The sequence below is a fragment of the Spermophilus citellus genome (genome assembly GCF_964194105.1).
Source record: "Spermophilus citellus genome assembly, chromosome: 1".
In the NCBI taxonomy this organism is placed as follows: Eukaryota; Metazoa; Chordata; class Mammalia; order Rodentia; family Sciuridae; genus Spermophilus; species Spermophilus citellus.
The window spans coordinates 15,206,796-15,452,323 of NC_138182.1; the positions used below are offsets into that span (position 1 = coordinate 15,206,796).

Sequence of the window (245,528 nt, forward strand, 5' to 3'; positions counted from 1 at the left end):
ATTTGAGAGAAAGTGCATGACCCTCGACTTTCTGAGTCTGGCTTATCTCACTTAACATGATGTTCTCTAGTTCTATCCATCATAACATCATTTCCTTCTTCTTTATGGCTGGGGAAAACACCATTGTGTATATATACCATATTTATTCATCTGTGAGAGATACCTATGTTGATTTCATAACTTGGCTATTGTGAATTGTGCTACTATAAACATGGGTATGCATATATCACTATAGTATGCTAACTTTAATTTTTGGGGGATAAATACTAGAGTGATAGCTGGGTCATAATGGTGGTTCTGTTCCAACTCTTAAGGAACTTCCATACTGATCTCCATAGTGGTTATACTAATTTATAATTCCACCAACAGTGCAAAAGTGTCCCCCACCCCATCTTTAAGAACATTTATTATTTTTTGTGTCCTTGATTGCTATTCTAACTGGAATGAGATGAATTCTCAGTGTAGTTTGATTTGCATTTCTTGAATGGCCAAAGACATTAAATATTTTTGCATGTATTTGTTTGGCCATTGGTATTTTTTTCTTGTAAGAAGTGTCTGTTTATGTCATTTATTCATATATTCTAGATATTAATACTCTGTCGAAAGAGTAGCTGGCAAAGATTTTCTCCCATTCGTTAGGTTCTCTCTTCATATTCTTAGTTTCCTTTGCTGTGCAGCTTTTTAATTTGATGCCATTTCATTATTAATTCTTGGTCTTGTTTCCTGAGCTTTAGAAATCTTAAAGAAAGTTGATGCCTGCACCTGTTGGAGTGTTGACCCTGTTTCTTCTAGCAGTTGCAGAGTTTCTGGACAAATTCCTGTCTTTGAGTTTGGCTTTTGTACAGGGTGAAAGATAAAGATCAAGAATTGTTTCCTTAATTTCCATTGCTGGTATATAGAAAAAAAAAAAGATTTTGTTTCTTGACTTTATGCTCTGCAATTTTGCTGAATTGTTACTCTGATAGCTTTTTTAAATATATTCTATGTGATTTTCTATATAGACAATCTTGTTATCTGCAAACAGATTTGGGTTTGTTTCTTCTTTTCCAATTTGGACACAGTTTATTTATTTTTCATGCCTAGTTGCTCTGACTAGGATCTCCAGTTCAGTGTCGAATAGTGGTAAAAGCAGTGAAAGCAATGCAGCAGTACCTTGATTTGTTGCTGGTCACGGGAGGAAAGGTTTCAGTTTTCTACCATTGATTATAATGTTAGCTGTGGGTTTTTCATAAGTGCCTTTTCTTATATTTGTCATATTCTCTTATAGTCATTTTAATTTCTCTAAATATTTTAGAGCTTGCCTTCTGTTTCTATTTTACTGAATGCTTTTCATATAAGGGTGTTGAATTTTATCAAATGCTTTTTGTGTCTGTTTAGACGATTGTGTGTGTTGCTGTTTCCTTCTTTCCATTAGTGTAGTGTTACATGGATTGATTTTCTTCTGTCAAACCAATGTTGCTCTCTAGCATACAGCCCCCTTGGTCATGGTGTATGATCTTTTCAGTGTGCTCTTGGATTTGCATTGCTAGTATTTTTTGAGAATTTTTTGCATCTATTTTCATAAATTATTGCCATGTGATTTTTTTGTCTTGTGTATCTCTTGTCTGCCTCTGAAAATATAGTCCCGATAGAATGTTTTAGGAAATAATCCCTTCTCTTCTACTTTTTTTGAAAACTTTGAGTAGCATTGGTTTAGTTTTTTGTTTTTTCTTTTAAATATTTGGTAGAATTTACCACTGAGGACTTCTGGTTTTGGGACTTTCCCCTGGGAGATTGTTTTTTGTTGTTGGTACTGGGGATTAAACCCAGGGGTTCTTAACTTCTGAGCCACATTCCCAGCCCTTTTTAAAAATATTGTATTTAGAAATAGGGTCTCACTGAGTTGCTTAGGGGGCCTCGCTAAATTGTTGAGGCTGACCTTGAACTTACAATTCTCCTGCCTCAGCCTCCTGAGCAGCTGGAACCACAGCCCTGCACTACTGAGCCTGGAGTCCTTTGGGAGGTCTTTGAATACGGTTTCATTCTTTTTACTTGTGCAAAGTCTATTGAAATTTTCCTTTTCTTCTTGTGTCACTTGTGATAGTTTGTGATTCCTCCCTTTCCACACTTACTGAGAATTGAATCCGGGCCTCATGCATGCTAGGCAAATATTCTATCCCTGAGCTACATTCCCAGCCCTAATTTGTATTTTTCTAGGAATGTGTCCATTTTACCTAGTTTGTTTGTTGGTGTGCAAGTATGTTTGTCATATTCTCTTATAGTCCTTTTAATTTCTCTAAATTATTTCTTAGACTAACTATAAATTTGCCAATTGTGTTGATCTTTTTGAAGAACCAACTTTTGGTTTCATCCATTCTCTCTATTGCTTTTCTGTTCTTATTTTGTTTATCTTTTGTTCTGATATTAAGTATTTCCTTTCAGCTGGTTTTGGATTTAGTTTGCTCATCTCTTTCTAATTTCTTAAGGCATAAAATTAGGTTGTTGACTTGAGATCTTTTGAAGTATAGACTTTTATAACTATATTTTACTCTCTGAGCATGGATTTGGCTGCATCCTATATGTTTTGGTATTTTAAATTTTCAGTTACCTCAAAGTATTTTCTAATTTCTCTAGTGAGGTTTTCTTTGCCTTATTGGTTATTTTAGGAATATGTTCTTTAATTTCACATATTTACTGATTTTCCTTCTGTTATTGATTTTTGGTTTTATTCTGTTGTGATTGGAGAAGATTCTTTGCAGGAATTCATCCTTTTTAAATTTGAGAAACATTTTATGACCTAACGTTCAGTCTCTCCTGATGAATGTTGCATGTGTATTTGAGAAGAATCTATTCATATATATATGTATATATATGTATATATGAATGCATATACATACTATACACACATATAATATGTTTTTTTATAATATGTGTGTATATGTATATGTGTGTATGTATTTTTTTGGAGGGAGATGGGGCTACTCTACCCAGTTTTATACAGTGTCGATGTATCAATTTTATTCTACTGTTCAATAGAATTATTCTTTTAAAATACATTGACATTTTACACATTCTTGCATTCTGTAGCAGAATGCAAAGCAGGAGGCTTCTGGCCTTTGTAGGTATTTGAAGGGAGGTGATGACATAGGGATGCTGTGTGCTGCTGCAGTCTGGAAGAATCATTGCACACAGACCTGCCATTATGGGAAGCATATTATAAGTGTAACTGAAACTAGCTAACAAATTTGAGGTGATGCTCTGACCATTTGTTTAAAATTTAGCGTGTTTACTTTATATTGGAACTTTTAAAGCCTTATATTAATACTTTCAGGAATACGAAATTCAAAAAACAAAAGAGGAAGACTTTCTGAAGTTATTTGATAGATGGAAAGCAGAAGAAAAAGAGAAACTAGTTGATGAAATGGAAAAAGTCAAGGAGATGTTTATGAAGGAGTTTAAAGAACTAACTTCTAAGAATTCAGCATTAGAATATGTAAGTACTGAACCTATAACTTCTCACAGTATTGGTTGTCTTGAAAGGTAGCATTAGAATGGCATTATGGTCAGAGGATCTGGAAGTCACTTTTCCTTGCCTTGCTGCAGAACCCCCCTCTCTACTCCAGTCCCAAGGAGCTCGAGGCATGTCATGGCAGGAAAGGTAGACATGGATCACTGGTGTGGAAGAAGGAAACTGATCCAGAAAAACTGAGCAGGAATCCTTGCGTAGCCCCCTCCTCACCACAGGCCTGTCCTGCAAAGGGTCTCTAAAGCAAGCAGGATCCTGCAAAATGATCCCCTACCCTGTGGAACAGCCCTGGTCCACACTGCCCAGGTCATAAGCATGGACAATAGACAGGGCTAGCTAGGCTGGGACCTTCATCCTCTGTGCCAAGTAGGGTCCTCCTGCTAGAGTTTTCTGGGCCCTCTGCATCTTAGTCATCAGTGGGGTAAGGAAGGAGGGTGCTGAAGGATGATCCTTGAGCTCCCTCTAGGGGCCAGCAGGTTTTAGAAACAAGGATGGAAGTTGTTTTTGGAACAGTGCTAAAGGTCCCTCTCTGAACTCTTTCGTTTTTATCTAATGTCCTTTTTCTGCTCTAAGATCCTGTCTAGGATACCATGTTACATATAGTTGTCTTATCTCCTTAGGCTCCTCATTTGTGACAGCTTGTCAATCCTGTCTTTGATGACCCTAACAATTGTAAGGAATACTGGTCAGTTATGTAGGATGCCCTGCTGTTGGAATTTGTCTAATGTTTTTCTCGTGATTAGACTGGGTTTGTAGGTTTGTTTTGGAGAGAGGACCTTGGTTAAAAAAAAATGCCAGTTCACATCACATCAAAGGTGCATACTGTCTCCACGAATTAGGACTGTTGGTATTGGCCTCAGTTACCTGGCTGAAGAGGTTTTTGTCAGAGCAGGTTTCTCTACTGAAAAGTCACTCTTTCCCCCTTCTTTGAACTGAAGTCACTGTGAGCAGTCCACATATAAGGAGTAGGAGGTCTGCTTCCTCATCCTTCATTTTTGAAGTTAACATATTGACTCCTGTGGTTTTCTGAGGGCTTTTGTCCTGGGTAACTTTGGGAACAGTATAAGCAAAGGGTGCAAGAAGATACTGCATCCCTACTGGATTTACTGATATGACTCCTGGACAGTATCAGTGTTTCACTGAATTATCTTAAGAACCATCTGCACCCACTTCCTCTGTTTCTGGCAACTATTTTGTGCCTGTTACATTTTTTAAAGCCCATTGTCTAAGATTAGAAAGGTTTTTCATGTTCTGGAAAGACCAGAAAACAATAGAAACAAGACATTAAAGCTGCAGGGAAGGGGACAGGGGAGAAGCACAAGGAGCCTCCAGGAGAACAGACAGATTTAAAACGTGACTTCACGTTCCCTGATTTTAGTTGCTATTTCAGTCTTATAAAAATATATGACATTTGTGGGGCTGAGGCTGTAGCTCAGTGGTAAAGCGCTTGCCTCGCATGTGTGAGGCACCGAGTTTAATCCTCAGCACCACATAAAAATAAATAAAGATACTGTGTGTTAACCTACAACTAAAAAATATAAATAAAATTTTTTTAAAAAAATATATGAAATTTGTGCTGGTGGTTTGAATTTTATTTTATAGCAATTGTCAGAAATCCAGAAGTCCAATATGCAGATTAAGTCCAACATAGGCACATTAAAAGATGCACATGAGTTTAAAGAAGACCGTTCTCCACATCCCCAGGATTTCCAAAATGTGATGCAGCTTCTCGATAACCAGGTAGGAATTTTTCATTGCCTTGGTTTTTCTCAGTGAAGTCATTTTCAATAGCTGTCACCTGTGGAAAGTGTGTTTGTTTCTTTTAGTGACCATGAAGATGACCTGTTTTCTTGCCTCCTAACACATGCCTGAATCACAATAGGTGTGCAGTAGTGCTTATTTTTTGACTAATGGATGTAGATACAAAACAGTAGGCAAACTTATTTCAGTCCTTCCCTCACGTAATGGCAATTTGAACTACATTTTCATGTCAAAAGGCATATGGAAGCATTGAATTTATTTATTTTTATTTATTTATTTTTTTTTAAAGAGAGAGTGAGAGAGGAGAGAGAGTGAGAATTTTTAATATTTATTTTTTAGTTTTCTGCGGACACAGCATCTTTGTTGGTATGTGGTGCTGAGGATTGAACCTGGGCCGCACGCATGCCAGGCGAGCGCGCTACCGCTTGAGCCACATCCCCAGCCCCTATTTTTATTTTTTTAATATTTATTTTTTACTTGTAATTGGACACAGTACCTTTATTTATTTATTTTTATGTAGTGCTGAAGACAGAACCCAGAGCTTCGCATGTGGTAGGCGAACACTCTACTTCTGAGCCACAATCCCAGCCCCTGAATTTATTTTGGGAGCTTAAATATACCATCACGTGGGTGAAATGATGATATTCTACATTTTTTGGACAAAATAATTAAAATCATTTGAAAATGAACCTCCGCCATCAGCCTAATCTTTCTTGTGGCTATTTTGGTCATAGCGGTTTAGGGGAGCAATTTTCTTTAAATCAGGAAACAGAGATTAGAGTTTAGGAATTTGGGATTATGTTTTTAAAATAAGACTGTTGGGCTGGGGCTGGAGCTCAGTGGCAGAGTGCTTGCCTAGCACATGTGAGGCACTAGGTTCGATCCTCAGCAGCACATAAAAATAAACAAACAAAGGCATTCTGTCCATCTACAACTACAAAAATATTTGAAAAAAATAGACTGTTATTTTTTAAAAGGTAAGTATAATTTTGAAATATGGACTGTGATGCTTCTTGTTTAGTGCTCATGTCTTGCCAGCTTCCCCCAAGTCTACATTCTCCATTGCAGCCAGGTTGACCCTGTCACTGACCTGTCTAAAATGCATCAATGATTTTAGTTTTCACAAAATGAAGTCTAGAATCCATAACTGGCATAGTGGGTCCTCTGGACATGCACCTTGTGCTATCTCCCACCAGGCCTCACTTTACCTGATGCTCCAGTGGCTGGGCCCAGCAGCTCCTGTTCTGAAACGCAGCATCCTGTCCCTGCCTTGCTCCTGCTGCTTTCTCTGCCTGTCAGTCACCTCTCTATTTTCAGTACCTCTTACTCATTCTCCAGTAACAGGTGATAGTGTTTCTCTGGTCCCCCACTAACTAAGCAGGACCTGATCAACTACATGTTCTATAGAAATTTCCATCCTTATGTCTACTTTTTCCCCTGTACAGAGCAGAACCTTCTCCTAATCCTCTTATCCTGCAGCTGCCTAGTGAGGGACTTAGTGTGAGTTCGGAGACCAAAAGTTGGGGCCTGAACTGGACTGTTGACACTGCTTCCAACAGGCCAGAGACCACAGTGTTATCTCCCATGAATTGAAGGAAGTGGTTATGAAATACTGAAGTCCTACCTGAATTTTTTCTGTTTCCTTTCCATGAGTTGTGTTGTCAGTTCAGAACCCATAGACCTAGAAATGTTGGTGTTTCCTTTTGGCCCCTTACATTAGCAAACTAACATTTTTGCAAATAAAATTGTATTGGAACACAGCTATATCTTTTGATTCACATCTTACGGTGGCTGTTCTCTGACTACCCACAGTGGTGACCAATTCCTTAAACCCTTCCAATCCAAAATATTTACTTTTAGCTCTGTAATAGAAATCTTTGCTGACTCTGCCTTACAGTATATGATTAAAATCAGGGGCAAGTGGGTTTAAACATTTTCAACTATGTGTATTATAAAACTTTTAAGTAAAACTTTATCAGACTTTTGGGTTTCGTAGGTACTCACTGAAAAGCAGGCTCCCATTTTGAGCAGGTTTCAGTGTTACCAATGCAAACACATCACTGGTTTTACTCTTGTAGGAAAGCAAGTGGACAGCTCGAGTTCAAGCTCTCCATCAGGAACACAAGAAAGAGAAGAGCCGGGTAAGATCAAGAAGGGGGGGGGGGGCCTGGGGATGTGGCTCAAGCGGTAACGTGCTCGCCTGGCATGCGCGGGGCGCTGGGTTCAATCCTCAGCACCACATAAAAATAAAGATGTTGTGTCCACCGAAAACTGAAAAATAAATATTAAAAAAAAATTCTCTCTCTCTCTCTCTCATCTCTCTCATCTCTCTCTCTCTCTTAAAAAAAAAAAAAAAGAAGCAGCAGCAGCCAGGGGCCTCTAACTGGGTCTTTTTTGTATGTTTATCTGGTGTGGTGCTGGTGTTGGAGCCCAGGGCCTTGCACAGGCCAAGCAGGCATTCTGCCATGGCACCACACCCCAGCCCCAAGTGGATCATTTTTGGAAAGAATATCTACTTCTTTATAGGAAGGTAATATTTGTCTGCCTAGCACTTGTGGAGAAATGGGTAACAAAACTAAAATTACTTTTAATTCTAATACCAGAGATAACCACAGCTACTAATCTTGATATAATTTCTTTCTACTGCTCTTATAGACCCTATAAAGACATTCCACAAAACACTTGTAGAACATTCTAGAGGAACTTTACTGGGAAAGTTAGTTGATCTAATTTCAAAATTGTATCATTGCTAGAAAAGGAAATAGGAATCATAATTTTTCTTTTGCTATTTGTAATACCAGTTAGTCATGTAAATAACCTATAGTATTCACACACACACACGTGACAGGCACATGCACTCATATGGTGGTCTTTATAGACTGGAAATTGTAAGAGCAATGCCGTGATTCAGTTCAGGAAATGTTCAGGAGATATTTCCTGAGCATCTTCTACAGATTGCACTTTATAGGGTTGAAAGAGGTAGGAAACCATCTCTGCCCTCAGGGATTAGTACTTGACTGTAGTACAGTAGGAAGTGAGGGTACAAAGAGCTGAGGGGAGGACTGAGGTGAGTCCTGGGAAAATGGCTATGGAGTGCCCTAGGGATTGAACAGTGGGTAACTTGGGAATGGTGCTGTCTGTGGACAGTACCCTGGGTATTTCTCCCTTCTGAGCTTCAGGTAAGGCAGCCAGCTTGCACTGACATGTCCACAGGCTTCTTAGGTGTAACAGGTCAAAAATGCAGTTCTTGGGCTTGTTCCCATGTGATACATGGCACCCTAGTTCCCCCAGACTAACATTGTTCCCTCTCTCTCCCTCAGTCCCCAGTCACAGGTCATCAGCAGGCCTGCCATGGATCTTGCCTCCCTGTTCTCCACATATTCATAGCCTCTACCTTTAGCCCAGCCTCCATCATTCCTAGAACCCCCAAACTGGTCTTTGCAGTTCTAGCTTTCCCCTTTCTTTACATGCTCCCTAAAGAGCAGGTAAAATAATCTGGCTGCTGGCTACCACTGCTTGTTTCCCTCTCTAAACCTGCCTTTTCTAGGTATGATGGTCTTCTGATAATTTCTAGAATATTCTGGTCTTTTTTTAACACGTGGAAAGCCCTTCCCCTTGCTCTCCACCTGGCTGGTTCCTTCCCCTTCAGATTAGTTTTCTGTTCTTTGTGGCAGATTACTACAAATTTAGTGGTCTGAAATCACCCATTTATCATCTCACAGTTTCCATGATAGAAGAGACCAGGCATGGCTTGGCTGGGTCCACTGCTCAGGGACAATGAATGGCAGCTGGGCTGTATTCTCCTCTACAGCCCACCATGGTAAATGCTTGGTCAAAACTCTGAGCTCCTAGAGGCTATCACTGTCCACAGCAGTTCTCAACATGGCTATCGACCTCTTGAAGGCTGGCTGGAGAGTTTCCTGCTTTCATTCTCCTCTTCAGGAAAACACTGGAACTTCTTTTAAAAGTCTCCCTAACCAAGACAGGCGCACACAGGAAAATCTTTCTTTTCATTAGCTTGAAGTCAGCAGATTGAGATTTTTAACTATATCTGCAAATAACCTTCATCTCTGCTGTCTTGTTAGAAGCACAAGGTCAGTTCCACCCAACCCACGGGACAGGGACCACTCTGGGCATGTATACTCTTGAGGGCCTTGTTAGAATCCTGCTTGCCACACCCTCCTTGGCCTCATTGTCATGACTTCACAAACATAGCTCTGATCACTATTTTAAATCTTTTTTTTTTAATTTACTTGTTTATTGTCTGTCTCTCCTTGCTCTGAGCAAAGAGCTCTATCTACTGAGCTCCCCCTTATCTTCCCAGCATCCACTAATGTGTTTAAAATGTGGATGGGGCTCATTCAGTACTTGCTGAAGGAAGGCTGGAGGTAGCTGGTTGCCTGCAAGGGGATCATGCAGCCCTGTTTCTGTAGACAGAGAGACACTAATTGTAGGGTTCAGAAGAGCAGGGTCAACTATGTTGTCTGTAAGTACGGTCCCTGCTGTGGGAAGGACACTAGGCTGGCTTTCAGTACTGTGCTAAGGGAGGCATTGCTCATGGCAGTGCCCATGTGGTCAGGATGATGGGGTTGACCTGCAGGTTTTATCTGTGGACCTCAGCAGCAGTGGATGACAGTTGCTCCTCACCATACATGGATCCATTGTGTAAGCAGTGTCTTCTGTTGTACCTCTGTGTCACACGGAAGTACAAGTGGCCCGTTGTTTCAGTTCCTGTGGTGGTGTGTTGGAGTTGGCCCATGCTTGCTTGCTCAAAAGTGTGCACATCTTCTTGATCAGGGTTTTTTTTGTTATTTTGAGTGATGGTTGACCAGCACAGTACTGGGAAACATTGGTATTTGTGGTAACCGCATATTTAATCCTTCTGTTATCCATTTTGCAGATGAGGAAACTGCCTTGCCCAGCAGTGCTGGACTTGAATCCAGACCTGTGTACTCCAGGGCCTGGGCTGGTGCTGCACACTTTCTGGCTCACCTCTCATGCTTCAGGGACTGAGCCAGTGGAGACAGGACAGGCAGGGAGTGTGGGGAGTGACTGTTTTCTGTAAGGACAACGGATATGTCTTCCACATTGCTGAGGTCATAGTTCCTAACCAAGGATGCCCTTCAGAGTGACCTAAGAATCTTCTAAAATACCTATGCCTGGCTCCACTCATTAGATTCTGATTCGGTAGGTAAATCTGGGAGTGCGTATTTTAGAAAAAAACAAAACCCCAACAACCCAGGCGATTCGGTTTTGGATGATTAAAGTTCCTATTCTTCAAGGTGCCACTGGGTTTAGGCAACTGTCCATTTAGGTCTACTTCTTAATGGGGGGCATTTTAAAATCCTTGCCCCTTCTGAGCCTGCTGTGTTCCAGGCAGTTTCGAGCCTTCAGCCTGAGCTGTATATGAGCTGCCATTTCAAACACTTTCTCAGTGCAAGCTGTGATAGGCTGTTGGCACGTGGAGGAAGGAGGCCAGGCCTTCCCTGCTCCAAGAGAGGTGTGTGGCCTCAGGGCCGCCAGGCTGCGCTGTCCCCTGTCTTCTGGTGTGGCTGTTTGTTGAGAAGCTGTTTCTCTTCCTTCTCTTAAATCCTGACAGAGAGGTGAATTCAATCAGGTTCAGCAATCTCTGCCCAAGACCTAACTATTAATTATTCCACATGATTGGTGCCTCCTGTTCTCACAATGCACATATTGTGTTTCTCTGTTTAGGGGAAGTTGCCTTTGCCAGCTTTTTATTGCTTTACCTAGATTCTTGGCAGTCTTTTTTAAAAATAACACTGGTGAGAGTTCAGAGGCAGTCACAGATAAGCGATGGCATACCCTTTTGACCCAGCAGAATACATCTGAAAGCTTGGGAGGGTGCAGAATGGTCCTGCCATGAAAGGGAAGGCGGAGGGCCGATGTGCATGGGTAGAGAGAAAAGCGCAGAGCTCAGATGGTAGTGCATGAGAAAATGGGCTCCAGGGGGCCACATGCTTTTTGAAATAGCGTCTGACTCAGACTCTCCACATTCCTCTCCCAGTGCCTTTCTAGTCTTAATTCCAGAATCAAAATTATGTCATCCCTTGGTTTTTCCTGCATTCCCTTGCTTTTGGGGGCTTAGAGTGACTCCTCAAATTGTTGATCTGGGTCCAAGATCTTAAACTCCACCCAGAGCTCTGACCATTTTTACTGATCTTTCTTTTCGATTTCTGGCTCAGCCTTTTCCAAACTGCTTTTGGGGACGCACTTCCAGGGGTCCATAAAAGTACAGTGAAGGTGACAAATCCTTGACAGTGTCCTCCGTGGGGGGATTCTTAGGATCCATCAGGCTATGAAAGGTTCTTTTCAAGCTTCACTCAGAAAATCTTCCCAGCATGCTTCCACTGTGTGTTTGTCCAGGCTCAGAGAAGCACAGACCACGTCAAGGGGTGAGACCATGCCCTGCAGGGAAGGAGAGCGTTGACACTGGAGCTGGACATGGAAGTTCAAAGTCTGGGCTCCACCTGCTCCAGCTGTCTGAATCTGGGCCATTTCTTTTACTTCTCTAGACTCGAATTTCCCCATTTGTACAAGGAGGCCGGAACCCATATCTGTAATATTTGTGGTGTGAGTGAAGCAAGACAGAATGCTTCACACAGTGTCTAGCACATAGTGAGTGTTGATTTTTAAAAAGGCAAGTTAGGAAACGCTGATCTGGAGGCTCTTACAACCACAGATCAGACCCGGATACTGTCAGTCCTATTGATTGGCACACCTGGCTCCACGTCCAGGCCTCAGACTTAGAATATCCTTAGCCCCAGTCACCAAACTTTTGAATTCACCCCTCTGTTTAAACAACAATTAAAATTGCTTTAAGACCCTCCCCCTAAATTATCAAAAACAAATTCTTGGATTCTTTGTGCTCAGTATATGATCTTCCCTAGCATTGAGTCTCTAAAGATAAACCTACTGGTGTTTTCTTTCATCTCCCTTTCTTCCCCCTCCCCCATCCATACCTTTCTCCTTCCTTCTTCTTTACTCAACTCCCAACGCCCCCTCCATTTCTCAGGAAATATTTATTGAGAGAATGGATTGTTGCTGGGTGCTAATAGGGAATATAAAAATAATTCAGATGCACTCTCTGGCACAGGAAACGCTCATTTTTAAGCTGAGGTGACACATGGGAACATGAGGAGCTCAGTGAGGAGGGTGGGTAGTGCTCTGGGAGAGAAGCCTTCACCTTGTCACTGTGCCTCCATCTGCTGTTTCATGTCCTGTGCTCAAGTTGGCACAGCTGCTCCCATTATCAGTTCTGTCTTAGGTTATGACCTCCCTGGGAAGAGATAAAGCACCTAGGACAGCCAGGGCCTTGGTACACAGTGCTAGAAATTTATTCAGTGACTTGATGTGCACAGATAGCAAGGCCAGCTATAAGTCAAGGGGTGTACATCACATTCATGGGAAGAATTTATAATAAGCAGCTTGCAGACAGATGCCCTTCTTAATTTCTTTTTCAGCTTCTGTCACATATAGAGAAACTTCAAGACTCCATGATAGATGATCTAAATTCAAGCAATGTTTTCTACAAGAAAAGAATAGAAGAACTAGGCCAGAGACTCCAGGAGCAAAACGAACTGATTATCACTCAGAGGCAGCAGGTAAGCTGGCAATAGCCTGGTATCAGGCTTCTTCAAGCAACATGATTTATCCTAAGAGCATGAGTTTTTAGTTTAGAGCATTTTTTAAAATTGTATATGGTAATGAAGGTGGAATATTTTCTCCTTGTGATTGATTGCTTGTAACACTATATAAAAAAATTAAAGATATTTAAAAATCACCATATGGAGCAGATTTATTTATTTAAAATTCGGAATAAATTTGAAGGTAGATAAGAATTTCTTTGGTAATTACTTTGGAAAACAGCCAAGTCCAAATACACTATTTTGGTAAAAACTTTTACCTGGGTGCTTTTTTGTTTGTTTGTTTGTTTTTTTGGTACTGAGGATTGAACTCAGGGTCACTCAACCACTGAGCCACATCCCCAGCCCTATTTTGTATTTTATTTAGAGTCAGGGTCTCACTGAGTTTCTTAATGCCTCACTTTTGCTGAGGCTGGCTTTGAACTTGTGATCCTCCTGCCTCAGCCCACGTTACTATGATTATAGGCATGTGCCATCATGCCCGGCTGCCTCAGTGCTTTTAAGGTCCATGTACCCTCTGAATAATTTAGCAAAAAGTTAATGTCCTAACAACCAGCTCCACACATCTGTCCCTATTGAGTTTTGAATATGCATCACTACAAGACTGTTTTTCTTTGCAGATTAAAGAATTTACCAATAAACCATTAAGCAGTGTCAGTGAACCCAAAGGTGAGTGGACAGGATCCCCTTGCTAGAGGTGAGGTGTCTTGTGCTCTGGGCACAGATGCATATGGACTCTGCTGGCTCATGGGTGCTGAGGTGGCATTCCTCTTACTGTTAGGGATATCTGTCTTCTTCTTATGTTCATATTTGGGAGATCTGTTAGCACAACCCAGAAAGTTGAAGAATTTAAAAAATCTAAATTGTCACATTGAATGGTTTCACTTTTTTATATCAGAATACAATTATGCATATAATAACCTGCTCAGTAACCATTGTATACCAGAGGACAGAGTTGTGATTAAAGCACAGGGTCTGGAGGTGGCTTGGGTTCAACTCCATCTCTGACACTTTATAGCTGTATGATTCTCTGCTCAGTTTTCTCAGCTCTAATATTAATAATGACCATACCATAGGTTTGTTATAGGATTAAATGGGATAACATATGTGAATATGTGTGAAGTACACCTGTTTAGCACTCCTCAGTGTTAGCCATTATGATATTAAACACCTAATTATTCTCAATTACTCTAAAGACTTGCTGCATTATTCTCAATTGTGGCAGTTTGGGGTTAAAGGTTGGTTCTAAACCTGGTTGGGGTTTATGAAACCTACCAGTTGTAGCAGTGATAGCTCATACATCTCATATCTATCAGAGCTAGACCAGAAGGGAGACTGGTGCCCTGATCATGAAGCCTAAAAGCTTGACTTCTACCTGGCTTCCTTCACCAAGATTCCAGTCCTGCTTCTTGAACATCTAGGATTGTTAAAGAATCTTTGCCTCCCTGAAAGACACCAGCTGGGGTTTGGTACTATGGTATATTAGTGGGGCTTCCTTCCCTCTTGTTTTGAGACAAAGGGTTGGAGGTGAAAAGGTATGGTTTCCTGTAACTTCTCTTGAAAGAGAGCAAGCTCAGGTAGTGAGGGGTACCCATAATTTCTCTTGAAAGAGAGCAAGCTCAGGTAGTGAGGGGTACCCATATAATTGCTTAGGTATCATTACTGTTTGAAAGTATTTCTAGAGAAAATTTAATTAAAAAAAAAGATTCATATTAAATATATTTATTCTGTTGGGTGAGGTGTTTGATTAAATTTCATTTATTGTTTTCCTGGGGGAGAAAAACTAGGGTAAGGGCTGCCAAAATTTATTCCATTTCTTGTGATTTTTGTTACTAACTTTTTTTTTTTTTTTTCCATTTCAGGGAATTCTTTAGCTTGGCAAACTTTTGAATCCAAGCCAGTTGCCCCAGCTGTACCTAGTAAGTTTCTCCAATGGCCCAGAGCTCTAAAGTATCTTTAAAATGCTAAGCCAAAACACAACTTTTACTTGCTATTTTTAGAGAATTGTCTGCATTTGGAGATTGCCTAATGATTTCTTTTGATTCTTGGCTTTGACCTTGTTCTGAAACCCAGGTTGTAAATGTCACATGATCTTGGTGGAGATTTTGGTTAGTTATACCATTATTTTGCAATTTGTCTTATAAAGGGATGATTAAAAATTCTTTGGCATCACTCTAGGGTATAGTTTTGGATTTCCCAGGGTGATCTATTCTATGACTATGTGACCAGGAGTGGTAGCTGCCATCTTTGTGCATGGCCAAGACTCTCACTGCTGCAGCCTTTGAATAGGTATCCACTGGTCCTTACTTGTGATCAGCTTGACCATCTGGTTTGTCTCCTGGAACTCTTGAGATTTTAGAAACAAACTTTAAAAATAATAGTTAAATACCTGAAATATTTTTATTTCCATTCAGGAAAATAAGGGTGAGGAAAAGAGCTACTGGTGGGGGAAGTAAGGGAGCAGGTGATGGGGCAGGAAGACAGACGTGTGCGTGCACAGGAGTTTGGTACATTGGAGGACCTGGTAACAAGGCTGGGCACTGAGCCCTCATGGGCCCAGGAATCTCTAGAGGGATGTGTCATGACCAGAGAATATTAATGAGTATGTTTTGAAATTTGGTATAGTTGACTGGAAAATACAAATGGTTTCAACCACTCAGTGTTCTCAGGCACATCTCGTAGCTGAAGAGGTTAGGAGGTAGTGGGGAGGGAAGAAGGCCTAGTGTCAAGAAAAGGGCTGGAGGGAGGAAAAGATTCTCTTCGAAAGAAAAGAACACACACACACATTTCAGGAAAGGTTAAAAGACAGTTATGAAATAAAAAATTTTCACTAGCCAACTAAACTTAAACACACAAACAGGAAAAAAAACCTAATGTTTTATTTAGTTTGGGTGATTTTTCTCTAAATGGTGTGTTAAGATGATGTGAGTTATACAACATGATCTACTGGGATATAGGAAAGAAGTTATTAGAACTTCTTTTTATATATTAACTAAACTCATCCTTTTAATTTTTTTCAAATACTTTTGTTTTAAAATGTATATGATACTTATAGTATACATAAAATAGTAATCCCAGTGGCTTGGGAGCTGAAGCGGGAGGATCGCAAGTTCAAAGTCAGCCTCAGCAACCACAAGGTGCTAAACAACTCAGTGAGACCCTGTCTCTAAATTAAAAAATTCAAAATAGGGATGGGGATGTGGTAGAGTACCTCTGAGTTCAATGCCTGGTACAAAAAAAAAAAAATATATATATATATATATATATATATATATATATATATATATATATATATATATATATTTAAATAAATATGTATATCAGAGAGATAATTTTACTGATGAGGCATTTGGTCAAGAGCGTGGATGCTACTGGCTCTAGAGAATTCCAGAAAAAAAAAAAATTTTACCTATAGCCCATATGTAAGAATCCCTTCCTGAGTGTATCCTTTGTGCTTCATGACAAGGAGGCAAGAGGTCCTGCTAGTCCCCAGTCTTGCTCCCAGCATGGAAGAAGACCTGAAAGCTGAGGTTCTGAGAATGGTGGGGAAGTTCTCTTTACTAAGAGAACACACTCACTCCAAAGTTTGAGACCAGAAAATCCAGATCATAAAGAGTTTAGGAGGTATACAGCAAGTAAATCAGACCCATACTCAGCAAAATGAAGGATTTCTAATGTCTAATGTAAGGTGGGCCTCACTAGTGTGCACTCACAGTGACTTAGACCCTAGTCAGGCATTTCAGACCTGATTTACTCTCCTCCCATCATAAGGGACTGAATTCAAATGCTAGGAAGAAGACCCAGATGTGATTAATTGTAACAAGATCAGCTCTTTGGATTCTGTAAGCTAAAATAATATTAAATCAGAAAGAGTCAATGTTCTGTTTTTTTCTTTTCCTGTAAAGAGCTAGATATTGACCATTTTAGGCTTTATGAGATAGATACTCTCTTCGCATCTACTCAACTCTGATGTTGCAGTACCAAACCAGCCACATGCAATACTTAAATGAATGTTTTAATAAAACTTTATTTACAAAAGCAAGCAGTAGGCTGTATATGCACCACAGGCTGTAGTTTGCTGTAGTTTGCCAAACCTTGATCTAGATGATGCAAATTGAAAATGAGTTTGAAGGCCATGTTTCCAGAGTTGTTACCAATTCACAGACAGTAAGGAGTGGAACACTTTCCCCAGTAGCCATTATAAAGACAAAAAATATATATAATCCTTTGGAGGTAACTGAAGTTGTTGCCAATATTTTTTAGGATAAGATTAGGATTAAAGATCTATCTTAATAGAAAAAGAGCTAGTAAACTAATAGGAAAACTGTTTAGATGAAAGCAGACTGAATAATTAAATAATCCAGAGAGGACCTTTAGGCAAGAATTGTCAAATATTGGAAGGGAGACTGAGGCATCTAATTTTCTGGAGACATTTAAGATAGATAGCATTTGGTCTTCCTTGAAGGGGGTATACCCCTGTCTAAAGGCTATGGCTGTATTAATACCTCACATGGTGTCTTCTAGCCAGTGCTTGGAGGATTTTTCTTTCTTTCTTTTAATTTGTTCTTTTTATATGATTGTTGAATGTATTTTGACATATCATACATACGTGGAGTATAACGTCCCATTCTTGTGGTTGTACATGATATGGAGTTACACTGGTTGTGTATTCATATATGAACATAGGAAAGTTATGTCTGATTCATTCTACTGTCTTTCCTATTCCCATCCTCCCTCCCTTCCCCCCGCCCCTCCATCCAGGTGAACCTCCACTCCCCCCCCGCACCCCATCTATTGTGAGTCAGCATCCATATATCAGGAAGAACATTCAGCCTTTGGTTTTCTGAGATTGGCTTATTTCACTTAGCATGATACTCCCCAGTTCCATCCCTTTACTGGTAAATGCCATAATTTCATTTTTTTAAAAATACATTTTTAGTTGTAGATGGACCTTTGTTTATTTTTATGTGGTGGTGAGAATCAAACACAGTGCCTTACACATGCTAGGCAAGCACTCTGCCACTGAGCTACAACCCCAGCCCAATTTCATTCTTCTTTATAGCTAATATCCCATTGTGTATATGTACCACATTTTCTTTATCCATTTATCTAATGAAGGGCACCTGGGTTGGTTCCATAGTTTACTATGAATGTTGATGTGGACTGTGTCACTCTAGTATGCTGATTTTAAGTCCTTTGGGTATATACTGAAGAGTGGATAACTGGGTCAAATGATGGTTCCATTCTAAGTTTTTTGAGGAATTGGGGGATTTTTAAATTGGTTTATTGTATCTGAATATCCATTGCAGATTGTTCTGATAGCCCCAAACTGAAAACAACCTAAATGTTCATCAACTAATGAATAAATAAAAATTTGTTCTATCTATATAATGGAATGTCATTCAGCCATAAAAGTTTATGCTGATATTGACACATGGCTACATGGGTGAACCTGAAAACATGATGCTAAGTGAAAGAAGCTAGGCACAAAAGACTGTATAGTTCCATGCACAGGAATTATCCAGAAAGGGCAATCATAGAAACACAAAGTAGATTGAGTTTTTGCCAGAGGCTGGGGATGAGGATAGAAATGAGGCATTATGGTTATTGGGACAGGTATTTGAGGATAAGGTGATGAAAATGTTCTGAAATGAGTTGGTGATTATGGTTGCCCAGCCCTGTGAATATACTGAAAACCAGCCCTGTGAATATACTAAATTATGTATTATAAAAAAGAGGGGTTAAATCTCAATAAATCTCTTTTATAAATTGGGTTAGGTTAGTTGTGCAGTATCTGTCACTTGAAACACTTGTCCCTTGAGGTCTTGTATGTGTCTTGATTGTTTTGAGGAGAATTTGGTCATCATCATGTTTGGGTGGCTACACTGTAACTATAGAGCCAGTGAGCTTTTTCCTTCTTATCCTGTTTCAGTGAATGCCTCCATCTCTCAGACTTTAGAAGCTAAATCAAGTCTAACAACGGCACATGGTAAGTCTTAGCATTTTATGTGCAGTTTCCACCCTGAATTAGGTAACTTATTAACCCAAAGTGCTGGGAAGAGGGGAATTAGGCAGAACATTTTGGGGATTACAGAACAGTTCTGCCTTCATATGTCAGGAGGTAATGTATACATGTATAAATATGTCATGTTGTTGCAAACTGAGCATACCTACCAACCATAAAGTATTGTGTATGTTGTGGGATTTGCAAAAGCAATTTTAACTGGCTGGTGCTTTGACTATTTATGATTTTTGCAGAAAGTAACAGGTATTGAGTAAGAGTGAGGGTGACTTGGTCCCAGACCAGCCAACCAGCACATGCCACAGGGCATATGTGGTTGTTTTTATAACTTTCAGTGTGGCAGCAACTCACCTTTTTTAAATCAACAGTTTCAGTGATTGGTTAGGAAAATCTAGAAAAGACATGTGAGAGAAATCAAAGGAAATAGGTGAGATGAAATTTCATTGGATGAAATTGCTGCCAGGATTCATTTCTTGGATCAGGCCCAAAAGGGTGCTAATTGTTATTAACAAGATTCTGTAGATGGGGAGAATATCTGTAGATAAATTTCACATTTTATACCATTAAAGGGCTTACAGTTTTCAGAATATGTTCTCTAGTATATTTTTTCCTGTGGCCAACTCTATATCACTAATGAATCAAAAGAGGAGGAGGACTATCTTTTTCCTGCCTTACCTACATATTGCTTTGGAATCTAATAATTACTTACTTCACTATACTTTGGGTTTTGGCCTTTTAAAAGATTAGATTTAAATCTGTGATCTAATTGGAATTTTTTTTCACAGTTATTCCAATCCATATATGATGGTCCTTGGTAATGATCCTTTTTACCCATAGCTCACATATGAAGTATTTATTGATTTCACCTGATTTTTCTCTTAGATAATTTCAGGTGGACCAGTTATTTTGATCTCAGTAGGTAATGTATAAATTCTCTAGATATCAGATCACATATGTACAAGTGTTTAGAACATACAGGCCTTTTCCCTTGGACTGGTAGCAGATGAAATGCATGTTGGACATAAACAAATTTGCTTTAATATTGAATGTACAAGAAATTTATCTTTGGCAATCATTCTTTGTACACATTATTTTATGTTAGGCCTACAGTTTCTCTGTTGCCACCGTTTTCGGGGTAGATTTTGGTAACATAGGGCTGCCATTTCTCTTTGAAACTTAGTGTGCTTTAGACCCTTATGCTTGTTTTTGGTTATTGTTGGCCTTCTGATGGCCTTATACAAGGACTTTATATTCTTTGTTGCTCAGGATAGGGCACATGGAATAAGTATGTTAAACCGTTGGGTTTATTGAAGGGTCCTGCGGAACCTGTCAGTTCTAAAGCACATACCTATTCTGTGTGGACCCTCCCATGATCGACCCAGGACTGTTCATTGCTTCTTCTGGCATCTGCTGGAGTTGAATTGCTGGTTTTAAATGCCACCAGTCCTGGCAAGGGGCCACAGCCCTTGGCTTGGGATCAAAGTGGATTTGTGAACATGTCAGTGGGTGGGAAATAGGAGGTGACTTGGCCAGGGCCCAGCGATGTCTTCCACTGGGCCACCCAACAGCTTTCCCAGCATCGGGCAAGGGGAGGTTAACCATGATTGCATAACATTAAGTTAGCCCATTTGCCCTCCATCTTTTGTTCCATTTTGAACCTTGAGGAGTTTCTTCATTATGAAAAATGTCATGATTACTAACCATCTTAGAGTGGATCCCTGGGAACGAGCTCCCAGGTGGAGATTTACAGGTGGGAGGAAATAGGATTGGGCAAGGGGGATGTTGAGCCCACGTGTAGCAGTAGTGGAGGCCTCAGGATCCCTTTGTAGAGCTGAGATGGGCACTCCAGAATGGTCCTATGCTGAGGCAAGGGATGGCAAGGGACTTGTACCCCTACACTGGTCTGTCACCAAACATGGGCTGCTTTGAGGAGAAGGCAAGCTGCTTTCTCCAGCTGAGGGCGATTCATGTAAGGGACCCGCTGCAGTTGCCATGAGCCAACAGTGCCAGGATTAGGTGTCCTGAAGGCAGGGGTCTAGAAAAAATGGGAACTTTGCTAATTCCCCTGCTTTCAACTTTGCTGCACAAGCTGAACAACATGGACAGTAAGTTCTGATTCTTAGTCAGTCGATAGGGTGAAACATGATCATGCATAATTGCCATTCACTACTGTGTTTTCACTGGGAAAAAAGTCTCAAAATTTTATTAGTATTTTCACCACTGGAGACATATTGCTTATGAAGTTGTAATTAAATTGTGGTATTATAATTGGGGGCTGGGATTGTGACTCGGTGGTAGAGCACTTGCCTAGCACGTATGAGGCACTGGGTTTGATCCTCAGTACCACATAAAAATAAATAAATAAAACAAAGGTATTGCCTTCATCTACAACTAAAAATAATAATAGTGCCCAGAAAATAAAGTATACTTTGTTGTTAAATCGACCCTCATACCAATTGCTTAGATTGGCTTGATAATATGGACCCTTTTTAGAGTGACCAGGCAAAATGTCCATCTTCTTTTAAACTTTTTTTTTTTTTTAAGAGAGAGTGAGGGGAGAGAGAGAGAGAATTTTTTTTAATATTTATTTTTTAGTTATCGGCGGACACAACATCTTTGTTCGTATGTGGTGCTGAGGATCGAACCCGGGCCGCGCTGCATGCCAGACGGGCGCGCTACCGCTTGAGCCACATCCCCAGCCCAATCTTCTTTTAGCAGTGAGGATGCAAAATAATCATTTTTTCCAAAGCCTACTGGCACCTGCTAAGTTTTATCTACACATAAAAGTCTCCTTTAATTTGGTGTATAGATTACGAGGGGTTTATATATGCCTGACTTTTTTTTTTTTTAAAGAGAGAGTGAGAGAGGGGAGAGAGAGAGAGAGAGAGAGAGAGAATTTTTTAATATTTATTTTTTAGTTCTCGGCGGACACAACATCTTTGTTGGTATGTGGTGCTGAGGATCGAACCCGGGCCGCACGCATGCCAGGCGAGCGTGCTACCGCTTGAGCCACATCCCCAGCCCCTATGCCTGACTTTTGTGGTGTAGCTAAGACAAGGACTATAAAAACAGAAGTTAAAGATGGAGAAGCTGCCCTAAGTCTTTAAGTGTATCCTAATTGGTTTTCAAAAGGCATGAAGTGTTTTTATTAGACTCTATAATTACTATCATAGTTTTCTCTCAGAATAAATTGTTTATATCTCGAGATACTGAAACCTAACACAACACTTTGTTCAAGCAGTAGTTTATTGTTCAATATGTGACAAGTAAAATATTCTAGCGCTCTGGTGTCTTATGGCTCTTACTGGGAAGAAAGATGGCTTTCTGTGAGTGCCATTGACCCAAACAGTGTCAGGGAAGTGGGATGGGCACTATTAAAGGGAATTCTTTATTTAGCAGACTAGGATCTTTTAAATGAGTTCGGGTCTGATCCCTGCCAGGTGAGGTGATCATGGTTCTATGTAATTAATTACAAGGGGAAGTGTTTGCATGTGGCTGATCTCCTGTGTAAAAAGATCTTTAACAAGCTTTTTTTTTTTTTTTCCTTATAGAAGAGTTTAACATGTCACTTTATAATGTTGCCTTTTCTCCAGCAGTGTCCCATGCCATTCCTGCTTTCCTTCCTATCACAGACCACTGGGCAGTGACAGATAGTTATGGGTTGTCCCTCTGTGCAAGCCTAAGACTAGGCACAACAGAGACAGATATGCATGCATTGGAAACAAAGGCTGCCCCCAGGGAACTTAAGTATATTAGGAGAGCAAATGCTTATATTATAGTACAGAGTGAGAACCATTGATAAACTAAATGGGTATCTGGCAAGGGAGAAACTTTCTTCATTCGGGCTACTCTGGATGGGTGGATCAGCTACATTTGGCCATTTGAATTGTGGGTTTGAATGTAAACATGTTGGGATGGCATCCTACATAGGGAAAACAGTAGGAGGGAAAGATAACAGGAAAGCTCTAGACAGAGGTGCAGATTAGTTACTTGGCCAAGCACAGAGAACACAGAAGAGACTTGAGGGAAATCAGGTTGGTGGACAGCCTACAGCTGTCCAAGTTATTTTTGGGGGAGGACATGGTTGCTGAGTGTGCCTGAGGTTGGGCATGCAGAACTGCAGAGCTGGGCTACAGGAAACTGGGCCTGACTAGAGCAGATGAAAGAATCAAAGCTGAGGAGACCAGCTTGGGATGTTGGTGATCTTGAATATAACCTTCCTCCTCCAGGAATCAGGGCCGTACTGATGAGACTGGAGAAGAGGGAGTCAACATAGCAGCTATTTAGTGGAACTGGTACCTTCAAAAATGGCTGGACAGTGGTGCCATTTGGAGAAGTCAGGGAGACATGTCAAGAGAGCACAGCAGGGGCTCATTGTAGCTACATGGCTAAGATTGTGAACTTTGTACAAAGAGTCTAGATTCACAGCCCATTTATTAAAGTGTGGGCTTAGATTTCCTTGCCCGCCCAATGGAGACAATAGTAATGGCTCTCTTAGAGGATCTAATGAGGCATGAGCTACTGAGTCAGCACTGGATAAATGGTAGTTTCTAAGATTCAGATAAGAAATCCAGCCATAAATCAGCCAGTGGGATAAAGGGCAGGGGTAGGAGAGGTCTGGGAGACTTTCTTCTGGGGGTAGGAGACTGATACAAGGATTTTTCTGGAAGCCTCCACGTATTTCAGCTCTCAACCTAGAGATCTCAGCTCAGGACAATTACTGGGGCAATGAGAGACATACAGTGGCTTGCACAGCATTAGAGTGCTTCCTTCCTGGCAGCAGCCTCAGCCCATTTGACATGGGAACTGGGGTTTGGTCACCCTTATGTCCCCAACCCTATTGTAGCTACCTAACTTTCCTCCAGAGCTACCCATTACACCACAGAAGGGAACAGGTCAGAACTCTGACAGTTTATCCTGTCCCTAGAGAAACAAGTCATAGAGTGTCCTACTAATATGATGACAGTAAATACATGTTCACTGATTTTGTGAAGATTTTACCCAGATTTTCCTCATAAATAATTTTTGTCATTTTCATTAAGTACAGTAAAATACAAAATGTGACTTTTTAAAAACTGAAATTAACTGTCCTCTGTAAATCTCTATTCTCAGTAGTTCAAACTTGTAAAATAGCCTATTTGCACAATTTTAATATCTAGATGCTGAATAACAAATTTGAAAGACACATTTTTGGTGTTCCTGGATGAAATTAAATTCATGCTCCTTCAAGGAGCCGTGTCTGTGTTTCAAAATTAAAGTGATCTCCTGTTTAGTAGAAGGTTCATTTGAAATGGTTTAAAATGCATTTCTTCCCTACAATGTTAGATATGTTGACTGGGTTCCTGGCCAAGCTACAGAAGCCCATTTATATATAACTAAATCTGTCTACTCATCTGTCTCTCCATCCTCTCATCCATCCATCCACCCATCTGAAATAAGAGTACCAAAAATACATTTGAATAAATTAACAATCAGATTCTCCAAGTAGGAGGGTTAGATCGTGATACCTTAGACCCATGCCTAGCCACCTAAGGAGGACTCAGTATCTATTGGTCATTTTTCCCCCTGGCCCACGCTGGTGCCTGGGGTAAGAATGAAATGACCTTCCCTTGGGATGAAGGAGGAATGCTACATGGGGAAGTGCTCTGTGTCAAGCTGAGGGTGAGTGAGCCATGCTCCATGAAGTCCAGACTTGCTGGTTGACCTTATCTCACGACTCCTATCTGACCACCGTGGTTACAGTTTGGCCCAAATCTGACCTTGCCTGTGAAGGAAATGTCTCTCCATTTCTAGGGTAGGGCTTTATTTTAGTCCTGCCACTGGCAGGTAATGTTTCCCTAGGAAAAGTCACCCAGAGAGCTTACCTCCCACAAATGCAACGGAAATTTCAGTGAGATTGGGAGCAGCGCTGCCCATCAAATGAAATATTTTCATTCATTTTCTATTTCTAAATTTTCTATTCAGACATCCAATCAAAACATTCTATAAATAATGAAAATCTTTTGCATTTGTACCCTTTTGTATTCACACAGACTCCTTTCAGACACCAGCTTGATGAATGAGAAACTTTAACTTAATTATGTAAAAACATAATTTCCTTAGGGTGGAGTAATAGAAAATACATAAAAATATAGAAGATTTTGTGAAAAAGTGACCAGTTTTAACTGACTGCCTTGATATTTTTTCCCAGTAAATTATTGGCATTTAGGCATGACTAAAACATGGTGGAATTATATCTTTTGAAATGGTTTGAAAGGAAACTAATGTGACTTTACTGTTGTCCTGTTTGTACTGTTCTTGTTTTTCCTCATTAATAGAACAGGCATTCTCCTCACACGTACTGGAACCCATAGAAGAACTTTCAGAAGAAGAAAAAGGTAACCAAGGACTTGATTAGGGTTTATCTGCATAAATTGTATGTATATGCTAAAACCCAAGCCCTGAAAATACGTGCCAGTGGTTTATATTTGCATGAATATCCTAATTTCTAATTCTGTATTAAAATCAGGAAGACATGTAGATTACATTTTCAACTTATATATAATATGCTATTACCTTATTCTTCCTGTGCTGTTAACCTTATTCCTCTAATGCTTTGCAAGAGTAAAATCTTATGCAAACAGATGAATAAGTTGCCTGTGTTAGGAAATAAAAAAATTTAGGTCTTTATTTCAATACAGATATTTTCTGATCAGATGACAAGCTGACACACATGCTGTATACCAGATGATGGGGAAATATTTGTTCCAGAGTGGTGGTGATTTCTCATACTATGAATCTGAAATAAATGGATAAAGTGGCTATTTCCAAATTCTTTTAAATATGAAGACAAGCATATTATCTAAACTCTGGATATAGAATATTTATGTGTAAAATAATATCTTCTTGGTAGAATAAGAGCTGTCACAGGTTTGGGGAGATTTAAAATTACTACTGCTTACTCAGTTATTTGGCAGTTGTAAAAATTATTTTCTATGATTTAATTTTTGAAGTTTATGAAAAAATGTGTAATTATACTGCATATTTCCTTAATGTTAGGGCAGTAGATCCTGAAAATTCTTATATGTTTGAATCAGTTTATCATAATTTTTTCCTTATTAACAATACTTTACCAAATATCACTTCCTTAGGAGAAAGCAAATTGGTAACACATACACAGGTTCTAGTTTTGTCATTTTTGTACAGGAAGAGAAGTAAAAAAAAACCTCAATATTGCTTATTAGTGCCTATATTCTCTAGAATTTTACAAAAATACCTTTTAACAAGGCTACAAACAGAATTGACTAAATCAGGAGTTTCATAAAATTTACATAATGTATATTTTAAAGTCTTGGGCTTGCCATGTTAATCATCAGTCCTTTATAAAAACATATATTTTTAAATATTTACTTTGCAGTTGTACCTTTATTTAATTTATTTTTTTTGTGGTGCTGAGGATTGAAACCTAGGGCCTCATATGTGCTAGGAGAACATTCTACTGCTGAGCCACAACTCTAGCCCTTAAAAGTATTTTAATGGAATTTGTTTATATTGCTTCTGTGTGCCTTTGCAATTTGTCTTGACTTTCTCTATGTTAGAGTGGCTTAGGATATCATATTTCCTAAGTAATGACTCATAGTTAGCCCTTATTTTGAAAAGCATTATTTTAGTTGCTTCATTTCTTTTAAATTTCTTTGTCGTTGCTGTTAAAGTGTTTTAGAAATCTGTTTATTTTAGAAACAAGAGTATAGATACATTAAATTGTAATAAAGCCATACAAAGTTGTTGAGAGGAATTTGTGGGTACTCTAATGAGCATGTCTTTGAAAGATATTGCCACCCTTTTAGGGGATGTTTGCCTTGTTGCATTGTCAGAGAAAGGAGGAGGAATTGTCGATAGCAATTATTTATTTTATTTTATTTTTTTAGAGAGAAAGAGAATTTTTTTTTAATGTTTATTTTTTAGTTTTCGGCAGACACAATATCTTTGTTTATATGTGGTGCTGAGGATCGAACCCGGGCCCCACGCATGCCAGGCGAGCACGCTACTGCTTGAGCCACATCCCGAGCCCGATAGCAATTATTTTGAGCAGCCTTCAGGATGGCCACAGCCCAGATGTTGAACTTGAGGCCTGCAAGGACAGGCTGATATTTGTTTGAGCTACACTATTGGAAATGATTTTACTATCAGTTGCCATTATTTTGCATGAATATCTTAATTTCTGACATCTCTTGAAAAAATGGAAACCTTGGGGTGCATGGTCCACTTGACAGCATTTAGCTGGACTGAGTAACAGCCACTGGCTCTATAGGTAAAAGAAAATGGTGCTTTAAAACATTGTCTTTAAGTGATTTTCGACTATCCCTGCTGGCTTCCTAGAAACAGGATGAACAAATTTTACCCTATTTGAGTTCTGAATAATGATGTATCATTTTACTTGCAAGTAACATATTCTTCTGTTCTACTTGTGTATTGTTATATGTCCAAGACATAAAATCCCTTTTTCTTTGAAGAAATTGGGAAATGTGTTCAGAGGTTCACAGAAAGGGTCACCTAATTTCAAAACCAGAACTTGTAGTTAGTGCATTTAAAAAACAAGTGAGTGAGGTCTTCAAGAGGAGTTGTGACTTCTCCACCAACACCCAGATGGCTCTCTTGACTTGCAGTTCCAGGTTCTACCCATGGCATCATCCTGTTTATGCTCTTAGAGTTCTTCGACCCAATATAAGTTTCAGATCATTGCTAGCAGACATCATTGGTCATTACCATGTGGGCATCAGTGTTGCCATCACTGGTTGCTGGGGAACTGGACTGGGAAAGAATACAATCTTTGCCACCCCCCATGTGTTTAGACACAGATCTGATGGGAAACAGGAAAGTGCTCAGGACCTCAGAAAACATACAAGTTCCAAGTGCTGTAGAAAACCAGTGATTGCCTCCTTTTAGCACCTCTATGGTGTCTGCATGCTGGTAACAGATTAATCGCCATCAATAAATTCCTCAGCTTGTGCCATTTTGCAGATAAACGCTAGTAGAGCTAGATTTTGACAGTAGTTTGCAAAAGACAGTATGGCTGTTAGTAAGAGGTAACTCAACACAGGAACATTTCTGTGTATTTGCTTTTTGACAGTTGTGTAGAGGCACATTCAGCTTTGCTGTTTTTTAGGATATTGGAGTGTGAAAACTAGGAGGGATCTTTAAAGGCTATTTTGTTTTTCAAAAACTTGAAACACAGGAGGGTCAGAAAGCTGCCCCAGGTTTCTGAATATAGTGAATGGGCTCGAACTAAAATCCAGATGTTCTGCTTTCTGTAGTTTAAAGCAAAGAACAAATAAAGGGAAGTTGGTATGGCTTTGCAAGACTAGCTGGGTGGCCTTTGGGGAAGTCTGATCTCCTTGTGAAAAATAAGGAAGTTTGTTGCTAGTTAGTAGATAAAGCCCTTTGCAACTCAGGAATTCTACTTTGCACTATAATTACTTTCTTATCATGAATGGTCTGTTGTATGTATTGTGTAACTGATCACATGTATGGGCTGTTGTGCTTTTGCCTGGCCATCTGCTCACATGTGTTTAAATTTTATATGGAAAAAAAAATAAAAATAAATTTTATATGGGAGGAAATGCTGATCTCTGGAAAGTTTTGTCTTGGTCTTGGTGAGCAATATGTGCTTTAACTAACATCTTCACCTCTGTTGTTTTTTTAAGCAATTAATTCTACCTCTAACTTTTTAATTTTTTTTTCCCTTGTCCATTCTACATTCTTTCTCTTGCTCCCATCAGCCAGCCTCAGCCTTGAAAGAATCCCTACCAAGGGCTTCCCAAAGCAGTCACCAATATATAAAGTGGGTTTGAGGACAAAAGGAAAAGTTCATTTACCTTACATCATTGAAATGAACTTGTCATCAGGTTTGAGGGTAACTCCAGACTTTAGCAAATGAATGCAACAACTGATAACAAAGGCTGTTGGGACTCTTTTAAAAAATGTGGCTAAGCAGTTGTAGACATTGCTTAATTTTTACACAAGACCCACATCCCAGAGTAAACATGGCCCAGAGCCTCTGTTTAGGCCATGTTTCTTCCTTTTATATCTGAGACACTGGCCAATAAATTATTCTTGCAGTTTGGGTCAGGTTTGTATCTATTTCAGTGACCCCAGTCTCTTTCTAGGTGCCTTTTATTTTTAGCCCTTGATGGTTGCAGACTGCGATGACCAACTAGAAGACATAGTCAATAACATTGGCTGCAGCTAAGCTATTTAGATTTTGATGATTGTCCGTCAGTTCCTAGTACAGAAGTGCTTACTTTTTTTTTTTTTTTTTGAAACATTGGTGGTTAGTCAAGCAGCATGAATGTTGAGGATATTAAAATTAAAGATGACTTCTGACTTTTAATCATATATAATTTTTAATTGCAGTTTAGTAGGCTGGAATAGCAAAGTATATAAAAGTGTCTTTGTGCAGGGCTTTTCTTTTTCCCTCCTATTGAATGTACAAATAGTGATTTGTCCAATTTTGCTTTTAATAAAACTTTACCAATTTACCAGAAATTCTTTAGTACTGGAATTGAATGGGTCTCTAGAAAGTATCTTAAACAAAAGGCATTTTGTTCAAGATCTTCTGCAAAACTGAGTGCTGTGGTTACCAGTGGAAGAGTGTTTCTCAGGGCTGGACTGTGGCTTTTTTTTTTTTTTCCTTTGGCCCTTGTTGGATAAATGCCCCTGCTTGGAGATTTGACTTCAGAATGATAGTATAGTTGACATATTTCTCCCATATCTGGCTTTGGACGTTCACATGGGGTCTGAACTGCCAAATGTCATGTCTCCTTAGTTAAGTCTTCAGCCAAGGTCTCCTTAGTCAAGCCTCTGGCCTGCAAAGGTCACACCATTTGTCCCCTTCTCTAAGCTTTTTTGAACTGTCTAGGAGTAAAGGTGGAATAGGATGGACTGGTAGAGCATCTGCTTAGCATGTGCAGGGCCCTGGGTTCAGCCCGAGCACCATGAAAAAAGAAAAAGGAAAGAAAAGTAGAATAGGGAAGGACAAGTGAAGAGAATGTGGTTTGTTGTAGCTTCTTGGTTTTTAATTATGGGTTGTCTGAAACAACAACAACAAAAAAATACTTTTCCTAAGACTTTTGTTAGTATCTTTTTCATTTGGGAAAATATTTTGAGAGAGATAATAATTATTACATTTTGAAATTTGGTATGAACTTCTACTAAATTTATTACTTTAAAATTTTTGCTGATCTAAAGTAAATTAGGCTTTTTTCTTTAGAAGATGATGCATCAATTCTAACTAAACTTTAGAGATTAAATTTTTGGGAAATAGTGAAATAGTTCCAGTGATAAAACATTAAACCTGTAAATAAAATTTTCTACTGTGCTTCCATTTCTTATATTATTTAGCTTTAATTTGGCTAAGCAATCAAGAGTCTTTAAAGACACTGATGTTTTGAAGCAGACTTAAATTAGTTTTAGGAGGTATAGCATTAAGCATTGTTGATATGTTGTACTGCAAGAGTAAAATGTCCAAAAACCTGAGACATAATAAATGCTTACTTGCTGTTTTAAGTGGGTTTTTTTTTTTTCCATTTCTGCTTGGAGATTGAATGCATTTGTTTAATTCTCTTTTAACTCATTTAAGAAAAAAAAAAAAACCTTTATTTCAGGAAGGGAAAATGAACAGAAATTAAATAACAAGACACATTTAAAGAAAGCTTTGAAGACCAACCCCTCCCTCACGAAGGAGATAAGAACAGTTTTGGAGCAGAGCTTGATGGAGAAACTTGAAACCCTGGGAATTAATGCCGTATGTTCGTCCAATTTGGGAGTACTTACTGGTTTGTTATATTTTGGTTTCTTAGTTAGGAAGAATCAAAGAAAAGAAGGCATGTCAGTTCTGTCCACATTTGGAGACCAGAGGCTAATACCACCCCGTCTTCCATGGACACCTGGGTAGCATAGCTGTGCCTAATACCTTTACAGATCCTAATCATTTAAACAGAGAAACAAATCTCTGAAACAAGTGACATTATTATCTCCATTTTACAGAAATGTCATTAAGTAACTATTAACATGGTACAACTAGAAAGGAAGGCACAAGGGTTTATATAAGGACAATTATGGCCTACATTCTGATATTAACCCCCCAAATCATTGCCTATTAAAAAATCAGCACTTAGTAAATACTTGCTGGATGGATGGATGAATTGTATTTCATGGTGTTGCCAGATTGAATATTTTCAGTACATCATGTATACCTACAAACTCCTTTTGCTTTTCACATTTGTATTGACATACATAAAATGCACATATCTAAACTGAATAACAGGGGACCTATATACCTATATATATATATATATATATATATATATATATATATATATTCCTACATACACATGGATATACAATGTGTGTATATGCAGAAATATCAAGGCTACGTTGGCATGTACATAGGTACATACGTATTCACATGTGCATTGTGCATGTGTGCTTATTTTATACATGGATTGTGTACACACCATGCATGTAATATGTCTATGTAGATATTTGTATGCAGATATATGTGTGTGTGCATGGGTGTCTTATAGATATGAATGCATACATATGTGTATATGCATTTGTGTATACATGTATGTGTGCATGTAGATATATATGAAGAAACGTGAATATATTTATGTTTCATGCTTTTCTATTTATGTGTTTATATATGGATTTGTATGCATGTGGATATGTGTGTATACATGTATATATATGTGTTTGGTCTGTAACCAGCACTCAGATGAGGAGATTGAACATTTTTAACACTGAAGAAGACCCCCTTACCTTTTCCTCATCAGTATCACCTCTTACTCTGCGAACCAAGGTGACAGATATTCTGACTTGATTTTGCTTGTTCTTGAATCTCATATAGGCAGAATCCTGTACCGTGTAGTATTTTTTATCTTTTACTTATGATTTGTCTGATTCATATCTCTTGTTTCAGTAGCAGTAGTTTGTTCTTTATTGTGTTGTAGTGTTCTCTTGTATGAATAACTGTCATTTATCTCTTCCTTTGCTAATAGACTTTTAGGTTTCCAGTTTGGACTATTCTTGGCTATTAATTTTTGTACATGTCTTTTGGTGAACATAAGCCATCAAAATATTTCTATTTCTTAGATATATGTCTAGGAATAAAGCTGCTGGGTCAAAGGGTGAGCATATATCTGGTATAATAAGTACTGTCAAATAGTTTTCTAATCCATATTGTCCCTAACCGTGCGCAAGAGCTTGTTTGCTCCACATCTTTCACCCACTCCTAGAACTGTCACTCCATTTCATTTCCATGTAGAGTCTTTTAGGTGAGTTTTGACCACACTTAGGTGGTGGAATCAAAGACATTCATGGAATTTCTATAGCTCCTATGTGAATTGTTTCTTGAGACAATTTTTCATGTTAGTTGTCTGCATATAGCTTTGGTGTTTTAATTTTAGTTGACACATTTCCTTTCGTCAAAAGATAATTTAAAAAAAATCTGTTTCATCCCTAATGCTTAGAAAGGGCTTTTACTTTGTTTTGTTTTGCTTTTCCTTTATCTGGTATTTAAGAATTAGGTTTGGAAACAGTGATTTGGAAATCTGATTTTATTTCCAGTTGGATCAGTTCTCCCAGTATCATCTGTTGAGTAATCCCTCCTTTCTCCACTTATTTGAAATGACATTTTTACAAATAGGAAATTTCTTTATATATTTGGATTTGATTTTGGACTTTTAGTTGTTCCTGCCCCCACCCCCCTTTATTCTTTTGCCAAGACCATTCTGATTTCATGGAGCATCTCTGGCATGTGTTGTAATGTCTTCTGTAGGCGATGACTGCTTCGTTAGTCTTATTTCAAAAATTTCATGGCAGTTGTTTCATTTTTCATTCTCCAGTGAAATATCTTCTTTTCCAGACCAACCCCTGTTGGGATTCTGATTTAAATTGCATATTAATTAGGAAGTATTGACACTTGTATAGCGTTAGGTCCTTCTATCCAGCCATAGGTGTAGGAAGACAGAGAGATAACATGGTAGAGCTCTGACCACAGACAGTATGGAGAGAAGTGAGGAAGAATTGGTAGGGTTGGTGGAATAACTAAGATCAGAGAAGATCTCTTATTGGAGGTGGCACTTAATCTAATGACAGATTTTTCTGTCTTGGGCAAGGGTGAATGGTGGGGCCACTTCCCAGGATGGGGAAGGATGTAATGCTTTGAAGGAGGAGAGGGGGGATGGAGATGAAGATGGAAGATGTGTGTGTGTAAGACACTGTTATTAAATAAAGAGCCCTTTAACTAGTTTTTTTCTGTTTAGATTACCATCAAATCCAGATTAATTTTCTCAGCTCACCTCTTTAATTATTCTAGTTCCTAACTGAAGCTACCTTTGATGACTTTCTCTTCCCTGTGGGACAGCCTTTAAGCCTTTCACATTGGCATTCAGCCTCCTTTCTGGCCTCCTCACCCAGGCCTTTGTTAGCCTGTGGAGCATGCTTTGATTGTTTTTGCTCCTGCACCAGTCTGCCCCACAAGGTATCCTATCCCCATGTTTACCCATCTGGAAATTCCTCCTAGTTTCTGCTTATTTGACTCCACCCCTCCCTCAGGGCACAGCTCAGCCTCCTCTTCAACCTTCTCTGTAGCCTTCTCTGGTTGCTGGTTCCTCTTATGGCTTCCCTGGGATTCCTCCTGCCTTGGTGGACTCTTTTGTCCTTCTCACATGGCCTTATGTCATTGGCCAACCAGTCATAAACAGTCTACAAAAACCTGACATGCCCAAGTGCAATGGGAGCTGCTTTTGGACAGTGTTACATTTTGGAGGACCCATGGACATGTGCACACATGTGCCCATGCGTGTGTGCATGCACACACACACACACACACACACACACATGCGCACACACACTGTATGTGCAGCTGGAGCCCAGGAAGAATGAACTGAAACATTGATGGCAAAGTAAATGCTGACATACCCAGTGGAATGAGAACATCACAGGATAACAGTTGAATCTTATTCCTTCAGGATATCCGTGGTATTCCTAGTGAGCACTTGAATAGAGTGCTGAAAACCGTGCATTCAGCAAGACATGAGAGAGAAAGACAAATGCCCAACATTCAGGAAATTCGAGAATTCCTTGAACATCAGGTCAGCTGTAAAATTGAGGAGAGAGGATTACTCTTTACAGGTGAGCCTGTTACCAAATGCCTTTTCAAGGCCATGTATGGGAGCTTACTTTAACTACCTTCCACAATTCTAAATAGTTTACAAATGCTGATACTTTACAGGCAACTCTCTTACTATTTGTACTGTTGAGTGCCCTGTCTTTCACAATTAAAAAATAAGCCCTAGAGTCTGGACACAGACCCCAGAGACAGGCTTGTTTCTTCCCACGGTACCACAGTGTTGCACCGTGACATTTTGCTTTTCACTTACTGATTATAAAGGCCACAGAGACTCATGAATGATACTTCTCTTCCAGATAAGCCCAGTATTTCTCAAATGGAAACCCTTTCAACTGGAGAAGTACCCAAAGCAGTCCAGCTTCCTCCCAAAAACAGAATATTGGTTAGACAAAGACCTGTTTATACTGATAGAACTGCTCCTGTTCCAAAGTGAGTATTTTCAACCCATATATATATATATATTTTAATTATTTGCCTTTTTTTCTGGGGCTGCCATAATAGTATGCCATAGATTGGGTGGCTTAAACAACAGAAACTTACTTTCTCCGACTTCTGGCTGAGGGGTGTCAGCATGGTCATGTTTGATCAAGGGCTGTGTGCAAGCCCTGCAGAGTGCTGCCTTCTCTCTGTGTTCGTATGTGGTGGAGAGCAACTTCTGATATCCCTCTTTTAATCAGGGCAGTAAGTCTATCATGGGGCTCCCACCTCATTTAAGCCTAATTACCCCAAAGTTCCTACCTCCAGATACCACCACACTGAGGATCAGGTGTTCACAAGTGAATTTGGTGGGTATAAATGTTGAGTCCCTAACAGTGAATCACATCTGCAATAGTTGCTCTCCTTTGTTGACATAAGTAAAACACAACAAATCACCAATTCCATAGAAATTTGTTGATAATGTAGTATTCACTCACACACTTTATAAATATTTTTCTGCTGGTTTTTTTTTTTTTTTTTTTTTTTTTTTTTTTTTTTTTTTTTAGAATTAAGAAAAATGTCATAGAAGATCCTGTTCCCAGAAAGTCATTGTCTGTTACGTGAGTACGGGGGCCCGTGTGGGGCATTTTAACAACTCTCTTTACTGGACATTCCTTTCATCGTAAATTACTATCTTAGAGTTGGTTAAGCATATATGTATGTTTGTGGCATATCTTTATCGGTTATTATCTGTGTGAACAGAACTTATCACATCATGGTCTCCGTGATGAGGGGCCACACCTGTCATTCTCATGTATTCCCCCTTCCCCCAGCTAGTGTGGAGTAATTTCTTGACAAGTATATTTAAATCTAATGGATAGTATTGGGTTTTAATGGCCAGATCCATGACAGTATAAGTTTCACACATTATTTTCCTGTTCTAGCTCCTTGGGGTCTTGACCATGACCCTAGATCTTATTTAGTTCTGTAAGGATACTAGGAATCCTTGCTTTATCACCTAACAATTGTGTGCCATGGATTCAGTTGACTACTGTTTTAAGCCTCAGTTTTCTTAAAAAAAAAAAGTTATGTAACATGGCATAATACTGTCTTTTTCACAGGATAATTTTACAAAATAAAATTGGGACTGGATACACTGGTGCACACCTGCAATCCCAGCTACTCAGGAGGCCCAGGCAGGAGGGTATTAAGTTTGAGGCCAGCCTGAGCAACTTAGTGAGACTGTGTCTCAAAATAAAAATAAAAAGGGCTACAGGTGCCACTCAATGTAGAGCACTAGACTAACATCCACAAAGCCCTGGGTTCAAGCCCCAGTACCACAGAAATAAATAATGAAAATAAATAAAAAGAGCTTGGCTCAGCACTTGGCCCTGGAGGGTACTCAATAAATTGTAGGTTATATTACTTTGAATTAGACTAATTTTATTGTAATTGAATTTCATCACTATTGCCTTATTCTGGAGATACCTACCGTTGTCATAAATGAGGAATTATACAATAGAGAAAATAATGATTCATCTTTCCAAAGTGTTTTTCATGAATGTAATTCCATGGGATGAGGTTTTTTCATGACTGAAACAACCTTTACAAGACCAATGTGTTATCTGGAATTTAGGTACTCTATAGATATTCTTTCTTTAAATGAACAAACACTACTCAGAACTTCTATTTCACTTTAAAACTGGGATATTTCAGGTGATAATATAAATGAGATTGTATGTGTAAAAAACAATAATTTTTTAGAGTTTTCTTGTGGGAAATGATTTTCCTTTGCTGAGAAATGTTTTTCTTAGGCATGTAAAAACTAAGACTGTTAAGAATGCACACTTGGGTTTAGAGGAAAAAGGCTGTAACTTCAGTCCATATTGACAACTGTGGCACACGATTGGCAGGTCTGGATCTGGAGTGACCCCCACAGGCTCCTGGGCCTCACCACAGTCTTGTCTGTGGCCATGCGGGGTTAGTTTGTTGTCTCTGGGAGTTTTCTGAGAAGGTTCCCACCACTTTAAGAGGCTCATGGTTTGTAAGTCCTTTGGTTTCGCTTTGTGTAGGACACCTCCCTTCAGTTCAGAGGAAGAGGTGGATGAGGATGACCTCATCCAGGCATACATGTCCCCAGACTTACTTCCCGTGCAGTCCTCTAAAAGCAACAAGACTAGCTATGGAAAGAGCAGCATCAAAAGTGACACTGACTGGACTGAGGGAAGCGAAATGGAGGACTCTGACATTTCTCCCAAGCCCACAGGTAAGCTTTTATCACCAGAGAACCTTCTGGAAATTATTTAGGACAGTGGTTCCCAGCTGGGGGCACCGAATACAGGGAGTATGAACTGGGAAAGTTCACCAGGCAAGGCTGGGTCTTGTCTAGAGGTGCTGCCTAAGGAAGGTGGATGCACTTATTGGCCAAGCTGTCTTCTAGTTGAAAGAGAGGCAGGAATTGGGGGTACCTGGCTATATTGGTTTCCCAGTGCTCCTATAACAAAGTACCACAACTAGGCAACTTAGACTACAGAAATGTCCTGTGTCACCAATTCTGCAGGCTGCAAACCATAATCAAGGTATTGGCAAGTTCAGCTCCTTATGAGGTTAGGATCTGTTCTAGGCCTCTGTCCTTGGCTTGTAGAAGACCACTTTCTCCGTGTGTCCTCACATCATCATCCCTCATGCATGCCTCTCTGTCCCAATTTCCCACTTTTATAAGGACAGTGGTCACAAAGACTAGGGCCTACTCTTAGCAACCTCCATCATTTAATTACCTTGCCTCTAAATAAAGTCACACATTCTAAGGTACTAGGGGTGAGGACTTCAACATATGAGTTTGAGGGGACAGAATTCAACCTGTTGGTACTGTTCTAATACACTGCACTGCCTTTTGGAGAGAGGATGATTTTAAAGAAAGACAAGGTCCCAGTCTATGTCTGCTGATAACATGCTAAAGAGAAATAATTCTGTTTAATGTAACTTAGGAACTATATATTTTAAATATATTGCTATTATTATTTGTATGTCCTTATAGTTATGTAAACTATAACCAGTGCATTTGAAAGTAACTCATATTGTTTTGGAAGGTACCATTTAAATACTCCATTCACACAGATTACCTCACTGAATTAATGTTTCTGACCATATAATTATTACATGAGTTGGTCCTTGATTAAAATAAAAACTTTTGTAGCTTCTTGCCTGGAGGATCATGACTTTTTTAAAGTATTTTTCTTTACTTTTTAATCCCAAAATATATCAGCTAATTTTATTTTAATAATATGTAATTATGTACAGAGCTTAGACTCTTTCTAAGGTGCTTGTAAGGTTATTTTGGAACTGGAGATAGATACAATTTTTAACGACCTGTCTGTCTAATTTCTGTTGTTCCCATAGTAACCGCCATTAAAACACTGACTGAAAAAGTTGAAAAGATGGTTTCACAGCAAAAAAATGTGAATAAGCCAGTTGGTGGGATTAATGTGGCTGAGGCATTTGTTGCAAAAGAAGGATTACAAGAAGAACTAAAGGTAAAGTCACTTTTACTTACTAAACATACATTAATTTATCTTGATAAAATATAATTATTAATATAGTAGAGATTAAGATTTTTCACCTCAGTTTTGCATTTAAGAATCAAAGATATTGGGGCTGGGGATGTGGGCTGGGGATGTGGCTCAAGTGGTAGCGCGCTCGCCCGAGTTTGATCCTCAGCACCACATACAAAGAAAGATGTTGTGTCCGCTGAAAACTAAAAAATAAATATTAAAAAATTCTCTTTATTTTTTTTATTTTTTATTTTTTTAAATATTTCTTTTTTAGTTTTAGGTGGACACAATATTTTAATTTTTACATTTATGTGGTGCTGAGAATCGAACCCAGTGCTTCATGCATGCTAGACGAGCACTCTACCACTGGGCCACAACCCCAGCCCCTTAAAAAATTCTCTTTAAAAAAAAAAAAAAAAGAATCAAAGATATTGGAGTGATAATCTAAAATCCAAAATCTGAAATGTTTTGAATTATTATTATTATTATTATTATTATTATTATTATTTTATTATTATTCTAGGGATTGAACCCAGGGGCCCTTTACCACTGAGCCACATCCCCAACCCTTTTTATTTCTTTGGAGACAAGGTCTTGCTAAGTTGCTTAGGGCCTCGCCAAGTTGCTGAGGGTAGCCTCAAACTTGAGATCTTCTTGCTTTAGTATCCCAAATTGCTGGGATTATAGGGAGCCACCACATCTGGCTCAAAGTATTAAACTTTTTGAACACCCACTTGACACTCAAAAAGTTTCCGACTTGGGCTGGGGATGTAGCTCAGCAGTGAAGCCTGTGCTTAGCATGCTCAGTGTTCAATCTCCAGTATCCCCCGCCAAAAAAGTTTCGGATTTTAGATTGTTTTGGATTTCTGTTTTGGATTTAGATTGTTAGGGATGTTCACACCTGGTAAAGTCTATGCAAATATTTCAAAATCTGAAAACCTATAGAATCTGAAACACTCTGGTGTAAGCAGTTTGGCTAGGGGATATCCAACCTGTAATAATGCATCATATGTTCATCAAAATATCAAAATTCTGTCATGTTTGATGCTTGCAGATATTACATGACTTGGACAAAGAAATGTGAATGGCTAGACTTTGGGGCCTCCATATCCAAGTCTAGGGACTGTTCTCATACCTTTGTGTGACAGGGATAAAATAGGGAGGACATAAAATAGGGACTTTTCAGGGATTAGTCCTTTGTGGAGCTGGAGTCAGTAGAGAGATGCTTCAAAGATGTATGTGAATCTTGAGTCAAGGGTAGGCCCAAGCTCCTCTGCTGCATCAGAGAAGAATGTTTCCAGTTCTAACAGCCTGGATGCCAGAGAGTCTGACTGCAGCTCTCCTGTTATATTTCTGGAAAGCCTGTCTGTGTTGCCTGGGTCTTCCAATAGTAGTTAATCTTTTTTAAAATTTTCACTAAAATTAGATTTAATTCCTTCTTCTTGTTCTTCCATGGAATCCAGAGCATTCTGTCAGACTACTTTATTAGTTTGTGTTTCACAAGCTGAAAGTGACAAAAAGCCATATGTCATCAAGAGAGCTAATGTGCCTGCCCTCTTTTGGAAAGGGCAAACTGCAAACATGCTCCTTTCAGGGAGTAGCCGTCCCTGCAGGCTCTGTGTGATATGTGCCACCCTGGCCTTTAGAATTTCTTGCCCCCACTGTAGTTTCTGAAATTTTCCAAATTCTTGATTTGTAGAGAAGAAAAATATATTTCCGTGGCATGAAACAAGAAAGATGATTCCCTTAGCTTTCAAAACGCACACTTCCAAATTCAGTTCACTGCCCTGCAGAAATCCCAGATTTGGAACCTGTCATTCTCGACCTCTCTTATTCAGTGTCAGCTGCTCAGTCTAAGTTGCTAAATGATTGAGGGGCACCAGCTGTTTCTTGAAGAAACATGAATTGTCTCCACATATTTTAGTGCGCAGATGTGGACGATGATGACTGGGACATATCATCCTTAGAAGAAAATTCCTTGGGGAAGAAAACTGTGAAAGAATGGAAGGAACCTCCACCATTGAAGAATGAATCGAGTTCTACTCAAGTGCCAAGTGCCTGGGTTGCTTCTAAACCTAGGGGATCCAAAACAGAAGGTTTGCTGCTTTCTTCCTCAGTCCTTTTTCTGACAGCTTCATCTTTATAAGTATCTATTTCAGTTATGCTGATATGTCATCAAAAACACTGTTAACATAACCAAGACCTTGATGCTTTATGTCATTTGAATAAGGACTATGTATAACTTATTGATTTGTATATACTTAGTAATCATTTTTATTTCATATTTTACTTTAAAAAATTTTTAGATTGTAAACGTCTATACAGATATTCTCTTCATGAAGAGAGAATTAAATTTTCTGATCATACTCTTGAATGAGACCATTTTTCTGGCAGTCTTCCTATACTCCTGCTTCCTATTAAATATTTTTTAAATTTTCTTTCAAGAAGGTTTTTCCTGTAGTGTTATAGTCAGTGGGATGAATTACAAATGAAATAGTTAGAAATGCTTCCTGGCCACCTGGGCTAGAGCCTGGATAAGTTCAGTGACTTAACTCTCAGTAGATTAAGTTTTTTTAATTAGAAAATGGTGATTTATATTTTTTTAGACAGTAGAGGATCTGGCTTATTTTTGCCGTCCATTATACCTCTCATGTCCCCCTCACTATTTTTGTACCCTGGCATATAATTTTTAATTGGTACTGTAGATTCCACTTTTGTACTTAAAGCTTAGCTATTGTAGATTTAACTGCTTAAAGTATTGATGGGACAAATCACTACAATATGCTGATTTTAAATCCTTTGGGAAAACTGGGTGAAATGGTGATTCCATTCCAGGTTTTCTGAGGAATCTCCATACTGCTTTCCAGATTGGTCGCACTGTTTTGCATTCCCACCAGCGATGCACGAGTGTACCTTTTCCCCCACATTTCACCAACATTTACCATTATTTGTATTATTGATAATTCCCATCTGACTGGAGTGAAATAAAAATCTCAGTGTAGTTTTAATTTGCATTTCTTTAATTGCTAGAGATGTTGGAACATTTTTTCCTGTATTTGTTGACCAGTCATATTTCTTTTTCTGTAAAGTGTCTGTTCAGTTCCTTTGTGTGGCTGGATTTTGTAGGAGCCTCTGCATAGCTCATGGAAGCCAGCGGCAGGGGTTCCTGATCAGATTCAGACACTGGGTGATAAATGACAGTGTGAAATTACGGACTTTCTCTGGCGTACCAGTGTGCCTGTTTAACCACGGGCACCTCCTTTTCTCTTCCCACAGTTCGTCAGGAAAACGAATTGAGCACACTGAAAAGCAGCTTCATAACTATGGCTGACTGGGGTGACCCTTCACGAATGGAGCACATTAAAAAGCAGCTGAGTAACTGTGACTGACTGGAGTGACCCTGCAGATAATTAACTACAGAAGCCAACAGGAGTTCAGCAATGGCTACGTGATTCTCAAGCTCCTGCCTTACAGGGTTTCCCACGATAACTAGGAAGCCAGTTCAGAGGATGAGGTTCTCTTTAATGGCACTTGGTACAGTATTGAGAAATTGTCCACAGTATTCAGAAGCATATAAGGTGTTTGACTTCTTAAGAATAATATGTCACTGAAGTCATAAAGTGTTTTCTTTAGAATGGTACTCTAGTGTTAAGTGTATTTTTTTCAACTAATTTTTAAGAGAAAATTTTTCAGCTTCTCACGGGTTTTGGTTTGAATTATTACCGCGTTTTAATATATTTTAGGTTTATTGTCACATTGAAAGTGTTTATATTATAAACTTCTCTTAGTATCTTTAAAATTGAATTAGTAGAATCTACAAAATATTGAGTTAGATGGGTTATTTTTCATATAGAAGTTTAGAAAAATATAGCCAGGCCCATGTTAAATACATTTTCCTAAATTACTTGGATCATATTCTGCCTTGAGCCACTGTAAGCATGTTGCTACCAGTTATTTTCTGCAGATAATCTTTATCTTGGATATTTTACAAATGAAATGTAGCTATTTTAAACACCAGTTAATTTATCAGAATATGGAAAGATTTTGTCATAGCTGAATCATAGTTGTATGTAGTTTTTTTGTTTGCCTTTTTAGTTTTCTTTTTTAATAGCCAACCCATATTATAAAATACCTCAAAACTGATTGTTATATTCTTGAACAATGACATTGTCAAAGTTCAGACTTTTTTGCATTTTTTTATGCTCATGGTACTGTCTGTACTTTGTTTACCCCCCAAAAGTAACATTTTAACTGAATCATTTGTTGGGTTTTGGATCTTTTTGTCTATCTTTCCAGTAAAGCCCTTTGCACACCATTGTGACTGTGGTGACTGCGACTGATTCTTAAAAACGATTCCAGACTTAAATTTATCTTTTGAGAGGGACTTACTAAGGGCGAAGCTTGCCCTGATATATGCCACATAACATCCTAACCTTCCTTCCCCAGGGAAAGTAAAAAACTTGTACCCATTTCAAACCTTAACAAATTGCTGCAACTTCCTATAGGGAGCATTTTATGCAAATATACTCACTTTTCATGGATGTTTCTAAAAGCTGTCATGAAATAGGAATCATATTTTCATGCGGTAGAACAGAAATAAGCAGCTTGCAAAAATATTGTGCCTGAGCTAGTCCCTGGGTCCCCTGGTCACCCAGTCATTGCTTCAGCAGGTATTTATTGAGATGCTGGGTTTTGGTTTTAACAAGCATCAGAATGTTCTTTAGAAGAACTCTAGAGATGAGACCATTGTCATCGTCCTCATCCTAAAGATGTGAGAAGCAGGTACCTGCCAAAGACCATATGACAAGAGCCCCTTTAAACCAATCCTCTGCTCCAAATTGTCTGCCAGAGCAGCGAAACAGACTTTTCCCAAGTAAACCCAACATTTACCATGTGTTTGTGTCATAAAAGCCAATCCTTTTACTCATCTGTTTAGTTGTATCATTTTCTTTTACCAAATTTGGCCTGTTCCTTTTTCCTTGAACCTGTTACCTTGTAGTGTCATTCGCTGGTGCCCAGCTAACGCACTTCTGGTTACTAAGAGGACTTCTCTATCCCCTGCCCTCCCTAAATTCTTCAGTACTATCTAAACATTATCTTTACCAGCTCAAATTTCCATTAAAAAACATGTGTTTTAAGTGCACACCCACACAGCCCTGTCCGCACACTGGCCTGAAACATCTAATTTATTGCCTTTATGTCTTTCAGTTAATTAGTATCTCTGGAAAAAAATAATTAAGTACTCACATGGTATGGAATTTTTTATTTTTATTAACAAACTGTCACTTGCTTTTCTTTCCATTGAGCACTTCCAAACACTTGATTTTCAAGACTTTCATATGTCAGGAAAATATGTTCATTCAACTACTGTTGGGATTCATATTGTACAGTTTCTCAGAAATATAATAAGTTATCAGTTCTTATCCACAGCTTGAAACTGTATATTTTACCCTAGAATGTCCTAGTTCAAAGCCCTGGTTCCGTCATCATGGCAAGTTAAACTCTGCTTTAATTCTCTTTCCTGTAAATGCAGGATAATGGAAATACATGTCTCAGGGGTGGCTGTAAGGGTGACTGATTTAGGATGTGTGAGTTGTGAGTTGATTGTGATAACCAGGGCATCATGGGCATGTTCTGGATAGGGCTGGACCTAGGAATAAGTCTGTTCAGAAATCACTGGAGCACCTTACATGTCACAAAAAATGGTGAGTCTCTCAATTACCCTGCTTGTACCATAAACAGCACCTGGAGATACAGGGAAGCTCAACCCACCAGTTCTAAGTGAGACAGGTACCACTGGGGACCTGGGACTTCCTTACTGGCTCCAGAGTCAACCACAAACAGTGTCACTAGCTCAGCTCATGCTGATGCCCTGCTTTCTGGGTCAGAGAAGCCTAAGTAGTTGCTTATTATGGATGTGCCACATAAAGGGCAGTGGCACCCTGGCCTCATTAACCCTTCCTTAAGCCATCATAATGAATGACAGTAGTGACAGATGGGTGTCAGAAAGTAGAAGTTGACTCTATGCAGCAACCCATAACATGCCTATATAACTTGGATTCCTTTTAAGGGGCTGCCTCAGATTGTCCCCATACTGTTTACAAGAAACCATTCCTTGAATGCCTTCTGTTTAGTTATATGAATGAAATAAGGAATGGGGTCAGACCTTATTGAATGCCTGAAAAAGCTATATGACAAATACTACTTGCATCTTTGGTATTAAATGCTTTTCATGTTCTCTAAAGGTATAAAATGTACAAATCCTGTAAATAACCTTTTTATTTTTTTTAGAAAGCCACAACAGAAATGATTAGTATATAACTATGCAAGAACATTTACATCCACACAATCAACAAATTCTTCAAATTCAGGATCATTTTGTGAACAGTCCACTTTATAACAAACTCAAGGTACAGCTTGCCAGCAGGGCTCTTTCAGACGTAAGCATTTTTATCAAACTGTTTTGAAGGGTTTGTGATTTTAAAATCTCCTTCTCCTCCGTGATACTTTGTCCGAGAAGACATGACAGATGTGGCCCCGTTGTATGTATATCCCATTCTGTAAGGCAAAACACAGGTCGGTAGATAGTGTTCTTACACGTAGGGCAAACAAAAATCGGATGAAACTGTTTCCAGTAAGTTTAAGGCTTCCTCTTTCTTGTTAGCCTTCTTCCCTCCTCTGGCCTTGGAATAGTTCACTGTAGTTACCTTTTTTTTTTTTTTTTTTTTTTTTTTTAGTTCACTGTGGTTTCTAAGTAGCGTGCAGGACAAAGAATCTCTGCAAAAGAAGCTCATGACTTATTCATCTGTTTTTTTTTAATTAGTTTTTAGTCTAGTTCCCATTCCCTATTAGATTAAATATTTTTAGGAAAATCACATGTTTTTATTTTATTTATATATTTTATTTACATTTATTTTATTTATATATTTTAAATCCATCTTAGTAGTTTAATTTTTCCCGTAATTTTTATTGGTGCACTATAGTTGTACATAATCATGAGCTCTGTTGTTACATATTTGTACATGTACACGGTGTAAGAATATCAATATCTCTCCACAGCACTCCCCACCCCCCCACTCCCACTCCCTGATCCCTTTTGATTTTCATGAGATTATACGACCATCTTTCTTTTCCTTTTTCCTCTCTAGTTTCTGCATATGAGAGAAAACATGACTCTTGACCTTCTGAGTTTGACTTATTTCACATAACATGATGGTCTCAAGTTTCATCCATTTTCCTGCAAATGATATAATTTCATTTTTCTTTATGGCTGAATAAAACTCCATTGTGTATATATGCCATATTTTATTTATTCATTCACTCACTGATGGACACGTAGGCTGGTGTCATAGTTTGGCTATTATGAATTGTGCTGCTGTACACAGGGTTATGCATGTATCACTGTAATATGAGCACTTTAATTCTTCAGGATAAATACCGATTATTTTTTTTAAAAAAACTTGTCTGGAACCTGGGAGACTTCATAGTGACCTTCTTCAACAATCCCTGCCTATATAAAAACTTTTGAGGAGGCTGATATGAAGATCATGCCCTTGTATTTAGGATCTTATTCCCGATATAGCATTGGAATATAACAATGATGAACTCTTTGTTTTAATTTTATTTTTAGTTATATATGGACACAATATCTTTATATTTTATTTATATTTATGTAGTGCCGAGAATTGAACCCAGTGCCTCACATGTGTGAGGCAAGCGCTCTGCCACTAAGCCACAATCCCAGCCCTGATGAGTTTGGTTTTTTTTAAATTTTTTAGTTGTAGTTGGACTCAATATCTTTATTGATTTATTTTTATGTGGTGCTGAGGATCGAACCCAGGGCCTTGCACGTGCTAGGCGAGAGCTCTATCGCTGAGCCACAACCCCAGCCCCTGATGAGCTTTTTTTTAAAACAGAAACTAACTATATTTTTACCTTTTCTAACTCTGGGTCTTTGAAGTTTCTGAGAATCACATGAACTATATGCAATTTGTCTCACTTGTAATGAGTTAGAATAGTATAGTATTTTTTAACAGGTTGTCTCTTTTTCATACCTGGGTGTTTTGCTGTTGTCAGATATTGAAAAGCAAAATATGATACCACCAATTATGCAGAGTGAGGCTCCTGCCCATCCAATAAATAGAGCAGCTCCTAATTCATACCTGTGAGAAAGCATTACACAAGGATTACAGCATACTTATTTGGGGGTAAACAGTACTTAACACTGCTAGCCAACATTCACTAAATGTTCCTTGTACTTTCCTGCCGTTGGAACCTGTAGAGGAAACAGTAACACTTTTGTGTCTGTAGAATGCTTTAAACTCAAATGTTTTTATAGCAATGACTCTTTTGTACCTCCCCAACATCCTGAAAGGAAGTGAGGGTGTACAGGGTGGGGAGGTCAAAGCCTGGGTTTCCTGACTCATCCAGCACCTTTCTTCTGAGTTCTTGTCTTCACCTCACCAAACTCTCCATCCGTTTATTCTGCTCCACAGGGCAAATTATGTAGGCATATTGTGGTTAGAAAAGGGAAGGCCATGTTTGCTGTCATTTCAGGTCAATTTAGTAAATTTTTATCAAGCATTTGCTATTTACAAAAAAAAAATCATGGTGCAAGGTGTCCATAAAGGGTCAGGATAAAAATGGCATGGTCTTAGTTATCACCGGAGTCTGATAAGGACACTGGCACCCAACAGCTGTGAGTGATAAGGTACAACCAAGCATCTCCTACATGGTGAGTCACAGTACTCTGCAAATGACCTGAACTGATGCTAAGATAGCTTGAGAGACCCTCCCTTGAGGAAGTCACTGTGCAAAGGTGCAAATAATGCTTACTGAAAACAAAATTTAAAAGCCGCTTGTAGAGTGGGCTAGAGGGCTAGAGGAAATGCTTTCAGGGAAGGAACAGTCACCCAAAGAAACAAAGACTGAGAAGAGCACACCAAAGCCTTGGGGGCTGAGTGTTTTCTCCTGTTCGCCTGTCCTTTTCCTATAGAATAGGTCTCTGATCTTTTTGTGTTGTTTGGTTTTGGTTTGTTTGTTTTCTTACTAAGAGCATCTCTTATTTTGGGGCCACAGACCTCCACTGCAAGGCAAAACCAAACCAAACCTCATCAGGCTTTTCAGTATAAAAGAAAGCAGGAGTGGGAATCTGTTTTGATCACACAGAATCCTCAGTGGAGATAAGGTGAGGGTTACATGGGGCCCAAGGTCGGCCCCTCCCGGGTCAGATGCAGGCCAGGGCAGGGCTTCAGAACTGAGGCCACACTGTGCTACCTGTGGCTGTCCTGAGCCTGCTGCCCCTTCCTACTTGTATGTCACCCATCTTCTGTCCAATATGGGCAGGGTTTTTGGTGTGGTCTGGGGATAGCAGAGTTGGTGTATACCTGACCACTGGCCAGGAGAACAGGAAAGGGTCAGGGCTTTGTGGTGCACGTGTGGGTTTTCACTCAGGAAGGGGTATATGCACCACAAATGTGGTCCTGTGGTCCCTTCTTTGTCGCGCTTAGGTTGCCTTTCTTGGGAAGCCAGGTGACAGCTGGGACAGCACATCTAGGGGTTAGAGCCTCATCTGGCTCAGGAGCTCTGATTATTCCCTTGGAGCTCAGAAACTTCAAGGATTCCCCACTGGTGGCAACAGCAGAGATAGCAGATTAGTGTAAGCGAACGGTCTGTACAAGCAGGCACACACAACACACACACACAAAAAAAAGACTGAGGACTGGAATATGCAGCTAGAGAAGAAAAGAGTAGGCCAGATCAGAAGTGTAAAATTGGGAGTTTTAGAAAAAACACTCTCATTAACTATCATGTTATACATTTAAAAAGGATGCCCTGGTTTACACACTCAGCCCTGCTTTTGTGCTGTTTTAATGAGATGACCCATGTAAGACGCAGAGCCAAGCCACAACCTGAGATGCATTCAACAAGATCTGAAGCGAGCCGGCTTCAGATCTGCCCAGCCTCGTCATCTGACTGCACGACTATAAGAATAAGGATGGTAGAAAAGTCCTACATGGTGGACATCACTGTAGGGCGGCTACTTCACAGTATTATCTTGCTATTTTTCTCCAGGGAGCCTAGGCTATCTTCTCAAACTATGCCTCAGCATCACTGTTAGTGTAATATACCCTGAGAAAAGTCTTGAAGTTTTCCTAAAATACTGAGCTTTATTAAAATAGGTACCAAGGATGACTAGGGATGAGTCTAGTTATTCATGGTGATCAGATGAGGACTGAGGGGACAGAAATCATAAGCCACAGCTCAGCACTGTGAATTCATTGAAAGGTGCACTGCAGATGCGAACACAGTGTTGTTAGGAATCACAGGACTGTGTTCTTTAATTCAAGCCATCTTGAAGCTTTCTGAAGGAATTTGGGAATCACAAGTTTGATGCATAATTGCTTCCTTATTCCTTTTTTATATATTTTATTTTTCATACAGGCTCTGTTTCAAGGAAAATATTATTTCCATTTGATTTCCTCTTCAGTCAAACACTAAGTAGTATCTATTCAGAGCTGATTTTGGACTCCCTGTGGTTTTTAACAATTCAGATGTGAAAGCTTTTGTGACTGGTTCTTTCAGGGATGCTTTCTTCATCCTGTTCAAAAACAGGTCAATTCACACCTCTCAGGTGTGTCCTGTGGCATACACTGACTTGCATTCCCGAAAGGCAGGACTAGGGAGGAGAACAATGGAACATCCACTCCCTTGTGCTCCCAAGGCACGTCTCCTTCCCCTCCTCCACCTCTGCCAGGAAGTCTTTCTTCACTTTGGGTAAGAAGCTGATTTCAACACCTGGGGAAGATCATCCAAATTGTGGATTATCTGTTGCAGGTCTTTGGTTGACAGTTCCTCTTGGCCCCAGGCCAGCTTTCCCACTCCCAGTGGGGCCTCTTTGTTATAATCACCATGGTTTCTTCCTTATTCCGAAAGGTGACAAATCTACTAGACACTAGACAGAACCATGATCATCAGGGTAAGGAGAAAACTTAGTTTTTAGATGAAAACATTGATTCTGGAGCCTCTCAATCCATAGAACTTGACTTAATATATTTGTGCCAGTGAATGTGTCTTTAGTAAACCAGTAATGGGGAACAAATTTACTATCAGAAATTAAAACTCAAATTAACTGCTCAGAATTCCCCCAAAAAAAGTAAACCACAAAGATCTAAGGTATTAAAATGTGCTCTTTACTATTGGTTGATGTCACTCTCCTCCACCTGCTGCTTGTGACTCTCCTGTTAAGAGGCTTGGGCTGGAGCATGCTCAGTGGGCTAGATTTGACACCTTTCATCCTGCAGCTCATGGCCTAGCCTTGTGAACCTCCCAACGCGCCTAAGGAAAGGGAGCAAGAACCAAAATCAGTTGATAACCACTTCTGATTTTCATCTCCTATTTTTGCCTTCCTTCCACCCAAACCCCTGTTTTGAGGGATTTGCCATTCACAGGGAGCTGGTGTAGCTTCCCTAGTCAGCCCCACAGAAATGACAGGCCAGGTACTGTGCTAATCATGTGTTCAGGGTGGACAAGGGATACAGCCTTGTTCTCACAAATCTCACAATCTGGTGGGCCAGACAGACATTAAGCAAATAATTAAAGTCCTGAATGGTAGGACAGATATGGCTGTGCAAAGATCATCACCATGGTTCTCCCAAATGTGCACAGATGTCATGTAAGTACATCCATGGTAGCCACATCTATATTATCATCAGCTCTCTGTGCTGGGATTTGTGTGTGTATGCTGTTTTGCATATATTACCATATTTAATCACCATTTTGCCATATTTAATATATTTTTGTTGTATGTAATATATTTGCCATATTTAATATATACTCATATTTAATATGTAATTTTCATAACAATCCTGAGAAACAGGCATTTCTATTTCCCACATTTTACAAATGTGGAAATTGAAGCTCAGGGAAGTTAAATTACTTGTTTCAGCCAAGTGAATGGTAGGACCAGGATTTAAACTCCTAGCTTGTGATATCAAATCCCACGCTCTTCAGTGCTGCTACCTTCCTTTTAAGTTACTTTACTTCCTTGATAAGTAAAAGATTTGATTAATTAAAAAAAAATCAATGCAACCTATTTTTAGTTTTCCTTTTAGAGTGGGGAGAGTTTCCTCTCTCCCTGGCTCATTAAGTTCTCACTGGCTGCAGAGCTCAAGGTGTGGAATTTTTTCTGAATGCCCTCAGGTTGTCTTTCCACCCAGCACAAAGAAGTGAGGGTAGTAATTAAAATCAGGGCAGCTGGAGCGGAAAAAGGGCAGAGCAGACCCTCCAAAATGAAAGCAAAAACTGTTGTACCAAGTGAAAGTGCCTCATCCTTTTAGGATCCCCAGAGAAGTGATGGTGACTTTAATGAAGGACACACAGCTAGGAGCCAGGTCCTTTTCCAACACATTGTCCTCCTCCTCACTTTAATCAAGAGTGGTAACAGCCAAAATAAATTTCTAGTTACCTGAGAACAAATAAATGTCTAAAATCTAGAAGGAGCACTCATGAGGTGTCAGTGTAAACATTTTGACGTTGACCTCCATTGGTAAGCCAGCCTTGTAGAGACCCCTGCCCGATGGAAACTTCCCCTCCAGTGCAAAGGCTTATAGAATCCATGGCCTATGTAACTGCAAGAATGGATTTTATACAAATAAGAATTCTCTAGTAATTGTCTACAAACACACATTTCCCCAAAATACTCCACATCTTTTGTGGTCCCAGTTCCTCTAGAAGAGGGCTGTTTGGAACCTGCCCATCCTATGTCTCTCCGAGGTTGCCCAATACAGACTGTAAACCACAACCTCTCTTCTCTGCTAAATTCTCCTCACACTCCCTGGCAGGTGTCATAGGACTTCCTACCTAAGGCATCCCACAAGATTTACAAAATAGTGGCAGGGGCCTCCCAAATAGTGACAAAAGTAGAATGGGAAAATTTAAATTTTAAGTGTGTATTTCCATGTAGAAGTTTTGTGGAGAATACTCAAATTTAAGAAACTAAAATATACAGTTTTTTAAATTTGGGGAGCTAATTCTAAATTGCTCTTCTGTGGCTACATTAATAGATTAAATAATGCACTATCTGTGTGTTATGATTTATTATTAGGGTAGTTTAGAATTCTATAAACTATATATTAATATATATTATTGATCACTTACCATGTGATTAATGCTTTGTTCTTTTTTTTCCCCCACATTTTGAGACAGTTTTGCTAAACTATCCAAGCTGGCCTTAAACTTGTAATCTTCCTCAATCACCTTGAACTGCTGGGATTACAGGTATCTGCCAGTGTGCCTGGCTCTGGTTTTTTTTTTTTGGTTTTGGTTTTCCTAAGATAAGCATGTCACAAATATTTTATTTGAAAATTGTTCAAGGGTAAATTCAAAAGAACATATGTATGTGTGTATATATATAGAGAGAGGGGGGGGAGAGGGAGAGGGAGAAAAAAAAGCTGTAAATGGATAGCATGCCTTTATTTTTATTTGTTTATTTATTTATTTTAATGTGCTAAGGATTGAACCCAGTGCCTCACACATGCAAGGCAAACACTCTACCACTGAGCCACAACCCCAGCCCCAGAAGAACATATTTAGGTAATAAAGAATGATGAAATGAATTTATAAATAGATGCAAAACCAATCTTTTTTTTATTCTTCCTATCTAACTGAAATTTTGTATCCTTTGACTAACATTTCTGCAATATGCCATTTTCTTGAATCCTGTTGGTGCTCAGAAGCAGGGGGTTATCTCTGTTATCCAGAGGAATCAACTGCATCTTCCCACAATCAGAAAACAGCCAGGGCTAGGATCAGGCTCCAGAACCTCACTCTTTTTTTCTCCTCCTTTTTTGTGGTAGTAGGGATTGAACTCAGGGGTGCTGGACCACTGAGCTACATCCTCAGCCCTTTTTATTTTGAGACAGGGTCTGGCTTTGAACTTGTGACCCTCCTGCCTCAGCCTCCAGTTGGCTGTGATAACAGGAGTGCACCATCACACTTGGCTCCAGAACCTCACTCTTGACCTCTTCAGAGCCACCTGCCTCTGTCAAGGTGCCTCAAATGATCAGTGAGTTATCTTCACAGGAGTTCTAAGTCTTGCCAATTATTTGTGGAAATTTAAAAACCATCCAGAGTATGACTAAATATAATGTTAGCTAAAGTAATTTAAAAGGAGCGTTTTATGTCCCCAAATTTACATAGTGCAGTTCAAAAACAAATATATTACTTAGCAATATCAATGCCATTGATCTTCTCCATTACTGAGGATAACTGGGGGTTAACCTGGCCTTGATCTTAAGTGAGAAATGATTTGCTGAGTCATAATACTCACAGAAGGCACGATAACATGTTTATAAGCAAACTCTAAAGTCGGCAGAGAGAGTGTACTTTAGGATAAGAAATCCTAAAACAGCAAATACTGTCCTGAGATTCTTCAGGATAGAGCCATATGGCTAAGCTTAGCCAAGAATCTATGAGGATGTGGGCATGTGTGTCTTTGTACCCAAGTAAACATATGAAGATGGACTTGTGCAAATAAGGATTGGGTCATTCAAAAGTGCATCTCACATTGTATTCAGAATCCTCAGTAGCCTACTTGAAAACATTTTAGAACAGAACCAAATTTGGAGAACGACTCATAGAGGACAAGAGGGGTCACATAAGGAGTCTCAAGAATACCTAGTTGATGGTTTCTAATTGTTAATTCTCTCAAGCTCAATACTATGACATTGGTGACCAGAAATTAAGAAACAATATTACAAAGGACTTTTAAAAAATGGTTTTATGCCAGGTCCCTTTCAAACCTTCATTCTACTTGAGAACCAAGTGTCATGAAATTATCATCAGATAACTAAGTCTCCAACATTACATCCAGTTCTCTATAGTTAATCTTTGTAAACTGTGTATGATAAGGTATTGCTGTATCAATATACTCTGCATAAAAGAGCTAAATTTTTTTTGGAGTGTTTACTATGTACTAGGTATGATTCTATCAGTTGAAATTTACTATTTCATTTAATTCTCACAACCTCTTATTCTACAGATGTGGGGCACAGGGCACAGAAAGCACAGGTAACTTGTTCAGTGTTGCACAGCTAATAAGTGGCAGAGCATGGGTTTACCTCCAGGCACCTTGGATCTGGGTCATTACTCTTAAACAATGTGCTATGCTACACCTCTTCCCTAAACCCTTAGCTATATCTCCACAAGCATGTTGCTCCCATTTCAGGAGAGATGCTACACAGGGTCCCACATCACCCCAACTTGCCACCTTGCTATACATGTCGTGTGGCCTGGACTAGCTGGGAGAGGTTCAAAGTTAGCAGCACAGGGTCTGCACTTCCAGATGCTCCTGGTCTGGTTTGAGAGTCAGGCCCATAAATAAGCAGGTGGTAATACCCAGATGGATTATGATGAAAGCACAAGGAGTCAGGAAGAAGTGCACCTTACCCAGAAGGCCAGTTCTGAAGGATTCCTGGAGGGAAGCTGGCATGGGAGGGAAGCGGGTAAGAGCTAAACTGCCAGAGAGCAGAACAAACGGACAGGAATAGTTGCTCCACATACTGGTCAGTAAGAACAAAATAGTCACCAGACACCTGGTGTCCAAGCAGAATCTTTAAGGCCTGTTAGCATCCCAAATGCATCAGAGGAATTCTAGTGATCAGAGATGGCCGATGCTACTTCTGAACAAAGTAACAAAATAACACCTTCTTAATATTTAACAGCCACATCTGCCTTGTCCTTAATACTTGGCACTCATACAGAATCTCCTATCCAAGAAACCGAGAGCTCTTTACCAACATTAGCTCATTCTCCAAATAGCCTCATGAGTATTGTAATCTTAAGCAAACATTCATAAGGTAATAAATAATAAGATAGAAGGAAGAAGTTAAATAATCTTGGCAAGGTTGGCTGGTGTGATTGGTATTCTTCTCAACTTCACCCAGGAATATCTGTGTAAGTAGGCAGCAGCTATTTTTTTTCTTTTTTTTTTTTTTTTTTTTTTTGGTGCTAGGAATTGAGCCCAGGCCTGGTGCATGCTAAGCATGTGCTCTACTACTGAGCCACACTCCCCACCTGGAAGTCATACATTTCTATTATCTATTAAACAACCACAATGGTGAAGAGATTTTTATCTAAGTGAAGCTTAAATCCTAAAGTAGAAATCAAATATGCCAGGAATGAAGCGTGTTCCATGGTTTTGAAAAGACAGAACACAGAAAAGAGAGGTTAAGAACCAAACACGAGACCACCTAGGTCAAAATATTAGAGATGAATCTCATGTACAGAGAGAATAAATCTAAGACCATGATGTTGCTTCTTCAAGTACTCGACTGGTTAGGTGCTCTAACTTGGCTTGATTCGAAAAGCGGTCTCTTTACGTCAATCAATTCTTGCTTGGAACAGTTTATTGAAGAAAACAAAGCTAGATATGCAGGAGTTAGTGGTCTGGACAGCTGAGTGGCAAAGGGGAATAATGTGATCACCCTGGAATGCAAGCCCTGCGGGGGCACCTCGAATCACAGCCTGCAGGAGGGCAGGGTTTTGTTTTGTTTTTAGATTTGGTGGGTTTTGTTTTAATAAAAAGGAAGAAGTTGGCTTGAAACAGCCTAAAGGGGAAAATAGAGAAATAGTTTTCAAGGCTCTGCAGATGCCCATGCTGGAACCATCCAAGAAAACATAACCATAATGTAAAGAAAGGAAGCAACACAAAACAGGAGGAGTGGGCACACAGCAGAGCATAGGCCCATGAGACTCTTTCAAGACTGCGATTCTGTCAAATGTTACGTGGAAAAAAAATCTTCACAGATCCACAGTGGGAAAGGGAGGGTTTTAGAATAAACAGCCATTGAACACACAGCACATAGCGCCACTGCCAAAATCTGTACTCCAACTCTGCACCAAAACCCACTCATGTTTTTCTTATCAACAAAGCTCCTACTGAGTTCCTTGCACACGGTGAGAACCTTGTTGATTAGCTCATTGTGTTTTTTGTAACTTAGGCCACCGAGGTGTGCTTCATACAGGAGTGTCCTGGAAGTCTGCAGAGAAGATCCAATCAACACACTATAGAAGTCTTAGGAATATAAAAAATCGACGGCAGCAGCAAGATGACAACCACACTGTGAGACCTGAACTGTCTTCCAGCACATTAGAGGATTTGGGTGTCAGAAAGTAATTCAAATTAGAACCTGTGGCGAATGGCATCTTTCAGTGAGCCACCCAAGGACCCAGATGCTCAGGCTCATGCTGGTCACACCTTCCTGGGCTGGAGGGGGAGATGGCACTGGGTGGCAGCTGGGTTTTGTTAAGATGAATGTGTGATGATAATGGAAGAGGAGAGTGCACTGCCTCTCTGCTCCCTCCTCTCAGAGCTTGCCTTCCTCAGACTGCTAAGATAACAGAAAGAACTGGCTCCAGTAACTCACTTCTAGGCACTGGGCCAGGGGGAGAAGATGGAATTGAAAGAAATGTTTTCTGACCCCAAGGAACTTACTTAATTCGTATTCTGGTCAAGTAAGACATCAAAAAAATAGTAAGAACATTCCTACAGCTGCATCTTCCAAACCCCAGCTCACTGGGTTGGCCCAGCCATGAGTTTCAATGCCCCCATGTATTCCTCTCTTAAGTTCATGAACAAATGCAACCAGACACACTGGTTCTTAAATTCTACCAAATGCCACCTAAGGAAGTGCTGTCCTCTATAATGCACTGAATCAAAAATCTTGCTTTAAAAAAGATATTTCAAGTCCTATGAAACAAATAGCCAATTGTAGTTTGTTGATCTTCTAAATTTCTATTATCCTTTCCTCTAGGAAAAGGTGACAATAAAAGAAAGCCAGATGACATCATGTCAATTAATTTGTTGGTTTTCTTTATAAAAGCCTGTTTTATTTAAATGAGGTCTTTGAGCTGGACACAGTGTCATACCTATAATCCCAGCAGCTTGGGAGGCCAAGGCAGGAGGATCCCAAATTCAAGGCCAGCCTTAGCAACTCAGTAAGGCCCAGGCTCAGAATAAGAAAAAAAAAAGAACTGGGGGTAGAGTTCAGTGGTAGAGCACCCCCTGAGTTCAATCCCCAGGACTGCTTAATAAATAAATACTTTTTAATTCCTATGGGTGTCATTTATCATTTGTATGCTTTTCTTCTATCATGATAATTAGAATTTGATCATGTTTACAAATCTCAGACCCTGATAATCCCTTGATCCAACCAGAATTTAGATTATGGAGGGCCTTTAGGTCACAGTTTCCAGGACCCAACCTATTATCAGTACACAGGCTCTTTACAAAGTCTGTATTCTCCATAAGATACTAATGTGAAGGGTTCTTTGTAAATATCAACAGTTTGTAAGCAGTGTCAGTTTTTGTTTTGTTTTGCTTTTTTGAGATGCCTGGGCTGGCCTAGAATTCCTAAGCTCAAGCACTTCTCCCACCTCAGCCTCCGGAGTAGCTGGGACCGCAGACTCACACCACTGTGCCGGACTACAGTGCCATTCTCCTGAGGTCTAGCTCTTGTACTTTTAATTATACGGAGTAAGTTGGCAAACTGTATATGGCACAGAATTTAAAATCCTTAATTCATTAAACTAAGAATCTTAACGGATAGCTAATACAACTAGAGCTAAAAAAAAGGTATGTGGTCTGTGACAAACCTGTACACATACACACTTGACCCTTGCAGCAACTCTATGAAAGGGATGATGCTATCATCTCTATTTTACAGATGAGAATAAATGCAGAGAGAATAAGCCGAGAAAGACAAATGCATGCTGAGGGGCTAACTGTGGCAATGGGATAGTTCAATGTAGCACTAAGAACTTGGAAACCAGCAAAATCTCTCATGGTACATAATTACTGAACTGTATTTAATCAAAATCAAACAGGAGACTAAGCAATTCCAAAGACACCAAACTGCAGTAGGCAACTGAGCATACCCAAAGCACAGGAAACATACATGAAGACAGGTTTAAGTTTTTGTGCATACACGGATTAGCCTAGACCTTTTAAGGAGGGTCATATGAACTTTTGGGGTGGGGTACTAGGGCACTTGAACTCAGAGACAGTTGGCCACTGAGCCACATACCCAGCTATATTTTGTATTTTATGTAGAGACAGGATCTCACTGAGTTGCTTAGCACCTTGCTTTTGCTAAGGCTAGCTTTGAACTCGCAATCCTCCTGCCTCTGCCTCTGGAGCCTCTGGGATTACAGGTGCCTGGCTCATATGATTTTTAAGATGCAGAAAAAGACATCCTTAATAATTATCAGAAAACAAAAACAGTGACCTCAAAAAGAATCCAGAAAACTTAAGTAATGTGTTTGATAAAATAAACCATGAGAAATATGATTTTGTAGTGCATTTGTATCAAACCCTGAAGGAAAATGTATCATTTAAAGGATACTTCATTTAAATATCATTAAAATATTTCTGATCTTCATTAGTATAGTTTCAGATATCATCTCAGTGCATAGTGTCATGTGTTTTTGTTCCCATTTAGTAAAATTTCTAAATGAAAACTAACTTAACATGTGCAAAAGAGACTCACTGATTAAAACTATGTGTGCCATCCTATCACCAAAAATTATGAAGTGGAAGATTGTTGTAAATCACACATTTTATAGCAAGTATTTTAGAGTTTGACTGTCTGGTTTGAATCATGGTTCAATCAGTTTACTAGTTTAGTTCAAGTTCCCTTAATCACCTTACTTGACCTCTTCCCTCAATTTCAAAAAAGGGAGTCCCAAGAAGACCTATGTTATAAGGATGTGATAAAAATAACATAGTAGTATTTGCAATGCCCTGCTTGCACATAGTAGGGGCTTGATGTGATAGCTATTTTTTTCATTGTATTTCACGATTTGTGCATTTCCTATTTGTAACTTAATCACACTAAAAACAGAATTAGTAAAGTTAGAAGATTTCTAAATCCACTAGAAAAAAGTAATGTCCACTTGGTCAGTTATTTCCATAATTTACTTTTTAAAAATGTTATAACGTTTGATCTGAAATTTGTACGATAATTACCAGTCTGGTTGATCGCAATACACACCCAGACGCATGCAGCTTTTGGCAGGTGATCTGAGCATACTCTCATGTATGACAAAAGATTTGATCTAAGGTTATTTCTGATTTGGTATGTCTGGGGTTTTCCCAATCCAAAGAAATACACCTAAAGAAACCATAAAAAGCAACAGCCCATAGCTTAAGGACAACAACAAACAAACCAAGCTCTTAATGCCAAAGCACTCATCTGCAACTGAGATCAGCCACTCTCATCCGTACCATGCTGCTGGAGCAAGTTTGTTTTAAAAACTGTGCATCATGCAGTTTCCTCATAAAGGTAGATGTGGTGGAGCTTGTCCAGGCAGAGCACACTGACCAGGCCTGGAGACTAGCACCTGGCAAATACTATTTTGGATAAACAAAAATCCAGGCAAGCTTTTGATTTCCCATTCTCACACCTCATCACTCTTTCCTCCCCATCTCTCATCTCTCTTGCATCTGACTTGAATCTGATGATGTACAGTAGATAAAGTCCATCATTCTCAACCCTATACCTTGAGCTCTTTAGAGACAGCCATTATGTAACTTTAATGAAGTAGTCAAATACATCTTTTGAAAATGGGGCACATAAATTGAACGATGTCATCAAATACTATTTACCAGTACGTTGCATTTTCAAATGCCATATAGGAAATTCATGTCTCTTAACTTAGGACATTAATTTATATAAACTTCCTGCAACTAGAAATATACAGACCAAGAACACTTACTTTTGCTCCACATAGTGAGGATCAAAGAATTCCGTTGTGATTTTGTTTGCATACAGGGAACAGCCAGTCATTGAACACAGCCCTAAAACGCATCAGAGGGAAGCCCTGTGGTTAGTGTCATCTCATTAACATCATGAAGTACCTTGTTTGGAAGAAAGTTACTCTTTACCTGACAGGATGAATACAATCCCAGCCAAACAAGCAATTTTAGCTTTGGCTTTATCTGAGCCTCCGACTTTGGTACACTTCATTCCAAAGAGTGCAAATATGGAACCAAAAAATCCCAGGCTGACAGCAGCAATCATAAGTCCTCTACATGCCTGGATATAACCTGCAATTAGAGTAGGTCATTCACGTTAATATTGAACATGTGGCTGTCGGGGGGAAAATCCTCATTTTACATTGTCATTCTGGATGATTGTTCTGTTGTCCAAGGGGAGAAAAAAAAACTCAAGGCAAGACAAGCAAGGAAAGAGATGTCGCCTGCCTCTATCAAAACTCTCTAACTCCTTTGCATGTCAACCTTTTAAATAGATATTTTGATGGTTTTGACATATAAAATTATAGAATTTATAATTAGGTAGCAAGACATTCCAAAGGGTCAAACCTTCCAATATCAGTGAAAGCTTATAAATGAGACTAATCAGAATACCTTCAAAAACCATGAGGAGTCTAAATCAAGAAGTATTCTAGTGACATATTTTTTATCAAGGCACATAAAGTTGGGCTTTAAAAAGCATTGTTTGAGAGAAGAGTAATTTACAATTATTAAGTGAACTGTTTACATGTAAATGGATGCCTTTAAAGTACCCTGAAAATGTATTCTGTTAGTTTGCTGGATCAGCTCTCCTGCACATTCGTTTTCTTATTTCACATATTTTTATTTGCACAGCCAGGGTGATGGCAAATTTCAGCATGGCTTTTGTCCAGGCACTAACACATTTTAAATTAATATGACTTAAACTTTTACCACCCAAGTCATTTTCATTTCAGTCTTAAATGGTGCCATATTTCAATCTGAAATAACGAGACTAGCTTGTATTAAATATAAGTAAATATTTGCTAAGCAAATAAGCACACGCATCAGGTTTATGTTGGAAATTAAACTTTCTAATTGGAAAAAGCTCTTAAGATAAAACAAGTCATTTACAACTTTGCATTCAGGTAAAGTTGACAATAATAATACTGAGATCATTATAATCATAAATTCAGGGAAGTGCTGATGGCTACAGTCCCATGTTTCTTTGGAAAAGAATGAAAACTAAAGTTAGAATCCTATTCCTAGGATCCACTTTGAAGAGCAAATGGGAGCTTCTCTACCTACTTAACTGGAACACAATTGCAGGCTACAATGACAATGACTTCTATTTTATAGTGTGAACTACTTCTATACAGAAGAAATATTCACTGATGCTGAGCCTATCAAAAAAAGTAAAAGAAACTTATTTTTAGCAAAATGGGATAATGGAGGATTCTTTTGATAGCAATAATCATGCTCAGGGCTCTCTGGGTCTCTGCTGCCAAATACCCAGCTAGCTCTATTTTAAACTTTGACCTGGTGAGAAGGCTGAAGGAAGGCAGAGAAAAGAGGCCTGCCAGTCCTGAGCAGGAGTAAAGAGAGTCTGCCAGGATAACCCAAAGTAGCTCATCATTTACACAAAACTACTGGCACAGTGTAGTTTCTAATTTTTGAGAAATTCACTTAATCTTTGGTTTTGAGTTGTTCGGGATAACTCTAAATGTAATCATCAAATGGAAAAATAGTGGGGTTATGCACACATGCATGTATACACACACACACACAAACACACACAGAGTAGTCCCCCACTTATTGTGTGGAGTATGTTCCAAAATCCCCAGTGGATGACTGAGGTACTACTGAACCCTGTCTATACTGTTTTTTCCTATATATGACAAGAGTTTAGTTTATAAATTAGACACAAGAGATTAATAATAACTAAAAAATAGAAAATTATAATAATTTACTATAATAGTTCTTTAAAACACATTATTTCTGGAATTTTCAATTTAATATTTTTTGGACCATGGTTGGCCTTGGGTAACTGAAACTGAGGAAAGCAAAACTATGGATTGGTGGAGAAACCACTGTGTGTGTGTGTGTGTGTGTGTGTGTGTGTGTGTGTGAAGAGAGATATACACACACACACGTATACATTCCTGGAAAACTTTATCATATACCATAATTTGCATCTACTTTAGTTACAGGCTTTATTAAAAAGGCAGATGGTCTGGAATTTACCAAAGGGTTAAGTTCTACAATCTGGTCATTCAGAACAAGGAATGCATTTTCCCAGATGGTAAACAGCAGTTAAGAGTCCCAGGCCAACTCAGTCAACCCTTAACATGACAGGGAAAATAACAGTAGTCTTTTCACTTTATGCAGTCTGTCATTCTGAGCTCTCCCATTTCAGACCTGCTCTGGTCTCTTGGCACAAGCATGAGAGGAGAGATGGACCAAGCAGATTCTGAATGGCCAACCCTTCTTTTGCGCCAGCTGGGACCTTGCTGTCAAGCCAAGGCACCTCTCTGTGCATGACCACAGTGGCAATAACTTGCTTATGTTCTGCATAGACAACAGAAGGCCCCTCACAAGGACAATTAGCCAGATTTTCTGAAATGGGGAATCAAGAGCAGGGGATAAACTGCACCTATCAGCTGCAAAAGAAATCAGGTTGTTGGTGAGCCTGAGATTCTTAAAACGCCCATGACTTGGATCTTAACAGACTTCCAACAAATTTTCAGAGTTTATCTTTTGCAAGGCACACAAACCTCTACAACCTAGCTTTTTAATAGTTCCTGAAGGCAATACTTATAAGTAACACCATCAAGTGAAGTGGTAGTAAAAACCTGGACAAGGAGGCCATTATTTTTGACAGGTCTAATTTACTGACACCGTTAATAGCTAATTAACACATTAAAGTGCTGAGGCATGAACATATTTACTTAGGAGTTTTCTGAAGTATAATTTATAGTTAGTTCTCCTGGGAGAATGAGCAAACATTCCCACCAGCAAAATAAATGGCAAACAACCTGGCTGAAATGATTCTCAGCTGAGGTTCAAGTGGTGCTTTGAAAGAAAAATGGATTAGCAATGAGCAGAAATCACTAACTCATTCAACCTTGAAATTTTCAAATTGCAACTTTACACTAGTGAATTCTGCTGCTGGAGGAAATCTTTAAGCTGTCCCTTAAAAGTAAAATGTTGTCCAAATGACATCTTCCTTATTTTCAATTGCAAACCAGCAGAAATGAAAACATCCACTTGGTGGAGGCAATTCACTAGTAGCACCTTTGTTGATATTCAAGGGGGAAAAACACTTTTTTTTTTTTTTTGGTACTAAGACTTGAACCCAGGGGTACTAAACCTTTCAATCACATCCTCAGCCCTTTTTTATATTTTATTTAGAGACAGGGTCTTACTGAGTTGCTAAGTGCCTTGCTAAGTTGCTGAGGCTGGCTTTGAACTCACAATCCTCCTGCCTCAGCCTCCGAACCACTGGGATTATAAGTGTGTGCCACAATGCCCAGTGGAAAAACATACTTATTATACTAGTAGCTTTGCAAATCCTTTGAAAGACGAATGAATGGTGGAAGACAGTAACTTTGAACTTCAGGTCCGGTGCTTCTATTTACCTGTGGCATGTCTTTGATTATATTACTAATCTCTCTGTTTTCTCATCTGTAAATAGGGATAGCAGTGTTCACTTCAAAGGATGAATAATAGGAGCAAAGTGTCTGATGAGTAGTGAGAAATTCATCAGGTCATCCCTTCCATAATACCAAGAGCGTTTCTAAGCAGAAATGAGAGCTGGATGCTTAACATGGCATAACATTCAATCTAGACATTAGCTTCACTAGGCCTCATTTTCCTTATATGCAAAACTGAAGCAGTAATGATACCTCCTGAGAGTGGGAAATCAGAGCTTTGACCTCAGATAGGAAATTCAGATAATGATCCCATCATCTGCCCAAGAGGCTTGTTCTTCCGTCTAGCACAGGAAGAGGGAGAGACACAAGCTTTCTCTCTTCCTTCATAGGTTCTCTTTTCCACCAAGAGTTCATGCCTAGTTTAAGGAGCAGACTGGGCTGCTCAGGCCTGTGGCCACAGTAGCCCAAATTTGGTGTCTTTCTCCTGCCACTTCAAAGGCAATGTCAGGACCAGCACCCAACAGATGTGCCTGTCCTGGGAGTACAAGGCAACAAGTTCACAAGCGGAGGGCCCCTGCTCTGGAAAGTCCTACTTCCAGGTGGGGGAAATCAACCCCCTGCATGTGAAAATGTGACTTAACCCTCCTGGGAGATACAGAAAAGCACAATTATCATTTTGCAGTAGGAAATGCCCACTTAAGCCACAGAAGGCAGGGTCAAGGAAGAGATAAATGTGATCTTGTTAAAAATTTCGAAGTTCTGTTAGGACATCATACAGTTAAAAGACAAGCAATGGGAGTGGAGATGTGGCTCAGTGGTAGAGCCCTTTCCTAGAATGCACAAGACCCTGGGTTCAATCCCCAGAACTGCAAAAAAGAAAAGAAAAGAAAAGAAAAGAAAAAAGACAAGCAATCGTCTGAGGTTGCAACATGCATATGGAATCAAGGAGTGACAAATCACCTCAATCAAGAAGAAACAACAAAACCAAGGGTGTAAGATCTGAGCAGGTAATTCAGAAAGAGAAAAACAATACATGATAAGATGGTCAAAATCACTGAGAATTGGGGAAATGCTAATTAAAATGATAGGGCCATCAGAGCTGTCACTCATAACACTGGAGGAAAAAGTCAATGGTGAGAATGTGGAGAAGCAGCTCTTCTCTCTCATTAGTGGAAGGAGATTTGGCAGAATAAACTGAATATCAAAATGCATGCCCTACTGCTTGGCAACACCACTGCTCAGTGGGATCGTCTACAGAAATGCATATGCACACAAAGAGGTGAAGATAAAGAATTTCAGTAAAGTTGGAAAGGGTCCAAGGTCCACAATGGATAAATGGTTAAATAAACCAGTTTACCCAGACTAATGAATACTATGCAGCAGTTAAAAAGTGTCATTTCCATCTTGGGAAGATATATTATAAATTTTAAAACACTGCAGAACATATCATTTACTCTTTTAAAGTCATTTGGTACTCACAGGAGCACACAGGAAAGTCATTTGCAGGTCAGGTGGCATATGAGTATCACTCATCTGCTCCACTCCCAACCACCTCTAGGACCTGATGATGAGGCACTATGCCCTCCCTCCTCCTCACCACCCCACCTGCCCCAAATCAGGAACCACTGCTCCTCACATAGACATATAAGGGAAAACTCTACCATTCTGCAGTTAATAATCTTCAGCGCATTTTGCTTCTCTTTGTCTCTCCATTGTTCCCCAACTGTCCCATACAAGGAAGCTTACCTCTTTGGTCTGCTATCTTGGACAACAATAGAATTACAAATAGAAGAATGCTCCTAGTACAGTAACTGTGAATCCTACCGTTGCCAGCGTAAACGACAGAAACAAGAGCCCGCCTGTTCATCTACCTGGATGTGTGCTCTGCAAAGCACAGGAAATTCAACAGCAATGCTAGGGCATAAACAGTGTTCCGGCTACTTATTTTACACAACAGGACAGACCCGGGTGCCACCCTTCTAAAACCAGACACGTATTCTCTTATACCAGGTTCCATCAAATACTGGATTGAGCAACAGTTTGCTTTTCATTGCAAGCACTGTCTCAGGGGAATCGAATCTTCTTTTATTTACCCAGCTATGCAAATAAAAACTGCAAGCATGGTAATAAAGGAAAAAGCCTCAAATCTGGAAATAACACAAATGACAGTTTCTGCCAGGAGCCATGAAGTCACTTGCTGCAAAACCCTGGAAGAAAGGAGTCAGAACTTGAGCCTTGTGTCAGCGAGACATCAACTGCTCTCTGGAGGCTAAACAGAGCAGGTTTTCTGTGTCGATCTACCTGTGTGGGTACAATGCAATACAGTACACAGTCTGGTTACCCAAACCAACGTGGGCGAACATTCGCTCAGAGAGAACGCAAGGAAGATCGCGACGCACACACGGAGGCTGAGATGCGGCACTTGGTTCCCAGCACTGCCCACCCTCTCCTGGCGCTTCATCGGGGCATAGGCACGGTCTATTTATCTTCCCAGAACTTGGAAGTGTTAAAGCCTATGCAGAGAAGTTTGTAGAAGCGACTTTAAGGGAAACAAGAAGAACCTGCAATATGTTCCTTTTTTCCCCACCGTGCGTACTTTTAAGAGAACCAACGAAACAGCCAAAGGGGGCTCTGGTCAGGCTTCTTGCCTTTTAGTGATACCATTTTAATCAGAAGTCAGCTTTTTGTGGGGAAGAGGAACAAACCCTGTGAATTCCTTGCAGGGACTTCCCGTGTCCTCAACTCTTAGGACCAAAACGCTCCGCCACCCTGACGCCTGAGTCACCCCACCAGAGCCCGTCTGCGGTCCCGGGTTCAGAAGGCGGCCCCACGGGACGGACACCCTGGGGCAGCTGATCCTCCCCGCTCCCTCAGACCCTCGGGGCAGAGCCGGCCGGGTCTCCACTCAGGGCGGTGGGGCCAAGAGCGCGAGGAGCGCGGCCAGGGGCGAGGGATGCAGACCGTCCAGCGCCAGCATGGAGGGGAAGTCCTTGCAGTTGGAGACGCCCGTGGAGTCGGTCACGCACGTCTTCCACAGGTTGGCCCAATAGGTGGCGGTGGTGATAACCGTGCCGTCGATGGTGGACACCTTCCAGTAGTCGGTGGGCAGCGTGGAGGACACCAGGACCCAGCCAGAGATGGAGACCATGAAGGCGATGATCTCCGAGGCGGTGCTCGCCATGCCGCAGGATGCAGCCGCGCTCGCGCCGGCTCTCGCACTCCCACTCCGAGCCGCGACCCCCGCGGGCCGGGCCCTGCGACTCCGCCTCCAGCCGCTGCCTCCGCCCCCACCCGCCGCCGCCGCCTCCGCACCGACCCTGCGTTAGGGGGCGCGCGCGGCCCCGCCCGGCTGCCCAGGTAGGTCGATCGCGAGGGCGCGTCGGCTGGGGAGCAGAGGGATCCCTGGGCGCTTCCCCTGGGTTTTCTTCAGCTAACTGGCCCGCCGCCCGCGGTCGGGAGGAAGGCTGGTTTGTGCGCTCGCGTCCCTGAATCTCCGGCCGGGGGTGCTGCGGAAAACAGCCCTGTCATTAGAGCTGTGCAGAGAAAAGACTGGCAGCCAGATGTGGACAACCTGCTGGCCACCCCGCCCCGCCCCGCCCTGTCACCTCCATCCACCCAGCCACTTTTTGCGGGAAATAGCCTGGCTTCCTGAGCACCGTGTAAAAGCAGGGCAAAAAGCCTTCTGAGTGCTCTGAAAGGACGCGGTAAGGTAATGCAGCCTCGGTTTGCTGAACTCTAAAGGTCTGCGAGCCAGGCTTGTTTGGGTCACCCGGTTTGGCTCATCAAGGAGGGATGATGGTGCCGGCTCTGGCCCTGAAACTGGCCCTGCCTTGAAAATTCTGCTGTTCTTTTTGGGTCCGGTGGTATGCGGAAAGTCACTGTAAAGAAGTGCTTGCGGGGCTCAGGCCTAAATTCAGGGTGGCAGTAGATGGATAGCACGGACTCCGGGGAGCTTGGCTTCAATCTTGATATGAAATATTGCAGCCAGCAGCCGCGTGCTGGCGACCCCTGCTAACGCAAGCACTCCTCCTAGGCGTGCACTGAAGTCATGCCCGAATCCCCCTTCCTGCTCCCAGCGTGGTCAGTCCTATGAAGAGGTGACTGTCACAGTGCAGTCCGTTTGCTCTGTATCTTGTTTGACTTTTTCCAACCACCACCAACTTTGGCGCCTAATCAAAAAATACACTCCTTCATTCCTTCATTCCTTCACTGCTGTCTTAGGGCAAACATAAAGATCAGGGTGTACTTCCAGCCCATGAGGTCACGAATCTGGGCATAAGTCAAAGAACAAAGACACTTGCTTTATTATGGGTTATTATTTGTCCACTTAAAGTTCTCGCAGTTCTTGGTATGACCTTTTAAGATTCACTTCTTGCCAAAAGTAACCAAAGGTCCAAAACCTATAAATCAGTCTGCTTCAAGAAACTGGTTCCTAACGCTCTGTTTTCACAATCTTTATGAGGGATACTTTGGTTCATTGTGAAGAATTTAACCCCCCCCCTTTTTTTTTTGTCTGTGCCACCTCTCCTTTTAAACCAAATGGATGCAGAATGAAATTAAGGTGACTAGGTGACTGGGATATAATCACCAAGACTTTGGTTTGGAAGGACCGTGAGTGACCACTGGGACATGCTCCACTCAATACAATTATCCCATTTTTAGAATAATTTCCAGCCCTTGCTCCACCAAGTGTTTAGCACATGCAAGGCTTTCATTCTGTTTTGTTTTGACAGCACTTTTAGGAAGCTTTCCTTTATATTGAGCCCAAATCTTTCTCTCCTTAACTTTGACCCAAATGCCACAATCTGAGCTCTGAGGCAACGCAAGTGAGGTCTACTCATGCAGCTGTGGCAACAGGTAGGTGGTGTGTGCTTGATCAGTCTCCTGGCTGTGTGAATGTGAACCAGGGTGGAGATGGTTTGCTTGGTGGGAGGCAGTTTCTCTATGGTTCTGCTCTTGGTCTCAGTTTGTCCCAATGAGTTGCTTTGGGTTCACTAGTGGGTTAATTTAGAAACGAAGTTTGGGAAGCACCTTCCTAACCATTTCCTTATCATCTTCCCAGACATTCAAACCAGTCACCTTTAAGGAGCAAATGTCTTCTCTTCTTTTGTGTGATTTGCCATAAAGTGCTTTGGTTTCCTGCCCCCTGGCACATTTCCACTGTTACTTCAGTGCCATATTTCTTTCTGAACCATCTATTTCTGATCCAATTTGCTATTTAGAAAACGTAAATCATTAGCTGGCACATTCCATGTGGAGTTGCCTAAAATTAAACATCACACAAAGTTTGTACCACATTTTTTGGCTTTGTTTAACGGTCTCTTTGTTTGCTGTATCTTGCTCTTGGTAGGTACTCACTAAATTTGTTAATGATTTCTTGTTTTTACTAGACAAGAACCTGGCTTACTTTTGACTGGAAAAAAAAAAGTTGAGTATTGTGACCTTTAGGACTCAGGCAGTTTATAACTGGTTGCTTATAAATTCCACTGTTTGGATCCAAAGCCACATTGGTTTTTTTGTTCTTGTTTTTATTTGGTACCAGGGATTGAACCCACAGTGTTCAAGCGCTGAAGCACATCCACCCTGTTTTTTTATTTTTTATTTTGAGTCCAGGATCTCACTAAATTGCTGAGGGCCTCGATAAGTTCAAAGCCACATTGTTTAAAAGAAAGAACTGTGATGATTGGTTTGGTGTTTTAGACCAGACTCCAAAAAGCTACTATCTAATGTAGTTCTACCCATTGCATTTTAAAAAATCCGTAAACTCAGGCCATCACTGCAACATAGCTTCCAGAGGAAACAAAGTTTGAATTCTAACCTGGAACTCCAAGAAAGAATCCTAACACCTCACCACCCTGTGGAATCACCACACCAAGGATGCCAGAATCTCTGGGTCAGCCTGGTAAGGTGTTCTTGGAGCTGCCAAGGCAGAGCCAGGCTAAGAGCTACAGCTCTGACTGATTGAGGTTTATATATATACATGTATACAAACAGTTAACTTAGCATAGGGAATGATGTGCACTATGAAAAGAATAAATATTAATCTTTGATGAAAACTTTAAAAAATATTCTATTACTGCAGAGATTGTAACACACAATTTCAGTTTAAGAGAGGTTATAAATACACAAGCAACCCATAAATTAAGACCTGGATGGCAATACTATTAGTTCCTTTGCCAGCTAAAACAGACTGGGGTTGTCATGCCTGTGGGCATGATTAATTTTTCCTTAATCTATTGTCCTTTTTATGAGGTTAAACAATGTAAACTCTTTTTTCTTTTTCTTCTCTAAAATATACTGCGTATTTACAGTGAAAGTTACATTTTAGAGCCCATATGTGCCTGACCAAAGAATGAAAAATGTTAACTTTCTTTAATACTTAAATAATGTCATGTAATGAAGCAAACATTTATTTTAAAATGTCTTATATCTTGCCATTTTCAAACCACATAATCCAACATAAGAATGTTCCGAAAACAAAATAGACCAAATAGAAAAGATTTTTTTAAAAGAACTAATGCATAAATGGCATGTTTCACCTTAAGATTATACGGTCCCAAATAACCTTTGCAGTTAATCTGCAAACCGATTTACAGAAAGTACCTTTCAACTGATAAATACTTCCTTGTTTTCTTTAGGATTGAGCTCACTGAAAATTTTATATAACTATCCATAACAGATTATTCTTAATTTCTATATAAAAATGAACAGATTGAGAAAACTGCTTTCTCTAAATTAATCAAAGGAGTATCTTAACTATAACTTGATCTTTACAAATAGCTGCAGATTTTTTTTCACTGTGAAAAACTAATTGATCCATAAATTAGAAATTTTTACCTGATGATAACATAATGCCATGAAATATATTATGCTTTCCACTTTTGAGACCTTAGAATTGGAGGTTATTTCTCTGGAATGATTGTGATTGTTAAGGAAAAACAGAGGAATCCCCCCACCCTCCAGAGTTGTTCAATAGGAATGAAAACCAGTTTAGCCAACTGAACAGGAGATTTGCAGAAATTCTTTACTTGAGATTCGGTTCGCCTGCCAAACAGCACAGGTGTGCGTTTCAACAGCTCAAGGATTTTCTAAGCATCAAATTTGGTTTCAGTATACATTAGCTCCTTCCTAGATTCCAGCGAGGTGGGGTGCTTCTAATCAGGTGGGAAGGAACTGAAGTCCTAATAATTACTGTATTAACTAAAAACAACAACTGCCCAGGAGCCAAAGATTGTTCCACCAGGGTGAAGAAGACATTAAGACCAACACTAAGATATCAAAAGAGCATATCTGTGTTCTTCTTCTTTCCATTTTCCCATAACACTCTTAGTTTCTGTATTCTGTACATGGGTTTTATGATATTTATAATCTTCTTAGTATGAAAACTTCAGACTGATATTAGTAGTTAGGAAATAAACACTCTTATCAATGCATCATTGTTTATATATAAATGTATATGTTTATTCACTTTTTTTTTGTAAATTATAAATATGCAGTTGCCTTATTTCATTTGTCAACCTCTGAGACTGTCCTGTGTTGGAATGTTTCCACGGGACCATTACAAGTTGATGCCACTTACCGTGTGGATCTGTTTTCCTGCGTTCATTTGAAACACACTCATTCTCAGTTCTGAGCTAACTTAGGATCATCTAGGTTCCTCCTGACCCCTGGAGGGTTCCTCCTGACCCCTGGAGGGTTCCTCCTGAGCCCCTGGACAGTTCCTCCTAACTGTCTTTCAATTCCTAATAAACTTAATCTAGCAGACAAGCACCAGGGAGAGGAGCAAGCATTTCCCTCTAGGTCCTCACTGCCTTATTTTCTATCCGCTGTCTCCCTCCTTGGCTATGTGAGAAGAGGGTGTATCTGTAGGGGTACATGGAGAACATGTTTGAAAGGTTTGTACATGTAGTCTTATTTTCACTTTTTTCCCTTGGTACTGGTGATTGAACCCAGGGTCACTTAACCACTGAGCCACATCCCTAACCCTTTTTTATATTTTATTTCGAGACAGGGTCTTGCTGAGTTAGGGCCTCACTAGGTTACTGAGGCCGGCTTTAAACTCAAGATCCTCCTGCCTTAGCGTCCAGGCATGTGTCACCACCCCACCCTTTTTAATATTTTATTTTGTGACAGGGTCTCACTAACTTGCTTAGGGCTTCACTAAATTTCTAAGGCTGGCCTCAACCTTGCAATCCTCTTGCCTCAGCCTCCCAAGCCACTGAGATTATAGGCATGCCCTACTGTAACTAACTGGCTTATTTTCACTTTTTAGTAAAATTAGAAACATGCTAAAGCAAAGAAGTTCAGTCTATTTATGAAAGAAGGTGAGGTGGTGGAGAGGGGACAGACAATGGGCATAAGAGAAAATCCTAGCTCTGTATTGATTGGTGCAGTCCACCTAACTTGGTCAACATCACTTCTTCAACTATAACGCAGGAATAAAAATAGCTCCTTTAAAGCTGTTGTGAGGATTAGAGGCAAGGCATGTAAAGGTTTGGAATGTGGTGGATGCTCAGTAAACAACGGGTGTCATTCAGTTGACTCATGCTTTTCATTTCCTTGGGTCTTTTTAAAGCTTTAAAATTCCATTTTCCATAAAAGTGGTATTGATCGGAGTTAGACCCACTTGCAGTAAGTAAATATGGATGAACTGTGCTGCAGATATTCAAATAAAAAGACAGAAAGTGTTCAGTAGAGTGCTAACAAAGGAGAGGTTGCTGCCAAGGGTGAGAGCAGAGGGAGTGGAGGCAGGAGCAGGGAGATTAGGCCAGGGACGGGGCAGGGGTGCCTAAGGACGAGAGGCGGGAGTGAGGAAAGAAGCTGAATTCAAAAGGTAGAGCAATCCTCCTGCCTCAGCCTCCCAAGCCACTGAGATTGTAGGTGTGCCCTACTGTAACTAACTGGATTATTTTTACTTTTTAGAAAAATTAAAAACATGCTAAAGCAAGGAAGTTCAGTCTATTTATGAAAGAAGGTGAGGTGGTGATGCTCTTGTCCCAAGAGCAGTGGATAGTACAAGACAAGTGCTAACAGAAATGTAAGGAGAGAAAAACGGGCTAAGAAATAATGGATAAGAGGTGGGAAGTCAGAGGTGGGTGAAAGACAGTAGGAAAAGAGGAGAGACATCTTACAGCCCTCACCCTTCCGCATCTTTAGGAAGGGGTAGTAAGCAACACAGGTATTGCCTCTCACTAAATGGAGAGACTGTCACCTGTCCCTGCCCCTCAGTGGAACTGGGGCAATGCATGTTCCAAACTTCTCCGGAGTCCCAGATGTACCACATGGCTCACTCCATAGGAAATTAAAGATTAATTCTTTCAGGATCAAAAATACATGGTCTTATAAAAACATACCCATAAACAAATCATTGACTTTTCCTTCAAAATGTAGATTTTCCCTTACTTTCATCTAATAAACATTGATATTAATATCTTCCAGGTAAGTGGACATCCTAAGCAGGTGTGTTCCGTCCACATCTGCTGGGTGTAAGGACACACCAAAAATGAATTAAAACAATTTTAAATAACTTGATTTACCCTTAGTTTTCATCAAATTGCTTGCATGATCAGAAGTATTTGAACAGGGTACCTAATTTCCTTATTTCCATGTGAGTTTAGATTTTGCAGTAGGGGAATTACGGTTCACTAATACTGTGTTTAACAGTGTGTCCTAGGAATTGCTGACCCATTATATCATGGGTTTGGTCTATTTTTTTTTTGGACTAGGGGATTGAACCCAGGGGTGTTTAACCACTGAGCTACATCCCCAGCTCCTTTTTTGTGAGGTAGGATCTCGCTAAATTGCTGAGGCTGGCTTGGAACTTGGGATCCTCTGCCTCAGCCTCCCATTTTGCTGGAATTGTAGGCTTGTGCCACCACCCCCAGCTTGGAACATTTCTCATAAAGTGAGTGTGTCTGTGTGTGTGTGTATATGTACATGAGCGTGTGTGTGTGTGTGTGTGTGTATTACACACCATATACATAGTTAATTACAATGTTCTGTGAAATCTGTCCTCTGCATGCTTTGAGTTGTAAGAGGCTGGGGTTCACCTCCATGAGCACTTGCTCACACCACTCTACAGTTCATTTCTCTTTCGCTGTCATTTCTAGAACAGTATTAGTCACCATTGAATCAATTCCGAGTACAGTATCGCAGGCCTGTAGCTCCAGGTGTCCTTCCACCCGCTGTGAATATGGTGAACAAAACAGAAGAAGCCCATGCCCAATGAGGCTGATGATCCCCTGGGGAGACTAGGAACAGGTAAGAATTTGGTATCATAGGTCACATGTGCTGAAGAGAAAAATAGCTGGTGGGGGCTGTGAGGTATATGAAGGGGGTGTTTTTAAAATTTTAATTAGGTGGCTAGGGAGCCGCCTCTGGGAAGATCACTTTGTGGTAAAGACTTGAAGAAATGAGGGCATTGAGCACGTGGAAAGCTTTAGGCAGAACATTCCCAGAGAGAAGAGCACATTGAACTTGTCCCAAGAGCAGCGGAGAGGCCACTGGAGAGGTCAATGGCTGCAGCAGAGACTGAAGGAAAGAGTAGGAGAAGAGGACAGAGAGGCAATGGGCCTCGTGTGTCTACCCATGTGTCTGTGTGTGTGTGTCTGTTTTCCTGCATGTACTGTGTCTACATGTGTGCATGTGCCTTTGTGTTTGTGTGCCTCTGTGTGTCCACGTGTGTCTGTTGTGTGCGCGTGTGCATGGGTGTGTGTTGGGGTGTAGGTTTGTGTAGCTCACACAGGGCCCTGAGAGTCCTATAACAGCCTTGTACTCTGAGTGTGATGAGAAGACGCTGGAGAAGGGGAGTGACATCTGACGCGTTTCGGCACTTCTCTGAGGACAGCCTGGAGGGAGGCAGCCTAGAAGCAGGATGGAGGCTACTGCAAACCTCCAGCTGCGTGGGGAGGCAGCTTATCAGCTGGTGATGCCTGTGTGGCTAAAAAATGGCCCAGTATTGAATTTGGACATATTTTGAGGGCAGAGCTGACAAGATTTGCTGAGGAACTGTGACATCTGAGCCAAACCAAGGAAGACACTAGGGTCTGGGCTTCTACCCTAGAGGGATGCAGCTGTCTTTTACTGGGATGAGGAACCCTGTAGGGATAGGGCGGCCCTCAGCACTTCTGTGGGAAACCTGTGGGTGTGAGTTCCAGCAGACAATCAGGAGGAGATGCCGAGAAGGCAGCTGAATCTGCAGATCCACAGAGGGACCTCTGAGGGCCACCTGTGGTCGGGTGGTGTGTGACATCGGGAGACCAGTGAGATCCAGGGCTGAGTGGAGACAGAAACAAGATGGCCCAGGGGCCGTGCCCTGACTTCTTCCTCCATTTCGCAGCCAAGGAGGTGAGGAGGTGTGAACAGAAGAGGGGGAGAAGGCATAGCGCCCCTCAGGGGAGATCCCAGGGCCAGAACCCTGGAAGCCACGTGAAGAAACTGGATTATGGAGGAAGGTGTGGAGCCCAGCCCTGGTGAGACGGCCAGCTGCAGGAAGAAGAGGCCATCAAGCCCTTGGGGAGAGCTCTTTAGGTAGAGAGGGTGGGAGCAGGTTCATTGACAAGAAAGGGAGAGGTGGAGATGGAAGAACAGGCAGCCTTCAAAGGGAGGAGAGAGGGGTTTGGAACCTGGAAGGCAAAGTGGGGCTGTGAAAAGCATTTTATTAAGATGAGAGAAATCACAGGTTAGGGCCTTCTGAAGCTTGGAGACTGGAGTATGGTGTCCACGCCAAGGACCACACATGGCCATGGCCCATTCCATGCCTGGCTTCTCCCACAGAGTACACCCACGTAGGTTAGCTCCCCTAAGAAAAGAGTTCAGATGCCGCTTTTCCTCTACATTTATGTGTACTTGACTTTGTGTAAGATAAATCTCTTAGTTTGATGTTATTTAAAAATCAATATGACAAACATCTTATTGTTCTAGAATTACCAGAGTTAGAAAGCACTATTTAATTCCACATTTTCAAATGAGGAAACTGGAATCCAAGGCAACTTCTTAATGCATATGAAGGCATAAAGCATGTATTGGGGTATTGTGTTAATTTATCACTTTGTATACCTCATTCTTCAAAAATGTGTGGATTAAAAAATCATCTGAGCTGGGCGCAGTGGCACGCGCCTGTAATCCCAGTGCCTCGGGAGGCAGAGGCAGGAGGATTGTGAGTTCAAAGCCAGCCTCAGCAACAGCAAGGCACTCAGCAACTCAGTGAGATCCTGTCTCTAAATAAAATAAATAGGGCTGGGGATGTGGCTCAGTGGTCAAGTGCCAGTACAAAAGGGATATGAGGGGGAGATCCTATCCAATGGCAATGACCAGCGGTCAGTCAACATCCAGGGCAGGCTTTTTGAACAATTTTTCGTCCTGCTGCACATTACAAATGTAGCAGCCAATGGTGAGCACCTGAACCAGGAGTGTAGCCTCTTCACTGATGATTGCCGATGTGTGATCGTGGGCTCTGCTGCCTACCTCCCGGATGAGCCTCACCCTCCTTTCTATGAAGTATATCGGAACAGTGAATCAGTGACCCCAAATCCACGATCCCCTCTAGAGGACTATTCCCTCCACATCATTGACCTTCACACTGGCCGCTTATGTGATACGCGCACATTCAAGTGTGATAAAGTGGTCCTGTCACACAACCAAGGGCTGTACTTGTATAAAAACATCCTGGCCATCTTGTCTGTGCAGCAGCAGACCATCCATGTCTTCCAGGTGACTCCTGAAGGCACATTCATTGATGTGTGGACCATTGGCCGCTTCTGCTATGAGGATGACCTGCTCACTGTGTCGGCTGTTTTCCCTGAAGTACAGCGGGACAGTCAGACAGGCATGGCCAATCCCTTTAGGGATCCTTTCATCAACTCCCTAAAACACCGGTTGCTGGTATACCTGTGGCGCCGGGCAGAACAGGATGGTAGTGCAATGGCCAAGAGGCGCTTCTTCCAGTACTTTGACCAGCTGCGGCAGCTGCGTATGTGGAAAATGCAGCTTTTGGATGAAAACCATCTGTTTATCAAGTATACCAGTGAGGACGTAGTGACACTGTGAGTCACTGATCCATCTCAGGCATCTTTCTTTGTAGTGTACGATATGGTGACAACTGAAGTGATTGCTGTGTTTGAGAATACATCGGATGAGCTTTTGGAACTCTTTGAGAACTTCTGTGATCTCTTCCGTAATGCTACCTTGCACAGTGAAGTCCAATTTCCCTGCTCAGCCTCCAGCAACAATTTTGCAAGGCAGATCCAGCGCCGGTTCAAAGACACGATTATAAATGCCAAGTACGGAGGGCACACAGAGGCTGTGTGCCGGCTGCTGGGTCAGCTCCCCATCAGTGCACTGTCCTACAGTGGCAGCCCCTACCTGGATTTGTCTCTCTTCAGCTACGATGACAAATGGGTGTCAGTCATGGAGCGACCCAAGACTTGTGGAGATCACCCCATCAGGTTCTATGCCCGGGACTCTGGCCTGCTTAAGTTTGAGATCCAGGCAGGCTTACTGGGCCGCCCCATCAACCACACAGTGAGATGCCTCGTTGCCTTCACCTTTCACCCTTTTGAGCCTTTTGCTATTTCTGTGCAGAGGACTAATGCTGAGTATGTTGTCAACTTCCATATGTGACACTGCTGCACATAGGTGCGTGACCACAGCCAGGTTATCTGGCTTTCCAGGACTTTGCCCGCTGCTCATTTCAGTGGATTAGAGTACATGATGCCAACTACCAGCTCTGTGGGTTTTGTACTGGTATACCTCACATGGAACAGAGCCAGGGAGGAGCAGGGGCTCAGCATAATGGGTTTGTTTATTGTATACAATACTGCTACTGATTGATTTGAAATCCTTTTGCTTTTTCCCTGTGGGAATGCCCAGCATTAATTGAGTCCATTTAATTTGTATTTAGCATTTTATTGCTGTGAAGATAAAAGCATTACACCTTAACCCCTTTCATGTCACTTCTTTGGCATTATGATATGCAGCCCAAAGCAGGTAAATCTTGTTCATAAGAACTGTGTACAATTTTCCACTTACCCAACAAGCAGAACTATCTTTATAATAAAAAATTAAAGCCTTGGTATTTTCTTACTTAAAAAAAAATCCCCAGTACAAAAAAAAAATCTGAGTTTAGTGCTGAAGAAAAACATGAATTTGAATAATATCTAAAAGTTGAAAGCTATCATATTTCTCCTCAAAGATATATTGATGCTGATAAAATACAAGTAACTCACTAGGTGTTGTGGTTCAGGTTCATGCGGAATCATCTTGGTAAATGACAGATCATGAAAATGACGGAACATGAAAAGAAAGGAAGTCACAATAGGGCTGATATGCTGATGAGATGGCAAAGCCTAGACACACCTCTCTTTTTGGTTCAAAGCAATAGCTGTTTCTATACTTAATGTAGGGTTTGCTAAGAAATAATAAAAAGAGCTAGAGAACAAGGTTAGCATCATGTTTTGCCTGTGATTATTTCAAGTGCCACACCTCTAGGATGTCTCTCACATTAATCTCTCTGATAAAGGAATAGACCCTGTGTCAGATACTTCCTCACCATATAGTCTGTCCACCTATATAATCCTATTGTGTTAAGCAGCGTTGCTTTTTCCAATCAGAGCTTCTTTTGAAAGATTATATTGTAATTTTTTGACACAGTAAATCAAAGCAGCCAATGCTATTAAGCAAACCAGCATGTTCTCTTTGCCCTCAAGTTTCTAGTTTATATGCTGTACAGGAGAAATGTAAAAAATAATATGCTGTTATTTCATGTTAATTTCCAAATGTAAGCTGGGCATGGTGGTGCACACCTGTAATCCCAGTGACTTGGGAGGCTGAGGCAGGAGGATCACAAGTTTGAGGCCAACCTCAGCAACTTAGAAAGACCCTGTCTCAAAAAGTAAAAAGGGGCTGGAGATATAGTTCAATTGTGAAGAGCCACTGGGTTCAATGCCTAGTACCAAAACCAAACTAACCAAAAATGCTAATAATTTCCAGATGTAACTGAGAGGATCAAGTGAATTAGAACAAGGCTATTATAGAACTAGTAATATAGGTGTTGGATAAACAATTATTGAATTCAATTTTATTAGTCAAAAAGGATAAATGACTTAAAATATCAAATAGAACATTAAGTATAAATTCTTAAAAATATGTGTAATTGTTAATCTTTGTTCTTTTCAAAAAATAATCTTATTACATGAAGAAATCCTTTTAAATTATGACCTTGTTATGAATATGAGACTGTATTGGTTTATACTTCAAATAATCAAATTAGTTCTCAAATCATCACTTCTTTTTGTCATTTAAGCCCCATTGTATACACAGGTATAAATATTGTATTTATCACTGAAGAATTTTCTACAGATGGTTTGGAATCATACAATATGAATTTAGAATGATGCAGCATGTTTTTCTATTTGTTTTGTTACCTATAATCTACTTGGTAACTTCACTCACAGATTAAAGCTGTTAGTTTCTTGTCCTCTTTTCCCCAATAGATGATGAATTTTGCCTTTGGAGTCACTTGTATTTCATTGATTTAGGAAAAAAACAAGCTGAACTCTCAGTAGCATACTCCTCCTCAGTGACACCTGTCAACATGGAGCTACCCTTTCTTCCTCAGTACCTGGGAATTTCCAGATGACTCTCAGTTTCCGGGCAGAAGATTTTTTAGAAGGGTGGATTTCACATCCCCACACATACAGGTGTTTGCTTTACCTAATCCTGGGCAAATGTGAATGTGCTATTTATTGATCATGACCTTTTTTCCTTTTTCCCCCTGTGGCCACGACTGTGACTTGGATATTTGCCTCTAACTTTTCTGCATTATTTAGTGAGTGCAGTACACATATTTCTAGTGCAATTTTTTTTTTCCTGGCCAAACTTGGCCAAAAACAAACCACCCTTGTGACTATACTTCAAAATCACTTTGACTTTGGAAGTACATGCATTTGTATTCTAAATCAAATAATCCTTGTATTCCTGAGATAACAGAATTTAAAGGCTGTTATATCCTCCAGCAGGTTGTAAGGTAACAAAGACAAAATACCATTTTTACACAGGTGATATATAATGTCACATAGGCAATTCAGTCTTGGGAGTGTGGCTTTTTCCAATCATTAAATTTGGTTGCACTGGGCTGGCATTTCGAGGCCCTGACATCTTGCCCTGACATTGCCTTTTTACTAATCTACATTTTCTTGGGCACATTTTTACCTGTCTTAAAAGTGAGTGTTGGAGAAAAATGAGTGGGCTGTGAAAGAAGTCTCAAAAACTCTGCCTCGTTTAACAACAGAGGAGAAGGTTTAAAATGCAGTGGGAGAAAATTGGTTCTTCCTCCCCTTTGGTACCAACACCGGAAAAACAAGACGACGTGGGGAGAGAAAGGAAAAGAAAACCCGGAGCAATGGAGGCCCAGATGCAGAGCCAAAGTGGACACACAGATGACAGGAGAGTTGGAGTCACAGAGAGGGCTCTTTCTCCCACCCCAAACAGAGATCTGCCCTTGGGTTCTCCAAGTTGGCTTGAGTTCTGCCCCTGTGTCCCAGCTGCCCCAGTCTCTCTCACTTGTGTCACTTGCTTACCTTGGTCCCTTAGAAGAAAACACAGGAACCTACAGCCTGGACACTGCAAATTCTCTCTGCTCCAAGTGTTGGGAAGGCAAAGCAGAAGGAAGAACGAGTTTGGTTCATTTTATGCATATGGCCTAATTTCCTTTAAATCTATTCGAGGGCATTGGTGCCTGTGTTTATTTTCATGGTTGGAATTAAGCAATTTTTAGAAGGTCCCATGGCAGGTTAATGACAGAGCCAGATTTAGCATGCACAGCTGCTAACTTCTCAGTGTGGGTCCTGGGCCACGAGGCCACTTGGCCATTCCACCCGGTGTTTCAAATCACACACTTCTCAACTGCAAACTTTATTAAACCTAACATGTCAGAAAAAGCTGAACATGAAAACCTCAAAACTTGAAAAATACTTCATATTACTTTCAGTTCTATTAAAAAAAAAAAAGGGCTGGGGATGTGGCTCAAGCGGTAGCGCGCTCGCCTGGCATGCGTGCGGCCCGGGTTCGATCCTCAGCACCACATACCAACAAAGATGTTGTGTCCGCCGAGAACTAAAAAACAAAATAAATATTAAAAATTCTCTCTCTCTCTCTCTCTCTCTCTCTCTCTCTCTCTCTCTCTCTCTCTCCTCTCTCACTCTCTCTTAAAAAAAAAAAAGTTCACATAGTAGTAAGTTAGTATTGTTGGTGTGAAAAAAAAAAAACAATATTCCCCACGCAACAAAACCTCCCTTGCTATCTCAGTTATGCAAACTATGGACTCAGGCTTAATCATATTTTTACAGGCAATAAGGGCCACTGAATTTAAGAATTAACATAATTTCTCATTTCCCAGTCAGAGCCACTAGTATATATACTAGTGTATACACACACACACACACACACACACACACACACATATAGACATATTTGTTGAGGGGTGATACTAGGGATTGAACTCAGGGGCACTCGACCACTGAGCCACATCCCTACCCCTATTTTGTATTTTACTAGAGTCAGGGTCTCACTGAGTTGCTTAGTGCCTTGCTGAGGCTGGCTTTGAACTCTCAATCCTCTTGCCTCCTCCTCCTCCTGAGCTGCTGGGATTACAGGTGTGTGCTATGATTTTTGCTTATTGTTTTTTTTTTAATTTGTTGCTGATATTTTTAAAGGATACATATTTTTCATGTAACAACTAAAAATAATCTCTTGTAATTAATATATATCCTCTTAGATTTCAGTGATAGATAGTTCTTAGAGGTAAATCTTTCGGACAGGCATTGAAACAATGCTGTATTCCCACATGCCTCAGTAGAGACCCTGAATAGGAGAACAGGTTCAAAACCACTGTATCGCTTGGGCCTTTTTCTTCTGTGTTGTCTTGAGACATCCCTGAAGCTTTGGCACCTCTGTACCCTTTACCTTCACACAGCTGTCCTCACCCACTTGTTTTTTTTTTTTTTTTTTTTTTGGTGCTGGTACTGAGGATTGAACCCAGGGCCTTGTGCATGGTAGGCAAGCACTCTACCAACTGAGCCATATCCTTATCCCTGTCCTCACCCACTTTCAGCAGTTGATTGATGTACTTTCTTTTGTTGGAGGGCAAAAGAAAGTTTTAGAAATATAACCAAATTTGATATTATGAGACAATTTGAATATTTTAAAAAATTGCCTCTAGGAACAGACGAGAAGGGGTTAGAGTTGCGATAAAGGGGTACAGGGAAGAGAAGTTATGAGTCCCAATAATCCAGAAAAAAATGTGGTCCAGACTCTGCCCTAGAAAAGATGAGATTCCTTTATATGGTGAGAAAAGGAAGAAGCTGTGAAATGAGAATTTGCAGCTGAACACACACACCGACCTTGTGCATGATGAAGGAAGTTCTGGCCATTCTCTAGTGAAATCAATGGGATGAATCAAAGGACAGCACTCCACAACCATATAAGGAAAGTGAGTACATATTGGTAATTCATAGAAATAATTTGGTAATGCATTACAGATTGGTAACCAAATGAAAGCTGGAAATAATGCTTGGTTCTTCCTGTCAAGTTGGTTCCCATCAAAAATGTATACACATCTTCTTCAAAGTGATTTTAGTCAGATGCATAAAAAAGGACTCTGCTATAAATCTAGGCTCACCCTGTATTCTTGTTTATTGGACATTGCCCAAGAGGATGTGGTTGTTCAGGTGCTAGTTAATAACTGCCATTGCTAATCAATTAGCTTCTCAGGTTTCAGTGATCCTCTGCTCTCAGTTGGTTTCCTTTGTAGGGCCAGAAGCCAATCAAAATAGTGTGTCTTCCCTGGACAAGTGTTCATTGTTACCTCGTACCAGCAAAGTACTGGGCAGGAAGGTACACTAGATGGAGAGACTGACCTTGGAATCCAAGCCAGCTACAGAAAGAAGCAAGAATATGCAAATTAATGCATAGGACCTTCAGATTTGGAACTGCCCTTCTGTGGAATGAGTTTGTGCCTTAACCTATGCATTTCGTTACAGAATTTGGCTAAGTGAACTTCCTTCCAGTGAGGGGTATTTAGGTATACCTAAAATGGCTTCCTCTTTGTAAGTCCTTCCATTTCTACAACTTGCATTTGGGAAACTCAATAGGACTTTAGTATATCTCTGTCATATCACTCCCCTAATAAAATGCACATAAATTATGATGACACCAAAGCTAAAACTGAGATTGGAGTTCACATTGTTCCCTCTAGCCACCAGTCATAGTGTTTTCTGCATGTTGGAGGAAGGGTACATCCTGGGTAGCTGCTGAAATATGAATGATTTTCCTGTGGCAACACACATACACACAAACTCCCCAAACCCATGAGCCGTGAGCCACCCTGCAGAGTCTGAACTGTATGACTTTGCTAGGGATCCTTTCATCTGGGGTAGAATGGAAATACATCCTAAAATTAGAAGCCTGTAAACAAACTGGGTTTAGTTTTTCCACTTAATGTTTAATTTTAAAACATTCTATCTAATTTGATTTGGTTACCCAAAATAGAAAACCCTTAACTTTTTGTGTCTTTCCTTCAGTAATAGTCTTAGCTCTTCTCTGAAACTGCTCTGATGAAGCAAAGAGCCCTTACCTAGCCTTGGACAGGGCAGGACTGAGTTCATACGCATGCATGCGCCACATGTTTCTGCACTAAATTACGGCAGCTGTGAAATTAAAACACTACAAAGAGCAAATTTTATGAAAGACTGTACAATATCACATGAGAAATTTGCGCCCCCTATTGGATAAAACTGTTAAGATATTTAAATGCGAACTTTAAAAAAAATGCATTCGATGGCTTGAAAATAAACAGTTTTGTTGTAAAGACCGTGGGAAAGGAGAAGAAAGAACAGATGTGAGAGACATTGCAAAGGTAGTGTGAACAGGGCTGCAGGGCAGAGACTTTGCACCTGAGAAAGAAGACGACAATATGAAGGGCACAGAGTTAGGAATCCGTAGTTTTCTTTTAATCAAACTGTGTTGGGAAATTTTATCCAATGTTAAACTATGAAGTACTGTTTCTTAAGGCCAATCTTATCCAGAAAGTGGGAAAAGCAAATGAAAAACCTCATCTTCCTCATGAGGCTCTAAGTTTCATACCAGTAAGGACAAATTTTCCCTTGGGTGATCTTTCTGCTTGGATGCAGCAGATCTCAAGGACTGGTTTCTTACAGATTTAGGAAAATACACAAACTTATTAAAGATCTCTTTGGGGACTATTGAAAATGTTCATTTTTCTTTTTCAACCAAGCATCGTGACAGAGTTGTCTCTCATCAGAATCTCTCTTTCTATCTGCCCACCCTCCTCTAAACCCACTGCCATCTAGTTCTCTGCCTTCCTCCACCCACTGGAACAAGTGGGTCACAAGTGGCTTTGCATTGTCTGATTTAGTGGCCATTTCCCATTCCTTATCTGGGTGGTTCTCAATGCACCTTTTGACACAGTTGCCCAGTTCCTCCCTTGTGAAATACTTTCTTCCTTTGCCTTCTCTGACCCTTGTTAGTGATGTCTTTTATGTTGTGTGTGTGTGTGTGTGTGTGTGTGTATAAAACTGCTTTAAAACTCTTTTGGAAAGAGAAAGTCTATAAAGCCTTAAAATGCTATTTTAATATTGATATGAGTTAATGAAGCAAGAAATGCAAAAACAAAATAGTATTAGGATAATTAAAGTTTACTGATTGCATGTCAAAGAAGATACATGTTGCTCAAATGATCCCTCTGGTGACCGTGTAATTAGGAATGGACTCAAATGCTCTCAAGGAGAGCACAACTGTACTCAGAAGCTGTAGAACAAAGAACCTTATGTTAGCTCTGGGTCAGGGAGAAGTTCCTGAGGAAAGGCCTGGAGCTGAAGCTTGTGGAATGAGGGGGATACTCACACAGTGCTCAGGGGAGAGCCTTACAAGAGAATCAGTGGTCTGGGTAGGGACTATGGTGGAAGTAGGTGAGAGAGAAGACAGGATCATTGTGCAGGGAGGCGTAGGCTGGGGCTAGCTGCTCCCAGTGCTGCTGTTGAGCTCAGGGGAGCTTATCTTTTTTTTTTTCACTCTTAAATCAGAACATTTTATTGCGATATCTTGCATATTTAGTAAGACTCAGAGAAATATTACAGGGTTTGCATGTTTCTTATTCTACATAGCTTACATGAGTTCTTACATACTGGACTGAGATTATGACGACTCGCCCATGTTCTTAAATTCATGGTATATCCTCAGAATAAGTTTGTCTTTGAAATGAACAACAACACTTTTATACACTGCTCATATCCATGTTTTCTCAACTATGAATTCAACTGCAATTACTAAGGATCAAGAGGACTTCCAAAAAGATTTTCTGAATTCCTTACATTCAAAGAGTTTTCCTGTTCATTAATGTCAGAAGAACTAATGAAGGGATCCTCACATTCCTTATATTCATATGGTTTCTCTCCAGTGTGTTTTCGCAAATGTTTATTAAGGCCTGAATGCTCGGTAAAGGCTTTTCCACAGTACTTACATACATAGGGTTTCTCTCCAGTGTGGATTCGCATGTGAACCCGAAGATAAGAGGACCACAGAAAAGACTTTCCACATATTATACATTGAAAGAGCTTCTCACCCGTGTGAGTTCGCATATGGACCGGAAGGTAAGAAGAACATGTGTTTTTCCACACACTGTACATTGAAAGAGCTTTTCTCCAGTATGAATTTTCAAATGTACATTAAGATACGAGGAAGAAGCAAAGGCTTTCCCACAGTGGTCACATTCCCCACACTCCCCCTTATGACTCCTTATGTGTGCGATAAGGCCTGAGGAAGTAGTGAAGGCTTTCCCACATTCCTGGCATGCATATGATTTCTCCCCAGTGTGATTTCGTAGATGTATAGTAAGGCCTGAGCGTGCAGTAAAGTCCTTTCCACAATAATTGCATTTATAAGGTTTTATTCCAGTGTGAATTTGAAAGTGGGTCTCAAGGGATGAAGAATTTCTAAATGATTTTGTGCATACCTTACACTGAAAGGGCTTCTCGCTACTGTGAGTTTTTATGTGCACATTAAGTTGAGAAAAGCTAGTGAACGCCTTCCCACATTCCTTACATTCATAGGGTCTCTCCCCAGTATGTGTTCTTAAGTGCTTAGTAAGGCATGAGCGTTCAGGGAAGGTTTTCCCACATTCCTTACATTCATAAGGTTTAAAAAGATGGTTAGAATCGCTAGCAGTCAGAGAAATGCAAATCAAAACCACCCTAAGATACCATCTCACTCCAGTAAGATTGGCAGCCATTAAGAAGTCCAACGACAACAAGTGCTGGCGAGGATGCGGGGAAATGGGTACACTTGTTCATTGTTGGTGGGACTGCAAAATGGTGCAGCCAATTTGGAAAGCAGTATGGAGATTTCTTGGAAAGCTGGGAATGGAACCACCATTTGACCCAGCTATTCCCCTTCTCGGTCTATTCCCTAAAGACCTAACAAGAGCATGCTACAGGGACACTGCTACATCGATGTTCATAGCAGCACAATTCACAATAGCAAGATTGTGGAACCAACCTAGAAGCCCTTCAATAGATGAATGGATTAAAAAATGTGGCATTTATACACAATGGAGTATTACTCTGCAATAAGAAATGACAAAATCATAGAATTTGGAGGGAAATGGATGGCATTAGAGCAGATTATGCTAAGTGAAGCTAGCCAATCCTTAAAAAACAAATGCCAAATGTCTTCTTTGATATAAGGGGAGTAACCAAGGACAGGGTAGAGACAAAGAGCTTGAGAAGAAGATTAACATTAAACAGGGATGATAGGCAGGAGGGAAAGGGAGAGAGAAGGGAAATTGCATGGAATTGGAAGGTGAGCCTCAGGGTTATACACAATTACATATAAGAGGAAAGGAGGGGTAGGAGAAAAATTATATAAGTGGAAGAAACGATTTATAGTAGACGGGGTGGAGAGAGAGAAGGGGAGGGGAAGGGAGGGGAGGGGAGGGGAGGGGAGGGGAGAATGGGATAGACAGCAGAATACATCAGTCACTAGAAAGGCAATTTGTAAATCAATGGAAATGTAACTGATGTGACACAGCAATCTGCATACGGGTAAAAATGGGAGTTCATAACCCACTTGAATCAATCTGTGAAATATGGTATATTAAGAACTATGTAATGTTTTGAACAACCAACAATAAAATTAAAAAATTAAATTAAATTAAAAAAAAAAAAAAGATGGTTAGATGCCACGAAGTAGGTGGCAATGCCTTAACCGTATGCGTGTTGTCAGACCCGAGGGCCTCTTCCATCCTTGTCAAGGGGAGTGCTAACCTTCTCTCCTTTCATACAACACAGGGGGATCTTATCTTTAGGCCTTATTGTGTGTGGGTCTGGCCTTTGCTCCACTGTTCCTGGCTGTCCAGTGGAAAGCATGAACCCTTCAGGTAAGAGCCAAGTCTTGGGCATCTTTGTATCCCACACAGGTAGTAAATCCTCAGTGAATATTTCTTAATTTATTGGACCTAAAAACTTTTCCTCTGCCTCTTCTTATCCCTGTATAATTATCAGAGGACACTAAAACAGGTAGGTATGTTGATTTCTCTTTTAACAAATTGAACAAATTTGTCATTTATTGTTAAATGGCCTCATTAGAAGGCAATTCTGTGAAATGTATTGGGACAGTGGTACATTCAAAGAAAATCAGTCCTTTCTCTTAAAAAAAATCTACATCCTTTCCTCCTTACATTTGTATATAGCAAGATTGAAGGAGTTTTGCAGTGAACATCCATATTCTATGCCCAACACTCAGATTCTAGCATTAAACATTTGACTGGGTTTATTTGCCTGTTTTCTCTCCTTCCTTTCCTCTATTCATCCTTTAATCCATTTTACTTTTTTTTGAACATTAAAAAATAAATTGTAGGCATTAGTACAATTTCTTCTAAATGCTTCAATGTGCATATTACTAGCTAGATATTAATATTTAATTTTTTCTTGTGATGTTAAATTTACACATAATAAAATGTGTAAGTACTAAGTGCACACAGACTTTAGACAATGCATATATCTGTGTAAATGAAACAATCTGCTGTCAAGATACGGAACATTAGGTCTCATACCCTTTCCTAGTTTTTCTTCTTTTTCCATAGATTAGTTTTGTTTGTTCTAGAATTTATCTAAGTAGCATCAAATGGTATGAATTCTTTTGTACAAGGCTGTTTTCACTACTAAAATCTTATTCTGAAGCTTCATCCCTGTTGTTGCATGTATGAGTGGTTTGTCTCTTATTTTGCTAAATATTGTCTAGTCTTGTAGTTATCACAGTTTGTCTATCCATTTTTCTACTGATGAACGTAGCACTAGTTCAGTTTTAGACTGTTGCAAATAAAGGTGCTATGAACATTCTGATACAGATCTCTTTTTGAACACCTATTATGCTGAATAACATCTAGGATCACAATTACTGGGTTGTAGAGTGGGTTGTTGTAATAGTATCTTGTGTTATTGTTTGGGAAAAAAAAAAAGCCTTACTTTTTCCCCAAAGTGTTGTACTATTTTATACTTCTCCAAACAATGTATGGAATTCCAGGTCCTTACCAACATTTTATTTTACTGGGTCTTTTATGTTAGCTATTCTTGTTCAGTGATATCTCATTGTGGTTTTAGTTTTTATTTCCCTGATGACTTATGATGTTGAGTACTTCATGTGCTTATTGCCCATTTAAATACTTTCTTTGTGAAGTACCTGTCTGAATCTTGCTCCTTCCCCTGTGCTGAGGACTGAACCCGGGGCCTTGCACCTGCCAGGCAAGGGCTGTACCACTGAGACACATCCTGAGCCTGTTTGCTCACTTTTTAGAGATTGTTTCTCTATTACTGTGGGAATTCTTTATAAATTCTAGATATCAGTTCTTTGTCAGAAATATTTTTAGTGAATATGTTCTTTCCATGTGTGGCTTGTCTAGTTTCTTAAAGGTATCTTTTGACAAGAAGAAATTTTAAGTTTTGATGAATTCTAACACATATACATATGCATATTTATATATATATATTTTTTTCTTATACTATTGCTTTTTATGAACTATATTATGAAACTTTGTTTTATCTTCAAGACATGAAGATACACTTATGGTTTTAGCTCTTATATTTAGGCCTACAATCCATCTCTAATAAATGCCTGTGTGTTTGGTGTGAGTTACTAGTTGAGGTTCATTTTTCCATGTGGCTTTCTAGGTACTTTAGCACCATTTGTTTAAATTCCTGTTGGATTTGTCTTTGTTGAAAATCAAATGCTTGTATAAGTTCAGATCTATTTATATGTCTTTAAAAGTGTAAATATTCAATAATTGACATCAAGAAGTTTCTTTCTTAAATATTATCTCTTTAATTTTCACATGCCATAACCTGGGTAAGAATTTCACGAATGGGACAGAATGACTTCTGATGACCTTCTAGGAAAATTGAGACCCTGTGACTTTAAAGTATAAAGCAGATTCTCTCTTTCAAGGATTTAAGTTCCATTATTGATGATCAAATATTGTAATCCTTATTTGAAAATGAAGAAGGCCTTAAAAACGTAAAAGAGGGGCTGGGAATGTGGCTCAGGCGGTAGCGCGCTCGCCTGGCATGCGTGTGGCCCGGGTTCAATCCTCAGCACCACATACCAACAAAGATGTTGTGTCCGCCGAGAACTAAAAAAAAAAAAAAAATATTAAAAATTCTCTCTCTCTCTCTCTCTCTCTCTCTCTCTCTCTCTCTCTCTCTCTCTCCTCTCTCACTCTCTCTTAAAAAAAAAAAAAAACGTAAAAGAAAGAACTAAGTTAACTGTGTTCCTGCATTATACCCTACGTTAAAGTTCATGGTATTTTGTTATTTAAGAAAGATGATCAGTTTCCTCTTACTGAAGTCTAATGTATTGAATGGAAAAATTTCTAGGAACTTAGTAGATGAACTTAGATACATGGCTTCCTTCATTTATTTTTCATTTGTAAAGAAAAAACAACCCACAATTTTTAAACTGTTCCTATTATAAAGGGTATCATATAAGTCAGTGACTTTCAGGGAAATACTCTGGTGATTTGAGGATAAACCAAGAAATATACATAGGAGATAGTTGATGAACCCAGGGTGTTTCTCTTGGACGTCTAGGGAGCAGGTATTCCCCCCTGAGTAAAGGTCTCAGCTCTGTATGAACAAAAGCTTTCTGTAATGGGGGATGTGCTCTCTTTGCATTATTAGGCTAGAGAGCAAAGTGTCCTCCTTTAGGCTGGGTGTGCTCAGGGAGAGGAGAGCGGCTCCTCTTGGCAGCCTCCCCCGGGCTGGCTGACCCAGGTAGATCTGCTGCTTTGGACACACCAGTAATTCGATCACCTGTTTCCTTCCGGTAGGGATTGCCTGACCACTTAAAACGTGCCAGGAGTCTTTGTCTCATGCCACTCATAAAAGTTGTGGTTGAAACACAAAGAATTTTAATGCCCCTCATGTCCCCAAATAAACAGCAGCTCTGGAAATGTCACAGGGCTTTCAGCGCACAGGAAATGGATTCTGTGAAAAGGATTTAAATAACTCACAGTACACTGTGGAAACTTCCTGATGCTCCTCCCCTCCTCCCCCTAGAACCAAGAATCAACAAGTGTGGTGCCTGATAATGTGAACCTGATAACACAATTTCTGGTTGATGTTGGGGGCACTAAAAATCATAACGTACTGTAGCCAGATGCTTTAGTAACATGGAATTTATTAACTCCTAGTATCTTTTTTGAGTCAAATATAACCAGCTTAATGTTTTAAATAATGAAAGTGACCTTCCATAGACATTATATTGAGTTTGATTCTAGGATAATTTACAATGTTTTCATTACCATAATTTTGAAAAAAAAAAATACCAACTGGTCACATCTAATAAGTTAGTTTCAAGGGAGGGCCAGCACCTGCTAAACTAAGGAACAACAATGTTAAACTCCAAATCATTATAAACAAATAAAAGCAAAACTGGACTTCTAATTGTCAACTACTTCTTTGTCCCTAACCCCCTGATAGGACCTGTCACTTGTGCATACTTCATGCAGAGCATCTGGGAAAGAAGAGAGATTATCAGGGAGCTACAAAAACACTTTTAGAAAATGGGAAAGGACCACTTGTGCATGAATGCTGCTTCATGAAGCCAAAAATAATACGTTACAGGAAAGTCAGGTGACTAAGCTATTCCAGCCTGGAGGCAGGCTCCCCAGAAACTAGAATTCTACCACAAAGGACTGCAGTTCCCAATGCCCTTGACGGCACCAAAAAAAATCACATACTTATAAGGCTGATGGTTCTTAACAATTCCATTCAAGCCTGTTTTCTGTGTAATGTGGTGTATTCTTTTAAAAAAAAAACATGTTTATTGGCTCCGATTAGTTGGAGAGCTCACTTCCATCAAATCAATATCCCATGATATCTGATGAAAATATGGCCAATCAAGGGGGAAAAAAAAGCACCACTAATTTATGTGTTGAAGAAATAAATTGGTCAGCAAAGCAAGAGGAACGCTTAAGAACACCTGTGGCATTTTCTTCTCCTGAGTTTCTTGAGGACGACCCTTTTCAATTTAGAAATTGACAGCTGATGGCATGCATCTACACGATCATATTTACACAAAAATATTAGGAAGAAAAACTAGAGGTGAGAAGCAATATTTTACTGATCCAACCAGTTCCACCTTTAAAACAAACACCTGTGTTACCAGCTTTGTTTCAAAAAAGAGGCAAAACACCTGGGATGGGCTATCACTCAACCCTCCGTGCGTTCGGGGCCTTTTCTATTCTGTGATGCGTGCTGTTCAAGCCCAAAGGATCAGTTAGTGCAGTGTCATAATTACCTAGCTGATCCTCCCTTTAACTTAGCATTGCCAACTTATGGAATGAATGTTGTTGTTGTTGTTGTTGTTTTCCTTGCCAATCACCCATTTAATAAAATGGCCCATGAATGCAGTCAGATCTCCCTGGTGGCTTCACTACAGTGCCCGTACTTGTTTCTGCTGCTGCAAGCTCCACACTTGACTTGTGGGGACATTATCCCTTCCCTTGTTAAGCTTTGCTCAAGAGAAGTCCAAAGACGACTGCAAGTCTTTTGGTAAAAGGAAATCATATGTATTTCTGTTTGGTTTTACTTACTCTGGATACCTTGTTTGAATATTATTTTTGGCAAGTCATTAGAACATTCACCCAGTTCTTTGCTTTCTCAACCTCATATCCTTGTTTGCTGAACTCAATGTGAAAAACAAGACATATTTGACACCAAAATGTATGGTTCACTTGCATGTGGTGACTTTGTAGAGATATAGTCACAAATGAAAAATAAAAATAAAAGGATTGAACAAAATGTGAAAAATAGATGCTAATGTAGCCAGAAACTCCTCTGTTAGATCACAGGAGTTACTCTTAGAATCAGAAAATCCCCGGGTTGCCAATGAACTTGGAAGTCAAAGTCATTTCCTTACAAATGCCACATTTCTCTTGGAATAAATGGCTGTAGCCGACTCTGATGAACATGTATTTTGCCTTTGGATTCACACACACAGCTACATTTGGCCATATAATGCCATGAGTTGACCATGAGCTGCTTTTCCTTAGTCGTGAACTTTGAAGAGGGGTGAGGACTTCTGGATCAATTTACACTGGTTTGCTCCCGAAACTCTATTAAAAAGACAGTAAACATAGTTCTAAAAGATTATTGTTTAAAATCATCGAGAATAAAGAGGTGTTAGAGGAAACAACAACATAAAATTTTAGAAGCTGGAAATGAGGTTCACGAACGGTAAGCTATCTAACAGAAGCTAGAGGGTTGAATTCTAAGTGGGCAGTGAAGAAAATCAAGAAACAACCCAAATTATACTGCAGAACTGTAACAATTTGCAGATTCCAGGCAATTTCAAAAGAAGGATACAAAAATGGGGCTAAAACAAGAGGATTTGTTGAAATTGTATTCAGAACAGGTTTGACTTGCCTATTTCCTACTCAAAGCAAATGCCTGCTCTGAGACTGGAAGTTCATTCTCGGGGTGGTTGGAATTTTGGTTTCTGAACTAGGGGACACTTGTCACAAGTGAAGTAGAGAGGGTATCCTTATCAAAAGAGTAATCATGGAATAACAAATGTTGGTGAGGATGTGGAGAAATCACAACACTCATACATTGCTAGTAGGAATGCAAACTGAGGTAGCCACTGTGGAAGACAATTTGGCAATTTCTTACAAAGTTAAACCTACAATTATTGTGTAAGAGATTCCTTTCTTAGGTATATACCTGGGAAAATTAAAAATACATATTCACATGAAGCATTGTCTATTGGTGTTCTCAACAGCATTATTTCCAATGGTGCAAATAACCCAGCCTTCTCTAAACTTATAAATGGGTAAACAAAAATATATTTCCATACAGTGGAATATTTGACCACCAAAGGAACAAAGTACTTTTACAAGCTACAAGTTGGATGAACCTTGAAAACATACTAAGTGAAAGAAACTAGCTATGGAGACCACATATATGGTTTCATTGATAGAAATGTCAAGAATAGACAAATCCATAGAAATAGGAAGAGATTAGTGATTTCTAGGGCATAGTAGGAGGAGGAAATTGGAATGGAGCTTCTTTTGGGGGTGATGAAAATAATCTGGAATTAGGTAGTGGACGTGGTTGTACAACATAGTAATATACTAAAATAGATAATATACTAAAATCCATCATGCTTTCACAATTTGTCTGTGGGAAAAGCCCCCAGAGGGCAACAACTGCCTTGCTCATGCATCCCTATTGTCAATTAGTAAATCTAGGTTTTGCAGATGTTCTCATATAACAATTATGGATATGATCTATGACAGTACTTTGGACCTGGATCATCAATTCTTCTGGATGATGGAGGAGTAGACCCAGAACTAATAGTAATAAAAAATTTTGACCTTAATCATGAGGTTTCCCTATATGTGATAATAAAACAAAAATAATGGTCACTGAACATTTATTGAGTGCTAATTATGGGCCCAGCACCCTTCTAATCACTTTAAATATACTCACTCCTTCTGCCCTCACAACTCTGTGGCATTCATATAATAATCACCATTTCTTGGATGAGGAAACCAAGGTCAAGAAATGTGACGTTACTTGTCCCAGACTTAAATCACTATTAATTAACAGAAAAGGAATTGGAACCCTGGAAGGCTGGCTCCAATTCACCTTTCATCAGAAGCTTCTCATTGATTGCCAAGGCACAGGCTCAATCTCTTGACTGGGGACAAAGAACATTCCACACATAAGAATTTGGTTGGAAAACTCTCACTCACTGTGTTATGCAGCTTAATATCAAGACACAGCATTTGTTGAGAATTTTCTGACGAATATGAAGCATATCCATATTCTTGGCCCAAGCCACCTTCATCATTGAGGATGACGTTGCTTTAAGTTCCCTTTAGCTAAGGCCGAAAGAATCCAACATTAACCTGTGAAATGGGAAGTTACTGGCTCACAGAATTGAAAAGTCTGGGTGTGCTTCCAGGACGGCTTGGTTCCTGCTCAAATGATGGCCTTAGGATGGAGTTTTTCTCCTTCCATCTCTCTTGTTCTTCCTTCTTCCTGGGTACACTCTGCTCTTGAGATCTCTAAATGGCAGCAGCAGCTCCAGTTCCCCCATCCTCTCCCTGCAGATTCAGAATTTCCTTCCCAGAAGCCCAGGGAGTCTGACTGGCTCTGCTTGGCTCATGTGCTCAACTCTGAGCCAAGCCCTGCGGTCAGGGGGACACCATGCCTTGAATCCTGTCCTAGCCACATATTCAACTTGGGGTGAGGTGGAGCTAACTCCAAGAGATGTACATAGATTGGGGGCGAGTAGATGATAATCCCCAGAAGAAAATTTTATTTAGTTACCAGAGTAAGGACAGATGGACGTTGGGCAGCAAAAGCAGCGGACTCCACTGCAGTCCATTCAGGAATATCTGTTGGAGAAAGTCAGGCTTGATTTTTGTCTCATGACTATTGTTATCTCTAATTTTGTGACTGTTGTAGCTGATTGTGTTTCCCACGTGGTATGAAGGAGCCACATCTGCCAGCCACTTCCATGAACGTTCAAGACCCATGGAATGCAGTCAGTAAGCTTTATTTCATTTTCCTAACAATGTTTTCTTTTTACATTTCTTGCCTCATTTATTTGTGTCTTATTTTATGTATATTTATTTATATATGCATATTTTATGTATATGATATTTATGATGTAAATATTATACATATGCTGTTTTAAAACTCTTTTCATAAGAGCCACTGTAGAAAGTTCTAAAAATGTTATTTTTATTTATTTATTTTGGGGTGTGAGGGATTGAACCCAGGCCTCACACATGCCAGGCAAATGCTCTACCACTGAGCCACATCCTCAGCACCCTAAAATGCTATTTTAGGATACGGTGATGTCACCTAAATGCCCAAGCTAAAGATCCCAAAAGCCAATATCTTTCCGGAAGAAATGAACAGAACTATTTAATAAGAAATAGTTGCGTAAAAAGAACATATTCTGGTCTCTGCTCTGCCTAGGGCAATTATTCGCTTGCCCCACTGACAGTTTTCAGTTTAGCTTTTAATATTCAAATTTCAGCCTTCCTGATGTCACCCTCCCCAGCTCCAGATCAGGGGCTCACCCCACCGGCTCCCAGTATGTATCTGTGGAAAGAGCTCCCTGGGGACAAGGGCTGCCTTGCTGGGGTGACCACACCGGCAGCTCCTAAGCAGGTGTAGGAGGAGGTGCTCAGTAAGTGTCCACAGAAAAGATGAAAAGGGAAGAAGAAGGCAGGGGAGAGGGAAGGGGGTCAGGAGAGAAGACATTTGAGAGCAAGAGGAAGGAAGAGAGGAAAGAAGGAAGGGAGGGAAGGAAAGAAAGAAGGAGAGAAAAGAATGGAGGTGTGGAAAGAAAGAAGAGAAAGAAGGGAGAAGGGAGAGAGGCCCAGATGCAGGCAAGAAGGAGAGAGGGAAGGAAAAATTTAAGAAAGTCAAAGAGGGAGGGAGGAAGAGAGGAAAGAGAAAGAAATAGAAAGGAGAGAAGGTAGGAAGGAGGAACGAAGAAAGGGAGGGGGAAGAAAGGATCTATTACTTAGAGAACGGCTTCAGCAGAAGAGTCTGTGTGGTCATATTATCCAAGTCAGAAGGTCATCTCCTGTGCCTGCAGTGAGAGGCCCACGCCCCCAGTGCAGGTACCATTGTGGTTGGTTTCCTGCTCTATATAGCAAAGAATTCAGTATGACCTCAAGAAGATGTGGTTCCCCTCTCTGGGAGCCCACAGAGATCCACAGTCCTTCCCTTCGCTGCCGGACAGTTTGCTTGCTGCTCCTAAGAAGCCTTTGAGAATAGCAAGGGACTGGAACCCTGTGAAGTTTTTGTTTGCCTAATCATAGGCTTTGAGGGCTTTTTGGAAACTGGTTTTCTTTGGGGATCACTTAACTTTTCCATTTCCTTGTAAATATTTTTGGTAAAAACATTCTCCTCTTGGATTTCAGAGGAAGTTAAAATAGAGAGATCTCCAAAGCATGCTCGGAGCCATGTGTTCTCAACACAGCCACTTGTTTGAAGTTGTCTCTTCTTCTCTGAATCCAAACCCTCCAGTCAACACAGACCTTCATCTACCGCTCTGCCCCTGTGAATCCATTTTGCCTCGAGTCATGATTGTCAAAGCTTTTTAAAGGCTGGACTTTTTTCTTGTATTTCGTAATACTATTTAGTCTGTCAGAAGGTATAGGGTGTAACAAAATGATACTGTCTAGATATCATGGCTATTGGCCAACAGATAAAGATGAGAAATACAGTATTTTATTAATATGACGTTCTGATTCTTTCCTACTATTTAGTTGACATGCATTTGTAGCAATTATTTTTTAGGTATTTTAATACATATTATTTATAAAACAGATCTTCATTTTTAAAGACTTGACAAAATAAGCCAACCTGGGATACCAGCCATATTCTCGTCCACGAGTGAGTTATTAACAATGCATTTATTTGAATCAAAAAAGTATTATTATCCCTAAATGGAAGTTATAAAAATACTTCAAATCTTACCCTAAGTAGTCAAATCCTTCTTCATCAAAACAAACAACAAAGACCAATTCCAGGATATCCTCTATATACTTTTCTTTTGGTGAGGTGAATATTTCTTAAATATGTCAAAGGGTAATATTGAGGGGCTGGGGTTGTGGCTCAGTGGTAGAGCGCTCGCCTAGCATGTGCAAGGCCCTGGGTTCGATCGATCTTCAGCACCACATAAAAATAAACAAATAAAATAAAGGTATTGTACCCAAGTACAACTAAAAAAAATTTAAAAAGGGTAATATTGAACCCATTGTCTAGCGTAGTCACTAAGGACCATGAGAGTTAAATTGCCAAGTAACTTGGGTTATTGGACCAAGGAACTTGTGTAGGTAAGTTTCATGAGTATGTTTCCTCATGTGGAAATTTCATAGCACCTAGTTTTAGTGCTTTAAGGGGGCGGGGGTAGAACTGAGTTTCTTAGAAGAGTAGTATATGAAGGAAAGTAGATTTTTAAGTAATTTTTGAGCCACGTAGGCAGAAGTCCAGCAGAAAACTAGAAAAGAACTCTCTGTTCTCAAGCCAGTGGTGGTCTAGGGCTGCAGTGGGTGGTGCTCACCTGACTGCCATTGGGGGACCCTAGCTGGAACTATGCTTCCCCAGCGCATCTACTCAGGAGGGACAGCTATACCATGGGACAAAAGAAAAAATGATTTCTGAGGTGATCCAAGGCTTTTCAATTACACAGTCCCTCTTGACAAGGGATTCTGACTCATAGGCTCACATCCCACAGTGGGGAACAATCTTTAGGAAAGTCTCGTGCCTCAAAAAGGGAGCTGTTCTGTTCTGAAGCGTAACATGTTTCTTTATTTAAAAATGGCAGCAAAGATTGAAAGTCGTAGCCAAGGCTCTTGCCAGCTTTCCTCCATAGTATATGTCCTCTGTCTTCTCTTTTCCATCTTTAGGACCACCCTCATGGGTGTCCATATGATGTCATCTCATGTCTGAGATACTGCAGTGTCTTCCATGCCAGCCTCTGTCACCTTAACATCCATTTCCCCCACCCAAGAGTTACTACACAGGGCTAAAGTCAGACTCTAGCATATAAATCAAATCATGCCACATGCACCCCTATCTCTGCAACCCCTTCAAAGTCTTACCATTTCTCTTAGAAGAACACCTGAATGCGTTATCTTTACCGACAAAATTCCATCTTATCTGGCTTCTGTGCCCTTGGCTTGCTGTTCCGGACCACACTCGCCTGTGGGCCAGTCCAGGCAGAACTTTGTGTCCTGTGGTCTGAAGCACTTTTACTCAACTGCTCTCAAAATTCAGGATTCTGTTAAAATTTCTCTCTTTAGACAGAGCATCTGCCAACACTCTACATAAAAAATAGCCCAGTTTCTCCTCTCCATGATCAGTGGTGGGTGTGCTGGTAAACAGTTAGCAACTGGCTACTGGGGTTAGAGGGTGGGAGAGGGAGAAGAATCCTCAATGGTTAGCATTAGCTATTTCTGTGGTGAAAATATAATACAGCGTGGGCCAGGTTCCTGGTGTGAATCAGTGGGCAGGATTCCTGAAGTGTACCCATCAGCTCATGAGAACAGGTACAAGATGGCGCCAAGGTATCCCCACATGGTTCTCCCTCAGGACAGCTTTTTTCCTTCATGGCCCCCATGAAACACTGTCAGACTGTTCCCATACTTTCTTTTGTGTTTGCTGTGAAGCTTATAGACAGAGAACATGAGGTAAACTCCATGAGGGAACATCCATCTCAATCCTAGCCCAGTTCCTGTCAACGTAGTATGTATCCAGTCAATATTTACAAACTAATGTCAAGAGCTCACTCCACACACCTGCTTCAGAATTCCATTCTAAGGCAAATAGTTTGAACGTTTTAGATAGCCTATCACAATTTTTGCCAGAAAAATTTATTATTTCCTTGGGACCTTATGAAACATTGGAAATAGCTAATTGGTCTCCAATTCTTCCTTTGTGTATCCCTGTATGTCTATGAAGCTTCTTTTTCACAGCCTTTCATTTTGTTAGCTTTTCCAAGTTAAGAAAAGTAATAAATATGATATGTCAAGAGCTTTGTAATGTTTTGAACAACCAATAAAAAAATAAATAAATAAAAAATAATTGTAAAAAAAAGTAATAATTTCTTATTTTAGAGGGGAAAATATTTTATTGCTTTTAAAGCTCAGAAAGCCCCCCCAAAAAAAGAGAGAGAGAGAGAGAGCAAGAGAGATGGAGGGGGTCAGTGTGGCACAAGAGGGGAATAGAAGAAGAAAAAAGTGCTGGAACTGTATGCACATGAGTGGTGCAGCCTACGATATGAAGTAGAATAAATATATAGTTTGAAGCCTCAAGTGAAAATATTTTTAGCCTGTCTTCAGCATGGAACCCATGTGGCCCTTTGTCATGTGAAATTTCTCCTTCATTGCTGTGTCTGCACAGCGCCTGCCAGGCTGTGGGTACAAAAATATTTAGTGAGTAAAAAAATAACATAGAAAGTTCTTGACTTTGTATTATAAGGGCCATTCTATAACAGTCGGAAAGTTTCCAGTTCAAGTTAATAAGCAACTATTGTGTGCCAGATATTGATTTAAAAAACAAATACACACACACACACACACACACACACACACACACACACACACAAAAATATATCAAATGAATAGGAGAAAAACTTCAAGCACCTTCCATGGGTGAGAAGCTCCTGTTTCCAAGTTCATTCTTCTCCTAAGGAAGCCCAGAGGGACACTGCACCCAGCATAGTGTCCCAGCTCACCTGAAAACACAGCCAGGATTGAGGGTGGCAGGGAGGAGAAACCATCAGGTCTCTGGGAGACAATGACTTGGGGCTGCAGCTGTCCTAGGCCCCTGGGGAATTCCCAGGGCAGCGTCCTGTGTGGCAGAAACTAAGCTCTTGTCCCCAGGTGAAATCATGTCCTTCCACCCTCCCGTCTCTCTTTTCAAAGCCTGTCATCCGTGGGCCAAACACATGGCTCCCATTTATGTCAAAACCAGCAGAAAACAGGGGCGGTGAGCCCAACATGTGTGAGGCCTGGGTTTGATCCCTGGCACCACAAAACAAAAACAAAAACGGACCACGAACCTTTCCACAAGACTTTTCTTAGTGATGTCATTTCCTGGGTGTGAGGTGCCAAGGAGAGGAGCTCTGTCCGTCTCACCTCTGGGCACTGCAGAAAACCCTCACACAAAGAAACGCTTCTGTGTGAAACCAGTTCCCCTCGCGTCACTCAGGTTTCTCAACACTTGTCTCTGTGAATCCACAGGTCGGTTTGAAAGGTCTCCTTGTGCCAGGCGTCTTTCTCCTCTTCCTCCTTTTTTTTATCATAGACTTTGCTTTTTCATCTAAAGGAAGTCCCACAGTGGCTTGGGTAAATGATACTAATCTGTATTTATAGTATCTCACTTTACTTAAAGCTGTTTCTGGTTCTTACAGCTGACTGACTTTTGGATATGTAAAAAGACTGGACAAAGTTCTTGCAAAACTGGTTGTCAAATCCTAAGTTTTGTAGATGTTCCAAGCGCCTTTGGGTTTTAAAACACAATCCCTGCAGCACAAAATGCTTTATTTTCTAGAAGATTCTTGTGCCTGACAAATATAGCGTATTCATAGAAAACTTGTATTTTAGCATCCAACTACTTTACATTTTTTGGTTGAATGGGCCCTTCCAACACCATGAGAGCTCTGTCACCCTTGTTTCTTACTTGGAAGGCTGAGACCTGAATAATTGGTTCGAGGTTGCAAGGCAGCCAGAAGCAGAGTTAAGTCTCCAATGAACCAGCTGATCTTTAATTTCTTGGCAACCTAATTTATGAGTTAATGGTATTGAAAGATTTCTTTTCTGTGCAAAGACAGTTTTACATGATCACAAATATAGTTTTCATGGTATATGAAACATATATAATCTGCTAAAATAATCCAAATAGTCAAGGCCCAGAAAAGACAAATCAGTCAAGGGCTTAATGAATAAGCAGGCAGTCAAATTTTCAAGAATCAATTGTATGTAGAGATAAGATCCTTACCCTTAAGAGGTTTATCACCAAACTGGGGAAACAGGACTCTCTCTAACTGGTGGTAGCTCAAAGACTAGATCCCTGCACACAATAGAGAGGTATGCAAAATGGCGAAGGCAGGAATTCATAAACACTGAAGTGTGCTCAGAGGGGTCAGGACAACCACAGCCTTCTCAAAAGAGGTGAGTGCCTGTTACATGGGAGGTGGGTGACCATGTGGATTGACAGGAGAGGTGTGGAATGGCCTAGCAAATCTCACAGGTACAAATGTCTGGATTTCCTCCCTTCTCAAATATCATCCACTTCATTCCAGTTTTCCCCCCACCCCACCCCAGGGAAAAGGAAAGGGAAACTCTCACATGAAGTGTGGCTCATCTCCATTTCAGAAGCAGTGGTGTGCCAGAACCTGCGTGCAAAAGCTAAAGAGAGCTTGCCCGGTCTCGAATCTGAGAAGACACTGACACCATGTTGGTAGTTTGGAACCAGCCAAGGTGGGAATATTTACACCAGAGTCATCAGCAGACACCAGGAGCCAGCTCCCAGTGAACACCCCACCACCAGTCACTGAACATTCACCACCTGAAACGCGGGCATTTTACCAGGAGGAGACTATTATGGTAGTTGTATGTGAGGAAAAGAAAGGAGATTGACTAGAATCGGGGGCAAGGACGAGTCGGGTGTCAGAGCAACAAAGACATGGAAACCACCAATGACCATCGCAAAGCAGCAGTGAGTCACCCAGGAATTAAGGGGAAAGAGGTGAGTCCTGGGAAGGCCTGGATCACTCAGTTTGTACCTTGAAGTGACAGCAGAGTTACTAAGAGCTTGAGTGCTGAGCTACATGGTTCTAATACGTCCCACCTCTAACATTTTTATGAAGCTCAAATTATTAGAGCATTCCTATTTGCCCAATCGCTTGCCTCAGTAGAGCTGATCCAAAACAATTCTTAGAGAATTTTGGTCCTGCTGGTAAAAGTGCCTATTGTACATCTGAGAATTAAGGTATCTGAGTGGGGACCTCATTACACTTAATTTTCATGGAAGGATGTCAGCTCTGCCCCCAGCCTAGTTCCCTCTTAAGATATATAGATCTACTTCTATCATCTGGCTGCACAGAGCAGCTGACCTTCATGTACTTGCCATTGTGAAAAGATCTAACACGTCTAGTACTACGTTCATGAGTTTCTTTCCACAAAACTTGCCTTTTGGCTTACTTTCTGAATCTTGGGTATCATCTAAGCATTAACCCTGAATAGAAACGGGAATTATCCCTGGTCTCTCTGCCTTCCTCATCACCCATGTCTCATCAGGCGATTTGATATCTTTAGCATCGACTGCCTTGGGGTCAGTTCCCATCACTTTTCCTCTAGATTCCTACAAAAACTTCCAAATTATCCGGGGTCTCTGCCTTTGGCCTTATCAATCTCCATTCTACGTTCCATGTTGGAGTACCATTTATAAAACAGATCCAATCATGTCCCTTCCTGGGTCCACAAAATTTGTCTAGAATTTTCATGATGAAGTTCAAACTCTTCCATCTGCCCACATGGCCTCGTGAAGTTATGCTCATCCAGGTTTTCCTTCTCATCTCTCTTGACCCCTCTGCAGCCATCCGGCTCCTTGTGTGGGCACGTCCTGAGCCCTCAGCCTAGAATTACACTGGAATCTCCTAACCTCTCCACCTACTGCATCATCTAGGAAATTCCTGCTCATTTTTCAGAATTTGTCTCTAAAGAAATTCTTCCATGACACCGAGAGGGATCAGGTGACCCTCCCCCTCCCTCCCCCACTCTGTCTGCTCTCGGTCACACAGTTGGGTATCCACCTGCTGCCCTTACTACACAGCAAGAACCAGGCCCTCTTTGACCTCTGTCCCCTTTGCCTAGCACTTAATTGATGCTTGATGTATATTTGGACAATTGTTTGTCACAGACTTGATTTTCCTTACACCAGGGCAGTTACCGAGAGAATACAGAGGTTACATATGGTACAGGAAGTAACATAATCCAGGGAGTAATACATCCTTGGCTTTATTGTGTGTCTCAAACATGTAACAGATGGAAGATGAAGCACTTCATGGCAGATTACCCTATCAACAATAGTGATTGCTGAGAAGGAATCCAGAGTGAAGGAAGAGCTACTGATCTTGGCCCCAAGAACCTTAAGGGTGACCTTAGGTCAGGGAGCTTCAGAGGAATGATATGAACCACATAGAGGGGTAGGAGGTGGGAGAAGCAGCCAATGAACGCTTGTTAGCTCAGGATGTGTCAAATGTTCTACAAAGACAATTCCACATCATCTTTGTGACCACTCCATGAAATAGGCTTCTCTCTTAAAAAAAAACAATAAAAACAATTACTAATAAGGAAACTGAAACTCACAGATAATAGCATACAAAATCATGTAACATTCAAATAATAGCATACACAATCCTTGCCTTCTCAGGGATTTACCTAGGTTTCAAATCCTGGTTCCTCACCTCAGGACACCACAAACTTCCCGTTGTACCCCAACTAGAAAGGGGTGTCAGATAAAGATGGTAGAATCTAACTAGACCCTTAGCCCTACTTTGCCCCAACTCAAAAACACTTATCCACGGAAGGTGACAGGAAATCAGAATAGTAGCTAAAATTCATAACTGGACCAGTGAAATATAAATTTTCCCTATGGAGAAATGTAGGTGTCTTCAAAGGCTAATGTATCTTTCTATTCTGACTGGACAGTTCTTTTGAGATCTGTCTGATCCTTTTGAAGAAAACCCATTATAGTTCATTGTGTATTGGGGAAGGGATGTTGATGGGGCGGAAAGGACAGAGATTACTCTTCAATCATTTTACAGGGCTGGGTGTCTTCTTCCTAGGCCTCTCCTTGTGAGACAGACAGATGCCACTCACAAATGAGCATAGAGAACCGCGAAGACCACTAAGGAGAGGCATTTGACAGTGAGGTTGGATTCCTGTTCCTGGCCCACTAGTGATTAATGGATCCTTTCAAAACAGAAAGAAAGGGGTCTTGCCACAAGCCAAACTACAGATGCATCTATTATATGCTGTTTAGGCATTAGCACACTTTGCAAACATCTGCTTTGCCCCCTGGCTCGTTAGTGAATTTAATAAGCTATGGCAGCGATCCCCAAATAGACCAGAGCTTCCACATGGTACTTGCTTCAGTTGCTGCCAACAGCCATCTTGGCCTCTCTCATGAAGCCAAAAATATCCTTTAGATAAACCACAAAGAAGCTCTCTTGCTCTCTCTCTCTCTCTCTCTCTCTCTCTCTCTCTTGCTCTCTTTATCTTTCTTGCACACGCTCTCTGTCTCTCTCTTGCTCTTGCTCTCTCCCTGTTCATCTCTTCTCTTCTCTCTCTCTCTCTCTCTCTCTCTCTCTCTCTCTCTTTCCTTCCTTCTTTTCTCTTTGTTGCACTGCTGCAATAAAGATCTTTTGGTCACTCCGAGTGTTGTGGTCACTTTCCTTTCACTGGTGCCGAAACCCGGGAGAGGGTTAAAAACCCACTTTTGGGTCCCTCTTCCTTCGGAAGTGCCACTCACCGGATGGCCTGAACCCAGGCCTGAACCCATTTTCTCGACTGCCAGAACTCCATCCACCACCGACCTTCGATTGTTTTTATCTCAAACCACAGATGCTGCTTCTACATCCAAGAGACATGACACCAGGATGACACCACCCACTCCCAGTTTATGGGTCAAGGTGATTGCCCTTCCACTGGCTGCAATCGGTCTGTCACCCTTAACATTACTGGATTCAACCAAGCCACCTCCAATACTTCCTAGAGTCCCTGGCTCAGGACCACTGGCTGATAACAAGAATCTCCTCCATCCAGGACTGGTTTGATGCCATCAAGGACTTGTGGCTTCAAGAAACTTTTATGGACTTTACCCCTACCACAGTAGTTGTCTGTAGCCACTGAGTGTTATTTCTGGCTGCCCTGGTGTTCTCAGACCTTTCCCCCGAACATTCCTCCACTTCCCCTTCTAGGTCTAACGCCGCCCACCATTAAGCACGAAGTAGCCAGAGGACTTTACACCGTCCCCCATGTCACTTAGAAAAACAAAAAGGGAGGAATGTTGGGTGCAGAGCAGGCTGAACTGTGTTGTCTGCAGGGCAGGCTGAACAGATGTTGGCTGCAGGATAGCCCACACACTCAAACCCCCCTCTATCTGGTCCTTTATCACCTGTTTGTGTCAAGTCCCGCTCAAGGCTGAGCACTCAACCGCCCTTGGGCCAACAAGGCAGCTTGCAGACCCAGAGGCCCCATTAGATTTGGGCTATAAAAACTCCCTCCTGCCAGGCCCCTTTCTCTCTTGCTCTTTCTCTCTTGCTCTCTCTCTCTCTCTCTCTCTCTCTCTCTTGCTCTCTTTATCTTTCTTGCGTGCGCTCTCTGTCTCTCTCTTGCTCTTGCTCTCTCCCTGTTCATCTCTTCTCTTCTCTCTCTCTCTCTTTCCTTCCTTCTTTTCTCTTTGTTGCACTGCTGCAATAAAGATCTTTTGGTCAAAAAAAAAAAAAAAAAAAACCACAAAGAAGCTGTTGGTCTGGGTTGGAATCAAAATCAACCTCCAAACGTCATAGTATTTATACTAACGGGAGCACCTAACCGCATACTGAAGAAAGTAAGCCAACAACGCGGGTCCTCCCTGGGCCCACTGCAAGACAGCGCTCAGGTATGGCTTCCTGCTTTGGAGCAATGAACGAACTCTGGCTGCAACGATGCCTGACTTTTAAAACCGTTCCCACAGAAATAGAACCAGAGATCTGATTTTATACTTTAAGGATGTTGAAATCGGTAAGAATTACCAGTGCAATAATAACAGTGATTTGTGCAGATAAACAAGTGGATGCTTTTATTTATTTTTATTTTATTTTTTTGGTGGTACTAGGGTTTGAGTCCCAGGACAGTACCACGGAGCTCCATGCCCAGCCCTTTTTTTCTTTTTTTTTTTTTTTTTGAAATTTTATTTTATTTTTTTTTTCATTTTTTTTATTGGTTGTTCACAACATTACAAAGCTCTTGACATATCATATTTCATACATTAGATTGAAGTGGGTTATGAACCCCCAATTTTACCCCAAATGCAGATTGCAGAATCATGTCGGTTACACATCCACAATTTTACATAATGCCCTATTAGTAATTGTTGTATTCTGCTACCTTTCCTATCCCCTACTATCCCCCCTCCCCTCCCATCTTCTCTCTCTACCCCATCTACTGTAATTCATTTCTCTCCTTGTTTATTTTCCCATTCCCCTCACAACCTCTTATATGTAATTTTGTATAGCAATGAGGGTCTCCCTTCATTTCCATGCAATTTCCCTTTTCTCTCCCTTTCCCTCCCATCTCATGTCTCTGTTTAATGTTAATCTTTTCTTCCTGCTCTTCCTCCCTGCTCTGTTCATAGTTGCTCTCATTATATCAAAGAAGACATTTGGTATTTGTTTTTTAGGGATTGGCTAGCTTCACTAAGCATAATCTGCTCTAGTGCCATCCATTTCCCTGCAAATTCTATGATTTTGTCATTTTTTATTGCTGCATAGTACTCCATTGTGTATAGATGCCACATTTTTTTATCCATTCATCTATTGAAGGGTATCTGGGTTGATTCCACAGTCTAGCTATTGTGAATTGTGCTGCTATGAACATCGATGTGGCAGTATCCCTGTAGCATGCTCTTTTAAGGTCTTCAGGGAATAGTCCGAGAAGGGCAATAGCAGGGTCAAATGGTGGTTCCATTCCCAGCTTTCCCAGGAATCTCCAAACTGCTTTCCAAATTGGCCGCACCAATTTGCAGTCCCACCAGCAATGTACAAGTGTACCCTTTTCCCCACATCCTCGCCAGCACTTGTTGTTGTTTGACTTCATAGTGGCTGCCAATCTTACTGGAGTGAGATGGTATCTTAGGGTGGTTTTGATTTGCATTTCTCTGACTGCCCAGCCCTTTTTTTCTATTTTTTATTTTGAAGCCAGTTCTCCCTAAATTGCCGAGGCTGGCCTTGAACTTGTGATCCTCCTCCCTTAGCCCTTACTGGGATGACAGGTGTGCACCACCACACCTGTTGGATGGATGCCTTTAAAGATTGTGTAAAGGTCATATCATATTTTGGTGAGTGTAAGTCCTTCCTGCAGAGGACTTGAGGGCAAATTAAAAATGTAGGCAGAGAGAAGCATATATTCCTTTGTCCTGTCCATAATGCTGAAGTTTGGGTCTGAATGTCCCCAAAGGCTCATGTGATAAAGGCTGTGTCCCCAGGATGGTGTTATTGGGAGACGGTGTGACCTTTGAGAGATGGGGCCGGGTGAGAAATCCTCATGCTGTTAGGTACCCCTTGAAGAGGACTGTGGGACTGTGTTCCCTTCCTCTTCCTCTTTTTTGCTTCCTGGCCATGATGTCACCGCTCCACCATGCATTTCTGCCAGGGTGTGCTGCCTTACCACATGCCCAAGGCCACACGGCCAACTGATCAGAATCTTGAACCTCCAAAACTATGAGCCAAAATAACCTATTTTGCTTTATAAGTTAATTTTCTTGGGTATTTTATTATAATAACAGAAAGCTAACTGACACAATCTTCTATAACTTAACAAAATGTTCACTCTATTCCTCCTTCTCCTTTAGTTGCTATACTGCTTCCATGTTTATCTCTGTTTGTTTACTGAATTTCTTGACAATCTTCCCAAACATAAGACTGTTTCCAAATGTAGGAAATATTTTCAGATGTTCATGTTTCAGAAATTCAATGTAACCATTCATGGCTACTCCTTTATTTCTCTTAAAAAAAAAAAACCGTAGTAAAATACATGTTTATCCAAAACCATAAAATACCCCTTTAGATCCTGCTTTCCATTCTTTTGAGTATATACCCTGGAGTGAAATTTCCAGCTCATATGATAACTCTATTTTTAATTTTTGGAGGAGCCTGTGGTAAAATACATGCTCCTCAAAAAACAGAAAATTTAAGATCTCAACCATATTTAAGAGAGAAGTTCAGTGGGGTTAAGTATATTCCCATTGTTGTGCAACTGATTTTTTTTTTCATCTTATAGGAAGAGAGAACTTTTCTCATCTTACAAAACTGAAACTCCCTGTTTCAGCCTCTCTCCACATTCTATGGCAACCATTATTCTACTTTGTATCTCTATAATTTTGACCACTTGAAATGCCTTAAATAAGTAAAAACATACAGTATTTGTTTTTATTTTATTTTTTTGTAACTGGCTTGTATCATTTATGTCTTCAAGGTTCACCTAGGTTGTAGCATGTGTCCTAATTTCCTTCCTGTTTAAGGCTGAATAATACTCCATTGTGGGTTTATACCACATTTTTGCTTATCCATTCGTCTTTCCATAACACTTGGACTACTTGCACATTTTAGTTATTGTGAATAATGCTGCTGTGAACCACGATGTACAAATATCTCTTTAGATCCTGCTTTCCATTCTTTTGAGTATATACCCTGAAATGAAATTTCCAGATCATATGATAACTCTATTTTTAATTTTTGCAAGAAACTGTGATCACTTCTTTTCAAAATATCCTTTTCTTTGGTCTTACATGGAAATGCATTATTTTGACTCTTATATCTGCATTTTTATTAATGTCTCTTGCCCCTCAGTATAGATGACTCTCAGTGGTTCAATATCTGACCCTCTCATTTTTCCCCTTTATATTCTCTCCTTTGGTGAGAACTTTGTTCCTGTGGTCTCTCTCATCACCTCTGTGGAAATCTACCTATTCAACTCTGAATTCCGTACTAAGATTGAAATCTTGAACTACACACTTGGTCACTCCAGTGGGTAAGTATCTAAGACACGGGCCCAAGACAGACTCCACCTGTGGATCCGTTTCTCCTGACAGGAGCCGTTTCAACAAAGCAGACCTACCACAGGATGAAACCAATGATCAGAAGCCACTGAGACTCTTGAGTTTTCATCCCTGCCATCTTAATGTGACAGTGTCCATCAGAAGGGGTGGGGACCCGGAAACAGGCATCTTTGCTGAGGGCCCTTTCCTACTGAACACAGTGCCCTTCACTTTGAACAGGCCCAGGCTGCTCCACACTGTAAGCAGCCGGGTAGCCACAGAGTTTCTAGAGAAGGGGTGACTGGACTGATTCACAGACCCATACAACAACCCCCGAGGGCTTCTTGGACATTTGAGAGGAGGAAATCCCAAGGAAAGACCAGGTTTTCTACAATTTAAGCAGGTGGAAGGATAGAACATTGAGATTTGGAGCATTACTATGACTTTGATCTCATTTATATGAGCAGATTTGGGAGGTTTTTTTAATATATTCTCACATATATACACTAATACACACGCTTATTTACACATGCACAACCACATACATATGAGCACACACACTCAAACATACACTCACATACATGTACACACATGCATGCTCACACATAAACCTGCACACTCACACACACACACTCACATATACACACACCCACACACACATGCACACATGCTCACCCACACCTACACATTCACACACCCAAGTACATGCACACACATACACACTCACATTCACACAAGGAATGTGAGATTTGAATGAAACTCTGGTTTTCTTTACCTCTAATTCAAACAAGTCACCAAGCAAATGTATTCAATTTGATACTTGCAGAAGTAAAAGACACAGAGGATAGGGGTTGCAGTAAACAGAACACTACTGTTGCAAAGTTCTTACATTAGATGATTTGAATTCAAAGTAAATTGATTAATTAAGGATGTATATTGTAATCCCTAAATGAACTATTAAAATATGAAGAAATATAGCTGAAAAATCAACACAAGAGATAGAATGGACTATTCAAAATATCAAGTGGGCAGAAAAGAAGGTAGAAAAGAAGGAACAAATAGCAGATGGATCAGAATCACTCCCGACACACAAAGCAGACTCACCCAGCCAGTGATCCCATGACTTGTGAATGCACTGCCATTGCAGTTAAAGGCAGAGGTGACAAGACTGGATTTTTTTTTAAAAAAGCAAGACCCACTCACATGCTGTGTATAAGAGATGCACTTTAGATAAGACACAGATAATGGAAAGCAGAAACGTGGATGAAAATATCCATGTACATACTAATCAAGGAAAGCCAGGGAACTGTGCTGATTTCAGACTTTCAGACCAAGAAGATGTCAACACAAGAATTACTGGAATGATTAGGCTCACTTCATAATGATAAAAAGGTCAGTTCATCAAGAAGACCGGGTACATCTGCCCTTGATAGTATCTCTCCATGCCATCTCCACTCGGCTGCTGTTCTACCGCCCACACTCCTAGTTCGTCAGCAGATGGATGTCTTCCCCATCCAATCCACCCAGCAGCAAGTTCAGTTTTAAAACAAAATGAACCTTTGCTCTAATTAAAAATCCATAGTAGGGCCGGAGTTGTGGCTCCTTGGTAGGGCACTTGCCTAGCATGTGTGAGGCACTGGGTTCCATCCCCAGCACCACATACAAAAACTAAATAAACAAAATAAAGGTATAGTGTCCATCTACAACTAAAACTTTATTTTACAAAAGTCCATAGTAGTCCTGGTCATTGCTGTCTCCAAACCACCTATCCAGCTTTGTCACTCACGGACAGTGGCTCATGCTGGACCCTATTCCCAGCAACCGCTCCTGTTCCTGACCTAGCAGCGCTTCTCTCTGCAGACTGCTCCCTTTTCCTTCCTGCGCCCTTGGTGCTCTGTACTTGGCTCCAAGCTGTGCCTGACCTGGTCCCCCGCATCCCCGCTCCCTCACTGTACTCCAGCCACACTGGTCTCAGATACACGAACCTGAGCCTTATGAGCATCGGGCCTCAAGTCAACTGGCTGCTCTCCAGGGTAGCCTTCCCTGACGCCCCTTCTAATGTTCCCCTACCCATCGCAGCTCTGCATCACACTGTCTAATTGACCCCACGCCTCTCATAATTGACTCAACTGCCCTGCTCATGGATTTGTTTTGCGTGCGTCTCCCCACCCCATTACAGTGTAATTGGAAATGGAGATTTTGTGGGTTTTATTTGCAGATGTAGCCTCAGGTCCTAGAACAGTGCCTGGCATGTAGCAGGCAGTGAGTATTGGCAGTGTAGGTGAGTGGTAGGTAGAGGAGCCTTTTACGAAGCTACATTCCCTCCTGCAGGCCTAGGCTTGTGTGGTCCGTGTGTAATGTGCACAGCAATGCTGCTGCAGATTCCCTCCCTTGCACTCAAGCCTCGTAATAACTCCTGTCCCACCAGCAGCAGGGCCATCCGGTCTGTCTCACTCAGTCTGCACCAACACCTGTTAGATCTTGTCTATTTTCAATGCCAGCCAAATGCAAGGGGTGCTTAATAATTGCTGATCATGACTTGTGACATCCTCCTATGCACGCACCAGATTTTCAGACTTCTTAAATGTATCCCTGGCATCCATAGATGAATGGATAAGCAAAAGGGGGTCGATTTGCAGATGGAATATTATCCAGCCTTAAAAAGGAACAAAGTTGTCATACATGCTGTCACATGGGCAAACCTGAAGATATTATGCCAAGTGAAATAAGCCAGTCACAAATATACAGATGCTGTATGATTCAACGTTTATAAAGTACCTAGGGTCATTCATGGAGGCAAAGCAGAACGGGCAATGCCAGGGGCTGGGGTGATGTGGAAATGGGGAGTCTTTAACTGGGTCTGGTTTCAATTTTGCAAGATGAAAGTTCTAGAGACAGGTGCACACAGTAGGCATGTTCTTAATTGACACCACTGAATGTAAAAAATGGTTAAGATGAGCAATTTTATGTTATGTGTACTTTTATTATAATTTTTTATAGATAAAGAAAAGAATATATGGCTGAAATATGTACTGCGTCTGTACTTGCACCAGAAGTTCAAGTTCTCTTTGGAAGTTTTTTTTTTTTTTTTTTTTTTTTTTTTCACTGCGATGCTGCTTCAGGAGTACTTGAAGTAATAAGCATCTGGAATATTTGAAAGCATGAGACTCTGGAGTTTGTCATTGGGACGACATGAGAGTCCAGTGAGAGGATAACAGAAGGGTCCCTAATGATGCTAGGGTCTGAGAGCTGGTTTGAGTCCCAAAGAAATGTGGTCATGACTTTGACCTTTTAGATGATTTCTCAGACAGACCCAACTGTTCAGGTCTTCAAGTGCTCTGAGGATCTGTAACAAATAAGTTTTATGCATTGAAGCTAATAAGCTGTAAAAGTTTCCTGCAGTGGGCACTTAAAAACCACCCTCTTCATTGCCGTCTTTAAAATGCATTTAGCTGTCATATCATTGCCATTTTCTTAATTGTTAGGTTCAACATCATTTCACTTTCCCTACGACTGCCTTTCCTTTTTGATTTTTTCCAGAGTTCCTCCTTCTAGCATTCAGCGGCCTGCTTTCTTTTGAGAGCAAAACGTTTGGCAACAGCCTCTTTGGCTGCAAAAGTGTTGAACAGGTTTTAAGCCCTTGATTTTCCCTGCTGGCCCTAATCCCTTGCCCATTACATAAAGGGACCTTGTAGATCCTGAGACTGCAGGGGGACATTTGTGCTGAGGCTCACTGTCGGGGATCACTTGGTAAGGTGGCTGTGGATGTGTACTTGTCAGGCACCTTTGAAGACGATGCTGCCAGGGTTGGAAAGGGTGTGCACCAGGCAGGGGTGTTGGGTAGCCGCCACCCTCCTGCATGCCCATTGGTCCCTTCCAGGACAGCTCTGCTTCCTGCCAGGGCTGGGAGGTTGGACTGGAGTCCTGGCCCCGAGTGCAGCAGTGCCTTGTCCTTAAACGCGGCCACACCACTTCGGATTCCTGGCACATATTTGCTCCCTCTCTATTGAGGTTTTCCTCAGTGCTACATTACCCTCTAGGAGTCTGCAACCTAAAATTAGTCTTGACCTTGATATAACTGTAAAACTCAATATGCAACCTAAGCAGAAATTAAATATGGCCACGTACTGCATCTTATTCACTATTAATATGTTTATCAGTAACTGACACAATCAGGTTTTTAACTATACAGTTAAAAGAATGCATTTCACATGGTCGCTAACAGTGTTTTTGCATGATCACTCTGTACTGCAAGCAATCCTCCCAACTCTATGAGGTGGGCACCATTATGATCCTGTTTTCCACATGGGGAAACTGAGGCACAGAGAGACAGAAACTCCCCCAAATCCCAAAGCTAGAAAATGGTGGAGCTGAGACTGAATTTAGGAAGTGTTTTTTTGGTTTTTTTCCCCTGACTCTGGCAGTGGGACTCCCGGCCCTGCACTGGAGAACAGTTTGGCATCCACAGACCCAACCAGCCAGGGATTGAAAATATTCAGGAAAAAAAATTGTGTCTGTAGTGAATAAATACAGGCATTTTTGGAACATGAGTCCCTCAACAATACAGTCTAACAACTGCTTATATAGCTTTTACTCTGTATTAGAGATAAGCAACTTAGAGATGATTTAAAATATGTAAGAGGATGTGTGTAGGATATGTAAGAGGATGTGTGATGCATATCAAGGGATGACTGTCTGTCACAGGTGCATCACATGGGACACAGTTCCAGACAATGTGATGCGCAGGTCCAGACAGAAAGGGTATTATGGACCAAATGCCTGTGCCCCACCCCCAAATCCACACGTCGAGCTGTGACCCTGAATGTGATGTTTGGAGGTGGGCCCTTTGGAAGGTAGAATTTTAGATAAGGTCATAAGGGTGGGACCCCCACAGTGGAATTAGTGTCTTATAAGAAGCAGAAGCGAGATTAGAGCTCGCTCACTCTCCATGGCAAGAGCACATGTGAGGTGGCAGCTGTCTGCAAGCCAGGAAGTGGCCCTCACCAGGAACATACTTAATCTTGGAACTGTGAGGAATCAGCTCAGACCCCCCAGCCTGTGGTATTTTGTTATAGCAGCCAAGGGAATTGAGGAAGAGGGTAGTGCTCCAAAGGCTCTGAAAAGTCTTGCAGTAAAGAAAGCCATTTAAATGTGTTTAACCAATTGCTTGCCAAACCTTTTGGACTGTGTAACATCTTCCACTTGGGAATATCTCAAAGAACACACAGGGAAGGTACACTGGACACACGTCATGCTTGCATGCCTGTCTTCCAGTGGGATGTAACTGCCCAGGAAGTCAGAGGTGGTGGAGGTGGAGGTTAAGCAGAGATCAAAAGCAGAAATGCAAGGCAAGCAGAGCCTGAGAACAATGAGTGGGCAGAGGGCTGTAACCCAGACATGAGATGGACAGGGCCATTGCAGAGAGAAAAAGAGCCCAGATATTCCAGAACACTGGAGAAGGTAAGAGAGAAAGATTGAAGGACATAGTTCCTAGGACAACCGGCAAGAACGAACAGTTAAAGAGCAGAGTACAGGGTCTGCTCTGGATGAAGGAGTTGGTTCTATGATCAGAAAAGACATTATAGTATGAAGTGTTAGTTTGAATACAGGAGGATGGGTAACAAATGACTCCCAGGGTTATTGTGTCATCTCTGCTGGAAAGTGTCATATACGGTGCCTCTTTGAAATTCAGTACAGAGGCTGGGGTGTTACTCAGTGGTAGAGCTCATGCTCAGTGTGTACCAAATGGAAAAAGGAAGGAAGGAAGGAAGGAAGGAAGGAAGGAAGGAAGGAAGGAAGGAAGGAAGGAAGGAATCCAATAGAGGCTGATTTTCTAAAATTGTCATAATTATTTTCTTAATTTATTTGACTATGTGAGTCAAATTAAAGACGTGGTTGAGCAAGAGTGCAGAAAGATCTTGCTTGACCACAGTAGGATCCAACAAACATTTGCTGAATATACTGAAAGGACAGAACATGGAGGATTTGTTGCATAATTGGGGGATTTAACATTTCTTAAATGAAATATCAGTTATTATCAAGCCAGTTAGATATTTTGTCTAGTTTATGCTTATTTTAGGAAAGACAGCTATTCATGGAGAAAGCCACTGAATTGCTGCATATGATTAGGATGAGATTTCAAGTCTGTTTTTATTTCAGCTGATGGGGTTGACCTAGATGGTCTTAAAGATTGGTTCAAATCTATTTTCCTAAGATTCTTTGTTCTTGGTAACATGCCAGAGGAAGTTTAGGGGTGGGAGGCAGAATTGTGTCATTCAATGGGGGCACATTAATACAATTCAAACAATACATTTGTAGTGGGCATTAACACATACATCAGTTGTACAAGCAGATTGAATTTGCTCTTTAAGCAGAAGAATATTCAAACATAAGTGGCCTCAATCATTTAACAAGGACAATATGGTTATTGTGCAGGCAGGATCCCTCCCTCCACCCACAAAGAAGTGAGCTTCTGATGGTCTCTTTATTTAAAACGAATTGAAAGTTTGACATCAATAATTATCTCTTTGAATTGGAAAGTACTGAGGTTTTATGCATGTCATCCAGAGCAAACGCTATTTCCAATTTCTGGATTCATACATTCACCTACAATCGCCAACAGCATGCAAATGTTTTGTGGACTTTGCAAATATCTGATCATCGGTGCCATCTATTGGTGAGATGCAGTATTGACAACCTATTGTGTGCAGAACCTGGCAGGTGGAGGGCTTCAAGGACAGGTTAGAGAGGGATTCTGTATGTAAGAACAGTTCGAATCTGTCTTTGGTGAGACAATTACACATTTTAACAGCGATAGGACATTTTATAGTAGTAAGAAATTATTTTTTATTTTTAGTTGTAATTTTGGTATTGTGGTTGTGTTAAAACATCCATACGTTTTCAGGCTACATACTGAGATATTTCTGGATGAACTAAAATGAAAATGTGGAACTTGCTTTTAAAATAATATTAGCAATTCTGAAGGAAACTTGAAGACATCTATATTAAATGACATAAGCCAGACATAAAAGTTCCAATACTATGTCTCCACTTCTGTAAAGTACCTAGAGTAGTCAAATTCATGGAGACAGAGAGCAGAATGGTAGTTGCCAGAGGCTGGAGGAGGAGAAAGGGAGTTAGTGCTTAATGGGTTTGGAGTTTCAATTCTGCAAGATGAAAAGAGTTTTGGACATTGGTGGCGGTGAAGGCTGCACAACCTTGTGAATGTATCCAACATTGCTGAGCTGTACAATTCAAATGGCTCAAATGATAAATGTTATGTATATTTTCCACAAAACAAAACAAACAAAAACCCTGGAATCATGGGGAATGGAAATTCAGATGTGGCAAGACTGGTCATGAGCATCTCAGAGTTTATAGTCCTCTATTTTTTATGCTAAAAGTTCTCTGTAATGAAAAGTTTCTCTTTTTTTTTTTCTAGAGAAACTTCAATGTAGGAGAAGAAATAAAACACAAACATGAATCATTTCCAAATGATGAAAAGAGATAAACTAAGAGAAATGCAGAGGAAATTTTAAGCACTCCTACACATCTACAGATGAACCCAAAGGCCAAACATGGAGTAACAGTGGCACCACCTTAATCAGTATAAAATATTATTTGTAAAAAGTGAAAGACCTACGCAATCTGAAGGAAAGCCAGAATTTATCTTCAGCATGATTTGTGCTGAATTTTCAAAAAGGTTTTTGTGATTTCTGTGTAAAGTGCTCTTCACTGTGGCCTTCTAAGAGGAAAACAGAAAAGTAAATTCTGCAAATGGCAGACAGTCATCTTAGGAAGCTCAGTGTTGTGAGTAAGAGGAGCTAGGATGGCAGGGGCTTGGCAAGAATGTTGGCTAGAAGCAACATCAGAGGTTACCAGAACAAATTGTCTATGAGAACAGCCCCTGATCACTCAGGTGGGCATCAATGGGCACAGGTTAGAACCATACAAAGGAGCAACATTTTCTGACAAGGACAGTTCAAACTTAAGTGAAACCCAACACAAGGACCACAGCAGCTGTGGCAACAGCAAAATCTCCACCCTGGTCAATATTCTCAACCCTATTTCTCTACCACAAACTTCATGTAAGTTTTCCATGCAGCACTCAACTATAAGGTACTGTGTTGAGCACTGGGGATAGGAAGATGGAGGGTAGTTGCCTCTAGCTAAACTGCTTATTACATAGCAGGGTGGACACACATGCACAATTAATATGCTAAAATCAACATGGCTAGTGGATTATATGACCAGGATGAAAAATAAGCGCTACAGGAACAAAAAGCAAGGCTTCTTTCATCATGCTTGGGTGCCCGCGAAGCAGGTACACCCAGCACTGGTTACTGGTCCTGGGGGAGGGAGACTGACACTGCATGGAGAATAGCACAGATCATCACCCACCAGCAACACAAGTCCAAATACCTGACTCCCGCGTGGTGGGCTGCAATTTCTACCATTTGCTTGAGTGACACAGAATACTCCTATCCGTGAAGCAACTTTATTACTTACAGAGAGCAAGGAATAACACAAGCCTACGATTCATGATGAGCTGGTCCTTCAAGGTTGAGGAAAGCTGCCCGGGGTGGACAGAAACTTGTCTGCGCATGTCCCACCCTGCACAGCAGCTGAGGGACCCTGAACGCACTCTGCTGCATTTTCTACCCCAGGAGCAACTTGGGATCGCTGGGCTAAAGTGTCACACAATACCCTGTTGTAGGAAAGACAGGAACAGGCCCCGGATGTTCTGGAAAGTTCCTCCTTATCTCAGGATGTTGCTTTACCAGAGTATTCTACAGTTAATCTGAGAACTACAAGTGAGAAAGGGGAGAAGTGCTGGGCCACCAAAGTCATTACAGGCCTCCTGCCTGGTCATCTCCTGGCCTAGCAGGTGGTCAGGATACAGCTGTTTACAGGCCTGAGGGCGGCCTGTGCTTGAACTTGCAGATTATGTGTCTCTTGCTGGAGCAGCAGGATCCCCATGGTTGAAAGAGAGACAGAGTGAAGCCGCGGGGCAGCTCTTCCCTTCCTGTCACCTTCTGGCTTGAGCAGAGTCCAGAGATCTTGCCTGCTGGGTAGTTCCACAGGTACTTTTGAAAGTTGGTCAGCTTGCTTTATAGCTTTTAAATACTTAAACCTAGGGTATGGGCCTGCAGGGCCCATGAATATTAATGACGGATCTATTGAATCCTTCTGAAACCCGATTCTGAGGACCACCTGCAGCTCAATTCACAGGAATAGTTTCAAAGGCAAATTCCCAGTCACTCCTGCCACCTCCCTGAATTGGAATCTTTGGGGAGGGGACCTGAGGCTTTGCAGTCTAGAGCTTCCCTCATGATTTTGATCCATGGCAGAGTTTCAGAAATACTTGTAACTGGTGTAGAGTGGAGAGGAGCTGGCCCCCCTGGTCAGGAAGCTTCAGGGAGGGAGTGAGCTAGGTCCGGGGAAGATGCTGGGAAGGACCAGCACCTGCTTCCTAATTGCCTCATTAGCTCTTGCTCCATCTGGCCTGAGCCCCAGGCCCGGGAGCTGGCTGCAGAGACATTTTCTGATAAAACAGGGCAAGGGCATCCTGCCACCAAACGTGGGATTTTCATGACCTTCCCTGCAAACAGAAGTGTCAAGTCAACATGAAATAGAGAGCAAAAGCATCGACAGGAGCCTGGAAGCAGTCACACTCAATCAGGAATTTAGGCTGCAGTCACTGCAAATCCTTGGTCAGGTGAGACCCCCTGGAGTCTTTCAGGGGACTTGGGAGGAGCTGGATCAAACTGTGACATCCATCACCTTGGGTTCCAGTCCTTCATCCATCACCAGCCGTGTGACCTTGGGAAAGTTATTCAAGTCCATTAGGTTGGTTTCTTATCTGTAAGATGGGATCCTGACACCTTCTAGACCTTACGATAATTAAGTAAAATCCATCCTTACCACAAAGACCTAAGTAAGTGCTGGCTGCTGTTTACTATGAAGCTTCCTGGTGCTTGGTCTCACCAGCACTTAGCTCTGGCTGATGAAATGAATTTCCTCAAACCCCCAGCACAGGAAGCCTCTGAGAATGCTGTTGCAGCCCTGTACCAGGGGGTGCTTGGCCAGTGACCTATAATGCCCTGGGATTTTCCTATGAAGGACCAGCTCCTGAAGTCACACAGCCAGCCTGTGCATGGGCACACTGTTAAAGATAATTCCACCTGTCAAAACACATGCTGGGATCCTCTCTCAGAGGTTGAACTTTGCACTTCAATGAAACCTCCTGTGACAGCTGTGCCATACTGAAAGTCACCACTAGGGGGAAGCAGAATCCAAGCAATCTGCAAAAACGACACAAAAACTGCAAAATGTGACCCAGGAAGCCAAAAAGAGACCACAGGGACCAAGATTCCAGGTGCACCCTCCCTATCCACCCCACCTCTGTGCACATACATACATACTCTTGCTCTTGAGTCATCCTTCTTTCACTGTTTCCTGATCCTGACACAGTACAGTTTATCTTCCATATGGAACAAAATGGTTCTTTAACTTGGCTCCATGTTCCAATCACCCATGAGTCCTGCAAGAATCAACTTTTTAAAACACCAGAAGAGATTCCAATTTGTAGGCAAATTTGAGAACCATCATGTTAGGGAAAAGATTTCATTTCTTCCCAAATGCCAGAAGTTTCCTCCAAGAAAACTCCCTCACTAATTGCATATTCTTCTCCACCTTTCCGTGCTCAGTCTGTGGTTAATATGCAGATTTGGATTCAGTAGGTCAGGAGTGACCGGCCTCTACATTTCTACTAAGTTATGGATGCTGCTGTGCTGCTTGGCCACAGACCATACCAGTAAGCACATTTCTGCACCCGTCTTTACTGATGTTCTCCAGCTGTTTTGAATTCTTTTTCTGCAGTACTGGTGATTGAATCCAGGGCCTTGCAATGCTAGACAAGTGCATCCCCAGCCTTTTTAAATTTTGAGATGGAGACTTGTTAAATTGTTCAGGTTGGCTTATAACTTGTAATTCTCCTGCCTCTGAGTAGCTCACATTACAACCAAGCCTGTCTGGGGGTGTGCTTTTCAAATGCAAACCCATCAACCCAGAGTCCTACCCCATCCAATTCTATTTTTTTTCTTACACTCTGGGCCACTATTCCCCTGTCCCTAACACCTCAGGTACCACACAACTGGGCCTGCTGAAATGATCTCAACCAGCCAATTCTAAACCTGCTCACCCTGCCTCTCCCCTTTCTTCTCATGGTTCCCCTCTGCTCTGCCTCCTGAGGGCCCTCCCTGGCCCCTGTGGCATGACTGCCCCTTCTCTTGGGACCTGTGGGTAATAACTGTCTTTTCAGTGAGAGTGGTCTCCTGATCTGTTGGCCTCACCACTGCTGAATAATAACGAAACCTGTTAAGATGGCTTTCCTGGCAGAACAGAGAGAGTGGCTGGTTCCTGACCCTTCATCCTCATCCCAGTCCTATATGGTCCCTGCTGTGTGCCAGTGCTATGATCCCACAAAGAAAAAGAGCTCAGTAATTGCTGAATAAGTATCCATGGATGGATGTGTTTGGAGTTTGAGACCTTGATGTGCCACCAACCAATTGTGAGAGCTTGACCGAGGGGCTCATCCCTGAGTCTCAGTCCCTTCTCCTCTTTGATCTATCCTGTAGTTCCGTTGTGAAGCCAAAGGCAATAACATATATTCAAGTGTCCCTTTTGCTAGCATAGTAGCAGCTTCCGCCGTCCCCCTGATGCCTAGGGATCTTCATACACTTGCTGGAGATCCTATCTACTCTTGAATCTTCAAATTTCCATCTTCAGCTTCTGAGGTCTGGATGTTTGAGTCCCTCCCAAAGGTGATGGCCTTGGGAGGTAGGGCCTTAGATCTTGAAGGTGGAGCCCCATGAATGAGATTAGTGCTCCCATAAAGAAGGCTGCAGAGTCGCCCCATTCCTTCTGCCCTACCAGGATGCAGGAAGTGCCCTCTAAGAATCAGGAAATGGGCCATCACCATGCACTGAATCTGCTGGACCTTGGTCTCCAACTCTGTTGTCTGTTAGTTACCCAGTCAAAGGTTTGGTTTTTTGTTTTGTCTTATTTTGTTTTTAATAGACGTCGGAATGGACTGAAACACCAACTCAGACTCAGACATTCTTTTCCCTCCAGCCTGTGCTCCAGCATGTCTTCATCTCTTTCAGTTCCTCGAATTCAACAAACTCTCTTTAGGTTTAGACCTTTGGACTGGTCTTTCCCCTGCCTAAAAACTCCCCTCCCCTATTTTCTTGACTACTACTACTCAGCCTTCAGGTCCCAAATGAAGTATCATTGGGGGGAGGCTCCTCCCCTCCGTGAGGTCAGGACTTGGCCCTCCCCTGTCCGCAAGCTCACTGTCCTTTCTCACCTCCTTCCCCCTCTGTCCTGGAAGGACAGAAACAGTGGCTCCTTCCTCCCCTGCCCTTGTCCCAGAGCCTGGCTCACAGGGGCTCAGGTGTTTGCTGGATGACTTTGGATGAACCACACAGAACTGAGGTGACTAACTTTCCAAGTCCCAAATTTGTCCTCTTGCTTCTCTTTCACTCTTGGATCAAGAACTTAACTGATAACTAAACCTCGAAGGGTATATCAGTAGAAGAGACGGGCGTATTATTTGGACAGAAGACAGCTGAACTGGAAAGAGGAGGAAGAATAGAACATGGCGGCTCCAACTCATGAGACCAACAGGGATTGGTGTGATTCCCAGCCTCTTTTTTTTTTTTTTTTTTTTTTTTTGGTATCAGGAATTGAACCCAGGGGCACTTAACTGATCCATATCCTCAACTCCCCTCCTTTATAAAAAATATATTTTATGTAGAGACAGGGTATCACTGAGTTGCTTGGGGCCTTGCTAAGTTGCTGAGGCTGGCTTTGAACTCTCCATACTCCTGCCTCAGCCTCCCGAGCTGCTGGGATTACAGGCATGTGCCATGCACCTGGTAAGAGCCTGTCTTTAGCCTGGAAAGAAGAGACCCTAAGATACGAGTGCCATAGACTGTCCCAAAGGACTCGTTCTGGTTTATTCTCTGATATGTTGAGTGGGTGAGGCTGTAAGCAGAGGCTGAACTTGGATGTGGAGAAAAAAGAGTAGGGAAGTGCATGTGGTATTTCTTTGAGTAGTCAGCTGCTTTAATTGAGGTATCACACAAATTATAGAATATCTATTTCTCATCCAATCTCAGGGTAAGAAGGTCATTGATGGTTTCAAGTTCTATCTTTCAGCCTCTGCAGAAATTCCCCTGGCATATTTCTGAGCAAAATTCACTAACCTTCAGTTCTCTGCTAACTAAAGGGGTAGCCACTTCCATATTTGAAGGAGGTTTAATTGTTAGAAAATTCCCTGTCACCTAGAGCCTTGTGTGAGCTAGTGGTTTAGTGAATGAGATCAATAGATACAGGTGACATTTACAACTAGGAGAGTAGAAATTATTTTAAACATTGTGTGGTCTTTAAATAAAAGATGGTAGGAAAATGGCCTTAAATGGTTGAAATAGTTCCCAGCTTTTACATTGTACCAATTAGCTGTTCTTGTCAATGTGTTACCCAGACAAGTAAAAAAGAAAGTAGATGCCCAGATTTCCAGGTGACTAGCCAGATGTCTTGTACACATTTTTGGAGTATGTTGAGTCTTGAGGTTAAACTTTCAGATCTGAGGGAGATGTAGAAGGGTTTGGGCAGCCAGGGCAAGACGGTGAGTGAGGAGTTCGGAGACAGGGCTAGAGCAAGGGAACATGGAGAGGGTCTTCTGATGAGGTCAACTTCCTGCTTGACCAAAGTGCTTGTGGACACAGGCAGGGGACCCAGATAAGCACTTCCATACTCATGCTCCTAAGCGGGGGATCAAATAGAAAAACTAAAACAGATGCATGGACAGAGGGGGACATCAATCAGTAATAGTGAGGAAAGCATGGACAGGGGAGGAGACAAGGAAAAGAGCAAATTCCGGAGACCATAAAAAGAGTAGACCCAGTCTCCCCCACCGGATTCCCTGCTCTGGGGCCCCTCCTTTCCAGAGAAGTCTGTCTCTGTTGCTTTTGCAAAAAAACCTGCTGCTTGCTTGCTATCTTTGTGTCCTCCTCCTCAATTTGCTGAATGGAGACAAGGAACCCAGCACCCCTAGAAGGTAAAAGAATGGGTTTCCTTTGCCCATTAAAAGGAAGACCCTCAGCTTTGACACGAGGAGAGCAGAGGAACAGAGCAGTTCCATGGGAAGAAAACAGTAGATTGGCTTCTAGTTCCTTCTGCTAACAACTGGCTGTGTGATTTTCAGCAAGTTACTAGACTCTGCTGGACCTCAGTGAGGTGATTAAACCAAGTGACCTCCGAGGTCCAGTTCCCCTGTGACTCTCTAGGACTTTGCACTTTCTTCCTAAACAAACACTGAAGATTCATGAGTGAAATTAACTCCCAGTCAGTTGAATAATTGATCTTTAGCAAAGGTGTAACTGCTGTAAATATAGATGGTTAAGTTAAGGTAAATATTATAACATAACTATGAACATATCCTTCCCTGAATTAGCAGAAACTTGAGTTAATAGATAGTTGGCTACAGCATTTGGGTCATGATCTCTGGGTAAAATATCCTGGTGTCAGCTGATTCTGGGCTTTTTATATGCTTCTATTTTTAAACCCATAATGGGACTGTACAGTCCTAGTGGGGTATATGCCAAAGTGGGGGGTGGGGAAGAAAAAGAAACATGATTGTTTCTCTTTATAAAACTGTACAGAAATCTGAAGTGGTTTTCAGTAAATATCTTACTTTATTTTATATGCACTTTATTTCTAGAGCAGTTCCCAGTTCACAGAAGAACTAAGCAGAAAGTACTGAGAGTTTCCATAAACCATACCCCTCACTCTGTCCTGGCCTTAAGTACTATCAACATCCTGCACCAGAGCAGTACATTTATCACAATCAACAAAACCTACACTGGCTCACTATATCACCCAGAGTCCACAGTTTACATTAAGGCTACCCGGGGTGTACTACAATTTATGGTTTTGGACAAATGTGTAATGACATGTATCCATTGTTATAATGTCATATGGAATATGATATCTGTGTTCTGCTATTCATTCCTGCCCCTCCTGTAACCCCTGGCGACCAGTGATCCTCTTACCATTGCCATAGGTTTGCCTTTTCCAGGATGTTACATGGTTGGAATCATGCAGCATGTATCTTTTGCAGATTGGCCTCACTTGGCAATATACAATCAACATTCTTCCCTATTTTAAAAAATTTATTTGTTCTTTTTAGTTATACATGACTATCTGATAGAGTATATGTGTATATTTGACATACGTATACACACATGGAGTACATCTTATTCTAATTAGGATCCCAGCCTGGTGGTTGCACATGATGGGGAGATTCACTGTGGTGTGTTCATAGACTCACACAGGAAAGTTATGTCAGATTCATCCCACTGTCTTTCCTATTCCCATCTCTGCTCCCTTCCCTTCATTCCCCTTTGTCTAATCCAATGAAATTCTGTCTTCCCCTCTCTGCTCTTGTTGTTAGCATCAACATATCAGACAGAGACAACATTTGACCTTTGCTTTTGGGGGACTTTTTGGCTTATTTCACTTAACATGAGAGTCTACAGATCCGTCCATCAGTAAATATATTTTTTAAAAATATTTATTTTTTAGTTGTAGTTGAATACAATACCTTTATTTTATTTATTTATATGTAGTGTTGAGGACCGAACCCAGGCCTTGCATGTGCTAGGAGAGTGCTCTACACTGAGCCATAACCCCAACTCAGGATATATCTTTTAAGCATGATTTCCCCTCTGATATTATGATATTTTCTGATAAAGTAAGGCATAGTTATTATGAAATAATAATACTTTTAATAGAATAAGAAATTTATAAATTAGGAACCAAGTTTCTCAGTGCAAGAAAGATAAAAATATCAAATCAAAGAAGTTTAGTAAAAACTCTATATCCTAAGTTTGAATTGGAAATGTTAGGAAGAACACATGATGTATTTTAGGTTACAAGAATATTCTTTCTTTCTAAGCTCTATTGAAAAGGCCTGAAAACCCTGGTTAACCTATGCCAGAGAGGGCCCTTAGCACCCACCATGCTTTCTAAACACCATTTCCCACCAAAAGGAACAGAGATCCTTAAAGAAATGGCTGCTTCAAGATTAGGGATGAGGCTAGATTCATCTCATTGGATGAGCAAGCCATCAAAGGAAGCTGTCATAGACAAGGAGATCATGACAAGAAAGACTTAGAAACCAAGTTGAAGAGCCTATTGGCAAGAGATGTGATAACCTCAATATCAAAAAGAACTATAATTGCAAAGATTCAAACATACTAAACATATTAAAAATCTAAGTCTGTAGATTTTTTCCAACAATTAAAACACACACACACACACACACACACACACACACACACACACACACACTTTCAAAGGAAGCCAGGACTCCATCTTGTTATTCTAAAAACTGGATAATAAAGAGTGAGAATTGAGTAATTATTTTTCCTAGACTCTGTAGAACTGTACTGCAGTTGTTATTGAAGGGTAAGCAAATGGTTTATAAAAGAAGAAATTTATAATGGCTAATAAATGCAAAAGTGATAAAAGACTATCATTATTTTACAACTTCTAAAGAAATAATGGATGAAAGCAAATGGTTTCCAGTGGCTGGTAAAAGACTGGGTAATTATAGTTTTATAATGAATGAATCAGCCTGGGAGACCTCAATTCACCAAGAACTCCTAACATGGCAACAAAGACAACCAAGTTTTAGAAATCTCTTGCTGTGATGTGCTAAGAAGTACATACTACCACTAGGCACCATGGCACTAGCCTGTAATCTCAGTGGCTTAGGAGGCTGAGGCAGAAGGATCATGAGTTCAAAGACAGCCTCAGAAACTTAGTGAGGCCTTAAGTAATTCAGTGAGACCCTGTCTCTAAATAAAATATAATAAGGAGTTGGGGATGTTGCTCAGTGGTTAAACACCCCTAGGTTCAATCCCTGGTACCCCCCACCAAAAAAAAAAAGGAGATGAAAAATATAAAAACCAAACTTGAATCTGATCAAGCAGGCCTCTGGATCTACATACTAGCAGAGAGGAAACACACCCTGCAATTGTTACTTTTATGCCAACTTGACTAGACTATGGGTTGCCCATATATTTGGTCAAACATTTAGTATTTCTGTGAGGGTATTTTGGATAAGATTAACATTTAAATTTGTGCACTATGTAAAGCAGATCACACTCCCTAATGTGGGTGGACCTCACCCAATTGGGTGAAGGACTGACTAGAATAAAAATAATTGATCTCTTTACAAGAAGACTTCCTCTTGGGTGACCTTTGAACTGATACATTTCTCCTGCCTTCACGGCTAAATGAAAATGATGGCTCTTCTAAGGTCTGCAGCCTACTGGACTGTCACTACCATTTCCAGTTCTGGTTCCCAGGCATTCAGGTTCAGAATAGAACTATGCCATTGGGTCTCTGGGTCTCCAACTTGCTGGCTATAGATCTCAGATCTTATTAGCCTCCATAAGGGCATGGGTCAATTTCTTAAAATCAATCTCTATCTATCTATCTATCTATCTATCCATCCATCCATCCATCCTATTTATAGATATATAAGAAACAAAACTAGTTATGTGTTAATAATTATTGAATATAAGATAAGAACATGGGGCTATTTTCTATACTTTTGTATATATTTTCTTTGTATCCTAAACTATATAATTTTAGCTATTCTCCTCTATATTACTAAGAGGCTCCCCATTTGCTTTAAGTCATATTCATTTACCTGTAGTAATTTTTAAAATTATTGAAATGCATATTCTCTGGTTCAAGCTCCAATGGTTGTTCATTGGTATAAAGTACAAGGAGCCCCACTTTGGCAATCAAAGCCCACTATATTCGAACTCCACCCTACATGTCAGACTCTCTTGCAAAACATGGATGATAAGAAAAATTTCAAAGCCCATTTTATGAGGTCATGATTAACCTGACACCAAAACCAGATGGCGTAACGAAAACAGAAAACCACAGACCAATATCCACATTTAATGGGAATAAAAATCATCAAAATATCAGCAAACCAAATCCACCAACCAGTAAAAATAGTGGTTCATTTTAAAATGGTCAAAAATGGAAAATTTTATGTTATAGATTTTTTTTTTGGTACCAGAGATTAAACTCAAGGGCACTCAACCACTGAGCCACATCCCCAGCCCTATTTTGTATTTTATTTAGAGAAAGAGTCTCACTGAGTTGTTTAGCACCTCACTTTTGGTGAGGCTGGCTTTGAACTCACAATCCTCCTGCCTCAGCCTCCTGAGCTGCTGGGATTACAGGCATATGCCACCATGCCCGGCTTATGTTATGGATATTTCACCACAAGTTTAAAAACAATTAGCTACATAAATAAATAAAAATAATTATAATTATAATTAAATTGGATTTATCCCAGGAATGCAAGGTTGGTTTAATATCAGAAAACCAATGAATATAATACATGATATTGATAAAATGGAAACAAATATCATGTGATCATATCTGCAGACAAAGAAAGTGCATTTGATAAAATCCAAATTCATAGACTCCCAGGTTAAAAACATCTGTTCTAGAGGGCTCTACACATAATGGGGATGTCAGGTAAATGATAGCTAGATGTAAAGAAAATACCTTGGGGATTGAAGGTGAATCTCAGTGGTTACTACAGGAAAAATGTCTTCTTGGATCTACTCAGAAAAGTCTTTTTAAAGTCTTCTTATATCATAAACAGCAGCATGAATGACTTGTCTCAGATCTAAGTGCAGAGGTTGGACTCCTAAAAGACAGGAAGTGTATGCATTCCTTCTCTGCTCCTGGCATAACTCTTCCTGTTGGGTGGCTAGTGAGGGGTTTTATAGCATCATCAGTAAAGAGTCTTTGAGTGGCTTGGAAATTTAGGGCAAGTGCTCTAGACTTAGACTTACTCTTACAGCTCTGCAGGCAAATTAATTAACCTTAAGTCTTAGCATTTTGTTCATTGTTTTATCTCTAACATAATAATAATAATTCCAACACCATAAAATGAGATTTTAAAAAGATATTATCTATGAGCTATTTGGCACGGTGTAGAGGTACTTATCATCTTGATCAACATTCAAGACCGTAAATCAGAGCTGGGGATGTGGCTCAAGCGGTAGCGTGCTCGCCTGGCATGTGTGCGGCCCAGGTTCGATCCTCAGCACCACATACCAACAAACATGTTATGTCCACCAAAAACTAAAATAAAAACATTTAAAAATTCTCTCTCGCTCTCTCTCTCTCTTAAAAAAAAAATTTTAAAAAAGACTGTAAATCAGTTTGCCACTGTGATAAATAAATGTTAAGACTAGAGAACTTCATAGCACCAAGCTGAAAGACACTAATATTCTTGTTTAAGGAATAGATTTTTTTGCTCAGATAACCTTAAAGAAATTTTGATCACAGAATGAAATTCAGTGCAGACAACTTTAACAATTGTGTATCTAATATAAGCACATCAACAGCACACACAAAAGGTAGCTCTGCTAGTGCTGCATGTGACCAAAAAAGAGGCCTTACAGGTCAAGTCTCAAGACTGTGTTTTGGGTCACTGGCAAAGGGTGATATTTTTTATACCGGGGCAGAGAACTCGCTTCAGTGCTGGCTGAGTGCTGTAAATAATGGTGCACCATTAGATCTGTGTAAATGTTTTCAAAAACTGCTGAAAAGTATACTTACTAGTTGAGGTGCAAACTCCAATACTGTCATGGGCAAAACAATTCGGGGAAATTTTAAGGGTTTCCAGAGAGTGAAAGCCCCGGGCTTGCATAAAAGCAATTGTGTCTAATGTTTGAGAAGCACCATCTATTCTCACATGCAGATTCTGAAGGCCTCAGCCTTTGGCAAGCAGCTTTTAACCTCCAATTGTGGAACAAGCCTACCTGAGCTGTTTCTCCTTTGCATCCCTGAGCCCAGGGATGTCTTTTCCCTTCCAGTCAGATGAACACCAGGAGTGGGCTGGACTGGGACAAACTGAGCTGTGTCATCACAGAGTTTTCAGAGTTGCTGATCTTTTCCTCGATTCTGGTCGCTTCCAGCTCTTTACAAAAGCTTCCTCTTTCCTAGGGAAAACTCAGCGGCTCTTTAGAACAAGGTGGGTCTTCACCAACAATTTGTTTTTCTTTTCTGAGCACCTAACACTGTGCCGAGGAGTCCCGGGGCCCTGTTATTACTTCCTTGCTTCCTTCTTTTGAAGGTTCCCAACCCCTTGCAAAGGAGCCCGTGGGGTTATGTGGACAACATGCTCACTGGGGCCCCTAGGTTTCCCTTGGATACCAGAACTTTTTGCCTCCATGAAAGTTATAATACTTCTGAACTTTACTTAGAAAATGACCAAATAAAATCCGTTAGGGTTTTAAAAAATGTAAACACATTTCCGTACAATCTAAATGAACAAAATAAGTGGAAGTGGCTATACAGAGTAAGGTCTGAAAGTGATTCCACAAAGTGATATTAAAAAGCAATTTCTAGGGCTGGGGTTGTGGCTTAGTAGTACTGCGCGTGCCTAGCAGGTGTAAGGCACTGGGTTTGATCCTCAGCACCACATAAATAAATAAGTAAAGGTATTGTGTCCATCTACAACTAAAAAAAAAATTTTAAAAAAGCAATTTCTAGAAAGATAAAATTATGACTCATAAGGATATAAAATGGCTATCATTAATTTATGAATTATTTATCATTAATTATTATCAATTCATGAGGGAACCAGAATAATATTATAAATGGTTGTTACAATCTCTGACAAGATTCTTTTAGGTCACAGTGAACAAAGGTCACTTGCACTTCTAGGAACAGGAGACACTTGTGAAATGGCTCAGGGAAAGTCAAGGTACTCGCCCTCAAGGATAAAATGATCCCACGTAGGATTGGAAACAGGATTCCACTGAAAAGATTTCTTCTGCCCTTTCAACATCTTTCCCACAACTTCCCTATAGGTAACCATTTCATCCACATCTCTCCAGCTCACCTCCATTTCAATCCCTTGCTTCTTCCCCCAGCTCAAAAATCCTAGGCCTGGGTAAATGCTTTCCATGTACTTTAGGGACAATGGGAAATGTTGGAAAGCTTGTCAAGGATACAGGGAAAATGAGGGTCCTGTCTAATGACAGAATTTAAATACTGCATGTGGAGTGTTTTATTACAGCAGATCCCACTGTTCTGTGTCACGCAGAAGTGCACAGAGTCAACCCATTTTCTCTGTGGTAGAAACGATGAGCTTGGATTTAAAAGTAGACCAGGCCTGGGGATATAGCTCCGTGGTAGAGCTAATTCCTAGCATGTGTGATGCCCTGAGATAAATCTGGCACCATAGAAAATAAACAAACTAACAAAAAAGGTAGAGCTGTCTTTGTAAATTTTGTTAAGGAAGCTAACATCTTATATCAAAGTTCCCCATCCCTAGCCCACCACCTAGCAGGGTAATTCAGATCTCAGAGGGAACTATGGGCTTCGACAACCATCACTAGGTCAGAAAAGTAATCATGCATGATGAGGCCCCTGTGGACAGAGGAAAGAACACCAAGGTGGGATTCTGGGGATCACACCATAAAGAAAGAAAAGCCAAACAATTTGGGGACAGAAGAAAATAAAAATTGAAGGTAAAGGAAAAAGTAAACTGGTTTTTAACAAAAGTAAAGTTCTTGAGAAATATCTGTCCTTCCCTCTCCTGAAGGACTCCATGACCAGAGGTTGACATCAAATGGGCTGGGATAGGAGAACTGAAATGCTTCATCTGAACTTTACTCAAGGTCATGTTCAGGAAGAGCAAAGAATGAGAAATCAAGACAAGAGAAAAGAGATGAATGATGTCACTGCATAGATGTTCTTCCAACCGCATTAGATGGTGTTCTCAGCTCCAACTCTCCATCTTTCCTTTCAACCAAACCCTCTGCCACCTGTCCTCAAAGATCTTCCCACCAAAAAGAAAAATTATTTCCCCATCCCTGACTCTTAGTTCAGCCATATGACTTGCTTTGACCAATGGGATGTTACGGATCTGATACAACCAGAGGCCAACAAAACCACTGTGCAATTGAACTCATTCTTTTGTGCTTTTGCTATGAAGAGGATATGCCCAGCTTTGCCAACTGGTCCTAGGAGGAGGAAGGTAGAGCAGAGCCATGTCACCCCAGCCAATCCTGTCTAAGGTCAGCCAATCCCCATTAGAAGGAGAAGCATGGATTGAGACTAGCTGAGCTCGTCAAGGCTCACTTGGTTCTACTTCTACAGTTGGTTCTGTTTTGGGTATTGGTTTCCCTTAGGGTCATCAAGGAAAGTGCACCCCAGAAAAGGATGAGAGATCATGATGATATCCAGGTTGCTTCTTCAGTTTGGCAGGAATACTTATTTGGAAACCATACATATAACAAGCTAGTAGAATCCCCAAGGAAACTGAGAGCCAGGAAATCATATCTTGGAATCATAACTGGAAGGAACCAAGGTAATTTCTAGTTATAGAGTGTTTGAAACTAGAGTAGAAAACGAGAGAACAGAACCAATAGTTCTCCTACATCAGAAGGTGATTCACAAAATACAAGGTCAGAAATCTAAACAAGTCTCTTCTGTCAGTTACCAAGAATGTACAGTGCACAGAGCCCCCAAGTTTCCAGACACTTGGTTTCTCAAAGAAGGGGCATCTGTATGCATACAAAACAAACCCCGCAGTATCTAAGATAGCTGTTTCATCTGAAGCAGATTTAACAAACTTGTGAAACTAAAAGCACTTAATTGAACTCAGTGAATATTTTTTGAGCACCTATTTGTGCTGGAGTGATCTGCAAGATATGGATGGGCTAGAAATCAGAGCTGCCGCCATGTTTCAGGTTTAAGAAACAGCAAATACAGAAATGACGACAGAGCAGGGCACAAGATGGGTAGAGTTATATGCTACTGGAAGGCAGAGAAACAGTCATGGGACCTGACAAAATAAGGAAAGCCAAAGGAGAAGGTGGTTTTGGGGGGAAATATGATGAGTTTGATTGGGGAACTATTCTCTGTGCAGCCCGATCAGGCCTCTGCTTGTCTTACATGCATCGATTCTATCTTTCTCCCATTCCCCCATGCTTCAGTCTTTCCCTGGAGACAGAATCTCCCTTGGAGAACAGAAGCAATAACTTACCTGTCCCCCAAAGCCAAGCAAAATGCTTAATGGGTATTTGCTACATGAAAGGGTGGATGCATATCCAAATGCCCTTGAAGAGAGGTTCTTAGAGTTCCTTAGGAGAAAGTGGGGCAGGCTAGAAGAGGACAAGAGGAGGAAGAGTTGGGAGATATTTGGGGACAAGAACAGACAGATGTAAAAGGTAAGAAAGAAGCATTGTCAGACTTAGAGATCAGTTATGTGGAAAAGTAAGGAAGGGGAGCAGAGGTGGGGAGGTGACCTACTTGGTGTGCAGATAGCCAGGATAATTTGTTATTTATTTATTTATTTATTTATTTATTTATTTATTTATTTATTTATTTATTTATTTCCAATACTGGGGATTAGACCCAGGGGTGCTTAACCACTGAGACACATCCCCAGCCCTTTTTATTTGTTTATTTTGAGACAGCATCTTGCTAAGTTGCTTAGGACCTAAATTGCTGAGGTTGACCTTGAACTTTAGATCCTCCTGCCTCAGCCTCCTAAATTGCTGGGATTACAGGACTGCACCATGGCACCAAGTATAAGCAGTTTTATATTTAAAGGCTGTGAACTTAAAATTTAACCTGGAATGACACACAATTTTACAGCTCCTGACATCATGCTAAATAAAAGCCTCGTTCAACTTCTTTGCACCTGACTGTTTTTGACCCAGTGCAGCCATTTTTACTGTGGTGGTGGCATCTGTTTTTATGATCTAGCCGGAGACTTTCTGCTAAGTCATCTTGAAACCTGACTTAGCTTGCACAACATGTTGTTTCTTAATTAAATTAAAATTGCAGGATGTTTTGGATTAGAGGAATCTTCCTTCCACCAGGCCCAAGGTTAGTAAGAGAGTGTGACCTGTCTGGGATAGAATTCCCTCATCCAAAACATCCGGAGCATTTCACTGGATTAATTTGCAACTCGCTGGGAGATTTTTGTTCCAATTTGTGAAAGATTTTCTGTCTGTTTCCATTTCTCTTTTCAATTCAGGTCAATATGCATTTATTCAATTCTCTTATTGAAAATGATATGAAAAGTGTTACCGAATCCGAAGAATAAAGAAAATGGCAGATAAAATGCAAGGAAAGGACGAATGGTAATGAGTGAATAAATAAGTTCATTCATGAATAAAGAATTTATTCATGAATAAATAAATTCATTCATCCAACAAATGAACTTACAGAGCCCTTACTTTTACTATGCACTGAGCTAAGTAAGTATTGTGCAATAAAGAGAGAAATATAAGCCACTGTTTCTATTCTTTTGGAATTTGGTTTATTTTTTTATAAAAAAATATTCTATTGAACAATTTAAGTTCAATTTACATTACTGTCCTAATCCAATAAAAAACTTCAAAAGGAAATAAGTCATGAACAATTTCCTCACACCTTTAAGAAGATACTGAACATGGCACCCCTGCATAGGGTATGAATGTGTTGGCCAGACAGAATCCTGGCCAGTAGGCAGCAGGAAAGAAAGTTTCAAAATATAATTGTCCCTTAAGGAGCTATAGGATATAATTCTCAGTGCAGTATATCAGGTGAACTTTTTTCTCTGAGCATTTTATGAAATTTTATAGATTTGGAAGGAATTCTTTGTAGCAAAAACTACCTGAAATGTAGGACCAGATATTCACAGATTCCTAAAACATGCTGAGAAAATTTCCATTAAATCCATCCATGCCCCAACCTTGGCTCCTTGATTGTCAAACTATAGTTCTTCAAGATCCAATGGAGGAAGTAGGTCACTGAACATCTGCCTTCAAAGGGTTTATTTTTGTCCCTGGCCCCTTCCTTTCTCTCTTGCTTTCCAGGCACCATGTGGTAAGCAGCTCTGCTCTACCACATGCTCACAACCATGATTTGCTTCCTTACGATAGGCCCAAAGCAATGAGGCTAAGTGACCATGGATTGAAATGATGAGATCAATTAAATAAATATTCATATACAATCTTTTCCTTTTAAGTTGTTTATCCCAGGTGTTTTGTCACAGTGATGGAAAGCTGACTAACATGCTCCATCAGTGACTTATACTTCCCAACTTCATCTGATGCTTTCCCTCCATCATCCACCATCCACCGTCCTTCTACCCACCCACCCATTTGTCCATCCATCCATTCAACTTCTTTCACTGAACATCTCTTATTTGCCTGATACTCTGCTACTTGTTGGGTTTATAATGATGAAAAAGAAAAAAAAAAAAAGAATTGTCCTAACAGGAGTATTTACACCATGGAAATTGGCAAAAGTTACATATCAAGACTTAGTTTTGTCTGTTTTCTAGATTTAAGAAATGAAGGAAAATGTTAAAATACAAATTAAATTTAAAAAGGTGTCATATCTATTTCATTGTAAATAACAAAAAAATTAATAAATTCATTCTTAGTATTCAAAAGTATTATCTGATTTAGCAAAGAAGTTACTCATGTCATTGAATACCAAGTGACTTTCTAACACACTCCTTCATTGTTTTGCTTTCATGTGACTTATTTATAAGCTAGTAATCATATCAGAATTACTTATCACCAGTCACAACTACTAGTCATGGATACAAAAATTCAGCAAAAATCAATAAAAGCATTCTATGAGAATCTTTGGCTAACTTGAAATTAATGAAAAAGAGCATTGTTGGTTTTATTATTATTTGTAAATTATGTGCAATACATTCTTTATATCAGCAAAATTTATAACAAATATATGTACACGTTTTCACATGCATACACATAAGCATATACTGATGTGTTTTAACAATGGGGATGTGTCCTAAAGGATGTGCTGTTGGGTGATTTCATCTCTGTGAACATCATGAGCGCACTTACACAAACCTACGCAAAATGTAACGGCCCACTACATACCTAGCCTGTAGGGTGCATATCATTGATATGTGGTCCATCACTGACCAAAATGTGATACAGCATACGACTGTACGTGTCTCGTCTTTATCGTTATATCTCTATCTGTGCACACACACATTTTGAACCCTGGTTATTAGGCATATCCCAACACCACTGTTCAAAACCAACAAATAGGGTGGAAAGTCACAAAAGCCATAGGCGAGTTGCACAGGGTTATGAAAGACAGCCGGGAAGGGAGTAGGAAGTAGGCGTTGTATCTTCCCCATTTTCTGTTTAAAAATTATAAGGTACCTATAGGGTTGGACAGCATCTTCATCTTCAGTGTCTCTTCAGATTCATGAATTTTATGAGTCAAGGAGTTTCCTGAAAGAGCCTGAGCCCCAGCATCGCTCCTGCTCCCTCCTTTTATCCTTCCTTGCCCACAGGCTGCCCCCACTACCACCATCTCCCCTGAATTTCCAAGCTGAAGCCAGAGTGCAGAAAGGGCAAGGCTCCTCCCTGCCCCCCATAATCAACCAGCTAGACAGCTGGAGAGAGCGTGGACGGGAGTCTTATAGGTGCTCTGAGGCCCCCATGGAGCCTTCTTTAATTGCTGGAGGGAGTTCAGTTTCCTGGCCCAAAGTGGCACCACACGGAACTGGCCATCCTGACTTGGCCATCCTGAGTGTGGGTGTGTCTGGTGGGAACTCCACCACCACACACACACACAGATGAACTGAACTTGTCACCACTCATAGGACCCTTGAGAAAAGTCAGTCAGTAGTTAACACAAAGAGAGAAGGAGGGAGGGGTGGAGAGATGGAAGGGAGGGAAAGAAATGATTTAGGGCTTTCAGAGGCCAGTGTGGTAGAGTAAGGCTTTGAGGGGGGCAAAGTAGCCCTTGGGTCCCAAGTGGAAAGAGGTTACATGCAGCCATGTTGCTGGGAGGGCTCTGCCTTGGGGTCTTTCTTAAATGCTATGCTTGCACAGAACACACAGTTGTTCCTTTCCCTGTGTGTTTATTTAGAGGAGAGGCTGATGGAGTTGGAGGGTGGAGTGGTGTTACTGTTAGTGGGACAAGTGCTACAGAGAAGAGTCCAAATGCTCCCTCAGGACAAATAGCAGCAGGTAGAAGACAGGAGACCATCAGGGGCTTCGCTAAAGAACTTCCAATGTTTAGTGAGGGCCCTTGGGAAAGTCTGGAGTTTCTCTAGATCCCATTTGAATTTGGACATAAACATACAGATGATAGTGCTGGCGTGGCGCAGGGCACGACTTTTAAACTTAGGAAAGTAAGATAAAAGTAAAAGAGGGGTTAAACGGTATTAAAAACTTTGCACACAGTTAAAGAGAAGCATTGAGGTTAATAAACAGAAAGAGAAGATTTTTAAGTTTAAATCGATTTTAAAAAGGAAACTATAAGTATTTTTAAGAAGCTAATGGAGCATACTGGAATGGTGGGGGGTGTGGTCAGGGACGAGAGCAACTAAGAAAATCCTGACAGGAAGAAAGTGCAGAGAGGAAATAACTTATTATTAGAAAATGATTTCCACTTCTCATCTCTATCATTTGAGTTCAAAAGTAAAGACACGTAAAAGAACAACTATTTCCGAACCAATCACCCTCAGACACATTTTGTAATAGAGATAACCCAAAAGGGACTGGGCTATCTTGAGAAGGTTATGGCTTGTAATTTAGTCTGCTTGTGGCGAAGGGTATTTTATGTTTATCCTGCACTTTTACAAGTAGCTTAAAACTTGTGGCCCCATAGAAATGTCCATGCAGCCCGGTCACTGTCCTGAATTCAGCAGATGAGGAGCTGGAGAGGTTTTTTTTTTCTGCTGACTGTGGCCATGCATGGCTGGATGATTTATGGACAAGACCAACCAGCACACCCATATCTCAAGGTCACTAATTACTGAGAGAGCCCAGAATCACTCAGAGAATAGACCATCCCCAGAGAGTGAATCTGTTCAGATAATCTGGGGAGCTCCTCCTCTGTCTTCTTCTTGTGTAGAATCACATTCTCATTGCCACCTTTCTATACAGGGCTGTTTCCTACTGCCCCAGAGCAACATCCTGAATGGCATCTGAGGGTTTTTTTTTTAATACCAGGTATCATATGTTCTACTTCAGCAATACAAAACAGAATAAGATAGAAAGCAAAGGTGGAAAAACTCTCCATGCACCATGATCCAAGCTCTTGCTCTCAATCATTCAACTCAACAAATGGTTCAACATAAGCTTATAGAGCATGGGTTTTGCACAGGCTGCTCTTCTAGGCAAGGACTAGAGAAAAACTGTCAAATCCCTGTGCTCGGGGGGTTTATAATCCAGTGGTGAGAGAACAATATCCACAATAAGGCCAAAGTAGCGAAATCACATTAAAGAAGTAACAAGTGCCATGGGGAATCCAAAAAGGCAAAGTCCCTTTAGGTTAAAAAAGGGGCCAGGTGCAGTGCCACCCGCCTGTAATCCCAGCTACTCAGGAGGCTGAGGCAGGAGGATTGCAATTTCAAGTCCAGCTGGGCAACTTTGTGGGAACCTGTCTCAAAATAAAACAGAAAGGGCTGGGGAGATGGCTCAGAGGTAGAGCACCCCTGGGAAGAGGCTGTGCACGGGAGAGGGCACTGGAGGTGGGGTTTGACGGACGAGAGAGATGGGGGACGGAGAAGGGCAGGAGCAGAGCCACAAGGCAGCTTGATTGAAGCAGAGAGGCCAGAAGGACCTTCAGGACTCTTTGATGCTTTCCCCTCACTGAGGAATCCTTGCTGGGCAGGTGGGGGAGTGTTTGGGCTCAGCAATACACAGTCTGACATCTGGACCCCTCCACGGCCACTACCTTAGCCATGACACGCAGTGAGTTACGTCTCTTGGCTAAGCTCTAGTTATCTCACCTGTCAAGTGGACATGAGTACGGCACCCAACACAAAGGGCCACTCTGGGGACCCAATGAGGGTATGCGTACGTTGGTGTTCAGAGTAAATCCTCTCTAAATGCAGCTGAAGAAAGCCCAGGAAATATTTCTGCTTGTCATGATTTGGATACGAGGTGTCCCCCCAAAGCTCCTGTGTCAATGCAGGAATCTGATTGGATTGTTAAAGCTGTGGCCTAATCAGCCTGTGCTACTTTGAATGGATTGACTGGGTAACTGTAGGCAGGTGGGAGGCGGTTGGAGGAGGTGGGTTCCTGGAGTTGTGCCCTGGAAGGCTTCCTTCCTCTTTTTCTCCCTATCTGTCTGTCTGTCTGTCTGTCTCTGCTTCCTGGATGTGACAAGTTGAGCAGCCATCCGCTGCCGTGATGTTCTGATTCATTTGGGGACCAGAGCAATAGAACCCCTTGACTGTGGACTGAACCTCCAAAACCATGGACCAAAACAGACTTTTCCTTCTCTAAATTGTTCTGGTCAGGTATTTTGGTCACAGTGACAAAAAAAAAAAAAAATGACTGATATTTCATCCCCATCTACTTGATCAGGGAGAGCCTAGAGGCTGAGCCCAGGTGGGCAATCACCTGGGCCAGAGCCAGGAGGCAGCTCCCTTTGGGGAGAAGGGGAAGGATGAGCAGCTGGTGCTACAGCCTTGGCCTGGACAGCGGCAGCCTGAAGGAATGTCAGCAGGCATCACGGGACTCCAGGTCCAGCCTGGGTGTCCAGGTGACGGAGAAGCAGGTGAGTCAGGAGGGTGGTGAAGAAGGTACACAGCAAACTCATGGAATGCAGAAGAAGGGAGGTGTGGGGAAGGCCGGGATCTGCAGGCCGGGGAGGGAAGTGGGGAGGGCAGCTTGCTGTCATGCTCTGGATTTGGAAGTCTAGGGGCAGCGGGGATGAGGGGAGATGGCTTAAACCCTATAGGAGGAATCCCACAGAGTCACAGGGACTCTGCAGATGGGAGATTATCTAACAAGACGACAAGCAAGATTCAAAGCAGTCTTGAAAGTCTAGAATTGTGAGTTGGATCAAACAATGATGATAATAGCTGACCGTATAACTTAGGGCCTCACACACACAGTAGGGACACACAATTATCACCATTTTACAGATAAGGAAACTGAACCACAGAGAGGTGAAACAACTAAGGCCATACGGCTAGCAAAGGCAGACCTGGGGTTTGAACAGGACGTCAGGTTTCCGGAAGGAAGGAAGGAAACTGATGTTATGGAGCATTCATCCAAGGAAATATTTAGGAAGCTGAGAGACTAGCATGGAGGTAAGATGACTTAAAGTATGTGATGGTGTGACAGAGGTCACTCCTAGGCACGCTGTAGGCCTGAGAAACTCATGTGACAATGAGGCAGGAAGCTGAATTTGCTGTGCTGAAGTGCTGACCCCAGCTCCAATGTGAGTTTCTGACCCTGGTGCTCGTGAGCGGCGATTTTCAGCTGATTCTGTTTGGAGAGTCACATTTCTAACTGTAAATACTGGTCTCTAAGTCTGTCTTTCTGATGACTGTCATGTGTGATGACTGTCACATGCGCTGTCCACACGACAAGTGTGTGGGGCCTGTAAGGTGAAAAATGCATATGTGTGGTTCCTGTGTGCTGACTGTATGAGTGTATGTATCTGTGTGCATGGGATGTGCAGAGTGTCTGCGTGGTGAGGGTTTCTGTGCATTAGCTGTAGACTCTGTACATATGCGTCATGTGTGCCTGTGTGGTGTGGACACACCAGTGCATGTGAGGTTTTTGTTTTGTTGTGCTGAGGATCAAACTCTTACAAATACTAGACAAGCACTCTACCATTGAGCTACACCCCAACCTATGAATTTATATTATAATTCTAAAAGGATTTGGAGCAAAAGCTGAAAACCTGACCACTACTCCCCAACTCTCCCAGTAATGGTCACTGAAGACAGGAAGAGCAGAAGAGCAAGCCTGGAGACTACTCAGGATGACCACCCTGCCCCAGCCTGACCCCACATGGCCCCACCAAGAACACTCGGGGGCCTCCTGCAGGTGGCTTTGGAGCTGAAGCTGCAATAGGAAGATCACTGGGGAGGGGCTTTCTCAGGCAGATCCTGGATCAGAAATCCTGGGTTGAAGCTGGGGTAGAGGAAGTCACCAGGGGAACATGGGTATTTTTCCAGGTGAAATAAATGGAACACATATACACGTTCCCACCCTCTCATCCCCTTCCCATTTTCCCCAATGTTCCCCCAGCTTGGAGATGCGCTCTGATAGTTCTTCCCAAGGCACTCATGAAAGAGAGTAAGTTCTGGTGTCAGAGAGAACCAGGGAGACCGAGGAAACAAATTATAGAGTCCAGAGAGGGCATTGGATCAGGACAGAGCAAGCAGGCGGGCTGGATGGTGTGAAACGGATCTCCACCCAGAACCCAGACCTCAGAGCTACACAGTGAGAGGTCTGAGGTCCAGGTATAAACAGGAGCCTGGGCATCAGCTGACCTCTAGGGACTGGAAGCTGAGGGAGGGCAGGAGAACGTAGAGCCCAGATGCAGTGTGGAGGAAGCGTCTTAGCCACTACAGAGGAGTCGGTGTAGTGGGGACGTGTACATGGGCCTACAGCTCGGGTCAAGTAAATGAGAACATCTGGAATGGAGAAAAAGATGGTCCTTCATTTTCCCCTGCCCACCTCACCCAGAGTCCTCATCCCCCCCCCCCCTGGTGCTAGGGAATGAACCCAGGACCTTGTGCATGCGAGGCAAGCGCTCTACCAACTGAGCTACATCCCCAGTCCTCAAAGTCCCCCTGTTGTCTATGGAGAAAATCAATCTCCTTAGAGGATGTCTGGCCTGGTTTTTATGCACAGATGACATCAGGTACATATAGACCACAGGTGTCAACACAAAGTGATTCAGTTAAAAGCAGGACTAGTCCTCCTGTGTCCCCCCATCACTCAGCTCCTTCTCCCAGCAAAGATGAGGTGGCACACCGTGGGTGTGCTTAAAACTCCTCAAAATGGCAGTTAAACATAAAGGACTATTATTTCTTTTATTATTTCTTTTATTAATTCTAACATATTTACCACTAGGGTTAAAATAAGATAACATTAACATATTATGACACTTATTACTTTGTCTCATGGTTCCTTTTATTTAATTAATTATTTTGGTACTCGGGATGGAATCCAGGGGTACTTTACCATCATGCTACATCCCCAGTTCTTTTTATTGTTTTATTTTAAGACACAGTCATTTACAAAAACAAACAAACAAAAAAACAAAGGAAATAGATGTTTTAAAATTTATTTTTGTTTGCATGACCACAGAATCTTGGACGTCTTACACTGGAAGTAAGTTGAGAAATTAACTGGTCCATTCTCCCATCTGCAGGAACTGGTTCTCCAACCTGGTTAGCAGAGGACCCCTACATCCTCTGGGTACTTCTAGCCTGTTTATTGTGAGACAGCCTGTTCCACTGTGGGCAATTCTGGTACAAATGTCTTCTCCAGAACCTTCCTAGTAACATCTAGGGAAGATCCTATTGGTTTCTTCCTATTCCCAACCCCCATATATTTTCCTTGTTTTTTTTTCCCCTTAAGTGAAACAAATTACTATGAAGTTATTTCAAGGCCTCACTCATCCTTCTGGTCACCCTCCTTGGAACCAATGAACGTGGCTTCTGTCCCTGTCCCTTGAAGTAGAATATGCAAGACTAGAACTATGCAATCGAGCACAGGGTTTGATGGGGGGCATCGTCCTCCTAATCTTGTTATCCTTACACTGTCAACTAATCTTTATAGCTGCCAGATCTTCCTGTCAGTTTGTATTAAACATCTAAAGAGCACAGTTTAAAAATAAATAAATTTAGTTAGTCAAACTATCCTTTCTTGCTCTGTATAATTGATGTCTCAAAGCCAAACATGAAGTTAAGAATCTGTTTACTTGAAGTGTTGGTAGGTATTGGGGATTACTGCACTAGGTTAAGGGACTGGAATCAGGTAGGGACAGGTATTGCTCCCAGCTTTCTCTTGCCCCTTGACCAGCCAGGAATCCTTAGAGTCACCACACTTATCATTTCTACCTCCTGATATCTTCCTCTAGGTCCCCACTGTGCCAATGATCAGGTTTCAACATGAAACGCCACCGGATCTTTGTACAGTGCAAATTCCATCAGGAACTCTCTGCTACCCTGTTTCTATAACTTCCCAGCTCCTTCGAGGTGAAGTCTGGATCCCTCTGTAGAGCTTGAAGGTCCCTGGCAAGTTCCCCTGAATCTACCTCTGCTGCGGGACCTTCTGCCTCCCCCTGAAGATGCCTCCTATTCCAGTCAATTCCAAGGACTCACTCTTCCCGGATGCACGTGGCTCCCTCCTGCTTCGAGACCTTTGATTGTAGGTGCCAGGCATTGCTGTAATTTGTGTACACACAAATTAACTCACTTAACCTGACCACCCCCCCCCCCCCCCGCCAAAGTAGAGAATACTCCCATTTTGCAGATAAAGAAGTTGAATGTTCAGCTTTCTGCCTGGAGTCACACAGTTAATCAGTTATAGAGCAGGGAGTCCCTTAACCTAAAAAAAAAAAAAACCTCTCTCCCTCCTTTTCCCTTTGGCAACCTCTGCCCAGCTTTCAAGACAGTTCGAGCGCTAGCTCTTCTGGAAGTCTAACTCTCCCCGAGCTTCACGGTCAGATGTGCTTGTTGCTCTGGACTGTTTGCTAGGTGACTCTCTTCCTCAACACAGTACATCCTCAGGAGAGGACTGGGTCCTCTTCCTTCCCAAGACCCCAGAGGCTATGTTCTGCACCATGAATACAGGAACTGGATATTTACAGGGCTCCCTTCAGCTGTGATATGGCATCAGAACAACTTGCCAACTGTCAACCTTTGATATTTTTTTCCTGATACACACAGAACTCTAGCAAAAACCTCACTGTGGACAAGTTGGCTCCTGAAAACCAGTCCAGTTATCCTAAGTTCGACTAAGAACCATGTAGTTTTCTCTAACATACATGACCTTAAAATGCATAGTGATAGGAAGTTTTAAAACGACTGAGTCCAGCATAATGTTTGCTCAGAAGATGTCCTTCTAGTGCCTTTCCTTTAGGATGAGATATAGTCTATGCTAAGTGACAGAATCTGTCCAGCGGACACGCAGTAGCCTTGTCTAGCTGCACACGTGGTCAGATGGACAATGAGCAGGGAGAATGACCCTTATGAACGATAAACCTGAATGATTTCTACACAGAATATTCAGCAGGAGAAAACACTGATAATCAGATCTGCATGTGACGTCCTCAAGAGAGACGGGACAGCAAAACCCTCACCTTGCTGATACCGAAGCTAACAAGGGGTCCACTGTCCATAGGGTTAACTGTACTTCCTTGTTTTCTGTGTTCTCCACGCTCTAGTGTCTGGGGCCTCCAAGACAGAGGGAGCCTGAGCCCTCCCAGGGCTAGCCAATTCTTAGAAATAACAAGACTTTCATGCTCAAACCAAGTGATCCAGAGCATACCCCTGCTGCTCCTTATCAAGCTCTGGTGCCTCACATAATCCCCTACCCTGGTCACCCAGGAACGGGACTCAGAGCCTACTGATGAGTCCCCCTAGCCAATCCAACTCTTGCTTAGTCCAATTACCCTGCCTTGCATGTCTTTCCTTTCTAACAAACAAACAAAATTTTTAAAAAAATGTGATAAAGACACTGGTGCACGCTCCTCCTCCACCCCTCTGCCTCCTGACCAACCTGTGCTGCCCCATGTGTCCCATGCTGGCCTCCTGCTTTCAGGGGTTCTTTCTTGGCACTTAATTAAAAACGTCTTTCATGGCACTCATTCCCCTGTCTGTTGTCTACCTGGTTAATACAAGCCCAGGTACATTTCAAACCATACACTAGTGTAAGTATATGGGATTGGCTTCTTTCACTTGATTTCCCCCACAAATTTTTGGTTTTGATGTGAGGCGTCCCCTGAAAACCCCTGTTAATACAGGAATAGTTGGAGGTAAAGTTATTGGATCGTGAGCGCCACAACCAAATCAGTCCATCCCAGTTTAAATGGACTCACTAGGTGGTAACTATGGCAGGTGGGATGTGGCAGGAGGAGATGGTCACTGGGGCTGTGCCCTGGAAGGGTTGTTCTTCCTGTCTCTCTGCTTCCTGACCCCATCATGAGCTGAGAAGCTTCCCTCTGCTGGGCTCTTCCCCTGTGATGTGCTGCCTCCCTTTGGACCCAGAGCCGTGGAAACAGCTGTCTATGGACTGAGACCTCTGAAACTATGAGCCCCGGATGAATTTTTCCTCCTAGGTTGTTCTTGTTGAGTATTTTGGTCATAGCATCACAAAAGCTGACTAAAAGAGTATGTGACTAGGTTTCCTCGTCCCCCTCCTTCTCCAGAGAAGGAAAATAAAGTGAATTTAAGGAGTTTATCCAAAGCCACACAAAAATTTAGTGACAAAGCTAGGATTTAAGCACAGATTTTGGGGCTGATACTAAATGCTGACCATTTCCCCCAAAAGATTTATGGAAGACCACACAGGTATAAATATGGTCCCCTGTGATCCTCAGTTGCTCTGCATGTGAAATGGGAACTGTAGAATATGTGAAAGTGCTTTGTAAAATGTGAAGTGTGGTTGGCACACATTTAAAAATCATCCCAACCAGTGGCCCCATGTTACATTCTCAAAATCGTCATTGACAGTATGACAACTTATCATGATAACTGCTCTTGATGTGCCAGAAAGGGTTTTATATCACCATTTCTTAGAACAACACTATGAGGTAAGAACTATCCCTATTTGCAGTTGAGAAGATGGAGTCTTTGAGAGGTTAAGTAATTGGCTCAATTTGCCTAGTTAACTTGAGCTTTCTGGAGCTATAACGTAAACCAATACATTAAACAATTTGTCACAGTTTCTCACGTCCCTTGGTGCTAGGAATATTTGGGTAAATGTTTGCTCTTTCTACCTGCTCCAGTAGCAAAACACCCCAGACTCGCTGGAGCCCTTCCTCCCCCTGTGGAGCCCTAAGGGGCCTTTCCCCTGCTTCCCAGCTGAGGCAAAATATAGCTGACATAATGGACAGACTCACATCTTTAGTAAGAACCTGACAGCTAAGTGCAGAATAGTCTTGCCTTATAAGAAACAGCAAGTGCCAGGTGTGGTGGTGCCCGCCTGGTATCCCAGTGACTCGGGAGGCTGAGTCAGGAGGATCTCGAGTTCAAAACCAGCCTCAGCAACTTAGAGATGCCCCAAGCAACTTAGTGAGACCCTGTCTCAAAAATAAAACACAAAAAGGGCTGTGGCTGTGGCTTAGTGGTTAAGTGACCCTGGGTTCAATCCGTGATACCAAGAAAAAAAAAGAAAAGAAAAGAAACAGCAAGTTCTAGGCACAAACTACAGTCTGATGAGCACATTATTCTTTTTTTTTAATTTTTAAAATATTTTTTTAGTTATTGATAGAACTTACTTATTTATTTATTTTTAAATGCAGTGCTGAGAATTGAACCCAGTGCCTCACACATGTGAGGCAAGTGTGCTACTGCTGAGCCGCAGCCTCAGCCCAACAGTATTCTTTGCGTTATTACAGACATGACGTAAGACATGTGTCCATCAGGTTTTGGATTTCAGGAAGCAGCTAGTGTGAAACAAATGGATAAAGTGGAAGTAATGACTGACTTCTTAGAGATGAGAATTTTGAAGGCATTGAAAGAGGTATTTGTAGTGATAATTGCTACCATTTGTGGAGAGCTTTCTTTCACATCATCTATGTTATCTCATATAATCATCATTTAGCAAAAACCCTGAAGTTAAGAGAGATTGAGACTCTTAGTAAACATGGAACCCATCAGACTCCTAAATCCAACCTCTAAATGAAAATGTCTCAAACTTTCAATGTGCATAGGAAGACTCCTGGAGATCTTGCTATGCACATTCTAACTCCAGTTAGAATGGAAGCCATCAAGAATAAAAACAATAGTAAATGCTGGAGAGGATGCGGAGAAAAAGAAACCCTTTCATGCTGTTGGTGGAATTGCAAAGTACTACAACCACTAAGGAAATCAGTATGGAGGTTCCTCAAAAGACTGGGCATGGTACCACCATATGACCCAGGTATACCACTTCCTGGCTTTTATCCTAAAGAATTAAAGTCAGAACATTGTAGCGATACACGCATATATAGAGAGAGACCCATGTTTATAGCAGCATGATTCACAATAGCCAAACTGTGGAACCAACCTAAGTGCCTGTTAATGGAAGAAGGGGTAAAGAAATCGTGGTGCACATACACAACTGGATTTTATTCAACCATTAAGAATGAAATTACATCATTTGCAAGAAACAGAATGGAACTTGAGAACATTATATTAAGTGACATAAGCCAAATTCAGAATGTCAAGGGTTGTGTGGTTTTTCTCATATGTGTAAGCTAGAAAGGAAAAAGGAAAAGAAAGGTTGGGAGGGATCTCGTGAAAATCCAAGGGAGATAGTAGAGTAGGGCAAAGGAACAGGTGGCAGCAGTGGGTGGGAGGCGTCCAGGGAAAAGGGAAATACTGGGGAATTATATTGGCCAAACTTCATTGTTGCACTGTGTGCATGTAGGAATATGTAACAAAAAATCCCACCAATAATTTTTAAAAACGCAGATTCTGATTCAACAGGTCTATAGTGAGGCTGAGATTCTGCATTTCTAATAGCTCCTGGGTGATACAGGTGCTGCTGGTGTGCAGATCACACTTCAAGAATTAAGATTCTGAATCCCTGTGCTTCATAAACATCTCATAAAAACACTTGTGGCTCTTCTACCTCCCTAAGCACTTCCCTAGGGCTTTCTTCCTTTGCTAGAGCCTGGAGATATGTGTGGACAATCTCTTTGTATCTTTAATATCAAATTTAACACAGTGCAGAGTTTCTTTGTCCATTTACTTAATCCACATACCTTTATTAAGTGCTTGGTAAGAGCCAGACACAGTGGTAGCTATGGAGGATATTAAGACAATCAGCGGCATGCCTGTAAGACTCAGGAGGCTGAGGCAGGAGGATCATCAAGTTTGAGGCAAGCCTTAGCAGTTTAGCAAAGCCCTAAACAACTTAGTGAGGCCCTGTCTTCAAATAAAAAATAAAAAGGGATGAGGATGTGTCTCAGTGGTTAGCACCCTTGAATTCAATCCCCAGTACAAAATGGAAAGGGAGAAGGAGAGGGAGAGGGAGAAAGGAAGGAAGAAAGGTAAAGAAAGGAACAGAGGAAAGGAAGAAAAAAAAGAGAGAGGGAGGGAGGGAGAGGGTTCTGGCCTCTAAGAGAATACCTATCTATGGAGGTAAGATTTCTTGAAATATCACTGATTCAGGACTCCAAGTCCCGATGCAGACTGCTTTGGCAGGTGATGTCCCTTTGGTGGCTTTAATTCCATCTTCACTGCAAGGCCAGGGCACTGGCCTTTGTGCCTTGCAATATGATTGACAGGAAGAAAATTTCATGGTGGCTCATCCTGTCCAGGTTCTATGAAATCACACTTTGCCTCCCTTGGCTTATGATTGTGTCATTGAAGCCAGAATTAGACAGGCAGATAGGCAAGGGTCAGATCCAGAGAGGGGAGGATTGAAATGTGAATGCCTTCAGAGCCCTTCCTCCACCCTTAACAAGAATCAGCCCCTGCTCCAACCTGTTGCTAAGGTAACCCGTCCCAGGAATTGCCCCTCCCTACAGGGAGTTATAAAGTTATTAATTAATGTGTCCTGGGCTGCTCCCGTCCATCGCTTCCCACCTTTTGGCCATTTATTGAGCATCTCCTGGGTCTAGTCACAATGGCAGGAAGGAGAGAGATAAGGGGAAGAGGGCAGAAGAACAATGGAAGAAGGTAGAACGCTTCTTGGCATACCAGGATACCAGCTGTAGCCCCCTTCTCCCTCCTGGGAGAAGTCTATGTGAGCCCTTTTTATATAAACCCTGGTTTATATGCTTGCCTTGGTGTACTTCTTAATGTTATACTTCAACATGTGGGGAAGCAGGACTGGTCACAGGTAACTGGCAGTATCACCACTGTCCACTGGGACAAGAACACACAGGATGTTTCTTGGGCTCACTCTTTGGGAGCAAGAACTCTCAAAGATGAAACTTAACTTCTTCTGTACACTTTTAAATAACTTTATAGGCATTTGGGATACAGAATGAAATTTAATTCGCAGTTAATTTTAATACTAAATTTGTGTAATGAAACTAAGTCTCAGCAAAATTAGGATCTTAGAAAATGGAAATCTCTCATGGATTAATGATAATTGTCATGCAAGGACACAGGTATCTATTAAAAGCGTAAATATTTTTCGGAACATCTAAATGGTTAAATTTTCCCTCGTTGATGCTGCAATACGCTTTTTGTTTCATGGATTTACTTATTTCTATGATTTAATCATGAACTAAGGCACTATGCTATGGTGTGGATGTTTTTGTGCCCCCAATTCATATGTCGAAATTCCAACCCCCTAGATGATCATTTTAGCAGATGGGGGCCTTTTGAGAGGGATTAGGGCGCAAAGGGATTAGTGCTAATGTAAAAGAGGCCCTGAGAGCTGCTGTGCCCCTCCCACCCACCATGTGAGGACACAGAGAGAAGGCGCCATCTAGGAACCAGCCATTGAATCTGTTGGTGCCTCTATCTTGGACTTCCCAGCCTGAGAAAGAGTGTCTGTTGTTTATAATCTACCTAGTTTATGGCGTAGTGTCATAGCAATATAAAGAGCTTAGTAGGCACATGCTTCAACAAGCAAGAAATCTAAAATTTCAATAAAGATAGCTCCAGCTTCTCTCCGCAAGTGAAAGAAAGCTCACAGAAAATTCCCTGTCTCTAGCAAATGCCATTCCATGGGCCCTATTCTTATGGTGAACCTTGAGAAGGTTCACCCTCCCACAGGCAGCCGCTATCATCTGTCTGCAGCTTCCAGGCTGGGCTTTGGTTTCATTCCACTGAAATCCTGGCACCTATGCTTGGATTATGTGGTCATCTGAGGTCATTGAAACCTATCTCAACCCAGTAGCTGATAAGATTCTAAGGAGCAACATGAAAAACTGGTCGAGATAATAGATAAGGGGGGTGGGGGCCCTAATTTCAAGAACAATTATAATAGAGGAGCCTTGAATAGCTATGATTCTTTGTTGAACTTCCACTGCCCAGTGGAGAAGCATTGTGAAGCTCTTGGATTGAATTTTAGGTTCAGAGATACTTTAAGGGACTACTGGAGTCCTGTTCTCTTGGCTTATGGAGGAGAAAATTTGTGGATGAGGCTCAGAGTCTTATTACCAAGTCCATAAGACTAGTTTCACAGCTAGTTAATAGAAGAGGCAGAATCTGGAGCTCAGTCTGCTGAGCTGGAATCCAGAGATCTTCCTTTTGTAACTCCCTTCTCAGCTCAGCACACTGTAGCCTCCTTCCAGAACACAACACTATCCCATCACAGGCTCTCTGTAGTCTCACATGCTACGATGGTCATGGTCATTTGGTCATTTTGCACATATGTATCCAGAGCTCACTATGCACCAGGAGCCCAGGATGAACACACACATCGAGTTCCTGTCCAAGGTAGCCACAATCCAGCTTCAAGTCTTCCTTGGAGCAATGCTTCCCATCCACCCTTCCTCTGGCAAAAATACAGTTGTCCCTTGGTATCTAAGTGAGATTGGTTCCAGGAGCCCCCCCACCGCCCGCCAGGACACTAAAATCTGTGGGTGCTCAAGTAACTGCTTCACCTCTGATAGATGCTTTGCTTTTATAGTTGAAACATCCCAATACGCACTGAGAGAAAAACAAAACACAAGAGGACAGGAGATACAGCCTATGGTGGAATTTGGGTCTTAAAGACACTAAATTGGAATCAAGAAAATTTGATGTCCAGGCCACTGTGGAAATTGTTGGTGTCTCTGCAGTGTTTTCATGAAATTTATATCACAGAACTATATTTTGACAGAGGCCTGTATTTTCATAATAACTGAATGTTCCTTAGCCAAATAGCTACCAAATTCTTTAAGCTATAAATCTTTACATCAAATCCTTAAAGGTTGTAGTCATGATTAATCCAAATGGTTCCCTTTAAAAAAAAAAAAGTGGCTATGCTGGGTGTCCAAGATAAAAGAAAGGACAACTAACAATGAGGTTATGCAACCAGCAAGAATAAAACAACAACAACAAAAAAGTCCTCTGGTTTCCCTTGTCCCTTCAGGAAGCTTAATCTGGCCTAAATCTGAAAAGATTTGTCTCAAATTAACAATGCAGGCTTAAACACCTTGTTTGTTTGTTTAATGACATAATCATTTTCATTCATTAGCTTCTGAGTTCTTTTCTCAATTTGTAATTATTGTGATGTTTGAGAGCTTATTGAACAAATAGCACTCTGCTCCTTCAGAATCACATTTTCAAACAGGAGTAATGAAAAGCAACTAGCAATTTTAGCACAGACTCCATAGGAATCAGGAAATCCCAATTTGTGGGGCCCCTTCTCCTTTGGCAATATGAATCTGTGTGTTCCTGATGTTGATGTTCCTGATGTTGTTCCAGGCTTCTACAGTAAACTGTATCTCTCATAAAATTGATTCAGGATGAAGAAAAAAAGGTTATGTCAAATTAATTTTGTGTGTTCTAATGGGAGCATTGTCAGTTCAGCAGATTTTAAAAATTACTTCTTAGGTACAGGAAATACAGCAGATACAGAACACATATTTTTACTATTGTAAAACAAAATCAACTTTTAAAATAAAGGATTGTTTTTGAGGGGGTGCTGTGGATTGGAATCAGGGCCTCACACATGTTAGGCAAGCACTTGATCCATGAGCAAGGGCCAGGGAAACCAGAAGGCCTTTTTTTTTTTTTTTTTTTTTTTTTTTTGAGCTAGCAGGTTTTATTTTATTCTTGCTGGTTACATACCTTCATTATTAGTTGTCCTTTCTTTTATCTTGGACACCCAGCATAGCCACTTTTTTTTTAAAGGAAATCATTTGGATTAATAATGACTACATCCTTTAACATTACTCCCCTGCAATCAAGTTTTAAGGGTAGAAGATTATTTGAATCACCATCAACACTTCTTAGCAATGCAAGTTTATAACTGTGTGTTCTCTAAGATGCATTTGAGGAAGTAGCCATTGAAGTCACTGAAATCTACCATTGTTCTTCAATCAACATTGGAGCTAAGGTTGAACACATATTCTTCTCAATAACTGGGTTTTATTAAGGAAAATATGATGAAACACAATACAGCATTTTTTCTTAAAGATGAACCCAGTTAAGAACCAAAAAAACAGACTTACCCACATGCAATATCTTCCGCTTACTGTCCAAGGTTGGAACGGGCCAAGAGGTGGCCATGGAGAAAGAATGACCCAAGAGGTGTGCAGAATGACAAGAGTGTCTCTACAAACACATTACTCTTTTCTTTTAAATTTTGCCCTGATTCTAGAGAAATTTACTATGGTGGAAGGAGTGGGTTTTTTGTTTTGTTTTTTTGTTTTTTGGTTGTTTTTTTTTTTTTTTTAAATATCCCAGAACAAGTTTAGAAGTTGAGCTGGAGAGAGACATAGCACAGATTCCTCCAGTGGTTACTTAGGATAGCACCTGTCGCTCCAGGGCTGCCTAAGGTGGCCACGCTTGAACATTTCTGATGCTTGTCATTAGAAATCTCCTGGATTTACCTAAGTATTCTCTCCTTATCCCTTGGCACTCACTGTAGACTAATGACATGCATAGTTGACACAAAACCCCACAAAATATTATGCTTTAGTAACTCCCTAGTTAAAATTTTATTTCATTTTCTTTTCTGGGGCCAAGGTACAGTTTTACCATTTGATTGTGAAAAGTCTGAATTTTACCAAAACCTAGGAGCAAGCCTGAACGCAATAAGCCCATGGCTTGTGGAAGATTTGTAAACATCAAATTTTCAGAAAGCTGAGACAGAGAGTGATTCTTAGAATGACATAAAAGTAAATAACATCTGAGTTTGGTGACACACCAAGTTGCTGTAATCCCAGCAACTCAGGAGGCTGAGGCAGGAGGATAACAAGTTCAAGGCCAAGCTCAGCAATTTAGCAAGATCCTGTCAAAATAAAGAGTAAGCTGGGCGTAGTGTCACCTGTAACCCCAGCAGCTCAGGAAGCTGAGGCAGGAGGATCACCATTCAAAGCAAGCCTCAGCAAAACCGAGGCACTAAGCAACTCAGAGAGACCCTGTATATAAAAAAAAAAAAAAATACAAAATAGGGCTGGGGATATGGCTCAGTGGTCAAGTGCCCTACTCACCCCCCAAAATAAAATAAAATAAAAAAGGACTGGGGAGTGCTGGGGTTGTGGCTCAGTGGTAGAGCACTTGCCTAGTCTGTGTGAGGTTCGATTCTCAGCAACATATATAAATAAATGAATAAAATTAAGGTTCATCAACATATAGAATTTTTTTTAAAAAAAGGGGCTGGGGATATGGCTCAATGGTAGAGCACCCATGGGTTCAATCCTCAGTATTCCAATATTGGAAAAAAAAAAAAAGAAGAAGGGAAAGGAGAGGAGAAAAATCAAATAACAAATAATTTCCCTGGAGACATCCTGAAGTATGAAAGTACTGTTTTTTAAAAAAATCTTCTTTAAGACACATATACTTATGATGAAGTTTAAAATATACTTAAAGATCAAAGCTTGGCTGCATTAAAAGCAACAAAACACCTAAAAGAGAAAGTTCTTGGCATTTGGCATTTTTCTTTCACTTAACTACTTTTTTTCCTTAATCACTAAACATGATTTAAAAAAAGAAAAAATGGAAACCCCTCTGAAAACAGAGTTCCTTCCCTCAGTGAATTCTATCCATCATCTCACATGTTCCCATGACTCTGGGGGAGAAGATAGACCCTTGTCCACCACTGTCTCCCCACCACACAGATGTACGGTATTCACACTTCCATATACATGTTGTGTACGTCTCTGTGTACACTTATGTCTAGATACATCAGATGGCCTGAGGAAGCACAGGAACTTAGGATAAGTATGGTTTACTAAAAAGGCAGAAGGAAGGAGAAAGATTAAGTCAATGACAGTTCTTCCAACATAGAACAGATGACCCATCAGGATTCCTCTCTGACTGAAGGAAATTGAAACTAGGTGACAACACAACCCAGCTGTGTCCACCCCTTTCTTTTGGTGTTTATTATTCACATTGGGTATTTCTAAAAGATCCATGGGTTATTCTGAACTGTCCTTTGCCAAGTAAAATAAATGATTTTATCATTTCAGCGAACATCATATGCCCCATTCATCCAGGGCAAATTTTGGCCCTTTAAGCTCACACAGAGTTAACAGGACACTATACACAGGCACAGTTGGGGGGGGGGGGGAAGTAACATTTCACTTTCAGCAAGCAAGCTGTTATGTGCTGTTATATTTACCTTCTACTTTGAAGATAGTAAAGTGCGGTCGGCAATGGAAAGAACCCAACGCGTTACCTGCGCAGTTCATCCACAGACCCTGGTAAACCCAAGTGGCTGTTATCACCGAAGATGCGCGGGTGGTGACTTTCCACTCGTTGGACGCAGTGGCAGCAACCAGAGCTCCAAACCCTCCGACGCCAAACACCAGAGCCGAGATCTGTGCCCTGGACATGTCGCTCAGCCTTCTGCAGTGTCACTGTCCAGACCGAGCGCTTTGGTGGTCTAGGCATGCAGCCGACACATAACACTTAGACAAATGTTGCAGCCAGCTGATGTGGGTAGGTGACAGTATCTCATGCTCAGATGGCCTGGGGAAGTACTGGCATTTAGGACAATAATCGGTAACTTACCAATATCATTTTAGAGACAGCCTAAAATCATCTGATTTCCTACACAGATATTTACCCTAAATTAGTAGGTAAATTTTAAAGGGTTTGGTTTTTGCAGATTTTTTTTACACAGTTCCAAGGTTAATGCTTAATTTTCTGTTAGCCTGAAGATTAACGAACCATGCAACTACCAGATATTACAAAGTACAGATTATACAGTAACACTTGAAGCTTATTTGACCAATTGCTTTAATTTCACATGTTTTCTGAACTTTTTACATAAATGAAACCATATTTTAGGTATTCTGGAACCTATTTTTATATAGAATAGTATGTTTGTGAGATTTATATGTCCATGAATGTAGCTATCATTAACTACTAAGCTGAATATAGTATTTCACTGAATGCATAGATGACTGTTTATCCATTTTTTCTGGAGATGGACATTTGTGGTGTTCTCTTTTCTCCCACAACAATAATTGGAGGAGTTATAAACATTATTGCTCATTTTTCCTTGTGCACATAAGCAAGAGTTTCTCTGGCATATATCCTAAAAGCAGAATTGCCAGAGTGTAGGATACCCTCATCTTTAACTATACAATGCTAAACGGCTTCCCTACGTGGTTGCAGCACTTCACAGCCCCGCCAGCAGTGGACGCATCTTCATTGTTCCACTTCATAAAGGTAGGAGAGAAAAGAAGAGCTAGGTAGAAAGGAGACCGATGGGGGCAGGAAAGATGGCGGAATGAGATGGACATCTCTACTCCAGGTACATGAACGACTGCACACCTGGTACGGCTCTACATCGTGTAAAACCAGAGAAATGAAAAGTTGTGCTCCATTGTGTACAATGAATTGAAATGCATTCTGCTGTCGTATATATCTAAGTAGAACAAATAAATTAATTAATTTTTAAAAAGACATGGAGAATATTCCTTTCGTCTGAAAGCCTTGTGCTGAAGTTCCTCATACCTCACTCCCCAAGCCCGCTCTCTCTCCCAGGCCTGTCTCTCCCACATTTCTGAGGAATCCACAGTTCTTCACTCACAATCTCAAAGTTTCCAGAAACTCACCTACTTATGAAAATTTCCCTGTACACTGTTAGTTAGCCCACTTGTACATGCATTTTTAGAAAAGATTGAGCAAGAGGACGTATGAAACCTATAATAAGGGTACTTTTCCAACATTACCTATTGATCAGATATTGGAGATGTCAACCAAAGGATCCTGAGAATTGCCAGATCACCATGAACCATCTTGAAACCACGGGACTGCTGCTCTCTCCTGCCCAACCCTCACCTAGTCTCCTTTAAAAAAAAGTGCCCTGAGCCCCCTGGGCATCTCTCACTCTAGAGATGGTCAGCACTCTCCCTTGAGATTCCCTGCTTTTCTAATTAAATCTCTGCCTTAATATCTAGCACATCTATAATTCTTTTTTCTTAGATGTTTTCTGAGGACACTATTGTCCTTAGGTGAGGCCCCCCCACTCTGGGATCTTCTCAGACCCCTCCATAATAGCACTTGGTATTGTGAGGCTGACAGAATTTATTTTTCTTTTGGCCCGTCTGATGGGTATAAAGGTGATTACTCATTTGTATCTGTAATTACTAATGAGGTTAAGCATCTTTTTGTGTATTTATTGGCTGATTGTTTCTGTATACAATGACACTTGCAAGTTTTGCTCCTTTATCTGTTGAGTGCTTGACTTTTTATTATTTAGAGTTCAACATATATTTGGTGTCGTAATCTTCTGTAGATTATGTTGGAGATATCTTTCCCTGATTGGTGGTTTATCTTTATGTAGCCATTTGATAAAGTCTTCATTTAAAAAATAATCAAATTTGTCAGGATTTTATTAATTTTTTTGTGCTTTTGAGATTTTTTTACTTGTTCTAATTAGTTATACATGACAGTAGAATGCATTTTGACACGTGTACAGAAATGGAGCACAGCTTCTCATTCCTCTGGCTGTCCATGGTGCAGAGTTACTCCAGTAGCGGAATCATACATGTATTTAGGGTAATGATGTCTGTCTGGTTCTACCATCCTTCCCACCCCCACAGCCCCACCCTTCCCCTCACTTCTCCCTACACAAACCAAAGTTCCTTTATTCTTCCCTATCCCCCAACCCCCACTATGGATCAGCATTCCCTTATCAGAGAAAAAATTCGACTTTTGGTTTTGGGGGACTGGCTTATTTCACTTAGTATGATATTCTCTAGTTCCATCCATTTACCTGCAAATGCCATCATTTCATTTTTCTTGATTAAGAAACCCTCCCTGGATGTCGTGCATGGTGGCCACACTGGCCATCCCAGCAACTTTGGAGGCTGCAGAAGAGAATAAGAAGTTTGAAAAAAAAAAAAAAAGAAAGAAGAAGAAGAAGTTTGAGGCTCTAAGCAACTTAGTGAGACCCTGTCTCAAATTTAAAAATAACAAGGGCTGGGGATGCGGCTCAGTGAGAGAGCACCCTTATAAACTCAATTCCTGGTACCAAAAAAAAAAAAAGAAGGCTTGGGGGTTAGGGTGTCTGCCTAGCATAAATAAGCAAGGCCCTGGGTTATCCCCAACACCATAAAAGGAAAAAAAGAAAGGAAGGAAAGAAATCCTTCCTCAAGACAAGGACTTAATTTCTCTTTTACTTCTAAAAATGTCAGGGGAGTTGAAAAAGTGTCATGACCAAATATGCTACTTTGGCATGCTGGTCAATTCAGATTGAGGGCACTTGGGGAGCAGTAAATGCAGGGATGGGGTCCTCTGAACTTCCCTTGTCTTCCTGAAGAGGGGTCCTCCAAAAGCAATTCGACTGTCATGAATCCCTCTCCAGGGATCTCAGCCACCAGGGAAATCTCACCCCCTATCACAGGAGATGTCTGACTCCATGACACCACGCCAGCCGACCTTGTCTCAGGCTATCCCCTATTCCTCTGCGAGATCTTTCGTCCGTCTTTCCCCAAATTCATTAATTCTCCCCCAGTTTCCTTCCCCTCCCCTCTATGAAGAAGGGAAACACCTTTCCAGATTTTGTTGGGTTTGGGGATATTCACTCTTCTTTCATGTGATGTTCACATAATGAATAAATTACAATTTTCTCCTTCTCTTGGCGGGGAGTGGGTCTCAGTGGCTTAATTACTGAGTCACATCCCTAACCCTTTTTTATTTACTTATTTTTATCTGAGACAGGATCTCACTAAATTGCTTAGAACCTTGCTAAATTGCTAAGGCTGGCTTTGAACCTGCGATCCTCCTGCCTCAGCCTCCCTAGTGGTTGGGATTGTAGCTGCGCCCCACTGTGCCTGGCTCTTTTTCTCCTCTTAACTTGCCTACAGTCAGTTTATTACATATATTCAATTAACCCTCAGAAGGTAGATGGAGTCTTCCAACCAGGACAGTTCCAAAGTTTTAGCTCTCACCTTTTAATCTGGAATTGATTTTTCTCCCTTGTGCTTTAAGATTTATTTCATTTTTCAATAGGAAAACAGAATTTTAAAATTCTCCTCGAGGAGTCCCTCATCTCCCTATGACTTGCAATGGTATCTCCGTCAGAGCAGCTATCCATATTTGCCAGGTCTCTTTGTGAATTCTCTATTCCATTCTATCTACTTGCTTGTTCCCAGGCAATTACAACTCTTTCTAAATTACTCTCATGTTATAAATATGTGTTGAGATCTTGTTGGTGAGTGTCTCACCTTGCTCTTCTTTTCCCAGTGCCTGGGATTTTCTCCCTCATCTCTACTTCTTATATATTTTAGAAGCAATGTATCAAGAGAGACACCTATGCATACACACCAGGATGTTTGCTCATGCTTCATTTTCCATATTCACTCTATTGATCCGTTTGAAGAAAACGGACAATTTTATGAAAATGAGTGTTCCTGTGCATCATGTCTCTTCATTTATTTAACCCATCTTTAATGTTTTCCAGTAAAATTGTTATTTGATTTTAATTTTTTTTAAAGAGAGAGAGAGAATTTTTTAATATTTATTTTTTAGTTTTTGGCAGACACAACATCTTTGTTTGTATGTGGTGCTGAGGATCAAACCCGGGCCGCATGCATGCCAGGCGAGCGCGCTACTTGAGCCACACCCCCCAGCCCAAAATTGTGTATTTTAATCCCCAAAGTCTTGTTACTTTTTTGGTTAGATTTATTCAAAGACTCATTCTAACAATGATTTTGTACTTCTGATCTGTTCCCCCATTTTCTTGTGTGTATATACGTAGTTTTTATTCTTTCTTTTTTCTCCTTTTTAATTTTTTTTTTTTTTGAGACCAAATCTTGCTAAATTTCCCAGCTGGCTTCAAACTTTCAATTTTCCTGCCTTGTCCTACTGAGTAGCAGGGATCACGGGCATGTGTCACTAGCCCAGCTTCTTGTATTTTTTAGATTGAGATTTTCTTTTTCCACATTCCAATTTTTTCACTCATTTAAATTGGAAGTTACATATTTATTTGCATTGTTTAATGATTCTTCTAAAATTTTTTAAGCATATTTAGCTTAATATATAAAATTTATCAATATCACCATTCTCCCGAGTGACACAAGGACCTTAAGATGTTTTAATATTAATAACACCTCATCTGGCCTATGTTAATACTTTAGTTCTATCTTACCTGATTTTAGACCCCCCAAAATATATTTTTAGTTCTATAAGTGATATCCTCACAATGTTATTATTTTATCATTATTATTATTATTGGAGTGGTACTGGGGATTAACCCAGGGCCTTGTGCATGTGAAGCAAGCACTCTACCAACTGAGCTATGTCTCTACCCCATTATTGTACACTGTCATTGTTAAACTGCCCCTTTTGTTCTTGCTATTCCATTTTGCTTGGAGAGAGACAGAGCCCTCATTCTTCCTCAAGTCCATCCTGACAAGTGTCTTTAGGAAGGAACCATTGGTAGTTATCTCTCTTATTTTTTTTTTCAGATAATATCTTTATTCTGTGTTTATTTTGGTAGACAATTTTTCTGAGCATTGGCAAAGGTTCTGCCTTGGACCAAACTTTACTCAGCTCCCCCGTTGCCTCAAGTACACCTCAACCTCTGGGCTCCCGTGGTTTTGTTCCTCTGTTGTCCAATTTAAGCAAGTATCCTGCTAAGCCATTCTAGCCAGAATCCCCCGTCCATCCTGAACATCAGATCATCTTCAAAATCTGTTTGAGCTCCTCATCCTCCATATCCCAAGGAATGTCTGATCCCCTGGACGGCCTTCAGTAAGAATCCAGGGTGGTTCAGCCAGAATCTCCCTAACCCCGATGTCTCCTTTTAGTAATTTTCCATCTCCTGACTTCCGCCCTGTTCCTTGGTTATAAGTCCCCATGCTATATTCAGATAGCCCCATCTCTTCCCTGTTGCAAAATCCCATCGCAGTGGCTCATACCTATTGCAACAGTCCCCCCAAACATACACACCATCACTTGAATAAAGTCCGCCAAATCATTCAGTGCCACCGGGTATTTATTTTCGTTAACAGGATGCAATTGTTTTGAATCAGTATGTTGAAGCTCTAAATTCATTTTCTTCTGGCTTACATTTTTGGTGTTAAGAAGTCAATCGTAAGGTTTGCCATTTTCTCTGTAGATTAATCTGTGTTTTCTCTTTGGCTGCTGATAATATTCTCCTTGTCTTTTGTTTTGGAAGTTTTGCTTTTTAAATTCTCATTATTTTTTTTGGAGACTGCTGCCTTTCCTGGCCTAGTCCCCTCAAAGCTAGTTATTGCTAGCAAAGACGAACAATTAGCAAATTTCTTTCTTTTTCAGAATTGTTTTGGGCTGCAGGTAGATCTCAGTGGTGGAAGACTTGTCTAGCATATATGAGGCTCTGGGTTCAATCCCCAGCATCAATCAATAAATTCATTCATTCATTTAAAATGATAAAATAAAATTTTATTTTGTTTTTGATTGATGCCAAATATTTATGGGGTACAATGTGATATTTTGATACATGTATACAATAGGTAATTCTAATTACCAGAGTAATTAGAAAATCTATCACCTTACACATTTGTAAAATCCTTTCATCTAGCAATTTTGAAATACACATTACTGTTAAACAGCCATCTGTTGTGTAACAGAACACCCAAACTTATTTCTCCTATCCAACTATAACATTGGCCAATCTCCACCTGAAACTCCCTCCTCCCCACACCCTCACCCTCTGGCAAGCACTGTTCTGTCTCAACCTCGATGAGACCAACTTTTAAAGATTCCACATGAGTGGGATCATGCTGTATTTTTCTTTCTCCACCTGGCTTATTTCACTTAATATAACATCCTTCAGGTTTGACCATGTTGTTGTGAATAAGAGAATTTGATCCTTTTTTTTTTTTTTTTTACTGAATAGTATTCCATTTTATATATGTACCACATTATCTATCTGTCTGTTGATGGGCACTTAGTTTGATTCCGTATTTTGACTGTTATGAATAGTGCTGTAACAAACACAGAAGCACAGATGTATCTTTGACATACTGATTCCAATTCCTTTTAACACACACAGAAGTGGGATTGATGGATCATATAGTAGTTTTAGTTTAATTTCTTTTTAACGTATGGAACCTCCACAGTGTTGTTATAAGGGCTATCTGAATTTACTTTCCTACTAGCTCACTTTAATTTTCTAAGTGTGGATTCCTTTTTATCTTTTTTTGGAAGTCACTGCACTTCTTGCAATTTGATGATTCATATCTTCCATCAATTTAAAAAAAAAAAGTATTAGCCCCTATCCTTTATCTCGTTCTGTAATTCTGATAAGATTTTCCAGTCTGTCCTATATCTCAGCCTCTCTGTATTATTTTTCATCTCTCTATGCAGCACACAGCATTCTGGAAAGCTTTTCAGAGACATGTTCTAATTTATCTTATCTTCAGCTTGGTATAATCTTCTGGTAACCCTTCCAGAGTTTTTAATGTCTATTACTGTCCTTTCAAAAAAAAATGTAGAGGTTCCATTTTATTATTTTTTCCTTTCTACCTATTTCTTTTTTTCTAATCTCATTCATTAGTCACAATCCATATGTCCCATTTTTTAAGTTTAAATGTTCATTTTCTGTTTTGGCATAATTCTCACACCCAGAGTTTCCTCAGGTGGGATTCATTACTTTTCCCTTCTTACTTACTCTCTCATTCCTGGTGGCTTGTGATTTGGGAGTGTAAGCTCATGCTCTCTCCAACTTTATTTGTGGAAATGTTTTGAGGCTCGAATTAAAGATTTGTCCCCTCTGGACAGAATTCACATTTGCTTTACCAACCAGGACTACTTGAAACCCTCAGCTTTTTCTACATCTAACTAGTGTGAGTTCTGGTCCTAAGCCAGAGGGTCAGCCATGTCTAAGATTCTCAAATGACTTCCTTTCTCCTCTCTTCTCAGGTCGACATCAAAACATAGATGAAGAGGCACTTTAACTTTTCTCACTGCAATCATGATTTAGGGAGAGAACCCCTTCCCACAGGGTCCTCTGATCCAGCCTGCAGCCTCGCCTGGCAGTGTCCTGGTAGCCAGGGATCCCCAGTCCCCAGTTCTGGGTGATCAGGACTCCCCAGGGAGCTGTTGTACCTTTCCACATTTGTTCCTTCTCTTACCAGCTCTGGTGATTTTCAGCCTCTGAAAATATTTTTTTCAAATATCTAACAACTTTATGTGTGTTGTTCCAGGAGGGTGGTGCAGGGTCCAAGATCCCTGTGCCAAAAAAAGGAAGTGGATAAATGTTGGAGAGGAATAAGCTACTTTTTTTTTTTAATCTCTCTAAAAATCAAATGATTAATCAGAAAGTAAAAATAATTGAATTTATCTCAAGGAGAATCCTGAAATTTAGATTTCTACAAATTTTGCTACACTACCCAATCTCTATTCAGATATATATTTCATTTAGAAGGTAGAGGAATGTTTTTAGAAGAAAGAGTTCTTGCTTTAAAAGGAAAAAAAAAATGAATTCCCAGAAAAGATATTCCTGAGTCTACAGATAAGTTGAAAAAAAGTACTTGTTTCTTATATAATTCAAACATGAGTTTTAACTAAATTGCCTAAAACTCAGAAATATTAACATCTATCTCATTTGCCAATACTTTGACTCCAGGGTTCAGTCAGAATGTTTAAATAAAAAAATCTTGGGCTGGGGACATAGCCTAGTTGGTAGAGTGCTTGCCTCGCATGCACAAGGCCCCGGGTTCAATTACCAGCTCCATGGAAAAAAAAATCTTTTATATACCTAAAAACTAGCAATAAAAACTAACGAGTTCTGTCTACAAGTAGTTATTAGTTTCTTACTTGGCCAACCAGACAAGTATTTGTGTACTTTGATAAATACATATTGAAAACCTCCTTTCTTAGATGAAGACTCAGAGCATCTGAATCTGAGAGACAGTGAAGAAATACCACATGGGTAAATCTGCAAAAGTTCGGGCTACATGGCTGCTTTCCCTGTTCACCTCCTCCTGGGATGGACAGGGCGCAAGTTTCTCTGAAAGCATTCAGCCAAACTTTGCCCACCATCCACTGTCAAAATTATTGAGAGATATGAAATCTTAAATGTGCTTTGAAGTTTTATCAAGTTTCCTGGAATTCAAAAGCTCACTGTGGGGCAGTGGGTTTAGTCAATTGTGATTCGCCGTAGAAAAAATGAAAGCAGAAAGAAACATCAGAAAAACCCATTGAAGTCACAAGACATGAACTCTGGGGATGACAGTGGATGTTGTGAAGAGGCTGTAATTAAATTACAAAACTTTCCTTGAAATGAAAGGAAACCTGTGAACTCTTCTGGGTTAATAGATTTTTTTAATATTTATTTTTAGTTGTAGCTGGACACAACACCTTTATTTTATTTATTTTTATGTGGTGCTGAGGATCGAACCCAGGCCCTCCTACGTGCTAGGCGAATGCTCTACTGCTGAGCCCCAGCCCCAGCCCTTATCACAACAAAAAAATGATAAATATCTGAGATGACAGATACAGCAATTACCCCCACCGGATCATTACACATTGTATGCATGTGTTCAAATGTCACGCTGTACCTCATAAATATGTACAGTTACATAATGTCAATTAAAACATTTATTATGTCTGAAAACCTCCCTTCTTAGCCAGTGTGGGAATTACAATAACAATGTACCAGGAGCAGAGAAGATGCTGAATAAACATCTATTATTCTATTAGTAAAATGAGGGTACTGGCAATAGGGTGACCATTCCAGGGCACCCAGACTGCCCAAGTTTTAGCGGTGGTGCAGCACCTATGTTCTAGCAATCCCCTCAGCCCCCAGCAAACACATGCTCCTAGTTTTTCAGTTTTTGTTGGAGGAAACTGACATATTTGCTATTTTTCACAAGCATACCTAATGTCCTCCTGTCACAGCTTTCTGTTTCCACTCATCTTCCCCTCACACTGCCACCTGCTTGCAATCAGAAGTTCCTCCTGGAGCTGGGAAGCCCCTTAGCACCTTAGCTAGGAAGAGGGCGGGGGAAGGTGGGATTTGAACTTCAAGTTCTCTGCAATGCTCAACAGGCACCAGAAGAGGGCGCTCCAAATCACCCGGCTCAGCCTCAGTATGCAGAAACCCCCTTCCCTGATCCATGTGGGTTTTCTGTCACCCACCAAGTTTCAGTGCATTGCTCTTCCAAATTAAGATGTGGCCCTCTCTCCCTCTCTCTCTCCTCTTTCCATCTTTTTTTTCCTTCATTTCTGATTTTGGGAGTAGACGTTGCACGCACACCTCGGCTCATGGTGCTGCATCCCCTTTGTGCTATAGGAAGTTGTTTCTAACTCATTCTTTATCCCCATCCCCTATGCCCATTTTCCTTTCTTTCTTAAAAAACCACTGTGCCAGTGTGTTCACCGTGCTTTCCTTTGTTGTGAATTCTTCAGGAAATGTGCATGTGTGCTTGGTGTGCAGGTCTTACTAATTTATAGAAGGGCTATTGTGTAATAGATCTGATTCTGGTTCTTGCTTTCTCTTGGCTCTGTACTTTCAAGACCCTTTGATGTTGCTCTCGGCACAGCTCCTGATTCTAGACTATTGCTCCTAGCAGCCACAGGGTGTTCTGTGGTGCCATCCACAGGACTGCCTCCAACTCCCCTCACTCCTACATCCATCACTTCGGTGAACACAGGTGCCTGCTCTTTCATGGACTTGTGAGGATTCCCTTGCGTGACCTCCAGGGAAAGAGTGACTGGGTCATAGGGCCTGCCTTCCCTCTAGTTAACTTGCCATCGAGTCTCCTATCCACACTTTTGCCATGGGGCATGGGGGTTTCCACATATCCCTAAATCCCTACCAGCACTTAGCTCCCACATTTTTATCCATCTAATGGGTGTGAAGTGATACTGTTTTAATCTGCATTTCCAAAAACTTGAATTGGACATCTGTTTACATGCTTTTCAGTCTTTTAGATTTTCTCTTCCAAATTTGTTCACTTTTTTTTTTTCATCTGGATCCTAGATATCCTGTACCTTATAGGTTTTAGATTTTTTAAATATCCTCTTCCTAAACCAGCATTTGGTTATGGTGCCTTTTCATGAAACAGATGTGTTTAATTTTGATGTGATCAAAATCCTTAATAGTCTGTGTTTTTCAAGTTCTAGTTAAGAAGTCTTTCCTTTCCCTAGTATACCAAGATATATCTCTCTCTCTCTCTCTCTCTCTCTCTCTCTCTCTCTCTCTCTCTCCCCCTCTCTCTCTCTCTCCCTCTCTCTCTCTCTCTCTCTCTCTCTCTCTCTCTCTGTGTGTGTGTGTGTGTGTGTGTGTGTGTATGTGTGTGTTTTGGACACAATCCCTCACTCAGAATTCTTAAATGTAGTGATCTTACTGGCACCATGTCCATTGACTGGAACAGATAGCATTCTGTAACTGGGTGCCGCAGTCTTGGCTGGGCACAGAATCACGAGCCACTGAAGCAGGAACAAAACTTTATTTTGAAAAAGCCGCTAACACTCTCCGCGCCAGCGAGTCAAAAACCGGTCCTCCCACGAGGGTGTCTGACCGGAACCGCGCGTCCCGGAACCCCCCGTCTCCTCCGACCTCCTCCGGAATTCCCTCCTACTATCCTTCCCCAACCAATGGGAACTCTCCAGCAGTCCCGTAAAGTCCCGTAACTTGAGTCCGGTAGCAGGCCAAGGTGAACAGCGGGAGTCCAGTTTGCATATGAATGTAAATTTTAACATAATCATCTCAGTGGCTAGCTGGCGTCACTTTACAACCAAAGGTGCCATACATCGTATATATGCTTGTGGCTCCTAGCATCTGCCCCCTTCTGTTTAATTAAGCAACAAGCAATGTGGCTAGGGACCGTGCCTGGTAGGTTGTCCAATTTAACATATGGTTCTTACCCGTCATGGGAGAACTGACCTTTAGGCGTCAGCTTCCTGTCTTAGGTTGAATCCACTGTAATCAGAGCAACCCGTCGCTGACTACCGGTCCAGCATTCAGCCATGCTTGTGGATAGGCCTATGCACCAGTGGGGGGGTGAGGTTCTTGCCTCACCTCTGTTGGCCCCCAAATTTAGCCTTGGTGCCAGTGGGGGGGTGAGGTTCTTTGCCTCACCTCTGTTGGCCCCCAAATTTAGACCATCACTAGTAGAAGGGAGGAGGATACAGAAATGCCACGACACCAAGCCAATTGACGGCTCCTTTGGAAAAATTGCGTCACTGGTGACACCATCAGCAAAGATATGCCAGTATTACCACAATAAACATGGGGTGAGCTGGCAAGGAAATTGCATCACTGGTGACACCATCAGCAAAAATATGCCAGTATTACCACAATAAACATGGGGTGAGCTGGCAAGGAAATTGCATCACTGGTGACACCATTAGCAAAAATATGCCAGCAGTACCACAATTCGGTGCACCAGATGATATTTCACAATGTATGCAACTGATATATAGTCCAGGCAAGTTCTGCAAGCAGTTCAAATTGGAGGAGTCTATCAATATGTCCATATCCTCCCAAAGTAAATCAAGTCCTTGATAGCATTACTTGTTGAGTTATATTCATTGATGCATCAGTTTATACAGTTTACTGTGATAGCTATCATAGAAGCTGTAGTTTGGTTTTATCTCAGTCTTCACTGGAATTGGGATGGAGATGGAAATTCTGGCAATGATGGTAAAGAGACATTATCCTGAACAGAATTATTAAATATAATAAAAAGAAAAGGTGAAAGTAAACAAACAGATCTGTTAAACTCCTTTAAAAACAATCCTTAACAGCCGTTTACCAAATTTAAATTAGTAAACAAACAGATCTGTTAACCATCTTTAACAACAATCATAAACAGCTGTTCACCTAATTTAAATTAAACCATATAAATCACGTGAATAAAGAAAAAATTCGGATCCATTTTTTCATGAGCGCTCCTCATATAAGAAATATGGACATACACACATACAGACATACAACACAAAACAGAAGTGTGCACACAACATACAACACATAAGACAATAGTAAATAAAGGCCTTGTAACTATACTTAGGTGAAATCTCCATTGCAATGTTTAAAAACTCCACAGTCAAAAAAAATAAATAAATAAATAAATAAATAAATAAATAAAAAATAAAACACAGTCAAAAAATAAAACTGATCAGAAAAACATTAACCTAGGTTTGTATGAGCTCAAAAATAAAATAGAACTTTATGATGTGGAAAAATGCAATAATAAAATAGATACTGAAAAAAAAACCTTGGTTAATCACTGTCGCAGATGTAAGAATAGCCAAGCTGGAGCTCTCTGGATGTCAGCTGTTATGGATTTGAGTCAAATCATCTTCTTTTTCTGTAGAAATTGTTTTAGTTAATCTCTCTGGAATCCAAATCGGTTGCTGTTCATCCTGTGGGAAAACACAGACAGCGCCCCGATTCCAGACTATCACTGGATCCGGGCCTTTCCATTGTCCTGTTAGAATATCTTTCCAAAGTACCTTAGGCTTATGTACATTTTTGGGGTACAAATGTCTTTCCGCAGCACTAAGTCCCGATGAATCTAAATTTAAAAAGTTTAGAGTAAAAAGGGTTATTTTAAGTTTATCTTTGGGGGATATATACCCCTTTCCAATTCCCTCCTTTTGTTTTAATAAGTACATTTTAATAGTTTGATGAGCTCTTTCAACTATGCCTTGTCCTTGTGGATTGTATGGAATTCCTGTTATGTGAGTAATACCAAATGATGAGCAAAATTGTTTAAAAGAGGAGGAAGTATAACCAGGACCGTTGTCCGTTTTTAACTGTTTTGGAACGCCCACAGTGGCAAAATTTTGTAAGCAATGAGCTATAACATCTTTAGTTTTTTCTCCGGCATGAAGGGAGCCCATCAAAAATCCGGAAGAGGTATCAACTGTAACATGTAAATATTTTAATTTTCCAAATTCTGGCAAGTGTGTGACGTCCATCTGCCAAATATGGTTAGGTATTAGTCCTCTAGGATTGACTCCAAGATTAACTTGTGGTAAAAATGTCACACAATTTTGACATTGTTTTATTATATGTCTGGCCTGTTCTTTAGTTATTTTAAAACGCTTTTGTAAAGTATTAGCATTGACATGGAACCTTTTATGAAAATTTATAGCTTCTTCTATTGTGGAGAAAATATGTATGTCATGTGTAGATTTATCTGCTAGTTCATTGCCCATACTAAGGGCTCCAGGCAATCCTGTATGTGCCCTGATATGACCTATGAAGAATGGATCTTTTCGGTCCCAGATTAGACTTTGTATAGCGGAAAACAAAGAGAAAACAGTAGAGGAAGGGGAAATCCTACCAGCATCTTCAAGGGAATTAATAGCATTAACTACATACTGACTATCAGAAAATAAATTAAATACAGAATCTTTAAACATCATAAAAGCTTGTAATACTGCATTAAGCTCTACCTTTTGAGCTGATTGTTTGGGTACTAAAAATGTAAAAGTTTGATCAGGAGTAACTACTGCTGCTGTACCATTGTTTGACCCATCAGTGAATATATTTGGAGCATTTATGATAGGGGTTTTTCTTGTCATTTTTGGAAAAACTACAGGATGCTTAGACCAAAAAGACAACAAAGGATTAGATGGTAAGTGATTATCAAATGAAACACTAGTTTTACACAGGATTATTGCCCAAGTATTTAACTCATTAGCTAACTCATCAATTTGATCCATAGTATATGGAGTAATAATTTTATTGGGAGAAATCCCAAACACTCCCTTAGCTGCTTTTATTCCTTTGAGTATTAATTGTCCTACAGCCTCAGGATATCTAGTAAGAATAGTGTTAGGGGAATAAGATAAATGTATCCACAATAATGGACCTTCTTGCCAAAATACTCCTGTAGGAATATTTTTTGTTGGTAGTACAATAAATAATAAAGGCAAACTTATATCAATTCTATCCAAATGCATATTTTCCATATATGTTTCAATGATTTTTAATACTTTTCTTGCTTCAGGCGTTAACATGCGGGGTGAATTTGGATCTGCTGGACCTTTTAGAATATCAAATAAAGGTCCTAACTCTCCTGTTGGTATGCCTAGATAAGGCCTTATCCAATTTATGTCTCCCAATAACTTTTGAAAGTCATTAAGTGATTTGAGTTGATCTACTCGTATTTGAATTTTTGGTGGACGGACCATGGTTGAGGATAATAGAACTCCTAAATAATTAATTGGAAGATTTAATTGTACTTTATCTATTGCTATCTCTAGATTATAATTTTTCAATAAATTTGTAAGTGTGGCATAACATTCTAGTAATGTGTTTTTATCTTTATGTGCCAGTAACACATCATCCATATAGTGAAATATTTGTAGTTCAGGATTTTGGTTTCTAAGTGGCTGGATTGCTTTATTAACATAAATTTGACACATAGTTGGGCTGTTAGCCATCCCTTGAGGGAGTACTTTCCATTCATATCTCTGATCAGGACCTTCATGATTCAGTGCAGGGATAGTAAATGCAAAATGTGGACTATCCTCGGGATGAATTGGAATTGAAAAGAAACAATCTTTAATATCTATAACTAAAACATGCCAGGTTTTTGGTAAAGCAGACAATTGAGGAATCCCTGATTGAGCAGGTCCCATAATAACCATCTCATTATTAATGGCTCTTAAATCTTGTAATAATCTCCATTTACCAGATTTCTTTTTAATGACAAAAATGGGAGTATTATAGGGGGATACGGAAGGTTGTATATGTCCTTCCGCTAACTGTTGTCTGACCAAGTCATGGGCTACTTGTATCTTTTCTTTAGTCAAGGGCCACTGAGGAACCCACACTGGTCTTTCTGATTTCCAAGTAATTTTGATTGTCTCAGTGGCCCTTTCTGAAAACCCAATTCATGTCTATTTATTTCTTGATCTATTTGAATAGGTGCTGTCATACCTTGTTCTTGTTCTCTTAATCTTTTTTCTTTCCTAAAGCCTTGTTTAGCCCTAGTAGTGGGCGCGTTAGGATTGATGTTATTTGTTAATGTCAATCCTAATTGATCTAGGACATCTCGTCCCCATAAATTTACAGGAAGATGATCCAATACATAGGGCTGTATAGTTCCTTCACATCCTTCAGGATCCCTCCAATCTAATACCATAGCACTTCTATGGGGATTTGTTGCCACTCCTAGGCCTCGAAGCGTTTGAGTGGCTTGTTGTAATGGCCAATGTTTTGGCCATTCTTGACGAGATATTATGCTGAGGTCAGCACCTGTGTCCAGCAGCCCATTAAAGTCATGTCCTTGAATTTTTAATTTTAGCATTGGGCGAGAATCTAAATTTAAAGACAGCATAGCCCAATCTACACCTGTGGAGCCTAATCCCTTGGAACCTCTTTCTACATTACAACTGGAAAATTTATCATGCAGGCTGGGTATTATTAATAACTGTGCTATTCTATCTCCTGGTGAAATTACTGATATACCTCTTGGAGAACTAGCTATAATTTTTATTTCACCTTCATAATCGGGATCAATTACCCCAGGACTTATCATAAGTCCTTTTAGTGTAGAAGAACTGCGTCCCAATAATAAGCCTACTGTTCCTTTGGGAAGAGGTCCTTTTACTCCTGTGGGAATGATTTGAATTCCCATCTCTGGGGTTAGTACTGCTCTGGCAGAGGCGCAGATGTCCAGCCCTGCGCTCCCTCTAGTTTGTCTGATGAGGGATTTAATGGATAATGCGTCCTGGGCACTACCTTGATGGGGCTGTTGGGTTCCTCCATTGCCCCATATATTTGTGGTTTGGGGCCCCGGGGCATTGGGCCCTCTAGTCCGTTTTTTGGCAATGGAGCTTGATACCTTTCTCCACGATATCGTGGGTAAACACTTGGTCCTTGTCCGTTTTTTGATAACGGAATACCCTCTATGGTGGTTTGAGAACGGCATTCATTAGCCCAATGTCTCCCTCTACGGCATCGTGGGCAAATACCTGGTATTCTATTCCTTTGATATCCAGCTTTGTTAAACCCTCCTCTTATGGGGCAACTCCTTTTAAAATGTCCTGTTTGATTACAATTATAGCATGTTCTTGGCCTGGCATCTAAAGCCTGTTGTACTGCTGCTAAGACTTGCCCCTGTTCATTAATGTCTCTACATAATTTAATATATGTGTTTAAATCCTCATGTCTCCATGGTCTAATGACCTCTCTGCAGCAACGATTTGCTTGGTCATAAGCCAGTTGTTTTATAAATGGCATTACCTGTTCTGTATTTCCAAATATCCTAGAGGCTGACTGAATAAGTCTATCTACAAATTCAGCATAAGGTTCATTAGTTCCTTGTATTACCTTAGATAATTGACCTTGTAAGTCTCCATGCCCCTGTAAAGTTTTCCATGCCCTAACTGCATCTACAGCAATTTGTGCGTATACGCCAGGGTCATATTCAATTTGCTGTCTTTGACCTTCATATGGTCCCTTTCCCAATAGCATGTCCATATTTCTTTGAGGGTACCCAGCTTCTGCATTTCGCCTAGCTGTCTCCATGCAAAATTCCTCATTGGCAACCTTCCATAACAAATATTGTCCTCCGTTTAGCACAGATCGACACATGTTAGCCCAATCTGCTGGTGTCATGTCCAAGTTGGTAACAGATTCAACCATGCTTATTGTGAAGGGAGCTTGCGGCCCATAGGTCGTTACAGCCTCCTTTAATTGCTTTATTGTTTTGAAATCTAAAGCACGGTGAATTCGTTGCCCTCCTGCCTGCTCAAGTACAGGGCATGCTAATCTTTGGGGTCCTGCCTCAGAATTCCGTCCATCAACTACGGTAGTTGAGGGCCGCTCAGCGGTAGATGGAGCTGTTGGCTGAGTTACGCCCTCTGGTGATAGAACGGAGTTGGTAGCAACCTCCTGTTGTAATTCTCCACCTGATGGCTGCTTGTCCTCTAAGCTTGCTTTCTTTAAATTCTCCTCTGTCTGACTAGCTTGAGAGACCTTCTCTTTTGCTTGACCTAGCGTTTTTTCTACCATAGTCTGGACCTCTAACAATTTACTTAACAGTTTTTCGGTTTGTTTTTTATTGGATTCTAATCTACTATAACCTAACCCAATAAGGTAGGATAAAACAAAGCCGAAGCAGAATGAAACAAAGACGGAGCAGACAATGGTTGTATCAATTTTCTCTTTCTCAGGGCTGAATAACTTCAAACCTTGAGCCAACCATTTTTTCCAGTTCGCCTGAGAAAATTCTAGGGCTAGGGAGCTCGAAATAAAAACAAAATAAATCAAAACAAGAACACATTGTTTTCTGAGAAGGTCATCCATCCTGTCGCCTTCCCTCAGGGGCGAGCAATTTACTCACCTCTAAGCTTCAGGCGTTCCCCGCACGGGCCGCCAAATGCCGCAGTCTTGGCTGGGCACAGAATCACGAGCCACTGAAGCAGGAACAAAACTTTATTTTGAAAAAGCCGCTAACACTCTCCGCGCCAGCGAGTCAAAAACCGGTCCTCCCACGAGGGTGTCTGACCGGAACCGCGCGTCCCGGAACCCCCCGTCTCCTCCGACCTCCTCCGGAATTCCCTCCTACTATCCTTCCCCAACCAATGGGAACTCTCCAGCAGTCCCGTAAAGTCCCGTAACTTGAGTCCGGTAGCAGGCCAAGGTGAACAGCGGGAGTCCAGTTTGCATATGAATGTAAATTTTAACATAATCATCTCAGTGGCTAGCTGGCGTCACTTTACAACCAAAGGTGCCATACATCGTATATATGCTTGTGGCTCCTAGCAACTGGGCAACTGGAGACTTTAATAAAGGGACTTTATTAAGGGTGCAGAGCAGGTTTTCTCGACCTTGACACTAATGACATTTCGGTTCAGATAATTCCCTAATGTCGGGAGCTGTCTCGTGTACTGTAGGGTATTCATCAGCACCCTGAAGTCAGCTCACTAGATGCCAGTGCACCCTGCTATCCACCTCCACCCCACGCCAGTCATGACAACCACTGGCTCCAGATATTGCCAAACGGCTCCCAGTTAAGAACAGCCGTCAGGAGCCCAGCTGAGGCTTTGGGCTAGTTCCTGCTGCAGTCTATTTCCCACAAATGGGAGAGACAAGGAGAGGGAGTGGTTCTTGGAATAGAAAAGGCTGCCTGGGCCTTTCTGGGGGTCAGGGTCATCCTGAGAAGCCCCACAGGGAGGAGCTGCTCCTCCGTCCCCATCTTCCACCAGAGAGCAAAAGGTGCGGAGAATTCCACCTGCCCCCACACCCCACCACACCCCGCCCTTGGAGGGCAGAGAGCAAGATGGAGAAGAAAGAATGGTGGACCTAGAGGGGCAAACCCAAGACACCCAGCACAGCCCCCAAACCTACTTGTTGGTGGGAACTAAGGTGTGTTTTAGTTTTACTGCAGAAATACTGAGGTCCTTGATCCCAGTGAGCTGCCCTAGACCCATTTTACCATCCCCAAATCTGGAATTTTTGAATTCCAAAAGACATTTCATTCCACACATTTCAGATATGTGATTGTGGAAATACACCTTTCACATTTAGGTCTTAAATCCATCTAGAGTATTTCCTGTGTAACATGAGGTAGGGTACACAGTTTTATGTTTCTGTATATAATGAATCAGTTTTCTCTACATCACCTAAAGTCAATCCCCCTTCTCTCATTGATCCATTGTGAGAGACTCTCATCCTGTAAAGGTAAAATTTCTAAGCTGATTCTGAGCTGCAAAAGCCTGAGTTAAATTGTAAAAGACCGGGCATTGTAAAGTTTCTAAATTGCAAGGCCTGGGCTAAAAAGTAAAAGACCAGGTATTGTTAAAATTCATCTGCTACCCCCGGAACCTGTAATCTGTAAGGACAATACTGGAACTGCCCAGTAAATATTTCCATTGATTCCCTGGTTGTTCAATAGCTAAGGGCTCTAAGTAGCTCGGCATGTAGGCATCCAGGCCCCAAAACCAATCAGTTTAAATGTGTACCCCGCTTAGGAGTGACCAATCACCCCTGCCCAGACTGTTCCCGCCAATAAATGTACTAATCATGTCTCAGAGTTGTTGTTCAATTTTCCCGCGCCTCATGATGATTTGTTCTGATGTATGCAAAGCCCCCCCCCACTCTCCAAAAAGTGTACTTAAGCTCTGCTTGACCTCTGCTCTGGGCTCTGGGCTGCTCTCCCTTCCTGAGTGAGCCTTGAGCCCCAGCATGCTGGTTCAATAAAACTCCCCCCTGCTTGTTGCATGAAGCTGGTCTCTTGTGGTCTCTTTCTCCGACGCTTCGCCGGACCCTTACAATTCTATAGTAAGTTCTCATGGATTCATCTTTCTAGTCTCTTCCACAGATCCATTTGTGTATTCTTCTGCCAAATATCATACTTTAAAAAATCACTTTGGCTTCTTGATATGCCCTAATATCTGCTAGGTAAATATTCTCTTTGCTCCAGTAGATAATCTTTATTGTTGGCGATAAAGATTGCCTACAATTGCCAACTGACAATTAAACTCAGGGGTGCTCTATCACTGAGCTGTGTCACTCGCCCTTCCTATAATGTTTTATTCATTCATTTATTTATTTTTTGCAGTACTGGGGATTGAATCCAGGGCACCCTGCCACCAAGCTACAACTCCAGTCCCTTTTTTTTTTTTTCTTTTTTGGTATCAGGAACTGAACCCAGGTGTGCTCAACCACTGAGCCACATCCCTAGCTTGTTTAGTTTTTTGAGACAGGGTCTCACTAAGTTACTGAGGCTAGCTTTGAACTTGTGACCCTCCTCCTCAGCCTGCCTAGTAGCTGGGATTACTGGTTTATACCACCGCATCCAACTGATTGAAAATTTGTTTTTGTCTTGTTTTGACATTTAGTGGTGGGAAATCAAATCCAGAGCCTCTTACACGGTAGCCCTAATGTAAATGTTCTTAGAGCCAGAGACCATCACAGACGGGAAACTAATAGGTTCCTTTTAAAAACTTATTTTCAACATAGCATCCTGGAGCATATTGGTTTCATTAAAGGGTGGCAACTAGAATATTATGAAAAATCCTTACACAAGATATGGATGCTAAAAACTCTAAATTTTTCAATCTTCAGGTGGATCACATTGATTTCAATTTCAAAAGACAAAATTAAGTTATGGTAAACGAAATGCCATGCACATTTCTGGGAGTCATAAACGGATTACTCTAAATTAAAGGAGATGAAAGAGACCTGAAAACTGAATGCAAACAGTTATTCTTGATTAGATCTTGAATTACATAAATCAAGGACACTATGGGGACCCCTGAGGTGCTGAGAGCCATTGCCAAGTAGGAACGATGCATCGAAATTTTCTTGTCAGCCTACCCCATGTTGCTTAGAGGAAGGACTCTCCATTGTGGAAATGGGCTTGTCTTAGACTCAGGTCATTTGCAGTGACATTGCATGTAAGGTGACCTTGCTCAAGGACCAGGGCGGATCCAGGTTTAGGGTTTATCCTGCTGGGATTAGGGAGTATCCCACTCCTTAGGTTTAGGGCGGTTCCAGGTTTAAGGTGTACCCTGCTGGGAATAGGGCGTATCCTGCTGCCTCAGGTGCCTTGAGTTCAGAGAGTATTGGGATTAAGAGAGTATTTGGAATTCAGAGCCTGGTGGAATACGTGAATTTTGCCCAGAACGTGGATTTCCCCAGAACGTGGATTTCCCCAGAACGTGTGTAGAGTGCCGGTGTGAGTTCGGGAATAAAGAATTGCTGTTTGAATCTACAAGGTGTGTGGTGGCTCATGATTTTGTGCCCAGCCAGACTGCGGCACTGAGGAAATTTAAGTATTGGCTGTCTAGATAACATTACTGTGGCAATGTCGAACTGAAGAAATTAAGAGTCAAGACATCAACAACTTCCTCTCAAATGGTTCAAAAAAATAAGTATGAAGCAAAGGTGGCAAGAGGTTGAAAATTGACGAATCTGAATGAGGGTGTCTGGGTATGCTTGACATTTTCAACAACTCATTTAGAAAATTTCAAAATAAAATGCTGGGAAAAAAAACAGGAAGTCATAGAAAGGGTAAGCCTGCTTCCGATGGCTCAGAGGCAAAGCAGTCTTCTTTCAAGGTCACAAGACTCTACATCCTGTGACCACAACTGCTTGCCCCTCTGCTTCCTTGAGGTAAGCAGGGTCCCGTGCAAATGTATTCCCTCAGAGGCTGAAGTCTTGCTGTCTTTCTCCAACATCGTCAGGCCTGTTGCTCCGACACTTGAGTAGTGTCTCTGGAGTTGGGCAGAATCAGGCCTAGGTTGCCCAGGGCCCTTACCAGCGCTGCATCTCCTGGGTCTCCATGGTGAAGAAATTCAAGCTCAGCACCCCCACAGCCCACCCTGGTGGCCAGCTGCCCCTACTCTCCTTTTTGAAGGTTAATTCTACTATTTGAGAATGAGAGGTAGATTCTATTCTGGGTTCTTCTTTATCATTGAAGAGTTAGAAGCCTAAGCTTCACTTGGGTGAAGCTCAGTGGTAGAGGGTGAACTCAATGTGCAAAAGGCCCTGGGCTCAATCCTGAGCACCACAGAAAAAAAGAAAGGGGGGGGGGAGAGAGAAAGAGAAAGAAGGAGAGAAAGAGAGAGAGAGAGAGAGAAATGAAGGAAGAAAGAAAGTATTAAGTTAGAAGTTCTCAAGGTCTGTAGAATTTCATAGGTACCTTCATCTATTTGGTCCAAACTTGTAGCATCAAGCTCCTCCTCACTACCCCTCCCTTTACCAATCTGTCTATATCCTACAATCTATCTCTGGCCCATAGCCCTTCAAATTACCAGGAGACTGCCAGCTTCCTGCTTTTCATGGATATGAAGCATTGTCCTTTGGCTTCCACTTCCAAATAATGCTCCCACTACTCAATAAAATGGAAAGAAGTAAAATCCTTAGACCTACGCTTTCATCTTTAAATCTTGATTTAGGGGCTGGGGATGTGGCTCAAGCGGTAGCACGCTCCCCTGGCATGTGTGCGGCCTGGGTTCGATCCTCAGCACCACATACAAACAAAGATGTTGTGTCCGCGGAAAACTAAAATGTAAATAAAATATTAAAAATAAATAAATAAATAAATCTTGATTTACTAGGAAAAAAGTTATTCTTTTTCTGCTTGGAATTTAAAAAAAAAAAAAATCTCTTTAAGCCCTGAGGGCTGAGGATGTAGCTCAGGTATGGCATATGCAAGACCCTGGGTTTGATCCCTAGTAAAAACATCTCATTGAGAAATAGTGAACTTGCCGACAGCAGGCGGATACGAGGAGGTAAAGCAGTATTATCCCTGTTCTCTCCCCTCCCTTAGAGAAGTGCATCATTAACTGTGACTGCATCTCCCCCTGAGAGGGAGCTCACGTCCAGAGGTATCAATATCTTTGATATTATACTAATGTAGTCACAAGCCACAATTATGGTTTTCTGCAGGAGACTGTAAAAGGTGTTCTCTTGCCAAATGTGTTCTCGCTTTGGCACTGCTCTTAAAGTGGCTTTCAAAGCCAATGTAATGAACTCCTGATGGGTGGTAAATTGAATCAAGTTCTGCTAAATCAATCAGTGCTTGGGTGAATTAACAAAGCAAACCAGTCCAAGATCAAGCCAAGTCACAAAGTGCTGCAGAGTCAGCCCCACTCTTTTTAACAAATAATCTGATGCATGGTACCAAGCCCAGAGGAAGAACCAGAAAGTTCAGATTTACAGATTCGAACTGAATTGTCCAGAAAGCCCTTGTCTTCACCCAATTCTTCCTTTCTGCTTTCGGTCAGTTGGCACCAGGAGTAGTGAATCAAACTGCTTGATTTGGCTTTTACTCGGGACGGAAAGACTCATGCCTTGCTACTTATAAATAAACAAACAAAAGGAGGAACAGTTGTTCTAAGCGCTCCTGTCTGCCAGGAAGTCGGGCAAGAGCTTTCGTTAGGTCCAGACAAGTGTGAGCTCCGCTGTTCTGATGTGTGATGTTGCTCAAAGCCACCCCAGAGTGCACAGTCCAGAGACCCCTTCCGCTGATTCCTCCTGAGCATCCTGGCAGCGTGGGTGGGAGCCGGGAGCTTTGCAGACACGTCAGGTTTCCATCCCCAAACCACAGCATTAGCATCACCACCCTGCAACTTCAGGGGAGGCCTATACCAGGAGAGCAGCCAGCCTCCTGCTGGGTTTCTAATTGAACTGCACCAAGGTGGAGATCAAAGAATAGGGATGGTGCAGGAAGAAGCCAGAAACATCCCCACCCAGTCCTTGGGCTCACACAACACACGGCTTCTTGTTGTGAAAGACACACACACACACACACACACACACACACACCAGAGGGGAATAGAAACAGCACATTACTATTGTGCGTGGATAACATGCTTACCAAGATGCCCAGCTGTCCGCATTCAGGGGCTACTTTAACTTCATTACTGGCCTTTCCATTTGGATTTGTGTGTGTTTCTCTCCCTATTTCATGTCTGTGATCTTTTTGAACCATTTTATTGGATTATGATTTATGTGGAAAAAACTGTATACATTTCAGGTAGACTACTACATTTGAGGATAAGTATATTCTCATGAAACCATCCTACCTGTCACCTCTTCTTATTACTATTATTATTTCTCTCTCTGCATGAAAACTACACTTAACACCTACCCTAACTTCCCTTAAGAAACGTTCTGTCCTCTTTAGAAAGAATAAATTTCATTCAAAACAAATGTAAATGCTAGTTCAATTATCTGTACCACTTGACAGCTCCTCCCAAAATGATTCCCCAGCTCCAAGATTGCTTATCAAAACCTCAGCCTCTCTCCACTTCTTTCTGATTTAGTATGGATTTCAGTTACGTCTAGACAGGATTTCAGGTGATGATTGCATATCTATTATTATTTGGTGCAGTGGCCACCTTTTCTTGATCAGTTCACAGTGGTTCCAAGCTCAGCCCAGCATTTGAAAACACAGTTCTACTTTATATGGAGATAAGTTGCCCTTCGACCCTGGTCCCATGGTCAAGCCACCAACAGCCATAGAGGAGTGAGAGGTTCAGGAGCCCTCAGTGTCTCAGTGAAGAGGAGGTGACAGATACAGCCTGTCACCCTCTGCTTCTATTAAGGGGGCCTAAAATGGAAGCGAACTTGAAGGAGCAGGGTGTGGTAGCGATGAGGAAGGGACAAGGACTTTGGGGACAGGTAGGGACTAACCTGCATGTCTGATCCACAGCACGTGTACTTACATTTAGCATTTAAAAAAAAATTATAGTGAAATATGCATAATAAAATCTGCCCTGTCAACCCCCTCCTTCCCCCATACTGCAATCAAATCCAGGAAAGCTCTGCCACTGAGCTATGTCCCCAGTCCTTCTTTCTTTTCTTTCTTTCTTTCTTTTCTTTTTTTTTTTTTTTTTTTTTTGTACTAGAGATTGAACTCAGGGACACTCAACCACTGAGCCACATGCCCAGCCCTATTTTGTATTTTATTTAGAAACAGGGTCTCACTGATTTGCTTAGAGCCTCACTTTTGCTGAGGCTGGCTTTGAACTCTCGATCCTCCTGCCTCAGCCTCTTGAGCCACTGAGATTACAGGCATGTGCCACCACGCCCAACTACCAGCCCTTCTTACTTTGAGGCAGGGTCTAGAACTTACAACCCTCCTGCCCCAGATTCCTGAGTGGCTGGGATTATAGGTATGTGTCACCATGCCCACTTAACCAAGTGCACTGTTCTGTGATATTAAGTACATTCACATTACTGTGCAACCAGCTCTACCACCCAACTTCCAGAACTTTTTTATCTTCCCAAACAGACACTCGTTGCCTATTACACTAGAACATCTTGCCTCTCCTCCTGGCCGCCATCATTTCACTGTCTTTATACATCTGACCGTTCTTGGCCCCTTATGTAAGTAGAGTCCTGTGTTTTCCCATTAAGTGACTCCTCATTTCCTAGCACACAACCCTCACACTTCACCCATGTTGTCGCAGGTCAGAAATCCCTTCCTTTGTAAGGCTGAAGAATAATCCATGGTGTAGACACCACACTGTGTTCACCTGCCAAGGGACATTGGGGCCACTTCCACCTCTTGGCTACAGTGAGTAATGCTCCTGTGAACATGAGTGTACAAAATAGCTCTTCATTCTTTGAGATAAACCCAGATGTGGAATTGCTGGACAACAGAAATTCCAGGTTTGATTTTTTGAAAGTATTTTTATCTTTTTACATGAAAGCCTAAGACACCATTAGAAAGCGGAAACAAGCCTGCTGTTGGCTGAGTGTCCACAAACTGAACACACCCTGTAACCAGAACATGACGGGAGGGCGCATCCATCGTAAGCACAGCCACACGCTCTTCTGGTTTCTACCTCACAAGGGAATCAACACTCTTCCAGTTTTCAACAGCATAGATTAGTCAGAGGTGCTACCAGGAAACAGATGAGTGCCCAGCAATCAGCCTCCCACAGAGAAATGTCCAGTATCACCTCCCAGCTGGGCCCCCATGAGCAGGCATCACCAAGTGCCCTGGTGTGTGCCAGCACTTCTCCTGGGCTTGGAAGGGGTCAGTACTGCTACCTTTGAGCGTTCTCTCTCCATTAAATATAGTAGAACAGCTTTCTAGTGCCTTGGATTTCTCCCAGCTGAAGGCTGATCCCGGGAGCACTGGATTTAAAGCTGGTGTGGATCTGTGTGAATTTGCAGAGAAATTCGGTTCACCTCTGTGAGTGTAGCACAGACTGTCCTGGCTGGTTTTGTAGTCCAGGATGAATGCTTTGGACATGACCATTGATGAACTTGGGGAGTGTGATATGCAGCAGGGACACCAGAAGTGATGTCCATGTCTCTTAGGGATGAAAAACATTTCTTGCTAGCCTTAGAGTTCGTTGCATTGAGTTCATTCATCAAAAGATAAAAAGTCAACAAATAAATTACCTAATGTTACACCTCAAAGCCCTAGAAGAAGAAGAACAAATCAATACCAAAAGCAGTAGAAGACAGGACATAATTAAAATCAGAGCTGAGGGCTGGGGATGTGGCTCAAGCGGTAGCGCGCTCGCCTGGCATGCGTGCGGCCCGGGTTCGATCCTCAGCACCACATACCAACAAAGATGTTGTGTCCGCTGAGAACTAAAAAATAAATATTAAAAAAAAAATTCTCTCTCTCTCACTCTCTCTTAAAAAAAATCAGAGCTGAAATCAATGAAATTGAAACAAAAGAAATAATTTTAAAAATTGACAAAAGTTGGTTCTTTCAAAAAGTAAATAAAATTGATAAACCCTTAGCCATGCTAACAAAGAGAAGGAGAGAGAAAACTCAAGTTACTAAAATTCATGATGAGAAAGGCACTATTGAACTATTGATGAACAACAGACACTATTAAGTACAGAAGATAGCTAGAAATTATTTTTGAAAATTTATACTCCAATAAAAAAAAAGAAAATCTCAATGACATCAACAAATTTCTAGAAACACATGATCTACCCCAACTGAATCAGGAGGACATACAAATTTAAACAGAGCAATTTCAAGCAAGGAAATAGAAGATGCCATCAAAAGCCTACCAATCAAGAATAGCCCAGGACCAGACAGATTCTCAGCAGAATTCTACAATGCCTTTCAAGGAGAACTAATACCAATACTCCTCAAATTATTCCATGAAATAGAAAAGGAGGGAACCCTTCCAAACTCATTCTATCACCCTGATACCCAAACCCAACAAAGACACATCAAGGAAAGAAAAGGTCAGACTAATATCCCTGATAAACATAGACACAAAAATTCTCAATAAAGTCCTGGCCAATTGCATACAAAAACATTAAAAAGATAGTTCACCACAATCAAGTGGTGTTCATCCCAGGGATGCAAGTTAAGTTCAACATACAGAAATCAATCAATGTAATACGTCACATCAATAGACTTAAAGACAAGAATCGTGATTATCTCAATAGATGCTGAAAAAAAGCATCTATTGAGATAATGGACATCATTTCTGGTGTCCCTGCTGCATATCACACTCCCCAAATATACACTTCTTCATGTTCAAAACACTAGAAAAACTAGGAATAGAAAGATCATACCTCAACATTGTAAAAGCTGTCTATGCAAAGCTCAAGGCCAACATCATTCTAAATAGAAAAAATTTGGAAGCATTCCCTCTAAAAACTGGAATAAGACAGGGATGCCCTTCTTCACCACTTCTATTCAACAGAGTCCTTGAAGTTCTAGCCAGAGCAATCAGACAAAAGAAGTTAAAGGGATACATATAGGAAAAGAAGAACTCAAACTATCACTATTTGCCTATGACATGATTCTATATTTAGAATATCCAAAATTCCACCAGAAAACTCCTAGAACTAATAAATGAATTCAGCAATGTAGCGGATATAAAATCAATACTGATAAATCAAATGCATTTCTATACATAAGTGATGAATCCACTACAAGACGATTTTTCATGGAATAATACCCCACTCAAAATATCCTCAAAAAATATAAAATACTTGGGAATCAATCTAACAAAAGGGGTAAAAGACCTCTACTATGAAAACTACAGGACACTAAAGAAAGAAATTGCAGAAGACCTTAGAAGATGGAAAGATTTCCCATGCTCTTGGAGAGGCAGAGTTAATATTGTCAAAATGGCCATACTACCAAAACTGTTATACAGACTTAATGCAATTCCTATTAAAATCCTGATGTCAGTCTTCACAGAACTCAAAAAAAAAAAAAAATCTTGAAATTCATCTGGAAAAATAAGAGATCCAGAATAGCTAAAGCAATCCTTAGCGAGAAAAGTGAAGCAGGAGGCATCACAACACCAGGCCTTAAACTATACTACAGAGCAATAGTAACAAAAACAGCATGCTATGGCACCAAAATAAGACATGTAGACCAATGGTACAGAATAAAAGACACAGAGACCTATCCACATAAATACAGTTATCTCATACTAGACAAAGGTGCCAAAAACATACGCTGGAGAAAAGACAGCCTCTTCGACAAATGGTGCTGGGAAAACTGGACATCCAAATGTAGCAAAATCAAATTAAACCTCTATCTCTCATCATGTACAAAACTCAACTCAAAGTGAATCAAGGACCTAGGAATTAGATCAGAGACCCTGCGCCCAATAGAGGAAAAAGTAGGCTCAAGTCTTTATCGTATCAGATTAGGCCCTAACCTTAACAAGAGTCCTAAAGCACAAGAAATAAAATCAAGAATTAATAAATGGTATGGATTTGAACTAAAAAGCTTCTTCTCAGCAAAAGAGACAATGATTGAGGTGAAGAGAGAACCTCCAGTATGGGAGCAAATTTTTACCATACACACATCAGATAGAGCACTGATCTCCAGGATATATAATAACTCAAAAAACTTAACACCAAAAAAAAATAAACAACTCAATCAATAAGTGGGCTAAGGAAATGAACAGACACTCTCACAAGAAGATACACAAGCAATCAACAAATATATGAAGAAGTGTTCAACATATTTAGTAATTAGAGAAATGCAAATCAAAACTACTCAAAGATTTTGTCTCACCCCAGTCAGAATGGCAGTGATCAAGAATACAAGCTTGGGCTTCAGTAGGGCTGGGGCTGGGGCTCAGTGGCAGAGCACTTGCCTCAAATGTGTAAGGCACTGGGTTTGATCCTCAGCACCATATAAAAATAAACAAAATAAAGACTATATATATGTATATATATATATATATATATATACACACATACATACACACACACACAAGCAATAATAAGTGTTGGATGTGGGGAAAAAGAAACACTCATACATGGGACTGCAAATGGGTCCAACCACTTTGGAAAGCCAAGTGGAAAAGTGGAAAGTGTGGGAAGTCCTCAGAAAACTTGGAATAGAACCACCATTTGACCCAGCTATCCTACTCCTTGGTCTATATCCAAAGGGCTATAGTGTGCTGATTTTAATCAGCACACTATAGTGACACAGCCACACCAATGTTTATAGCAGCTGAATTCAGAATAGCTAAACTGTGAAACCAACCTAGATACCCATCAATAGATGAATGGATAAAGAATTTGTGGTATATATATACATAATGGAATATTATTCAGCATTAAAAGAATAAAATCATGGCATTTGCAGGTAAATGGACAGAGTTGGAGAATATTATGCTAAGTGAAGTTAGCCAATCCCAAAAAACTAAAGGTAGAATGTTTTCTCAGATTGGATGCTGATCTCTAATGGGGTGGGGGGCATGGGAAGAATGGGGGAACTTTGGATTGGGCAGAGGGGAGGGTGCAATGAGATGGACATCATTACCCTAGGTACACGCATGATGGCACAAATGGTGCGTCTCTATACGTGTACAACCAGAGAATTAAAATGGTGCACTCTATTTGTGTATGATGAATTGAAATGCATTCTGCTGTCATGTACAACTAAGTAGAACAAAAAAAAATTTTTTTAAAGAATATGTTATTCAGTGTATCTCAGGTATATTAAATGCATTCTTTTTTTTTTTTTTTCAATTTGAAAATCTAGCCTAGTTCTTTCCTGCCCCCCACCAATCAATTATACATGAAAAAATGCTGATTTTTAAACTGCTGGTTGGGAAACCAAGAAATTTATTCTTCTATAAAATTTGCCTGCTACTTAGCAGGACCCACATGAGCCCAGGTGGTGATTTGGGTCAGAGATTCTTTGCCCATTCTCAAACCGACTGTGGCCATGGTTTCCTTAGGCTTCCCTTCCTCTCCAGAGCTTTCCTCCTCCATCATCAGTCTCCTCATTCTGGTCCCCTTTGTCCCCCAACAAGCTGCTCTTAGGAGAGGATCTGCTATCATCCGTGTGTCCTGCCTCCCAGGGGTGAATGTTTTTAGCTCAGTGAAGGATGTTTAAAGTCGCTCCCTCCTACCTCCTTCTCTCTAAATGAAAAACGTGTTTGCTGAGTGGAGTGGACTAAATTGTATCCCCCTAAAAATCACGTGGGAGCCCTAGTCCCCATGCTAGGGTGTTTGGAGGTGGGCCCTTAGAGGTGACTAATTTAGATGAAACACAGGTGGAGCCCTCGGAACGGGATCACTGCCATTTAAGAGACTGAGAACTCCCTCCCTCTTCCTCTCCACCACACACACACACACACACACACACACACACACACACACAGAGGCCATGAGGCACAGGAGATGGTGGCTGGCTGGCTGTAATCTAAGGAAGGAGCCCTCCCCAGAGAGCAACCCTGCAGGCACCTTGATCTTGGACTTCCAGCCTCCAGAACTGACAAAATAAATTCCTCTAGTATAAGCCCTTGATTTGTGGTATTCTGTTAAGGTAGCCCAAGCTGACTAATACAGAAAGCAAATGCACTTCAAAATGGCCCCTTTTTCCAACCAAATCGATGTTCCCAAGCCCCTACAGCCCAGGTGCCCTGCTAGCTTAACCCATGCTCCAAAGGAAATCACCCAGATGCAAGCACCACTGAGACAGAGAGGCTCACAGTCCTGAAGGCTTTCAAGCCTAGGAGGGGGGCAGGGGGACAGAAAGACCACAGTGCCCGAGTCCGAGTGACACAAAACTCCCATGTCCTACCCTCTCTGCTGCCTCATGGCAACTGTAATGCAAGGACCAATGTTGAAGTTCAGGCCAGCGGGCCAGGAGATGGCAGTGCCTGGAGCCAGTACACCAGCTGCTGCCTCAGAGACACAGGCATGCACACCTGGCCACAACTGGAGCTGTGCTTAGACCCACAGAGCAGCTCTGGGTTTGCCTCCTTTTCCTTGAGCTGGGTACATATGGGCCAGAACAGGATACATTGGCTGTCACCAATATAAGACTCACATACACACGGCATGATGTAGTTGTAGCTCAGGGGAAACATGGAAACTTGATCTTTCCATCTCTTCTCCATGAGGAACATTGTTGTTGGCTACTTTATTCCATGTATCTTAATATGGCTGACAGATAATATATTAGTAACTATGCAAAATATATCCTCTTAGTTTTGCTTATATTTCATAATTTGCTTACTTACAGGAAGAAAAAAGTACCTTGATGCTGTCAAGAAATCATCCAGATGGGGAAGCCAACTATAATTTCACAAAGCGAGGCTTGCAAATACATACCTGGGTTTGGATATTACTGACTACATTGGACATTTATTGCAATGGGGAATGGGTGCATAGGGAGGTCTGCTTCCAGAATGCTATGCATTTCTGAAAGGAGCTACCTTTCAGAAATAGTGCTTCCTGCATGATTTTTCTGCTGTATCTGACTGATGCCAGAAAGCAAGATGTCAGTCCTTGTATCTCTTGCAACCCATCCTTGCTCCTGCAATTCCCTGTTTTTCCATTTAAATTGGCATGAGAACTTCCTGTTACTCTCACATGAGTCTGTTAAAAATAAGAACAAGAATTTCTTTTAGCAGTTGTGAATTAATATTATTGTTTCTCCCACAAACCACCCTTGTGCTGCAGATGTCACCTCCACTTCTGCAGTTACCCGACTTTGCCACAAGGTGGCAGACACGCACCAGCAAGACACTGGCTGCTGCACAGCAGGCTGCCCTTCTGGGCTGGGCCTGCCTCAGAGGGGTCCGAAGGAGGGGCGGTCACCCTGAGAAGGAAGATGAACAGAAGGATACAGCAGAGGAGGTGAATGAAGGCTAAGAGCATTGAGGCAGTGTAGAGGTTGGAGCTGACTTTGGGATCAAGTAGCTTGCCTTCCAATACCAGCTCTGACTCCCTAGTCCCCTGGCCTTAGCCACTGTAGTTTTTACTTTCCTCCTGAAAAAGAGTGACCTCCTGGCTCAGGGTGGTCGTATGGTGAGAAATAACTGGAAGGATCCTGGAGAGCAGTAAACAGCACCCGCACACTCTAAGCACACAGAGCTTTAGAGGCCTGGAGTCAAAGCAACTCAAGATGGTGGAAAGGGAAACACCAGTAAGACTCTGCACACACAGATGATCTCTTAGTTCAGTTCTCTGTATTTCTCGTTTTGTAGAAAAGGGACATGAAGCTCTATCAATCGATTTAACTGACTTGTGCACAGCCAGTTCATAAAACCCCTGAAATTTGTCTTTTGCTCTTTCTTTCCTCCCTCTTTCCTCCTCCTCCTTCTCTTTTTCTTCTTGCTCTTTCCCTCCCCCACTCTCTCGTCCCCCTCTCTCCTCTTTTCCTCTCCTCCTTCTCTTCCTCTTCTTACCTCTTCTTCTCCCCTTCTCTAGGTCAGCAGCTGACCTGCTGCCAGGACAAGGTCAGTTCCACCAGAACAGCCCATGGCCCCTGCAAACTGGGCTTCTGCTCCCCTCTTCCAACCAGCGTGTCACTGATGAGAGTTTTATTAAAGGGAACAGGGAGTGGCTGGAGGGCAGATGCCTGGTTTGTCTTGGTTCTGGGGCTGGTTATCAGCCTAATAACTGGATGATTGTGAAGAAGAGGGAGGGAAAGGAGGAAAGTTCCGGAGCCCCGCCCAGTCTGACCCTGGGCCTTTGCTTTCTTTCAGATGTGAAGCAGTTGGCGTCACAGCAGGGTCATTTAGAGATCACTTTTTACATCTTAAAATACTTCAGGTTCCTGTTAACAATAGTGGTAACATGGGGCTGGGGATGTGGCTCAAGCGGTAGCGCGCTCACCTGGCATGCGTGCGGCCTGGGTTCGATCCTCAGCACCACATACCAACAAAGATGTTGTGTCCGCCAAGAACTAAAAAATAATTATTTTTTTTTTAAGAGAGAGTGAGAGAGAGAATTTTTTTTAAAGAAAGAGTGAGAGAGGAGAGAGAGAGAGAGAGAGAGAGAGATTTTTAATATTTATTTTTTAGTTCTCGGCGGACACAACATCTTTGTTGGTATGTGCTGCTGAGGATCGAACCCTGGCCACACGCATGCCAGGCGAGCGCGCTACCGCTTGAGCCACATCCCCAGCCCCTAAAAAATAAATATTAAAAAAAAATTCTCTCTCTCTCTCTATCACTCTCTCTTTAAAAAAAAAAATAGTGGTAACATGATGATAACAGTTGTCATGTTATGTTTTAGATGTGCGGTGTCCCCCAAAAGCTCACGTGTGAGACCATGCAAGAAAGCTTAGAGGTGAAGCACAGGGTTAGGAGAGTCTTAACCTAACGTATTGACCCTGGTAGGGACTAACTGGGTGGTAACTGGGCAGGTAGGTTGTGGCTGGAGGAGGTGGGTCACTGGGCGTCTGCCTTTGGGGTTATGTATTTTGTCCTTCTCTGCTTCCTGATGGCCGCGTCCTGAGCCGCTGTCTTCCCCATACCCTTCTTCCATCATGTTCTGCCTCACCCCTGGCCCAGAGCCGTGGACTGAGCCCTCTGAATGGACTGGAACCGTGAACACCTAATAAGTTTCTTTCTCCTCTAAAATTGTTCTTGTTGGGTCTTTTGGTCACAGTGAAAACAAAGCTGACTAGAACAAGTGAAAAACAGAGACCCATCAGGAAAACTAAACTCACGGTAATCGACTGACATGCTCAGATGCCATTCATTCTGAGTAAAAGCCGGAGTTTAGGAAAGACTTTAACACTTCAAAATAAATAGGTAACCACTTTTGTATTTCCAGATGCTTCTTTACTCAACTGTAGACACTGCAGGGCCTGCTTGACACTCTCTTGTCTGTCTGGGGAGTGACAGAAAAGTGGCATTAAATTATAATAACTTGGGAAGGAAAGAAAAGAAAATCCCTCGCCCCACACATACCTCAACACCACTGAGGGATCTCTGGGCTTTGCTGGAGATTACTCCACTGCTGGGGAACAGGTGGATGAGGAGAACTCTGTGCTGTCCTGCCCAGGGCCTGGGGGCTTCCCAAGGTCCCTGCTAGGATGGGGCAGGGCCCCCAAAGAACTGCTTCCTCCTGTGTTCAAACTCCAGCCACCCAAAACTCCCTCAGAAAGACTTGGTTCGAAGGAAAGCCATTCCTGTGGTAGAGTACATGTATGCATGTTCAAAATACATTTTTAAAGGCGCTAAAACTTAATTAGGAATTACTGAACAAAGCACAACTTTATTTAACCTTTCCTTTCTTCCTTCGGATCATATATCCCAAATAGTAATATTATTATAGGCTCTTCACATTCTGGCAAAAACAAATCTTTAGGGGTTTTCAAAATCTGCTTTCATGAATGGCTAAACAGGTCTTTTCCCCGAGGCTGTGGTGGTTCTGTGGGCAGAAGAAGGTGACAGCCTGGGTTCTATGGTGACAGGAGAGGGAGACACAGAGTCAGGAAGAGTGTGTGGGTAGAAGTTTCTGGACTGGGAAACGGGCAAGAGAGAAGAATGTGTCAGCTTTTGGAACCTCCTGATGTCGGGGCGAGGGCGGGAGGAGACCCAGGATCATATTTGGACTCCAGAGACTGAGGTGCCAGTGGTCCCTCCTAGGGGACATGTCAAATGATCTGCTTCGTGTAAGTGCCCGAGCTCAGGAAAGATGCCAAGACTTCTAAAGAGAGTGACCAGACACACAGGAGAAAACTGGGAGGAGCTTGTCAAGGACGCTGGAGAAGAGAGCTTTTCCAGGGAGACTGTAGGCGAAAGGCATCGCTCAGCCCCAGGGTGCATCTGGGAGAGACGCTGTTAGGCAACCTCACCATGCAAACATCACAGGATGCACTTACACAGACCAAGGTGGAGCCTGCCACACACCTGAGCTCTAGGGTACCGCCTGCTGCTCCACGCCTGCAAACCGTACAGCACAGGACTGTGCTGAACACCGCAGGAGACTGTAACACAGTTGCAAGTATTTGTGCTTCTAAACATTCCTAAATGTAAAATGGGACAGTAAGAATACTAGGCAAGCTGGACTCAGTGGCGCACACCTGTAATCCCAGCGGCTCAGGAGGCTGAGGCAGAAGGATCGCAAGTTCAAAGCCATCCTTAGCAATTTATCAAGCCCCTGAACAACTTAGCTAAACCCTGTCTTAAAAAAAAAAAATGGGCTGGGGATGTGGCTCAGTGGTTAAGCACCTCTAGGTTCAATCCCCAGTACCCCACCAACCCCCTACAAAAAAAAAAAAAAAAAGAGCAAGTGGACATAATTCCTTTGAAGAGTCTTTCTGGGAAAAGAAACAGACAAGAGGCAGTGATCCCGGGGATTGTGAACTTAAACGAATTTCTGTCTGTTTTTAATATGAGAAAATCTTCTGATTGTTTCTGGGCTAATGGGAACCATTCAGAAAAAAGGAAGAATTTGATGATGAAGAAGAGAGATTGGGGGAAAAGGAAAAAGTCAAGCTTTGAAAAGACTCAAGAGATGGGGTTCATTGGGGAGCATTTGCACAGGGAACAGGCCTTTCTCTGGCGTCCTGGGCAAGGTTACAGCAAACAGATCTGAGCTGGTTTGATGGTGACAACACAGGGTCAGAGATTCACACGAGGTCAGGGTCAGCCAGTGGCCCAGCACAGCCTCACTAAAACGTTAGCGTGAGGCCAAGCCTCAGCTACAGGCATTTATTAGAAACTGAAAGAGGCAAGGCTGCTCCCCTCAGAGGGAGTGTGGCCCTGATGACACCTTGATTTCAGACTTCCAGTCACCAGAACCATTAGAAAATGACTTTCTGTTGTTTGAAGCCATCCAAGTCTTTGGTACTGGTTATGGCAGCAGAAGAAATGAGTGCGGCTTTGAGTTACCTGCAGAGATATGGGTCTCTTCCTTCCACAGTTCTCCTAAGCCTTTTTTTAGGGGGACAGGGGTACTGGGGATTTAATTCAGGGGCACTCGGCCACTGAGCCACTTCCCCGGCCCAATTTTTGGATTTCATTTAGAGACTGAGTTGCTTAGCGCCTGGCTTTTGCTGAGGCTGGCTTTGAATTCAGGATCCTCCTGCCTCAGCCCCCCCAAGCTGCTGGGATCACAAGTGTGCAACACAGCGCCCAGCTCTCCTAAGAGATCAGTAGGAAGGCCATACAGAGGGACACAAGGAGAGAGGGAGGGAGAGAGCCTCAGGAACACCCAGGAATGAAATTTCTCCGGGTCACAGGTGGATCTGTGTGAAGGTAAGTGCTCACATCAGTGAGTTTATCATGATGACTCCACCAGGGCTTTGGGGACCCAAGGCTGCCCCAGCTCCCAGCAGACCCTATGGGTGTGTACCTGTCCCTCTCTGCCACACCCACAGGGCTCTTCAGGCACACCACAGGGCTGGGCCCTTGACCGAGCATGTGACTAACCAAGCTTGGAATGAAGCTTAAACTCTAGGAAATGCATCAGAACACATGAATGACATGGAAGTTTTAAAAGTGATAGCAGATGTCACAATCAGGGCGGACGGGGTGGAGGCATGTGTGGAGGCTTGAGGAGAAAGAACAGGCTTGGAGAGTTAGCTTAGTGAGTGGGAGAGTGAACTGAACCACGCACGGATGGTACCGTTTCCACATAAAGTTGTGATCATGTCTCTGAATGAGATCAGCCTGCCTGGGGTGGCTGGATTTTTCTGCAAAGCAGAAGACAACTGGTGTGGCTGTGACGGAGGACTGAGTTCCTTCCAGACGACAGAGAGGAAGTGAAGAGTGTTTTCCAGGAGTGATGATGATCCTGGGCTGGGCAATCCCAGCTGGACACTGCAGGCACGGCCTGCTGGGGGTGATGGACAGGGTCTCAGTGAGACCTGAGAGCTGCTCCGAGGGATGAGAGTGAAGGAACAGCATCTGAATTTGAGGTTTTAGAGGTGGCACCTGATGACAAGAAGATCCAGGGTTTGTCCATGGATTGGGTGGCTGAGATGGACAGGAGGGGGCAAGATTACCGAAGAGATGGTTAAGGAGAGGACAGGTCGGAAGGAAAGAGCCGATGAACTGGGGTGGGGTCAGGAGAGCACTCTTGAGGGACTGGGGATAGTGAGGACGTGGCTTGCTACAGAAGGCGACAGGGAGAGTGTGGTGTGGTCTGAGGGCCAAGCATCAGGCAGCTGCTGTCATTTTGCAAGAAGAGGAGGGGAAAGGCCTGGAAGCTAGGTGCGTGGAGCCAGAACCTCTTGGAACCCTCCTGGGGGCATCCCTCATGGAAAGGAGGCGGAGTCTGTGGGAGGAAGGTTGGAGCCTTCCGATTCACCAGAGTCAGCCAGGGTTTCGGGGGACTCCGAGGATGGGCCTGGCGTGGACCAGGGTGGGGAATGGGATCCTGTCAGAGGATGTCCCGAGCAGTTTGGGGATGGTACCTTCACGACTTGAGAGACCCAGGATGTGAGTCCTGACTTATTTCTAAAATAAGTCAGTTGTTCAAAAGACTTTTTGAGAATTGTGAAAACATTGAGGGGACCAGACTGGGCCACAAAATGAGACTCAGGTGCACACCTGTGATCCCCGAGGCTCAGGAGGCTGAGGCAGGAGGATTGAGAGTTCAAACTCAGCCTCAACAACAGCGAGGCACTAAGCAACTTAGAGAGACCCTGTCTCTAAATAAAATACAAAATAGGACTGGGGATGTGGCTGAGTGGCCCAGTGTCTCTGAGTTCAATCCCTGGTAACCACACCCCCCCAAGAAAAGAAAAAAAAAAGAAAACAGTTAATTTTGGTTTAGTTTCAGGTTTTAGTCCAAGGTCGCTTGGCCCTGTTGCTTTGAGGATTCTGCTCTTTAGGATACTCACAGGTCGGTGATGAGGAAGACGTCTGCTCAGGATTTTCTGGGGGACATGTGGCAGGGTCCCTTTCTGTCACCCCCAATTCTACTGCTTTGCTGATGGAGAGGGTACTCCATCTCACTTGATACTTTCAAATCTTTCCTATCTGCCTTCTTTTTCCAGCTCCTTTCTCAAATATGACTTTTTATCTTCAATTCTTCCTCCACTGCCCAAGTACATTATTTTTCATTAACAGATTCACCTGTTCTTTGCATGGACGTATGAAAGTGGGGGAAAAGTGAGAAGCTCAGAAAAACTCAGAGGGATGACATAAAAACCCTTGGAGGATTGAGAAATGGCCAACAAGCACATGAAGAGATGCTCAACCTCACTAATCACCAGGAAAATGCAAATCAAAACCAGATATCATCTCATACCCATTACAATAGCCACTTCCCAAAGGACAGAAGATGCCAAGTGTTGGCAGGATGTGGAAAAACTGGAACCGGAGCTCACTGTTGGTGGGACTATGAAAAAATGCGGCTGCTATGGAGAACTGTACGAGGTTCCTCAAAAATACGTGCCACCACATGATCCAGCCATCCACTCAGGTATATGTACCAAAGACCATTGAAAACAGGATCTCAAAAGACACTGACATACCCATTGTGTCAGTCAGTTTCGAAAACTCTGACAAACACATTAGGTGATCAGACTTAGTCAGGTGCAGGGATATCAGCTGCAATTCTAGGTTGCTATCAGGAGGCTGAAGTGGAGGATAGCTTGAGCCCAGGAGTTTGAGACCAGCCTGGGCAATGGTGCAAACCCCATTTCAAAACCAGAAGGGGAAGTTTATTTTATTTTATTTTTTTTAAGAGAGAGGTGTGTGTGTGTGTGTGTGTGTGTGTGTGTGTGTGTGTGAGAGAGAGAGAGAGAGAGAGAGAGAAAGAGAATTTTTGATATTTATTTTTCAGTTTTTGGCGGACACAACATCTTTGTTGGTATGTGGTGCTGAGAATCGAACCCGGGCCGCACACATGCCAGACCAGGGCGCTACCGCTTGAGCCACATCCCCAGCCCCGGGAGGTTTATTTTGGCACATGGTTTCAGTCCACGGTTACCTGGTCCTGTGCCTGGGGCTGTGGAGAGGCAGAGGATTATGGTAGGGAATGAGTGGTGGAGCCAATGGCTTACCTTGGGGTGGCTCAGAAGAAAAGGGAGAGAAGGGGCTGGGCCCCAATATCTCCTTCAAGAGCACCCCCCACCCATGACCTCCCTCCCTCCCACTAGGTTCCATCTCTTTTTTTTTTAAATGTTCATTGGTACAAGCTACCTAGTTTTTTTTTTTTGTTTTGTTTTTTTTTTTTTTAGAGAGTGAGAGAGGAGAGAGAATTTTTAATATTTATTTTTTAGTTCTCGGCGGACACAACATCTTTGTTGGTATGTGGTGCTGAGGATCGAACCCTGGCCGCACGCATGCCAGGCGAGCGCGCTACCGCTTGAGTCACATCCCCAGCCCTAGGTTCCATCTCTTAAAGATCCCACCACCTCCCATGGTGACCAACCCCTCAGAACATGGGCCTTTGGAGACACTCATCCAAACCACAGCAACTGTGTCCACAACACCCCGGGGGCAAAGGCAACTCAAATATCCATTGACAGATCATAGGACAAAAAAAAAAGTGTATTTATACCATGGTATCTAAATTAACCTTTTAAATGGAAGGAAATCCTTCCATATGACAACATTGACATGCCTTAAGGACTTTAAATAAAATAAGCCAATCACAAAAAGATAAATGTGGGGCTGGGAGTGGCAGTGCAGGGCTGTTATCCCAGCCACTTGGGAGGTTAAGGCAGGAGGATTGCAATTGCCAAGCCAGCCTGGGAAAATTAGCAAGGACCTGTCTCTAAATAAAAAATAAAAAGGGCTGGGGATGTGGCTCAGTGGTAGAGCAGCTCTGGGTTTAAGTCCCAGTACTGAAAACAAAGAAAAACAAAAACAAAAAAACAACAGTGGGGAGAGAAGATAAATGCTACAGGATTCCACCTACATGAGATAGGCAGGAGTCACCCAGAAACAGGAAGTTAGACAGTGGTTCTGGGCCCAGAAAGAGGAGGATATAGGGAAGTTGTTCTGTGGATATAGTTTCAGTCACTCAAGATGAAGATGTTCTAGAGCTCTGTTGTACAACAATGTGCATAAAGTTAACCTACTATATTCTACACTTAGAATTGTGAAAAGGGTAAATTTATATTCTGTCTTTTCATTATAATTTTAAAAATCTGTGGAGGCCACTCTACAACATGGATAGACCTTAAAGATATTGTTCTAAGTGAAATAAGCAAGGCTCAAGAGAGAACACATGCTGCATGATCCTACCTAGAGGAGGTGCCTACAGGAAGCAAATTCACAGCCACAGAAAGTAGCGACCAGGGACTTGGGGGAGGCAGAGGGGAAGTTGATGGGCACAGGGTTTGGAAAGATTGATGAGTTCTGGGGATGGATGGAGCTGGTGGCACAGAACTGTCAATGCCCTGCATTCCACCAACACTTGCATTTGACAATGGCTAAAATGGAAGGTTTAGGAAAAGAAAAAAATAAATAAAATCTACAGAAGTTCTCTAGGAAGCTGAGTCAGCTGATTTACAGATGGCAGAGAAAATAACAAATGTCAGGAAGAAAATGTTGAGATGTAGGTCCTGCCTTCTGTCCATCTAAATCACATCATCTCCTGGTGCTGAGGATCGAACCCAGTACCTCACATGGGCTAGGTCCTTATCTTCAGTTTAGCAGTTCAAAGTTAGGAGATTGGATTCCAGGTCCAAGAAGAAGACCAGCGTTAAAAATCAAAACTATATCAAAGGAACTATTAAGAGCACTAGATTTTTTTTTTCCTCTGCAAGCAATGACATCAGTTTTTCTTTTTTTTCCTTCAGGGAAGCTTGCCAAGAAATAAAATAAAAAGCAGGTAATTAAGAACTGGTGTTGTTAACAAGCCTTTTCTGTTTTCATTCATAATAACAGAGCACCCAGTTTCCATATGGAAAAAAAAAAAGGCCTTTATTTCAATGATTAGTGCAAAATATGAAGAGAATGGAATTAATCCCCTTTGGCCTTTGCCCAAGTTGGCTCCAAGAGAGTTTGGCAGGGTATAGGGAACAGTTCTTGGAGAAATCAGATTAGACAAAAAAATTCTCATAGCAGAGCTCTCCAGAGAGGGGGAGCAAAAGGATCAATAATTTGACCTGGGGGTCACAAGGGAACCTGTGAAAGACATTGCTGGTAGGTGCAGTACAATGGCCCCCTGGAGCCAGAATGGAGAAAAGAGGCTCTCCCTACAGCTCGCCCAGGGCCATGCCCACCTTCAGGGATGTGCCTCTATGCAGGCATGTGTACTACCCTTCTTTTACAGATAACAGCTGTTTCTCAGAACACTCAGCAAGAAAAGGCTCCTGTGCCACCATAACCAGTCCCCTAATGTTTGTGTGGGTTCATGCCTGAAAGGTGGAGAAGATGATGAACCTTCTGAATAAGAGTTCTTGGGCCTCCCAGCACCATCTGAGCCACCGCCCCAGCCCTGCCCACCCTCACCTTAGCCCTCTCTCCCATCTGCCATTAGACTTCCCCTTCACATGCATTCTCCAGAGTTCTACCTCAGGGTCAGAGAACTTACAGGTTGTTCAAAGGCATGTCCTGTCATATGTGAGCAGCTTACCCATGAGAGCAAGTGAAGGAGGGGAGAGGACAGAAATGATGAGGGCCAGGGGGAGGAACTTTCTACTTCTTTCTGCTTTAAAGTTGAGGTACAGGGCACAGAACAGAGACAAACACCATGGTCTTTCCACCTGCACTGCCCCCACCCTATGACAGGTAGGAAAAGTTGTCTTAGGTGGCCTACCTCCACGTTGGAGCCCATCCTACCGCTGTAGGTGGTCAGTTCTTCAGACTCCCTTTAATCACAAGTCCATTAAAAAAAATATTTATTTATTTATTTATTTACTTACTTACTTACTTACTTATTTTTTATGTGGTGCTGAGGATTGAACCCAGTGCCTCACATGTGCTAGGCAAGCGCTCTACCACTGAGCCCCAACCCCAGCCCCAACATATGTCTTATTGCTTGATTTCAAACATGAGGTGGAAGATATTAGGTTAAATTATTGCCTAATAATGACAAAGGAAAAGGAATAAAATCAAGATAAGACTGAGGTTTGTTTATCCAGTGTTTAAAAGAGCAGAAAAGAATTTTTCCAGAAAGTCATGTAAAATTCCAAAGCACAGCCAGCACAGTGGCGTATGTGGGTGATCCCAGGAACTAGGGAGGAGAAAAGCAAGTTCAAGGCCAGCCTGGGCAACTTAAGGAGACCCTGTCTCAAAAAAAGTAATCAAAAGGAACTGAGGTTGGGCTGGGGATTTGGCTCAAGCGGTAGCGTGCTCGCCTGGCATGTGTGCGGCCCGGATTCGATCCTCAGCACCACATACAAACAAAGATGTTGTGTCCACTGAAAACTAAAAAATAAATATTAAAATTCTCTCTCTTTCTCTCTCTCTCTCTCTTTAAAAAAAAAAAAAAAAAGGAACTGAGGTTGTAGTTTAGTAGTAGAGCACCCCTGAATTCAATCCCCAGCACTGAAAAAAAAAGAAAAGAAAAATCCAAAGTGCATTATTGAACTAATGGTGTGGGAAGATTTATAAAAGGAAGCAGAGATCATTGATACAAGATCTTAGGTTCAACGAAAAAATAAATGTGATTCCAAATTAATTGTATTGCTTAAAAAGGTTGATGGGCCATAGTTGTGAAATTCTATATTAAGATTTTAGCAGGTAGCTGACAAAAGTTAGTACTGAATAGAAATAGACATAGTACTGATCTCTTCTGATAGCTTCAGGATGACAGGATGACGTTAAGGTGACTTAAATGCAATGTTATGGTTTGAAAATGAGGTGTCCTCCAGAGCTTCTGTGTTAATGCAGGAACATTCAGTTCTGAGGTGAAAAGGTTGGATTGGGAAAGCTGTAACCTAATCAATTCATCATAGTGTGAATGAACTGACTGGCTGGTAACCATAGGTAGGTGGGGCATGATTGGAGAGAGGGGTCACTGGGGGCATGCCCTGGAAGAGTTTATCTTCTCTGTGACCACCTTCCTCTTTCTCTCTCTGCTTCCTGACCTTCATGAATGGACCAGCTTTTGTGTGCCATGATGTTCTGCTGCATTTTGGACCCAGAGCAATGGAGTTGGCCCACCACAGTCTAAACTTCTGACACTACAAGCCCTAAAACAACTTTTCCTCCTATAAGTTATTCCTCTCAGGTATTTTGGTCATAGTGACAAAAACCTAACTAATATATGTTTTGTTCTCAAATTTTATTTCTTAGATATGCACATTGGAGTATCTACAAGTGAAATTATTCTATCTATCTATCTATCTATCTATATAGATAGTTAGATATATAAAATATATAAATATCTGGAATTTGTGTTAAAGTACTGGAGTCAACACCAGCAAAAGCAGAATGTCTAATAAAACACATGTTAATGATTGTTGAAGCTTGTACCGTGGAAGCTTTTTACTTTTGGTTATGTTTGAAAATTTCCATAATAAATAATTAAAAGGTCCTTCCCATCATTGGACACAAACAAGTATTTGTTGAATAAAAAAGAATAACCAAAATAATTTTCCTAAGCTTTAAAATTACATCGTGACTTTGTCCCCACCCAAATTTCTAAAATTGCTAATTTTCAAATTGAACACTTTTATTTATCATTGTTGCTTCTAGGATCCTGTTTTCCTTTTAGATCCTTCATTATTTATTTATTTAGATATGTTTTTTTCTTTGATTCCAGCACTGCAAAAAAAAAAAAAAAGAGAAAAGTATATTTGTAAGTATATCCAGGAAATGATAAGCCTTCTCTAAATAAGAATTCCAAAACCTTGTACTGTTCCCAAAAAAGAGAGAAATATTCAATAAGAGTGGGAATTATGGGCATCCTCATCTGGTTCTTGATTTTGATTTCTAATCAGAAAATGTAATGTTTGACGTGATTTTATCACAGCTTCCCTTTAAAAGGTCAAGGGATTTCTCTTCTAATTGTAGTTTCCGTTTTTGGATGGATGAGGAGACCTAAGTATGGATTTTGTACTGAATGTAATCAAATGACTTTACAATCTATTAATGGAACCATGTAGATTTTTCTCTTTATATCTGTTATATGATAAATGACATTATTTTCTGCAGTTGAAGGACAAGATCACAACTATTTACTTTAGTTTGGATCTTAATTGGTCTTATTTTGATTCTAGAACCAGGCAACACTTGATTTCATAAAATAGAGTCAGTATTCAGTGAGCCGAGAAGAGACAGAGACAGAGAAGGCTAAAGAAAGGAGAAACAAGACATGGGAAGGGGACTGGCCATTCAGGTGCTCTGCCTTAAGGTGAGCTAGGAAGGCAGAACAATGGAAAATCACTGGTTGCTAACTTCAGATTACCTTTTGGGTGTGTGTAAGGATTGAGGCAGAGGGAATTTTCGTTATCTAGCCAATGGAAACTGGCCTGACTGGGGAAATTAGCCTGTTATCTCTCTAATCCTGATTTCTCAGAAGGTCAGAATAAGGAGAGTGACTATATTTTGATCATTTTGGTTTTTTTTCTTTTCTTTTCTTTTCTTTTTCTTTTTTTTTGTGTGTGTGGCAGGGATTACAAATAAACCTAGGGGCTGGGGATGTGGCTCAAGCGGTAGCGCGCTCGCCTGGCATGCGTGCGGCCCGGGTTGGATCCTCAGCACCACATACCAACAAAGATGTTGTGTCTGCCAAGAACTAAAAAATAAATATTAAAAATTCTCTCTCACTCTCCTCTCTCGCTCTCTCTTAAAAAAAAAAAAAAAAAAAAAAAAACAAATAAACCTAGTCTGTTGGTACCCAGTGCAGGAGCTGAGTTCAACACAATGGCCTCCTGTGATTTACTTATTTTTGGTGCTGAGGCTTATAACTGGCACATGCTAAGGCAGTTCTCTGCCACTGAGCTATACCCTCAGTCACAGGATCTTGTCATTTTTATATAACAGTGGTGTTAAGTTGCCGCAGTCTTGGCTGGGCACAGAATCACGAGCCACTCAAGCAGGAACAAAACTTTATTTTGAAAAAGCCGCCAAGACTCTGTAGGCGCCAGCAAGCCAAACCCGGTCCTCCCACGCGGGCGTCCACCGGAACCGCGCGTCTCCCGGAACCGGGGTCCCCCGGACCTCCCCCGGAATTTCCTCCTACTATCCTTCCCCAACCAATGGGAACTCTCCAAGAGTCTGGTAACATGAGTCCGGTAGCAGGCCAAGGTGAACGGCGGGAGTCCAATTTCCATATGAATGTAAATCTTAACATAATCATCTCAGTGGCTAGCTGGCGTCACTTTACAACCAAAGGTGCCATACATCGTATATTTGCTTGTGGCTCCTAGCATCAAGTCATCTTTGAATTGTTGCAGTAAACTCGTATATTATTAAAATATATTGCTGGATTTCATTTGCATTAAATTATTTTATAGTATAATATTATGACTTTTAAAAGTCCCTTTTTAATCTTAAATTTAAAAATTTTGCCCTTTCTCTCTGTTTTCTTTCTTTCTTTTTTAAAATTTTAATTAATCTTACCAGAGAGAATCAACTTTCATTTCCCAATATATGCCTTTGGGTTTATTCTTTTGCAACTTATTTATTTATTTATTTGTAATATGGACAAATAAAAATTGGATATACCCACGATATACATGATGATTTGGTATATGTATACATTTTGATCATTACCACAAATTGATTAGTGTATCCACCACGACACTTGGTGCAGATGATGTTTTATTTTTAAACTTTGCATTATGGCCAGTATAAGTTCTCCATAAGACATCAATTCTTTTCATTATTTTGTGCCCTCAGAAATTCATCAAAATGTCTCATCCGCACTTAATAATTCTCCATTTACCAGACACACAATTCTCTGTAACTATTAGATCAAGATTGCTTAGTTTTTTTTTTTTAAGAGAGAGTGATAGAGGAGAGAGAGAGAGAGAGAGAGAGAATTTTTAATATTTATTTTTAGTTCTCGGCGGACACAACATCTTTGTTGGTATGTGGTGCTGAGGCTCGAACCCGGGCCGCACGCATGCCAGGCGAGCGCGCTACCGCTTGAGCCACATCCCCAGCCCAAGATTGCTTAGTTTTATGTCTATATTTTGTATTTGATCTAGAGTTCCTAAGGGGAAAATATGTTAAAATCTCTTGTTATAATTATAGATTTATCGAAGATTTTTGATACTTTTGACTTGTACTATGCTAAATCATTAGATACATGCAAATTCAATATTGTTTTAACTTTCTGTGATTTAAATAATCCTTCGGGGTTGATCCTCTTTATCCCAAATGCTTACCATTTCTCTCTTCTCTACTCCCTCCTTCCCTTCCTTCCATGTTTGGCCACAAAGTCCCTCTTACTCATTACTGGTGTGTGTGTTAGTTCAGCCTGCCATGACAAAGTACCCTAGACCTGGTGGCTGAAACAACAGGAATCTATTCTCTCACAATTCTGGAGGTGGCTGTTGGGGATCAGCGTGCCAGTGTGCTTGGCTCCTGATGAGGCATTTCTTCCTGGCACAGCTGTTTCTCACAGTGTCCTCACATGCCCTTTCCTGTGTACTTGGAAAGAAAAAGAGCTCTGATTTCTCTTCCTCTTACAAGGACACAAATCCTCTCAAATCAGGGCCCAACTCTGATGACCTCATTTTAATTCCTTCTATAAGGACATCCTCTCAAATACAATCACACTGGAGGTTAGGGCTTTAGTTTAAGAATTTTGGGGAGGGAAGTGCACCAACATTCAGCCTATAATGGTTGGAGGGGTTCATTTTGTTGGAGGGGTGCTGGAGATTGAACCCAGGGCCTCATGCATGCCAGGCAAGTGCCTTACCAGCCCTCGGTCTATAGTGTTTAATACCGTTAGCCCAACTTTATTTTCAAAAATATTTTCTTGGAATATCAGTTTCCTTCACTTTAAACCACTTTTAATTTGATATATTTTATGTGGGTTTCTTACATATTTAGGTGCTATTTTCATATTCAATTTGAAAATTTCTCTTAAAAACAATGATAACGACTGGGGCTGTAGCTCAGTGGCAGAGCGCTTGCCTACCACATGTGAGGCACTGGGTCAATCCTCAGGACCACATAAATAAATAAATAAATAAGTAAAGTAAATGTATTGTGTTCATTTACAACGAACACAAATTAAAAAACAACAAAGATAATACATATATAAATATATATGTGGAAAATACCATATGTAGTGTTTTAAATTAATCATATTTTAAAAAAACATTAAGCCCTATATCTATATAGTATTTTTTTTAATTTTTTTATTTTATTTTTTTTATTGGTTGTTCACAACATTACAAAGCTCTTGACATATCATATTTCATACATTAGATTGAAGTGGGTTATGAACCCCCAATTTTACCCCAAATGCAGATTGCAGAATCACGTCGGTTACACATCCACAATTTTACATAATGCCCTATTAGTAACTGTTGTATTCTGCTACCTTTCCTATCCCCTACTATTCCCCCTCCCCTCCCCTCCCATCTTCTCTCTCTACCCCATCTACTGTAATTCATTTCTCTCCTTGTTTATTTTCCCATTCCCCTCACAACCTCTTATATGTAATTTTGTATAGCAATGAGGGTCTCCCTTCATTTCCATGCAATTTCCCTTTTCTCTCCCTTTCCCTCCCATCTCATGTCTCTGTTTAATGTTAATCTTTTCTTCCTGCTCTTCCTCCCTGCTCTGTTCATAGTTGCTCTCATTATATCAAAGAAGATATTTGGTATTTGTTTTTTTTTTTTTTTTTAAAGAGAGAGTGAGAGAGGAGAGAGAGAGAGAGAATTTTTTTAATATTTATTATTTTTTAGTTCTCTGCGGACACAACATCTTTGTTAGTATGTGGTTCTGAGGATCGAACCCGGGCCGCACGCATGCCAGGCGAGCGCACTACCACTTGAGCCACATCCCCAGCCCTGGTATTTGTTTTTTAGGGATTGGCTAGCTTCACTAAGCATAATCTGCTCTAGTGCCATCCATTTCCCTGCAAATTCTATGATTTTGTCATTTTTTATTGCTGCATAGTACTCCATTGTGTATAGATGCCACTTTTTTTAATCCATTCATCTATTGAAGGGCATCTGGGTTGGTTCCACAGTCTAGCTATTGTGAATTGTGCTGCTATGAACATCGATGTGGCAGTATCCCTGTAGCATGCTCTTTTAAGGTCTTCAGGGAATAGTCCGAGAAGGGCAATAGCAGGGTCAAATGGTGGTTCCATTCTCATCTTTCCCAGGAATCTCCAAACTGCTTTCCAAATTGGCCGCACCAATTTGCAGTCCCACCAACAATGTACAAGTGTACCCTTTTCTCCACATCCTCGCCAGCACTTGTTGTTGTTTGACTTCATACTGACTGCCAATCTTACTGGAGTGAGATGGTATCTTAGGGTGGTTTTGATTTGCATTTCTCTGACTGGTAGAGATGGTGAGCATTTTTTCATGTACTTGTTGATTGATTGTATATCCTCCTCTGAGAAGTGTCTGTTCAGGTCCTTGGCCCATTTGTTGATTGGGTTATTTGTTATCTTATTGTCTAATTTTTTGAGTTCTTTGTATACTCTGGATATTAGGGCTCTATCTGAAGTGTGAGGAGTAAAAATTTGTTCCCATGATGTGGGCTCCCTATTTACCTCTCTTATTGTTTCTCTTGCTAAGAAAAAACTTTTTAGTTTAAGTAAGTCCCATTTGTTGATTCTTGTTATTAACTCTTGTGCTATGGGTGTCCTATTAAGGAATTTGGAGCCCGACCCCACAATATGTAGATCGGAGCCAACTTTTTCTTCTATCAGACGCAGAGTCTCTGATTTGATATCAAGCTCCTTGATCCATTTTGAGTTAACTTTTGTGCATGGCGAGAGAAAGGGATTCAGTTTCATTTTGTTGCATATGGATTTCCAGTTTTCCCAACACCATTTGTTGAAGATGCTATCCTTCCTCCATTGCATGCTTTTAGCCCCTTTATCAAATATAAGATAGTTGTAACTTTGTGGATTAGTCTCTGTGTCCTCTATTCTATACCATTGGTCCACCCGCCTGTTTTGGTACCAGTACCATGCTGTTTTTGTCACTATTGCTCTGTAATATAGTTTGAAATCTGGTATCGCTATACCGCCTGATTCACACTTCCTGTTTAGAATTGCTTTTGCTATTCTGGGTCTTTTATTTTTCCATATGAATTTCATGATTGCTTTATCTATTTCTACAAGAAATGTCGTTGGGATTTTGATTGGCAGTGCATTAAACCTATAGAGAACTTTTGGTAATATCGCCATTTTGATGATGTTAGTTCTGCCTATCCATGAACAGGGTATATTTTTCCATCTTCTAAGATCTTCTTCTACTTCTCTCTTTAGGGTTCTGTAGTTTTCATTGTATAAATCTTTCGCCTCTTTTGTTAGGTTGATTCCCAAGTATTTTATTTTTTTTTGAGGATATTGTGAATGGAGTGTTTTTCCTCATTTCCATTTCAGAAGTTTTGTGGCTGATATACAGAAATGCCTTTGATTTATGCGTGTTGATTTTATATCCTGCCACTTTGCTGAATTCATTTATTAGTTCTAGTAGTTTCTTTGTAGACCCTTTTGGGTCTTCTAGGTATAGAATCATGTCATCTGCAAATAGTGATAATTTAAGTTCTTCTTTTCCTATTTTTATGCCTTTAATTTCTTTCGTCTGTCTAATTGCTCTGGCCAGTGTTTCGAGAAGTATATTGAATAGAAGTGGTGATAGGGGGCATCCCTGTCTTGTTCCAGATTTTAGAGGGAATGCCTTTAACTTTTGTCCATTCAGAATGATGCTAGCCTGAGGCTTAGCATAGATAGCTTTTACAATGTCAAGGTAAGTTCCTGTTATCCCTAGTTTTTCTAATGTTTTGAACATAAAGGGATGCTGTACTTTGTCGAATGCTTTCTCTGCATCTATCGAGATGATCATATGGTTCTTATCTTTAAGTCTATTGATGTGGTGAATAACATTTATTGATTTCCGTATATTGAACCATCCTTGCATCCCAGGGTGCACAATTTTTTTGATGTGTTTTTGTATTCGATTCACCAGAATTTTATTGAGGATTTTTGCATCTAGATTCATTAGAGATATTGGTCTGTAGTTTTCTTTCTTTGAGGTGTCTTTGTCTGGTTTGGAATCAGGGTGATGTTGGCCTCATAGAATGAATTTGGAAGAGCTCCCTCTTTTTCTATTTCCTGAAATAACTTGAAAAGTATTGGTATTAATTCTTCTTTAAAGGTTTTGTAAAACTCCGCTGTATACCCATCCGGTCCTGGGCTTTTCTTGGTTGGTAGTCTTTTGATGGCTTCTTCAATTTCATCCATTGATATTGGTCTGTTCAAATTGTGTGTATCCTCCTGACTCAGTCTGGGCAAATCATATGACTTAAGAAATTTATCAATGTCTTCACTATCTTCTATTTTATTGGAATATAGGTTTTCAAAATAATTTCTAATTGTCTTCTGTATTTCTGTAGCATCTGTTGTGATATTGCCTTTTTCATCCCGTATGTTAGTAATTTGAGTTCTCTCTCTTCTTCTCTTTGTTAGCATGGCTAAAGGTCTGTCAATCTTATTTATTTTTTTGAAGAACCAACTTTTAGTTTTGTTAATTTTTTCAATAGTATCTTTTGTTTCAATTTCATTGATTTCCGCTCTGATTTTAATTATTTCTTGCCTTCTGCTACATTTGCTGTTGTTTTGCTCTTCCTTTTCTAGGGCTTTGAGATGAAGTGTGAGCTCATTTATTTGTTGTTTTTTTCTTTTTTTGAGGAATGACCACCAGGCGATGAATTTTCCTCTTAAAACTGCTTTCATTGTGTCCCATAGATTCCGATATGTTGTGTCTGTATTTTCATTTATCTCTAAGAATTTTTTGATTTCCTCCTTTATGTCTTCTGTAACCCATTGATCATTCAGTAACATATTGTTCATTTTCCATGTGATGTAGGATTTTTCCTTCCTTCTTTTATCATTGATTTCCAGTTTCATTCCATTATGATCAGATAAAATGCAAGGTATTATCTCCACCCCTTTATATTTACTGAGGGTTGCCCTATGGCATAATATATGGTCTATTTTTGAGAAGGATCCATGTGCTGCTGAGAAAAAAGTATATCCATTTGATGATGGTTGATATATTCTATATATGTCAGTTAAGTCTAGGTTATTGATTGTGATATTGAGTTCTATAGTTTCTTTATTCAATTTTTGTTTGGAGGATCTGTCCAATGGTGAGAGAGGTGTGTTGAAGTCACCCATAATTATTGTGTTGTGGTCTATTTGATTCTTGAACTTGAGGAGAATTTGTTTTATGAATTTGCAGCACCATTATTTGGTGCATAAATATTGATAATTGTTATGTCTTGTTGGTGAATGGTTCCTTTTAACAGTATATAATGTCCTTCTTTATCCCTTTTGATTAACTTAGTCTTGAAGTCGATTTTATTCGATATGAGGATGGCCACCCCTGCTTGCTTACGAGGACCGTGTGCGTGGTATATTTTTTCCCATCCTTTCACCTTCAGCCTGTGTATGTCTTTTCCAATCAGATGTGTCTCCTGGAGGCACATTTGTTTTTTTAATCCATGATACCAGCCTATGTCACTTTATTGGAGAGTTTAAGCCATTAACATTCAGAGTTACTATTGATATATGGTTTGTACTTCCATCCATGTTTGATTATTTATCCTTTTTAAAAAAAATTTCGTTTGTTTCTCCATGATTATCTTTCCCCTCACCCTTTGTCTTTACCGAGGCACTTCCTACTGATGGTTTTGGTTATTGTTTTTCATTTCTTCCTCGTGTAGTGTTTTGCTCAAAATGCTTTGCAATGCTGGTTTTCTGGCTGCAAATTCTTTTAACTTTTGTTTATCATGAAAGATTTTTATTTCGTTGTCATACCTGAAGCTTAATTTTGCTGGATACAGAATTCTTGGTTGGCATCCCTTGTCTTTCAGTGTTTGAAATACATTGTTCCATGACCTTCTTGCTTTCATTGACCTTTCTTGCTTTTTCTGTGATAAAAAATCCGTTGTTAACCTTATTGGTTTACCCCTGAATGTAATCTGTCTCCTTTCTCTTGTAGCTTTTAATATTTTCTCTTTGTTCTGTATATTGGATATCTTCATAACAATGTGTCTTGGCGTTGGTCTACTGTGATTTTGTGTGCTCAGTATCCTGTATGCATCTTCAATTTGTATATCTGTTTCCTTTTTTATTTCTGGAAAGTTTTCTGTAATTATTTCATTCAGCAGGTTACTCATTCCCTTGGTTTGAATCTCTGTACCTTCTTCTATCCCGATGACTCGTAAGTTTGGTTTTTTTATGTTATCCCATAACTCTTGGATGTTTTTCTCGTGATTTTTTACCAGCCTTTCTGAGTTGGCTAGACTGTTTTCAAGATGATATATTTTGTCTTCATTATCTGACGTTCTGGCTTCTACTTCCTCCACTCTGTTAGTGATACTCTCAATTGAGTTTTTAATTTGGTTTACCGTTTCCTTCATTTCTAGAATTATTGTTTGATTATTTTTTATAATCTCTATCTCCTGATAAAGATGCTTAACTTCTTCTTTTATCTGTTTATGTAATTCATTCTCAATGTGTTCTTTCGCTGCTTGAATTTGCTGTCTTGAATCCTCTTTAAGGTTCCATTCCATCTGTCTAAGGTGTTCCTTGAGTTCTTTATATGACCATTTTTCTGATGACTCTAGGTCCTCCTGAATATTTAGGCTGTCCTGCATTGTTTGTACTCCTTTTCTTCCTTGCTTTTTGAAGCTGCTCATGTTACTTCTTGTTCTGTTTGACTGATGAGTTACTGTTTACTCCTATAAATTTATTAGATGCTTGGGAGGAAAGGTATTAGAAGGGAAGGGAAGAAGTCACTAAAGAGAATGAGAGTAAGCAGGTAGAATTCAAGAAAGGGGGGATAAGATAATTGAAAAGAAATGAAAAGAGAAAAGAAGAAAAAAATAGGAAATAAAAAAAGAAAAAAAATTAAAAAAAATAAAAAAAATTAAAATTAAAATTAGAAGAAAAAAATTTTAAAAAAATTTAAAAAAAACAAGAAAGAAAAATGAAAATGAAAGAAAAACCCAAATCAAAAAAAAAAGAGAAAAGAAAAAAAGAAAAAAAACTAATAAATGCAGTCTTAGAGTTTGATTAACTTCTCTTCCAGTAGGTGGCGCTGTGCCCACCAGGCCAAGTTTCTCCTGTCAATACGCGGGAACCAATCACTGTGCAGCAGCTCCTCCCAGACTGGGCGAGTCTCCAATCCTGAGTGCCTAGGGCCTCCTCTTGTGTCTAGTCACTTCCCACTTTTCCTCTAGCCAGGCCCCTCTCACGGGTGCCCTCACCACAATACTGGCTACACGCCAGGTCTGCTGCTCCCGGGAGCCCTGTTTTCATGAACGACTGGGCACACTCTTCCAGTTTGCCATTCCCTCAGACCCTAAGTTTGTAGAGCTTGGGGCTGAGAATCCTCAGCGAATTTTACTTGCTCTCTGGTAGCCACTCCCCCGGTAGCTGGTGCAAGAGACCTCAACTGTCAGCACTGGTGGGAGCGGTAGTTCCGCGCCGTGGGTCCCGCGCCGCCTCTTATTCCCTGGGTCTGGCTATCGTGCTCACGGGAGAGCTGGGAGGGGCCCTTATGGGAGAACTGGGAGGGGCCCTTAAGGTTTCCCCGTTGTGTGGAGAGGGAAGGCTAGGGAATTACACACCTGTAGCCGCAGGTTTCAATGAAGTTATCTCCTCCGCCACAGTCTGGTGACATCAGTTCTCTGTCATGGTGGTATCTCTTGCAAATGGCGACAGTTCGTTTCCCTTTGCCGGGCGACCAATGCAACGGGTGGGTCCTTACTGTCTCTCCCAAGCCCCGTTTCAAACCTGTGGCCACTACCTATGAAGGCTCGGTAGGCATTTACCTCCGTAGGATGAGAAGGGCTGACCAGTTGTTTCAGCCGGATGGATTAGTGCTGAGTCACAGCTGTTTGTCTGCGGGAAGCAGGCGAACGGGAGCTTGAATTCAGCCGATCCGGGCTCAGAGTGTGTTCTTAGCGGCCCAGACTGTTCGCCCCAGATCCACGTCAGCTCAGCATTGCCTAGTGATCCTGAGCAAACAGATTTAGGTTGTTTACGACTCCCTATGCCTGCACAGCTGAAGAGGTCAGAGACTTGATGTCTCTGCATCCGCCGCCATGTTGGAATCCCTATATAGAATTTGTTTATTGTAAATTATTGTCATTTTGAAATCCTGTTTGAGATGTGGGCATCAGTTCTATAAAAGACTCAATTTCTCTTTACAATTGACCATTCTACCTATTCCCCTTTATTTCTCCTCCAGGTTCATACATTCTGTCCTGCATTTCTTTTAATCAGTCTTTCTTATTTTCCATCTCTCCATTTCTCTGTGCTATAAGCTGACTAGTTTCAGATGTCTTTTCTAATTCACAAATTCACTTTTTAGCTATGACTAAACTTCTATTAATCTCATAATTCAGAGTCTAAAAATTGTGGTGGCCTTTCTCTTTGAGAGTCTGTTCAGTATTGGGGATTGTCAAAGGTGACTTATCAAGTTATTTTAAGAAAATCCCCTCAAACTTTCATGACTTAGGGCTGAGGTTGTAGCTCAGGGATAGAGTGCTTGCCTAGCATGGGTAAGATGCTGGGTTTGATTTTCAGCACCACATAAAAAAACAAATAAATAAAAAATATATAGGTTAAATTCTTAAAAAAAACTTTATGATTTATAAGTGGTAAAATCTGAATTCAGATCTAGATGGAGTCCTGGTGCCAGGTCCTAGGCTGTCAATCACTATACCATTGCCTTTCAACAAGGGAGTCCTTCCACTCTGTCACTCTTTGATCCTGGCTGACATGAGGTTGAGCAGCTGCCACTACCATGTGATCCAACCAGGATGGGTTGACTTGCCACAGGCCCAAAGTCAATGGGGCCAACAAACCATGCTCTGATACTGATTCAAAGTAGCCCTTTCTCCTTGTACGTTGTTTATCTCAGTTTTTTTGTTACAGTGACAGAAAATTAACACCAGTGTATAACAAGCAAAGTAGAAAACATTCCTAACTGCTAATAGTCCTCATTTCTGTAACTGATGAGCAAGCTGTAGTTGATATTTTAAATGTTTTTCTACTATCCATTCCATCTCTCCTTGAATCCACAGCCAGGAAACTTAGATGAGAGGGATTGTCTATTTGGTGGTGTGACCTAAATTTTCATTCAAGAAGGATCAGTATAGTGTATATAATGGATAAATGAGTCCAAATTTTTCTTTTTTTTTTTTTAAATGTCTCCATGTTTTATTTTATTTTATTTTATTTTTTAAAGAGAGAGTGAGAGAGGAGAGAGAGGAGAGAGAGGGGGAGAGAGAGAGACAGAGAGAGATTTTTTTTTTAATATTTGTTTTTTAGTTCTCGGAGGACACAACATCTTTGTTGGTATGTGGTGCTGAGGATCGAACCCGGGCCGCACGCATGCAAGGCGAGCGCGCTACCGCTTGAGCCACATCCCCAGCCCCATGAGTCCAAATTTTTCAACATCTAGTCTCTAGCTGTTAAAGAGGTTGCCAGTGTATGACCAAGTAGTTAGCAAAATTAAAACATTTTTGGGGGGGCGGGGGCTGGGGATGTGGCTCAAGTGGTAGCGCACTCGCCTGGCATGCGTGCAGCCTGGGTTCGATCCTCAGCACCACATACAAACAAAGATGTTGTGCCTGCCGAAAACTAAAAAATAAAGATTAAAAAATTCTCTCTCTCTCTCTCTCTCTCTCTCTCTGTCTCTCACTCTCTCTTTAAAAAAAAACAACATTTTTTTATTGAAATTCATAGGAAAGTTTGTCCTCTGTAAATGACTTTTGTTCAACTATCTCTAAGTGTTTCATACATCTGTACTTGTCCTCTTGACTAAAAGTAGGGAGAAGGAGGTGAGGAGGGAAAGGTTCAAGAACAAAGTGGTCATATTAGAAGATACCTCAGATTATAACCATTGCTACGTGTGCAATTTTATTTACCAGGGCTGGGTGCATAGTGGACAGGTTCTTATGTGGAATATCTAGTCTTTTTATATATTTAGAAGTGCTTGATATATTTAAAAGTAGAAGTAGTAGAATTGAAACTTTTTGTAAATAGCTTTTAAAAATGGATGGGAAATACTGTATTTGGAATTGCTGAACCACCTCTTAACAGAATTCTGTCCATACTTGTTCATTGGGTTGAGGGAGGCGGGAGGGAAGAAGTTGCAAAAGGTGTTTTGTTCGAGTATGCTGGAAATTTTCAGCTTACCCGTTGCCCTGTAATGTGTATTTCATTTAACTTTGCTGTACTGTATATATTGTATATATATATATATATATATATATATATATATATATATATATATGGCAAAGGAGTCCTAATTTTATAATCTAGTCTCTAGATATTAAAGAGGTTGCCAAGGTATACATAAAAAAAATCAGAATCCTCAGTCTCACCCTTAATTGGGTTAACCCAGCCATTCTTTTAACTACTAGTACTGGATTTAGAGGTCTGAAGTGGCATTCTGGAGACTCCAAGTCCTTTTATTTTTTACTCGATCTTCCCTGTCCGAGGGCGTAGTGACAACACTGTATCTTCTTAGAGTTGGAATTGACTGCTCCAGTCAGAAACAGCCCTCCTTCTTGCATATCAGTTCCAAGGCATGAGAAACCCCAAACAGTGAGTTCACTTGGAAGCATTGTTAGGTCCCTCAGTGGGAGCACTCCTCTCTTGGAAGTAAAGATAGACCTCTAAATTGGTAGACATTAAAAATACAGGATCAGGAAGCAAATTTCAGGAAAACAGTATTGTAGTGAGAGGAGTTATTCTCATTTTCAACACTTGGTCTCTGATCTAGTGTTTCTGATGGTGGAGAATATGATTTTGGTTGGGGGACAAAGCAAATACCTCATCCTATGAACATCATTCCAATCTAACAAAGTGTTTTCAACCAGGCAAAAGTGTCTAATCTGCTCAGATATTGGGAGAGAGAGTGGTTCCACTCACAATGGGCATTTAGGGGCCTTTGGTGTTTTGAGATTGTTAGATTTGTCTGAGTCTATACAAATAAATGTCCCTTTTCCAACACACTCAGGATTCCAGTTCTTTTCAAGTCCTGCCCACACTGGAAAATGGATAAGCTTCTAAATCAGTTTATCTTGTAATTCTGCAACTCAAACCACCAGAATGTGGGTTTCTCTCAGTCCGTGGCTACAAGAAACCAGAGATTTTTTTTCAGAGCACCTGGAGAATTTTCAGGTTTTCTGGTTGCCCTGGGTTTATCATTTTCTTACTGTAAGGCTCTTTGGAGCAGTCAGAGGGAGCCATCCAACCTCAGGGTCATTGTACCATTATTCCCCCAAAATATTGAATGAAGCAGCTACTCAGAGTCCCAGAGCTTTCCCTTCAATAAACATTTCTGTTAGGTCGTGGCAGCTACTTGGTGGCGACTTAGTGGCAACTTAGAACAAAGCAGCCCGCACTGCTTTGAACATCAATCAGATGCCGGCGGAAACGCCTGTCAATCAGCCAGATCTCCTGACTAACACCTGTCAATCAACAGGATCCCCTGGCCAATCCTGGAGTTCAGCCAACTCCCCTGACCAACTCCAAGGGGGCAAGGGACTCTAAGAACACCTTTTTCTGTCCCAAGCCCTTCCCTTCCTGCTGTAAGCCCCATAAAAGTCCAGTCCGGTCGAGCTTCCACTGGGTTTCTCCTCAGACCCTTCCCCTGTCCCCTCTGTGGGTCTGATCGAGTTCCGCCAGGGAGTGATATCTCAATAAAGCCTGTTCAGCGGCCCTTTTAAATCTGCCTCCTTTGGTCGCTGCCTGCCTTGTCTGATCTGACAATTTCATCCTAGACAACCAAGGGCATAATTTAAATACACGTTTCACCACTACCTTCCACAGACTGCCTGAGTCCTATCTTTCATTAGCTAAGAGGTCATCACTGTATTGCAGCCCAATCAGTTTGATGATCAATTGCAGATTTCCATTTTTTGCTTTTTGGTTTCTTTGGAACCATTCTGGTACTGAATTGCATTGGTTAGTAGCCAGTCCAGGAAATCCTGACTCTCTATTTTGAAATTATTCTTCTAGACACAGTGGTTCACACCAGTAATCCCAGCTACTCTAGAAGCTGAGGCAAGAGGCGCAAAAGTTTGAAGAGTAAGACCATGGGTTTCTTGCACACTGCAGCACAGGGTGGGGAGAGTCTATGTGAAGAAGTTCCAAGGAGAGGGAGTAGACGGGTTCTCAAGTATTTTATTGGAAAAACGAAGGTGGTATGTCTGTGTATGCACTTAGACCTAAGGAAGCTCACATGGCTGGCCTTGAAGGCTCTCTCTACTACACTAAGGGTCACACTGATGATTCCTTCAGGCAAATGACCCTGCTCTCCTCCAGTATTTGGCACTTATGTACATTTGACCTGTGTTTGTTTATCTTTCTGTGAACTTATCCTGCCCTGCCCCCTGGGAGATTTCAGGCTCTGAAGACAAGAATCATGAATTATTTTCCTATCTGGACTTTTAAACTTAAAGGATTGTGGTGCGAGTAGATAAGGAAAAAAGTGTCTTCATTTACCCCATGAGTTTCCCTTTGAGGTCAGAAAACTGAAATTATAGATTTAAAATAACACAGTTCACATGGTAGTAACAAATGATCGGCAAAGAGCAAGTCTAAAGTGAATTATTATTAAAGTCAAAGTGTCAGGTTTTTGTTTGTTCCGTAGCCCCAGGGGATGGCCATCTGGGCTACAGGGAGAAAGGGCTCAGGGGTGGGGCTTGTTTGGGGTTTTCATAGGACTCACAGCTTACAGAGCCTTGAGCCTCAGAGGACACTTTGGACTTGGACTTTTGAGTGATGCTTGGGATGTTGAAACTTTGGGGACTCTTGACAGCTAAACAAATTTTGCATTATGAGATGGATATGAGCCTTTGTGCCCCCTGGTTGAATGTTATGGTTTGGGTCCGAAAGATCCCCAAAGCTTGACCTTTTGAAGTAGCAGCATTCAGAGGTGGGGGCCTTTGGAGGTGATTGGATCACAAGGCTCCACCTCAAAAGTGGATTAATCCACTGATGAACTCATAGCTTAATGGCCTAAAGGGAAGTAGTGAGAACCTGAGGAGATGGAGCCTAGTTGGAGAATGGGGCCTAGTAGGTCAGTGGGGTTAGAAGGATATACGCATGGACCCTTCCTCTCTGTCTTTCCTATCAGCCATCATTAGGTGAACAGCTTTCTCCATCAAGTGCTCCCCATCCCCACCATGATGTCATGCCTCACACAGGCCCAGAAATAACAAAGTCAAAGGACTATGGATTGAAACCACTGAAAGTGTAGACAAAATAAACCCTCCCTCTCTTTTAAGTTGTTTCAGTTATTTTGTCATAGCAATGGAAAACTAACTCACTGCAAAGTTTATTCTCACCAATAAGAGTTAGTGTGTGATGTTACCTGGCTTTAACAGAACTTTGATAGATGAATTCAGTCACATATACTTTCTGGGAATGTTGGATGGGAGTGAGTAGAGCTTTCTACTTCTGCAACTCTTGGAGGGAAAGAATGAGCATACAAGAGCAATCACTTTTATTTTTATATTTTTCATTGTGGGAAGTTGAACATGCTAGGCAAGTGGTCTACCAATGAGCTATATCCCCAGCCTAAACAATCTTATTTCGATAAGGAAAGACTCCCTAAATGATAAATAAATAAAAATATATGTACAGAACATCCTTATATGTCAAGTAGCATATCACTTAAAAATGTATAGTGATAAACATCTATGCCATCAATCCAATAATCCAACAATGCACATAAACGGGAATTATTTTTAAAATACTCAGTACAAAACTAGGGAAGGATGTGGGGTATGGGTCAGGCGTGGAGTGGTCACCTGGCAAGTGTGTGGTCTTGAGTTCAACTCCCAGCACTGCACAAAGGAAAAAAAAAAAAGGAAACAGAAGAAAAAAATTATAAGATGATAATCTCTTTGGGCTAGTGTGAAGATCAGTGGTAGAATATTCTTAGCACTTGTGAGGCCTTTGGTTCAAATCCAGCAGACAAACACCAAAAAAATAACAACCTCAAATCTAACCAAATCAGTAGCCACATTAAATGTGAATGGTCTAGACATCATTAGCTAAAAGCCAGAGATTAAATAGAGAAAGTTACATGTTACCTATAAGAAAGAAAATGCATTTTAAATATAATGACACAAACAGATTGTTATGGTTTGGGTTTGAAGTAGTCTCCAAAAGCTGCTGTGTTCATGCAGGAATGTTCAGAGGGGAAGTGATTGGATTGCGAGAGAGCTGTAACCTAATCAGTCCATCCTAGTTGGAGTGGACTGGCTGGGTGGTAACTGTAGGCAGGGGGAATGTAGCTGGAGGAGGTGGGTCACTGGGGCTGTGCCTTTGAAGGCTTTATCTGCCTGAGTACTCTCCACTCCCTTTGCTTCCTGGCTGCCCTATAGGAGCAGTGCTCCTCCACCACGCCCTCCCACCATGATGTTCATCTCACTTGGGCCTAGCGCAATGGACTTGGCTGATCGTGAACTAAACCTCTGGAACCATGAGCCAAAAATAAAAATTTCTTTCTCTAGATTGTTCTTGTAGGTTATTTTGGTCACAGCAATGAAAAGCTGACTAACACACAGGTCAAAAGTAAAAGGATAAAATAAAAAAGATAAACCATGCTAATATTAGTCAAAGGAAAGCTGGAATGGCGATATTAATGTTAGGTAACTTAGGTTTAAAAGTAAAGACTATTAGCAGGGATGAAGACCAGAGGGACAGCTAATCTAGAGGACATAATAGTCCTTAACATTTTTGTGCCTGATGTTAAAACCAATGTATGCAGCAAGAAATGATAGAACTGCAGAGAGAAACAAATAAATTCACAAAGTTATCAGAGATTTCAAATCTCACTCTCAATAATTCACACAGCAAGTGGAAGGAAGATCAGCAAGGATATGGTAGACTTGAACAATATCAGCCAATTTGACTTAATTGACCTTTGTAGGCTCTCAGAGAATGTTTAACAAGATAAACCATGTTTTACATCATAAAACAAGTCCAGTAAATTCAAACGGATCTAAGTCATATCAAATATGTTATCTAATTACAATGGAATTAAATTAGATATCAGTAACAGGAAGGTATTTGGAAAACCCTACCATTTGGAAACTAAACAACAAACTTCTAAATGACCCATCAATCAAAAGAAGAAATCAAAAGGAAAACTAGAAATTATTTTGACTAAATGAAAATGAAAACAGGACATAGAATTTATGGGATGACACCAAAACAGTCTTTAGGGAAAAGTTTTTAGCAATAAATGTTCATATTGGAAAAGAAAAGATCTCAAATCAATGGAAGATCTCAAATCAATGGGCTTCGTTTTTCCCTTAAGGAACTGGAAAAAGAGCAGTGGGCTGTAACTTAGTGGTGGAGCACTTGCCTAGCACATGCAAAGCCCTGGGTTTTATCTCTAGTACCACAAACAAAACCTGGAAAAGTTCCAGCAATTGAAGGGGTGAAGGAAAGGTCCCATATGCCCTCTGAAAGTTCACTGAAATGAACTGAAGTTAAGCACAGACAAAGGCAAAGGTATCTACCTGCGAAGGAAGAAAATCAAGCGCGGGAGTCATATACAGAGTATAACCTCTGAGAAAGGCCAGATGGTTGAGGCTTAAATGGCATTTTGAGTTACTGAAAGAAATAGGGGCTTGGGAATTCTGTGGCAAGTTAGTGATACTGATCAATCAAAATTAGAAACTCCAAAAGTAGGGGCTGGGCTTGTAGCTCAGTGGCAGAGCACTTGCCTAGCATGTGTGAGGTACCAGGTTTGATCCTCAGCACCACATATAAATAAGCAAAATAAAGGTCCATTGACAACTAAAAAAAATGTTTTTTAAAATATAAACTACAAAAGTAAAAGGGACTTTATCAGGAGATGGGGTCCATCCCCCATTCTTTGCCCTGTGCATTGCTTCCGTCTGATTGTTCCTGAGTCATATCCTTTTATATTAAATTGGTAAGTGTAAGTATCTCCCTGAGTTTTGTGAGTCATTCAAGAAACTTGTCAAACATGGGGAAGGGATCATGGAACCCCAAATTTGCAGACAAGTGAAAAGTACCAGAGGCCTGGATTTGTGATTGGCATCTGGAGTCGGGTTGGCCTTGTGGGACTGGTTCTTTAGCTTGTGGGGTCTGACTCTAGGTAGAGTGCATCAGAATCGAGTTGCAGGACACCCAGATGGTGTGGAGAGTGGGTTGGTGTGGGAGTAAACCCCCACTTGGTGTCCGTGCTGTGTGAGTATAGAGAAACTGACAGTTTGGGCTTTGTTTTGTTTTCATTTTGAAATTTGAATCTGAAATTTGAATCGATGCTAGCCAGAGAAAGGACCTGGTCCTGGAACAAGTTCCCACCACCACCAGCAGGGCCAGGTGGCAGCTGAAAAATGTCCACTGGACCAGAGCTAAGAATGTTTTAATAAACTTTGGGGGAGGAAAGCACTGTCACCTGACTGTCTATAGATCAGAGGGGGTGGGAGTCACGGGGGGTGGGGCTGCTTTGGGACAGGACTACAGTCATAAGGACAAAACGGCTGGGGTGGAGCTCAGGGTACAGCCCATGCCTAGGACACATGAGGCTCTGGGTTCAGTCGCCTGCCCCCAGATAAATACATAAGAAGTACTTGATGCTTCTCGATTGTTGGGAGGTAATAGCGAAAAGTCTGTTTAGACAGGACCAAGTAAATATACCTTGCCTGGGAAACAAAGATGGTCTTTGTCCCTTGATGCTTTAGGTCTGGGGTCAACAATGGTGTCTCCCATCAGCTGTCTGCCCTCCTTTGAGGCCCTTCAGCCCCTGCCCAGCTTCCTTCCCATCGCCTCAGAGGGGAGGAGAAAATGGCTTCCTTCCATCCTCCTGAGTTCCTGGATTCAGCTACAAATCAAGTTGGCATGTTAGCATGAGAAACCCCATTTAATTACATGCTCACACATGGAAATCCCATAAAAATATGAGACTAAAGAAGAGCCAGATGACTGAAGCCTACACAGCATTCTGAACTCTGGGAAGGAGGAGCCGAGGCTTCTCGGCTGTGGGAGAAGGGAGAGAAGAAATGTGTGGTGAGTTCATGGTGCTTGTTAAGCAGATCAAAGGCTGTCGGGAGACAATGGTCCAAAGCAGCTTTCTCCTGGCATAGGTACCAGTACTCATGAAAATGTCCATTATAGATGTGATTTTTTTTTTTTTTTTTTGCAAAAAGGCAGCTTTTCAGAACAACTCTTTGCCTGCAGTTTCTTAAAATAACCAGCTAAGAATCAATCTGCCTGAGAGAAATATTTTGTAGTGACATGTCCTGAGCCTCAGCAACCCCATTCCCCCGCCAACCCACCAACCACACACACATCTGAATGTCCTAGGATGTGCTCAACTCTCTCTGGGACCTTTATTACAACCGTTAACTACGCAAGCCTTTGAGTATTGCCCAGGTGAGACATGGGCCACCTCCCTCCTCTCTGCATCCTCCCTAAAACGCCTTAGGTAACTTCTTGGCACTTTTAGGCCTGCTCTTGATTTCACCAGAACAAAAACAGGAGTTGTGTGGCACAAAGGCCAACACTTGACGAGACTAAGTGGGCAGGTCTCTGAACCTCCTTAAGGAGGGCCCTGACACTTAGGGCCCCTTCCTAACTACAGGAGGAATCAGGTTCTGCTCACTGGCTCTCAGGAGGGTGTTCAGTCCTCAGCCCAAGATTAACCACAGCCTTAAGGAACTCTCATTGGCCAACTAAGAAACATGGGTTTTGATTTTATTTTTAAGTGTCGGCCCAGTTGTATTTAAGGTTTGAAGACTTCACAGTTCATGGAAACTTCAAGACAGTTTCCCTTCACTTTTTTTCCTGTGCTAGGGATCAAATCCAGGGTCTCATGCATGCTAGGCAAGTGCTCTACCACTGAGCTCTATCCCAGACTAGTTCTGCCCACATCTTAGCAAAGAGGTTTCTACATTATATTACTATCTATAGTTTTGAAATCAGGCTTCATCTCTGTTTGAAATTGTCTTCTTTGAGTGATGTTAGCTTTCTGATCTGAATCAGTAAATGAACTATAAATCAATAACTCCTGGTGACTGTTACAAAACCAAAAAAAAAGTTTTCTTTCACCAGAATGTTTTTGCTAAGTCATCCTTCTTATCTCAGACTTTTGAAAGGAAAACACAGTGCCAATTTTGCTGGAGTAACCCCCCTTTTAACTTTTAACTCTATTTGGTTTCAAATTCCAAGTGGGGTGAGCTCAGAGCAAATAAGTTATAGAGTTGTAAGTTAGTAGTCAAGAGTGAGGGCATGGTCCAGGCTATAGCAGGACCTTTGGATCCCAATATGCAGCCCCAGGTCACTCACCATGTCTTTAAACCTGTGCCCCTCCTGGTGGTGCTTTTAGTAATACAGTTTAAAGTCAGGGTCTTTTGTGTGCTCAATTCAATGTGAAATGCAAGATAATGAATGTGTCATGATAAACAAACTCTAAGTATGGAATATAGCTGAGTTGTTAGATATTCCAAGATAAGTACTGACTTGAAGGTTCCCTATCACTCTTTTTTTTTTTTTTTTTAATGTCCAAATGATCTAGTAAGAAGAAGGCACTCATCTTGGGAAGAGTTCTTGAGACCCCTGCTGAGCTCAGGAGGACTTTAACAGCACCAGCACCTAAAGCCAAGGAGGAGCCAGGAGGCCACATCTGGAGGGACACTAAAGTGTGGAGCCTGTGGAGGTCCTCTGAGCCACCAGAATGCAGCCTCAGTGACTCTCCAGGCCCTGGCTTTCAATGTTTCCATGATGTTAAAAATTGAACAAGGCAATTTGTTTGTGTATATTCCTCCTGGTAGATTCTGTAGCTGTCAAAAGTTAAGGGAATTAAGTACTCCCCAACAGTCTTATTACTGGATTATGGGGAGAGCTGATTTCAGTTGGAGTGCTACCACACACAGAGGCTCTTATTAGGAGAGCACTGTGGGTGAGCAGGTATAAAAACAGTTCTCATAACCTGGTCTATAAACTCCAAGAACCCCAGCTGTCTGTACTTGTCGGGGCTTTGACCGCCTCTCAATTGTGAGGTCAACTTGAGGCAAAAGCAGCAATTTAAAGGCAAGATTTAGTCAAAATTCCCTAAAACCATGAATGGGCACACAGGACCATTTCAGAACCATGCCTTGGGGTCCATTCCAAAAAGAGGAGGAAATTCTTTCAAAGTCTTACTTAAACCCTGTTCATATAAGGTGTGGTCCATGTGACTGTATCTAAAATATTTCAGTCTGTGCATATCTTGAATACTAATGACTCCCCAAAGAGGTCCATTTCTAGCATCCCATGTGCCAACCAGAAGACATTCATATGTACTGTGAAAACACATTAGTTCATGCTAGGTTTGTCTGCTTAGGAACACTATTTAAACTTGGTTTCTGAGCTATAGTAGTACTGTATGGCATGGCTTATCATTTGGGTCTTAGTTTCCCTACTCTCATACCTCCTAGTCCCAATCTGTTGTGGGTTGAATTGCACTCTTAAAGAGAAGTTGAACTTCTAATTCCCTATCCCCAACCCCATTATGATGTTTTTTTTTTTTTTTTTTTTTTTTTTGAAATATTGTCTTTGCAGGTATGATTGAGTTGATTAGGGGGGCCCTAAATCCAAATGACTGGTTTCCTTATAAGGAGAGATGAAGAGACATAGACTCACAGGTAAGATGAAGGAGGAAATAGATAGGGAAGGAATTCCAATGATTGCTGGCAGAAGTTAGGGAGAGGCAAGGAAGAATTCTTGCCTAAAGCCTCGATTTTGGATTTCTAGCCTCCAGAATTGTGAGGGAATGCATTTCTGTTGTTCTAAGCCACCCACTCTGAGCTACTTGGTTATGACAGTGCATTATTTTGCTTGCTATCAATGAATTTCTTGATCAGAATGGATTTTGGAATAGAACATGTGATCTGGATAGGCATTAGCAAGCACCATAAATGGTGGGGCTGGCAGAAATAAAGGTGCCCAAGGAAGTCAAATCCCAATGCCGAAGGTGTTTAAAACACTGAGCGTGAACACCTACCACCAGGTCGCCAGCTGGTGCCCCGAGGTATGGTACCACAGCCAGGTGTCAGGGCTGGTTGTTGCTAGGCAAGATGGACACTCAGTAGAGACAGAAGCCAGGTCAGCTGCTGCGAGGGAGTCTGTGCTATGGAGGGAGTCTGTGCTATGGAGGGAGTCTGTGCTAGGGAGGGAGTCTGTGCTATGGAGGCAGTCTGTGCTAGGGAGGGAGTCTGTGCTATGGACCCATGTCTGGCTCCCCTCTCCCGCACCTTTGTCCCTTTCCTCATGAACTCATTATGTGTGCCTGGAAGTGGCTGAGCAGAGTTATGCTGCAGCAGAGAGGGACTTCCATGGGCATTCACAGGGGACAAAAGCAGAATCTCACTGTGTCATCCATCTCTTCTCTGTAATTTGTTATAAATCTTTCGACCATTAATTTCTACCATCTGGCTCAGATTTTAACCATGACAGACAGGTGAAATGAAAGAAAAAGAGAGAGGGAAAGAAGGAAAAGAGTAGGAAGAGTAGGAAGAAAAGATTAGCATTAAACAGAGACATGAGATGGGAGGGAAAGGGAGAGAAAAGGGAAATTGCATGGAAATGAAGGGAGACCCTCATTGCTATACAAAATTACATATAAGAGGTTGTGAGGGGAATGGGAAAATTAACAAGGAGAGAAATGAATTACAGTAGATGGGGTGGAGAGAGAAGATGGGAGGGGAGGGGAGGGGAGGGGGGATAGTAGGGGATAGGAAAGGTAGCAGAAAAAATAAATAAATAAATTAATTAATTAAAAAAAAAAAAGAAGGAAAAGAGTGAGGGTGGGGAGAAGACGGTCAGCAGATAGGCTGGCTGTACAGAAGGAAAAGGGAAACCAGGAGAGAAGGCGGAGAGGGAAAGAAGGGGCTAGACCCTGACCTCGGCCTTGCTTTCCAGGCAAAGTGGGTAAGTGACCTGCTCCATCACTCAACGTTTGCCCCCAAAGTAGATTTCCCATCAGTTCATTCAGCTCTTTCCTAAATGTGGCTGTGAATACTGAAGCCACTCACTTCTCCCTGAGAGAAGCTTCACGCACCACCTGTTTCTGCCCCTTCTGCCGCTGCCGCAGGGTGAGGGTCTCATTGTAGTAGTCCAGACTGATGCTTGGACGGTAGTGAGTTGACAAAAGGCCTCTGCAGATGAAATCCTGGCCCAGAACCGGGAAATTTGTCTCCCGATATCATGATTACGAAGGGAGGCTGCGTTCTGGTCAGATAGGAGCCTACTGTCTTTCATGTTCTGTTTATTAGGTGAGAAGAAAGAAGTTGCCCCCTCTGTAGCCATGTGTGAGGTGCCAGAGGCTGTGCTGGTCTCCGGCAGGAAAGAGTCATATGTCGAATAGCAGCCTTAATTAGAGTGATCATCTGATTAAGCTTACAGTAATCCTCTGTTTGTAGTCTCAGCCCACCTGACTTCTGTACTCACTACACTAGGATGTAAAAAGAATTACCGCTTATAGGACAGTTGGTGGAGTATTTTCCAATGTCTGAGCTTCTCTTTTTCCATAATAATAGAAACTTTGTTTGCAGCTTGGCATGTCATCACCTTCCCTTTTGGCTAAGAGTACCCATGTGGATTGTAAGTAGAAGACAGGTGTGCTCAAACTGAACAGTGTGTGTGTGTGTGTGTGTGTGTGTGTGTGTGTGGTGCTTCCCCTTTTCAATTCCTACTAACTGGAAGGAGAATGTAGATCATTGGCATTCCTGCAGCCAAAAAGCCACACGAGCAGAGAAGTTCCTTTAGGGGGTTGGTACAGACGATGAAGAGAAAAGTTCTCTTTGGAAAGAAATTAGAGTTTTCTTGGAAAGAAATTAGAACAGTTGCCTGAGAAGAAACATCTCCTAAGGTTGAAGGAGAATGTGCCTGGGAGAACCAGAGAGAACAAGTGAGTTAAGAATAGATGCTTAGCAACACTGCATAATGCTGGCAGGTTACGTGAACCCAGATGGAGGGTCAACTATTGAACTGGGTGACATGCAAGTCATTAGTGACTGTCTCGCATTTTCCCATGATTCAATTTCAGGTTATGCATTTTGGGCAAGAATGCACTGAATTGATGCTGTGTCCTTATGAGGAGATACATAATATAGATGTGCTTTAATGTGGGTAATATTAACTCCATGAGTTTCTTCACTGGAAACTTAATATTTACCCTTTGAACTTAGCAAGGGTCTTCTGGGATTCACTTTGAGTCCATGATTCTATCGGGTTTGTCATCTTGGTTTTGCCTAATTTTAGCATTTATTCCTGCCTGCAGCTACTATTACTGTGATGTTTGCTGTTAGTGTTTTTAAGATTTGTTATCATTTAATCACTAATTGGAATTTTCTGTGAAGAAGTTGCCTGTTTACTATGAGTGATAAGGGGCAAGGCCACCCAGGTTGTTTGTGATGTTTCCAGGCTCTGTGGAAAGGCCTTCTGACTTTGAAGAAAAGGATCCGACCTTCAGTTTTTCACATTGTTCTCAAAATCTGATGTGCTTACATTACCATGAACTTAAAGACAATACTTTTACAGCAAAATAGACCCTAAAATGGCCAACCACCTTCTAGGCGACCATAGCTATGAAGTCAGAAGAAAAAGAGCGAGGACAGGGTAGAAACGAAACGACAATTTAGTATTCGATTCCTGCGGCATGTTCGAGGTAGAGAAAGGACATGCTTCTCCAACTGGGCCTGGATGAAATGATAACCTTTATGAACTCTGGTCCCCACGGACAATCAGTCAAAGCCTTCTCTTTGGACTTGGCAGGGGACTCAGGAGGTGTTTTTGACTCAAGAACAAAACTTTGATTTGAAAGGGGCTGTGGTTTTTATTTTTCTTCCAAGGAGCAGACAACATAACCTTTCCTTTCTTATAGAAAACTGCGTGCTATAAGTAGAGAAATAAAGGCAGGATCTTTCACAGGATGCATTCCAAGTGTTTTAGGGTTGGGAACTCACGGTCCCTCACAACACTTGCTGGGACAGGAAATTATTATTCTTTGTGTGAAACCCAGAGAGAAGGGGCATTATCAAAATGAGAGAGAATAAGCCAGCTTTTGCAGATGGGAGGGCAGCTGGCTAGAACGTCTGAAGAGTGCAGCCCTCTGAGGCACAGTTTCTTGTCAATGATTAAATAACTTCATTCCAATGCGTGCTCTCTCCAAGGCTATCATTTCTCAAGGTCTGTTCTCCAAATCTCTGGACTTCCCTCATTTAAAGGCTTGGGCACCCACTGCCTGGCTGATCTTCAATCCATTCCTTGGTCAGACTGACCCACAAATGCTGCATCTGTGAGCTGCAGAGTGTAAATGAACTCTGAATTCCTCATGCTACCTTTATTTATTTTTTGTTTGGCTTTCTAACGTGAGTATTTCCTAACACAAATAAGACCAGATTCTTTTTTTCCAGAGCAGGTAGAAGGATGCTCTGTGATTACTCTGTCCACATGGATTCTGTTCCATTTCTCATTTTCACAAAACTGCTACCTGCTTACACCCACCTCCACTGCAATCACTCAAGTCCAAGTGATCGTTATTTCTCTCTTTAATAGTGACCAGAGAATCCAGCACCCTCTCTAGCCCTGTGGTTCTCAACCAGGGGCAAGGTAACATTTAGCAATGTCTGGAAACATTTTTCATTATCACAACCAAAGCGGGTACTGCTGCTATCTAGTGAGTAGAGGCTGGGGAAGCTGCTGGACACCCTGCAATGCACAGGACAGCCCCACACGAAAGACTCATCTGATCCCCAATGTCAGTAGTGCCAAAGTTGAGAAGCCCTGCATCTGGTTTGCAAAACCATATATACGATGCTGAGGGCCATTGCCAAGTAGGAATGACCCATCAAAATTTCCTTGCTAGCGTGCCCCATGTTAAATGGATTTCGCTGTTGACATTGCATGTAAGGTGACCTTGCTCAAGGACCAAGGCGGATCCGGGTTTAGAGCTGATCAGGTTTGAGGAAGTATCCCGGTCCTTGGGTTTAGGGCGTTCCCGGTTTAAGACAATAGGGGTTTTAGGGAAGTTGGAGGTTGAAGATTATTGCTGCCGGGATTAGGGTGTTCCTGCTGCTTGTTCCCGAGGAGTTCTCGTGAGATTCAAATGGGATTGGAAAAAAGCCTCGTGGAGTAGGTGAATTGGGCGGCAGCAGAACTGGGATTTCCCCAGAACGTGTGTGTAGAGGCCGGTGTGAGTTGGGGAATAAAGAATTGCTGTTTGAATCTACAAGGTGTGTGGTGGCTCGTGATCTTGTACCCAGCCAAGACATTGGCATTTGGTGGTCCATACGCGGAGCATCTGAAACTTGGAGGTGAGTGAAATTCCTCGCCCCTGAGGGAAGGCGAGAGAATGGGTGACCATTTCAAAAAACAACGTGTTCTTGTTTTGATTTATTTCGTTTTTGTTTCAAGCTGCCTGTCCCTAGAAGTTTCTCAGGCAAACTGGGAAAAATGGTCAGCTCAAGGTTTGAAGTTTGTCCGCCCTGAGGAAGAGAAATTTGATACAACGATTTTTTATTCAGTTTTTGTTTCATTCAGTTGCGGTTTTGTTTTGTGTTATCTTATTGGGTTGCGTTATCTTTATAGAAGATTAGAAATTAGTAAAAAAGAAACCGAAAAGGTGTTAAGTAAATTGTTAGAGATTCAGACAATGGAGAAAGACATTTTAGATCAAGCAAAAGAGAAGGTCTCTCGAGCTAGTCAGAGAGAGGAAGAAAATTTAAAGGAAAAGGGGTTATTAGGAAAAAGGCCACAACAAGAGGCTGTTACTAACTCCGTTTTATTACCAGAGGGCATAATTCAACCAACAGCCCCACCGATGGAAACAGCTGAGTGGCCCTCAAACCCCGAAGTTGATAAGTGGAATCCTGAGACAGGACCTCAAAGATTAGCATGCCCCGTACTTGAACAGGTAGGAGGGCAGCGAATTCACCGTGCTTTAGATTTTAAAACAGTGAAGCAGTTAAAGGAGGCTGTAACAACCTACGGTCCCCAAGCTCCCTTCACGGTAAGCATGGTCGAGTCCATTACTAACTTGGACATGACGCCAGCAGATTGGGCTAGCATGTGTAAATCTGTGCTAAATGGAGGACAATATTTGTTATGGAAGGTTGCCAATGAGGAATTTTGCATGGAGATGGCTGGGCGAAATGCATCAGCCAGTTACCCTCAAAGAAATCTAGATATGCTGTTAGGAAAAGGACCTTATGAGGGTCAACGGCAACAAATTGAATATGATCCTGCTATATATGCACAAATTGCTGCAGACGCAGTTAGGGCATGGAAGACTTTACAAGGACATGGAGATTTACAAGGTCAGCTATCTAAGGTAATACAGAGACCTAATGAACCTTACGCTGACTTTGTAGATAGGCTTATTCAAACAGCTGCCAAAGTTTTTGGGGATACAGATCAAGCAATGTCATTAATAAAACAACTGGCTTATGACCAAGCAAATCGTTGCTGCAGAGAGGTTATTAGACCATGGAGACATGAAGATTTAAACACATATATTAAATTATGTAGAGATATTAATGAACAAGGGCAAGTCTTGACAGCTGCAGTACAACAGGCTTTAGATGCCAGGCCAGAAACATGCTATAATTGTGAATGAACAGGACATTTTAAAAGGAGTTGCCCCATAAGAGGAGGCTTTAACAAAACTAGAAATCAAAGGAATAGAATACCGGGTATTTGCCCACGATGCTGTAGAGGGAGACATTGGGCTAATGAATGCCGTTCTCAAACCACCATAGAAGGTACTCCCTTATCAAAAAACGGACAAGGATCAGGTATTTACCCACGATATCGTGGAGAAAGGCATCAGGCTTCATTGCCAAAAAACGGACTGGGGGGCCCAATGCTCCGGGGCCCACAACCACAAATATATGGGGCAGTGGAGGAACCCAGCAACACCATCAGGGTGGTGCCCAGGACACATTGTCCATTAAATCCCTCATCAGACAAACCCAAGGGAGCGCAGGGTTGGACATCTGCGCCTCTGCCAGAGCAGTACTAACTCCAGAGATGGGAGTTCAAATCATTCCTACAGGAGTAAAAGGACCTCTTCCCCAAGGAACAGTAGGCTTATTATTGGGACGTAGTTCATCTACATTAAAAGGACTTATGATAAGTCCTGGGGTAATTGATCCCGATTATGTAGGTGAAATAAAAATTATAGCTAGTTCTCCAGGAGGTATATCAGTAATTTTACCTGGAGATAGAATAGCACAGTTGTTAATAATACCCAGCCCACATAATAAGTTCTCTAGTCGTAATGTAGAAAGAAGTTCTAAGGGATTAGGCTCCACAGGTGTAGATTGGGCTATGTTGTCTTTAAATTTAGATTCTCGCCCGATGCTAAAACTAAATATTCAGGGTCATGAGTTTAATGGGATGCTGGACACAGGTGCTGATCTTAGCATCATATCTCTTCAAGAATGGCCAAAACATTGGCCATTACAACAAGCCACTCAAACGCTTCGAGGCCTAGGAGTGGCAACAAATCCCCATAGAAGTGCTATGGTATTAGATTGGAAGGATCCTGAAGGATATAAAGGAACTATACAGCCATATGTATTAGATCATCTTCCCATAAATTTATGGGGACGAGGTGTCCTAGATCAACTAGGTTTGATGTTAACAAGTAACATCAATCCTAATGCGCCCACTACTAGGGCTAGACAAGGTGTTAGGAAAGAAAAAAGATTAGGAAAACAAGAACAAGGTATAGCAGCACCAATTCAATTAGATCAAGGAACAGACAGACATGGGTCAGATTTTCAGAAAGGGCCACTGAGACAATCAAAATTACTTGGAAATCAGAAAGACCAGTGTGGGTTCCTCAGTGGCCCCTGACTAAAGAAAAGATACAAGTAGCCCATGATCTGGTCAAACAACAATTAGCGGAAGGACATTTACAACCTTCCGTATCTCCCCATAATACTCCCATTTTTGTCATCAAAAAGAAATCAGGTAAATGGAGATTATTGCAAGATTTAAGAGCCATTAATAATGAGATGGTTATTATGGGACCTGCTCAATCAGGGATTCCTCAATTGTCTGCTTTATCAAAAACGTGGCATGTTTTAGCTATAGATATTAAAGATTGGTTTTATTCGATCCCAATTCATCCCGAGGATATTCCACGTTTTGCATTTACTATCCCTGCATTAAATCATGAAGGTCCTGATAAGAGATATGAATGGAAAGTACTCCCTCAAGGGATGGCTAACAGTCCAACTATGTGTCAAATCTATGTTAATAAAGCAATCCAGCCACTTAGAAATCAAAATCCTGAACTAAAAATATTTCACTATATGGATGATGTATTATTAGCACATAAAGATAAAAACATATTGCTGGAATGTTATGCCACACTTATGAACTTATTAAAAAATTATAATCTAGAGATAGGAATAGATAAAGTACAATTAAATTTTCCAATTAATTATTTAGGAGTTCTATTATCCTCAACCATGGTCCGTCCACCAAAAATTCAAATACGAGTAGATCAACTCAAAACACTTAACGATTTTCAAAAGTTATTGGGAGACATAAATTGGATAAGGCCTTATCTAGGCATACCAACAGGAGAGTTGGGACCTTTATTTGATATTCTAAAAGGTCCATCAGATCCAAATTCACCCCGAATGTTAACTCCTAAAGCTAGAAAGGCATTAAAAATTATTGAAACATATATGGAAAATATGCATCTAGATAGAATTGATATAAGTTCGCCTTTATTATTTATTGTACTACCAACAAAAAATATTCCTACAGGAGTATTTTGGCAAGAAGGTCCATTATTGTGGATACATTTATCTTATTCTCCTAACACTATTCTTACTAGGTATCCTGAGGCTGTAGGACAATTAATACTCAAAGGAATAAGAGCAGCAAAGGGAGTGTTTGGAATTTCTCCCAATAAAATTATTATTCCATATACTATGGATCAAATTGATGAGTTAGCTAATGAGTTAAATACTTGGGCAATAATCATGTGTAAATTTAATATTTCATTTGATAATCATTTACCATCGAATCCTTTGTTGTCTTTTTGGTCTAAGCATCCTGTAGTTTTTCCTAAAATGACAAGAAAAACACCTATCATGAATGCTCCAAATATATTCACTGATGGGTCTAGTAATGGTACAGCAGCAGTAGTTACCCCTGATCAAACTTTTACATTTTTAGTACCCAAACAATCAGCTCAAAAGGTAGAGCTTAATGCAGTTTTACAAGCTTTTGTAATGTTCAAAGATTCTGTATTTAATTTATTTTCTGATAGTCAATATATAGTTAATGCTATTATATCCCTTGAAGATGCTGGTAGGATTTCCCCTTCTTCTACTGTTTTCTCTTTGTTTTCCACTATACAAAGTCTAATCTGGGACAGAAAAGATCCATTCTTTATAGGACATATTAGGGCACATACAGGATTGCCTGGAGCCCTTAGTTTGGGCAATGATTTAGCAGATAAAACTACACATGACGTGCATATTTTCTCTACACTAGAAGAAGCTACAAATTTTCATAAAAGGTTTCATGTTAATGCTAATACTTTACAAAAGCGTTTTAAAATAACCAAGGAACAAGCCAGGCATGTAATAAAACAATGTCAAAATTGTGTGACCTTTTTACCACAAGTTAATCTTGGAGTCAATCCTAGAGAACTGATACCTAACCATATTTGGCAGATGGATGTCACACACTTGCCAGAATTTGGAAAATTAAAATATTTACATGTTACAGTTGATACTTCTTCTGGATTTTTGATGGGCTCCCTTCATGCCGGAAAAAAAACTAAAGATGTTATAGCTCATTGCTTACAAAATTTTGCCACTGTGGGTGTTCCTAAACAGTTAAAAACTGATAACGGTCCTGGTTATACTTCTGCCTCTTTTAAACAATTTTGCTCATCATTTGGTATTACTCATATAACAGGAATCCCATACAATCCACAGGGACAAGGCATAGTTGAAAGAGCTCATCAAACTATTAAAACGGGGGCTGGGGATGTGGCTCAAGTGGTAGCGCGCTCACCTGGCATGCGTGCGGCCCGGGTTCGATCCTCAGCACCACATACCAACAAAGATGTTGTGTCTGCCGAGAACTAAAAAAATAAATATTAAAAATTCTCTCTCTCTCTCTCTCTCTCTCTCTCTCTCTCTCTCTCTCTCACTCTCTCTCCTCTCTCACTCTCTCTTTAAAAAAAAAAACTATTAAAACGTACCTATTAAAGCAAAAAGAGGGAATTGGAAAGGGGTATATATCCCCCAAAGATAAACTTAAAATAACCCTTTTTACTCTAAACTTTCTAAATTTGGATTCATCAGGACTTAGTGCTGCGGAAAGACATATGTATCCGAAAAATGTACATAAGCCTAAGGTACTTTGGAAAGATATTCTAACAGGACAATGGAAAGGTCCTGATCCAGTTATTGTCTGGAGTCGGGGTTCCGTTTGTGTTTTTCCACAGGGAGAACAGCAGCCAATTTGGATTCCAGAGAGATTAACTAAAGCAATTTCTACAGAAAAAGAAGATGATTTGACTCAAATCCATAACAGCTGATATCCAGAGCTCCAGCTTGGCTATTCTTACATCTGTGACAGTGATTAACCACGGTGCTTTTTTCAATATCTATTTTATTATTGCATTTTTCCCACATCATAAAGCTCTATTTTATTTTTTGAGCTCATACAAACCTAAGTTAATGTTTTTCTGATCAATTTTATTTTTTGACTGTGTTTTATTTTTTGACTGTGGAGTTTTTAAACATTGCAATGGAGATTTCACCTAGGTAAAGCTACAAGGCCTTTATTGTCTTATGTGTTGTATGTTATGTGTGCACTGTTTTGTGTTGTATGTCTGTATGTGTGTATGTCCATATTTCATATATGAGGAGCGCTCATGAAAAAATGGATCTGAATTTTTTTTTTATTCACGTGATTTAAATGGTTTAATTTAAATTAGGTAAACAGCTGTTAAGGATTGTTTTTAAAGGAGGTTAACAGATCTGTTTGTTTACTTTCACCTTGCCTTTTCATTATATTTAATAATTCTGTTCAGGATAATGTCTCTTTAGCATCTTTGCCAGAATTCCCATCTCCATCCCAGTGCCGGTGAAGACTAAGATAAAACCAAACTACAGCTTCTATGATAGCTATCACAGTAAACTGTATAAACTGATGCATCAATGAATATAACTCAACAAGTAATGCTCAATCAAGGACTTGATTTACTTTGGGAGGAAATGGACATATTGATAGACTCCTCCGATTTGAACTGCCTGCAGAACTTGCCTGGACTATATATCAGTTGCATGCATTGTGAAATATTGTCTGATGCAGCGAATTGTGGTAATGCTGGCATATCTTTGCTGATGGTGTCACCAGTGATGCAATTTCCTTGCCAGCGCACCCCATGTTAATTGTGGTAATGCTGGCATATCTTTGCTGATGGTGTCACCAGTGACGCAATTTTTCCAAAGGAGCTGTCAATTGGCTTGGTGTCGTGGCATTTCTGTATCCTCCTCCCTTCTACTAGTGATGGTCTAAAATTTGGGGGCCAACAGAGGTGAGGCAAAGAACCTCACCCCCCCACTGACACCAAGGCTAAATTTGGGGGCCAACAGAGGTGAGGCAAGAACCTCACCCCCCCACTGGTGCATAGGCCTATCCACAAGCATGGCTGAATGCTGGACCGGTAGTCAGTGACGGGTTGATCTGATTGCAGTGGTATCAACCTAAGACAGGAAGCTGACGCCTAAAGGTCAGTTCTCCCATGACGGGTAAGAACCATATGTTGAATTGGACAACCTACCAGGCACGGTCCTTAAGCCACATTGCTTGTTGTTTAATTAATCAGAAGGGGGGAGATGCTGAGGGCCATTGCCAAGTAGGAATGACCCATCAAAATTTCCTTGCTAGCGTACCCCATGTTAAATGGATTTCTTTCGCTGTTGACATTGCATGTAAGGTGACCTTGCTCAAGGACCAAGGCGGATCCGGGTTTAGAGCTGATCAGGTTTGAGGAAGTATCCCGGTCCTTGGGTTTAGGGCGTTCCCGGTTTAAGACAATAGGGGTTTTAGGGAAGTTGGAGGTTGAAGATTATTGCTGCCGGGATTAGGGTGTTCCTGCTGCTTGTTCCCGAGGAGTTCTCGTGAGATTCAAATGGGATTGGAAAAAAGCCTCGTGGAGTAGGTGAATTGGGCGGCAGCAGAACTGGGATTTCCCCAGAACGTGTGTGTAGAGGCCGGTGTGAGTTGGGGAATAAAGAATTGCTGTTTGAATCTACAAGGTGTGTGGTGGCTCGTGATCTTGTGCCCAGCCAAGACATTGGCATACATACTGATGATTGATCTTTTTTTTTTTCTAAAGAGAGAGTGAAAGAGGAGAGAGAGAGAGAGAGAGAGAGAGAGAGAATTTTTTAATATTTATTATTTTTTAGTTCTCGGCGGACACAACATCTTTGTTGGTATGTGGTGCTGAGGATCGAATCCTGGCCACATGCATGCCAGGCGAGCGCGCTACCGCTTGAGCCACATCCACAGCCCCTGATGATTGATCTTGAAAGAACAAATGGGATCATGTCACTCTTGCTTAAAGCTTTTCAATTGTTTCTTCTTATTCTTCTTCTTATTATTATTATTGGCACCAAGGATTGAGCCCAGGGGTGCATAATTACTAAGCCGCAGCCACAGCCCTTTTTGTTTTTGAGACAGGGTCTTGCTAAGTTGCTGAGGCTGACTTTGAACTCCTCCTGCCTCAGCCTCCTGTGTCTCGGGGATTCAAGCATGTGCTACCATACCCAGCGGTTTCTCATTATTCTTACAAAGATTTTTTTTTTTAAAGTCCATAGCTCCTTGAATATGGAGGATGCCTTTCTTGTATCCTGTGTAGTAGCCAAACTGATTTTATTCTCCCCCCCCACCTCAGAAACCATCGAGCCTCCTATGTCACAGGGTCTTGCCACATGTTACTCCCTCTGGAACATCACTTCCCTCTTTTACCAGACTCCTCCCTTTTGACCTACTCACTACACCTTCCAATCCTTCCAGGACCTCGGCTCAAAGGTTACTGCATCAGGAAGCCTTTCCTGACAGCACTTTGAGATGTAGCCTGAGATAAAATGTGGAGAGAGGTCTTCCATCCACCCTACCCCGTGCCTGATCCTGAGAGTGAGACCAACCAGGACACCCAGCCCCATGAGCTGCCAGCTGTCTGCAGCTGTAGGAGCGAGCTCAGATGAGGCCAGCTCTGTCCCATCAACCTTCACAATTGTGCTAAATAAGCAAATAAATCATTGGTGTTTAGGCCCCCGTGTCTTCAGGGGGCTTGCTGTATAGTGACAGACAACTGACTCATTCTCGCTGGGAGGCTTGGACTGTGCTCTTCCGAGAGCTCCTTGATGTCATGTGGAATTTTCCTTTCGCCTCTCATGGGCTGTTGGCCATGCCCTGAATTCCTGAGTCATAGTTCACTAGAAAGGATAAAGTCATCTTTGCATAAGACCAGCGAGTTGGTGGGGGCCTTTCCATTCCCTCACTCTGTTCTATCAGCCCCACTAAAGTGGCACCAACAGACTGGGGATCAGCAGGGATTTAATCAGCTCACAGGGCACATCACTGCAGGAGGGGGATGGCTACAGTTTTGATGACCTTTCTGTTCCCAAATTCTGAAAGGGGAATCACTTTAAAAAATGAGCCTTTTGCCAAAAAAAACCTTTTGTGGGAACTCTCGGGTGCCAACATTCTCCCCTGGCCCTCACCTCCTTACTCAGGGACCCCCTTCCACCCTTCCCAAGAATCCCTGTCCATACCCTTTGGCAATTTGACTCACGAGGGAAGCCTCATGGGTTGAGTGTGGTCTGTCCCCCCTGAAACTCACGCTGAACCTTGCCATTGTGGTGGTGATGAGAGGTGGGGCCTGTAAGAGATCGATGTCTTCTCAAGGGACAGGAGGAGGTAATGAGCGCTGGTTGTTAGAGTGAGACTTCCTTGGGTTTTGCTTCTTCTGCTCTCGTCTTTCTCTGTTTCCAACTTCTACAGCACAAGGCTTTCAATAGATGCAGCTACCTGGTATTGGGCTTCCCAGCCTCTGGAAACTGTGAGCCAAAATAAACCTCTTTTCTTTATAAATTATTATATATCTCAGATATTCTGTTATAGAAACAGAAAATGGACTAAGACAATCATGTAAGGGAGAAATCTGAAAGAGAAAATGCTCTGGTACTGTTGGATTTTTGGATGATGGATTTCTTCTAAGAATCCCATGCTAAGAGGTTCATGGGTATCTGATAGAACAAGCAGGTCTACAAATTTCATCTGGCTTCTTTCAGCAGGCAAGGTACATGTTCCCAGGAGTAGTCATCACTTTTCCGAGAACAAGGTCTACTCCACCCATATTTAAGGAACAGATAATGCCCTTCACTAGCCCAGTTCTTCTACCTGGCCAGGGTTTCTAGGAGATATCAGACCCCATCATTGGGCACAAAGGGACTTGATTTTTTTCCTGTTCTGTCACATTACTAGCTATTTATTTTACGCACTACTAGCATATTAAAGGGACGCTCTTACCACTAATGACTGTTTCCTTTGTTACTCTTGGAGATAACACTGATAGACAGAAGGAAACCAAGTTATTCCATTTATGCCTGTGAGTCCCGGACTGGAAACATCTTGTTATAATGGACTTTTTATTTTTAGCCTCGTAAAGTGACTCCCTTTTGTAAGGGGCTTGATGTTTCTCCTGAAATGAAAAGGAAACCCAGGGTCCTTCACTTGAAGAACAGGATTGGACGTTAGGCACATAGGGAAAGACTAGCCATCAAGGGTCATGGAGAACCAGGCCTGGGCTCCTGCTGATGCACTGAGACGGCCTCATGAACATATAGCATCGCATCTCTTTGTGCTGTTGTGGGCCACAGGCTGAAGAATACTGGCTCTAAATCTGACCTGATTATAAATCACATTATCCAGATTTGAGATGAGCTCTCATTTATCTTCCTATTGTTATATCTTTAACTTTAGCAAAATCAGTTTTTGTGGAAAGGTGCATTTTAAAATTTATTTCATTTAAAAAATCAACTCTATTATGGGATTTAAAAGAAGAACATAACTGGCCCCAACTGGACAGCACATGCCATACCTTCTATGGCATTCCTATTTGGGCTGAGATTCCTATCTGCCTGCTGCTTCCCTCTGAATTTTCCAGAAGCCACACAGGAAATCTGGGCTTTTCCACTCTATCTGGGAGTCTCTCTACAAAGCTTTCAACACACCTGGCCTCCATCAGGAAGGAAGGCATAGCCATACTTGAAGGGAGTTCAACTGTTTCCACCCCCGGCTACTCCACCCTCAGCCAGATCTGGGGTGGTGACATTCAGGCAAGGGCTTCCCAGTTGCATTCAGCTCTCTTTCCTTCCCAAATCTGAGCTCTTTTCCAGTTTGGCAAGGTCTTAATCTCTCTGCTATGGAGGAAAGCTTGGTTGACTGCATATTCTTGCAAACTCTGCTTTTACGCACCACTGCCTTTCAAAGGAAAACCCCAGCAACTCCATTCTTTTGTTCCTTTTGGCACACTGTGTGACCTCTTGTGTCTTCCATGCCAAGTGGTAAAGGAGAAAGGGCCACAGGGAAGCCAAGGAATTATAGGGATGGGAAGATGACATCACACTATTCTGTAGGGAAGGAAAGGTCCCAACACCCTAGCAGGGTCACTGTTGTGCAAGCGGACAGGGTATGCAGGGAGCATGTGACACACAGGACCAGAGGGCAGGCCTGAGAACTTCAGAAGCTGCACAAGGAGGCAGAAGATTCCATCAGAAACTGATGATGGAGTAAAAGGATCAGGGAGACTCCCACACCCACACAACAGGGAGGCCTTCAGAAGCTGCCAAACGGAATTTAACCCACAAAGGCCACGAGTGGCCACCTGGGTGCTCCGTGAGCAAGTCAACACAAGGTGCACATCAGCTGTGTCCTGCCAGGCTGGAAGTGGAGGAACTGAACAGAAACAGAGTCAGCTGCTAAGTTTATTTATTCTGGAATTTTCCTAGGCTACCTAGCATCGAGTGCCAGAGCTGTCAAATTACCATGGAGACCTGAATCAGCTTTAGAGATGCTGGACACCACCCTGATTTTTTTTTTTTTTAAAGATAGTGAGAGAGGAGAGAGAGAGAGAGAGAGAGAGAGAGAGAGAGAGAGAGAGAGAGAGAGAGAATTTTTTAATATTTATTTCTTAGTTCTCGGCGGACACAACATCTTTGTTGGTATGTGGTGCTGAGGATCGAACCCGGGCCACACGCATGCCAGACGAGCACGCTACCGCCTGAGCCACATCCCCAGCCCCACCCTGATTTTTGGACATCAAAGTCAAACAAACAGTCTCTCTTTCTTTATCATGGAGCATAAAACCACCATATTACTATGCTAATAAGTGCTATTATTTAGAAAACTGATGACTACCTAATAAAATACATAGTACACCATAGTAACAAAATAAGACCTCCCAGTAGCAAAAGGACAACATTAGGCAGCGCGTGGTGGCAGGCGCCTATAATCCCAGCAGCTTGGGAGGCTAAGACAGGAGGATCCTGAGTTCAAAGCCAGCCTCAGCAATGGCAAGATGTTAGTAACTCAGTGCAACCCTGTCTCTAATAAAATACAAAAATTGGGCTGGAGGGCTGGGGATGTGGCTCAAGCGGTAGCGCGCTCGCCTGGCATGCGTGCGGCCCGGGTTCGATCCTCAGCACCACATACAAACAAAGATGTTGTGTCCGCCGAGAACTAAAAAATAAATATTAAAAATTCTCTCTCTCTCTCTCTCTCTCTCTCTCTCTCTCTCTCCTCTCTCACTCTCTCTTAAAAAAAAAAAAAGAATTAAACTAATGTGGCGCTTAATTTCATCTTCTCATTAAACTGTTCAATAAATTAAAAAAAAAAAAAAAAATTGGGCTGGAGATGTGGCTCATTGGTTGAGTACCCCTGAGCTCAATCCCTGGTACAAAAAAAAAAAAAAAAAAAAAAAAAAAACAAACACCATTAATAGCCACTATTTTGATTTTTTAGAGGGCTTTAAAGAATTTGATTAAAATAATGATTAAAGGTAGGTAAAATGTCCTTAATGTCCTTAATGTTTCTTCTGAAATGAAAGGTAATCCCAGTGTTCTTCACTTGAGAAATAGGATTGGATGTTAGGCACATGGGGAAAAGATAGACATTAAGGGGCATGGAAAACCAGGTCTGGGCTCCTGGTGATGAATTGAAAAGGTCTCATGAACACAACAGCATAGCAGCCCCTCTGTGCCACACCAGAATCCCTGGGAGAGTGTAAGAAATGCAAATTCTCAGGGCCCAGCCCGGCTCTACTGAATCACAATCAGCAGTGTGGAAGGTATCCAGGGCATTTGAGTGAGTGTGAGACTGTGAACCACTGATCTATGCAACTTTATTTTTTCATTTATTTTTTTTAAAGAGAGAGTGAGAGAGAGAGGGGGACAGAGAGAGAGAGAATTTTAATATTTATTTATTTTTTCTTACTTCTCGGCGGACACAACATCTTCGTTTGTATGTGGTGCTGAGGATTGAACCCGGGGCCGCACGCACGCTAGGCGAGCGCGCTACCGCTTGAGCCACATCCCCAGCCCCTATGCAACTTTAATATTATAATAAATAATAAAGACACACATTTATTTGTGGTAGCAGACTAAGGTCTTTGAAACAATACAGTTGATATATTAAGATAATAATTGTTTCATATAAGATACAGATTGCTATTATAATTATTGCAAAATTATTCTCCTTGTTTTTCCAGATAAACTTTACTTTTAGTTAGAATCATTTATGTATCAGTAGCTAATAAACAAATTCAGCAAAGTTATAAAATCAACATATAAAAGTCAATAGCTTTCCAAAAAAAAAAAAATCAATAGCTTTCCTATGTATTAGGAAAATTGGCAAAGGCTAAAATCACTGTTGATTCTCACATTTTCAATTTGAAGAAAAATTAAAGTGTTGCTTTTTGTGTACTTGAGGTTAATATCAGGATTGCAAGGGTCTGGAAAAGCTGTAACTCTAACAGTGACTCAAGGATAAGGGTGGATAAAGGTTGAAAACTAGGCTTTGAGCTTGCGTTTGGTAGAAAAGAATTGTGATATTGTGAAGAAGTTAGGCTTACTCTATCTGAGAGCCAGGTATATGGTACATTCCTACAAAACAAGTACCTTCTGGGCTGGGAGGTAGCTCAGTGGTAAAGTGCTCACTTAGCAAAAGGCCCTGGGTTCAATCCCTCTACACCACAAAAAAAAAAAAAAAAAAAAAAAAAAAAAAAAACGATCCCCCTGCCGCAATCCAAATGTGGCTTAGTCGTAGGTTGCACCTCTTACTTTAAATGTCATTGTTCATAGGAGGGCTGTGTTTCAGCACATAAGTGGTACCATAAATTGACCAAGTGAGACTGAGTCCAAGCCACTAGGTCCTAGATGGTCCATAGACACTGAGTCATAGATGGTCTGTAGATGCCTCACTGTTATTTTATACAGCTGTCTTATTTTATAAGCTGTCTTAGATGCACAACCAATAGCAGAGGGCAAGACATGGCCAAATGGTACACCCCTGAATGCTTCTAGTAGAAGTTATATCCAGTAGGTGATATAGAAAGCACTGTGACAGCCCTGTCTAAACATTAGGTGTGGGGCTGGGGATGTGGCTCAAGCGGTAGCGCGCTCGCCTGGCATGCCTGCGGCCCGGGTTCGATCCTCAGCACCACATACCAACAAAGATGTTGTGTCCGCCAAGAACTAAAAAAAAAATAAATATTAAAAAAAATTCTCTCTCTCTCTCTGTCTCTCACTCTCTCTTTAAAAAAAAAAAAAAAAGAAAAACATTAGGTGTGTGTTAGTCAGATTTTCATCACTGTGACAAAATACCTGAGAAAAATCAACTTAAAGGAGGAAAGACTAGTTTTGTCTCAGTTTCAGAGGTTTTAGCCTATGGCTCCATTGCTGTGGGCCTATGGTGAGCAAAGTATCATGGCATAGAGGACATAGTGGGGCAGAAATGCTCAAACTTGTGGCAGCCAAGAAGGAGGGAGGGAGGGAGGGGGAGAGAGAGAGCGAGCTGGGGACCTACTCCCTTCAACTAGGTTCTACCTGCTCTAGTTTTTACCATCTCCCAAAAATACATTCAGCTTTGAATCTCCCAATAGATTTATCTATTGATGAGTTCAGGGCCCCTCTGATCCAATTACTTCCCTAAATCCCCGCCTCTGATCACTGTTGCACTGGGGACCAAGCCTTCAACACCTGAGTCTTGAGAGGGGCATCTCATATCCAAACCAAAACAAGGTGGAAAATCTATTTTTAGTCTGGACCTAATTCAGGAAACATTTTTCTTATGAATTTATTGGATTCTGAACCCAATTCCATTGTCACAGTGGTGCGGAAAGGCAGAAGGCTGGTGAGCGCAATGGCTCAGGGCCAAGAGAATGTGCTCCCCAGTCTTCACAACTCATCCCAGTCATGTATAAGAGCAGACTTTGAGCAGAGTATGGGAGGGAAGCAAACCCTACCTAAATTCCATTGAGGAAATTCTGTTCTTTGTGGGAGCATTGAGGAGTTGCACGTAGAAACCAAGAAATCTTTCTGCTTTCACTAAGAAGACTCTGATAGAAGAAAACAAATGCTCAAAGGAACAGCACATGATCCACAGAGTAGAATCCGCTTTCCTGAATGCAACACCAAACAGAGATGTTTTACCAGCCTCTTGGCTCTATCTGCCAAAGGATGCCCTCGTTAGAGAACAGGAAGTTAATATCAGAGTCTGACCACACATATTATAGTTTGTTATATATAAATAGGTTAAGTAAACTATGAAGCAGCAACTCTCAGGACTCCTCAGGTTCGCAAAACTCTTCAGGGGGTCTGTAAATTTTTCCCTTTCCAACTGCATATCAGCTTAGGCCCAGATTTTCCTCAAATCCTTCAACCAAGACAGCATGTAATGATGGGCAGAATGGAAAAGCAGATGTGAGAATCCAGCTGTTATCTATAAATCTAGTGAGTAAAGAGAGTAAGTAAATATGTAAAATGAAATCACCGTCCTCACTGACATTTTTCTTAGAAAGCATAGTGACTTTTAAATAAAAACATTTATGTCAACCTGAATGGGTTCCTTATTATTTTCAAGTGACTCAATATCTTCAATATTCATCAGTGTTAATCTCTATTATGGTAAGTATCCATAGACTTAACCATATAAACAAAATCTCTTGGGGACTTCGTAATGATATTTAAGAGAATAAAGGGGCCCCCCAAATCAAAAACTTTGAGAACCACAGTTCTCTAGTTTCTCATTTTATAGTTTGAATCCCTGTATTCTCAGATTGTATGTTGTTCCCTTGACAGATGTGAAAGTCCACCAGCTGTGGAAAGGTGCTCCCATTGTGACTTGGGTGCCTGCCTTGCCTGGACACATTACAGCCCCCTTCAGTCTTTCTGCCTTCTGCCTTTAAGTCTCCCTGCCACCCAATTCTCCCCATCATATTATGGCAATTAATTGCCAGATAATCCACAGGTGGTAACTACCGAACGTGAGGTAACTCAAGTTAGTTTTTGCTAACAATGTGTTTGCATCAGTTTTAAGAAGGCCTTTATCTGGGCCTTCTTATGGTTGCCATGAGAGTGGCCTTCAGGGACTTTCAGCCTGTGCTTGCCCTCTAGGTCTTCACCATCGTCACCAAGTCATTACAAGGCATCTTCTCATGGCCAGAACTTTCTTTTGGTTGGTGTCTCCATTGCTTTTATCTCTTTTTTGTTTCATAGCAAGATGTATTACTGGCAATAAAGATGAACCAACACAGAGTGTTTTCTTGGTATCCAAGAAATGTTTGGTTTGCTTATTTTAAAAAAGCCAATGAGTGGGGTTTTTTGTTTGTTTGTTTGTTTGTTTTTTGTGGTGCTGGGGATTGAACCCATGGCCTTGTGCATGTGAGGGAAGCACTCTACCAACTGAGCTATATCCCCAGCCCCTAATAGTATAAATCCCCACCTGAGTCCAAAGGCCTGAAAACAAGAGCCAAGGTCTGGAGACCATAGAATATGAACATCCCAGAACAGAGAAAGGGATTCACCTAACTCTGTCTTTTTGTTCTATTTCAGACAACAAAGGATTGGATGTTGTGTACCTACATAGATGAAGGCAGATCTTCTTTACTCAATCTGTGATTCAAATGCTAATCTCTTCAGAAAACACCCTCTACAACACACGCAGAAATAACATTTTACCGGTTGTCTGGACATCATTTAGTCTGGTTAATTTAACATACAAAATTAACCATCATGGCAAATTACCCCCAAAGGCAATTGTTTGGAATAGCATTTATTATCTCATGGGTTTCGTTTGTTTGGTGCTGGAGATTGAGATTCAGGGCCTCTTGTGTGCTATGCAAATGCTCTACCACTAAGCTACACCCCCAGCCCAAAACAATTTTTTTTTTCTTTTCTTCTCTCATAGTTTTTGTGGGCCAGGACAGGCATGGCTTAGCTGGACCTTGTGTTTTTGGGTCTCTTGCGGGACACAGTCACGTGTTTAGCTAGAGCTGCAGTCTTGTCTCAAAGCTCAGTTGGGGAAGGAGCCACTTCCAAGCTAATCCAAGTGACTGTTGGAAGGATTTGGTTCCTCACATACTATTGGCTGAAAGCCACCCACAGTCCTTCCAGGTCTACCTCTCCAACACTGGGACCTACTTCATCTAAATGTAAGACGTGAGAAGACAATAAAAAAGTCATTATAGAAATCATGTTGTTCTACAACCTAATCATGGAAGTGACATAATATCATTTAAAAAAAATTGTCAATGAATCTCTTATTTTTTTGCTTATTTGTTTATTTATTTATTTATATATGGTGCTGAGGATTGAACCCAGTACCTCACACATGCCAGTAAGTACTCTACTACTGAGCCACAACCCCAGCCCTATTTTGTATTTATTTTTTTTATTTTTTAAAATATTTATTTTTTAGTTTTCGGCGGACACAACATCTTTGTATGTGGTGCTGAGGATCGAACCTGGGCCGCACGCATGCCAGGTGAGCGCGCTACAGCTTGAGCCACATCCCCAGCCCTATTTTGTATTTATTAAGAGACAGGGTCTCACTGAGTTGCTTAGCACCTCACTGCTGCTGAGGCTGGCTTTGAACTTGTGATCCTCCTGCCTCAGTCTCCCAAACTGCTGGGATTACAGGTATGCGCCACCCTGCCTGGCTGTATCCTATCACTTTTGCCTATTCCCTTTGTCAAAACAAATCACTATCCCAGCCCACTTTCAGTTACCTTCGTGAAGCATTTTCTGTGTGTTCATCCTCATGAGATGCATGCTTTTTAAGTGAATAATCTCACTGGCTTTCACAGCAGTCCTCTAAGGTCAATGAGAAGACACTGCTGGATGTTACCTTCCTCCCTGGTGGTCCAGCCCTAATTTTGTTCAGGTGTCTAGGCTCCATGCAGCCCTTGTTGTAGGAGAGGTGACTCCATCACCTCACAAGGTGAGTCTAAGCCTCTGCTTTATTAAAATCTGATAGTGCAAGGCCCTAGGTTCAATCCCCAGACCAAAAACAAACCAAGAAAACCCAGTGGTAGGCAGCACCTGCACCTTCCTCCACATTCAGTGTCACATGGGTTCACATTATTTTCGAACGCTTTTCAAATGTTTATCTTGGTCCTCAACCAGAAAACAAGCTCTTTAAAGGCAGATCCAAAGCTCCTTTGACCCATTATAGCGTGGGGTTCACCTTCACTGCCGAATTTAGATAAGAAAAATTGATGTATGACCAAGTATGGATTGTACTGACGGATTAATCTAATTTTTTTTAAAGAGAGAGAGAGAGAGAATTTTTTTAATATTTATTTTTTTTTTAGTTCTCCGCGGGCACAACATCTTTGTTGGTATGTGGTGCTGAGGATCGAACCCGGACCGCACGCATGCCAGGCGAGCGCGCTACCGCTTGAGCCACAACCCCAGCTCTGGATTAATCTAATTTTACAGAGATAATATAAGTAATTCAAACTCTCCACAGAGCTTTGTTTCCTCCTTTTATGGGAGGCTGCCACAAAATTCATGTTTGGGTGATTAATAATAATAAAAATTTTGACAATAGTAGAAACTTCCATTTTAGTGCTCATGGGCCAAAATTTATGTGTTTTTTGTTTGTTTGTTGTTGTTGTTGTTATTGTTGTTTTTGTGTGGTGCCGGGGATGAAACCCAGGGCCTTGTGCATGTAAGGCCAACATTCTACCAGCTGAGCTATAGCCCCAGCCCCAAACTTTATGTGTTTGTTTGTGTGCATGTATTAATATACACATGTGTGTATATATACTTAATTCTCATAGCAGTTACAAGGTACATATTAATACTTCCATTTTATAAGTAAGGAACATTCTGAGACAGTGACCTGATCATGGCTATCAAATGTGGTGGGCAAATTCAAATTCAAAAACATTCTCTGGGCTCCAAGGCCAGGCTCTTCCTTCTGCCATATTGTCTCCATCTCTGGTGCCTCTATCTGTTTAGGAGCCAAAGAAGAGGGTGGTATGTTAGTCAGCTTTCCTTTGCTGTGACAAAATACCTGAGATAGAAAATTGCAATGAAGAAAGATTTATTTTGGCTCATGGTTGCAATCCAATGGTCATTCGTTCCTGTTGTTTTTGGGATCTGAGGCAAGGTATCCCACCATGATGGAGGAAACCTTTTTACCTTGTAGCAACCAGGAAACAGAGAGAGAAAAAGGAAGAGGCCAGGGTCCTCATGGCCCACATGAGGGCATGCACCCAATGACTTAAGAGGTCTGCTAGGCCTCATCTCTTAGAGGTTTCACCACCCCCAGAATGGTGCCACAGCTAGCGACCAAGACTTCAGTATATGTGTGGTGGCACCCCCTTTCTCCACAGAAAAGTCTTACCTGGGCTTCTCCAGAAATCTTCACCATGGCTGATTTTAGGACTGTCAGCAAAAGAGTCTCTACAAAAGAGTCTAAGGTAGATAAACTTCCAATTTTCGTGTTGCCCTGTTTTACTTGGCCACTGGCCGGGAAGAAATCAGCACTCCAGCTGCGGACACCCCCTTACTAATTTTTCACAAACATGTATCCATGTATCCAGTAGAGTCGTTTGTAGAAATGTGTAAACAAGGCCTCTGGCCTTGAGCTGGGGCTTCACAGAGAATGGGAACAGCTAGCACTATCCTCAACCCATTAAGTGCTACAGTCATAGTACACTGGAGTCTGTGAGTGTTTCATATTTTCTATGAAAATATTTGAGGCAGGGGATGTACAGGTTTAAAGTGCTTACCAGCAAGTACAAAGGCCCTGAGTTGGATCCCCAACACCAAAAAAAAAAAAAAAAAAAAAGTTTTGTTACCTTTGAAAGTGATTTGAAAGTTCTGATTTTCTCACTGCCCAAGAATTCCCAAACATACACAGTAGACTATTTATAGAGCTCCCAGAGCCACTTCACAGAATAAATGAGTCATTTGTGGCCATGTAATTTCAAAATCAAAATCTTTTAAAAAATGATCCCAACAAAAATGTATTTTATGTGGTCTGTAACTGCCTTTTGACATGTGATATAATGTGGGGTTGGACCCACCAAAAGTGTCTCTGGAGCTGAGGCCAACTTTGTGGACACGTGACCTGTGCACTTGATGCAGGACCAATGTTTAAAAGGTCCTCGAAGCTGGCTTAATGCTCTGCTGCTGACAGCTCAGAGGTCTCAGTGAGTTTTTAGCTATGAGTCCCACATTTTCATTTTGTATTAGACCCTAGAAATTATGTAGCTGGACCTGTCTAAAACCTGTGAAGACTGAAAACAGCCCTGGCTGGTGGCATGTACCATTCTAAAACAGGAAGGCTGAATTACTTCCCTTTGCTCTGGCTTGTTTTTAAGTCCTGTGTTCTATTTACCTGAAAAGGTGAGGTTTTTTTTTTTTTTTTCTTTCTGTTTCTGGTAAGGTAGCTGCTGTAGTTTGAATGTTTGTCCTCCAGAATTAATGGGTAGAAAACTTAATCCTCAAAGTCATAGGTTGGTAGCATTTGGAGTTGGGACATTGAGCAGGAGACTGAGTGAAGGAAGGCTTTGTATTTGTGAATGGGTTAATCCATCCATGCACTAATGGATTAATGGGTTATGGAGGGATGGAGGGTATTATCAGGAGATTGTGTGTGTTGTAAAAGCCAGTTTGGTTGTCTCTCACGAGACGCAATGCCATGTGATGCCAAGACTCTTCAAAGCGTCTCTCCTAGCAAGGTCCTCATCAGATGTGGCTCCCTTGACCACAGACTTCCCAACCTCCAGAACTGTGAGAAAAAAATTTCTTTTCTTTTTAAATTTCTTACTCTCAGGTAGTCAGTTTTAGCAACAGAAAATGAACTAAGACAGTATCCCAGATATTAAAAATTGGCAAAGTATTGTGCTAAATATAAGACACATTTCCCATAAACCAAAGACCCGGACCAGCATCAGAAAGTGTTACACAGGGTGCCAAGAATTCATGAAAAATAAAACATTCTTCAAAATTAAACCCAGGCTAAGCACTTCAAAAAGAATTGGAGGCCAAATTGTTTGCTAGGAACCAGAAGTCAGCAAACATTACCTCCACAAATTCAATTTTAGGTAGCTGGGGGACATTTTCATCTAGACAAAGTTTTAAAATGGTCCTAGCCACAATCCATCAAAGTACTGTCTAGACAAAGGACGGCATTTTCTGTTGTGGGAAACCAGGGGAGGAAAAACACAGGGCCGCATCCTGTTGATATCCTAGGAGGTTCAAAGGCAGGATAAGCCCTGAGTGTTCAGGTCCGGCAGGCCACCAAGCACTTAACCCTTTCCCTCCCTCCCACGCCCGAGTCACCAGGGCCAGGTAAGGACACTGCCATTTGTTGGACCTAAAGGAAAGTTCAGTCTCGGGATTGCTGAGAGTCACACCTCCCCTGGAGGAAGTCCCAGCAGCTCCTGGGACAGCAGGAAAGGAAGGGTGGAAAGAAGAAAAGGCACTGGTTCATCATCATCCTCGTCAGTTTTATTACCTGAATGAAGTGTATATTAATCTTCTGCTTCCCCCTTTTTTATTATAACAGTACCTGCTCATCTTGGAAAATCTAGAGCATAGAAAAAAATGGAGAGAAGAAGAAATCATTCATAATTCCACTTTACAATACTGCTGTATCATTAATACTTGGATGTGTTTCTTTCTGGTCTCTTTTTCACAGTATTGTTTATTTATTTATTTATTTACTTACTTGTAGTTGGACATAAGACCTTTAATTAATTGATTTATTTTTATGAAGTGCTGAGGATCGAACCCAGCACCTTGCACATGCTACGCGAATGCTCTACCACTCAGCCACAACCCCAGCCCACAATATTGTTTATTTTTATATAAATGTGTGAAATAGATAGCTCATATTATATTTATAATTTTGTTTCATTTTTTTTTCCTTAAATGGCAGTTCACATGGCTAGGGTATTTGCAGCATCCCACTCTCAGTGGAGAGAACTATTTGGTGTGACAAGCACACCAAAAATTAATTGAAAAAGAGCTTATTGAAACAATATAATCGGCTAGGGGTGGTGGCACATGCCTGTGATCCCAGCGGCTCTGGAGGTTGAGGCAGGAGGATCCCAAATTTAAGGTCAGCCTCAGCAATGTATCCGGGCCCTAAACAACTTAGTGAGATTCTATCTCAAAAAATAAAAAGGGCTGGGAATGTGGCTCAGTGGTAAAGTGCTCCTGGGTTCAATTCCCAGTGTATTCTGCCCTGGAATTAAAAGCAAGAATCTAAGATATTGAGACTGACCAATAACATTGAAAATGAAGATAATACAGCTCTCGGCCTTAGCGCCATCTTCTTGGAAACCTCTGCGCCATGAGAGCCAAGTGGAGGAAGAAGCGAATGCGCAGGCTGAAGCACAAAATAAGAAAGATGAGGCAGAGGTCCAAGTAAACTAGCTTGTGCACCGTGGAGGCCAAAGGAGTAGAGATACGGAATGCCAGGGGCCGGGGACGTTGGTACAAGTTGGACTGCCTCCTACTGTCCACATTTTGTCTCCGGTGGATTTAAGAACTTACATCGCCACCTCTTCGCCAAAATCACCACTGAGAGAAGACCCACCTTGCTTTTAACATCCCCTGTTGGTCCTTTGCCCGGGACCTTTGGCATTCTGGACTAACTCGTTTCTCAGTTGTGGCCAGTGTAAGGCGTGTACAATAAATCATCCCTTCTGTTTCAGCTGAAGAAAAAAAAAAAAGAAAAAGAAAATGAAGATAATACAATAGATGTGATTTTAAAAAAATTATGGAGAGGCTTATTGAGAAACAGAGAGAAAGCCAGATTAAGACCAGGAATTAAAGTGCACATAATTACAGAGAAAGCTATTCACAAAAAAAAAAGACTACCAAGGACTATTTTATGCAAATAAATTTTAAATTTTAGGTGAAACACAGAAGTTTCTACAAAAATAATAACTAGAAAGTCATTTCCCAATTCATTCAATGGAGATAATATGACTTTGATATTAAAAAAAAAACAAAAACAATATATAAAAGGAAAATAAGAGGCCAGTTTCAGTCATAAACATAGACTTAAAATCATCTCCAAAATGTTGCCAGATTAAATTCACTAATGTTTAAAACAATTTTTTTAAAAAAATCAGATGTGATTTTGCAGATATGTCTGAAAATATATTTGAATTTTATCCTATCTACTAATCAAAGTCCATATGATATGTGATCAAAAAAAGGAATACCCTGTGATCATTTCAATAGACACCAGAAATCACTCGGTAAAATGCAATGCTCATTCAGGCTGGGGTTGTAGCTCAGTGGTAAAGTACTTGCCTTCCATGCATGAGGCCTTGGGTTTGATCCTCAGCACCACATAAAAATAAATAAATAAAAATAAAGATATTGTGTCCATCTACAACTAAAAAATATTTATATGTTTTAAAAAGTGCAATATTCATTCTAGATTTTTTTTTGGGGGGGGGGCACCAGGGATTGAACTCAGGGGTACTCAGCCACTGAGCCACATCCCCATCCCTATTTTGTATTTATTTTATTTAGAGACAGGGTCTCACTGAGTTGCTTAGTGGCCTTGTTTTTGCTGAGGTTGGTTTTGAACTCACAGTCCTCCTGCCTTAGCCTCCTG

At 41.3% G+C, this 245,528-nt stretch overlaps 2 protein-coding genes and 1 pseudogene across 7 annotated transcripts; 2 read left to right on the plus strand and 1 right to left on the minus strand.

The window, feature by feature from the left end:
- The first annotated feature begins 3,315 nt into the window (after positions 1-3,315).
- DZIP1 (DAZ interacting zinc finger protein 1) lies at positions 3,316-42,898 on the plus strand. 2 transcript variants are annotated; one of them, XM_081299243.1, is made up of 16 exons: positions 3,316-3,472; positions 5,108-5,245; positions 7,345-7,407; positions 12,748-12,888; positions 13,551-13,599; positions 14,793-14,849; positions 18,863-18,919; positions 25,270-25,329; positions 30,595-30,734; positions 33,964-34,126; positions 34,421-34,553; positions 35,108-35,161; positions 36,614-36,807; positions 37,941-38,074; positions 40,017-40,188; positions 41,369-42,898. In XM_081299243.1, the coding sequence occupies exons 1-16, from the start codon at positions 3,401-3,403 to the stop codon at positions 41,479-41,481; spliced, it is 1,740 nt and encodes a 579-aa protein (XP_081155369.1). In that variant the 5' UTR covers positions 3,316-3,400; the 3' UTR covers positions 41,482-42,898. The 2 variants fall into 2 exon arrangements, with proteins under 2 accessions (XP_081155369.1, XP_081155370.1); XM_081299244.1 differs by lacking the exon at positions 25,270-25,329.
- A 475-nt stretch (positions 42,899-43,373) lies between these two features.
- CLDN10 (claudin 10) lies at positions 43,374-151,971 on the minus strand (the record flags this gene model as incomplete). 4 transcript variants are annotated; one of them, XM_081281537.1, is made up of 5 exons in its annotated part: positions 43,374-44,650; positions 46,147-46,254; positions 58,868-58,949; positions 59,037-59,198; positions 151,758-151,971. In XM_081281537.1, 5 exons carry the CDS (start codon positions 151,969-151,971, stop codon positions 44,527-44,529), a joined length of 690 nt encoding a protein of 229 aa, XP_081137663.1. In that variant the 3' UTR covers positions 43,374-44,526. The 4 variants fall into 4 exon arrangements, with proteins under 4 accessions (XP_081137663.1, XP_081137662.1, XP_081137665.1 ...); XM_081281536.1 differs by lacking the exon at positions 151,758-151,971 and adding an exon at positions 65,498-65,833; XM_081281539.1 differs by lacking the exon at positions 46,147-46,254 and having other exon boundaries at positions 151,815-151,971.
- LOC308652024 (DET1 homolog) lies at positions 74,780-76,608 on the plus strand (annotated as a pseudogene). The gene has a single exon. The product of its transcript is annotated as a DET1 homolog (transcript).
- Positions 151,972-245,528: the final 93,557 nt, after the last annotated feature.

Bases quoted from the DNA above. Each gene is read 5' to 3' on its own strand.
- DZIP1 (XM_081299243.1), top strand. From the start codon at position 3,401: ATGGAAAAAGTCAAGGAGATGTTTATGAAGGAGTTTAAAGAACTAACT. The intron at 12,889-13,550 runs GTAAGCTGGCAA...TTTTCTTTGCAG, and splicing joins TTATCACTCAGAGGCAGCAG to ATTAAAGAATTTACCAATAA. The intron at 35,162-36,613 runs GTGAGTACGGGG...CGCTTTGTGTAG, and splicing joins AGAAAGTCATTGTCTGTTAC to GACACCTCCCTTCAGTTCAG.